The sequence below is a fragment of the Pantherophis guttatus genome, chromosome 6, assembly GCF_059756535.1.
Source record: "Pantherophis guttatus breed Tessera chromosome 6, ASM5975653v1, whole genome shotgun sequence".
NCBI lineage: Eukaryota > Metazoa > Chordata > Lepidosauria > Squamata > Colubridae > Pantherophis > Pantherophis guttatus.
Genome location: NC_142068.1, coordinates 12,894,202 through 13,105,282, shown reverse-complemented (window position 1 = coordinate 13,105,282; position 211,081 = coordinate 12,894,202). Strand labels below are relative to the sequence as shown.

General features: G+C 41.4%; 6 protein-coding genes across 13 annotated transcripts; 3 read left to right on the top strand and 3 right to left on the bottom strand.

The window, feature by feature from the left end:
* Positions 1 to 4,485: 4,485 nt before the first annotated feature.
* On the bottom strand, positions 4,486 to 43,011 carry ZMAT3 (zinc finger matrin-type 3). Of its 2 annotated transcripts, none has more exons than XM_087872496.1 (6): positions 37,770 to 43,011; positions 26,688 to 27,022; positions 22,554 to 22,673; positions 15,985 to 16,151; positions 15,513 to 15,616; positions 4,486 to 13,546 (listed from the first exon to the last, which is right to left on the bottom strand). In XM_087872496.1, exons 2-6 carry the CDS (start codon positions 26,961 to 26,963, stop codon positions 13,335 to 13,337), a joined length of 879 nt encoding a protein of 292 aa, XP_087728622.1. In that variant the 5' UTR covers positions 26,964 to 27,022; positions 37,770 to 43,011; the 3' UTR covers positions 4,486 to 13,334. The 2 variants fall into 2 exon arrangements, with proteins under 2 accessions (XP_087728622.1, XP_034294831.2); XM_034438940.3 differs by lacking the exon at positions 37,770 to 43,011 and adding an exon at positions 35,593 to 36,344.
* Positions 43,012 to 45,901: 2,890 nt separating this feature from the next.
* On the top strand, positions 45,902 to 85,862 carry PIK3CA (phosphatidylinositol-4,5-bisphosphate 3-kinase catalytic subunit alpha). Of its 2 annotated transcripts, XM_034438937.3 has the most exons (23): positions 45,982 to 46,457; positions 48,378 to 48,422; positions 58,769 to 59,021; positions 61,180 to 61,594; positions 65,147 to 65,353; positions 66,307 to 66,557; positions 67,328 to 67,573; positions 68,196 to 68,281; positions 69,275 to 69,380; positions 69,577 to 69,729; positions 70,431 to 70,565; positions 71,580 to 71,704; positions 72,747 to 72,828; positions 73,282 to 73,446; positions 74,055 to 74,158; positions 74,909 to 75,080; positions 75,513 to 75,619; positions 77,154 to 77,275; positions 79,160 to 79,238; positions 80,110 to 80,280; positions 81,858 to 81,975; positions 82,785 to 82,936; positions 84,430 to 85,862. In XM_034438937.3, exons 4-23 carry the CDS (start codon positions 61,243 to 61,245, stop codon positions 84,698 to 84,700), a joined length of 3,204 nt encoding a protein of 1,067 aa, XP_034294828.1. In that variant the 5' UTR covers positions 45,982 to 46,457; positions 48,378 to 48,422; positions 58,769 to 59,021; positions 61,180 to 61,242; the 3' UTR covers positions 84,701 to 85,862. The 2 variants fall into 2 exon arrangements, with proteins under 2 accessions (XP_034294827.1, XP_034294828.1); XM_034438936.3 differs by lacking the exon at positions 48,378 to 48,422 and having other exon boundaries at positions 45,902 to 46,457.
* Positions 85,863 to 94,614: 8,752 nt separating this feature from the next.
* Positions 94,615 to 99,188, bottom strand: LOC117678794 (uncharacterized). Its single transcript, XM_034440296.3, has 2 exons — positions 97,969 to 99,188; positions 94,615 to 94,683 (listed from the first exon to the last, which is right to left on the bottom strand). The coding sequence occupies exon 1, from the start codon at positions 99,135 to 99,137 to the stop codon at positions 98,004 to 98,006; it is 1,134 nt and encodes a 377-aa protein (XP_034296187.1). The 5' UTR covers positions 99,138 to 99,188; the 3' UTR covers positions 94,615 to 94,683; positions 97,969 to 98,003.
* Positions 99,189 to 105,049: 5,861 nt separating this feature from the next.
* On the top strand, positions 105,050 to 122,160 carry ZNF639 (zinc finger protein 639). Of its 2 annotated transcripts, XM_034438935.3 has the most exons (5): positions 105,050 to 105,364; positions 115,626 to 115,703; positions 117,257 to 117,364; positions 120,034 to 120,165; positions 120,813 to 122,160. In XM_034438935.3, the coding sequence occupies exons 2-5, from the start codon at positions 115,646 to 115,648 to the stop codon at positions 121,964 to 121,966; spliced, it is 1,452 nt and encodes a 483-aa protein (XP_034294826.2). In that variant the 5' UTR covers positions 105,050 to 105,364; positions 115,626 to 115,645; the 3' UTR covers positions 121,967 to 122,160. The 2 variants fall into 2 exon arrangements, with proteins under 2 accessions (XP_034294826.2, XP_087728621.1); XM_087872495.1 differs by lacking the exon at positions 105,050 to 105,364 and having other exon boundaries at positions 115,508 to 115,703.
* Positions 122,161 to 127,905: 5,745 nt separating this feature from the next.
* Positions 127,906 to 160,495, top strand: MFN1 (mitofusin 1). Its single transcript, XM_034438933.3, has 18 exons — positions 127,906 to 127,957; positions 131,268 to 131,389; positions 133,454 to 133,589; positions 135,687 to 135,849; positions 139,694 to 139,818; positions 141,626 to 141,734; positions 144,010 to 144,117; positions 144,798 to 144,951; positions 145,114 to 145,181; positions 150,118 to 150,239; positions 152,776 to 152,902; positions 153,266 to 153,370; positions 153,602 to 153,704; positions 154,665 to 154,894; positions 156,842 to 156,994; positions 158,564 to 158,760; positions 158,875 to 159,009; positions 160,158 to 160,495. The coding sequence occupies exons 2-18, from the start codon at positions 131,275 to 131,277 to the stop codon at positions 160,234 to 160,236; spliced, it is 2,229 nt and encodes a 742-aa protein (XP_034294824.1). The 5' UTR covers positions 127,906 to 127,957; positions 131,268 to 131,274; the 3' UTR covers positions 160,237 to 160,495.
* Positions 160,496 to 165,137: 4,642 nt separating this feature from the next.
* Positions 165,138 to 210,638, bottom strand: GNB4 (G protein subunit beta 4). 5 transcript variants are annotated; one of them, XM_087872491.1, is made up of 10 exons: positions 210,357 to 210,638; positions 179,429 to 179,535; positions 178,984 to 179,022; positions 178,289 to 178,395; positions 175,835 to 175,898; positions 172,708 to 172,870; positions 171,908 to 171,974; positions 171,608 to 171,809; positions 170,558 to 170,774; positions 165,138 to 169,659 (listed from the first exon to the last, which is right to left on the bottom strand). In XM_087872491.1, exons 2-10 carry the CDS (start codon positions 179,483 to 179,485, stop codon positions 169,553 to 169,555), a joined length of 1,023 nt encoding a protein of 340 aa, XP_087728617.1. In that variant the 5' UTR covers positions 179,486 to 179,535; positions 210,357 to 210,638; the 3' UTR covers positions 165,138 to 169,552. The 5 variants fall into 5 exon arrangements, with proteins under 5 accessions (XP_087728617.1, XP_087728618.1, XP_087728619.1 ...); XM_087872492.1 differs by having other exon boundaries at positions 210,361 to 210,620; XM_087872493.1 differs by having other exon boundaries at positions 210,364 to 210,609.
* Positions 210,639 to 211,081: the final 443 nt, after the last annotated feature.

Below are 211,081 nucleotides of genomic sequence, written 5' to 3'. Positions count from 1 at the left end.
ATTTCAGCAATAGCACTTCGGTTGTGGTGTAATTGCAGAAATTATGGGCCAGTTGTCCCGAATTATGGACAATTGGGGCCATTTCAGTTCCACGCCTTTTATGTGTCTAAGTCGGAGTGCCTTCAGTTTAACACTGCATTTTTAATTTATAAGGTTGGTGGGAAGGGAGACGAGAGCTGGCCAAAAGAAAAGGGGAAGCAACTAAAATAAAATTTACTAAACTGTGCCACATATAGTATAACAGAGTCATAATGTTCCAAAATTCAGTGCAATTTTTTAAAAGGAAAATAATAAAAGGATAAAGTAATCTAAGCAGCAATGCATTTCCTTAAACTAAAGAAATGATTTTCTCCTTCAACAAAACAAGTACAAACAATTTCAACAATTTATTGTTTAACATTTCAACCTAAAATCTCTTGATGCCATATCTCAAAGTTTATCTATAATAATGAAGTCTCAGCATTCAACCTTAATCGTCAAACGTCCATTAAGAACCACCAAACATAACTATATATAAATCAATCAGGTTCACATTTACTTTATTTACTATAGCCAGTAACTTATCATTATTCTGTAAAAATATAAGAAACTCTCTTCTCATATCTTATCTCATATCCATAAAAAAAAAACCTTTAAAGCCTCATCTTTCAGAGTTAATCAGGAAAAAAAAATCCATCAAGAGCTATCAGAAATATTAAAATTTAATCCCATCAAATAATGTTCCACAAATTAATTCCTTATCATTTTCTTCTCATCTCCTCTCAGAAACTCCTTCACAGATTTAACACTTCCTCTCAATTTTAATACCGTAGCTTATCAGTTTCTCAAAAAGTACAATAACAACAAAAATCTCTTTTTCCCTTATGTTATGTATAAACAAATCTTTAAATCTTCAACATTCAGTCCTGGTCAGGAAAGAGCCATTAAAAGCTGCGAGAAGAGGAAAAAAAAAAACCCACTTACATTTTAACCTTGGTCAAATAAGCCAACTTTATTTTTAAAATTTCATTTAAGATACACAATGCTTAGCCTTTTTAAGTGATGTCCCAGAAACTGTTCTGGCCCGCCAGCAGCCTGCGCAGATCGTGGCTGATCCTGACGACGAGGAGGCTGGTGTGGTGTTGCGCCAGCAGCCGGCGCAGCCGACACTCGTGTCAGACAGCGAGGAGGCTGAAGAGGATGTGATGCCAGAGGCAGAGACTCAGCCAGGGCCTTCAGAACCTCCAGAGGCTCCTTCCAGTGGAGAGAGCGAAGTGGAGGAGCCTCTCCTCAATGCTCGGGCACGCAGGGCTGCCAAAAGGCAGGAGTGGCTACTCAGGAGGAGGAGGAAGTCTACTCGAGAGTAGGGCTTGAGGATAATTGGCCACTCCCTTAGCCTATTTAAATTGCACGCAGCTAGTGCTTTCTTGCTAGAAACAAGTCTCATTACTACAGAGCATCTTGGGAGAGTGAGCGACTTCTCATATCTGGTTTTCTGGGCTGGTTGCCAACCTTTGTCAGACTTTGTTCTTAATAACTTTGATAAGGATCCTTTGCACGGGAAGCCTGCATTCTTGAAAGGGGTTTGTTTGGAATTAAACAGTGTTTGCGAAGCTTGGTGTGTGTCACATTCTCTGGGAATCCGAAGCTGGGGCAGAACAGAAACTCATTTCATTCTCTCTTTATCTTTTCTCAAAAACTCCTTAACTAACATATTTCTTTTGTAAGTTCAAAATAAGAAAGTTGTCCTAGTCACTCACCTGTGTTGAAAGCCTCACATTGCAAAGATCCTTGCTTCATTTCTCCAGCCTAGAACACAACTAGAAGGGAACTCTTTTAGATCCAGTCCTAAAATCCAAGCACAGATTTTGACTTGGAGCCTTTGCAGAATGGGGTGTTTGCCGCCAGCTTAGATTTTAGGATAGAATAGAATAGAACAGTGTTGGTGAACCTTTTCAGCACCGAGTGCCAAAATGGGAGCGCATGCGGGGGAACGCCAGAAACCGGAAGAACAGCTCCGCAGCGCACATGCACAGGAGCGCCAAAAACCAGAAGAGCATTTCCTTGGCTCTTTCGGTTTCCACTGTGCTCATGCACACCAGTCACCTGGTTTTCCTGTTTCCGGCTCATGCATGCCAGGGAGTTGCTCTTCCGATTTCCAATGCTCCTGTGCACACGAAAAACAGCACACCGGCACACCGGAACTCGGAAGAGCAACTTCCGATGGTGATGGCTGGCGTGTCTGGAGAGATGGCTCTGCGTGCCACTTCTGACACATGTGTCATACGTTTGCCATCACTGGAATAGAATAACAGAGTTGGAAGGGACCTTGGAGGTCTTCTAGTCCAAGCCCCCGCTTAGGCAGGAAACATTTCAGACAAATGGTTATTCAACCTCTTCTTAAAAACTTCCAGTGTTGGAGCATTCACAACTTTTGCAGGCAAGTTGTTCCACTGATTAATTGTTCTAACTGTCGGGAAATTTCTCCTTAGTTCTAAGTTGCTTCTTTCCTTGATTAATTTCCATCTATTGCTTCTTGTGAATGCTCCAACACTGCAAGTTTTTAAGAAGAGGTTGGATAACCATTTGTCTGAAGTGGTGTAGGGTTTCCTGCCTAAGCAGAGGGTTGTACTAGAAGACCTCCAAGGTCCCTTCCAACTCTGTTATTCTATTCTATTCTTGTCCTGCCTTCAGGTGCTTTGGAGAATAGCTTGACTCCCTCTTCTTTGTGACGGCCCCTAAGATATCGGAACACTGCTATCATGTCACCCCTAGTCCTTCTTTTCATCAGACAGGGTGGATCTTTTGTTATTGTTATTATTGCAAATAATTTTATTATATTTTGCAAAGCCTAAGTGCAAAAGGCAACATAAAATAACAATCAGGAGAAAAAGACGGACAGGTCTTTTTTAGACAGCCTCCAGAGATGGCTGCCTTTTTTTGAATTTCAGGAAGGAATTTTTTCAGCCATCCTCTCTTGAGAAAGCCCTGCCTGCCAGAGGGATTCATGCCTGCCCATGCAGGATGGAGTCCAGTGGTGGGTTTCAAATTTTTTTAATACCAGTTCTGTGGGTGTGGCTTATTGAGCATGGTATGGCTTGGTGGGCATGGCAGGTGAAGGATACTGTAAAATCTCCCCTCCCACCCAACTCCAGGGGAAGGATACTGCAAAATCCCCAGTTCCTCCTGATCAGCTGGGACTTGGGAGGCAGAGAATAGATGGGGGTGAGGCCAGTCAGAGGTGGTATTTACTGATTCTCCGAACTACTCAAAATTTCCGCTACCTGTTGTCTAGAACTAGTCAGAACCTGCTGAAACCCACATCTGATAGAGTTAGTCTTGTCTGGACTTTCTGTTGGTGAATGCAGTTCATTCCCAATGTGTAAATAGAGAGGGGATTTTCTTTGCAGGGAGTCTGTTTCTTGCTTCTGCGAAGGCCAGATCAGACCACAAGGTGGGAGGTAAACCTGGACTGGGATAGGGAATATAAAGAAAGTATACTGATGGCTTCAGGTATGTCCACTGTATCCAGGGGTGAGCTTCAAAAATTTCAGCAACAGTTTCTCTGCCCAGTTGCTGGGTGGGTGTGGGCGTGACCGTGGCCATGGTGGGTGTGACCCAGGGGTGAAATTCAAATTTTTTCCCTACTGGTTCTGTGGGCGTGGCTTGGTGGGTGTGGCAGGGGAAGAATATTGCAAAATCTCCATTTCCACCCCACCCTGGGGCCAGCCAGAGGTGGTATTTGTCGGTTCTCTGAACTACTCAAAATTTCTGCTACCGGTTCTCCAGAACCTGTTAGAACCTGCTGGATTTCACCTCTGGTGTGACCTAGTCAGCCTCCTGCACCATGGCAGGGTGGGCCGTTTTCACCTTCCCCAGGCTCGAGAGGCTTTCCTTAAGCCTCTGGGAGGGCAAAAACTGCCTCCCCCAGGCTCCGGAGGCCCTCTGGAGGTGAGAAACATGCCTGTTTTCAGCCTTCCAGAACTTCCAGTAGGCCTTTTTTTCTCCTTCCCCAAGCCTACACGTGGGCCCTGCACTTACCTTGCATCCAAAACAGGCCATGCGGAGACTCCTGGGAGGGGCGGGGTGGGAAAGGCCAGCCAGGGGTGGGATTGGGAGGTTCCCCGAACCAGCCATAACATTAGCTATGGGTTCTCCCGAACCTGGGCAAACCTGTAGCAGCCCACCCGACTGTACCTGCGAGTATGCAATACACGCTCTTTGCAAAGTAATAAGATAAAAATTGCCACTGTTTTCTTTTATAAGTTTTGGCTTGCAATCATTTCAAACTAGACAACGAATCCCACACCCTGTTCTATGTTATATTATCTGAATTAAAATGAATTCAAATAATGTATGTTTAGGCCCAGACCTGTCCACTTACTGAAGGATTTTACCAAATGGGACGTCCTGGTTCTCCACTCTTGCTTCAGATAATCTAAAGAAGTTGGTCTTCCGAGAAGGGAGGGCCTGCTGGTTGTCGAAATGTATGTAACCTGTGACACGTTTTAACACAACACAACCATTTAATATTCATCACAATCCAAACGGTACATTTTATTAGAAAGCTGTGCAAAGTCTGTAAATGCTGCATACTGTATTGATCTTGTCAGTGGCTTTGCGGGGCTGAAGTTTTACAGTGAGGCATCGCGAGACATAGACTGAAATTGCCGTGTTTAAGACTCCAAAAAGGAAATTTAAAAAATGAAAGGCCTAAAGCCATGTTTTTGGCATAGAAACCAAAAGACAGAGACAGTAGATCCTCAAGGCCATAAAAGATATAAATGGCAACCGCAAATGCTGTTATTTCCTAAAGCTCTCTTGCAATATGTCACAGTTTACAACCCACATAAAAGGATGTCTCTTAATACAAAAGTTCCAGCTGAACCCAGAAATAAATTTTACACCTTTAATCACCTGACGTGATTTACAACCAAACTCTTAAAACACGCAGATTTCTTCCCTCTTGTTTTGGTAACAAAGGGTGTATTTATGTGGGTACTCTTGCACTGCACAACTCAATAAGTACATCTCTGCGGAAATATGGTTCCAATGTTGACTCAGCCACAGCAGTTGAGTTTATCCCTGGTGCTAAGCCACAAATGGTTCACAAATCACAGTGCTTGGATTCACATATTACACTAAGCCAGCAGTCTTCAAAGTTTGCAGTACCATGACACTAAAAACAATTTGTGTGTTTTCCCCCCACTTCAAATACCCAACAAAAGTTTCTTTGCTGGTAGAGTTAGCTAAGAAATAAATCTGACAGTGATAATGTCAATATATCAATGCAGGTGACAAACATTGTCCACTAGGACTAAGTCCAAAACAAGCTTTTATAGCATGCTACTCTGCCTTTCCACGCTGATTAACTTTTGTTTAAGTTGTGACTCTCTTCTATGTGGTTTAAGGCCCTTTATCTCATCAGCTCTGAGTTTAAGAACTAAGCTAAAACCACCAAGGCTCTCCAACAGTGGTGAAATTCAAATTTTTTTACTACCGGTTCTGTGGGCGTGGCTTGGTGGGCTTGGTGTGGTGTGGCTTGGTGGGCATGGCAGCAGAAGGATACTGCAAAATCCCCATTCCCTCCCCATTCCTGGGGGAAGGATATTGCAAAATTTCCATTCCCACCCCACTCTGGGACCAGCCAGAGGTGGTATTTGCCGGTTCTCCGAACTATTCAAAATTTCCGCTACCAGTTCTCCAGAACCTGTCAGAACCTGCTGGATTACACCTCTGGTGCCATCCTTGAGAGAAAACTAAAATTCCACATTTCCTTCCCCCAAAAAAACATGTCCTAGTAAATTAATCTGGCAAGTTAATTAAAATCTTCTTACTGAAATGAATCGCTTTCAGAGTTAGCTTGCAATCTTCTTTAAGCCAGAATGTGAAACTGGAAACTGAACATTGCTGAACAGATTGGATAGTGACTTCTGTGAGAGATATGAGGTTCTGTCCTGGGTAGGGCATTGTAGAAGACCTCCAAGCTCTTCTGTATGGATCTATGAATTTGTAGCAAGAGCAGAGGGAAAGAAGGAAGGGTTCAACGTCCCTTCCAAGCTTTCAAAACAACCCCACATTTCTGCCTGCTTAGCATTCAAGAATGAGAATTTGTACATAAGAGGAGGGGTGGGATTCTATTGGTTCGGACCGGTTCGGGCAAACCGGTAGCTCCGACGATCAGCTAGGAGCGAACCGATTCGCTCCGACAATAAGCTGAATCCACCCACCTGCCCCTGCGCTTTACTTACCTATATCTTCGCAGCTGATTAGCGTGGCAGAGCAGATTGCCACACCTCAGCTGTTTTAACTCCCTAGCACTAATGCGGAAGGTGATTTTTCGTTCAATTGCGCACGAACGCATAGTACACATAGCACTTACACCTGAGTGAAGCGCACGATCACCGAACCGGTTGTTAAAACTGGTAGGATCTCACCACTGTGTAATAGTAATACAAGTCCTACAGTACTTGTATGTCAAATTGATACAATGCTTTAGAGTGGGACAATCTCGAGCAGAGATTGAGGAAAAAATAATTAAATCTCTTCCTCCTTTTGGAAAGAATCAGATAATCAGAAACATTGCACAAATGATCTCTTTACAACTGCTATCGGAGCGCACACAGCCACACACACACCCACGGCAATTTAACTTCTACAAGAGATTCCTGGTGACAATTTTACATGATGGAAATAAAAACTGCCTCAAATTTTATATCTAGGCAATGTCTATTAATGCCAGATAGTAATTTGTACTTTTTAATCTTTAACAACAATAAACAGCAGAAAGGGCTTCTTCTTTTTTCTTTTTCTTTTTTAACGAAAATTGTTAAAGGTTTTTATCCTAAATCATGTAGCTAAATTTAACAATTATTATGGAAGCACAAAACACTATATTAAGAGAGAGTTATCAGTGTTCGTTGTTGGGAGATAAATTTAAATTCCGATTTTCAACTCTTATCTCAACAAAAGAAAGAATATGTCACAGACAGAATCCTTTATTATTGTGCAATAAAAAAAGAAGAAGATAAGAACCAACGAACCTTTCAAATTGAACCAGGTTTTCCTGAAAGCCGTAATGGAACTGGCTATTTTTCTGGGCCCTGGATTAGAGTAGTTGGGGCCCCTGTCAGATTTATTTGGGGGTGGGGGTATGGTTAGACAGATTTGCCATCCAAGTTCCTGTTCTCTTTTACGGTTTTATTGAATTGTACTTTCTATTTTGGAGTCAGGAGGTGCTTAGATTCAATAATTTAAATTAATTTAACCCGGTCTCTCTACAGATGAGCATTAACAAAGTTAGTAAGGATTGATGGGGCACTCAAGTCTCTAAGACAGCTCCTATAAACATCAATGCCATCAGGTTGATCTAATAATAATGAAGAAGAACCAAATAACATCTAAGCGAGTTCGGACATTCAAACGTTCTATAATAGGGGTGTCAAACTCAATTTCATTGAGGGCCGCATCAGGGTTATGTTTGACCTCGGGGGGGCTGGGGTGGGGGGGCCCAGCTCGCCGTCACTCATGTCAGGGGTGCCTTTGGTGGCCTGAGCGCTCTGTCAGAGAAAATGGGCTCGCGAGCTCCATTTTCGGCTGCAATGGCCTCCTGCAAGACTCTGTCAGCAAAAATGGAGCTCGGGAGCACCCTCCTGAGCTCCGTTTTCACTGGCAGAGGCACCGCGGGCCAGTCCTTCACTGTTTACAGAGTGGCCCCATGGGCCAGATCTGGCCTGCAGACCTTAAGTTTGACACCCCTGTTCTATAACTTTGTGGCCAACTGCTCGGTATGAAAACATTAACGATGTGTGTTATTGCAATGACAAAATAGGCTTACCAACACAAGCTGAACCTACTGCTTAAGCAGCAGGAAGAAAATGCTGGTTGCAGGTAGCCTTGTGGATGCAGTATCAATCCTGCCCTTGACAAAGTGTAGTTCAATCATCAGCATCCTGACAAATTTTAATACTTAAGAAGATTCTCTCTTCTGAAGAATGGTTAACTGAATTGTAGGAGTAGGCCTCTCACGGTGTTTGGAGTAGCATTATACAGGTAGTCCTTGACTTACAACAGTTCATTTAGTGATCGTTCGAATTTACAACGGCATTGAAAAAACGACCTATGACCATTTTTCACACTTACGACCGTTTGTACGGTCCCCATGGTCGTGTGACCAAAATTCAGGCGCTTGGGCACTGACTCACATTTATGACCATTGTGATGGGGTCATGTGATCCCCTTTTGGGACCTTCTGACAAGAAAAGTCAATTGGAAAACCAGATTCACTTAACAACCGTGTGGCTAATTTAACGACTGCAGCAATTCACTCCAAACAACTGTGGCAAGAAAGCCACGTACAATGGAGCAAAAATTCACTTAACAAATGTCTCACTTAGCAACATAAATTTTGGGCTGAATTGCGGTCGTAACCTGAGGACTACCTGTATAGAAACTTAATTCTTATTGAAAACCATTTCAATTATTATGCACAGAAATAGATGTTCTGAGCTCCTCCTAAATTGTTACAAAGAAGGTCCCAGCCTCAGATCCTGCTGCAACAGTTTAGTGCTCATCCCTTCTGAAACTTACCAAGAAGTCCCTTAAAAAATTCTGGGTGACTTGTGAAAGCATCCTGCAAAAGATGCTACTTCTATTCTGGAAGTCAACCAAGGAGAAGACAAAGAAGACATAAAAAACCTTATAAGAATAAAGATTAGAAAGGATCCGTGTAATATTCATTCATTCATTCTACAGCAAAGTTTGATTTGATTTGATTTCACTGCAGGCAACATGCTTGAGATGGGTGCTAAAGGTGGGCAGATATCACACAATAACGTAGAAAACAAATTCTTCCCCATTTGGGTATATTAAAACCCAATGTGCATATTGAAAGTACATTAGATTAAACTTGACACATTTAAATTCTACTTAGGCTTAAGCACTTTGGTTGACATTATCTTGCTATAAAGAAACATGGCAAGATCTAGATCAGGGGTATCCAACTTTGGCAACTTTAATACTTGTGGACTTCAACTCCCAGAATTCCCCAGGCTGGAATTCTGGCTGGCTGGTGAATTCTAGAAGTTGAAGTTTACAAATCTTAAAGTTGGCAAGGTTGGACACCGATGATCTAGGTTATGTCTGAACTGGTAACAAGCTATACGGAAACATTGCTCATCTTGGGAGAAAATTTAAACTCAAGATCTTAATGATTTGACCCTTTGTTTAAAATACCGTAACTATCCTCCAGAAAAACCATCACTCACTGCCATCCTTAGACCAACTGCTTTGGTTAGTAAACCATAATTGTTTGGCTTAGCATGATACAAGAACTCAGTTGTGGGTTATTAACAAAACATGGCTTAGTGTGATATGTGAGCCAGGTCGGATAGACTCATAAGAAAATGGCAATGTTGCAATAAAAATAATGCTCCAATGTTCTACAGAGACAAAGCTACAGATCCTAAGTAGCATCATAGTCATAAAACAATCAAAGATTGATGTTACCGCACAGCATTTGCTTGGCCACTCAATTCCAATGATTGCATAATCATTTAAGAACAAAACAATACATAGAAAGGTCAAAAGAAAACACATTTCTAGAAACATAATAAATAACTTTTCAAAAGGTAATGATATGGGTGTTTTCAAAGTTAACAAAGCGAACCAAAAAAATAAAATAAAACCCATAAGATAACACCTTAAATATTTGTGAGCTTATTAATGGTCAGCATGATCAAAATAAATACAAAAATATACAGATTAGTAGCAGCACACGTACAAAAAAAAAATCAATCTACTGGCCAGTGAGACAACTTTGATAAATATTTCGTTTCCTTTGTTTCCCCTTTCCAATTGTCATCTCTTAGGGTTTATAATCATTCATTAAGTCTACAAACTTCCGAACAGGCTGAAGATTTACACCAAAAAGATACCAATCCTTTACCTTCAAGAGCTGATGTGGAGTCCTTGATGTTCTCTGAATGTGTTTTCTTGCATCATCAGTGCTAGAAGGGTTTGCTCTCAGTTGACGTTAGTACTGATGATGATATCTCGTTGGGTAATGAAAGGTCTGCAAGAAATCCTGCGAGCTCAGAGAGACCCAAGGATTCCACAGTTCACCCTGAGCTAAAGATATTCTCTTCTATGGTAAGAGCTAATATGTCCTTCATACTCCATTTGGATTTTTGATAGATCTGTACTGTCCTCAGTGAAATCATCAGCTGAGTTATAGGACAAACAATAATTAGGCACTCCTCCATCTCAACCTGTCTTAAGTATCTCAGGTTTTTTTTTATTTCTTTGCATGGATATGTCTTTTACCTTCAAATCTAGTCTTTTCTCCCACTTATAAATGAAACCTCTAATAGTAGGATTGAACCTAGCAAAGGATTAAATCCTTGTTAGTGCCTTCAGAAGTGCCGAGTTTACGACTCTCGTATGTGGTAGTGGCAGTGGTGGGATTCAAATAATTTAACAACTGGTTCTCTGCCCTAATGACCGGCTGGGTGGGTGTGGCCATGTTGGGTGCGGCCAAGGGGTGTGACAGGCAGCACTCGCCCTCCTGCAACCCCTGGGAGCAAAAATAGGCCGTGGGGGGCACACTGCCCCCCAGTGCCCCGTTTTGGGTCTAGTAGGCCTCCCTGCAGCCTCCTGGGAACAAAAACGGACCACAGGGGAACTTCTGGAATGGGAGGGGCGGGAAGGGGAGGGGCCAGTCAGCAATTAAACATCCGGTTCCGCCGAAGTGGTGCGAACCGGTTGAATCCCACCACTTGGTAGTGGAATTATAGGAACTGAAGTCCAACCCACTTGGATAGCATAGGGCTGGGGTGGAGAACCGTAGCATCCATCTCTAAAGACTAATTTTAGGAGAACTGGAAAGGCAACTTTCCCAAAGCTTAAAACTCAGAAGGTTACAAATGAAATGTTAAAAACAAAAAGGTACCCATTGCATCACGTTGGTCTTGTGGTGGAATGCTGCATTGTTGTCGCCCGAACACCACGCGAGCATATTAAAAAAGAGAGAGAGAACACCAATTCCTTTTAACAGTTAAGATTGCCAGGAAATATGATTCCTGCAAGCATGCCCAAGATAGGAGTTGGTGACCATCTCTACATGGTCAACCTCCAGAGAAAGACGGAGACTTCTAATGAGAGCAGCTTCACTTGATTTGGGTTAGAAGTTCACAAAGACAGCATACATATTCATGCATAGTACCTATGCATTTGTCTAGGTAGCAAACTATGGCGGCTTTATGACCTCTGGACTTCAACTCCCAGAATTCTTGAGCCAGGAATTCTGGGAGTTGAAGTCTGAAGGTGATATAAAGGAGCCATAGCTGCCCATTCCGGTCTAAGATGTGCTTTAAAGGAAGCACTTGCGTCAGAAAGCAGAATTCTAGAGATCACTAGATCTAACTGAAACAATACAGTACAGTACTGTAAGAAAGAAAAAGAATTCATTTTCAGATTTTTGTTCTCAAATCAAGAATGTCAGGACTGATTGTGACTGTTTTGCCCAAAAATGGGAAGCATTAAAAAAAAAAAAAACCAATTAATGGTAGAAAGTATGAGGATGGGAAAAGACACCAGCTATTTCAAAATAATTTGAGAACGGCTTTTCCTATTTCGTTCAAAGTACGCAAGTCAACATCACCTTGGAGGCAATTCCAACAGATAAAAAAAAAAGCCCCAATTTAGGGAAAGGAAATTCTCTCATTCATTCTAACGTACTGCACCCAAGCATACTTGAATTAGGTTTCGAACCCAGCACTGGATCTTCCCTCCCCAATAATAAAAAAGTATTATTATTTTGCAAGGAGTTACAGCAACTCGAGTATGTAGAGCAGGGGTGTCAAACTCAATTTCATTGAGGGCCGCATCAGGATTGTGTTTGACCTCGGGGTGGGTGGGTGTGGGTGTGGCCAGGGTGGGTGTGGCCACCTTTACATCACTAGGGTTGGGGGTGCCTGTGGTGGCCTTAGTGCTCTGCCAGAGAAAACGGGCTCCTGAGCTCCGTTTTTGGCTGCAACGGCCTCCTGCAACCCTCTGCCAGCAAAAACGGAGCTCAGGAGGGCCACGTGCGGCCCTTCCAAGCTCCGTTTTCGCTGGCTGAAACACCGCAGGCCGGTCCTTCACTGTTTCCAGGGCGGCCCCGTGGGCCAGATCTAAGCCCCCCCCCCTGTGGGCCAGATCTAACCCGCGGTCCTTGAGTTTGACACCCCGGATGCTACCGAGTTGAAGCCGGAAGCCTTTTCCAGTGCAGCGCCTGTCTTGAAAATGCTTCAGACCTCACCAGGGCATAGCATCCGTTTGCTATTTATTAAAACAACGCATCATTCACTTGGCTTCTGGATGGGCCTTTAAAAAAGAAAAAGACATTGATTTAAAAAGAATTTAAATCCCGAGACTCTCTCTCTCTTTCCAAGACTCACTCAAGGGGTCAGTCAGTGCACTACATTTTTCCTTCCCCTCCCCCCGCTTACTTTTTTAATAGCAGCTGAGTCCCTACTGGTTCAATTCGCCCAGTTCTTATCACTCTGCCTAGCCACAGAGGCCTCTCCTGTCTCTGCTCCCCTACCCCTACCAAACTGCTCTACAACTAGAGATTGTGGGATTTCACCAGGGAGGAGGCAGGGGTGGTATTCACTTACCTTCGCTACCGGTTTGCACATGAGAGCGTCTGCGCTCGCTTTGCTCGTGCGCGACACCTCTACGCATGCGCAGGACCTTCTGCGCATGTGTGTCAAAAACGGGATGTGATGATGTCTGGGGCGGGTGGGCGGAGCCTCCCGCAGCCTCCGCTACCGGTTTGCCCAAACCGGATAGAACCGGCTGAATACCACCACTGGGAGGAGGAATTGGAAGTGTTCCCCAGATAGGTGACACCTTAAGCTGACCCTTTGTCATTTGTTTCACCAAGTCACCATATGCAAAAGTGGTACGATGCACAGCAAAAAAAAAAAAGAGAGAGAGAGAGGGGATGAACCCTTCACGCTACCTTCTCAAGCAAAGCTCACTCATGCAAGGGGAAGGGCAGGGGACCAGTGAAAGGGGTAGGTTCTCCTTCGAAGGCAGCTAATGGACCGAACACATCAACATCCAATATCCTGTGGCACACATTCCTGCCAACTGGGAGCGTGACCCCGCTTTTCTTTGTCTTCTGACTGAAATTCATCGACTTCACGGATAGGTTTTGCGAGTTTTTGAGAAGCACGGAGAGAGCTGGGGAGCAGGCCTCCTAAGGCACAGAGCACAGATGCAGGGCAGTGGCAGGCAAGCAAGCAGAAGCTGCTCCCTACATAGGGAAAAGTCCAAAAAACAGAAGAAGAGCGGCTATCAGGGACCGAGTCTCATTGGACGTAGCCGAGATTCTCCATCTCATTCTTATACCGCTGTTCGGAGACTTTGCTCTTGTGTTGCTTGCTCTCCAAATGCTGCCGGAATTCCACTTCTTCGCTGGCCCCGGCGTTGCACATGGAGCAGTAGAACTGGCCGCTGGGGGTGACACACATGGCGAGGTCACGAGGTATCCGCTGACGGGAACGTGGGTTGAAATAAGGGCCTGGAGGAAAGCAAGCAAGCGAGACATTTTTGAGATACAGCCAACCAGGAAGAATTTCCCAAGAAAGTGACATCCATTAGATGTCAAGCCTGAATCTGACCGGGCTGTGGGGTTGTTTCTATCATGGGTTATTCTCACATGAATTCAGCTGGTTCCATCCTCAAAGCACATCAACAACTCACAAGAACCAGTACGTTGTCTTGAATACAGGCCAGAGGTGATGTTCAGCTGGTTCGGACCGGTTCAGGCGAACTGGTAGCTCTAACGATCAGTTGGCCCCGCCCACCTGCCCCCTCTCTATCCTGTCTTTATTTCCTGCTTTGTAGCTCATCTCAATCGTGCGATACAGCTGATTCCCCCCCCCCTCACTGTTCTACTTGCTGATTTGGAAGGTAAGCAGCTGAGTTTCTAAATGCTCCATTTTCAGCGCTGCGCACAAGCGCCTTAGGTGCACGCACACATGCAAAGCACACGCTCACCAAACCGGTTGTTAAACCAGCAGCATTCCACCACTGATACAGGCAGTCCGTTTGTTACTTACAATGGTTTGGTAACCTTTTAAACCCGTGATGGCAAACCTATGGCACACGTGCCACAGGTGGCACACATAGCCATATCAGTGGGCACGCGAGCTCAGCTCCGGCACGCATGCGCATGCTGGCCAGCTGATTTTCGGGCCTTCTGGGCCCACCGGAAGTTGGCAAATGGGCCGTTTCTGGCCTCCGGAGGGCCTCTGGGGGTGTGTGGAAGGCCGTTTTCACCCTCCCCAGACTCCTAGAAAGGCTCTGGAGCCAGGTGAGAGAGAAAAACGAGCCTACTGGGCCATCACATGCCAGGAGCGGGGGAGGGGGTGGGGTCACGTGCGCATGCACGGGGGCAGGATGCATAGAATTATGTGTAACCCTCCCACCCCCACTCCTGGCACGCGATGGCAAAAAGGTTAGCCATCACTGTTTTAAACTTACAATAGCACTGGGGGGAAAATAACTTACAACCATTGCCGCATTCCTGGACTCATATGATCATCATTCAGCCACTTGGCAAGCGGCATGTATTTACGACAGTAGCATTGGGATATTTAAATTGGGATATTTAAATTTATTGGGGTTTTAAATCTGAGCCACTTTATTTAATTATTTTAAATTTTATATTGTTGTTTTGTTTGTGTTTTTAAACAGGCTGTACACCGCCCTGAGTCCTTCGGGAGAAGGGCGGTATAGAAATAAAATTATTATTATTATTATTATTATTATTATTATTATTATTATTATTATTATTATTATTATTATTGTCCGGAGGTCATGTGATCACCTTTTGCAACCTTCCGACAAGCAAAGTCAATGGGGAAGCCAGATTCATTTAACAACCGTGTTGCTAACTTAACAACTGCAATGATACACTTAACAACTGTGTCAAGAAAGGTGGTTAAAATGGGGCAAAACTCACTTAACAGCTGTCTTGCTTAGCAACGGAAATTTTGCACTCGACTCTGCTCATAAATCAAAGACCAACCATATTAAGAAGACTTAAGCTACAGCACTAAGAGTGGGGAGAAAGTTGCGCAACATGAGAGCTTTGGGTGGAAGAGCTCATGAGTTCCAGAGGAGCTCCAGGGAGTAGGATAAATGGACTTTTTGATATTCAGTTCTGCAACCTGTTTAAAAAAGAAAGGAACTAGGGCTGAAACATGGGTGTTTCCTTGGCTTAGAACAGGACTCTCCAAACTTGGCAGCTTTAAGATTTGTGGACTGCAACTCCCAGAATTCCCCAGCCAGAATGGCTGGCTGAGGAATTCTGGAAGTTGAAATCCACAAGTCTTAAAGTTGCCAAGTTTGGAGACCTCTGTCTTAGAGTTCTGCTTTTTTAGTTTACTCTATTTAAGGAAGAAAAAAAAACCCAAATCCCACCAAATTATTGTGGTATGGCTTGGAGGGATACCAAGGGCTCTTGCCACTCTTGACCGTACCTGTGTTATTTTGCACCGCATAAACATTCCTTCTGTTCTGCATCATCTTGAATTCATTCCCTTCTTTTCGTGCTTTCCTCTTGCCGGCCACTTCGGGCGACTCTCTATTATTGACGATACGAAAAACACAAATTAATTGCAGGGAAGTGAGGAAGATTTTACAGGCATCAGCAGGAAAAGTTAGCAGAACTTTTGGCTGGAGTGGTAGAATTCATATTTTTTTACTACTTGTTCTGTGGGCGTGGCTTGGTGGGCGTGGCTTGGTGGGCGTGGCAGGGGAAGGATCCCCACTCCTGGGGGAAGGATATTGCAAAATCTCCACTCCCACCCCACTCTGGGGCCAGCCAGAAGTGGTATGTGCCGGTTCTCCAAAGTACTCAAAATTTCCGCTACTGGTTCTCCAGAACCTGTCAGAACCTGCTGAATTTCACCCCCTGCTGTTACCACTGGTGAGCGTTTTAATAATACCTACAAGAACGAGTTGTTCTGTGCCTCGGCCAGGCGCAGCCTCTTGGCGTGATTCTTGCCCTGGTAGTGAGCCTGAGCCACAGCTGGCGAAGAAAACGACGCATCACACAGTTTGCAATAATCGTTCTCCGTGGCCAAGATCACTCGCCCTCCAGGTTTTGGGGAGGACCCCTGGGCAAAACAGGAAAATAGATTCAGATATATCAAAGCAGTTATTTTTCCTTCCAAACAAAAGTTCTGAATGAGCCCTCTCCCAAAGCTGTCAATACAGTATCTTGGGACCTCGTGTTACAGGTTTGATTTTGGTCATATTTGCCTACATGATTACATGCTAAGCGTCCTTAGATGTCTCCACCTTAATGAAATGCAGTGAGTGACAGCTGAAAGATACTTTCTTTTGCCCTTGCTCCCCAATCCTCAATTTTCTACAGAGAAACTCATTTAGTCTTTAAAGACTATTTTCATGTGTGAATTGAAGGCAAGGTTATAGGTCCAGATTTCTAGAGTGCAGAAATCCACCAATTGGAAAACCATCAGAGCTCTAAGGAGACCATTCCATTGTTTAACACGGGGGGGGTCTCAAATTTTGGCAACTTTAAGAGCTGTGGACTTCAACTCCCAGAATTCCCCAGCCAGCTGGCTGGGGAATTCTGGGAGTTGAACTCCACAGCTCTTAAAGTTGCCAAGATTGGAGACCCCTGATTTAACAGCTCTTATCATCAGGAATCATCAGGAGCTCACCCTGCCAAGCTGTGCTTGGGCTCAAACCATCAGAACTAAGACCACTTCCAGAATTATTAAGCCACGGAGCCACTTTTTTCCCTTAAGTTCCTCTATAGCTTTTAGCATATTGATTTCCAAACAACAAGATCACGATATAACACAGGGGTGTCAAACTCACAGGGGCCAGATCTGGCCTGCGGGGTGCTTAGATCTGGCCCACGAGGCCGCCCTGGAAACAGCAAAGGACCAACCGGCAGAGCCTCTGCCAGTGAGAATGGAGCTAGGGAGGGCTGTGTGTGGCCCTCTTGAGCTCCGTTTTCGCTGGCAGTGGGTTACAGGAGGCTGTCGCAGCCGATAACGGAGCTCGGGAGCCCATTTTTGCTGGCAGAGCGCTTGGGCCACCACAGGCGCCCCCGACACAAGTGAAGTTGAGTTGGTCACACCTACCCCAGCCCCCCAAGGTCAAACACAACCCTGATGTGGCCCTCAATGAAATCGAGTTTGACACCCCTGATGTAACGCAATTCAGTGCATGATTGCATTGGCCTTTTTAAAGTCCCTGCAGCATTTTACACGTCGACGTTCAGATGATGGTCTCCTAGAACTCTCAGATCCTTTTTGAAAGCAATGCCCTCAAGCCAGGTCTTCTTATCCAGAAACAGGATCACATACTTGTGATAGATGAACATCATCTTGTTATATCTGACCCCACACGCAAGCCAGTCAAGGTCATTTTGAATTGTGATTTTATACTCTTCAATATTAGGCAATTCAACAAGCTTGGTGACATCTGCAAATGTGGCAAGCATCTGTTCCCCTCCATCTCAAGGTCATTTCTAACAAAGGATCTCCATTTGACATTTCCTTCCAGGATAATATAGAACTATTTACAAGTATCATCCAGATACAATTCTTCAACCGGCTGTAAATCCATCACAAGCCAGTACTTTCTACTCCATATTGATTCAAACTATCTTAGGCCTTTTATTATTTCCTATTGTTCATTACCTTTATTTTCATTCGATATTTTTAAAGTTGGTACCATCGCCACATAAAAACATGTTTTAAGTAGTTAATCTTCTTTCTGGCTTTAAAGGATTATAATTGCATGTTACTGTTTTTGTAAATTACTCCCAAAATTCTGCGCTTCAGCAGCCTATCAACTTTAAAGCTTATCCTTAGTATATTTATATTCTACTTTCTTAGCAAATTCAACATTTTTCAATTTTCATTTTCCTATTCATCTGTCCAGCAGTCTTTAGGCTGAGATATTGACTGGTTCACCATTACTAAGTACATTTTTGATGAGTCTCCTTTTTAAACTACTTTGTAAAATCATAGTATCATAGATGACTTTACTGGAAATTAATCCCAACACAGCACATTTGCTTTTATGAGAGTAAGTATTACGGAAAGACATTTTAGATTTTTAAAGCTGCTCCTTTTTTAATCTAAGAAGCTGCCTCCCCCCAGTGGCCAACCTTATGAATTTACGCTTGAATTGAGGGAATATAATTAATTCCCTTAATTAAGGGATCTGAACTACGCTGAAAGAGATATGAGAAAGGCAATTTTCTCTGTTTCTTCTAGAATACACAGGATCGTTTATTTTGTAGTTCCCAAATCCTTTCAGGCTTATGGATACGTCTGAATATGTTTTAGGGGTTATATTCTCCACCTGGCAGCTAGAGCTGGGGTGTCAAACTCAAGGCCTGTGGGCCGAATCCGGCCTGTGAGGTGCTTAGATCTGGCCCGCAGGGCTGCCCTGGAAACAGCAAAGAATCAGCCCACGGTGCCTTTTCCAGAGAAATTGGAGCTCGGGTGGGCTGGGCTCCATTTTGGGCCATGACGGACTCCTGCAGCCCTCTGTCAGCGAAAACGGAGCTCGGGGAGGTCGTGCGTGGCGCCGAGCTCCATTTTCGCTGACAGAGGGCTGCAGGAGGCCATTGCGGCTGAAAACAGAGCCTCAACATGTTGTCAAACTGGCCATGCCCCCCCCAGCCACGCATCCCCTGGCCACCCACCCCCGCCATGCTCCCTGAGCCTCCGGAGATCAAACACAACCCTGATGTGGCCCTCAATGAATTCGAGTTTGACGCCCCTGAGCTAGAGTGTCCTGCTTCTCAGAAAATAAATTGGTGAAGATGCCATTAAAGTAACTTGTACATGAATCCGAATATTAGATAGAGGCCAGGAACTAGTTATAAAATACATACCGTATTTTTCGGAGTATAAGACGCACCGGAGTATAAGATGCACCTACCTTTTTTGATAAGGAAAAGAAGAAAAAGAAATCTCCCTCTCCCTTAGCAATTTTGCCTTGTTGCAGCAAATAGCAAACAGACTGCTTTACTTTCATTTTCGTTTTCAGCATAGCTTGATTAACACAAGGAAAAAAAATCTACTTCAGCAAGCAGCAGAGGCCTGCGCAAAACAGCTGAGAGCAAATCAGCTGAGACTCGGGAGGCTGATCCAATCAACTTGTGCTAATTAGGCTGTGCTGAAGCTGAAAGGAGCTGTTTCTTCTTGCTGTTTGCTTGCAAGGAGGTAACTGCTGCGAGGCAGAGTCCAAAGGGTGGGCAGGGCTACATTTGGTATATAAGACGCACCTAAATTTTCACCCCCCCTTTTAGGGGGGGAAAAGGTGCGTCTTATACTCCGAAAAATACGGTAACAATATGTTGAAAGGCCAAATACATAGGCAACATGAAATCTGGTCATCAAATGCCCTAATATTTATTTATTCCCATGATCCACACCAAAATGTCAGTTTTATACAGGTCGTCCCTCGACTTACAACCATAACTGAGCCCAACATTTCCATTGCTAAGTGACATAGTTGTTAAATGAGTTCTGCCCCATTTTATGACCTTTCTTGCCACAGTTGTGAAGTGAAGAGCTGCAGCTGTTAAGTCAGTAAAATGGTTAAGTGAATTTGGCTTTCCACCTTGACTTAGCTTGTCAGGTCGCAAAACATGACCCTAGGACAATGCAACCGTCATAAATATGAGCCAGTTGCCATGCATCCAAATGTTGCTCATACGACCACGGGGATTGCTGCAACAGTCATAAGTGTGAAAAACCGGTCATAAGTCACTTTTTTCAGTGCTGTCGTGACTTTGAATGGTCACTAAACGAATGGTTATAAGTTGAGGACTATCTGTAACAGAGATAAATGGAGATTGCTTAGAGAAATATGCATGCTTATTTTTAAAGAACTCAAAGAAGTGGGGTGAGGAAAGAAACTTGATGGGAGACAAGGAATAGCTGCAGACACAGAGACTGATGATCTCTCACACTTGTTAGTCTTCTTCACATGACACATCTACTCGATCATGAGGAAGGAAGAAGCGCCTTGTTCAAATTCCAACCCTGAATTTATTCCACCCAGCCAATACATTTAAAGGAAGTCTCTGGATGACTGATAACTTGCGACAGCCAAGAAAACAAAGCGATGGATCATTGAACAAATCAACCCAGAGTTGTCACTCAAGGCACACATGCCCAGATTATTCTAGTTGTAAACATTATGCAAAGAGGAGAAGGCTGTATCGCTGGGAAAGGTGGAAGGCATGAGAAGAAGAGGACAGCCAGCAGCAAGGTGGATGGACTTAGCTACAGTCATGATAAGTACATCAGAGGTGGGTTTCATCAGGTTCTGACCAGTTCTGGAGAACCGGTAGCGGAAATTTTGAGTAGTTCGGAGAGCCGGTAGTAAAAATTCTGACTGGCCCCGCCCCCATCTATTCTCTGCCTCCCAAGTCCCAGCTGATCGGGAGGAAATGGGGATTTTGCAGTAACCTTCCCCTGGAGTGGGGTGGGAATGGAGATTTTACAGTATCCTTCCCCTGCCACTCCCACCAAGCCATGCCATGCCCACCAAGCCACGCCTACAGAACCGGTGGTAAAAAAATTTGAAACCGACTACAGAAGTACATCATTGGGAGAACTGAAAGAATAGGTTAGGGATAGATCGTCATGATGAAAAATCTATCTATGGGGTCCTAAGAGTTGAAAACAACTTGATGGCACCCAATCAATTAATCAATCAACTGACTGGAAAGGGGAACTGTTGGGTCATTCCTGTCATTGTTAACTCTGAAGTGAACCTGGCTGAAGCCATTTTGGAGGCTGTAGGATTGCCACAATGCGAAGATGAGATAGGGAGGGGGGAACATAGATGGGGGTTTTGTTGCCAAAACAAAATAGTTTCCTGTGGGAGCCAAGGACATTCCAACAGGTGGCTGGAGAGGAGGAGGAGTCCGGTTACCATGCAACCAGCTTGTCCACCTTGATTGGACAATGTGACTGATCGTTTGGGGAAAGGGGAACGTTCACTTTTTAATCAGGTGAAAACCGCAGGAACTGTCAGAGTCGGTTTTGTGCCAATATGATATCTCCATACAATTGTTCCTTGAGGAATATGCCTGCCTCCAGAGTTCTGCTTTCTATGGAATTATTACTTGGAACCATGACAGTCATACACACAGGGATCTTCTCAACTGTGGTCTCCACTTACGATCACAATTGAGCCCAAAATTTCTGCTGCTATACAAGGATGTTAAGAGAATTGTGTCTCATTTTATGACCAGAGTCATGGTCCATCAAATCAGTGTCAACTCTTTGCAAGCACAAAGAAAGAAACTGTGGTGGCACAGTGGTTTAGAAGGCAGTACTATACAGCTAACTCACAGCTCACTCCAGGAGTTCGATTCTGAATGGCTCAAGGTTGACTCAGGCTTCCATTCTTCCAAGGTCGGTAAAATGAGGACCCAGATTGTTGGGGGAAATAGGCTGACTCTGTAAACCGCTTAGAGAGGGCTGTGAAGCACTGTGAAGTGGTATGTAAGTCTAAATGCTATTGCTAGATATGGACCATAAGAAAGGCTGAGCGCCAAAGAATTGAAGCCTTTGAACTATGGTGCTGGAGAAGACTCCTGCAAGTGCCTTGGATTGCAAGGCGATCAAACCGGTCAGTCCAAGAGGAGATCAACCCTGACTGCTCTTTAGAAGGCCAGATCCTGAAGATGAAAGTCAAATAAGAGCCTTGGTAGTACAGGGGTTTAGTGCACCCTGTAATTAACACAGCTGCCTGCAATTTCTGCTGGTTTGAATCTCTCCAAGGCTCAAGGTTGACTCAGCCTTCCATCCTTTCTAAGGTAGGTGAAATGAGGACCCAGTTTGTGGGGGCAATAAGCTGACTTTGTATAAAACATACAAAAGAATGAAGGCTATTGCTTAACGCATTGTAAGCCGCCCTGAGTCTCCGGAGAAGGGCGGCATATAAATCAAATTAAAAAAAAAAAAAATACTTTGGCCACCTAATGAGAAAGAAGGACTCACTGGAAAAGAGCCTAATGCTGGGAAAGATTGAGGGAAAAAAAGAAGGGGATGACAGAGAACGAGGTGGCTGGATGGAGTCACTGAAGCAGTCGGCGTGACCTTAAATGGACTCCAGAGGATGGTAGAGGACAGGAAGGCCTGGAGGAACGTTGTCCATGGGATCACAATGGATCGGACACGACTTTGCAACTAACAACAACAACAAATTGCTAGAAAGACCAGGATTATCTATTCTCAACCTCATCCTTCAGGTCTTCCTCTGCAGGTCATCCTCTTTCCACCTTTCCCAGCATTATAGACTTCTCAAGAGAACTAAATCTTCACATTATGGGTCCAAAATATAAACTTTATTTTTCTTTTGTACCGCATTTGTACATATTTGATTAAGATGGGCGACCACTGAAATTTGCAAATGGGTAGGCAGATGAACCACAATATCTTTTCTCTTCTGGAAGAACACGCGCTTACTGGTTCATTAATATGACACTGCTATCTATATATCCTTACCTGGGGTGCAAGAGACACCATCGGATGAGTAGCTGGCTCAAGAGAGTTACTCACTCGGGCAGGAGCTGGACAGCTGTTGGCAGCATAGTAGTTCCGAAGTTTCTTACTGTGGTTTTTACCCTGGAAAATCAAATTTCTGTTATTAGCCTAGCATAAAGTTTAGTTTAGTTTAGTTTTATTTGATTTGTAAACCGCCCTACTCCCGAAGGACTCAGGGCGGTGAACAGCCACAGGATAAAAAACATAAATACAAAATTTAAAACTGAATAAAATCGAATTAAACAATTTGGCCGAAGACAGATTTAAAACACCCCAATAAATTAAAAACGAATTAAAATTTATGTTTTAAAAAGGGAAAAAAGGGAAACAGTTAGGCCAGGCCAGCCTGATGGAATAAAAAGGCCTTGAGAGCGCGGCGGAAGGTGCGTAGATCCGGGATCCTCGTATCCCCGGGGGGAGCTCATTCCAGATAGTAGGTGCCCCAGATAGAAGGCTCTCCCCCTGGGGGCCACCAGGCGACATAAAAGTGCACCAAAGCCATCAGTGACCTACCACCATTCCTTCTTTAAGCCTTCATCGATACTAAGGGGTGGAATTAAATCTTCAGGGCTTCCCTTTCTGTTTTTTTCCATGGGGGTTCCATGAGGGGTAGATTTGGTGTTAGATTAAAGGGGGAAATTAGTGCTTTAAGTCTTGCAGGGGTTGAAGCAGTGGTGGAATTCAAATTTTTTTACTACTGGTTCTGTGGGCGTGACTTGGTGGATGTGGTGTGGCTTGGTGGGCGTGGCTTGGTGGGTGTGGCAGGGGAAGGATACTGCAAAATCTGCATTCCTACCCCACTCCAGGGGAAGGGTATTGCAAAATCCCCATTCCCTCCCTACTCTGGGGCCAGCCAGAAGTGGTATTTGCCGGTTCTCCGAACTACTCAAAATTTCCGCTACCGGTTCTCCAGAACCTGTCAGAACCTGCTGAATAGCACCCCTGGGTTGAAGGACCCTTTCTACCCCCTAGAATGCCTGAAACAGCTCCCTACCAAAGAGTTTTGAACACATACACATAGGAGTAGAGTCCCAATGGGCCATTCAGTCTAAAATAGCTCTTGAACAGAGAGAGAAACTGGTTGCTCCTTCCTGTACTAGGAAGCAGGTCTTTGCAATCAGATTAGGAAGGCGAAAAAAAACCCCAGCATAATTTCAAAAGGCGATTTTTACCTCTATTTTAGAACAGGTATAAACTCCCTAATTTTGGGACAGATACAGGTAGTCCTTGACTTACAACCATTCGTTTAGTGACCATTTGAAGTTACAACAGCGCTGGAAAAAGCTACTTATGACTGGATTTTACACTTACAACCGTGGCAGCGTCCCCGTGGTCATCTGAACAAAATTTGGAGGCTTGGCAACTGCCATGTATTTATGACGGTTGCACTGTCCGGGGGGGGTCATGTGATTTACCATTTGTAACCTTCTCAGCTGGCGTCTGGCCAGCAAAATCAACGGAGGAAGCCAGATGCGCTTCAACGACCATGTGCTCCACTTAACAACTGCAGTGATTCATTTTAACAACTGTGACGAAAAGGTTGTAAAATAAAGCGTAACATGCTTAAAACTGCCTCGTTTAGCAGCAGAAATATGGAGCTCCACTGTGGTCATAAGTCGAGGACTAGCTGTACATAAAATGGGGCCCCGTTATGTTTCTAGGGAAGACAAGTTTATTTCACAATGTAAGACAAGCAAGGGTGGGATACTGATGAAGGCCTGCACGAGGGGAGAGCCTGTTTCAAATCTATCCCCACAACAGCCAGGGAAGCTCTCTGAATGACTTTACCACAGTCCCTCAGCCCATGAGGCAGTGTGGTATAGTGGTTAAAGTGTGGGCCTAAGACCTGCCCTCAGTCACACGTGAAAAATCATGAAATGAATAAATAATGAAAAAAACACATAATGAGAAAAGATTTAGGGCCAATTATATCGGGGTCTCCAACCTCTGGGCTGCGGCCTACTAATAGGCCATGAGGTGTTTGCAACTAGGCCGCAGAAACAACTTGCGAGAGCAGTGGGCGAGCATCTGCGTGCATGCTCCGTTTGCAGGAGGGGTGCACACGCATGCACACCGTTCACACAAATGGAGCTGTGCATGTGTGCTTCCCGGCTGCTCACACGGAACCATCCCCTCTCCCCACCCCGCCCCACTGGTCTGCAAAGTTGGAAAAGGTCGAGGAACTCTGAATTACATGGACAAAGTTGAATTAATTATAGAATGCATAGCCATTAAATGGGGGGGGGGGATGGGAAGTAGACAAATTCACCTGGGGGGAGGGGGGAGGAGGAATCCGACTGTTGGCCTTAATGGATACATACTAGGATTATAAATGGTATAGAACCGTGATGGCACAGGTGGCACGCAGAGTCCTCTCTGTGGGCACGCGAGCTGTTGCCCCAGCCCAGCTCCGCCATGCACCTCCTGCCAGCCAGCTGGTTTTTGGATCTCTGCTGCACATGCGTGGGGGGACGGGGTGCATACAGGAGTCTCACGTGCATGAATGGGGGGTGGGGCGCATGCAGGAGACTCATGTGCATGCGTCGGGGTGAGGCGCATGCAGGAGACTCACGTGCATGCGTGGGAGGGCGCACGTAGGAAGGTCATGCATGCATGTGTGGGGTTGCGCGTGCATGCGTGTGAGTCAGTGGTGGGTTCCTCCTGGTTTGGTCCGGTTCGGCCGAGCCAGTAGCGGTGACGATATGACGTCACCGAACCGGTTCTCCTCCCCCCGCCCTCCCACCCCCCCACCCCCCCACCCCCCACCCACGTTATTCTTACCTTTTATTTGGTCCCACCCCCAATCTATTGCTGCCTCCTGAGTCCCAGCTGATGACTAGAGGGAAAAAAACTGTTTAAATTCTTGCCGCGGGGCTTCAAAGGGCCATCCTACAGCTGATCAGTGTTAAAAGCAAACAAATGAGTCGGGTCGTAAGTGCGAGGACTGGTCGTAAGTGCGAGGACCTTCCAGAAATGACTCTGACCAGCTAGCCACGCCCACCTAGTCACATGACCTCCAAGCCACACCCACAAAATAAGCCACGCCCACAGAACCGGTAGTAAAAAAATTTAGAACCCACCCCTGGTGTGGGTATACAGGGGCATGCATACATGCACGGGGGTGTGGGCCGTACACAGAGGTCATGCATGCATGCATGGGGTGGGGCACATGGGAATTGCGCACGAATTGCATTATGGGTGCACACGCGCATGCACGCTTTCGGCACTCGGTGCCAAAAAGGTTAGCCATCACTGGTATAGAATATGGGCATTATAGTACATGAACGTGTTCTGTCTTACAATCAAAGTAAGCTTTTATCCTGAATATCATTTTGTGGGAATATCTGTCCTTTTTACAAGATTACTAGATTTCTATGCTGATCACTATATAATTTTAAAAATTAGGTAGAAATCAAGCCTCCAATTTTTATTTCATTCGGTCCATTATTATTCTTTCCCTATGTTGGTCATGATCCATTCCAATTAGTTATACCTTGTTATAAATCATAAGCCACAATCACAGGGAAAAAAAAGGTTTTTTTAAAAAAAAAAAGAAGATGCTTCATTTATAATCTCTATATTGCACACTTATGGCAAAGGTATCGTGTGAACCACGACTCCCGATTATAGGTAGTGCTCGACTTATGACCACAATCGAGCCCAGCGTTTCTGTTGCTAATTGAAACATTGGTTAAGTGAGTTTGCCCCCGTTTTATGACCTTTCATACCACCGCTGTTAAGTGAATCGCTGCAGTTGCTAAATTAGTCAAACTAAGTTTTGCTTGTCAAAAGGTCGCAAAAGGGGATCACATGACTCCGGGACTCTGCAACCGTCATAAATATGAGTCCATTGCCAAGCATCTGAATTTTAATCACGCGACCATGGGGATGCTACAGGGGCCGTAAGTAAGAAAACTGGGGTTTATTTTCAGTGCCGCTTTAACTTCGAACGGTCACTAAATGAACTGTTGTAAGTCGAGGACTACCTGTATATATCACCTTGGAAAACAAGGGGCAACTTTTTGGGCTGTGAAACTCAACTCAACACCGAAAGAGTCACACGGCGGTTTGGAGGTGCAGGCATGGTATCCTCACCTGGTAGTGGGCCTGGGCTTGTTGGGCAGAGTTCAGGGTGACGTTGCAAAGCCTACAGCACAATGGCTTGCAGAGTTCCTCCAGCAAGGGGTCTTGCTCCCCCCTCGTGGCGAGTTCCTCATCTTGTGCAAGTGGCAAGGATGGCCCCGGTCCCAGTGGTTTCGGTGGAGAAAGTCGCAAGGTGGCTGTAGGCCTGGTGGCCACTGACATAGGAAGAGATGGGGGCGTTTCAGGAAGAGGAAGAGGAGGGAACCCAGCGCGCTGCAAAAGAATCATTGGCTGACAGAGCTTCTAGCATTCTTTCTTCGGAACCCAAAGACGGCTTCAGATCGCGACTGAAAAGCAAGGAGAAAATTCAAGTCAAACAACGAACGTCAAAATTGGGTTGGGTTGGATTGACAGGGCAAGATTTGGTTCAACTCATTCAACAGTATTCCACCTGCTAAGGATTTTTTTTATAAAGTCTCTTAAGTCACAATTGGCTTGAAAAATTGAACAGCCCTCTCTCAATAGAGGGGGAGGGATACAACATCATCTATCGCCAGTCTACAACACAGTCCTTTCAACAGTTCCAAGAAGGCTCCACACACATTTGCACTACTCAGGTGACCCTGAAGACACAGACAAACCTCCAAGTGGCCTCAACGACTCTCTAAAACAGAGGTCGGCAACCAGCGGCTCTGGAGCCGCATGTGGCTCTTTCATCCCTCTGCTGCGGCTCTCTGTCGCCACAATTTTCAGAGGTGCCTCCGGTTTGGGGGGGGGGAAGCATGGTGCGCCAGGAGGAGACTCTATGGCAAGGGGCGGGTTTTGCAGTTGGCTCCACAATTGATAGGGCTTTCAGTTAGGACAAGTAGAAGAAAACGGATGCCGCGCTAGGAGGAGACTCTATGGTAGGGAAACCAGACTTCTAGTCGGCTCCGGAATTGAACGGGGGACTTCCGGTTAGGCCCTTTGTGGCTCTTTGAGTGTTTAAGGTTACCGACCCCTGTTCTAAAAGAATGCAAATGACTAGCTGTCTGCAAGGAGTGTAAATCCTTCCATTCCCCAACATCCAGTCAGAGCTGAAAAAGCTTCTTGGATGAGAAGCTAGATGACCTACAAGGTCCCTTCCAACTGTATTAATTCCCTCAACACTGTCAAACTATTCACTAAGTCTGCATTACTATTACTATTAATCTTCTCATCATTCCTATCACCCATCTCCTCCCACTTATGACTGTATGACTGCAACTTGTTGCTACATCCTTAGGATTTATATTGTTTCCTAGTATGATTTGATTGCTTATTTGTACCCTATGACTATCATTAAGTGTTGTACCTTATGATTCTTGACGAAAGTATCTTTTCTTTTTATGTACACTGAGAGCATATGCACCGGAGATAAATTCCTTGTGTGTCCAATTACACTTAGCCAATAAAGAATTCTATCCTTAATCTGATCTGATGAATAAGAAGCGAAACATCTTCAAAGAAAAATTAGAAAGTCCAGTTGCCTCTTGAAAAAAAGCACCTTTGGGTCACAATTGGCTTAATAATAAACTGGTTTGCAGTCCACACTACGTTCACATAACAGGCAATGCCAAAGGCCAGAAAATCAAATTTTAGCCTACTGAAGATGTGCAAAATGTGAGATTCTTTCCTCCAGCTGATGTCGGTTTGGAGCCAGGCTTGGTGAGGCAATCAACAGCTCCATGTCCCTCCTTCCCACATCTGAAGCAGGGGTGAAATGCTCCCGGTTCAGACCGGATCACCCGATCCGGTAGCGATGGCAGCAGGTGGTTCGGAGAACTGGTAGCAAAAATCCCACCCCCGCACCCATGCCCAGCTGAGCCGCGCAATCATCAGAGGCTTTTTTTTTATTTTTAAAAGCATTTTTTCTACAACCTCTTCAGCCGAAAAAATGCTTTTAAAAGTAAAAAAAAAAAAAGCCTCTGATGATTGCGCGGCTCAGCTGGGATCGTCAGAGACTTTTAAAAGCATTTTTTCTACAACCTCGGCCGAAGAGGTTGTAGAAAAAATGCTTTTAAAAGCCTCTGATGAACCCAGCTGAGTTGCCTGATCGGCAGAGTCTTTTAAAAGCATTTTTTTACAAATGGAAAAAATGGTTTTAAAAATTTAAAAAAAAAAAAGTTGGCCACATCCACCCAGTCACATTACACCCCCCCCCAACCAAGCTACACCCACAGAACCGGTAGTAACAAATTTTACATTTCACCACTGATCTGAAGCATGCCATGGACCTGGGTTTGGCTGCTGGCCCACCTTCGGTAGCTCTAGGGGCCTCTCTCAGGGTAGAAGGGGAAGACTTGTTCCAGGTGCGGCCCCCACAGTGCCACTCTCTGGCCAGGTCAATTTCCACCTCCGCTGCCAACACATACCAGCGCTGAAGGTCTCGGGGGAGGGAGGGGGGGCTTCGGAGCTATATGAGATGGACCAGCATTCCTTCCATAATTCTGCCCCCTACAGGGGAGAGAGTAGGACCCAAAATTTGGAGTATTAGGGTACTTTGTGGGATTTGGGGAGCTATAAAGGTCAAAATGATTGACCTGCTGAACAACTCCCCAAATCTGCTTCCAAAGTGGGGATATAACCTCAGAGGACTTTGGAGTGTAGCCCTTGACATGTTACCAGTAGCCTGGTGTGATCCTCAATGTCTCTGGTTTAGCATAGGATACGGGTAGCCCTCTGGTTTAGCATAGGATACGGGTAGCCCTCTGGTTTAGCATAGGATACGGGTAGCCCTTACAACCGCAATTGAGCTCAAAATTTATGTTGTTAAGTAAGGTGGTTGTTAAGTGACTTCTGTCCCATTTTACGACCTTTGTTGCCACAGTTCGGAACATGGTTGAATCTGATTTCCCCTTTGAAATCAAAGTGAATCTGATTTCCCCATTGACTTTGCTTGTCAGAAAGTCTCAGAAAGTGATCCGGGTTACTAACTTATCAACTGCAGTGATTCACTTAACAACTGAGACAAGAAAGGTCGTAAAACAGGGCAAAATTCACGAAACTGTCTCACTTAACAACAGAAATTTTGGGCTCAATTATGGTCGTAACTCGAGGACTAACTGTATCGTGGATTGCTATCACTACAGGAGGAAGATTCAGGTATCTTCTGGCATTCTATGCAAACCTCATAGTGTGTGCCAAGGAACACACTTGTAGCTTAGACAACACTATTTTCATTTGTCTACACTTATTTCCTATTATTATTATATTCTCCCTGTTCTCCCCAAAAATTGAAGTCAGCATGTTAGGCACTCTAAGTGATGTGTGCATATACAAGACGGGCAGGATATAATTTTTGCTAGATGCAATGCACACATACACCCAGAGACACACACAAAAACACAAAACTGAACTCAGAGAATCGCATTTCTGCTTTCTACTTTTAAGCGAAGGGAGGAAACAACTCTGCAAAATAAGTTGAGAAATGGACTTAATGAAGGTCAAATAGTGAAATTCATTGCTTAGGGGGGACCTGACTAAAATCCAATCTTTTAAACACTTCACTATTAAGGTGATTGATTTGACTGAACTGAAATTTGCTTTTGATCTGCAAATACATTTCCTAATTCTTCTTCTCCCAAAGAAAGGAAAGAAAGAAGTAAGCCCTGTTCAGCAATATTTCTTTCACGTAACCCCATCTGAAGGATCTTTCCCATTCAAATCCACCCCATCTGAACAGTAACAGTAGAGTTGGAAGGGACCTTGGAGGTCATTTAGTCCAACCCCCTGCCCACGAAGGAGACCTGTACTAGGGATTCGACAAGTTCAGACAGTTCAAAGAGAAAAATTCATAAAACAAAATAAACACGAGACCTTCCTAAAAATGCCTGCAGATGGACAATTGGTGTATGGGAAGTGGGAACTCATCCTTAAATTTAGACAAGGGTGCTCAGATGTTCCAGCAGTCCCAAAGGCGTTTTTTTTTTTTGGTTCCAAAAGGCAACTGGACTTTTCTTTGTGTTTTTTTTTTCTTTGAAAACGTCTCGCTTTTCATCTGCCTTTCATTTTCATTTTTTTTCATTTTATTTAATTTGTATACCGCCCTACTCCCGAAGGACTCAGGGCGGTGAACAGGCACAGAATAAAACACGTAAAATACAATAATTAAGAACAGAAGTAAAATCAAATTAAATCAATTTAGCCCAAGACAAATTTAAAACCCCAGGTTAAGAACAAATTAAAATTTACATTAAAAAAGAATGGGAAAGGTTAGGCCAGACCAGCCTGGTGAAATAAAAAGGTCTTGAAAGCGCGGCGGAAAGTGCGTAGATCCGGGATCCTCCGTATCTCCGGGGGGAGCTCGTTCCAGATAGTAGGTGCCTTGAACTGAAGAAGCAAAAACATTTTCAAAAAAATAAAAAATAAGAAAGTCCAGTTGCCTTTTGGAAAAAGCACCTTTGGGACAACCATGACCTGGATGATTGCGACTCCCTAGACATTCAGAGATTCAGAACAGGGCACCTGTTGTTCATGAGGCACCTTAACAAGAACACATGTGCGTTCTATACTATGTTGTTGTGACTTTTTTCCTGGAGAAGTATTACTGCCATTGCACTGGTCTCGGTGTCCAGGTTTTGCAATGCTTCATTACGGCAAATAAAAGTGAACCGTCAGGAGAGATCTTCCCACGGCGGCCTAAATAAAGACATACATAATTGAGAAACTGGACAGATTTTCCAGAAAGAACAAACAAGCTTCATTCAGCAGTTGAAAGATAGAGCAACTCATCTAGGGATGAAAGCCAATACAGTTCTAGGCTGCATAAACAGAGGGATAGAATCAAGATCACGTGAAGTCTTAATACCACTTTATAAGGCCTCGGTAAGGTCACACTTGGAATACTACATCCAGTTTTGGTCGCCACGATGTAAAAAAGATGTGGTGACTCTAGAAAGAGTGCAGAGAAGAGCAACTTCTTGCTCTTCTTCTTCAACCCCTCCAAGACCGAGTGGCTGTGGCTTCCAGCGTCCCGATATAGCCAGCTGACGCCATCGCTGGCTATTGGGGGCGAATCACTCGCCCCCACGGAGAGGGCTCGTAACTTGGGCGTCCTCCTGGATGCACGGCTGTCTTTAGAAGATCATTTGACGGCCGTGGCCAGGAGGGCTTTTTATCAGGTTCGCCTGATACGCCAGTTGCGCCCCTTTCTAGATCAGGACTCTCTACGCACAGTCACTCAGGCACTAGTCACTTCCTGCCTGGACTACTGCAATGCTCTCTACATGGGGCTCCCCGTGGGGTGCACCCGGAGGCTCCAACTGGTCCAGAACGCGGCCGCACGGGGGATTATGGGGGCGACGAGGCACTCCCATGTGACACCTCTCCTGCGCGAGCTGCACTGGCTCCCGGTGGTCTTCCAGGTGCGCTTCAAGGTGTTGGTGACCACCTTTAAAGCACTCCATGGCTTAGGGCCGGGGTACCTACGAGACCACCTTCTGCCACCAATAGCCTCCCACCGGCCAGTACGCTCACACAGAGTGGGCCTCCTCAGGGTGCCGTCCGCCAGACAATGTCGGCTGGCAACCCCCAGGGGGAGAGCCTTCTCTGTGACGGCGCCCACCCTCTGGAACAATCTTCCCCCAGAGTTACGTACAATAACAGACCTCCGGATTTTTCGTCGGGCCCTGAAAACCTATTTATTTCAACTAGCTGGGCTGGCTTGAGTTAAATTTTAAATTGATTTTAAATTGGGTTGTTTTAATTTACGGCCAAAATATTTAATTATTTTAATACTGTTTTTAAATTTTGTATGCTCTGTTTTTTACTTTGGCCGTTCACCGCCCTGAGTCCTATTTGGAGAAGGGCGGTATAGAAATGGAAACAAACAAATAAATAAATAAATAAATAAATAAACTGGAGGCTGAAACATATAAAGAACAGTTGTAGGAACTGGGTATGTCTAGTTTAATGAAAAGAAGGACCAGGTGTGACATGATAGCAGTGTTCCAATATCTCAGGGGCTGCCACAAAGAAGAGGGAGTCAAACTATTCTTCAAAGCACCTGAGGACAGGACAAGAAGCAACGTTGTGAATGCTCCAACACTGGAAGTTTTTAAGAAGAGATTAGCTAACCATTTGTCTGAAGTGGTGTAGGGTTTCCTGCCTAAGCAGGGGGTTGGACTAGAAGACCTCCAAGGTCCCTTCCAACTCTGTTATTCTATTCTCTCTCTGGTGCTGGATCCCAGGTTCATGAAATGGAAAGGAACACCCTGGGAGAGCCTCTTAAAATAGGAGGACTTGATTCCTCATGCAGAAAATTCACACCACCGAATGAGATTTTTGTAACTACGTATTTCCACAAAAGAGAACAGATTCAGCACAGCTGAGGACGAGGCTTATGAGAACCTCCTTGTATGGCTGAGGTTGCAGAGCAGGCTCTCCTCTGGTTAATTTAAGCATCAGAGGTAGTCCTCGACTTACAACTGTTCATTTAGCGACCCTTCCAAGTTACGACGGCACTGAAAAAAAATGACAGGACCGTTTTTCATACTTACGATCATTGTAGCATCCCCGTGGCCACTTGATCAAAATTCGGCCGCTTGGCAACTGACTCATAGTTATGAGAGTTGCACTGTCCCAGGGTCATGCGATCAGCCTTTTGGGACCTTCTGACAAGCAAAGTCAATGGGGAAAGCCAGATTCATTTTACAACTGTCACTCACGTAACAACGGAAGGGATTCGCTTCACAACGGTGGCAAGAAAGGTCATAAAATGGGGCAAAACTCACCTAACAAAATGTCTCACTTAGCAAGATAAATTTTGGGCTCCATCGGGATCGTAGGTTGAGGACTACCTGTTGTGGCCCGTCAGCGGCCTGTGCAGCTAGTAGCTGATTCTGACAGCGAGGAGGCTGGTGTGGTGCTGCGCCAGCAGCCTGTGCAGCTGGCACTAGAGTCAGATAATGAGGAGGCTGGAGAAGATGTGGTGCCAGAGGCGGGGATTCAGCCAGGGCCTTCAGAACCTCCAGAAGCTCCCTTAAGTGAAGAGGAAGAAGAGGAGGAGCCTCTTCTTGATGCACGGGCGCGCAGAGCTACCAAAAGGCAGGAATGGCTCCTCAGGAGGAGGTCTCCTCGAGAGTAAGGCTTGGGGCTAATTGGCCACTCCCTTAGCCTATTTAAAGAAGGACGCCAACTGAAGCAATTTGCAGGGAACAACTTTAGTTCACTCTCCTTCGTGTCTTGATCTTAGTGCTCTTATCAGTTTCCTGCAAATTGCTTCTGGGCTTTCTGCCAACCATAGTAAGATTACGATTATTTATTCTTTGGATTCTTGTAGGCTGTTAAGAAAGTTAATTAACAGCCTTTGTTTGAAAAAGACTGATTTAATTTAGTAAACTAAGGTATGTACAGACTTTGTACGTGCTGCGTTCTTTGGGGTCCGTAGCTGGGGCAGAACACTACCTGTATATATTTTTCTTTCTCGCTTGCCCCAATATTCTAGGGATCTCACCATACATTGATTGCTAAATTGTCCCAAAGGTGCTTTTTTTCAGGAGGCAACTGGACTTCCTTGTTTTTTCTTTTGAAGACGTTTCGCTTCTCTTGCAAGAGTCCAGTTGCCTCCTGAAATAAAGCACCTTTGGGACAACTGTGAGTTGGGTGACTGAGAATCTCTACAGACTTTTAACTATACAATTTGGGATGAACACCCTTTGAACGGTGTGGGAGTAGGGTTGGATTTCCAGAAAGGGGGGGGGGTGGAATTGCAGACTACAGGAACCAGGTGACCCCGAGGACACCGACAAACCTCCAATGAACTCTCTCAAAGGATGCAAATGACCAGCTGTCTTGCAAGGAACATCAATCCTTCCTATTCCCCATTATCCTTGTCAAAGCTGAAGAAGCTTCTTGGATGAGAAGCAAAAGGTCTTCAAAAGGGAAAAAAAAAAAAACCCAAGTGCCTGGATAGCTCTGCAGACTAAAGCACTGTAATTTAACACCAGCTGTCTGCAATTAAAGTAAGTTCGAATCTCGCCAGGCTCAAGGTTGACTCAGCCTTCCATCCTTTCTAAGGTAGGTAAATTGAGGACCCAGTTTGTGGGGGCAATAAGCTGACTTTGTATAAATATACAAAAGGATGAAGGCTATTGCTTAACACATTGTAAGACGCCCTGAGTCTCCGGAGAAGGGCGGCATATAAATCAAATTTTTAAAAAAAGAAAGAAAGAAAGTCCAGTTGCCCCCTGAAAAAAAAAAAATCACCTTTGGGACAATCTGGATGACTGAGAATCTCTACGGAAGGATCGCTAAATTGCAAGGAATTGATGCCACCATCGTCATCCTTGCAATCATCTTCACCATCATCATCCCCATCATCATGAGCTTCCTGCCTCTCTCGCTTCCTCGACCCGATCTAGTCCTGGCATCTCCACAGATGTGCATCGCCTTTTGCGGCCACTCCAAAGACTTCCCCCCCCTCCTCCAAATCAAGCGGAAGGAGCCTTGGTAGTACAGTGGTCTAAAGCACCCTGTTATTAAGACCAGCTGCCTGCAATTACTGCAGGTTCGAATCTCTCCAGGCTCAAGGTTGACTCAGCCTTCCATCCTTTCTAAGGTAGGTAAACTGAGGACCCAGTTGTGGGGGCAATAAGCTGACTTTGTATAAATATACAAAAGGATGAAGGCTATTGCTTAGCGCATTGTAAACCGCCCTGAGTCTCCGGAGAAAGGCGGCATATAAATCAAATTAAAAAAAAAAAACCAACAACACTCAGCTGCAACAACAGAGGTGCAAAAGGCAGAATCGGAGCCTCCGTTGCCTCGCCGGGGAGTCCACAGCGGGGCTTCCTCGCTCCGCATCCCCCCATCCCCCCACCCAAAATCCAGATGCCGGCTGGCGGCTCTCCCCACGCCTGATCTCCGGAAGGCAGGGAGGAAGACGGCGCGGACCTACCGGCTTTCTGCGAGCTGGAAGCGGAGAGGGAGATAGATGCGAGGGCGTCAGCCTCGCCTCCTGGACGCGGATCGCGCTCCGTTTGGCAAGGCTCAGCAGCACCTCCGGCTCTTTCTTCCCATCTCCCCAGCCCCGTTGCCCGTATAGCCGAGGAGAGAGGGAGAGAGAGGGAGGCTGAGACCGGGGAGGGCGTAGCATAACCGGACACAGATGCGAACAGCTGCAGGAAGTGACCGCAGAGCCAAGCTTGGAGGGGTGGAGACTCGGGGAAAGCTACCCTGCCACGTCTCTCCCCAGAGCGCATGAATCTAACCAGGCGCCCGCCGGGAATCGCGCTGGATTACAACTCCCAAGGTGCCGAGAGATTCCCAGGACCGAAGCCCAGTATTTTTTTTTATATGCAATGGAAGGGAAAGGGGGAAAGGGGAAAGGGAAAGGAGGGGAAGAAAGGGAAGGAAAGGGAAAGAGAAATGGGAAGGAAAGGGAAATGGGAAAGAGAAAGAGAAAGGAAAAGGAGAGGAAGAATGGGAAAGGGAAGGGAAAGAGAAATGGGAAGGGAAAGGAGGGGAAGGGAGGGAAAGGGAAAGGGAAAGGAGGGGAAGAATGGGAAAGGAAAAAGAAAGAAATGGGAAGGAAAAGGGAAAGGATGGGAAGGGAGGGAAAGAGAAATGGGAAGGAAAGGGAAATGGGAAAGGGAAAGGAGGGGAAGAAAGAGGAAGGGAAGAGAAGAGAAAGAGAAATGGGAAGGGAAAGGGAAAGGAAAAGGAAAAGGAGAAGGGAGGGAAAGAGAAATGGGAAGGAAAGGGAAATGGGAAAGAGAAAGAGAAAGGAAAAGGAGAGGAAGAATGGGAAAGGGAAGGGAAAGAGAATTGGGAAGGGGAAGGGAAAGGAGGGGAAGGGAGGGAAAGAGAAATGGGAAAGGGAAAGGAGGGGAAGAATGGGAAAGGAAAGGGAAAGAGAAATGGGAAGGGAAAGGGAAAGGAGGAGAAGGGATGGAAAGAGAAATGGGAAGGAAAGGGAAATGAGAAAGAGAAAGGAAAAGGAGAGGAAGAATGGGAAAGGGAAGGGAAAGAGAAATGGGAAGGGAGGAAAGGAGGGGAAGAATGGGAAAGGAAAAAGAAAGAGAAATGGGAAGGAAAAGGGAAAGGATGGGAAGGGAGGGAAAGAGAAATGGGAAGGAAAGGGAAATGGGAAAGGGAAAGGAGGGGAAGAAAGAGGAAGGGAAGAGAAGAGAAAGAGAAATGGGAAGGGAAAGGAAAAGGAGAAGGGAGGGAAAGAGAAATGGGAAGGAAAGGGAAATGGGAAAGAGAAAGAGAAAGGAAAAGGAGAGGAAGAATGGGAAAGGGAAGGGAAAGAGAAATGGGAAGGGAGGAAAGGAGGGGAAGAATGGGAAAGGAAAGGGAAAGAGAAATGGGAAGGGAAAGGGAAAGGAGGGGAAGGGAGGGGAAGAGAAATGGGAAGGAAAGGGAAATGGGAAAGAGAAAGAGAAAGGGAAAGGAGAGGAAGAATGGGAAAGGGAAGGGAAAGAGAAATGGGAAAGGGAAAGGAGAGGAAGAATGGGAAAGAGAAATGGGAAGGGAAAGGGAAAGGGGAATGGAATGGAATTCTTTATTGGCCAAGTGCCATCGGACACACAAGGAATTTGTCTCCGGTGCATAAGTTCTCAGTGTACATACAAGCAATAAGTGATATTTGGGGAAGTCCTAGTGGAGGTGGAGAAACCGCTGCAAGGATGCCTCGATTTGCAGACCCGGTTAGGAGTTACCCGTTTCTTCGCGTGCTGCGCGGTTCAGTTTTTAAACCACGGTTGCACTGAACAGCTGCTGGATTTGGCCGATGCTAAATCGTCAAGTCGTGACGGACAAAACAGAGCGAACGTGTTTTAACACGTATCGAAGTGATAGAGATATATAATTAATCACAGCGCGCGCCCCTAACTTCTTGTTAAAGAGTTTCCGGATGATTGCTTCCCCCCACTCCCACCCCCCCACCCACAGCAAAGTAACAGAGTATAGTCACGTAGCTACCGAAGGAATAAGACTTTTATGCTGGCACGTAATTCTATAAATGGAGTATTGCCTTAAAAAAAAATCGGAGTTGAGCAGGGCCATTTAGGGTTTTGAATTGCATCTCCCTTTTGTTGAATGGAGTGATGGAAAACAAAAACATCCACCTACCGAAAAGCCCTGGATTATCACATGTAGGCTGCAAAAATCTAGATGGTCACTAGATGGCACTGAAGTTTCAGACTCTCAGCTGTCATCCAAAGTTACTTGCCCCGAAGTTTACAGTCCAGACAAGGGATAAACACTGGAGATCCGGTGAGAAGCAGGGGTGAAATCTATCAGATTCTAGAGAACCGGTAGCAGAAATTATGAGCAGTTCGGAGAACCAGCAAATACCAGCTCTGGCTGGCCCCAGAGTGGGGTGAGAATGGAGATTTTGCAATATCCTTCCCCCAGGAGTGGGATGGGAATGGAGATTTTGCAATATCCTTCCCCCAGGAGTGGGGAGGGAATGGAGATTTTGCAGTGTCCTTCCCCTGCCATGCCCACCAAGTCACACCAGCCCACTAAGCCACGCCCACAAAACAGGTAGTAAAAAAAATAGGATTTCACCACTGGTGAGAAGTGCCCTGTCTTCCCATTAATACTAATAAAAAGTGGGTGCTTTTTCCGTGTTATATTGTAAGCTTTTATAGTCAACATAGTCTCTCTCTCTTTCTCTCTCTCTCTCTCTCTCTCCCTCCCTCTTTCTAAGTCTAAGCCATGATATATAGCTTAGTGGAATTACATACCTAGCAATCTGTGATTCACTAAATAAGGTTTAGCATGATGTTTAAACGGAAGCTACGTTATTTAGCAATAGTTTACTAATAACAGATTAATTGGTTTTATGAATCATTGCCTTCAAAACACAATTAGATTGCTCCTTTTCTATATACTTTCTACATACTATCAAAATGCTAAATTATTTTTTTAGCCATTAACCTTCCAGTTGCTTCGCATTAAGCATTCTGAAAGTCAAAATTACACTACACTTGTTGTTTTTAAATTTTAATTTGTTCTTAACCTGGAGTTTTAAATTTGTCTTGGGCTAAATTGATTTAATTTTATTTTACTTCTGCTCTTAAATTTTTGTATTCTATGTGTTTTATCCTGTGCCTGTTCACCGCCCTGAGTCCTTCGGGAGTAGGGCGGTATACGAATTAAATAAAATGAAAATGAAAATGAAATGAAATGAAATGAAGGCTATTGCTTAATGCATTGTAAGCCGCCCTGAGTCTCCGGAGAAGGGCGGCATATAAATTAAAGCAAAAAAAAAAAAAATGAATGGTTGTAAGTTGAGGACTACATGTATAACTAAGAAGAATATATGTATGTTCTATATGCAACAGGTCATATTAATTATCCTATTAATTAATTATTCAAATTCAGCCCAAAAGGTTGTACTGCTAGGATAAATGGAAACCACATGAATTAATATTTCATTTCCTTAATTGCATCTCCAACAGGAAAGCAAACGCAATCAACCCTTATTCAATATTCACCGAGACATGAAATACACAAAGCGCTGTTGTTCCTGCTGTCTGTTGGAGCCACTCTCCCAGCCCCAAGTGCTCCTCCTACCACTGGTATCATTTTCGCCTTTACTTTCCACATCCCTTCTAGTACCTCCTTCAGGCCACAATAGTTTTCCAGCATTTCATATTCCGTCGTCTTCAAGCTATTGCTGTCATTTGCTTCAAGCTATTGCTGTCACCTTTAAAGCGCTCCATGGCTGAGGACCTGGGTACTTGCGGGACCTGGGTACCACCAATAGCCTCCCTCCGGCCGGTACACTCCCATAGAGAGGGGCTCCTGCGGGTGCCGTTGGCCAAACAATGCCAACTGGCGGCCGCCAGGGGGAGAGCCTTCTCTGTGGGAGCACCTACTATCTGGAACGAGCTCCCCCCGGAGATACGGAGGATCCCGGATCTGCGCACCTTCCGCCGTGCTTTAAAGATCTTTTTATTTCACCAGGCGGGCCTGGCCTAATTTTCTCCCTCTTTTATAAAAGATTTTTAATTTTTAATATTTTTTAGTATTTTATATATTCAAATTTTAAAATTGGTTTTAAATTGATTGGGGTTTTAATTTGTCTGGGCCAAAACTATTTAATTTGATTTTAATTCCACTTTTAAATTTTGTATGTATGTATTTTATTGTTTGGCTGTGCACCGCCCTGAGTCCTTCGGGAGTAGGGCGGTATAGAAATAAAATAAAATAAAATAAAAAAATAAAATAAATTTGGTACCGCTCTATCTATCACCATCATATCTTCTGGTTCTTGACTTCTACCATAATGTCTTGTTGATTGAGCTTGACTCAGCCTTCCATCCTTCCAAGGTTGATAAAATGAGGACCCAGATTGTTGGGGGAAATATGCTGTCTCTGTAAACTGCTTAGAGATGGCTGTAAAGCACTATGAAGCGTTATATAAGTCTAAGTGCCATTGCTATACCTGCTTGTCCATCTGGATCCAGAAGTTCCACAGGATCTTAGCCCTCTTAATTCTCCATGACCTTCTGTGGAAATCTTCCTCTGGACCTGGGAGGATCTAGTCCGCACACACTGCAGATGTTCCCATACATAATACCAGCTAGTTGGTTCTTTTTGTGTAAGCTGTTCCTACTGTACTTGCCTCTCATATCCTGTTACTAAGCGTTGGACTGCCTCTCTGTAGTCTGCACCTTGGGTATATACACTGCTCAAAAAAATAAAGGGAACACAAGCAGAAGACATCCGAGATCTGAATGAATGAAATAGCCTTATTAAATACTTTGTTCGTTACATACAGTAGTTTTGTGTTCCCTTTAGTTGTTTGAGCAGTGTATAAACTACTGTATGTAAAGAACAAAGTATTTAATAAGGCTATTTCATTCACTCAGATCTCGGATGTCTTCTGCTTGTGTTCCCTTTATTTTTTTGAGCAGTATACATTGCCCAATTGCCAATAACTCTGGGTTATTTTTGCTTAATTAAGAACTATTTTAAAGAAAGCTTCACAGTCTGGATTTTAAGATGTACTGTTTTGATTACAACTAGTTGGTTGTAAAGGGACACGGTGGCTCAGTGGCTATGACGCTGAGCTTGTCGATCGAAAGGTCAGCAGTTCAGCGGTTCGAATCCCTAGTGTCGCGTAACGGTGAGCTCCCGTTACTTGTCCCAGCTTCTGCCAACCTAGCAGTTTGAAAGCATATAAAAAAGGCAAGTAGAAAAATAGGGACCACCTTTGGTGGGAAGGTAACAGTGTTCCGTGCGCCTTCGGCATTTAGTCATGCCGGCTACATGACCACGGAGACATCTTCAGACAGTGCTGGCTCTTTGGCTTAGAAACGGAGATGAGCACTGCCCCCTAGAGTCGGGAACGACTAGCACATATGTGTGAGGGGAACCTTTACCTTTACCTTTAGTTGGTTGTAATTACTCTATTCTTCTATTTGCTCCTGTGGAGGCTTTAAAATCTTATTGTCTTAAGGCAGGGGTGTGAAACTGGCAGCCTGCGGGCCGGATGGGTCACGCTCCGCAAAGGCAAAACACATCACGATACAGCATAATACGTCACATGACACAATTGAGTTTCACACCCGTGTCTTAATGTCTCTAAATGATTGGAAACACTGTTTGGTCCTTCCCTAATGGCGGAACCTAGAAAAGAATAATCTAGAGCAGGGGTGTCAAACTCCCATCATCACAGCAGCATCAGGTGACGTATCAAGACTTTTTCCCCCTTCACTAAACCGGGTGTGGGCATGGCCAGCTCATGACACATCTGGCCACACGGGCCACAAGTTTGACAGTCCTGTTTTAGAGCAAGGAGGTCATTTTTAAGCTCTTTTTAGCTTTTTAGCTTTTTAAGTGTAAACTGGGTTTTAGTTGGATTGTTTTAAATTGTGGGCCAAAGCTGTATAATTCTTTTAATTGATTTTAAATTTTGTATTGGTATGTTTTTTATCCTTGGCTGTGCACCACCCTGAGTCCAATAGGAGAAGGGCGGTATATAAATTGAATAAATAATAATTATTATTATTATGGAACTGTTGGCTTTAGATGCAAAATCACTGATTAGGGGTTAAATTAATTGTGTTAAATATAATTGTGGAGAATAACTTTGATACTGCTAGCTAGCGCATTAAATAATATTCACGTTATTATACAGAACAGCTGCAATTGAATTTCTTTAATTAAAATGGATCACTCTGAATGAGAACTGGTCTGGTTCTAGTGGTTAAGTGGCTGGATTAGCATTGGGGAATGTTTTAGACACAGGAGTCAGTTGGATGATTTCAGGCTGGTCTCCCTCAGCTCCAAGGAGGTAGTGACAAAATACTTCCGGCACTGCTGCTTGGATAACTGCATGGCTTTGCCCCTGTAGTCTCCAGGAATCAAGTATGACTCAAAGGCAAAACAGAAAAACAAATAAACCTCTCACTGGTAAGTGATGTAGACTAATTATAACTTTCACATGATGCCTTAGAAGCATTTGGCTGGCCAGTTCCCATCTTCCTTGTTTAATGATTCATGACAATGTAGTAACAGCCATATTAGTCCCAGTCTAGTCCAAATATCTCTAGACTTAATTGCAAATCTTGGTTCTAAGCCCTAAGCTAACTATTCCAAAAACTGCCTTTTTCAGAATGACCCTTGTAAAAGATTTCAGAGGATAATTAGAACTGCAGAAAAAACAATTACTACCAACCTGCCTTCCATTGAGGACCTGTATACTGCAGGAGTCAAAAAGAGGGCTGTGAAAATATTTACAGACCCCTCACATCCTGGACATAAACTGTTTCAACTCCTATCCTCAAAATGACACTATAGAGCACTGCACACCAGAATAACTAGACACAAGAACAGTTTTTCCCCGAACGCCATCACTCTGCTAAACAAATAATTCCCTCAACACTGTCAAACTATTCACTAAGTCTGCATCGCTATTAGTCTTCTCATCATTCCTATCACCCATCTCCTCCCACTTATGACTGTATGTAACCTTGTTGCTGGTATCCTTAATATTTATATTGACTGTTTCCTAATATGATTTGATTGCTTATTTGTTCCCTATGACTATCAGTAAATGTTGTACCTTATGATTCTTGATGAACTTATCTTTTCTTTTATGTACACTGAGAGCATATGCACCAAGACAAATTCCTTGTGTGTCCAATCACACTTGGCCAATAAAGAATTCTGTTCTGTTCTGTTCTGTTCTGTTCTGTTCTGTTCTGTTCTGTTCTATTCTATTCTATTCTATTCTATTCTATTCTATTCTATTCTATTCTATTCTATTCTATTCTATTCTGGCACTATAATTCCTGCTTAACTCCTTGCAAGGCATACATTAGAAAGGGCTTTCTATTCTATATTACTATTCTATATTATTAATATATATATATGATTAATTACTATAAATTATTAATATTCTATAGTGTCCCAATATCTAAGGGGCTGCCACAAAGGAGAGGGGGGTCAACTTATTCGCCAAAGGACCTGAGGGTAGGACAAGAAGCAATGGATGGAAACTAATCAAGAAGAGAAGCAACCTAGAACTAAGAAGAAATTTCCTGACAGAATAATTAATCAATGGAATGACTTGCCTCCAGAATTTGTGGGTACTCCAACAGGAGGCTTTTAAGAAGAGATTGGAAACATAGAACGTAGAATAATAAAGTTGGAAGGGACTATTTTGTTATTATTCTATAAGATGTTTCAAATGGAAACATGTATACATCTTTTAGTAAAGATAAAGTCGTCTTTCAAATTTAGCTTTGCCCTATTTTGTTTTTAAAGTCTTAAACTAATATTTTAATGTTACAATTCACCCAGATCGCATTTCAGTGGAAATGCAATGTAAAAACATTATCAAGCAAAGATTTTTAAAGATGATATCAAGATGCGTTCATAAATGGAAAAATGTCATTGGCTTCCAACATTTAATTAATACATCATACTGCTGTTTTTATAGCTTATATATTTCTTTCATCCTTTTGAATGCGCATATATAAATTACTATATTTAACCAGTTGATTACATTCATTCAATCCTCTTAGTAGCTGCATCCAGCATGATGCCAGGTTCATAATTTCTGACAAAAGGAATAGTCCAATTATTCCAAGTTCTATAATAAGTACCTGTTTTCTAACACTTGGGATTTTGGACTTTCCAGAATTAGATACCCATTTGTACACCAAAGAGTAACCATTTATACATTCTGCTAGCTGAATGATTGAATATCAATCATCAGCTCATGACTAATTGCAAATGACTGCATCCCTGCCCTTCCAAAACATGGCTCCACCAGGCACCCTTCGGAAATCCTTAAGGAATCCCAGGGAGTAACCCATGATTCAGTGCAGGATGACTAACGTTATCGTTTTTATATTTGTGTGCTACAAAAGCCGGCTGTGCGCATTTTTGCCACCTGTGATAAGAGGAAATGTGTTAAGAGCAATACTTAGGGACTCCTTCCTTTCAAGGGGGCGGGGGGGCAACTTTCATCCGGCAGAAAACTTCACCAACTGTAGCTTTCACCCAGCAGCTCTCACAAATATACATTTCCATACTAACCAGCTGCTCTGTTTTAGCAGCCCAGTCAAGGGATCTCTAAGATACCCACACTGACAGAGCAAACCATGAGAATATAAAATGAGAGCAAACTCCCGCTTCCTACTAGCACTGGTGTTACCTAGTTTGGGTAATGAAATGTCTGCAAGAAAACAACCAAGCTCAAAGTACCAAGGACTCCGCATTTCAACCCTTGAACTATACCTTTTGCTCCCTGTATTTGATTACACACTATGAAGTTAGCAGTGAGACACACAGTCACCGTACTGATATATAGCCAGTTTCCCGCGGTGGTGAAGTTGAGTTTTAGATCTATCTCCCTTATGTATGAAACTGGCTGGGTGACTTTGGGCCAGTCACTCTGTCTCCTAGCCAGACCCACCTCACAGGGTTGTTGTTGTTGTGGAGAAAAGGGGCAACAGTGTCAGATTTGCACATCAAGTTCAAAAAGCCACATTCTTAAATTGGTCTGTTCTGTAACTGTAGCTTTGGGGATCTGTTAATCCCTGGCATATGGCTTAGCGCTCCATGCAATTCCCTATATAGATTGTGTCCTATTGAATGCAGGTAGTCCTCGATTTCAACAGTTCATTTACTGACCGTTCAAAGTTACAACGGCACCGAAGAAAGTGAATCATGACCATTTTTAACAGCGACCACCTTTCTAGCATCCCCATGATCACGCAATCAAAATTCAGTTGCTTGGCAACGGGTTCATACCATGGGTGAAATGCTCCTGGTTCGGACCGGATCGCCCAATCCGGTAGCGATGGAAGTGGGTGGTTCAGAGAACCGGCAGCAAAAATCCCTGCCCCCCTCCCCCCACATGCCCAGCTGAGCTGCACAATCATCAGAGGCTTTTTTTTTACTTTTAAAAGCATTTTTTCTACAACCTCTTCGGCTGAAAAAATGTTTTTAAAAGTAAAAAAAAAGCCTCTGATGATCGCACGGCTCAGCTGGAATTGTCAAAGGCTTTTCAAAGCATTTTTTCTACAACCTCTTCAGAGGTTGTAGAAAAAAATGCTTTCGAAAGGCTCTGAAGATCCCAGCCGAGTTGCCTGATCTGCAGAGGGTTTTTTTCTTTTAAATGTCTCTGACGATCAGGCAACTCAGCTTGGATTGTCAGAGGCATTTAAAAGAAAAAAAGCCTCTGCCGATCAGGCAACTCGGCTGGGATCATCAGAGCCTTTTGAAAGCATTTTTTTACAACCTCTTCGCCTAAAAGGTTGTAGAAAATTTTTTTAAAAAACCCACCAAGCCACGCCTACAGAACCGGTAGTAACAAATTTTAGATTTCACCACTGGTTCATACTTACGACCCGTTGCTGTGTCCCAAGGTCACACAATCCCCCTTTTGCAACCTTTCGACAAGCAAAAGTCAACGGGGAAGGCCGATTCACTTAACAACCGGGTTTCTAATTTATCAATGGCAGTGATTCACTTAACAACTGGGGCAAAACTCACTTAACAAATGTCTCACTGAACAAGAAGAAATATTGGACTCAATTGTGGTCGTAAGTCGAGGACTACCAGCACACCTTAGTTAAGCAAACGAAGACTTATTACAATATGTGGCTCAGATTCCCTCCCCGTCCCCACTCTGTCCATCCCAACACCTCTCAAAACACCGCGCTTGCGTCACCGAGAGACGCATGCGCTTTAGAAACCGATCGGTGCCTGTGATCGGATTTCTCTCCTTTCCCCCCCCCCACCCACTTCCAAAACTCCCTGCGCGCGGCCTCTCTTCTTCCCAACGGCCGTTCCTGGGTCTGCATCCGGGGTCGCCTCCTTTCGCTTCCTGTTCGGAGTGGGGAGGGGGGAAGGAGGAGGGAGAGGGGAGGGGCGTTGGTGGGTGTTTTTGTTTGTTTGTAAGGGTGGAGCGAAGGCGGAAGGAAGAAAAGAAGGGAAAAGGGGAGGGGAGGCGGGAAAAAAAAAGAAAGGAAAGGAAAGGAAAAGCTCCAATGGAAAAGCGAGCCCCCGGCGCTGGTGCGCGTGCGCGGCCGCAGGGCCCCGTCCGCTGAAAAGGAGAGCGGGAGCGCGCGCGAGCGAGCGGCGCGCGGCTCTGTCAAACACCCAGGGCGACGTGTGCGAGCGAGGGAGCGCGCCCGCCGGCCCGCCCCCCACAGACCCGCTGGAACCTTCGGAGGAGCGGGAGACCACGGGCGTCGTCGTCGTCGTCTGAGGGAAGCGGGGGTGGTGGTGAGGGATTCGCCCCCGGACGCCTCGGCTCCGGTCCGGTCCACGCCAGGCCGGCCAAGGGTGAGTAAACCGGCGAAGTGACGATGGTCCCGCAAGCCAAGAACCGTAGACGGAGGGTGGGTTGGCGGGAGGAGACGTCCGCAGTGGCGGAAAGGGGGCTTCGTGGGCTGCCGGGTCTCCCTTCTTCGGCTCACTGGGCGAACCGGCGCTTCGGGCGAGGGGGAAGCCCAGGCAGGGAGCCTCCTCGCCCCGGCGGTCTCCAGCCTCCCTCGCTTAATTCACCATAAACAAGCTCGGGGTTTCGCCCACCTCTCCTCCCTTCAGCTTATTTATTGTCCTCCTTTTTCGCACCTGCTGAAATACGAAAGCTATTTTCAGCCTTTAAAACAAATCTGCATACGGGGCCCAAGGAGTTACAGGTAGTCCTCGATTTACAACACCGCCTTCAGTGACCGGGTCGAAGTTACGGCGGCACTGGGGGGGGGAGTGACTTATGAGCGCGTTTCACACTTAACGGCCGTTGCTGCATCCCCAGGGTCATGTGATTTATAGGGTCACATGATTTACGTTCGGATGCTTGACAGCAGGCTCACATTTACGACGGTTGATGGTGTCCTGGGGTCATGTTGCCCCCGGTTTGCACCTGTTCTATAGAACTGGTAGTAAAACCGGCGGGAGGCTCCACCCACCAACCCCGATGTTATCAAAATCCTTCTGCGCATGCGTGTGAGCAAGTGTGCGTGCGCGGCCCCATTGCGAACTGGTAGTAAAGGTAAGTAGAATCCACCCCTGGGTCATGTGATCCCCTTTGGCAACCTTCTGACGAGCAAAGTCAACGGCGGAAAGCCGGACTCACTTAACAGCCATGTTGCTGATTTAAGTACTGCAGTGATTCACTTAACAATGGCATGGTGAGAAAAGTTCGTAAAATGGGGAAGAACTCAACTTAACAAATTTCCCACTTAACCACATAAATCTGGGGCTCAGGTGTGGTCATAAATTGAGGACTACCTGTACATAGCTGTGGTTGGGAAATCTCATCCGCACCCCACATGTCTCCCCGGCTCATCCTTTGTATATTTTATTACGTTTTCATTCCATCCTGATTTCAAGATGCTCAGGGTGTTGAGCATCTTGAATATTTTTCTGCAGTAGAGCTTTCCCAAAGACTTGTTTGAAAAGGTCTGTAAAAAGGAGTTAGGCTGAGGCTTTCCACAAACTTTGTAATACACTACTGTGTCTCCCGACAGCAAACAAGTTTGTGTGACACTCCTCTGAATATTAATGATTTTATTGACTTGATTTTCAGCAAGAAGCAAACATGCCATTTACTTTTAGGAGTGGTTTTATTTATTGTATGTCAATCAATTTATATGGCTGTCCATCTCATGACAGCAACTCTGGTTGGCTAATCTAAAATTAAAATTCAATAGAAAAAGAACAATAACAATAAATATACAAAGAGTGGTAGCTGAAGGAAACAACAGTCACTATAATAGCATCCATCTCACAGATCTCTTGTACTTCAATAAAAGTAGATACAGCAGTGCAACTTTCTAAAATAAAAAGAATAAAAGTATTGAACTTCATTATCACCTTTCTACAGCTACTACAAAGACTATAGCAGTACATTGTGCTGAAACTGTGCCAATATTTGTTAGAATAGTTGCTTCCAATATTGCTGACTGATGATAGTATATCATCAAAACCTGAAAATGTGTAAACATATGCTGAAATTTTGGCCATTTCATTTACATTAATAATCCCTGTCTGTGAAATACTTTAAAACTGTCATAATCCTTAATTTGAGAACTCCTGAATTATCTATGTTTCTTGCAGCGATCTAGTGGTTGTCAGGTTTTTGAAACTCACCACCAATAATTCTGCATATCTATCTCTCATCAACAGAAATTAATGCTGTTTTGTTTTCTTCTTTTGCTTTCTTCCCATATCACTTTTTCCCTCCTTGAACAATATTAGAGACAACTTCTGTAGGAAAGCCAAAAGGGTGGTGGAAACTTTAAGGTAAATGTTTAAAATGCAGTAAGTGTTTTTCAGCCTTCCCTAAAATGATCCCTTCAAAATATGTTAACCTTTCAAGTCCCATAATACCTGGATAATATGGCTGCAGACTGAGAATTATGGGAGTTGATCCAGTCACATCCAGAGTGTCACATTAGAGAAGACTGTCCTATTTGGGATTACAAAATGTCAGTGGAAGATTATGATCCAGTAAACATGTAGTAGTCAAATTATAGACACATTAACTCAAGAGCACAGCTTAGTTTTCTACAGGGCTAATACATGCTGTGGACATGCCTTCCTTTTGTTTATTCCTCCATGCTCTTTCATACAAGATTTTTGATGTTTATTTGTATTCTGCCTTTATTATTTTTATAAATAACTCAAGGTATCCAACATTACCTCCTATTTTCCAACATAAATTGATTTCCTCCTCTCCCAAATGTGATTGGGGCGGCGAGACTGTCAGTCCCTACTTCTTTACCTACATTCTGCCATGTGATAGCCTCCTTGTTTTCCTGTTTCCTGGATCTTCTATTTCTATGGGCTGTTCCTCCCCAATCCTGTTTTTGTACCTTTTCCCCTTCTCTCGGGATTGTCATGTTTATATCCGTTACACATCTTTCCTTTTTACAAAAGCAGTTGTAGATGAATAGAATTCCCATACCCCCCTCCAATTTTTTTAACTATGTGGAATGTTTACCTGGCTACCTAGTTAATATAGTTGGGGAAAACAGTAAAAACTGGAACATTGCAAATATTGTTTATTTATAAGTACAATTTTCAATAACAACAATCTGTCCCTTGCCATTTAGAGTGTTTCCATTTGCGTAAACAAACCTGAGTAATCTCAGTCAGACTAGTAGGACAAAAATGTAGTTGATTACACCTTGCTCCATTTATTATTGCAGCAGTCTGGAATTCATTCTTGTGATTAACATAGGATGAGAGGAATATGGTTTCCATAAACACTGAGAGCTGCTTCTTATGTAAATATTGACTTGAAAAACACATTTAGAAAGACTTTAAAAAGAAGATATCATGGTAGCAAAGGCAAACCTTATCAATGAATGCATTTATAAATAGCTCAGAACCACATTCCTTCCCATTCTTAAATTATATCATTAAATATATCCATGCTACTTGAAAAAACAAATTGTACCTTTTTATTGTAAGAGCCATGGTGGTGTAGTGGTTAAAATGCAGTATTGCAGGCTAACTCTGCCCACCACCAGGAGTTTGATCCTGACCGGCTCAAAGTTGACCCAGTCTTCTATCCTTCTGAGGTCGGTAAAATAAGGAGCGAGATTATTGGGCGCAATATGCTGATTTTGTAAACTGCTTAGACTTGTTCTATAGATTTTGTGTTTTTTTAAAAAAAATAATGTTTTACCCATTTGCTTGGAATCAGTGTAGAATCACATCAATGGAATCACATTAATGTGACCAGATCATAATTTCTCAGATGTTCTCAGGTCCCTTTTTAAATGGGTGGAACACTGGTGACCCTCTGGTACTGAGCCCTGTTTGAGTACAAGTTGCACATGTTTTCTGTGATGCTAGTCAGTTCATCTTTGAATTCTTTTAAAAACTCTTAGGTGGTTCAGGACTCTATTATTGATTGTTAAGGTTGAGTGCCCCAAGTTCTAAAACCTAGATGGAATAATTTGGTACACTGAAAAGAAGAATTAATGCTGTAATGAAATATATCTGGTTATCAGTAAAGAAAGTCTGAGCAGTTATGATATTCTACAAAGATCTTTCTCTAGGAGTGTGAGTGAGAGAACTGCATGGTTTTCTTTATTATATATTTCTTGAAACAAGGAAAATTCCAGTATTAAACTCTCATACTTATGTTCACTCTGGTATGATAATACTCTGAAATGTTTAATACATACGCTCAAAGTTGCATTTCCATCTTAATAATATGTATATTCAATACACTTTTCTCATTGTGTTAAGGGATAATAAACCTACGTTTTATTGCATTGCCTTACTTGTACACAATATTTAGACTAATGCTGGATACCATATAGAAGTCTTTGAATTGTAACAGTAAACGTGGCCTTGACAATACAGACATTTGAGAAGGTTGGTGCAGAGACAAAAAACAATATTGCAATGATTTGGCAATTCTATAGACATTTGTGCACAGTTAGGTATCTGCCCTCCAGAATACCAAACCATCTAAGATTTGTTTGGTTGCAACTTCATCAGTACTTCAGAAAGTTCTTAAAAATCTGAATGTTTCCAGTGGTCTGAAGGTTCATATCCTAAAATCACCACCCAGAATCACAGTTACAAGATGCTGCTACATAAATTGGTATAATAAATAAACAAACCAAATAATTGTTCCTTATATTTTTGAAGTTGGAAAAATTGTGAACCTGGGGATTATCTTCGTTCCTTTTAGCAAATGTTAAATTTCTTATTTTAAGAACAGCTGTCCTTTCATAAGAGGAACTATAGTTCAGTAAGAGATTAAATACAGAGTAACGAAGTAACATCATTGTTTACAAGAGGATTCTACAGAGGGAAAATTATCTTCTGTTAACTTAGCCTGAAGTATAGAGTAATAGGCTACAATTGACAGAATTACTGAATAATAGAATTGGAAGGTACCTTTAAGGTACCTCTTAAGCAGGAGACACTATACCATTCTGGACAAATGGCTGTCCAATCTCTTCTTTAAAAACTCCAGTGAAGGAGCATCCACAACTTCTAGAGGCAAGTTGTTCAACTGATTGTTCTCACTGACAGGAAATGTCCCCTTAATTTTAGGTTGGATCTCTTTGATAAGTTTCCATCCATTGCTTCTTGTCTTGCCTTCAGATGCTATGGAGAATAGATTGAACCCCTTCTCTCTGTAACAGGCCCTCAAATATTGGAAGACTGTTATCATGTCACCCTTAGTTTTTCTCTTTGTTAAACTAAAGATATCCATCTCTCATAACTGTTCATACATTTTAACCTCCAGTCTCCTAATCATCTTTGTTGCTCTTCTCTGCACTCTTTCCAGAGACTCAACATATTTGTCTATCCTGGCAACCAAAACTGGATACAGTATTCCAAGTGTGGTCCTACTAGTGCAATATAAAGCAGTATGAACACTTTGTATGATCTTAATACTGTCCCTCTGTTGATACAGCCTAGGACTGCATTGGCTTTTTTGATAGCTGCAGTGCACTGTTGACTCATACTTAGGCGATTGTCCACTAGGATTCCTAGATCTCTCTCACAATTACCGCTGTGGAGCCAGGTACCACCTATTCTATACCTGTGCGTTTGTTTTTGTTTTTTGCCTAAAGTGTAAAATCTTATTTTTATCACCACTACATTGCATTTGGTTGGATAGAGCCCAGTGCTCAAATTTGTCAAGATCCTTCTGAATCTTGAGCCTAACTTTATATGTAGTATTTTAATTTTTTTTTAAAAAATAAATAAGCATTTTTGTGTATTTGAATTTTTTTTGTTTTGATGTGTAATTTATAAAAACTAAGTAATTTATAAAAACTAAACTGTGCATATTCTTTGAAAATGGGGAGACAATTAAGGCAATTATTGTCTTGATTTTCTGGTGGGTTTATCATAGACATCTAGTTGGCCATTATGAGGAACTTGATTGATGCTTGGTCTAATCCAGCAGGTTTATCCATCTATAGGCAGAATTGATTTTTGAGTTAGTTCTTGGAAGTAACAAATTTTTCTTACATGTTTGTTTCATCTAGGCGTACTAATAGAAACTTTTGTTTCAATGTTTAATATCGTTACCAACAATTAACTGGTTCCAAAGTAGAAATTAATCTTTTTAAAGCACTTTTCAGAGGTGTTCTACAAAGATAAAAGACAGACTACAAAACAGCTCTGTCCCTATCTGTAATCTGAATATTATAGGTCCAATTCAAAAAGGAAGTATAGGGAAAGAAGACAAACTCTTCTTAAAACTGAAGGGTCAGATAGAGGTTTTTATTCAACACAGGTATAAATGTAGAAGACATCCTGTCCAGAAACCTTTTTATTAAAAAAATATAGACAATATCCAGACTGAGGGGAATATATTATTCTAAATGAAATCAATAGCTCTTATTTTTAAAGTGATATAGCATTTGAAACTTAATAAAAATAGAGAAGAATTTGTTGCCAATATATTTTATTCTGAGCCATAATAGGAAAAGTATTTTTAGATCAAAAGATTCTGAAAGAAGTGTGACAGTTTAAATTTGTTGAAACCATCATCTAGTCCTAAATGTACACAGAGGTAATCCTCAATTTACAACCATAATTGAACCCAGAATTATAGTTTTAATCTGTGCCAGTCATTAAATAGATCACCACATGACTTTGACCGATTTTGTGACTTTTTTGTGGCAGTTGTTAAGTAATTCATCACAGTTGTTAAGTATGGCCATCAAGCAAATGAGGCAGGCAGTCGTTAAGCAAATCTGTTACCTGCAATGGGTAGTTCTTCCTGGATAATGAAAGTAAATGATGGTTTCCGGCAGAAAATATTGGACTGATCTATTCCATAGATGCGGGCCATTTGCCAATCGGCCAAAAGGCAATCACATGACCACGGGAACTTTGAATTCAGGTCATAAGTAACTGTGAGGAAGTCCATCATAACTTCAAATAGTTGCTAAGTGACTGATCATAAATTGGGGGTTATCTATAATGTAGTAATATTGATCATTGACAATTATCTTTCGGTATAATTACAAATTTACATCTGATCTAGGCATAAAGATCACCAAATGGGGGAAACAAACAGTTGTTTAACATTTGATGACTTAATTGATCATTATTCAGAGGTAATATCAAGTCACCTTCACAGAAATAAAAATGCTTGCCTATATGAAACAACTGGTTCATATGCCAAAGAAACCACACTAAGACAGTGTAGTCACAGGGAAAGCAAAGACCAGAAACCTCTAAAACGATGTCACCAATAGAGCCAGACCAGAAGCCTTTAGGAAAATAAGAAACTATACCCCCCCAAAAAAGAAAAACCTAAGCTTAAGAAACTGGAACTTAAACACATTAGAATAGGAAAACATTAAAACATCCTAAAGAAAAGAACCAAGCCAGAATAATTAAAGAAGCAAGGCACACTAGAAAAGAAAATGTTTAAAAGTAACAGAGTCATTACAAAATACAACAATATACAGGACATGCAGGAAGAAAATAATTAAATTCCAAAAGGGGAACAAACAAAGGATCTGGGACATGGCAAAAGACAAACACCAGGAAAAGATTGGCTCTAAAAGCAAAACTTGAAAAAAGATGACACGATTGGATTAATAAAAAATGATACTTAAGACCCATCCTCCCACTGATATCGCTCCCGGGATGGAAGAAAACAAACACAGATCAGGATTAGAACTATTAAATTAATCACGAACACAAAGAGAACTACATGAAGCCATAGAAACCAAACCCAAAGAAAAGAGTATAAAAACGTAAAACTTACAGTTCCTGAGAATAAACTAAATAAAGAGTTCCAGCTTTCACACAGCTGCTTCTGTTTGAATCCTTCCACCGCATCTCCCAGCCAGGAAATTCAAACCTCAGAAAGGGAAAGGTTTTACCTTTCAATAGATCCCAAAGCCTTTTTCTTGGGCATTGTAGTCCAAAACACAGTGCAAGAACTGGCAGGATTGCTACTCTGCTCACTTTGTGGCTTTGCTAATCTGTTGCATAGTAACAGTGGCATTATTAGAATCTGATTGTTCCAAACCATACAAAGAACTGCAAAATACCGATAATATCGATAATTTTACAGCTAAATCACAACATTATTTCTAAAAATGTTCTGTGCTCAAGAAATGCCTGTAAACATGTTTCAGTAAGTATGAGACAAGATACTATAATTTATTTCACATAGTAAAATGGAGCTGATGTTTATTCAGCATGTTTTCTGAGGTAGATTTACATTACATTACAAATACATTACATAATCAAATACAGATGTGTAGTCACCTGGAAGCCTAAAGGGCAGATAAGAGTGATGATAATACATCTGAGCAATGGCCAATTGAATTTTCTTTTAATTTTTGTATTGTTTTAATTGTTTACTTATTAAGGTTTTTTTCCAACAAACTACTGTAGGCTTTTCCAGAAGGAAAAATACATTAACAAAATCTGGATTTGAATAAGCTACATAGGCACTCTTAGAAATAAAAAAAAGTGATTGCAACTAGGGAAGATAAACCTAATTTAGGATTAATAATGATAGTGTACAAAATGGTTTATTTTCAAACTTCTCTAATCTGAAATTTTGTGAAATGTCCTGTGTAGAACTGCTGTTTCTACATTTTGGAAGTCTTTTGTACTTGCAAAGCAATCATAATGGGCTCTTAAATACCTTGAGAAGGCCCATTTTACACTCAAAATGGCAGCTCTGTACTGCTTGAAATTCCATGCTTAAACCATTTTGAAAAATTGATGTTGAAGGGGTTTTTTGGGGGGGGGAGGCAGAGACTAAAATTAGTGGCATTAGTGGCACAACTTTACCAGTTTTTGACAATATTGTTTGGTTCCTAATCATATCATCAAGGCTACCACTTTCTCAAAATATCAGACATGACCCTAGCTCAAAAAAGTTGGGGGCCACTACTTGAGACAAGTTCTTGCAGAGGCAGAGATGGCTCTAGATAGAAATATACTGTGGAAGCTTCCTTTTATGAATTTTTGTAAGGAATTATATTGCATTATAGCACCATAATATATCATTGTTTTTATCAAGGAAAAAGAGAGGTTGGGAATGTTGAGGTGGTATGAACAAGTTCTTGAGTAGCAGCAGTAGTGACAAAGAGGTAGCAGAATCTATCAAGTTGGAGCTGGACTGGCAGCCTGCTGCTGCTGTAGGAGCCAGGATTTGGGATGCTCATTGAGACTGAAGTGTCTGTAGTTCCTGCAGTAATGTTGGTAACAAACCTTTCTCCTTCAGAGGTGGAGAATATGGTGGGTAAAGCCAGTGAGGGTTTTGCAGATTTATTTACCAAGCATCTTGGCTGAGTTGGTGTATTGGGACTGCTAGCAATGAAAGTCGGTGGAGATGTGTTGGTTTGGAGCAGTTTGAACAATAAGAGCAGGTCTGGGGTAATATCAGCCCAAGACATGTAGCTGTCCTGATGATTGATGTCAGTTGATGTGGCCACCATAATTTCTCCCTTGCAGTCTGTTAGAGAAGAGGACAAAAGGGAATATTTTTTCTACTATTTTGGTTGTTAACATTTCTATTGTACACAATTTAATATTATCTTTCTTTGATTTACTTAGAATCTGTCCGTTAGCATCCATTAAGAGAGCCAGTTTGATGTAGTGGTTAAAGCATCAGGCTAGACACCAGGAAACTGAATTCTAGTCCTGCCTTTCACATAAAAAAATGCAGGGACTTGTCTAGGCAGTCATCAGGAGTCAACATTGACTTGAAAGTATGCACACGTATGCACACACACATACCACCATCCTTTAGCTTATTAATTCAAACCTCCTTCAGTGCTTGGGGATCTTTTGGATGATTCTCGTCTTTTTTCTGTCTGTTTCACTCTTCCATGTCTTTATAAATGTCATTGCAATGCTGCTTCTTGTCTCTTCTAATAGCTCTAAGAAATTTTTTTAAGTTCCTTTTAGAGGTCATCATATTTCTTGGTTTTTGCTTCTCTTCTTAACAATTTCTGCCATTTGATCTGAGATTTATTTTGAGTTCTTGTGTTTCTGTATCTTTTGTTTCATATTCATCCCTAACAACTTACTTCATTTCATTCCACAGTTCTCTGGTTGCCTGTCAATGGACTTTAAAACAATTCCTAATGTTCTCCTTGAACATGCTAGGTATGCAATGAAATTCATATCATGACAACTGGTTGGTTTTCTTCTTCCACTTTAGCTTGATTTAGAACTTGCACATGAACTGTTCCACTGCCAAATCCTGATAACCTCTTTGCTGTAAAAGCTCTGTTTTTCTATTCCATTGTATAGTATAATACAGCTGATTTGATTTCTTTATATTCTTCTGGTGATGGTACATGTGGAAGACTGTATTAGCAATGAAGAAATAACTGGATTGGCAGAAATTAAGTCATCCCCCTGTTTCATTTCCAATGCCACGCAATCCAACTATGTTTTTCTCTTAATATTTTCAGCTTAGGCATCCCGATCTTCAACCACAAGCAGCACAACCTGCTTGCAAGTTCTGTTGAACATGATTGAACTTGAAAATCATCAACCTGTTTTTTTCTTCTGCATCAGCGATTGGACCATAAACTTGGATAATCAACATATTAATGGGTTTTCCAAGAGGTCAACTGATGATATTCATTCATTGACTGCACTGTGTCCAAGTATTGTCTTGCTTTATCTTTCCTGATTATAAAAGCAGTCCTCTTCCTCCTCCTTTTGTGTATGTGTCTGTTCTAAGTAATAAATAGTTCTTTCAGTCACTTTCTTACCGAAAGTATACAATTCCAGTCCTTTTCAATTTACTGCTGCCTGTCAAAATGTGGCCGGTTCGTTTCATTATGTTAAGCTTTCCCACATTCATACTTGTTATTTTCCATGTTTCCGCTATAAATCTGTTTTTGTACCTTTGAAACTTTTTTTCCTGTATTGCAACAGTAGCAGCTAGAGGCCCTGAAGGCTTTAAACTAACAACTCTGAAAGATCCTCTGCTCTTCCTCAATAGTATGTTGAATGCTATCCAATCTGTGGAGTTCATTATCCACTATATCTTCAACCACTTTATATTGTTGATCCATTCAATTTTCTTGATAAAATCCCGGATTGGATTACAGATAATCCTGATTTAGCTATCACAATTAAGATCAGGAATTTGCTCACTGAGTGACATGGTTGCTGAGTGAAACTATGACTGTGTTTTATAATCTTACTCAGTTTTCCTTTGTTTTAAAGACCTGCGAAGATTGTAGATGTGATTGGTTATAAAGTTATTTTTTCATCACCATTGCAACTATGGACAGTCATTGAACAAGGCAATTACTAAACAAGGACTACCTGTATCATTACCTTTTCCCACACAGGATGAAACAATTCCTTTGCCATTCTCACTAAAATGATTTTACAATTCCAACTTTCTATATAACCCCCTGTTTGCTTTATCTGAACAGCTGGAGTGTCCTTAACATCTTGGGTGATCCTGTTGAGATTGTATAAACTTCCAGCATTTTCACTCATCCCTTTCAGGAATTTCTCCCCACCACCACAATAAGGCCAGACAGTGGAAGGGATATTCTTACATTAAAAAAAGATCTGGTATTTTCAGTACATCCTGGAACAGGCTAATTACAATCCCATCTATGATAGCTGTCCTGTATGTTGCATGTTCTGTGCTGCTGTCTCTACTGATGTGGGTTATTAATATATTTTTCATTATAGTCTAATTTCAGACTCCTTTTCTGAGCTTCACACAATGTTGCTTAATCAAAAAATAATACATTGTCTTACATGTGCATAGTTCGTATTTTGTAACCTGGTGATATTTCATTAAGTAATTTAACGTAAAAATATAAATTCTTACATATCAAATTAGTCTTATGTGTCATTACAGAAGAGGCAGTAAGGAAGGGATTACAAATTTTAGGAAGATGTGAAAGAAAGATGAAAGTCAGCTCTCTGAAGTTTGTTTTTTTAAGTAACTTCAGAAAACAGAAATGACAAGTTACTAAGTACCTTGTAAATGTATATAGACATGTATTGATTGATTGGATTCTTAAGGCTGGCCAACTCCAAGAAGACACTCTATATTTTATATCTTATGTACACTGAGAGCATATACACCAAAGACAAATTCCTTGTGTGTCCAATCACGCTTGGCCAGTAAAGAATTCTGTTCTGTTCTGTTCTGTTCTATTGTATTCTATTGTATTCTATTGTATTCTATTGTATTTAGGATATCAGCTTTAATCAATAACTAATAAATTAGAACAAATATTAATTGGTAGTGCTATGAGGCATAAAAAAGAATCTAAGGTTACAAAGAAAAAAAAACTATGATCTCTGCCCCTAAAATCCCTTTCCCATTCTATAGTATATAATATTTGAATGCAGTATCGCAGGCTAATTCAGCTCACTGCCAGGAGTTCGATCCTCACTGGCTCAAAGTTGATTCAGACTTCCATTCTTCCAAGGTCAGTAAAATGATCCAGATTGTTGGGGATAATATGCCAACTCTGTAAACGACGTAGAAAGGGCCGTAAAGCACTATGAAGCAGTTTGTAAGTCTCAGTGCTATTGCTATTACTATCTGAGTCCTTCTTTCTATGTAGCTTTCCATGATATAACTTGTTGAAATAATTCTTTTTTCTTGTCTGTCTCTCTCTTTTTTTTTCTAGGGTAGTCATATGACTTGGACATTTACCCTTTAATAGCTATGTTGAGTTTAGTGTTTTCAGTAAAAATTCAAACAGTATGATGTCTAAGAGTTGAGAAGAAGTTAATATAAAGATTGTAGAATGTTTCTGGATGATAGAAAAAATCCATTCCTATCTTGCAACAATTGGATAACAGAGAACTTCCCAATAATGTGACCATCATGTGAAGTAGGGAGCTGTGTGGGATCTCCCTGTTCCAAAATAATACTTACAGGTACGTTTTTATTTTATTTGCTTGTTTATTTTTCTTCCAAACCCAGTAGTCTGCAGGTATCGTGATTTTCTTTAGAGGCAATGAGAAAGTCACATCATCTACTCTTAACTTGCAGAAACAAATAAGATATGTGACAAACATTCAAATGCTGCTATACCTTAATTCCAAGCATAATAAAAGAAGCTTTAGGCTTTAAAAAAACTGTTTCTAGGGAATCCTTTGAAGAGTTGATACCCTGACTAACAAGAAGAGTATGGCTGAAGTTTGTATGTGACTTTATTCGAGTAAACACCATTCTTTTAACAGGGAGATATTAATTGGGCACAGTCCAAGAATAAATTAGACTTTGCCGTTGTTGAATTCAAAATATTTCAATCCTTTGCATTTTTAAAGAAGATCCACTTTCAGTTTACATTTCAGTTTTACATGTACTTTTATTGGTTAGTGCAGAAATTCTCAAACCTGAATTATCTTGAGACCTGCTTTGCAAAATGTGCTAGAGTGATCAAGCTCTAACTTGAGAGATTTAAATTTAAAAATTCCATGAATGGAGGTTTGTTAAAGTGGGTATGCATGTGCACTATATGTATGCGAACTATCCCATGTGTGTATAGCACAAACAAGGTTCTCTCACAGAGCAAAAAACTATGAGCTTAAGAACATATGTGTTTACCAAATGCAAATCTAGTAAAGTTTCCTTGTTACTTTATTAAAAATATAATTTACCCTTACATTTTGAATGTTTTTTAAGTAAAATAAGGGGTTTATTTTATTCAAATATGGATATTCTTATAATTATAGCAAAAGAATTAGAAACTGAAACATACTATATTTCTATCCAGTGACTCAGATTGCAGATTAAGCTATCATTGGAAGAGGTATTGGATAGGGAGGGGAGAATCTTATCCACTGCAACAAAATTAATGTATGTCATGGTAAACTGGCTGGACTCTTAATATTTGTTCCAAAATCTGTTTATGGCCAGAACTGTGACGCTTTTAACTTCTGACCGAATAGCTATATACCTCTTTCGGCCTTCAGGATAAGCCTTAAAACCTACCCATGCCAACTGGCATGGGGTCCCCCTCTCCCTTCCAAACCCTTGTTATTTAAGCTTGTTTCAATTTTTGTAACTTTAATCCATTTTTATATTTAGAATTGTTGGATTTTGCTTTATCTAGCTGTAAGCTGCAAAGTGTTGCCTGAACCGGGGGGGGGGGGGGTAAATTTAATAAATTGTATAATTTATTTATTTTATTTATTTATTTCCAATTTCTATACCGCCCTTCTCCCTGAGGACTCAGGGCGGTGTACAGCTAGAATTAAAAACATGCAGTACAAATATTAAAAACAATTAAAAGATATATAAATTTGGCCCAATTAAAAAAAACTACCCATTAAAACATTTAAAAAATTTCTTCTTAAGCCAGCCAGGCTTGCTGGAAAAAATGGGTTTTAAGGGCACGGCGGAAGGCACTGAGGTCTTGGATTCTCCTTATTTCTGGGGGCAACTGATTCCAGAGGGTAGGTGTCCCCACAGAGAAGGCCCTCCCCCTGGGGGTCACCAGCCTGCACTGTTTGGCTGATGGCACCCCGAGGAGGCCCTCTCTGTGGGAGCGCACGGGTCGATGGGAGGTTGTCGGTAGCAGCAGGCGGTCTCGAAGATAGCTAGGCCCTATGCCATGGAGCGCTTTAAAGGTGATGACCAACACCTTGAAGCGCACCCGGAAGACCACTGGGAGCCAGTGCAGCTCACGCAGGAGCGGTGTTACATGGGAGCGCCATGCTGCTCCCGTCACTACCCGCGCTGTTGCGTTAATTAATACCTGATCACTCTACCTTTCTGTTCTGTTAAACTGTAATTTGTCCATCTTTGCTGCCATTTCTGTTTCCTATTTTCTGTTGGGTGGGTTTTTAGGTCCCTGTTAGGCCTGGTGAAATACTTTGTCACTGCAAACATGCTCCTAGCCATACGTGGTTTGCAATATTATTAACTTTTCGATGAGCCGTAGATGGTACAATTAACCTAATTATGAAGACTGGAAGGAAAATTGTTGACGAATCTTGTATTTGTTGCTGCAGTGCATAGTTCTGAAGGTGTGATATGAGATAAATTGTGATTGTGAAAACACACATAAACCTATTTATCTTTACTTAGTCTTTCCTACAGGAATCTACAATCATAGTTTTTTGATATTATTCAAAGAAGAGGCCTAACAAAATGCCTCCACGACCATCATCCGGTGAATTATGGGGCATGCACTTAATGCCACCAAAAATCCTAGTAGAATGTCTTCTACCTAACGGTATGATAGTGACTTTAGAATGCCTCCGTGAGGCCACCTTGTTAAATATTAAACATGAACTCTTTAAAGAAGCTAGAAAATACCCTCTCTATCAGCTCCTTCAAGACGAGTCATCTTACATTTTTGTAAGTGTTACCCAAGAAGCAGAAAGAGAAGAATTCTTTGATGAAACCCGGCGATTGTGTGATCTGCGGCTCTTCCAGCCTTTTTTAAAAGTGATAGAACCAGTGGGCAACAGAGAAGAGAAAATTCTGAATCGAGAAATTGGTGAGGCTTGCTCTCTTAATTTATTGCAACTATACGTATGATTTCCTGTTTACTGCACCTATATATGATTTATTGCATGCAATTTAAAATACTTGTAAAGGAAGGTGTCTCGCTTCCCTCCAACCTCAAGGGGAGATGATTCATATGATAGGCACTGTTAGTTTTCGGGAAATGTGATTGAATGACCTTTCACCTGTTTTTAATTGGGTGAGGAGATATATTTTCTGCATTGTCATGTATACAAAATAATAATTTAGCACATGTTTGAATGCTTCCTCAACTGTGTTGACTGCCAGTCTTCTAGCACAATCTAAGGCGGGGGTGGTAATCTTTAAATGACTTGGGGCAAGAATATATCAAAGAAGATTTCCTTTCATATGGAGCTGTCTGTGCATTTACTCAAAGTATTTGCAGCCCTAAGTGAAATAAGCTCTTTTATTTATGTTTTTGCTGTTATATTTAGCATTTAAAAATTTTTGTAATATGCCCAGAAACTACAGTTTTTGGACTAGTATAAAAATATAATTAATAACCAGTGGTAAAATCCCAAAATTTTCCCTACCGGTTCTGTGGGCGTGGCTTGGTGGTTATGTGACCGGGTAGGTGTGGCCAACTTGTAAAATGTGAAACTCCCTTAACAATGCTCTTGCTTAACAATCAAAATTTTGCACACAATTGTGGTCTTAAGTTTTCTTTCTTTCTTTCTTTCTTTCTTTCTTTCTTTCTTTCTTTCTTTCTTTCTTTCTTTCTTTCTTTCTTGCCTCTCTCTCTCCCCCTTCCTCTTTCTTTATCTTTCTTTCTCTATTTCTTTTTCTTTCTTTCTTGTCTCTCTTTTCTCTCTCTCCCTCCCTTCCTTCCTCTTTCTTTCTCTCTCTCTCTCTCTCTCTCTCTCACACACACACACACACGCTCCTCTGGTCTGGGCAGATAGACAGAGCCCTTCCCGGGGAATTTTCCTGTGCGGATGCGCCCAGCAGCGGCGGTGTGGGCAGAGCTTGCCTGGGCTCTCCCGCCATCCCAGAACTGCGCCACTGGGGAGCTTTCCTGTGCGGCCGTGGTGCCGGTACCAGTGACAGCAGCAGCGGCAGAGCACACCCTGCCCTTTGGGGACCCAAAGACAGGTGGCCAGCCCAGAAGCAGCACATCCCCTGTCATGGGCTCGATGCGGGGGGGGGGGAGGCAAAGGCCAAAGGCTCTACGGAAGCCGAGCACGAAAGCCAAGCGCACCAGGCCCAACAGGTGAGTGAGCCTAGCCATGTCCCCTTGAGACCGAGTGCAGTGGGTCTCCCTCCCCCCCCCACCGCTGCCAGCGTCGGCTTACCTTCTAGATCCTCTGCCAGCGTATCCAGCATGCCCATCATCGCAACGGACCCAGCGCGTTGGAAAGGCTGACGGTGGCAGCCCCGGGACATCCGCCTGGCGCCTGCCCTGCCAAAACACCTCCACTGCCCCTCTCAGCCCCAGAGCAGCAGCTGTGTCTCCACCACGGGCCGCCTGCCCACCCACTGGCCGGAAGGCTAGTGGGCTTGGGGAACTGCTGGGAAGGCAGTGTGGAAGGCAGGCAAGCATGGCAGGCTGTGGAGAAGAGTAGGCTGCTAGCTCCCTTCCCTGCAGCCCTGCCATGCTTGCCTGCCTTCCCCATGGTCTTCTGCTTGCCTGCCTTTGCAAGCTGGCCACGGGGATGCCGGGAAGGCTATGTGGAAGGCAGGGAAGCATGGCAGGACTGTGGGCCAGGGGCTGGTTTGGGGGTGTGGCCAGATAGCGATTGCTACCGGTTCAGCAAACCAGCCCCAATCTCTGCTACCAGTTCACCCGAACAGGTAGCATTTCACCCCTGTTAATAACCTTATAAAAAAATTTAAAAGTTGAGTGATTTGAATCCAGTGTCTTGTGTAGACGTGTGCATACTGACCCGCAAAGTAGGAAAAAATATGTTTAAATATTAAAGAAATATTGTAGAGGTTGGGGAACAAATGGTTGTTTTGTGATCAGCCGGGCCTCGATAGTCATTTTGTGAATATGCAATCCCCTCACCTTAGTTGCTGTAATTATATGGCTGTATCCACACTTTCAAAATTGATGTGCTCAGTAGCTCAAAAAGTTTGTTTTGCTCTTCCAATAATGAAACAGTCTTTTAACATACAACCAAAACTGCATGCACCACTCCTTGCTTTTATCCTTCCTTTCATATGAGCCAACTTTTAGAACAACTCAATGAAATGGTAATTTCCTCCATTCTATTAAGATAAATAAAGGATTAACTGGAAAGGAAAAAGACAGGGGAAGGGAAGTTGGTGCCTCTTAGGACAAAGAAGACTACCACTAGTCCTCAATTTAGGACCATATTTGGGATTTGATTTTTGTTCATAAGTCATTGCAGTTATAAGTCGGGGTGCCCACTTGCCTAGACCCAATATTTTGACCATATTTGCAGTGGTGATTAAATGAATTGCATGGTCATAGGTCTGAATTACACATTCATTAAGTGAATCACATGGTCACTAAGGGAATCCATTCTCCCAAATGGGCATTTTGCTGCACACTGGAAAAAAGAGCACAAATTACAGTCATGTGATTTCTAGACATAGCAACCAGTCATAAAAGCAGGCTGCTTGTCAAGCATCCAAAATGTGATGCTTTATGAGCACATTTTTCATGACCAGTATAACTTTGAACGGTCATTAAATGACAGTTGTAAGTCGAGGACTACCTGCATAATTCTGTAAATAAGCACACTGTTCTGTATCTCCAAACAGAAACAATTCCCCCATGTTTTCTGTCCACATAATATCAGGGTCCATATACTATTAGAACCTCTAAGTAAATGGGAGGCAGGATGTCAGTTCCCCTCTCTGCCAGTTCTAAGTTCCTCTGTTAGGGAAAAATTGGCTGATAAGAGAAAAGATAATACCACTAGAAGCACAGAACTGAAGAAGCTTCCTGCATGAGAAGCAAAATGTTTTCAAAGAAAAAAACCAAGAAAGTCCAGTTGCCTTTTGAAAAAACACCTTTGGGACAACCATGACCCGAATGACTGAGAAATTACATATATACTGAAAGCACACCAAATGTATCATATTGGAGTGATGGCATCAAAACTTTATTTATCCCCAAAATAGAACAAATCATACCACTTTTGACTAAATGAACCTGCTGTCACCGCAGTCCTGGAGCCATCCCATATTGAAGAGAAATATGGTTTGCTTTTGGCTTTTAACAAGACGTGTGATTGCATCTCTTACTGTATTCTAAGCCATGTTTATGGTTTAACATTTTGTTTCAGCCAGACTTCTGTTGTTTGTTTTACACATCTTGCTTAAAACAACTGGGTTAGCATGACAAGGAGACACATTTCACATCTAGCTTGGACTGAAGAACCATTCTCCACCCCCACCCCCACCCCCATTCTTGGATTACAACCTGGAAATAGTTGCAGCATGCTTGATATTCAAGCCCAGAGCTGGGTTTTGTCAAATCTCCAGCAGGTTTTGAGATGTAATAGTGGAGCTTTGCACTCTGGCACAGTATCAAAGGAGGTGTTTTTCTTTTTAGGTTTTGCCATTGGCATGCCCGTTTGTGAATTTGACTTGGTGAAGGATCCAGAAGTTCAGGATTTCAGACGAAACATACTTAATGTTTGTAAAGAAGCAGTCGAACTACGAGATGCTAATGCCCCCCATAGCAGAGCCTTGTACGTCTGTCCCCCAAACATAGAATCATCTGATCTACCAAAGCATATATACAATAAACTTGATAAAGGTAAAGAAAATGCATCACTTAATTCTTTCAGCATTCAGAGAATTGGGATGATATTTTATATGAATTTGTACTGTAAATTGTAAAGCAAACTTTGAAGTGCACAGCATGCTGGTCTGTGTTCAGAGCAGATTTTATTTGATGTACACTGTTCTCACATCAGAGTAATCTATTCAGTACAAACAGTTTATTTTAAAGATATACCTTAAATTGTTTGGTGTAACCATTTCTTTTCAACATAAATAACAATCACAAAGTTTCCAGAAGTATTCGTTACTTATTGTATAGTAAACCACCAATGAATTCAGCTGTTGTTTCCTAAGTGGAATTTAAATGCTGTAGCAAGATTGTAGATATCCTTCCCCTTTGCCTTTCTCCCCTCCTCCCACCCACCATACCCCCTCCAGTTTTGCCTGTTAGATTTATTTGCATGTACAGTTTTAAACAAAAGGAGAAACTTGACGTTATACAATCAGTTCCCCTTTACCTTCCAAACTGACTCTTTCTGTTCTGCAACAACAATTTCTCTTTCTCTCCCCACTCCTTCCTGTGCTGCCTTCAGTTTGTTCCAGAACCAGAAAAGGTGCAGCACCTCTGGGTCCTAGGATCCTCCATCTCATCTGCCTCCTGCTATTATTGCTGATATAGCCTGAATCTATCCAAGCCCTGTTCACTGATTTCTGCCTCTCACCCTGCTACAGTATATCAGTGTGCCAATTTATAATCCTGTTGCTTTATAGCCTTTTTATTCATGTTTCTAAAACCTAATTGTTACTGTTATGGCAGAAAAAGATGGATAATATTTAGTCCTTCGGGTCTGTTCATTTTTTGTTTTGTTTTAATTTCAGGATATATATGAAGTAGAGTAACATAAAAGAGGCAGAGCTGTTCCTGTCTGTCTGCTGTTGCATGGTATGATGCCTAATGCAATCTGAACCAAATTTCTTCTTTTTCAGGTCAAATAATAGTAGTGATTTGGGTTATAGTCTCCCCCAACAATGACAAACAGAAGTACACCTTAAAAATCAATCACGATAATGTGCCAGAACAAGTAATTGCTGAAGCAATCAGGAAAAAAACACGTAGTATGTTGCTATCGCCAGAACAGCTGAAACTCTGTGTGTTGGAGTACCAGGGGAAGTATATTTTAAAAGTCTGTGGTTGTGATGAGTATTTGTTAGAAAAGCACCCACTGAGTCAGTATAAGGTAAGTGAATATCAAGTATATTTTCAGAATTAATGTCATTCATCCAAACTGGAGTCGGGGAATTATGGTTTTAGGTTTTAGGTTTTATTGAATTTGTATACCGCCCTACTCCCAAAGGACTCAGGGTGGTGAACAGGCACAGGATAAAATACAGAAATACAAAAGTTAAAAACAATTTAAAACCAAATTAAATAATTTGGCCCACGACAATTTAAAATCCCAATAAATTTAAAACAAATTAAAATTCCAATTTAAAATTTAAAAGAAAGGGGAGAAAAAATTAGGCCAGGCCGGCTTGCTGGAATAAGAGGGTCTTAAGAGCACAGCGGAAGGTGCGCAGATCCGGGATCCTCCGAATTATGGGAAAACAGACCTGTGTAAATAAGAAAAATGCAACTGATATAACAGGGTGCAAAATATGATGCTCTGAAACTATTTTTATATGTGTGTGTTATTTAGCAGGTTACTGGGAAATTTCAGTTTTGAATATTCCACTTACTTAATATAATGTATTGTTATATAGTGGAAATCATTGACTCCAGCACCTGACAGGTCAACTGTTTGAAATAAAATGGTAATACTTTATTTAACCTTAGCCTGAGTGTTGCATGTTAGCTTCATTAGATGCTGATGTTGTGTTGCCTTCTTGGCCCTAAATAGTAAAATCTTAATAGTGCTGACATTGTGAACTTCCTAACTAAGTAAAGATGATTCAGAAAAGGTATGTCCATGTCATTGTGCTTTTGTTTTGTTCTGCTTACCTATTTCAGTATATTCGGAGCTGTATCATGCTTGGCCGAATGCCCAATTTGATGCTGATGACTAAAGAGAGTCTCTATGCCCAGCTGCCATTGGATACGTTTGCAATGCCATCTTATTCTAGGCGTATTTCTACAGCTACTCCTTACATGAATGGGGAAGCTTCTGCCAAATCTCTCTGGGCTATTAACAGTCATCTGAGAATTAAGATTCTCTGTGCTACTTATGTAAATGTAAATATTCGGGACATTGACAAGGTAGGAGAGGAACTCTGGCTGTGCGGGTATGATAGTTCTGTTCTTGATTAGCAACATCAAAATATGTCTGATTCTGAACTCTCTGTGGACTATCTAACAAAAACAGTCCAAACAGAAATGGAAGTTGATTAGTGAATGTTCTGATGAGGGTGGCATGGATACCTCTTATTGAAATTTATGTGTTTTAGTTCACCACTTGGATCATCTTAAAATATGTTTTGTTACAAACTTGTTTTTCCTTTGGATACTCATCCAAGTTTGAACCATATCAGAAATTTGGTAAACTTTTACAGAGGGCTTGATTTTATTCTGCAGAGTTTTAATGCTTGCATTTATTCTTAAATGTGGTGGATTTCCAATATAAAATAAAAGTAATTTTGCTAAGTTCTTCTGTTAAAAAGAAAACTATTTTTATTGGCCTGTACTTGCTAATTCTATATAATTTGAAAATTGCCCTTAATTGCCTTGAGTTGTTTATAAAAATATTACAAGCAGGAAATAAAGAAATAAAATAAACATAAAAAATAATCAATCAATTGATTAATTTTCGGTGTACATTTTGCTTTTCTTGAATCAGTGTCAATTTTTAGTGCCTCTATGATTATGTTTATACTTTTTTCAGATTTATGTCAGAACTGGTATCTATCATGGAGGAGAGCCTTTATGTGATAATGTAAATACTCAAAGAGTACCTTGCTCCAATCCCAGGTAAATGATACAAATGAAATTTAAAAAAGGAAATTAACCCTTTGCATTAACAGAACACATCATCAAGATGAAATTGTAGGATGTGTTTACTTATATCCAAGTGTAGAAGGCTGGCATATTGTAGCATGCTACTTTTTCACTTAATGAAGAGTTGTGTCAACTAACGTTTGTGCTTAATTTGATATTTTTTATATGAGCAAATCCAGATGATTAGATTCAAATTTTCTTTGTCAAGAGCATAAAGAATGAATTTGTCTTATGACAATGCACTTTATGACCGCATCACTCAGCAATAGAAATTCCTGTCCCAACCATGACCATTATCTGGCTAGTTTCTTTTCGTGTAGTTAATTTCTTTGAACAAGTATCAGAATGCTTCTTCCTGGGATTATGCAATTTCTACTTTATGTTTTGTGCAAGTGCAGTATAGCCAACTGTTAACTGTAAAGCTGAAATCTGTCTCTTTTGCTCTATCTAATTGACATAAATAAGGGGAAAAGTATACCACGCTGAGTTTTGATAATGGCATAGGGCATTCAGGCTAGCACTGACAGCCATTTTGCATTCAAAATGGAATGTTTAGAATAGCCTTTCCTGCAAATTTGCAGGAATTAAAATTTGCCTAGGTTTTTAATAACAGGATTAGCTCTTGTTGAAGTCAGTCCCTAAGCCAGGGGTGTCAAATTTGTGGCCCATGGATCAGATGCATCATGCGCTGGCCACGCCCACACCCAGTTTAGCGAAGGGTGAAAAAAATCACGATACATCATACGATCATGTCGTGACGACGCGAGTTTGACGCCTCTGCTCTAAGCTCTTTAGGGCTTTCCAGATAACCACTGATTGTGCTGTACCTGCCCCATTAGAATAACTAAATAAGCTGCTTCAGTTCTACCCAGAAAGTAATCAGTAACGGCTAAAAATCTTTGTTATCAATTTTTGATTTACCATGTAATTGAAAAATATTTGGCAATAAACTTATATCTCTTTTAGATGGAATGAATGGCTGCAGTATGATATGCTTGTTCTTGATCTTCCACGTGCTGCTCGGCTTTGCCTTTCTATCTGCTCTGTTAAAGGCAGAAAGGGTGCAAAGGAGGTAAAATTCTCCTCATTGACTATTAGAAATGAAGTAGGGCGAACTGTTGTTTTACAAATATTCTCAACATTTATACTGTCTTGATTGATGAAAGTAGTACTGTAATTTATGTTTCCTCGTTTATTTCCTTTAAATCTGAGCTTGCAATATCTTACTAATAGAGGAGACTAAACACTGATTGTTTGCTCTTTTGAAGGAGCACTGCCCATTGGCGTGGGGAAATATTAATATGTTTGATTACACAGACACTCTTGTTTCTGGCAAAATGGCTCTGAATCTGTGGCCTGTCCCCCATGGGTTAGAAGACCTTCTTAATCCCATTGGAGTCACCGGATCCAACCCAAATAAGGTAAATAATAATAATAAGGACTCGATAGATAAGATAAAAATGCCAAACTCAGTCCAAGCGTCTGGTTGACTATGCGGCCAACCATAATAATAATACCAGGGGAGAGTAGAGTATAAGACAAAGAATTGGAGAAGATCAAAAAGTACCAAGATATGAAAATCCAAGCTGAAAAAACTGGAGAGAAGTTTGGTCTACTAGTGGTTAGGACAGCAAGCTAGAAAGTCGGAGATTGTGAGTTCAAGTCCCGCTTTAGGGATAAAAACCAGGTGGGTGACTTTGGGCCCGTTAGTCTCTCTCTCAGACCAACCTATCTTAAGAGGGTTGTTGTGGGGGAAATAGGAGGAGGAAGGAACATTATGTATGTTTACCACCTTGAGTTATTTATAAAAATAATAAAGGCAGGATACAAATAAACAGATGACCATGGTGATCCCAATACTAGATGTTATACCAAAACATCTTGGATGGCACTTAAAAAAATTGTGCATTGAAAAAATTTCCATCTGTCAATTACAAAAGGCTACACTGCTTGGATCCGCACTTAAACTATTCCGGTACATAATAGCATTCAAAATTCTTGGGCAGAATTCAATGCATCTGAAGTCTAATACCTGCTAATGAACTGGCAGCTGTGATTTCACATTATTGTGTTTATAATAAAATGTTTCAAGCCAATTTCTTAAATCATGTTTTCTCTTTAGGAAACTCCTTGTTTGGAACTGGAATTTGATTGGTTTAGCAGTCCTGTCAAGTTTCCTGACATGTCAGTAATAGAAGAACATGCCATCTGGATTATTTCTCGAGAACAGGGATTTAATTACAACCATGCAGGGCTGGTGAGTACTTTTTTTTTTCTTCTCTAATTTTCTTGGAGCTAAGAAGATGAACAACAAATTCTTAGGTCCTTTGTATATAGAAATATAGCTATCAACCTTCTCTCTAGGTACCAAAATAAAATAGCAATTGCTTTACATCTTCAAAATGTAAAATTCAAAATTATATAGTACCCTGTTTCCCCGAAAATAAGACATCCCCTGATAATAAGCCCAATCGGGCTTTTGAGCACATGTGCTAAAATAAGCGTCCCCCTGAAAATAAGCCCTCCTCAAAAATATTTAAATGCAGAGCTGGAAATCAGGTAAGACGGCAAGAGGAGCCCCGTCTTGCTCCATGCGCCCCAAAATAATAAGACCTCCCCAAAAATAAGGTCAAGTGCTTATTTTGGGGTTCAAAAAAATATAAAACGGGGTTTTATTTTCGGGGAAACATGGTACTAATTGTATGAGTTCAGTGTTGTGACTTGACCTAACAATAAAATTGTAACTCTCTGTATTCACCTGTTGGAGAAACCAAGTAAATTACTGTTTACCTGAGTCCTCATCTGACTGAAAACTCCAAACAGGCTCATTAATATTATTGCCTTCCTTTGGATATATTCCATATTAAGTTATTGAGTAGCTTTTATTTAAAATAAACATTTTTTTAAAAAAATTAATATGTTGAAAGATTATTGATTTATGGGGAAAAACACACAGATTTTAGTTCATCAAATTATATCATAGTGGGGAAAAAAATCATGTCTATGTCTATAATGCTGTATTTTTAAACCATTTAAGGAAGCATCAAAACCTGTTCGAAGATCTCTGGAGCTTCATGTACATTCTTTAGTGCTAAACAAAGAAACACTTTTTCCATTACAAACCTTTATATGTAACGGAAATATTCCCAAGCAGTTTTCCGTCAGCTGGTTCAGAAGATAAAATTAGTCTTTTTGAGCACTTTTGGCAATAACAGCATTTGAACAAGGTGCTCATTATATGAATGATGCTATGTATTCCTTTCTTCCACAGAGTAACAGAATAGCTAGAGATAATGAGTTAAGAGACAACGACAAAGAGCAGCTCCGGGCAATCTGTACTAGAGACCCCTTATCTGAAATAACTGAACAAGAAAAAGACTTCCTTTGGAGCCACAGGTATAACAACCAGCTTTTCAGTATGTAAATATTATTACAGAGCATAGCTGTGTCTATGGTCCTTAGATATGATCCAGCTGCCCCTAAACCTTAAGCAGAGGTTTATTGAGTTTTTTTATATGGAGTTATATTTCTGTAAGCTGCCCAGAGTCAATATGAATGAATTAGGCAGCCATAAAAAAAATCTTAATAAATAAAGAAATCTTAATAAATAAATCACTCCTAATCCTGTGATGGCGAACCTATGGCACGCGTGCCAGAGGTGGCACACAGAACCCTCTCTGCTGGCATGCGCACCATCGCCCCAGGTCAGATCTCCGTGGCATTTCTTTTGTGAGCTTCTGTTTCCCTGCAAACGACAAAACAGAAGCTCACGAAAGAAAAAGATCTTACCTCTTGTCGCATTGCCAGTGTTGGGATGCCCCGCATCCCGCCGGCCAGCTGGTCTTCGGGTCTCTGTTGAGCATGTACACGCATGTCCGCATTTGCACATGTCTGCGCATGCGCGCATTCAACACATGCATGCACCTTTCCATTTGGGCATGCGCGTGCGCACAGTTTGGGCACTCGGTATCTAAAAGGTTCACCATCACTGTCCTAGTCTGTGCTGAACGTAGAAATTAAAAAAATGTACCAGGGAGTAGCTTGTGCTATCTGTATTTGTTTAAGCAACATATTAGTTCTCTAAATATATAGGGTTCAGTTCCAGTTCAAGACAGGAGATTATTCCTAAAGTATTAAATGTGTTAGGTGATCTAAATCTGTTTTACTTAAAGCCAAGGTCTTTTGAGATTATATTGGTGACACTGATTTTATATATCTTTTCTGGAGTATGGGCCCATGTCCTGCCTTAAGACTCACAAAGAATTCTTTTCATAGGAATTCTGCTGACATTTAAGAATGTTCTTTTCAAACAAACTTATTTTTTTAAAAAAATACTATCCTTAGTTTAAAATATTATTTCTTGATTCATATAGATTTCATACAGAAGTAATACATAGAATTATTTGTGAAATATACTTCTCTCTGTCTCCTTTTTCAGGCACTATTGTGTATCTATGCCAGAAATCCTACCTAAGCTGCTTTTGTCTGTTAAATGGAATTCCAGGGATGAAGTAGTCCAGGTAACAACTCTATTGCTGAACAAATGCCTTTAAAAACTTATTTATTAAGCAGGACTTTTAATGTTTCATTATAGTTGTTGTTAGTTGTGAAGTCGTGTCCGACCCATCGCGACCCCATGGACAACTTTCCTCCAGGCCTTCCTCTCCTCTACCATTCCCCGGAGACCATTTAAGCTCATTCATTATAGTAGGATGCTATAATATTATATTTGATGCAATATGAGATAATATGATAAACTTCCCTGGGGCTACTGGGCCTAGTAGAACATCCATATTCAGAGATGAAGCACCATTAGCTACCAAGTGGTATGGACTAAAAGGCAGCCATTATCTTATATCCTCTTTCTGCCCTTCTCAAGATACCTGTTAGTCCACTGAGAAGAATTTGGTCTGACTCAGAAGGTTGTTTTCATGACTATAGTCAATTTTGCTCTCTTACTGTATCTCACACAGATGTACTGCTTGATAAAAGACTGGCCGCAAATCAGGCCAGAGCAAGCAATGGAGCTTTTGGACTGCAATTATCCAGATCCAATGGTGCGAGCCTTTGCAATTCGGTGTTTGGAAAAATACTTGACAGATGACAAACTCTCTCAGTATTTGATTCAGCTGGTTCAGGTACTGTGCTCTGTTTGAAATAACTGTGCTTCTATCATATGTACAGGAATTCAAAAGTTACATACTTAAATGGAATTTCCCAAGGACAGTATGACAGAATTTTTCTCATGAAATTTTAAAAGTGATTTGGAATTAGTCAGAGGAGAGCAAGAAAAGAATGTAATTGAAAAGAACTTTTTTATGGGCAGCTATATGAAAAGTTACCGCTGCACAAGCATCTACAGTTCACAAATAAGCATCATTTAAAAAATGAGATAAAATCCTAAATCATTAGCCTGCCCAATTACCAAACCCCAATACCTGCCTAAGAGCTATCAGTCAGAAACCATAGTACAGGATGTCTTTATTGAATTACCGCTTGTTCATGGTGCTAAATGAGGGGGACTTATGTCAGGTCTTCGTAGTTGCCATCGCAGTGTCCCCACTTCCATGTGTTCATCAGTCACTTTACAAGAGGCTTAGAGTTACATTGTAGCAGCTGTTCCCAATTACCATCATTAAGCAAAGACTACCTGTATACAAATAGCCATGCTGATGTCCTCAGGAGTGTTCCAGCCTTAGAAATACTGATAACGCCAATCACAATTTAATTTCATTGTTATCTCTAGGTTCTGAAGTATGAACAATACTTGGATAACCTCTTGGTAAGATTTTTACTCAAGAAGGCACTGACTAATCAGAGAATAGGGCACTTCTTCTTTTGGCATTTAAAGTAAGTTTAGATTATTATTATCTCTTTTATTCATTAAACATGAAACTCAAGTCAACTGAACATTTAAATATGTATCACACATATCATTAACTGGTGTTGATGGTTGCTACGGGTTGCTGCCAGCATCCTAGGTATCGACCAAGTATCTTTTAAAATGTACGATGTTCCGAGTAGCGCAATTTTTTTCCGTTCCGCTGATGTTATTGCAGGAAGCTGTAATTTCTTGATGTATTTTGTAAAATTGTTGGACATGGTGCCAAGTGCCCCGATAACAATGGGTATCACTGGGACATGTTTCATCCATAATCGCGTAGTTTCGATGGCCAGGTCGCAATATCTCATGATTTTTTTCCTAGTTCTTTTTCTTCTACTCTGGTGTCTCCTGGTACAGTGATATCAATAAATTGTATGCTTCGTTGTTGTTGTTGTTGTTATTTATTATTATTCAACTTTCTGAACCACCCATCTCCCTTAAAGAGTATTACATTATAATACCCTGTATTATAAAGACAAGGAATCTAAGCTTAACTATCTTGTGACTAAGAGACTAAAATAGTTTTTATTTTTATAGTGTTTTATATGGTTGAAAATATACTTGATAAACAAGATCTTTCAGTAACTCTTTTGGCTCTAAAATAAATGCCAAAAGTTGATGATATTAAACCATTATTATAACATAAAATTGAATGTGTTTATGAACATCTTTAGCAATCTGTATCATTACTTAATCTAATATATTCTTATATATAGGTCTGAAATGCACAATAAAAATGTGAGCCAGAGATTTGGTCTGCTTTTGGATTCCTACTGCCGAGCTTGTGGAATGTACCTAAAACATCTGAGTCGGCAAGTGGAAGCGATGGAAAAATTGATTAATCTCACAGATATCCTGAAGCAGGAGAAAAAGGATGAAACACAAAAGGTAAAATTATTATGCATGAGCAAAATAAGGTTTAAAATTATGGTATGTTTTATATTTTTATTTTATTATTAGATTTTCATATTGCCTTTATTACATTATAAGTACCTCAGGGTGTCAAATATACTCCTTCCTCCTCTTATTTTCCCCACCACCTGTAAGGTGACTAAAAGTGAATGACTGGGCCAAAGTCACTCAGTCAGCTTTCATGCCTAAGGTGGGACTAGAACTCATCTATGCCTGGTTTCTAGGTCAGCACCTTAGACATTACACCAAACTGGCTCTAACTCTATGTATTTAGAAAGCAGCATTTGTAGAATTTGCTCTATTTTTCTCCCGTTGAAATGTTTCAAATACCATGCTAGTATTCATGCTAAAAGCAACTTTTGAAATATATGGGTCTATCATTATGTACTCAGAGCTGTCATTAAACAGGTACAGATGAAATTCCTTGTGGAGCAAATGAGGCGGCCGGACTTCATGGATGCTCTTCAAGGCTTCATATCTCCTCTTAATCCTGCTCATCAGCTTGGAACCCTGAGGTATCGTTTCCTTTCCAGAAATTATTAGAGCCGGGAATATATATGGAATATGAACAATGGATCAGTAGGATGGTATCAAAATATGAGTTCTTAAAATATGAGTTCACTTTGTCTCCTTCATCCTGATTTGATCTTGTCACTTGTGGGACAAAGACTGTTGGACTAAGATGGCCCAGGAAAAAAATTAAATTTATTGGCATAAAGAAACCAATGATGATGCAAAGTAATTGTTACATTTTGTATAACCAGAGCATAATAAATGAATAAAATTGTGTGTTAAAATAAATAAAACAATTGAAATATCTTTATTATTTATTTCAAATAATGCAATGAAACCATGAAAGAGATGGTATAAATAAGACTTTCAGAGTTAGAAAAAAGTAATCAGTGTGCTCCTTAGCACCCAAGATGTAATTTCCCTCTTTTCAGTCAGCATAAGTGTTTTAGTGACCTAGAGAAGACATCTCATCATCTGTTGGCCACCATGTTTCTGCTCAGATTTCACTTTTCACTCCATGACTAGAGTTTGTTGGTTGTAGTTAAAACCTAGAGTCTACCAATTCAAACTGAAACTATACTGGTAGGTTATTAAACCAATCATTGCTGATTTCTTTGAACCTGTGATTCTTAATTAGCTTTCTTGCATCTTTCCTATTACTAACTTTTAAATTTGTCCAATGCAGTTGTTTGATTTTGATTAAAAGTAAAAGTATTTCAAATTTTGAATGTTTCAAACTTGGAAAAATAAAGTCAAAAGAATCTGTTGCAAGCTCAAAACATTTTGCACACATATATTGTACCTAAATAACATGCCTTATTTAGATTATCTACATTCAATTACAATTTTTTTTGCTTTGAGTGTCTATTTAAGAGTGAACATTCTAAAATTAATGCTGTATTTGCGCACCAATAGAACCAAATGGAAATCTAATTTCAGTTGATACATATTGTCATTGATAAATGCAAAATTGGTCAAACCTAAAACCAGGTCAAATTAAACTTGTGCCTTTATGTTCTGTATTCTGCAAAACTATTTCACTGTAGCAGAGTATAGCATTGTAATATTGCAATAAATAGAGTTATATAAAATTAAATTTATCAAAGCATTAGCAATGTATTATATTCCCTTTATAACTGTTTTATAAGTTCTGTTAAGTTCTAATAAATTCTAAATCACTCCAAAATCAGATAGGGTTAATCAGAAATCAATCTCATGGTTCTATTTGCTTATTTTAATTAAGGAGAACCTACTCCTTCAAAAAAAATAATGTAAATTATTGTCCAACAAATGTTTCCATAGACTTCAATTAAGAATTTTTTGGTTCATGACAAGAACAGTGACACTGTTGCTTTAGACTGGATATGTTTTGTGGTTAAAACTAATTCACAGTGATACCTTTTCATTAGAAATTATAATTAGAGAATGATCATTAGAAGTGAAAAGTTAATCTACTTCTAAGGGATCTACAAAAATCTAATAAATTTATGTATACTGGAACAAAACTTGCTTAAACAGTTATCAATTTCTTTGTAGGCTTGAGGAATGCAGGATTATGTCGTCTGCCAAAAGGCCGTTATGGCTTAATTGGGAAAACCCAGATATTATGTCTGAGCTGCTATTTCAGAACAATGAGATCATCTTTAAAAATGGAGATGGTAAAGAAAAATATTTTGTTGTAATTTCTGCATTGTTGTTTTCATTATCCTGCCTGAAACACTCCAATTCAGAGTTTATATCCTAGCTAGCATAAACATACATTTCACACGAATATCTGTCCTTTGGATGCTGACACAGTTGTATCCCTATGCATCCCATATCTCAGATTATTTTCTGAAGGTATTTCTTGCCCTTCTAAATCCAAATTTATTCATATTTGTTGAGCATAATCGTATCAGGTGAAGGTTTCACACAGAGCAGGGAAAGTATTCTTTTCTATGGAACAGTTTATATGTGTTTCATCCTATGTGAGAGACCTCTTTTCATTTTGAAAATAACATTGTAGCAATGCTCAACTGATTTTTTTCCTGGCAAATTTCTTTTCTTTTCTGTTTTTTTAAGGAAGAAATTTTATACTTCATATTTGTATGAAAACCTCTGGCAAAAACTCATATCATTTCCATTTAGATAGACAGTGCAATTGATTTACAGAGCATTGGAGACACAATGAGAAATAAGTGGAATGGGGAACTTACAGCCTAGGGAACAACGCTGATATCATAGTTGAACTTCCTCCTAAATATTTGGGGATCCTACAGTGTTCTTGATGAAGCACTGGGTGGAATAGATGCTTTGTTCAACAGAGAAGCCCTTGCAGGGACATTGCTGTTTGTTCCTGTTCTCTTTTACTCTGATCTAATAGGATCAGAAAAGAATTACCTTTGTCTGGCATGGAGTAAATACATGTATACAGAGTATACATGCAGTGACTGCTATAGGTATATTCTCTTTTGACCAAGAATTGAAGTTATTTTGTTGAAGTTGAGACCTGACCATAACATTTGGTCATCTCTGCCTCTGTCCTCCATAGTGTCTATCACAAAGTTTATAAATGTTATTCCTAACCTTGACATCTCTGGATTAAAACTGGATGATAACATCAGCTGGTTTAAAAGTCTTTAAAGTAATCTTAATTAAAAAAAAAAATTATTTATTTTATTTATTAAATTTATATCCCACCCTTCTCCCCGAAGGGACTCAGGGCGGTGAACAGCCGAGAATTAAAATAACATACAATATAAAAGTTAAGATAATTAAAAATAAATTAAATTAAAAGGCCTCCCCAATTTAAAACCTCTAGCTATACAATTAAAAAACTAACCCATAAAACCTATTCAGGCCAGGCCGGCTTGCTGAAATAAAAACGTCTTCAGGGCCTTACGGAATGTGCGGAGATCCGGAATCAGCCATATTCCGGGAGGTAGCTTGTTCCAGAGGGCAGGTGCTCCCACAGAGAAGGCTCTCCCCCTGTGGGCCGCCAGCCGACATTGCTTGACCGACGGCATCCTGAGGAGGCCCTCTCTGTGAGAGCGTATTGGCCGGTGGGAGGTTATCTGTAGCAGAAGGCGGTCTCGTAAATACCCTGGCCCTAAGCCATGGAGCGCTTTAAAGGTGAGAACCAACACCTTGAAGCACACCCGGAAGACCACCGGGAGCCAGTGCAGCTCGCGCAGGAGAGGTGTTACATGGGAGCGCCATGTCGCTCCCGTAATCACCTGCGCGGCCGCATTCTGGACCAGTTGGAGCCTCCGGGTGCTCCTCAAGGGGAGCCCCATGTAGACAGCGTTGGTGTAGTCCAGGCGAGAAGTGACGAGAGCATGAGTGACTGTGCATAAGGAATCCCGACTCAGAAAGGGGCGCAACTGGCGTATCAGGCGAATCTGATAAAAAGCCCCCCTGGCCACGGCCGTCATGTGCTCTTCTAAAGACAGCCGTGTGTCCAGGAGGACGCCCAATGTTTGATTATATAAAAAAAACAAAGTTTTTAAAACTATATTCAGTTTTCCAAACTTCATCCCTTACATAATGCATTTTTTATCCAGACCTACGCCAGGATATGCTCACGCTTCAAATAATTCGAATTATGGAGAACATCTGGCAAAATCAAGGCCTTGATCTTAGGCAAGTATTCCTAAATTCTGCCAATAGTTCTATTTGTGTTTTTCCTTTCTGCTTCAGTCTAATAAATAATATGATCTTGATCAAGAGTTCGCAACAAACTTTACGTCATCACTTATTATGGCTTTATCAGTTTTACAAATGTTTCAATTTGTTTGCAGCCTCTTTCTTTTTGCAGGGTAACACTGCATTTTATTTCATTCAAGCAGCTCAGGAAAGTACCACTGTGTTCTAATGTTTTGTGTATCTACATTGTACACATTTGCCAAGATTCAAAAAGCCCTGTCAGGCATTCACAGTGGAATAGAATAGAATAACAGAGTTGGAAGGGACCTTGGAGGTCTTCTAGTCCAATCCCCTGCTTAGCAAGAAACCCTACACCACTTCAGACAAATGGTTATCCAACCTCTTCTTAAAAATTTCCAGTGTTGAAGCATTCACAACTTCTGGAGGCAACTTGTTCCATAATTAATTGTTCTAACTGTCAGGAAATTTGTCCTTCATTCTAAGTTCCTTCTCTCCTTGATTAGTTTCCACCCATTGCTTCTTGTCCTACCCTCATTTGAAAGAACAGATCTAGCCCTATACCACAAAGTGTTTGAAACTTCTCTATTTCAGACATGAGTTGGGTGGCTCATGTTTGAAATATAGAAATATATATGCACTGGACTCTTGGAACTATTTGCACAATTGTTTAAAATTTCTTCTTAATGACAATATAGCTCAATGATGGATGTGAAGTTAATTAAATTCCATTAGAAAATCCAAACTTAGTTATTGCAGTCTAGGGTTGTATTTTGTTCGATGGACATATTCATATACTAATATTTTGACAACTGTATCGGAAAACAAAAGTATCATCTTCCTCTTTTAGGATGCTACCTTATGGATGCTTATCCATTGGTGACTGTGTGGGGCTTATTGAAGTTGTGAGAAATTCACATACAATCATGCAGATCCAGTGCAAGGGTGGCCTTAAAGGTGCGCTGCAATTCAACAGCCACACATTACACCAGTGGCTCAAAGACAAGAACAAAGGAGAAATGTGAGTTGAATAACTAACCTTTTTTATTTTCCATCTGTTCTTGATTAAGGCTAATCATCTTGACTTTTCCTCTGCTAAAGACTATTGTGCTCACAATCCAAGGACATTAAGCACACATACTCTATATTCTTCTACACATAAGAGTATAGAACCCGGTGGGTGATTGACTCTGGTCATCCAGCTTCCTTGATTGTGGCTGAGATGTGAAGTTAGGGTGATGTAACAGCATGCACAACCTTGTATCTTCTGAAAATTTCTTCCCCCCACCACCACATAGTTAAGGTTTTCCAAACAAACTTCTAATAAATGCCAGAAGCTGTAAATGTTACAGAAGCTTAGTTGCATTTATGTGATAGACAGTATATTAATGGTGGGTGTTGGCAGCTGGAAAATGCCAAAATACTGTAAAAGTTGTAGTCTTGGAGCTGGCACTGGAATCTGATGTAATGATCTACAGCATAGATATAATAAGGTTTATTATTTCATCACAAAATTATTGGACAGCAGGGGTTCCTCTGAAGTCTGTCAGTGTTGAGAGGTTGCTGGACAAGAGTAAGTGCAAAGGGATTATTTTCTGTCAGTCTGTAAGAGATTTGTGTGATATCTTCTTGGCTGTATTTTCATAACTAAAGCAAATTTTCTCTTTTTCCTTTCATAATGGACAAAGGTCAACATATGATTTTGCACTGTCAATAATAATAATAATAATAATGATAATGATAATAATTTTATTTCTATACCGCCCTTCTCCTGAAGGACTCAGGGCGGTGTACAGCCTATTAAAAGCACAAAGACAAACAACAATTAAAATTATTTAAAATTATTAAATAATTTCGACTCAATATTAAAACCCCCCAAAATTTAAAACATCCAATTTAAAATCATTACATTGATAGCCCGGCCTGGCGGAACAGCAGGGTCTTAAGGGCACAGCGAAATACCCTGAGGTCGGAGATCTTATGCGTTTCCGGGGGCAGTTCATTCCACAGGGCTGGGGCTCCCACAGAGAAGACCCTCCCCCTGGGTGTCGCCAGCCGACATAACTTGGCTGATGGCACCCGGAGGAGACCCTCTCTGTGGGAGCGGACTGGTCGGTGGGAGGCTATTGGTGGCAGAAGTCGGTCTCGAAGGTACCCAGGTCCTATGCCATGGAGCGCTTTAAAGGTGGTAACCAACACCTTGAATTGCACCCGGAAGACCACTAGGAGCCAGTGCAGCTCACGCAGGAAGGGTGTCACGTGGGCACAACGGGTTGCTCCCATAACCACCCGTGCGGCTGCATTCTGGACCAGTTGGAGCCTCCAAGTGCTCTTCAAGGGGAGCCCCATGTAGAGAGCATTACAATAGTCCAGCCGTCTATATTTTGTTAACTTAAAAATCATGCTATTAATACTTTAATTAAAATTGAATCTTTAAAATCTTTAAAAATTAAAAAAAACCTTTTTCTTCTGCCAAAATGTTTGTAAGATTATTACAAGATGGCTACAAGAATTAGTAATTGTTCTACGTTATTTGACATGTCCAAAATAATAAAGTAGTCTTTATCCAAACTAACATTTTTTTTTTATTTTTCCTAGGTATGATCCAGCTATCGATTTGTTTACTCGCTCATGTGCTGGCTATTGTGTAGCTACTTTTATATTGGGAATTGGTGATCGTCATAATAGCAACATTATGGTAAAAGATGATGGGCAGGTAAAAATATTTAAAATATATTCCCTTTCAGTATCTTTATTTAAGGGGTGCATTAATTGTCATATTTTCTATCTTGGAGATATATTTTGTGCCGCTATTGAGGATACTATAGACCTGTGTCTATATTCACCAATTGTTTTCCATTTCATTGGAAACTTCATTGTTTTGGGGAAACCTCTCCCCCCCCCCCCATGGCATAGTTAAGGTTTTCCAAACAAACTTCTAATAAATGCCAGAGTTCTTTACTATGTTTTGAAGAGTGCTAATGTTATAGAATTGTTTTGTACCCTGGCATATGGACTGAAACACCAGAGCAGGTATAACAGAACAACAGAGTAGGAAGGGACCTTGGTGGTTTTCTAGTCCAACCCCCTGCTAAGGCAGGAAGCCCTATACTATTTCAGACAAATGGTTGCCCAATCTCTTCTTAAAAACCTCCAGTGTTGGAGCATTCACTACTTCTGGAGGCAAGTTGTTCCACTGGTTAATTGTTCTAACTGTCAGGAAATTTCTCCTTAGTTCTAGGTTGCTTCTCTCCTTGATTAGTTTCCATTCATTGCTTCTTGTCCTACCTTCAGGTGCTTTGGAGAATAGTTTGACTCCCTCTTCTTTGTGGGAGCCCCTGAGATATTGGAACACTGCTATCCTGTCACCCCCTAGTCCTTCTTTTCATTAAAATAGACATACCCAATTCCAGAAACCATTGTTTATATGTTTTAGTCTCCAATCACATCTTTCTTGCTCTTCTCTGCAAATTAACATTTGCTCTTTCTTCATATTAACAACAGTCTAAAATATATTCTCCATAGCTGTTTCACATTGATTTTGGACACTTTTTGGATCACAAAAAGAAGAAGTTTGGTTACAAACGGGAGCGCGTGCCATTTGTCTTAACCCAAGATTTCTTGATAGTGATTAGTAAAGGAGCACAAGAATGTACCAAAACAAGAGAATTTGAAAGGTGAGTAAGCGGGAATAGAAATGCTATTTGGTCTGACCAAATTTCTGTTGCAGGGTGGTACAAAAATATGACATTATGTCTTATAGAGAAAATGGTATTTGGATTGCCTTGAGTTTTCCTGAATAAAACCTTGTGCATTAGGTAACAGCAAAAATTTGGGTCCAATTTTCAGTTACATTTTTTAGAAAACAATTACATATGCCCATGAGGCGCTGTTGTTACTGTAATAGAAAAAAATCTGGTTAGAAGCCAAAGGGCAACAGTCTGCCATATGATCACAGAGAGATTTCCACAAAAAAAATGTTGCCAAATATTGAAGGTGCTGACTCACATCCTTCTTACCTTTCAGTTAAACTATTGCACTTTGCCTTACATGTGGCTGTCCTTGAAGGGACTTCAAAAGTTTACCTATCACAAGAATATTTGGCATAATACAGTTGCAGTTACTTTGTGGGAGATGCACATAAGTGAAGCTGTTGGTGATTTATTGTTTAGGTTCTTCATATTTTTAGGATCATCTTCTCCAAGTAGAACCTGCTCATTCTAGATAGTCTAGCTAGGAGAGGAGTATTTATAGTGCAGGTACCCACTCAAGGGGATTGGGGCCCAGAAGGTTACTTCCTCTGAGCCCTTTCACTATAGAACAGCTTCCTTCCTGAAAACAGATTAGCTACTGTCTTCTTATCCTTTAGAAAATAGTAAAATTAGTTCTGTTGTACATTGTTTTTGAAAGCAACGATTTTTAATTTGGCACAGCAACTGAGATATTTTCATTTCGTATCTGTTACATGTCATTTTAATATTTTAAGCCACCTAGACAACATAGAAATTACCAAAATAATGACGGTGGTAATTATGATGGTGATGAACCAATCTAGCACCACCTTTATAAGCCTTTGTTCATGAACAATTTAGAACAATTTGCAAGTGGAAAACTTGCAAAGACATATTATCTCTATTATTATCTGTTATTATTATCTCTACACTGAAATTTGCAAATGAATTTGGCACCACCCGTAAGCCTCATATAAAAAAAGCTGTATTTTCTTTTGTCTTCCTGTGTGTATTTACATGATAATTATGCTTATTAATGCTGAGTGCAGAGGTTGTTGGTTGTGACTATTATCAAAAGTATACAGAGCTGAATAACGTAAAGCTCTTTCAAGAGTAATGTTTGTTACTCTTACATTTAAAGAAACTATTTCTCCAAAGATATTCCTTGGAAATTATATATCTTTTGGCAATCAATATGTCTCCAGATGTGTTGGATTACAGCTCCTGTAGCTTTAAGCTCACATGATCTGATTGCGTGATGGTTTAGAATTTGAGGAGTTGTAATCCAGAACATCTGAAGGGTCCTAGATTGCGTCTGTACTGTAGAATTGTTTTCCTTAACACTTAAACAAAAAAATTTTCAGGCAGATAATCTTTTGAAACAGAAGGATGCCTATGTATTTGTTGGCCTGATCTGGGGTGCATTTTCTCTTTTCAAGGTTCCAAGAAATGTGTTACAAGGCCTACCTAGCAATTCGACAACATGCCAACCTCTTCATAAACCTCTTTTCCATGATGCTTGGTTCAGGGATGCCAGAATTACAGTCTTTTGATGACATTGCATATATACGCAAGACTCTTGCCTTAGACAAAACTGAACAAGAAGCACTTGAGTATTTCATGAAACAGATGAATGATGCTCATCATGGTGGTTGGACAACAAAAATGGACTGGATCTTCCACACAATCAAGCAGCATGCCTTGAACTAAAGTAAAGATAACGAAAAACTGATAAGCCTAGTTTTTTGGCTGTTCCACTGCACTGTTGTCTCAACAGCTTAAAAAAAAAACCTTGTTGCATCACAGTTGCACAAACCAAGGCCAGCGTTTGAACTTCCAACAAGGTTAAAAATGCAAAGTTATTTAAATAAAACATTTGTAGTATTTTGAACACTATAAATCATGCATTTCAACATGTAACTTTCCTATATGTGTAGTTGTGTTAATGCCTTAAGTGTAAGAAGGTAACTTGGAGATTTGTTCATCTTGGTTTATTTAATTGGGAATTTATGCCAGCAAAACAGCCCAATCTTTCATATGTCCAGTCTTTCACGTAGTGAAAAAAGGGATTCAGATAAGTTACAGAATAATGAAAAGAAGGAAAGTTTAGCAATTTTGTTCATTGTTTCTAAAAGAGCTTTCTTCTCCCATGAACTGTACTGAGTAAAAAAAAAAAAAAAAAATAGAGGGGATGGTGCCTTTATAATGTCAGATAAATTTGTGGATTTAAGAGTAGTGGTTTTTCTTAGGTTTTGGAGTTTGGATTTTATTTTTTTTCTAACCTAAACCTCAGAACATTTTTCATGCATGCTTTCCAGAGCCTAAAAAAGGTGAGTTATTAGAATTAAAGATTATTTTTATAAACGTTATTTATATAACAGAAACTTATTAATATATATTTCTTTATGTTGATTTTCTGTCATTTTAATTTTACAGACCACTTCTTTGTCTAACAGATTTATATAAACCACTAGACTGATGCAGTGACTTGTAGGATCAGATTTAAAGAATCTTGTGCTGTTCCAGGCATGGCTTCTCTGTATGTACCAAGTCCTGACTTTAGAACCAGCTCAAATGCAGAAACATAGACAATGCAGGGCATACTTTTACTACATCCAGGGATTTATTCAGCACTTGCTGAGTAGATGTTGAGAACTCTCTGTGACAAATTGAATAGGATATGTATGCCTACAATTCATATGTTCAGAAGGCTACTTAAGTTCGGCAGCTGCACAGAGTTTGTACTTGCATTAGGACTCCAGGATGAGGTCAGGGCCTGCAAGTCCTTGTCTGTGCCGTCACAATGGGGAAGGGGAAAATCTTTTGAAACTGGTAACACTTGCTTCCAAATAAATATGACTTGTGATCAGAATGCTCAATTTCCATTGTCTACAACTGCCTTTTCTACCTTTCCATCTGCCAAATCTCTTGGGCTACAGCTGCTATCATCCCTACCCGGTAGAACTACCGGTAATCACTTTGTGATGGGAGTTATACCCAGACATATCTGGAGAGTGCCGAAATGGTCAGTAATAAACATGTTTAAATGCTGAAGTTGAATCAGAACTCGAGCATATTTGCTGAAGTTCAGATGGTAAAGTTAAGCTAAGTGTAATTTAGGAATCTAAAGAGTTTTGACTTATTTTAAGTTTATCCAAAAGGGAACATCATATATTTATAACACTCTTATTAAAGTTGAATAATTCTTAATACCTGTGGTTAACATAGTCAGAAAATAACCTTGAATAGACTGAGAAACAATTGGATGAAAAGGGGAGAATTTGTGTCTTCAGCTTCCTGACCAAAGTAGTACCACAAAGTTTGTTTCCATTGGTAACTATTTGAATGTTCTATAAGAAAATCTATTTATGGAAGTAGAAACTGATTCTTCTTTATGCTAGTTTTGGTGCATTAGAATCACATAACATCTTTCAGGTCTTCCTAAAAATCTCAGGCAATGCTCTTTAAAAAATATTTGGTGTATCTTGATTATTTTTAACTTGCCTTCCACCTCTCCCTTGGCTTTCCTTCCTAGACTGCTGGAAAGGAATTGCTTAATTAGAATAGCCAACAAACCAGAAATAATAATATAAATCTGATCACTAAACAGTCTTCAAAATACTACATAATTCGTAGCATGCAGAACTAACTAATCAATATTTTATAGATAGGTTTGTGCCTGTGTATACTGTATGTCTTTATTGCAATATAAAACTGACAAAAAATTGGCATCAACCAGCATAGTGGCTGGTACAAATTGTTCCATAAATATTTTTTTCTAATATTGTGTATCCTGAGCCCAAGAACCTAAGGTGCCATTTCTTTTATACTAATGTTGTCTCACCGAGTTCATAGGATTTGAAAATGTTCCTGAAATCTGGATATTTGATCGCATTTGCCTTCCCCTCCCCCCCAATAGGTATTCAGAGTGCAATATAATTTGAATATAGTGTGCTGACAGTAGCTAGTAGAATATAACAAATAAATTTGTATAGAACATAAACGGTTAAGAGGCTATATTTCTTGAACAATGTAAACATTTGTTATCTATTAGTAATTGCATCTTGAATTTATTTTTATAAATACAGATAATGAGTATGACAATTATGCACAGCTCTTTGCAAAAATCATAAATCCACGCATCTTGAAAGCTAATGTTGGTACAGATGATACCATAGGGCAGGACAGAGGAATCTGCAACCTTCCTAATGTTGATGAACATTTATTCATTTATTATTTATTTTACTCTATATATATTTCAACAATTTACATGTTTGCTTAAAATATCCCTAATCATTGATCATTTAAGGTAGAGTTGCTTAGGAACCATAATTTTACAATAAATATCTGCAGTGTCATTGGATCCCTTAACCTGCATATATGATTGTGGAAACCTGGAAGTGGAGTAAAAATATTTCTTGGGTTATCTGGACTACTTTTCACCATTCTAATATTTGTCTGAGGCATAATCTGTATGCAGTTAGGATTCACCCACCCCCTACAAAAAAGTACCTCTAATTCTATGCCTTTGATTTGTATTCCCCACTCCCCCCCCAAAAAATCCCTTCATCCTATGGTAAATTGAATGTGAATTTACACTGTGGGACACTGACCATCATAGACCAAGCCAAATCCAAAACCGCAAGAGAATTCTTGGAAGCCTGGCACTCTGACAAGCCTGGAAGCCTGGCACTCAGCCATCAATAGGCACATCTATATACCATTCAAAAGAGACAATCAACAAGCCAAAAAAGGAAACAAAAAGACCAGAACACCTCCCCACCAGCAATCATCACCCAGATGAAGAGAGATTAACCCCACAATTAATCTCTACTAGCACTGATGATGTTGCCTTGTTCTCGTTGTTAGTTGCCAAGTCGTGTCCAACCCATCGCGACCCCATGAACAACTTTCCTCCAGGTCTTCCTATCCTCTACATCCCCCGGAGACCATTTAAGCTCACGCCGACTGCTTCAGTGACCATCCAGCCACCTCATTCTCTGCCGTCCCATTCTTCTTTTGCCTATTTTTTTTACCTAGTTTGTTTTTTATTAGATGTTATCTAGTTTGGGCAATGAAACGTCTGCCAGAAACAACCAAGCTCTGAGAGGATCAAGAACCCCTCAAAACAAATTGTCTTTCAAAAGCAACATTTAATCTGATGTTTTAGAATAGGAAGGATTTTGATCAATATGTTTTTAGGTATCTAAAATTACAACTTTTGTTTCTTAGTCAATGTCTCCAATTGAAAAAAGATCCTCATTTTGCATTACTGTTCACTTGTGATTAAGTTTGTTTCTTTAATACTATAGACAAGGAACAGATACAAACTGTCTTTAGGAGTTATTTATTTAAATGCCATGATGTCCCTGTGTCTACAAAGACAAGAATCATGCTAATCATATTCCCTGTGATATTCTGTGGAAGCAAAAGTTGAAGAGGTTGGATAGGAAGATGAACATCCTTAAAAGTTGGTGTTGAAGACTGCTGGAAATAACCATGGACAGCCAAGAAAAGAAATAAATGGATCAACAAACCAACCAGAGAAACTCCCATGTAGTTGCTAAGACGTGACTATCCAGAAATCTAATGTGCCATGTATTTGTTTTATAGGAATAATGGAAATTACTTTATACCAAACTAGATATTTGATGTGCTTAATTCAGTATTTTTTGTATTAGTAAATAGATGTATCCAGGATTCTTTCCATCCTTTATCTGGAAACACCAGGAATTGAACCTATGAATTTTCTACAGGTCATTGCAGCTGTGCTCCTTCTGATCATAAATATATTTTTATCTAGCATAACAGTTGTGTTCTACTTTTCTATACTGATTGCCAGCACTTTTACTTAGGAAATAATACATACAGTAAGTACTTGAAAATATAGCTCTCCAATATTAAATGATCAGTTATAACCTATAATTTGCTTTCTGGTGAAGGATTATTTTGGATAAAATATATAATATCTACTGAAAATCATTATAAACTTGGTTTGACCTCCAATTTCCTATTTGTTGTTCCAGTGAACAGAAGTATTTTATGGGCACTCTATTTTAAAGTGCTATTTAAAATTTGACATATATTATTGTGATATAGTGTCATATTACAATTCTCAGGTATGGCAATTATAATGATCAAAAATTCAGGTTCAGATTTTAAGAAGCACCAAGTCAGGTTTTAGGTTTTAAATGACTTATCAGCAACTACTATTTCTACCTGGATACATGGAAAAGTAAGGAACTTTGCTCCTCTGTTTATGATCTTTGCTTTTCTGTTGCTCTCTCAAAGTTTTCTGGAATTGTTCTTGCTAGATCCTCGGCCTCCATCCTCTTAAGATGTTTAGAACCCAGTATTGTTGCTGTGAATATGAGTAGACAGATCACACACCTGCGCTGGCAACCAGATACACACGTAGCAAAACAAACTTTGCTTCTGATCTGGAATCCTTCACTACTTCACAGTTCTGTGTGATTTGTCTGTCTTTATTTATTTTATTTATTTATTAATTTAATTTGTATACCGCCCTTCTCCCAGAAGGGACTCAGGGCAGTGAACAGCCAAAATTAAAAAAAACATACAAATGCAAAAGTTAAGATAATTAAAAGAATTAAATCATTGGCTACCCAAATTTAAAACCCCAAATCCATAAAATTTAAAATCCCAATTAAAAAACCATTTAGGCTAGGCCGGCTTGATGAAATAAAAACGTCTTCAGGGCTTTACGGAAGGTCCGGAGGTCCGGGATCAATCGTATTCCAGGAGGCAGCTCATTCCACAGGGCGGGTGCCCCCACAGAGAAGTCTCGCCCCCTGGGGGCCGCCAGCCGACATTGCCTGACCGACGGCACCCCGAGGAGGCCCTCTCTGTGAGAGCGTATTGGCCGGTGGGAGGTTATCGGTAGCAGCAGGCGGTCTCGCAAATACCCTGGCCCTAAGCCATGGAGCGCTTTAAAGATGAGAACCAACACCTTAAAGCGCACCCGGAAGACCACCGGGAGCCAATGCAGCTCGCGCCACGTCGCTCCCATAATCACCCGCGCGGCCGCATTCTGCACCAGCTGGAGCCTCCGGGTGCTCCTCAGGGGGAGCCCCATGTAGAGAGTGTTACAGTAGTCCAGGCGTGACGTAACCAAGGCATGAGTGACTGTGCACAAGGAGTCCCGATCCAGAAAGGGGCGCAACTGGCGTATCAGGCGAACCTGATAAAAAGCCCCCCTGGCCACGGCCGTCATATGCTCTTCTAAAGACAGCCGTGTGTCCAGGAGGACGCCCAAGTTGCGAGCCCCCTCTGTGGGGGGGTCAGTGACTCGCCCCCCGCTCGTCTTTGATATAGTTGATATAGTTTGTTGCAGAAATGCTTATATTCACAGAAGAATTTGAAAAACATGTTAGCATCATTGAATTGTATTGATCTGAAATCACATGAGAAAATTAGAACTCAAGAACAAAGGAAATGAGATGGTTTGCTCATCTCTGGCCTTTTTTTGTTTGTTTGAAAAAAAATACTTTTATGAATGGTCATTGCAAGTTTTCTAACATTCAGTCTTTTTCACTTCATTTTATAAAATGTATATTAATTCTCCATTTTCTGTGTAAGCTTACCCATTTTTAACTGCCTGGCAATTTTCAGACTAGAACTGGATTCTTTTAGGGAAAAACAAAAATACCTGTGTGTGTGTTCACACCTGAAATAGTTTTGCGTTAAACAAAATAATCACTGGCTTTTAAAGTTTTTACAGATTTTAAGTTAACATTGAAAAGCTAAAGAATTGCACAAATTCTTAAGGCACTTATTTGTTGACTTTCTGCATCACAAGTTATGTGCTTTAGGTCTGTTTTATGTAAGACTAGCATTGACGGTTCACTTTTTTGTGTGTACAAGTCGGTGTATGTGGTTATTCTGGCTGCTTCTTCAGAGACCCTACTCTCAAGAGGTACAGAATGAAATGAAATTCAAATTTAGTTTGTAACAAACCTAGCACAAATCCTCCTTCACGTTGGTTGAAGTGAATGGAGTAAATACCAGGATATAGACTGTTTCAGACTAGTACGTTTAACTAACTAGAAGTCTGAACCTTCACACTGCTAAATCTTTAAGCAATTTTGAAAAAGGCCACAGCCTTGGGAATCTATGATGCCTATGAAGAATTTTGTCACACTAGATATTTCTTCACATACTGTGTATAAAAGTGATATTGATGAATTGCTACTTGCATCTTGGTCACATGTTTTGTTTGCAAATATATAATATCTCTCAACAAAAATGTGTAAATCAACATTGTACATGCAACATGCTTTTCAGTGGAATCTTATTTGAACTGGTTGTAGCTCGCTATTGCCTTTCCCTTCAGTGCATTCAGCATGCAACCTAAGGGTAAGATGCTAATGCTAATTGCAGGGGATGCAAGACAGCTTTTCGGTGGCCACATATGCTGAAGGTAGAATTCCTAGTCAACAAGCATTTAGTGCACAGTTTTTGTGTGTGCCTCTTCAAGTCACTCTTGATTCCTAGCAACTAACTAGACAAGTCCTCTGTAGTTTTCTTGGCAATATTTTTTTTATAAGTGGATTGTCATTGCCTCTTTCCTAGGGCTGAGCAAGTGACTGGCCCAAAATTTCCCAGATGGGTTTGTCCTTAAGGCAGGTTTCCAGTCTGATGCTTTAACCAGTATACAAACCTGGCTCTCATTGTGACCTAACTACGATTGATTTGGAATTTTATAGCCCTTCTTTGGTTTTTTTAATTGTATTTTTAATTCCTTAGTGCTATTATGGTAACCCTTTTAAGACCAAAAGGCAGTATTGAGATGTTTGGAGGCATAGTAAGCAATAGTATAAGATTCTCCTGGCTGCACTTTAGTTTTAAAAGAAAAATGAATGTTAGAGAGGTATTATGGTATAGAGAGGTGAATTGTTCATTTGATTTTTAACAATTTCCTAGAAAAATAATTCCAAAATGTGATTTATATTTTGTATCAGTTACAGCAATAGATATTACAGTAGTCCTCGACGTAGAACATTTAACACTTAATGACCCATACTCCCTGCTCTCCCTTATGCAACGCATGGAGCACAGGGTGCCTCAGGGGTGAGGAAGGTCTTCGGAGGCTTAGGCATCTCCCCAAGACACCCCATGCTCCGCTTGCACCCTTGGTCTCTACAAGCCTTTCCCTCCCAATGGTCCCCAGAGGCCTTTCCTTTCCTTGGGTCTTCCTCCTCACTTACCGTATTTTTCGGAGTGTAAGACACACTTTTTCCCCTCAAAAAGAGGGTGAAAATTGGTGCATCTTATACTCTGAATGTAGCCCTGCCCCGCCTCTCAAAGGGAGGTTTCAGAGGCTGAAAAAAGCCTCAGAAATGAAGCTTCAGAGAAAAAAGCCTCCAAACAGAGCTTCAGGAAAAAAAGTCTTTGAAAGGAAGCTTCAGAAAAAAGCCTCCGAAACAGAGGTTCAGAAAAGAAGCCCCCAGACAGAGCTTCCGAGGCTATTTTTCTGAAGCTCTGTTTCGGAGGCTTTCCGAGGCAGGAAATTTTTTTTTTTCTGAAACAGAGTTTCAGAAGTTTCAGAGGCTGAAAAAAAAAGCAAGGCATAGAGCTCACAACCAACGAACCTGTTGCTAAAATTCACCTCTGTGAACAGCTGATTGGGTGTATTCCAGGAGGCCGATCCACCCGCCAATCAGCTTTTTTCTTACTTTCCTCCCCAAAAACGAAGGTGCTTCTTATACTCCGAAAAATATGTTATCTTTTGAAGATCTCCAGACCTCATATTGGGGAAAGAGGACAGGCCATGTCGCTGCCTCCTGGAAATGGCTGTCATTTTCAGTGCACCCACAATTCCTTCTACAGGGCTGTGTAGGCCGCATTAAGGCAGCAAAATGTAACAGTCTGTCCCTGAGCCATGGGGCAGCCTCATGGAAGCGGGCATTTTGGCATGCCCATGTGGTTGGGCCGAAAGGGCCTCACTTCTGGGTTGCTGCTCTGTGGGCAAGGAATGAACTGCTCCGTTTTGCTGCCTTAACACAGTCTGCATAGCACTGCAGAAAGTTGCAGCACTGTATAGACAGTGTAAAGGCAAAAAAAAATAAAAAATGGAGCAGTTATGTCCCTGGGCTCTGTGTCAGTCCCACAAAAACAGCCACTATTTTAATGCACCCACAAAGAATTGCAGGCACGCTGAGGATGGCCGCTTCCAGGAAGCAGCCATGTGGCCCAGGGACTATATAGCCTGACCTCCTTTCCCAACATGAGATCCAGAAGTCTTCAAAAGCTAAGCGTGTGATGGGTGACAGGTATTAGTAGGCTCAAACCTTGCAGGGTCCCGGTGAGGTGGAATGAGGGGGGAGAGGTAGGGGTGCTGCAGCAGCTGTAACTTCAAAATAGACTCATAAGTAGCTTTGAGGAGAGGAATCTGTTATAACATTGAATGGCTGTTAAGTGACCAGTCGATCTTGAGAACTACCTGTACAGGTAGTCTTTGGCTTTCAACCACAATTGAGCCCAAGATTTCTGTTGTTGTTTGAGTTTTGCCCCGTGTTATGACCTTTCTTGCCACAGTTGTTAAGTGAATCGCTGCAGTTGGTAAATTAGTAACCCAGTTGTTAAGTGCATCTGATTCCCCATTGCCTTTGCAAAAGATGATCACATGACCTTGGGACACAGCAATGGTCATAAATATGAACCAGTTGCCAAGCATCTGAATTTTGATCGCATGAATCATGGGGATGCTGCAAACGTAACTGTGAAAACCGGTCATAAGTCACATTTTTCAGTGCTGCTGTAACTTTGAGTGGTCACTAAATAAACTGTTGTAAATCGAGGACTTCCTGTATTACTTCTTGTCTCAGTTTTTAATTATGTATATCTTAACTGACTTTATCAAAAAGACGACTGCTCTGACCTTAAATTTCTTCACCCCTTCTTCCTGGGGTATGAAGAGCTAGGTTTTTTCATACTAAAAGTAAAGGCTTTTTCAAGTCAAACTTAATGCCAAGTGAAGTTCCATGAAGTTTTCTTGGCAACAATACAAAAATTGTTTGCTACTGTTTTCTTCCTGGATGGATGGATGGACAGACACTTCCCAAACTGGTCTCCAATCTTTCAGTCCCTGAGTCTTTCCATTAGAATAGAGTAGAGTAGAGTAGAGTAGAGTAGAGTAGAGTAGAGTAGAGTAGAGTAGAGTAGAGTAGAATAGAATAGAATAGAATAGAATAGAATAGAATAGAATAGAATAGAATAGAATAGTTATTGGCCAAGTGTGATTGGACACACAAGGAATTTGTTTTGGTGCATATGCTCTCGGTGTATATAAAAGAAAAGATACATTTGTCAAGAATCATAAGGTACAACACTTAATGATAGTCATAGGGAACAAATAAGCAATCAAATCATATTAGGAAACAGTCAATATAAGTCTTAAGGATACCAGCAACAAGATTACAGTCATACAATCATAAGTGGGAGGAGATGGGTGGTAGGAACGATGAGAAGGTTAATAGTAACCTTTAAAGAGACCTGACCCTGCTTAGCAAACCCAGACAAAAGAACAGCTTGGTGCTGCCACCTGTTGAGACATTTTCATATTGGTGTAAACAATTCCAAAATTAAAGAACACACAGAGAAAATTTGGAGGGAATAATCTGAATTTTAAATGATGTTCCAGGGATGGTGAGATCTTGCACAGTACTGGAGATCTGTAAAGAAAAAATGACAGAAAAACATGAATCTTTAAGATAGTTGGATGCTGATAAAATTGAAAGTTTAGGGAACTTCCAGACATTTTCAGTATCTGGGATATCAAGTCTCCAAAGCTATAATGGCAATAATCAGCACTACAGTACTAAGGAAATCCGGCACTTTCTTCTCTGTGCTATAGGATGAGATGAATTATCCGACTTTCCCACTGAATACACAGGAAAAGTACACACAACATTTAGTCACATGATCAAAATTCACCCGCTTCACCACTATGACGGTTGCAATGTCCCGTGGTCATGTGATCCCCCTTTTTGTGACCTTCGGATAAGCAAAGTCAATGGGGAAGTCACTTAACAACTTACTAATTTAACAACTGTAGTGATTCACTTAACTCTGGCAAGAGAGGTCATAAAATGGGGCAAAGCTCACTTAACAAATGTCTCAATTAGCAACACAAATATTGGGCTCGATGGTGGTCATAAGTCAAAGACTCCCTGTAGTCCTCAACTTACAACTAGTCGCTTAGCAACCATTCAAAGTTATGACCGAGCCCAAAAAAGGGGCTTGCAACCCAGATTCAAAGTGCTAACAGCTGCCCCACTGTGGTCACATGACCTCATTTTTGGAAGCTCAGCAATTAGTCCATATTTGCAGCCAGATATCCGCAGGAATCCCATGGTCACCTCACTGATTTATAAGCTTTTTTTTCTTAGAAATCAGCATTTACTTTTGACTTCCGGCTCAGTATAAATAAAACATTGGGCAGGAATCTTACACTATCCCCAAATTTTTTTAAAAAATGCTACCGCCTGGTTACATGATTGAAATCCCAAACCCTTTACGAGCCTTGACTGCAGAAAAAGCTGGAGAATACTTGCTTTATATTTTTGTAATTTTTATTCTTTTTTATATTTATAATCACTGAATATTTGTTTTATTTTGATGTAAGCTGCTCAGAGTCCCCTGAACTATAAGATAGGCAGCAAATAAATTTGATAAATAAATACATAGAGGGAATGTACCCCCAGTTACCAAAAAAATAAAATAAATGACCATATCTAGAAGATCATTCTGACAGGCTAAACTACAATTAGGATTGATTTAGTTCTGGCTTAAATGTCCTGTAAAGTCATCCACTGGAGTATATAAATTACGATTGATAGCTTAGCATAATTTGTGAATTCTCTGAATTAGCAGTGCCCACAGCAAATGGCAATGGCCATATGCGCATTTTCATGCGGACATGAAAAATAGCCAGTTAGACCCAGATGCTGCATTTCATCTCACAAGATGGTGCTCGTTGATCGAAAAAGACCCTGCACCTGTGGGAAAAAATGCTAGAATGATGATAAAACATGCTCATTGTCATACAAGAACATAGAGCTGGTGTCAGGCCTGGAAGCCATCTTTTTTGTTGGATCTTCAGGCCTACCACATGTGGGAAACTAGGAGGGGGAAATTGTATGGAGCATAGGTGATATATAGTCATAATAACATTTCTTTCTCAGGGAGTCAAGGCCATCTTGCCCTGCACCTGGAAGGCTGGAACTGGGAGGCATCTCCAATTGGGACGGTGCTTGGATTGGTCATGTGATGTACATGTGGGTGTTGGCCAGGGACTTGGAAGGGTCCAACCTTCTGCTAAAGGCAGGGGACCTTATCCTCCCAATCAAACAGTTGTCTAGTATATTTTTGAAAACTTCCAGTGATGGAGCACTTGCAAATACTACAAGTACCCATAAATATCATTACTTCTGAACACAAGTGCCCAGGTCACAGCATTTGCATGCTACCATTCTCTCCCCCATCACACACACTATGATTTGCAAGGAAAGCTAAGTTAAGGACTTTAAAGATCCAGATTCTAATCCTCCTTCAGCCATGAACACTCATTGGATTTTAGGCTCTCTCTCTCTCAATTCAACTATCTCACGACACTGGTTTTTTTGGGAAGGAGGGAATAGAGAAACAAATCTTACATATATTATCTTGAACTTCTGGATATAAATCTCATGAATACTTTTTTAAACTGGCTCTGACAGACAATGATGTCTGAACCAGCCACCTTCGTCTACTGCCGTGAATCTTTCAAAATAGGCATGGACCAAGTGTGTGGATGGTTTATTTTATTTCTCCTACCGCACAAAATTATTTCAGCTTCTTTCTCATTCAGATACCTGTTTGCAGCGGTGGGTTTCACATTATGTAACCGTGTTTACCCGAAAATAAGACATCCCCCGAAAATAAGCCCTCCCCTGAAAATATTTAAACGCATGTGCAGCCGGTCCCCGCCATTTCCTCTGGTTAGGGTTAGGGAGACAGACCTGGAAATCAGGTAAGATGGCAAGAGGAGCCCCTTCTTGCTTCACACGCCCCAAAATAATAAGACCTCCCTGGAAATAAGGCCAAGTGCTTATTTCAGGGTTCAGAAAATATATATGACAGGGTCTTATTTTCAGGGAAACACGGTACTACCAATTCGCCCCACATGCACCCGATTCGTGTGTGCGCCTACCTTCCATACATGCGCCTGGCCTTCCGTGCATGTGCTTTGCTCACGTGCACGCCTTCCGTGCATGCGCCTGGGCTCAAAAACGTGCCTAAATAGGATGGCATAGGGGTGGGGTGGGGTGGGGTGGGGTGGGCAGGCCCACCCGCAATTTCTGCCTCCGGTGAAGGAGAACCAGTCTGAACCAGCTGAATACCACCTCTGCCTGTTTGGCTCTCATTAGAACTGAGCAGCTGCTCTCTACATGTTCTGTCTCCTTCACTGGTGTTAAGATTTTATTTATTTGTATCTTGCCTTTATTATTTCTACAAAGAACTCAAGGTGGCATAAATATCCACCACATTCCCCTCCTCCTATCTCCTTCAATACAACTCTAGGTTGGGTTGCGAGAGACTGTCTGGCCCAAGGTCACCCAACTGACATTCATGGCTAAGGCAAGACTAGAACTCACAGTTTCCTGCTTCCTAGCCTGATGCTTAAACCACTAGACCCAACTAGAATATTAATTCTTTCTTTTAATAAGTCCCAAATTTGCTTGATATTGTGGGGCCCTTGGTACTCTCTGAGCTTGGTTTTTTTTTGTACAGATGTTCCATTACCCAACAAGGTAACATCATCAGTTCTAGAAGCAAACGGCGGTTGCTTGACATTGCCTTGGCATGCTGTATATGTTGTGCTGAGGTTTACTCAACAAACCATTGTTAAAGCAAACTTTAGTTCAGCATAATGTGAGACCCAAAGGCACACTGTTATTCTAGGCCTTTGAGCTTACCTCATGTGATCAGAGTGGTCATCAGTAGTGCCCATTCAGAACTTCAGGGCTGCTCGGATTGCCTGACAAGCTGCTCTCTTGACTTCTAAAGCTCTTTCGGGTTGGCCTGACTGATAGACTGCTACCTGGACTTGAACTTCTGGTTCTGTCCCATCGTGGTCTAACAACAAATCACAGCAAAAGAACCCATCAAGCAAGCATCTCAGCCAGCGCCGTGCTCGGGCCTCCTGTTCTGCATCCAATCCTGGGTCTGGATCCACCTGCACAATGACTCCAACCAAGGCCACTGGATTGTAATAGATGCAGTTCTTCAGCTTGTGTAGCATTTCAGCCAGTCGATCCAGTTGGTCCCAAGACTTAAGGAAAGGAGCTCTGCACAGGAAGAAGATGAGCTGGGAGTAGATTCTTTCTTGTTGTCTGGAGCAGCCATTTTCATTCAGGAGCTGAGACCTTTCAGGCCACTGGCTGACAGCTTGATCGCAACAGATCACTGAGCTGGTCACATGGAAAGCTGGTATAGGGAATTTTGCAAACACTTCCTGTCGGAAGTTCTCCACCACCGCCTGGCTTTGCAATTCCCCAAGCAGATGCACGTTGCCTCCCATCATAAACTGAAGGGTCACAAATTCCAACTCCAACTTTTCCTCAAGTGGAAGGTCAGACCTGGTGACAACTGCCAACAGGTCTCTGACTAGCTTTAGGCCTGCCTCTTGGCCTTGGCGGTCTTCTTCTGCCGTCCGGCTCTGTCCTGTTCCCACTCGCTCTGTGACTTCTTCCCAGGATCTCCCAGCCTGCCTCAGGATTTTCTTGTGAGTTCCGATTGAAAACCCTCTGAACAAATTTTGGCCTGCCCCAACCGATTCTTCGTTCCTTGTTAGGATTTCATCAGATGGTTCTGTAAATTCTTCCGGTCCTCCTTGAACCTGCTCTTTGATCTTTGGGCGAGCACCAGCCACAAACTCACAGTCCCTTCCATTCTCTTCTGGGATATCTTCATTCAGCTCTGTGCTATCTTCTGGTATTCCTTCTTCTTGCTCTAGAATATTCTCCTGGTTGGTTATCTCCAGCTCTGTGATCTGCTCCTGAACTGTTTCATTCAGCTTCCTACTCTTCACTGCAGCGTTTGTGTTTTGGTCTAAAACCACTTGGATTCCTTCTTCCTGCTCCATAACCCTTAGCTTCCTTCCTCCCCCTGATCATTTCTCCAGGCCCTCCCAGGTCTGACTCCTTGTTGCCTAGACCCCACTGGCTGCCTTGTGTCACAATAAGCGCTGACCCACTCATTCATTGGATGCTGGCTTTGACCAGGTTCATCTTGTGAAACTTATATTTCCCTTTTCAAGCAGCAAAATAATTATTATTTTTTACATAATAAAGAGGGAATAAGTCCACCAGAGCTTTTCATGCTACATTTATTAGCATGTGTTATTCTAATCTAAAGCAAAGGCCAATTGGAACGAAGTACAAATATTGAGGCTAATAGAGTTGACTGTGGCTTGATATATCATAGGGATGCAGCTGTCAAATAATATGGATGTGGCCGTTTCCTGCAATTCCCAACATTATGAAAGATTCTGTCTTCTCCCATGAAGACTCTTGGCAAGTGTCAACATTTCCCCACCATCACCACACACAAAAATGGACTATAGCCAGGTGCCAAGTTTATTTTCAAATAATTTCTATCTATGCTGTGGGAGCTTCAGAAACATTCTTAGAAATAAGGAAGCCAAGTAAAGTAGAAATCCCAGCAAGTGCCTGATGATGACATGTCCATGGGCACGCTGATATTTCTTGGGAACACAGTGGGAGTGGTCATCATCCTCTGTGAGCTGCCATTCGCTTTTTTTAAAAAAATGGTTTTGGATATACAACGAAGGCTGAGTAAAAGCACAAGGAGAGCAACGGAGCTGATACCATCTTGAACTGGTAGGGCTGGGTTCCATTTCAGCCTATAGGTGAAATAGGATAAGGAAAAATATGCTAAATGCAAAAAAAGTGGGGGGGGGAGTTATGGGCCTGCAACCTCCCCCCACCTCTGAAATTTAAGTGACATGATGTATCTTTTTTGTAATGTAGGAAGTTAGCACCCACCCCTGTCCTAGAAAAATGAAATATTCTAGGAAATATTAAAAAGGCAGAATATTATACCTTCCTGGATGAGAAAAGGAGAAACATGCTCTCGGAAAGCGCCCCCCCCCCTTTGTTAATAGCCCCAGAAAGACAAGAGACATCTTATCTAAAACACAAAATACCTTCAGCTCCAGGGTGATGGGATTAAGACATGGCCCTCAGGACATGATAGGATTTGCCCTGCATGGTCTGACAACCAATCAGAATACAAGCTCAAATTCAAAAGCCCAGAGAGGATATAAAACTCAGGCACTCTCAGCATCTCTTCCCTTTTTTTTTTTTACTTCACCCAAGATCTTCAAGGCATGAGATCCTGTCCACCATTAAAACCATCTTTCCAAACAGCCACCATGTTTCCAGTGTCTTTCTCCCCACTTGGAACTGAACCCAGATGGACATTCCTTCCAACAGTAATTTTCAAAGACCTGTTTTTAATATAGAGTTTATGGGTAGGACAGAATACAAAGAATGTTCACTACTCAAATTAGGTTTCTACATGGTGCTACTGTCTTGGTCTGACTAACAATCTTCCTCGAACAATTTAACATATTGAATTAAAACTCCACTTTTCTACTGAACAAATACTCAAGGCCTCTAACAAAATGTTTAAAAGCATTCTATAAGCTGAAAGTGACACATAGGGTTGCCAGGTCTGCTTCCAAAAAATAGCGGACAAGCGGGCGGGGGTGGGGTTTAAGTAGTAAAAAAAAATTAAAAAATTTACAATTAAATTATATATTTTCTTACAAACATTTTAACACGTATTAAAATAATCACTTCAAAACTTTACTTAAAATTCAAAACATCAAATATATTATAATAATATGTAAAATATTAAATTACATTTTAATTTCATCATAAAGCTTTTGAATAAAAAAAATGTCCACTATTTTGTGAAAAAAAATAGTGAACATAATGTGAAAAAAGCAGACTGTCCGCTCAAATAGTGGACACCTGGCAACATTAGACACAGGAGGCGGCCTTGGCCCAGTTCCCAGATATGTAAGCTTCTTCTATTTAACAAGATAATTTGATAACGAGAGAGGCTTTTCCTCAGATAGTCACACTCTAAGCGTTTGGGGTTTTAAAGATTAATAATATTCACTTTGAAAACAACTGGCAATCAGTAGAAGTCTTTCAGTACAAGAATCTCGTGGTCCTTTCATTTTTCCTTCCCAGATGCAGATTCTATTGTATTCATTTCAGCACCCAAATGAAGCCTCTGTAGGTTTGTTGAAGTGTCTCCTCTAAAGTTATCCTTCCCAGCTTTGTGTCATCTGCAAACTTGATAATCAATCCACTCAACACTTCTCTCTAAGCAAAAGCTGAAGCATTAACCAGCACTATACAGTCATTCATCCAACTATGAATCCATCAAACACTAATATCAACTGTTGGAAGAAAATATCCATCTGGGTTCAGTTCCAAGTGGGGAAAAAGACACTGGAAACATGGAGACTGCTTGGAAAGATGGTTTAATGGTGGACAGGATCACATGGTTTGAGTTCCTGGGCAGAAAAGGGGCGAGATGCTGAGCGCGCCTTGGTTCTACTAAAGCAACTCAAGAAGAAGAAAAAAGTGAAAGAAAGTGAAAACAAAATGCAAACCAAGCCATTTAATAATTAGTTAAAACACCATTAAAATTCATCAGTGGTACAGACTCCTTCTAATGAAAACCCCATCTAGCCACTGTTTCCAGACTCTCCAAGGCTGGATGAGATCATCTTTACTTATTGATGGATATCAGCGGATATCACAGAGAAAAAATTCAGTTGATTTTTCTTGGTGAACATTTCCAAATTCTGATGGTGATAAGAACAGTCCATCTCAGGTACATATGCAGTCTGGATTGATTGATTGATTGATTGATTGATTGATTGATTGATTGATTCGATTTATATGCCGCCCTTCTCCGGAGACTCAGGGCGGCTTTCAATGCGTTAAGCAATAGCCTTCATACTTTTGTATATACCTGCTTAATAGGGCTTTCCCCCCCCCCCCAAGTGGTGTTCTTTTTTATACCAAGTCATCTTATTGCCCCCACAATCCGGGTCCTCATTTTACCTACCTTAGAAAGGATGGAAGGCTGAGTCAACCTTGAGCCTGGTGAGATTTGAACTTGCAGTAATTGCAGGCAGCTGGTGCTACTTAAAAGCACTTTAGTCTGTTGCCCCACCAAGGCTCTTTGCTAACTGGACTCATCACCAGCTTAATTTATAGGTCAAAAATGTTCAAAATATCAAGTTATACATCATCACCACCAATAATAACAAATATTAACATCTCCTCCACCTATGACCATGATGGCGAATCTATGGCATGCGTGCTTGAGTTGTCACGAAGAGCCATTTTTCCGGGCACGCGTGCTGTCGCCCAACTCAACTGCAGCTGTGCATGTGCACACACTCCAGCTGGTGTTTGGGCCTCCAGTGCGCATGTGTACAATTCAGGGGACCCAGCCGATTTTTGGAGCTCTCCTGTGCATGCACCCACATTTGCGCATACACCCACATTTGCGCATGTGCACGAGAATACTTGCAGATAGCGCATGAATGCATAGACGGTGTTTGCGTGTGTGCCTTGTGCATGTGAAAACCACATGCATGTGCAGTTGGTGTGATTGTGCATGCAGCGCACAGGGGAACCGCGCAAAAGCCACACGCATGCACAGATGGTGTGATTGTGCGCACAGTGCACGGGCAGGAGCATGTTAACACGGATAGCACACGCACAGTGCCTACCTGTTCAGCCCTCGGTGAGTAAAAGGTTCGCCATCACTTACCTATGAAGTGCACTGTTATGATTTCAAATTTATAAGAGCTACTTAAAGCAAATTGGTCCATTTCTCCCAAGCTACCGGTATTTAGTTCAATGGTTTCAATGGTTTTCTTCCAAGGTTCTGCAGATGACAAAGTCCATAACTGTTGCATCCACTATAGGGATGATGCAGACATGGCTAAGTTTTACTCCTCACTTTCTCGGCCACCTTATCGTGGGACTAATTCAATGGTGGGTTCCTCCCGGTTCCTCCCGGTTCCGCCAAGCCGGTAGCGGTGACGATATGATGTCACTGAACTGGTTCTGCCCCCCGACCCCTCTGACCCTCCACCCACCCTCCGTGTTATTCTTACCTTTTATTTGGCCCCACCCCCAATCTATTGCTGCCTCCTGAGTCCCAGATGATGGCTAGAGGGAAAAAAACTGTTTAAACTCTTGCCGCGGGGCTTCAAAGGGTCGCCCTACAGCTGATCAGTGTTAAAAGAAAACAAATGAGTAGACCGGTGCCTGCAAAAATACATGAGTAGATCAGTGCCTGCAAAAATACATGAGTAGATCGGTGCCTGCAAAAATACATGAGTAGACCGGTGCCTGCAAAAATACATGAGTAGATCAGTGCCTGCAAAAATAAATGGGTAGATCGGTACAGCCTGGTAGACCAGTACCACTGCTAAATCCTAAATAATTGTCACATGACCATCAAGCCACGCCCACAAAATAAGCCATGCTACAAAATAAGCCACGCCCACAGAACTGATAGTAAAAAATTTTGAACCCACCCCTGGACTAACTTCAGAACGATTGGTTTTTCCGGAACTAATGGTTGCTCATGACCAGAGGAATCTGCAGGAGAGAGAAAGAACAGAGAAAGAAATTAGCAAACTGGATAACCCAACTCAACTTCCAGGTTCATGAGGTTGAAGGACACCGCAAAAGGTCAACTAGAACCTTTCCAGGTCTAAACAGAACCATGGAACACAACCACAGTCCTGCTTGAGCAGGGGGTTGGACTAGAAGACCTCCACGGTCCCTTCCAACAACTTTTATTCTATAAGCCTTCTCTACACATACGGTAGGTTTTTACATAATGTGTCTGAAGAAGTATATAATTCGAGCCTAGGCATTTTGGTCTTGAATAAGGTCTCTGGATCGATTTGTTTGATAATCCATTGTTTGTCTTCTTGATTGTCCATGATGTCTTCAGAATTTTCTCCAACGCCAAAGTTCAAAAGCATCCATACTCCTTCTGTCCTGCTGGGTGAAATTGGTTAATGGAAACTGCCGTAGATCTGTATTCAGATCCCCTTAAGAGTTGCACGGCCACCCCTTGCTGTTTTTGATGCCCAAAGTCTCGGGTAACGCTCTACATCTCAGAAGACACGGGCTCCTTCCCCAGAGCCACGCTTAAGCCAACATCAAGGCAACCCCAAACAGAGGGATTCAATCAGGAGCATGTGAGATATTAATACCACTCTATAAAGCCTTAGTAAGACCACACCTAGAATACCACATCCAGTTTTGGTCACCACACTATAAAAAAAGATGTTGAGACTCTAGAAAAAGTGCAGAGAAGAGCAACAAAATCGATTAGGGGACTGGGGCAGTTCACTTTAAGTTTGTATCTATTATTTGCTCGTGTATTGTTGTGGCTGAAGCTGAAATAGTCATTGACAGGAAGGACATTGTGGCAGATAATTTTATGTATTATGCTTAGGTTGGACCGAAGTCGGCGTAGTTCTAAGTTGTCTAAGCCCAAAATTTGAAGCCTGGGGGCATAAGGCAGTGGTTCTCAACCTGTGGGTCGCGATCCCTTTGGGAGTCAAACGACCCTTTCACAGGGGTCGCCTAAGACCATCAGAAAACACATATTTTCAATGGTCTTAGGAATAATTTTATGGTTGAGGGTCACCACAACATGTATTAAAGGGTCACGGCATTAGGAAGGTTGAGAACCACTGGCATAAGGTATTCTAGAGGTAGAGGAATGGAGGACACTTCATCACTGGAGGCTTTCAAGAAGAGACTGGACTGCCATCTGTCAGAAATGGTGAAGGCAGGGTCTCCTGCTTGGGCGGGGAGGTGGACTAGAAATCAGGGGTGGGCAAATGCGGCTCTTTTACAACCTGTGGACTTCAACTCCCAGAATTCCTGAGACAGCTGTCTCAGGAATTCTGGGAGTTGAAGTCCACAGGTTGTAAAAGAGCCGCATTTGCCCACCCCTGGACTAGATGACCTACAAGGTCCCTTCTCAGGCCTTGTTTTATTCTGTTAACCTCACGCCCGAGGAGACCTGGCGAAAAGAGAGGGAAGGCAGCGCGCCTGCGTATTGGCGCGCGCCCTCCTTTCCCAGAGGAGGCGGGGAAGGGGCGGGCGGCAGGGGCGGGGTCAGCCGTCCCTCGCGCTCGCCAGGTTCCACGCGCGCTCCCCGCAGGGTCTCTCCCGCGTTCCGGCGGCGCGTGAGGGCGACGCTTGCGGCCTTCTCTTTGAGGTGAGTCTAGCCGCGCCTCTCTCTTTCTCTCTCTCTCTCTTTCTTCTCTCCTTTCCCGCTCGTGTGCGCTGAGGAGCAACCGCCTCAAGGCCGGGCCGGCGGATTTCCCGTTCCCAGGAGGCTCGGAACGCCGACTCATCTTGCGGAGAGCCCAACCGCTTTCCCGGGGGAGGGTCTTTGTGGGGAGTGGGAGGAGGGGGGGCGGGAAAGCCATGCCTCATCGGGCTCGGCAGAAAGAGGGCGGCGAACCCTGTGCGATCGGGATCGTGGCGATGGTGTCTCCCAAGGTTAAACGGCAACCCGTGCGAACCGTTGCGCCGCCGGGGGAGCAACCCCGCGTTGTTTAATGGGAAGCCTCTTCTTCTTCTTCCCGCCCGCTCGCCAGGCATTGGGTGGCCTCGGATTCCCATCGTCAGAATCCCGTTCCCATTCCCCATAAAGGGAATCTCGGGCCCGAAATAACTAACTATGCAATCCGAGCAGAAACCAGACCGGGTTTTTTTTTGGGGGGGGGGTGTTGATGGAGGGGGCTGGATTTGCAGGAGATTTTTTTTTTTTTTTTTAAAAAGTGGGGTTTAAATAATTCATCCTTCCTATAAGAATATGGGGTATGTCTGATCTTCTTTGCATCATCATCTCCCCTGCAAACGGTTGGGATATATCTCTTAATCGTTTCTCCCAATTGTTATTATTTTTTATGATAATTTACGCTTGCTTAAAAAAAGGGGGGGGCTTTTAAAAAAAAAATTAAAATGAGGGGTTTAACTGCGTTCCCTTCTTGCGCTTTTCTCAATACGACCCTCTGATCATAAATAATCCAACAATATAGAGACCCTAATTTGTGTGTAGATTATACAGGTAATCCTGGATTAACAATCACAAACGAAACCAAAATTTCTGTGGCTAAGCAAGACAGTTGTTAAATTTTTGCCCTGTTTTACGACCTTTCTTGCCACAGGTGTTAAGTGATTAAGTGCAGTTGTTAAGACATTAACACAGTTAAGGGAATCGTGTATGAATGGTGTATGATTTTCTTTTGCATCATCTCCTCTGCAAGGGTTGGGATATATCTCTTGTCGTTTCTGCCGATTATTATTATTTTTTATGATAACTTAATCTTGCTAATAAAAGGGTTTTTTAAAATAAATAAATAAATAAAATGCGAGGGGTTTAACTGCTTTCCCTTCTTGCGCTTCTCCCAATTCGAAAATGCTCCTGAATGGTGTATGATTTTCTTTGCATCATCTCCTCTGTAAGGGTTGGGACCTATATACTTTCCTCTACTTTTACTTAGCCCTTGGGCCATATCAAAGTGCAGAGTTCCAGACACAAGTTATTATGCTAAAATCTGATAAAAACAGTTTAAAATGGAAATGGATAAAACACAATTTAAAATGAAATTGGAATAAAACACGATTTAAAATGGAATTGGAATAAAATACAGATTAAAATGATAGCTTTGATTAGCCTATAGGCCGTATCACAGCACAAGGTGCAAACACATATCGCCAATAAAATCTTATACAAACAATTTAAAATAAGAGTAGGGTAAAATACAATAGTTAAAGGATAAGATACAATATAATTTAATACATATATACCATTTCAGCCAATTCTTTTTTTAATGATAACTTAAGCTTGCAAAAAAAGGGGACTTTTTTTTAAAAAAATAATAAATTAAAATAGGAGGGGTTTAATTGCGTTTCCCTTCTTGCACTTCTCCTAATTAGGAAAATTCCCCTGAAAGGAGATTTCTGCGGATTGTTAGTAGATCCCTCAGATTTCTCTTGTCTTTGAAATAAGTCTGCAAAAATGGGTGCCCCTTCCACTGCCTTTCCTCTCTGTCTTGGGTAAAGACAGAGGTATACCTCACCAGAGGAAGATGATGGTAACACCTTGGTGTTGTAAAAATGTGTGGTGCCAGTTCAAACTTTCCCCTTTCAAAGAAACCATCTTTGTAACACATCAAATCTTTTAAAATGGGAAACAAGTAAAGCATAGAATGGCAGACCAGGACATTTCATTCTTCCTTGTTCTAAAGGTTTTATTTGAAGAAATATTTGAAATCTGTTCTCCACTTAGAACACCACCTTCCTCCCCAGATTCTGCATGGCTATTTTTTTCTGCGGTCCATAAATTAGTTAAAGACAGTGATTATATGTGAATATCAGTGAAACTTAGTTTTATTGCAGGGTGGGAAGAGTATTGTTTTAATATGATGTATAAACCAAGGCCCCCTTTCATTACCTTACGATTCATTGTAATATGGGAATCCAGAAAAATGTAACCAGTTTAAGCACATTGTGTGAATCCAGTCAGCGTATATATCTGATATAAGTGTATTGATAGGGAAGATTGATTCCTTCCTCTGTTCTAAAATAACTCCATTCTTCTCTTCTACCTGAGAATTTTTGAAAGAAAAGGTTGGATTTTGGATCAAAGCACACAACCTTTATTTATAGCTATTCATTTAATTTAAAATATTTATATGACTGCCCATTTTGCAGTACAGTACCCACAACCTGGGGTAGCTAACTACAATGGATAAAATCAAAAACAATAAAATACCAAGAAATATATCATGAAAAACCAAGCACCCAATCCATCATGTACATCAGATTCATCTACGGTATGTCATGGGTGCTCAAACTTTCACCTTGCCTAGGCCACATTGAGTAAAGAGGAATTTTCTTGGGACACATATAAAATATATAATATAGTTAATGTATATAGCTATTATATAATATTCAAAGTTTACAAGATTGTGGGGCCACATTCCTAGCTGTCCAGGGCCACATGCAGCCCATGGGCCATGGATTGGAAATGTCTGAGCTATGGAATCCCAGAGGTATGTATGTATGTATGTAATGTATGTATTTGGGGATGAAAGCTTGCTAGTTCTCAAGGGGGAAGGGTGTTCCACAGCAGGTCTGCTATGGAAAAGGCATGCTTCCTGGGTCCCACTAGATCAGTAGTTCTGAACCTTCCTAATGCCACGACCCTTTAATACAGTTCCTCATGTTGTGGTGGCCCCCAACCATAAAATTATTCCTAAAACCATTGAAAATATGTGTTTTCCGATGGTCTTAGGCGACCCCTGTGAAAGGGTCGTTTGACCCCCAAAGGGGCCGCTACCCACAGGTTGAGAACCACTGCACTAGATGAAAACAAACCAAAATTCAATCCACCTCTTTGAAGAACATTTATTGTTATGTTTATTTCTTCATTGTTATGTTTTATGTAAGGGTCAGCTCATCTGCACCACTTTTATACAGTATTCCTGCATCATTTACAGATCAGATGGTACATACACACACACACTTCTGTTGGCATAAAAGGAAAAGAAATTGAAGTTTCACTCGATATGACTTGGGTATTTTTAAATGTAGGTTTCCTGTCTGACTTCCAGCTGATCCATATAGCCTGATATATAATCCAACCCACCACCCAAATTAGTGAAATTTGACAGACCAGGGTGATCCCTGAGATCTTGCTGTGAGGGGAATTGCCTTTGGCAAACACAGAAATTTTTGAACTCGGCCGAAGGTTATTCATTTGGAAGCAGAGATGCATACTTGAGTGTGGTATGTCTGTGCTCTCTTCCTGTGCAATAGTTCTCTCTGTTTTTGAGGAGATCAGCATCCAAGGTCTAAAAACTTGAGCAGTGCATTTAAGAAGATAAATTGGAAACTTTGCAGGCAATATCTGAAAGTGAGAAAAGCATGAGCAGCCATGCTTCTTCCCATTCCCAAGTGCTTTTTCTCATCCTAATATTTACCATTGATATAGTCAAGATAATCTCGACCCATTGGATCATTGTTTCAAAGACATTTCTTTGCCTAAACAGAGAAACAAAATACCCCCTGGGTGGGCAAAAATGCAGTGGTGGTGCAGGGAACTTCCTGCCAGGTTCCCAGTTGACTTACGTTAAGGAAAGCTGGCAGGGAGAATTGAAAATGCCAATCACATGACTGCAGATGGACTTGGCAGTCCTGGCTACCACCTTGCCAAATTTCAATTCCAGAGGAGTCCCGGGTCCTGGATTTTGGATGCATTCTTTAAAAGTTAGCCCATTTGAGGTTCGCAATTCAAAAACTGTTCCCCTATAGTGCATCTTTTGGCTCAATTGAAGGTTACAAATGACGAAACAGACATGAGAAATTTAGCAGTATATAGTTTTTAGAATGTCCAGGTTCCCCTCCTCCCCCATATCTTGAAAACACATGTCTAAATAGCTTGATGGCATTATGACTACAGCTTCTTTAAACCCCAGCTACATCATAGAATGTAGTTCAAAGATTCATGAGGGAGCCAATCCCTTCTTAGCCTATTTAACACCTCTGCTAGTTTCATTGTACACAGATCTCCATTACACCAATAAAAGGTTTGCCACCTAGTGACTTGGTGGCAGGCTTAGAAGATAGAAACCTCAAGGACTTTTGTCATTGACCGTTCTCATAGCTCTTATGGGGGGCTTAACGGGCTTAACTAAGCATAATTTTCCCTTTGAAAAACATCTGCCTGCACATAGATTACCCTTGATCTTTTTGAAGATTGCCTTGCATCCTGCACAGTTCAGGGTATTGTTTTTAGTGAATTTCTTTCAAGACATTTCAGTGCCTTGGGAACATTTCTATTTTGTGAACCAGGAATTAGAAACCCTTTAAGATTTCTTAAGATAAATTCAGCTTCTTAGGAAATACATTATAATGACACACATACATAGATACATTTGTAAATTTCAACCTTGAATTTAGTGATAGATAACTCTTTTACTTTATGTTTATGTTGGAGGGACGTGTTGTCCAATTACAAAATAACTGCCATAATAGCATGCCAATCACAAATCAAAAAGCCAAATTAGTTTGAATGCGCAGATCTGTGAACACCACGTTGAGTTTGGGAAAATTAGTTCTTAGATGAGAAGAACTGATTAAATGATATTGATATATAAGGCTATAGTTTGATAAATTTTTAGAATAATCCCTTAGATTTGCAATGGGAAATGTTTTTTTTTTTTTTTAATTTGATTTATATGCCGCCCTTCTCCGAAGACTCAGGGCGGCTTACAATGTGCTCAGCAATTTGTATCTGGCATTCCCAAATCACCTCTTTATTTATGGGAAATGTTTCCTGCCCTATTTTATTGCTTTATTGTCCCTCTTTTTAGTTTCTAAAGGAAAACAGGACAGAAAGTAGCCTGAGGTCCATTACTTGTAGTAACATAGATCCAATACCTATGAAAATGTACACTTACTGTACATAATGTGTTTTTATGCATTAGTCTCTACCATCTTTCTGAGATGTATAAATATGTGTGGATGGGATTTCTCTCAATATTCTTTGGAGGGAGTCCACTAGAACATATTGTTTAATAAGAGCGGCCCCCAACCTTTTGGGCACCAGAGACCAGTTCTGTGGAGAGAGGTTTTTCTGTGGACCAAAGGGGGCATGGTTTTGCATGGTGCCTGCGGATGGGGCTTCTCTTGTTTGCATGGCCCCATTTCTGGCATGCTGCAGACCAGTGTCAGTCCACCGACTGGGAGTTGGGGATCCTTGGCTTAATAAACACTACTGTAACCCTTTATTTATTTTGAGATTTGTGTTTGAGTCCACATGGGGGCTCTTTATGAAGTCTTTGTCCATATCTACAAATTATATACAATTTCCAGACTGAAAATTAAAATGGGATTGTTTGTCTGGTCAACATCAGACAATCAAGCAGAAAACAATACCCTAAATCAAGGAGCTACCAAGGAGAAAATCACACCCACCACCAAGACTGGCAAAGCAAGCTATTATAATACAAACAGGGAACAAATCCCACACTCACTAGCACTGATGATGATACCTAGTTGGTAATGAAATGTTTTCAAGCAAACAATCAAGCTTAGAGAGCATCAAGGACTCCACAGTTCAACCCTGAACTACAAATATTCTTTTCTATTAAAAGAATTATTTGTCCATGTTTATACAAATATTGGAGTTGCATAATATGCATAATAATGCATAATATGCATAATGAGTTGCATAATATGCATAATGGGAGTTAAATAACATCCCTATTTTTGACAGTTTGTAGTTCTCAATCCTTTTGATGTTATTTCTTTTTTTAATAATCAGAAATTCTATTTAGTGGACTTCTCCCAAGATGGCGGGAAGTGGGTGACTTTTTTCTCTCTCACTGATGAACAGCTGATTTTGCTGCCAAAGTTGGTTATTTGGTGGCTCGCCTCCCTGTTTTTTGGAAAGGGAGACTAAGAAAGACCCAACATGACCTTCACCATATATCTACAGAGAAGGGGGGATCTTGAAGACTGCAATTCTTGGTGAGGAGCAATCAGAAGATTGGGTCTCTTAGCATCTTTTCTCTTAGCTGTTCGTTTTGTTTAAGTATACCTGGGTTTTAATTGTACATTTTGAAGCTTTACTACCTTTTGATTTACAACTAGTTGACTGCTGACCTATTTTATAATCCGTTGCTGGATTTCTGCAACTTTTTTTTCCTGTTCTTTCACTGTTTATTATTATCCAAACCATTTTCATTTTAGCCATAAGGAGATCTGCCATGAAAGTATATTTTCTGGCAGTGAAAGTCATCCTATACATTTTACATTTATACAGGATTATATTACAAGTTTTGCTCTTTCTAGCTCTTTAATAAGGCATTGTTATTTGTTTTCCAACTTTTGATGGGAAAATTCCCCTTTAGTCATTTTTGATTCTGGGGAAAAAAACCTTATCAACTTTCATTTGTGGATGCTGGTTTACGACTTATCTGTTTCTCATGTCCTTGGAAAGAACAGTGTGTTACTCAAATGTCTCTAAAAGGCAAGATAATTTTATGGGAAGCATTTGAAAAAAGAATGCTCTCCAGCAGTTTTATTTGAAAATATAAGCAAAAAATTTGCTCGATCAACAATGGCTGTGAACCACAGTCAAAACCATATCCAAAAGCAGGAAATAACAATGGTATCATCTTTCAAAATGACTCTGGCTGAGGCATAGAGGATTTGATTTGCAACTTGATGAATTGGAATCTGATCTGTTGCTGTCAGATGTGAAGAAGAAAGCTCTTGGTTTGAAAAATATAGATATGCCAGAAGAGATTGGAAGGAATATGAATGCAAGAAATTCTGAGATAATGGAATTGATGAACAATGGACTGGACTTCCTTGGCGAGCAGAATGTGTTTTTAAGGAGAATTTTTCAAATATGGCTGTTGCAGAGATATTTATAACAGAGACTTAGGATCTATGGAAATGAGAAGTAGTTATTGGGAAAGTTCCCAATTGAAAACCTAAGGAAAGGTTTCATTATTAAGAGCCAGATGAGGGTACAGTATTTGATCCTGGACAGATTAGCAATAATGACTGGGGTGATTTGTGATAGAGATGTAGAGATTTATAAATTTTGGACCTGTTTTGCAAGGGGGGACCTATTGCAATAGATTTGTCAGTGCTCAAGTGCGTCTTTGTTTTTTTTGTCCTTTTCACTTCATTTTTTTAATGTTCTTGTCTAGTTTTGTTTTTTGTTTTTGTTGATTTTTTTCTTCCTCTTTTAGATTTTTTATTTTGAATTTTAATTTTTTGAATAAAAACATTTTTTTAAAAAAATTCTATTTAGCAACTTGAACGCTCTTTCATATTTTTATTTTGCAGATTTGGAGATGCAAATGGTTAATTTAAAATCTAACCTGAAAAAATTCATATTACAAAGGATTCATTATAGTTAGAGGGAAATGCTCGGACAGATTTTCTTTCTGATCATTTCATTCTGCCCACAATATTATTCTTGAACATCAAAGAGGAGGGGAAAAATGAGTTATTCAAAAACCAGTGAAAGCCAAAAGTTGTATAATTCTTAAGAGAAGATGCTTACATTTTGGTAAACCCACACAGAAGTTCACAAAAACTACAATGAATACACTCCTTCCAATTTCAAGAAAAGGCTGACCTTTTATTCCCATTGGCCCCTAAACTACAGAGCTTAACTTTACATCACAATGAAAGCTTTGTTGTTCCGTCCTCCGAACAGGGAGTTGCATTGGTGATAATGACAGATTTCAGCTAACTATCAAAAGCTTGTCAATAATCTAAAGCCTCTTGAAAAGGGAGTTTCTTCAACAATAGAGAACCAAGACAGAGATCTACTGTTTATTCCTGCTGGGTTTTAAATTCCACTTGTAGATAAAATACCATCACAAGTGTACTTCCATTCAGTTTGGGAAATTTTTAGCATAGTGTTCTCTTTCATTTAACATTTTGTAGTGTGGATAGAGGGGCATTACATGTTTTTTTTAAAAAAAAAATTACTGAGAAATAACTTCATAATCCTTTTTCACTCACATCTCTTAAATAGTGTCTCGCTAGTTTACCTGAAAAGAATGGATCCTTTTGTTTCTGATTATGCGTTTATTCCAGGTGCATGCTTTAGGCTGTAGTTTTCTAAGCCACATATGCAGCCTCAAGCCACATTTAAACAGGTTATCTGTCATTTTGTTTAGAGAGCTCCAGGAATCAGTGTCCTATATAAATGACTTCGAATGTCTGAACCTTCTCAGCAGGTTTACTGAATTTACCAGATTTGCACTGGAAGGGTCCAGCTTTTGTTTAAAAGTGATATCAAATCAAGAACAATTTATTTTATACACAACACTAAAATAAATTGCCTGGTGAGAATTGAAAACTGTCTAGCTGGGTTCTGCCTTATGAGGATCACACTCTCATGAATTATGCATTGAAACTGACAGAAAAGAATCACTCTGTCATATCTTTTTCATCATACTTTTGGACTTATCTATATAGAGAGAAAGGCTATTTTGTTATGCAATCTTTAACGGATATTTTAATTAGCAAGAACATTTCTGACCTGAGGCTCCTGTGGCTGTGTGGTAACATTAAATTGAAATGCATTTGTGAACTTCTTTTATTTGAGAAATTATTGAATGGCATTTCTAATGCCTCAGGCCTTTGGGTATCTACATTTAATAACACACAATTCCTATCCTTAAAAAAACCCTCTATAAATCATTTATTAAATAATACGGCCAATCTAAAGTGATACTACCTTCCATCAGTGAAATAATTATACAGTGGCTGCTCTGACAGACAAGAAAGCAAAGTACAGAGAACATTCTTGTATCTAAATTGGAATATTTTTTTTTAAATATTTGTATTATCTGTATTTTATCTTGGCTGTTCACCGCCCTGAGTCCTTCGGGAGTAGGGCGATATAGAAATTTGATTAATAATAATAATAATAATAATAATAATAATAATAATAATAATAATAATAATACTTAAAGATATGTTTGAGTATCTGTTTTGGCAACAAGGAGTTGCCAGGAAAAGTGTGATCAAAGCTCCATTTGCTCTTTAGTCCTCGAATTATGACTACAATGGAGCCTGCCCATCACTGTTGTAAAATGGGTCTGTCGCATGACCAACTTGATTTTTACTACCTTTTTTTGTGGCTGTTATTCAGTGAACAACCATTAAGCCACTGTCATTAAATGAACGCAGACTGGGAAGGGGAAGTGATTGTGGGGAGCACGGCGGGAGAAATAGGCAGGATGAACGTTGCAGTGCCTCTGCGGTCATACGTAAGGGTGAACGACTGCCGTGGTGCTGCAACATTTGTAATTTCAGGACTATGTCATAAATACTTGCGGGGTTAATGCATAACTTCGAATGGTCACTAAGTGAACTGTCATAGCTCAAGGATTACTTGTGTTTAAATACAAGACTTCCAGGGCATTCCAGAGCTAGATAGATTGGGAAACTTCTGAAATTCATCCAAAAGGAAGCAGTGGCAAGTTACTCCATATCATTGCCAAGAAAACTAGGAGTAAGCTCAATTCTAGGTAATTTGTGTTATTATTGTTGCTGCTGCTGTTAAATAATTGGTAGCATAGATTTATTAAGACATTCTCATAAAAAACATCCAGGGATCGGTTGGCACTGCCACCTCCAACCGGCTTCCCAGTCGGTTGAATTGCAGCTGCAAAATTCTCAGCAGAACTGTATTTTTGGTGCCCCAAATTAAGGACAATTGTACTTGGGAGATCTGGGCCTGTATTCTAACTGAACCTGCCTGAAGGTGCACTTTGTGAGTGTTTTAGCAGATAGACTGATTGTGTTGGTTAATGGAGTGGGTTTCTCATTTGAGGATTCCATCTATGCTTCTCTTTACTCTTTATAACTGTAAATTGACCAGTAGTGCATTAACTGAAATGTTTGACTTTGATTGCTGCCTGCAGTTATTTCAGACTAAAGCAAAATGAATGAGCATCCAAAGAAAAGGAAAAGGAAGACTCTGCATCCTTCACGCTACTCAGGTAAATCAAATGTAGCTATATTTACCCATTTCAGTTACCGTAAATTGCATGTCCTTCCAAATGTATCTAGTAAACTTTCCAAAAGCTAGATTTTTGAGATGAGATTGGTTAACTAAAAACCGAATTCTTAAAATTCTGTGTAGACTGTCTATAATTTATTGTTACGTTGTATAAGTACAGGACAGAGTAACTGGTTGCAGTAGAAATGTTGATGTCTGTATCCTAGAATGTAAAGGCTGAAGGTATCTTGGAGATCATCTAGCCCAATCTCTAAATTTAACCCAGTTCCTATACACTTTATTTGTAAGTTGCTATCCCTATGGTTTATGTTCTTTATTATACGCTGAGATTTGGAAAAAGGAAAAAAATAAAGTACACAACCACATATAGTCTAACATATTTCCACACAACACCAATTCTCCCATCATTTAAAAAAATTGTAAAACATACTTTGGCAAACAGAGCCTTTCAGTCCTGATATAATTCTTTATGGAGAGGATAGTGATGCCCCCTGGGTCCTGTCTTATTTTTTTAAAAAAGCAATTACCTGTGAGTACTTTGGAATGACCTCAGAGAACAGCTACCTTTCTTTGCTTAAATGAAGACGAGAGCAGCCATAGATTATTACCCCCCAAAAGAAAATGAATCAAAGGACAAGCCACTGTGTAATAAAGGGCCATCAGGTTTAGAGACTAGCAGAAGAATTGGTAAAGAAATAGTAGTGGTTTTCTGACCCAGGAGGAAACCAAGAGACTGAAGTTGGGATGAGAACCTGGCAAAGAAGAGGAAAATGCAAGGAATCTGAGACTTCTGGATAGGATTGATAGGTGCTAAGAGATTAGTTAAAGAGAGGCACGAAAGAGAAAACAGGAAAGTGTCTCTATATGCTCTGGGTAGAGACAGACAGATAGCACTGAATAATTTTTGCAATTAAGAAGGGCAGGAGAAGGTAAGAAAGAAAATCAAGATTGGCCCATCTTGATTACCTTGGGTATAAGGAGAGGAAACTTTCAGGCTTTCAAATTTTTGTTCTGATAGGCTATATCATCTACTATCAGAAAAATTGAATTTTAGATCTGGAGTTAGATCTGCATGAGAAATAGAACTGTGGATTCAAAAATACAATTTTGTCTACAGGAGTACAAATCCCATTTTTGTTTTGTATTTAGCTTCAATACTAAGTATTGTTATTACTTATCTGTTTCTTCCAGAAATATAATAATACCTGGTAGAGGGGATCAAGAGAAGAGAAAGAATTCTTCTTCTCTCACATCTGTAACCGGCCACTTACTGGTTTTATGTTAGTTGAAGTTTATTAGAATCATAGACCACTGTCCAATTTTTGTGCGTTTATATATTCCTTTCTTAGTCTACAGTTCTGTAACACTTAACTGGGAATAAATGCCACTTATTTTTAAAGAAACCTATTAAGAATTGCACTATATTCTCTATAACATCAAATAATTTAGCCACAAGAAAATTGATGCAGATGTCAAGAAATATATTCTATCAGATATTTTAAGCTCATGCTTTTGTCTTTTCTTCTGTCTTAGATTCTTCAGGAATTCCAAAATACATAGATAATAGTGGCATATTTTCTGACCATTGTTACAGTGTCTGTTCCATGAAACAGCTAGACACAAAAGTTCCTGATAACCGAGGTAAAGATTTGCATTTTGCAAATTCATTCGCAGGTATATTTTTGAGTAGGTTGCCTGTATCCTTGTACATATTCTGAAAGATTTTAATAGTATTCTACACAATATCCTATTTTATGGACTATGTTCAAGGAACCAACCAAAAATTTTATGAAAAGATAGTTATAAATGCTATCAGAATGTGTTAAAAATTGTAAGACTGCAGAAGTAGATGGTGTAACTGGATGAAAAAGAATGCTTTTGATATGTCTACTCTGTTTAATATTTGTGTGCATTTGTGCTTGACAATTATTTTGTACCAAGGAAAAGATAAAAAGGGAATGCAAAATCTACAAGGACATTAGTTTGTTATATGCTTAGGATTGTTCACCCAAATTTTTATCAAAAGGTTACAAGAGATGTTGATATGCAGAATTGTGGTTGGTGTACTGTGGCTTTATGTTGAATAGAATCTGCAGAAGAGATTTTTATATATGCAAGTGAAAAAGAAAAGTTTACTGCATGTTTGACGTTTAAAATTTATGATAAAATGAAAAGGCATGAAATGTAGAGTGATTATGAAAATATGTTTTTATTTTTATTTTATTTTATTTTATTTTGAATTTGTATACCGCCCTTCTCCCTGAGGACTCAGGGCGGTGAACAGCCAAGTAAAAACATCAAGTACAAATATTAAAATACAGTTAAAATATACATATATAAATTTGGCCCCATTAATTAAAAACAATAAACAAAACAGTTAAAAACACTTTAAAAAAAAATTAGGCCAGCCCGGCTTGCTGGAAAAGGAAGGTTTTAAGGGCACGGCGGAAGGCACCGAGGTCTTGGATTCTCCTTATCTCTGGAGGCAATTGATTCCAGAGGGTAGGTGCCCCCACAGAGAAGGCCCTCTCCCTGGGGGTCACCAGCCTGCACTGTTTGGCTGATGGCACCCCGAGGAGGCCCTCTCTGTGGGAGCGCACGGGTCGATGGGAGATCGTCGGTGGCAGCAAGCGGTCTCGAAGATAGCTAGGCCCTATGCCATGGAGCGCTTTAAAGGTGATAACCAACACCTTGAAGCGCACCTGGAAGACCACTGGGAGCCAGTGCAGCTCGCGCAGGAGCGGTGTTACATGGGAGCGCCAGGCTGCTCCCGTCACTACCCGCGCTGCTGCATTCTGGACCAGTTGGAGCCTCCGGGTGCTCCTCAAGGGGAGCCCCATGTAGAGAGCGTTGCAGTAGTCAAGGCGAGAGGTGACGAGGGCATGAGTGACTGTGCACAGGGAATCCCGATCAAGAAAGGGCTGCAACTGGCAGATCAGGCAAACCTGACAAAAGGTCCCCCTGGTTACAGCCGTCAGATGTTCCTCCAAGGACAGCTGCCTATCCAGGAGGACTCCCAGATTGCGAGCCCTCTCTGTGGGGGCCAACGACTCGCCCCCAATAGTCAGTGATGGAGTCAACTGACTATATCGGGATGCCGGGAGCCACAGCCACTCAGTCTTGGAAGGGTTGAGCCTGAGCCTGTTCCTCCCCATCCAGATCCGCACAGCCTCCAGGCACTGGACATCACTTTAAGGGCATCTTTGGGGTGGCCTGGGGTGGAGATGTACAGCTGGGTGTCATCAGCGTACTGGTGGTATCTCACCCCAAAGCCACGGATGATCTCGCCCAGCGGCTTCACATAAATGTTGAACAGGAGGGGCGAGAGGACCGACCCCTGAGGCACTCCACATATAAGAGGCCTTGAGGTCGACCTCTGCCCCCCTGCCAACACGAACTGCGACCGGTCGGAGAGAAAGGAGGAGAACCACCGTAATACGGTGCCCCCCATCCCCAACTCTTCCAACCGGTGCAGCATGATACCATGGTCGATGGTATCAAAAGCCGCTGAGAGGTCTAACAGGACCAGAACAGAGGAACAACCCCTGTCCCGAGCCCTCCAGAGATCATCAACCAACGCGACCAATGCCGTTTCCGTGCTGTGTCCAGGCCTGAAACCCGACTGGATCTAGATAGGTGTTAAATGACTTTTAAACATACACACATAAAAAATGGAATTAAAACTTGGAGTTAATTAAGGGTACCTGTGCCATCATGATGTGTCATGTTTGCACAAGGCAACAGCTGGCAAATCCATTTTTATAGACAACTACCTATTACTGATATAGGTGACTTCAGAAACATTTGGCAGGATTACTATTATTTTTGAAAGAACTTCTGCCTCCGAGTAGATACGATTTCAAATAATCAGTTCAGATTGGTATGTTAAAATATGCATTGGACATTTAAATATTTAAGGGAACAGTAATGTTTTAAAACATTTGGTCATGTTATATCATCACATACCACACGACATAATAAACATGGACAAGGACAACACATACAAGTTTATGAGAAGCAGGCATAATTTTGTAGACTTTCTCAATGTCTGTAGTTATTCTGTCCGTACAGAGAAATAATTTTACCTTTTTAAAATTTTTACTACAGTGTACTCAGGTAGGAGGAATCCAAATTATTTGTTAAGAGTCTTGTAACAAGGTATGAAACAAGCTCTGAATTGCATGTTGTAGAGCTACTGAAAAAGTATTAACTGAATTAGGAGGCTAACACTGGAATACCCTGAGTTGTGTGCTGAGTGGGTGCCTATATAAATTGATTAAATTAAATAGAATAATTTTTTTTCTCCACAGGTCGATTTCATAACACGACGCCTAGTATAGATACTGATGAGGATGGCAGCCAGGTGTATGCTGGGACATCTCAGTGGAGTGGGATCCAATCTAATGTTCCGGGGACACATTTGATGGACCCTAAGAAAAAAGGTAAGGGAAAGGCAATTGTGTCGGTTCCTATTTACTCTCCCTATTCTTAATAGTGCCAAAATGAGAAGGGGGGGGAGGAAATAGATGTCAAGTAATAAAGCCCCTTTCTGAATAGTAAACATTTTGGAGCCTAAGAGCCTATGCATTGTAGTCATTAGAACAAAGGTAGATCATCTCATACCCTCCAGATGTTTGGGAGTGTAAATCAGAATCCTTTGCTACTGGTCTTGTTCCCATAGCATGTGGGAGTTGTATACAAGAATGTATAGAATATAAGCAAGCAATCTTCAGCTTCTTAACGAAAGAGTGGAATAAGAATATACGCCTCTTTAAGATTTATCCAGCTGCAGTTCAGATGAGTTCAGCAGAACTGACAAAATAAATACGCAAAGAATTGCAGTGGTAGTGTTCCAACAAAAATAATGATATTGCAAGTTTGCTTTTATTTTCTATCATAGCATTCAGAATCCCTCACTATTTATTCTTAGGGAGATCGGGCAGTTTTTTCTTTTTCTCAGGAAAAGAATTAAAATCTGTTCCCTGGTGGTGGTGATTGTTTTGATGAAAAAAAAATTACTCAGTAAATTGAAATATAAAAATATAATAGAGTCCATTCTTTGTAAGTTTGGTCTTGACTCCTTTTGCAGATAAAAACAACAGTAACGGAGTTTTTAAAGATTCGTGCGAGTCCCCCGTCTTCAGTGACAGTTTAACAGAAGAGGAGAAACCTTTGGACATTCAAACTGTAGAGATCTCCACTACTGAAATCCAGGCTGTAGAGGTCCACGACATTGAAACTCAGACCGTTTCCCCCGAGAAGCTTGAAGCAGAAGAGGCAGAGGAAATCCCGGTTGGAAGTTGCAAGGGGCTTGACAAAAATCCTCCTCCTTCGAACGTCGCCATTCCCCCCAAATGGCCCCTGCTTCGGGCAAACAGCAGCGGTTTGTACAAGTGTGAACGGTGCACGTTTAACAGCAAATACTTCTCTGACCTGAAGCAGCACGTGGTTCTCAAGCATAAAACCTGCCCTGAGGGAAACATCTGTCGCGTGTGCAAGGAAACCTTCTCTTCCAAAAAGGTGCTCATTGAACACTTGAAACTCCATGAGGAGGACCCCTACGTTTGCAAATACTGCGACTACAAAACAGTGATGATTGAAAACCTGAGCCAGCATATAGCAGACACGCATTTCAGCGACCATCTTTACTGGTGTGAGCAGTGTGACGTTCAGTTCTCTTCCAGTAGCGAGTTATACCTCCATTTCCAGGAGCACAGCTGCGATGAGCTCTACCTGTGCCAGTTCTGCGAGCACGAGACAAGCGACCCCGAGGACTTGCACAGCCATGTGGTAAATGAGCACGCAGGCCGGCTGATAGAGCTGAGCGACAGCTATAACAGCAGGCTGCCCCAGGGCCATTACAGCCTGGTCAACAAAATCAGCTTTGACAAGTGCAAGAACTTCTTTGTGTGTCAAGTGTGCGGCTTCCGCAGCAGGCTTCACACCAATGTCAATCGCCACGTGGCGATAGAGCACACCAAAATATTCCCTCATGTTTGCGATGACTGTGGGAAAGGCTTCTCAGGCATGTTGGAATATTGCAAACACTTAAACAGTCACCTGATGGAAGGCATTTATTTGTGTCAATATTGCGAATATTCGACCGGACAGATTGGAGACCTCAGAAGTCACTTGGACTTCAGGCATTCGGCTGAACTGCCTCACAAGTGCACCGAGTGTTTGATGAGGTTTGGTAACGAAAGAGACCTTCTGTGTCATCTTCAGATACACGAAACTGCTTGATTGTGGTTGTGTGAATGTTCTCATCTGTCCCAGAATAATAAGCATTTCAGAGTTCCCATCAGCATAAAAAGCAACTGAGCCTCAGGATGGCGCAATTTCATCAAACTTTTAATGCATAATAGATAACATGTACAGTTGTCTGGAAGCATAGCATTAAATTCTATGACAGAAATAAACATAACCATCCAGCCAAATGTGTATTATTTGTGTTCATATTGGTACTTAAAAAGCAAAACAGAACTTATTTAGATAGTGCCCTCACCCTTGACATGAGTTTGTCATCTGAGCTTACTTCATGCGTATGATGAACTTTCTACCTCACAGATTTCCTAGTATTTGCTTTTATTTATAGAAGCAACGGACTTTGAATGTCATTCTCATACACAAAGCCGATTACATATATTCTCTTAAATCTGTCCATTAACAGGTGTTTTTTTTATTTACAAGTATTTCAGTATAATGTTAGTATTGGAAATCCCAATTTTGGCTAAAGAGCGAAATAAAAAGAGAATGAACAAATAAATAATATAGCTAATGAGTTTTCAATGCTCTTCCAAATATCTTTCATATTATTTTTACTTTTATGATTCATTACTCAGTTTCTGCAAGAATCCTCGATTTAAACACAAGTATATTTCTTTCATTATTGTTTTATATCTACAATATCATTTTTCCATTTATTTTATTAAAGATAAATATCCCATATTCCGTATGAATCAGCCCTGGGACAAAAGAACAAATTAGCCTAAAATATTATCAGCAGCATAATACCGTATTTTACAGTACTAGACATACCTGTTCAGAAGTAGGTTCTTTTGAGTTAAACGGGGCATATGCCCCAGAAAAGACATTGTACTCCTATCCAGTATTTTAATTTTCAAGCCTAATGTAAAGCAATTTTGTTTTAAGAATGAAACGTTGCTATGTTTCGTTGCAGGCCACTAACGCTAATTATGGAGTGAACCATTTCTAACAAGTTGTTCATGTTGAGCTATTTTAGCAGTTCTGTTAATAGAATACTGTGCCCCAAAAGTTACTTCATTTTAATGAAAGGAACATCTTACAACATCTAACAATTGCCATGAATGAATAAAACTTTATTACGGTCATCGACCAGCAATAGACATACAATAAATTAAAAACAATACTGACATTAATCATGAATAATAACATCCCTGTTATGAAAATACATAATCTCAAACCGTTAGGGTCACTCCCTAATTTACATGAGCGGAGAGCCGATATGTATGTGAGTAAATGTATTTTTCCAATAATTGTTATAGATATCTCCAAAAAATTGGCACCAGTTGACATCTATAATTCTGTAACCAGTTTTTTTCTTGTGGACATTGCAGCAACACAGAATTTTGCCACTGCCCGCGTAGTAGCCGAATTTGAGTCTTGGAGGAGAAAGCCTACATAAAAGTCATCTGTCCTCCCTGGCATTCTGTCCCTATTGTGGAGAGGCAATCTATTTAGTTCTTGGAACTCCATGTCCTTCATTCTATCAATTACCACTTGCTTTGCTTTGTCAAAGCGGAGGGACATTAAGAATACCGATGACAGCCCATAAGAGCTCAGCTTGTGATCTATCGCCTGTTTCCAGAGGGAGAACAATTGCCATGAGTACGTATTGTAACTCTGGAGAGTTAATTCTCTTGTTCTTCAATAATTAATGTGATTTTATTCAGTCAAAAGCCCCCTACCTGCCCAATTTCTATAATGTTCACTTAAACATTTTTAGGTTTCAACGTGTACATTTGGATTTGGATCAGTCACCATGGCTGAAATAAGGCTATACAGGTAGTCCTCGACAGTTACAACAGTTCATTTAGTAACCGTTCAAAGTTACAACTACTGAAAAAGGGGACTTCGAACGTTTTTCACAGTTACGACCCTTGAACTATCCCGTGATCAAAATTCAGAAGCTTGGTAACTGGTTCATACTTAGACCATTACTGTGTCCCACGGTCATGTAATCACTTTTTGCAACTCTTTGACAAGCAAAGTCAATGTGCAAGCCAGATTCACTTAACAACCAGGTTACTAACTTATCAACTGCAGTGATTCACTTAACAACGATGGCAAGGAAAGTCAAAGAATGGCAAAACTCACAACTTAACAAATGTTTCACTTAACAACATAATTTTTGGCCTCAATTGTCATAAGTTGATGATTTACCTGTACATTATGTAGCAGAGTTACTTGTCACAGACGCATAACAGAAGTCCGTCATCCCCCTTGCCTAAAGATAGCTGTTCCCCTATATCAGGGGTCAGCAACCCGTGGCTCTGGAGCCGCATGTGGCTCTTTCATCCCTCTGCTGCTGCTCCCTGTTGCTGGTTGGCTCCCCAATTGATAGGGCTTTCAGTTCAGGTAGAGGAAAAAGTATGCTGCACTAGGAGGAGGCTCTATGGTGGGGGAACCGGACTTCCGGTTGGCTCCACAATTGAATGGGGGGCTTCTGGTTAGGACCTTTGTGGCTCTTTGAGTGCTTAAGGTTGCCGATCCCTGCCCTATATGAAAATCCAACCAGAACTGAATGCTCTTGAATGAAGAGAGGTCCCACTTTTGGACAAAGCTAAGTCCAAAAATGCTAGAGAATTCTGAAAAGCCTAGCACTTGGACAAATTAGCCATCAACAGGCACGTAGAACTAAACAACATATACATATAAAATCAAACATACATACAAGTTCACAAGTGATAATACTGCTTTATACCGCACTTGTGAGGCCACAGATAGAATACTGGTCAAATCAAAAAAGATGCTGAAATTCCAGAAAGTATAGAAAAGAACAAAGATGTTAAAGGATCTGGAGGTTAAATCCTATGATGACTGGTTGAGAGAGCTAGATGTGTCTGTAGCTTATGGAAGAGAAGTATTGGGGAGGGACATGATACCGGTAGCTGTCTTCCAGTACTTAACGGGATGTCACGAAGAGGGGACTGACTTACTCTCCAAACAACCAGAGGGCAGGACAAGAAGTAATGGGTGGGTGCTTGTTAGAGATCTAACTTAGAAGGAGAAATTTTCTGACAGAACAATTAATGGAATAATGGAGTTTAAAAAAAAAAAAGACTGGACAACCATTTGACTAGGATAGCATGTCTCATGCCTTGAGCAGGGGGGTTGAACTAGAAGATTTTTGAGATCTCTTCCAGCCCTATTATTTTATGTTCTATACCATTCAAAAAAGAAACTTCTTCAAAGAAAAACCAGAAAGCCTCTTGAAAAAGCCTCTTTGGGACAACCATGACCTGGATGACATGGTTGAGAATCTCCATAGACATTCAAAAGAGACAATCCAAAAGCTAAAAGACCACAATACTTCCTAGCCAAGCAATTAAAACCCAGATAAGCAATGAGCAATATCCCAATCAAGGAATTACCAACTCGGTAAACAATGTAGCTTAATCTAGGAATTGAAGGTGACCACATATCATAGTTTAGAAGTGGTTGGTTTTATAGAGAAGTCTTCGTTATTCCTAGAAAACATGGAAAATTAGCCTCCCTAGAGATTACTAGAAAACATACCTGGTCTGGTAGGGAGGAAATGCAGCTTAGCTCCCTGGGGGATTTTGCAATCTTTATCTTTTGTGACCTCAGATAGAGGGGTGTGTGTGAAGAAATCTCTTAATGAAATTAAATAAAAGTTCCTCTCACATGCTAGTCATTCTTGACTCTAGGGGGCGGTGCTCATCTCCGTTTCAAAGCCGAAGAGCCAGCTCTGTCTAAAGATGTCTCCGTGGTCATGTGGCTGGCATGACTAAACGCCAAAGGTGCACGGAATGCTGTTACCTTCCCACCAAAGGTGGTCCCTATTTTTCTACTTGCATTTTTTACATGCTTTTGAACTGCTAGGTTGGCAGAAGCTGGGACAAGTAACGGGAGCTCACCCCATTACGCGGCACTAGGGATTCGAACCGCTGAGCTGCCTATCTTTCGATCGACAAGCTCAGCGTCTTAGCCACTGAGCCAGTGTGTCCCTAATGAAATTAGGAACTTCTAATATCTTGAGATTCCCTCGCTCAGTTTTATTTAGATTGTTGATATTTGCCAATTTCCCTATCTAAAGATAGGCTTTATCAGTTTCAGCCTTGGAGGCTTGGGAGCTCTTTTGCCCTATTCTGGAGTTCATTCAGGAGGTCAGGGTTACCTGTAGCCTCTAAACACCTCCAGACCCTGAGATCATTAGCAGATCCATGAGTCACTCTTCTAACCAACAAATAACATCTGCTATTTCTGAGCTTTCCCTACAGATTTTAAATATTGAGGAAGAGCTCTTGAAATCTCATTTAAGAAACGCACAAACTAAATATTAGAGGATCAAGGGTGTGCTAATTTATAGGAAGCCTAAAGCTACATATAAAAAGCCAGTAACATTAATACGTAGGCAGAAAACACCAAGAGAGAAAATGGCAGGAAAGATAAAACTGCACGAAGGAGCAAAGCAACACTAAAAAACAGCCCCAATATAACACTTTGGAGTCTTATTTTCTTTGTCCAAATTATCTTACTGATTCTATATTCCAAAGGATTTGGAATAAAAGTCTACTAGCTCAGACCCATTCAGGAAATAAGCTGTTTTGGTCTTTGATGCTGCTTTCAGTCGGAGGGAGGGAGGGAGAGGGAGAGGGAGAGGGAGAGAGAGAGAGAGAGAGAGAGAGATACGTTAGACTACTACACACTTTATAGCAGGGGTCTCCAATCTTGGCAACTTGAAGCCTGGTGGACTTCAACTCCCAGAACTCCCAGCTTTGCTGGCTGGGGAATTCTGGGAATTGAAGTCCGCCAGGCTTCAAGTTGCCATGTTTGGAGAGCCCTGCTTTATAGCTAATGTTTCTCAATCTCTGCACGTTGGGCTGGCTGAGGAATTCTGGGAGTTGAAGTCCATCCATCTTCTAGCTGCCCAAGTTGGAAACTTCGCCTTACAGATGCCAAGTTGCAGAAATGGCTAAATTGACTTGTTTGATTAAAGAAGTATAATTACTTGTTTAAAAAACTGAAAGCCCTTTAGGGACATTTTGCTGAAAATGGACAAAAAAATGAACTGGTGATTCCGGGATTTATTGATTAAAAGTTTGTCTATTGGGAAAAAGAAAATCGTGATTACAATAGTGGAAGACAGAGGTGGCAGTTGCTATGTTTGTAACTGCCAGAAAGATTGGAAATCACTTCTTTAGGTATCTTTTTTTTCTTTCCTTTTTCTTACCCTTCACTTTTTCTTTGATCTTTTCATATTTTCTTTCTTTTCCTGCTTTTTCTTTTACCGGTATGTTTCTATAGTTTTTAAAAAATCTGCGTAAAATCTTCTTTTGAATAAAAGTTTTCTTCAAAAGAGAAAGAAAGACAACACTGCCTTACACAAACCCTTAACTGCACTCAACTACCACTCCAATATCTATCTCCGTAGACAGACAGGTTGGAGAAAACTGTCCTTTGCCCCGCATAAATCAGCAGTCATACGGCAACCTGAAATACATGGCAGTTCTATTGACCCCGACCTCTTAAGATAAACCTATCCTATCTGGCTGCAAAAAATCCGGACGGCCACGAAACGGTACCCTAAAAGAAACCTTAAAAACTCTGTTTACTGCCACCTGGTAAAGAGTCCGGATTTTTACCTCCGGATTTTGAAGGAGCAGAGAAAAGGGGGAGGAATGAAGAGAGAGAGAGAGAGGTTGGATCCCTACTACACTTCAGGCTGTCGTACGAAGGAGCCGAAGGAGACCACGAGATAGAACACCGAAGCGTCCTGCGCATGCTCCGAAGGAAAAAAAAAAAAAAAAACCGAGGCCCGGCGCGTAAGAACCGGGAGTATAAAGATGAGGCAAAGCACAGCCGGCGTGGGAGAGGAGGCGGAAGTGGCCGCCGCTTCCTCGTGATTGGGCGAGAGCGGGAGGCGGAGCAAAGCCGCTGAGGTTCTGAGGCGGGGTGGGGGGGCGCGAGCCCCGCGGGTCTTGCCAAGATCCTCGCGCATCCTGCCAGGTAAGGTGGGGGGGGAAGCCTCTAGCCATTTAATTAGCCCTCTCTTAATTAGTGAGGCGGGGGGGGTAATTGGTGGACCCCAGCGTGCGGGGTGGGGGGCTTCGCGTCCATCCCAAGGGCGTTTTGGCAGCCTTCCTTCCTCCCCACCTCGTGCTTCTCCCCCCAAGATGCGTTGGACTACAGTGCCCAGCGGACTGGGCGTCCGGGACTTGTAGTCCCAAGTCCCTGGAGCGGGCTAGGTGGGTATCAGGCCGAACTTTTCCTCGGGGTGGGGTTGGGGTGGGGTCTTTCCTGGTTGCCCACGTTTCCTGGGCAGCCCCAACCCTGAAATTCTGGGGCATTTGCAGTCACTTACATATTTCTTTTTTTTAATCTGATCAGGTTGGGGGTGGGGAGAAACAGAGAGGGAGTTTAGGGGCAGCTGTTTATGGGGGGGGTCGTTTAGGAAAGAAAGGGGGCAACGGATTTTTTGGGGGGAGGGGTTCAGTCTGAAAAAGTTTCTGTCGGGTCCCTTGGTTTTTTTTTTTTTTTTTTTTTGCAGACCTTTCATTGCTGGATTTAGGGAGCATCTTCAATGCATTGAAAAGTTTTCTTTTCTGGTCATTCTGAAGTTTGCAACTCTTGAGAAAAGGGGTTTTTGGCCAAGGCTAATCCCCTTTAAAGCTTTTAACCAAAGGGTCTTTTTTGCAAAAAGCTGGCTCTGGACAAACCCCCCCCCACCCCCACCCTTGGCTTGAAACTTGGCTTTGGGACGATATTATTTATTTATTATATTTTATTATTCATATTTTTATGCCGTCCACTCTCCGAGGACTCTGGGCGGCTTACACCAAAGACAGTATACTAAATAGCATATTGCCCCCAACAATCTGGGTCCTCATTTTACCCACCTTGGAAGGATGGAAGGCTGAGTCAACCTTGAGCCGGTGAGATTTGATCCGCTGATCTGCTGAACTAGCAGTCAGATGAGTTGGAAGGGACCTTATAGATTATCTAGTCCAACCCCCTCCCCCGCCAGCTCAAGCAGGAGACCCTACACCATTTCTGACAAATGGCAGTCCAGTCTTGAAGGTCTCAATTGATGACGCTTCCACAACTTCCGAAGGCAACTTCTGTTCCATAGGTCTTGCCTTGGGGAGAGGAAGGAGCCTGGTGAGCTGATGGCCAGAAAAACCAGAAACCGTCTTGCTTTGAGGAGCAACAGATGGAAAATTCTGGGTGGGAGAGAAAGACCAGGCCAGATCAGTTTAAAAAATTGCAGACCAAAGATTGTGCTTTTACGTGTTTTGAACTTTCAGAGGGAGATTTCAAGACTTTGCTAGCTCCTCATCCTTATTTTCAGCTACTTGCTGCAATTGAAAGATTGGGTGGACCAAACTCTTCAGTTCATTGTCTCCTTAATGCTCATTGACCACCAAACATTTATTAAAAGACAATAATTTAATAAATATTACTTTCATGGTACTACTACTGCTACTAATAATAATAATAAATAGTCCCCTGAGGTCAATATTGGCCACTTTGGAGAACCCAGCATAGACATTAGATCTATACAAAAATATAGCTATAAGAGAAATAGATATGAGCTCCCTAGCAACCTTCTGTAAAGTAATATGCTCTGTATGTGTGCACAAGTTACCTTTTGTGGTCAAAGTCCAGCTGGGAGTAGTTTTCTTGATCATTTGACTGGATTCCATATGGATTTAATTTTGGTTTGTGCTTTGCACATAGCACACTAGTGTTAGGAATTAATGTATGAGACATGGCCTCTGCTGCCTAAACCCCCCTTGGCTCTGATAAATATTTTAAGCTGTTCACTGCTATTGCATGCTCCTTTGTTTCTGTTTAGGCTGTATGGAAATGAAAGTTTCGTTTCCTCAAATGAGACATCTTAATTTGGGCAGCATCAATAGCATTTGTGCAATATTTTGTTAATTTGATACTAATCTATTTGCAAATAACACGGGTTGGTTAGCCACCGTTGCAACACAATCCATTTCCGGGAAAAACAGATGCCATGCACAGCATTAAATTGGCGGTGCTAGTAGGCAGGGCGCATACACTCTTATTATCTAGGTCAGTGTGGCACTGGGAAAATAAGACTCTAAAGCTTTTTAGCCCTGCTGTATTTTCCTAGTTTCATCCTGGACTGAAAAAGCTAGTCAGTTTCAAACCTCCATTTGACAGTTTTCAGCAATAAGGTGTTTTTAAAAGAGGGTTCCAAACATCAGCTATTTTGCATTTCATCCACAAATATTGACAATATATGCAGAAGGAAAACTCCATTGCTAAGGTGAAAAAAATAGTTGTTGGGTTATGAAACAAAAAAGATAAACATGAGTAATAAGTGCTTTGTTTTCTAACCATATATCTGTTTTGAATTAAAAGATGAATCTAGGTTGGATGAAGTGAATGTGATTTTTATACTGACTTAATATATTTTACAGTTATGAATTAATTTATGCATTTCTTCCCCCCCCGCCCCATCTTCTCTCCGAGGTATGACAATTATCCAAAACAAAATTCATGCACAAAATGCCACAAAATAGATTTTTAGTCTGAGGGAATTTTATGAAGAGATTACATAGCAAAATAGATTAACATTGTGTGTATGTATAGATAGATAGATATGTGTATATGTATATTTGTGTGTATGTATGTGTATATGTGTGCGTGTGTGTACGTACACACACACACACACATATATATATATGTTGTTGTTTCCATTTACTCTTTATTACATGGAAAGCCACAACAAAAAGCATGGTTCTACTCTCTATGAGCAGATGTATTCCTGAATTTTGACATTTCGAAATTAGGGAGCAAACATTTCCCACAATTAAGGAAAACACATCAATAGAGTTTACCAATATGGTGGCAGTTTCAACTGTCCCCTGACTTGTCATATTTGCTGTGACTGTGGGCTGGAAGAAGCATATTGGATAATTCGTGGGTCTAAATAGAATTCTGTCTCCCTTTAGACAGGTAGTTAACCAGCCATGTTCTTTCCAGGTCATCATGGAGTTAAAACTCTGTTTATGACCATGGAAGACATTTTCTGGGTGGGATTTATTTATTTAATGTCTGGCCTTTATTATTTATATAAATAACTCCAGTTGGTGGATATACCTAATGTTCCTTCTTCCTCCTATTTTCCCAACAACAACAAACCTGTGAGGTCGGTTGGACTGAGGTGGAATGACTGACCCAAAGTCACCCAGCCGGTTTTTAATGCTGAAGGCAGAACTAGAACTCTCAGTCTCCTGGTTTCCAGCTGAATACCTGATTGTTAACTTCAATATCATTTCAGTTCCATCATGGCGGACCTTAATACCTCTCCACTCAAACACTTTGTGTTGGCCAAGAAGACAATTACTGCCATTTTTGAAGAACTACTGAATTTTGTTACCGAAGGAGCAAACTTTGTTGAAGGTTGGTTTTAAGCCAAATAGGGCAAGGAATGCATATTTTGGGGAGAGTAAGGGAGGCAGCTGCACTGGCCCATGTATGGGAAGATAGGAAGCAGCTGCATGAACCTCACAAAAGCTTTAATGATTCAAAGAGAAGTGTTTCACACTTGGGAATATTCATGAGTTGCCCCTTTGGAAGGCGTTTCTTTCATCGCTCTTTTAACGGTGGTTAAAATTCACAAATGTTTTATTGTACACAGTGCCACAAGGTGAATATCAGATTCCTTACATTTTGGTCAGCCAATAAATTGCTGGCAGGTTTTCTGTTTTTTGTAATAACTATAAAGAAAGAAACAGCCGAAAATTATATTGGTGCCTCATCACACTTTATAACACCAGAAAAAGGCCTCTAGATATGGTAAGCTAATTGTACCTTCCTAATGTTGGTGCTTTGATCTTTGTCCACCTATTATCTCCTGAATCATTGCTTGAGTTGTTCTAATTGGCCTGAGAATGACACATTATGTCAGCTTCATTTGATTGGTTAACTGCTCTAATGTCACAGAAGTATTAAAAAGGTTTAGGTTATGAAACTGAGTGGCAGTGATTGGCTTTGAGAATGGATTCATATTCTGTGGCTCCTAAACAGCATTTGATATCTATAGTGCTTCTCGGAGAACATTGATTTTAATGACACAAATCAAATTTTAGAAGCTTCTTAAAAGTTGACAGACAATATATGCTGCTTATCAAATATATCGAGAATAATTAGAGGTGCCCAAAATAATTCAGAACATCTGGCTAACTGTACGACAAAGCATAATATTTCATTGATTAACTGTTAGGCCATATCAGAATACCAAATATCAAATATAAAACAATAAGGGTATTTGTTAGAAAACGGCATAAGAGACATAAGTGAAGGAAAATGCAAATCATGTTTCTGTGTCATCTCTACATTTTACCTAAATTCACATATGCAGTTCTCAACTGAATTGTTTTGTTCCAATAAAAGGCCATACTACTGTGTTTCCCCGAAAATAAGACCCTGTCTTATATTTTTTTGAACCCCAAAATAAGCGGACTTATTTTCAGGGAGGTCTTATTATTTTGGGGTGCATGGAGCAAGATGGGGCTCCTCTTGCCGTCTTACTTGATTTCCAGCTCTGAGTTTAATTTTTTTCGGGGAGGGCTTATTTTCGGGGGGAGGCTTATTTTAGCGCATGCGCTCAAAAGCCCGATTGGGCTTATTATCAGGAGATGTCTTATTTTCGGGGAAACAGGGTATATGTAATTTTTGGATTCCGACCACAAATGAAATATGTGTTTTAATGTAAGGATCCTAATAGGCTGTTTGTCCAATGTGCACTTCAAGATATTGATCCCTCTCTGTCTTATACAGGTGACAGTCAAATAATATATATGCTGTGCCCACTACTTGGCTCAGGCAAAATGAGAATAAGAGCCAGAGCAAGTTCCCACTTTGCCTGTTCAAACCTTATTATGTTTACAGAAATTTTTGACATCCCATTCTCCTCAACCTGGCAGGTCCTGGCCCATAGTTATTTGAGAATTCATAGTGTTGGCACGGCAGCTCTTTGAGAAAAAGTTTTCCCTTAAATTTTCCCTTACAGTTTTTTTCTGAATGCCATCACTCTGCTAAACAACTAATTCCCACAACACTGTCAAATTAACTACTAAGACTGTATTACTATTCTTCTTCTCATCCTTATTAGTACCTACCTCTTCCCACTTATGGCTGTATCCATGTTGTTTGTATCTTTACAGCTTGTATTGTTTTTATTGTTTCCTAGTATGATTTGATTGCTTATTAGTATCCTATGGCTATCACTAAGTGTTGTATCTTATGATTCTTGATGAATGTATTTTTATGTACACTGAGATCTTATACACCAAAGACAAATTCCTTGTGTGTCCAATCACACTTGGCAAATAAAGAATTCTATTCTATTTCTATTCTATTTCTATTCTATTAGAATTGCATGGATTTAGTGAAATTGCATAGAAAAAGTATTGTAGTCCTGCGGCAGCCTTCTATAACTCTTGTTTTTCTCTCTGATGACAGAAACACACAGAAACCCACAGCTTGAATGCATAGCTACCATGGACGAGCTTAAAAAAATACAGGCCTATAAAAACAAGCTGGCCGTAATTGGTGAAGTATTAGCACGACGGCATATGAAAGTAGCTTTTTTTGGCAGGTAAGAGTTGCCATTTGTGGGAATAAATGGGTGAGGTTCTTCTCTTGGGAAATATAATACATTTCAAACTATTTCAAACACATTACCTGAGAAGCCATTAAAACCATACTTCACGAGGAAGTTAAGCTCAGAATTGAGTTACCCCAATGCTATTTCATAACCAATTTTCATTCACTGTTGATGCTTGTACAATATAATTTCTCAGTAGATTATATCAGTCTCAGTGTCAGGTTCTGGTAATTCACGGAAAAAAATACCAAAGAACACAGTTCTGGTTTACAATGGCTTTATCTTTGTCAGGAAAACGCCGGCACAAACTGACAATCACCAAGTGAAATAAAGTCAGGGTTAACCGCCCAGTGCTCACCTTCACCATTTAAGTGCTTCCCCAGCCCCACCCGGCTGCGCACCCCAACCCTCAGGTGGAAGTTATTAGGCTTGAAATGGGGAGGCACACCTGGTGTGCAGGCGCCCGCCCCATTTCTCAGCTGTTTTTGGCCACTTCACAGCTGCGTAGTCAGTTGCGGTAAATGGGGCTGGCCGGGGCTGATTTGATCTCGCCGATGGTGATGTGGGTCGGTTAATCCGGTAGGCGCAGAGTTTGGTGGGCATGGCACGGCTGTGTGGTTCTCCTTCCCCCATCAGAATGGCCGCCCTGGTCTCTCCTTCCCCCACCGGAATGGCAGCCCTGGGCCGCCAGGCGGACCAGGGCTGACACTCAGGATTTTTTCCTCCGAAAAAGGGCCGAGGCTTTAATTGCAGCTGCCATCTTGACTTTTCTGACTTGCCCACTCCTACAGATTTTGCCTTTGGCGCAATGTGTTTGCCATAAAAATAGAATATGTGCAATTTAGCTTTTACAGTGGCTTTGCTATCATTAGAAATGAAAGCAACTTTCTAGTTCTTACCTATAGGTAGTCCTCAACACCTACCTGGGGAATACTTACAATCTGGTTCGAAGTTCCAATGGTTGTGTACCCTCCCCCCCCACAGTCACACTTCAGGTGCCCAGCATCAAGCCACTTTTATGGCCATTTCCAGCACCCTGTAGGTCACATGACTATATTCTGCAACAATTTCACGAAAAATCTGCATTTACTTGTGGTCCATAATAAATCATTGATTTGCTTACTGACCACCCCAAAAAAGGTAATAAAATCTCCAATAACATTTACAGCCATCACAATTTATGACAGTGATGGGCAAGGTTCCATTTTGGTCATAACTCAAGGATTACCTGTATATTAAAATGAGGGGTCTGAGCAATGTCTGCTTTTACATTAGCAAAGTTGCAAAGATTTCATTGCCTTTCCTTGCTACTTTTCTCTCCCATCATCACCCAAACCAAAATAAATTAACAAAATAATAGAAATGGGTGGAGGTAGGTATAATGGGAAGAAAAAATAATCTCGAGGAACAGAAAGAAGAGCTGCAACCAAAACAACAGTCAGATAAATCTGAGTCAGGGGCAGAAATATAATTTGAGAAAGCGTTTTAGGCAAGACTATCCCTAATTCTTATGTAGATAAATAGAAGAGGAAAAAAGGCAATTCAGATTTGCAAGATTCTGTTACCATAACCTTATTATAAAATTAGTATTAGCATTGTAAATGTTGGTTTCCTAGTCTGGTCTACTTTGAAGGACTGAGCTGTCCTCTGGGTGTATAATTAATGATACTGATGTATAAGAAAGGTAGGAGTGGTGTGGTGTGGTGGCCTAGAGGTGGAGCTCTCGCCTCACAATCCGGAGGCTGTGAGTTCGATCCTAAGTAGAGGCAGATATTTCTCTCTCTGGGCACAATGAGAATGTATCTGATGAACAAAACTCCACATTGGTGACAGGAAGGGCATCCGGCCAGTAAACACTCTGCTAGCTCCATTCAGTTGCCCAAACTCCACCCCCCAAGGGATTATGGGGTTGTTAAAAGAAGATGATGAGGATATATAAGATAAAGGTAGCAAATGTACACAGTTTGCTTCAGGATTAAGACTTTCTAGACTGCAATCTGGAATTATTGCCCAGACAATTCATAATCTTGGCTACAGTATAAGATTTAAAAATTCACCTTTCCGTTCTCTTCCTGCCCTGTTGTATAGAACCAGCAGTGGGAAGAGTTCTGTGATCAACGCAATGCTGTGGGACAAAGTGTTGCCAAGTGGCATTGGGCACACCACTAACTGCTTTCTCAGCGTAGAAGGAACCGATGGCGATAAAGCTTACCTGATGACTGAAGGCTCAGACGAAAAGAAGAGCGTCAAGGTGAGTCTTCCTTACGGCTGTTTTGCTGGTAGCCCCTTGAAATAAGGCAGGTCAGGAAACAGGCACTTCAGGAGATAAAAGAAGAACTCTGCAGTATTTTATTAAAATACTAGTCCTTGACTTAGAGTGATGCGATGGCCTAGAGGTGGAGTTCTCGCATCACAATCTCGAGGCTGTGAGTTCAATTCTAGGTAGAGGCAGATATTTCTCTCTCTGAGCACAATGAAAATATATCCGCTGGGGAAAAAAACTCCACAGCGGTGACAGGAAAGGCATCCGGCCAATAAAAACTCAGCTCCATTCAGTTGCCCAGACTCCACCCCACAAGGGATTATGGGGTCATTATAAGAGGAAATAGTCCTTGACTTGCAACCATTTGTTTAGTGACTGTTCAAAGTTACAACAGCATTGAAAAAAAAGTGACTTGTGACCATTTTTCACACAACTTTTGGAGCCTCCCCATGGTCACCTGATCAAAATTTGGGCGCTTCTGTTTATGATGATTGCAGTGTCACCTTTTGCAACCTTCTGACAAGCAAAATCAATGGGGAAGCCAGATTCCCTTTAACAACCGTGTTACTAAGTTAGCCACAGAAATTTTTGGAAAAAACTCTGGATGTAAGTCGAGGACTATCCATATAGAGTCAAATAACAAAACATTGAAAACCTGACAGAGTTTTCTCTCCCATCCCCTTTATATCAAAAAGCATAGAGACAGGACAATTTTAGATTTCTTTTTCCTGGCTGAGCTCATATTTTCCTAACAGCTGTCTCATATCTGCTCCAAGGACATCTCTGTCCTCCTCTCCGTGTTTGATAGAAAAGTTATTAGTCGTAGCTACAAGCAGTTTGCTCCCTCTTTTTACAAGCAAGGATTGGTTTCTCACTATCACAGAAAGGCCCTCCAATTTTATTTTATTTTTTAAAAAAAGATCAGAGGCGGTTTGATGCAAAATGTGTAAAATTATATTTTCTGGGACACATACTGTATTTTTCGGACTATAAGACGCACCAAGATTTTGAAGAGGAAAACAAGAAAAAAATAGTTTTTGCCCTCTCTGGCCCCCAGGAGGACTCTGCAGGCCTCCCAAACCAGGGGTGAAATGCTCCCGGTTCGGACTGGATTGCCCAATCGGGTAGTGATGGAGGCAGGTGGTTCGGATAACCGGTAGCAAAAATCCCCCCCCCCCCCCGCAAGCCCAGCTGAGCCGCACAATCATCAGAGGCTTTTTTTTTTTACTTTTAAAAGCATTTTTTCTACAACCTCTTCAGCCGAAAAAATGCTTTTAAAAGTTAAAAAAAAGCGCCTCTGATGATTGCGCTGCTGAGCTGGGATCGTCAAAGGCTTTTAAAAGAAAAAAAACTCTTTTTTTTCTTTTAAATGCCTCTGGCGATCCAAGCTGAGTTGCCTGATCGGCAGAGACTTTTTTTCTTTTAAATGCCTCTAACGATCAGGCAACTCAGCTGGGATTGTCAGAGCCTTTTGAAAGCGTGGTTTTAAAAGTAAAAAAAAAAAATGGCCATGCCCACCCAGTCACATTACCCCCCCACCAAGCCACACCCACAGAACCGGTAGTAACAAATTTTAGATTTCACCACTGTCCCAAACCCTCTGCGTATTCTGTTTTCATGAAAAACGGGCCCGTTTTTGGCCTCCCAAACCGCCCATCCATTGCGTTTTTGCCCTCCCCAGCCCTCAGGAGCACTCTGCAGGCCTTGCAAACCCTCCACGCATCCTGTTTTTGTGAAAAATGGGCCTGTTTTTGACGAAAACGGGACACACGGGGCAGAGTTTTGGGAGGCCAAAAATGGCTGTATTTGGTGTATAAGACGCACCAACATTCCACCCTCTTGGGGGGGTGGGGGAAGTGCGTCTTATACTCTGAAAAGTACGGTAATAGTATAGAGCAACTCGGCAACATGTAGAGGTGTGGACTTCAACTCCTAGAATTCTCCAGCCAGTATACTGGTAGTCCTTAACTTACAACCATTTGTTTAGTTGCTGTCCGAAATTACAGAGGCATGGAACACCTCCAGTAGTCCTCACCCTTATGATCATTGAAGCCTTTCCACAGTCATATGATCCAAATTTGGGCGCTTGGCAACCAGCATGTATTTGCAATGGTTGCGGTATCCCAGGGTCGCCATTTGCAAACTTCCCAGGGGACTTCAAACAAGCAAAGTAAATGGGGGAAAACAGATTCACTTAACCACTGCAACCAAAAAGGTTGCAACATTGGGCATGACTCGTTTAACGACAGCACCACTTAGCAATGGAAGATCCAGCCCCAATTGTGGTGGTAAATCAAGGAGCAATAAGAACACTCGGGATCGACTGTTTTAGTGTCAGAATGTTTTGCTATGCAATGTTGGGCACGTATGTTTTAATGTGTTACATACACAGTGCTAAAATTAAGCCATTTGGGGAACAAGGCTTAATATGTGTTAGAAAACATGTATGCTGTTATTCAAGATCTAGGCAAGCAATAGTTAGTATGTTACTTATTTAGTATGGCTTAATTTTATTTTCCTTATGTGAATTTTTGGAATTGGAGAAGGTTCCGTGGACAAAAGATAAAAGAATTGATAAGACAATTTTGTTTTGCAAACTGTGGCCATGGTTCTTTTTGATGAGTAAGTCGCATCTAACTTAGATCAGACATTGCACTAAACCAAAACTAAACAAAACATACCAGGGATTAGTCTGTTGAATGAGTTTAATCAGTCTCTATTAGAGGTTAGAATTCCATATTGCACAGTATATGTTAAAATCATATTCTGCCTCTTTCTATCAGGCCAAGATAATTCCAGAGTTCCATATGAACAGTCCATGTAGCATATATTCTGTAGTGCTTCAGTTAATACACATGCTTCATTTTTCACCAACCCTTGTGCCATAAGCCATGTGAATTCAGAATCTATTTGCTCATCTTTGTATCCTCATTCCTAATTTGTCTTTCCCCAAATATTGGCTGATTTTCCATGAGCAAAGCAATATTTCTTCCCATGCCCTTCCTCCTATGCAATATTAAAGTTCAGGCCCCAGGCGTATTTTGAAGACCAGAAGGAAGGGGCTCCCTTCCTTTCCCTGCTCTTTTGAAAAAAGCAGAGGTATTAATGTAAAGATCCCATTGGTTTTTATTTTGTTTACTAGAATTCCCCATCCCCAACTGATGTAAACAAAAAAAAAATGTATCCTAGAAACTTACCGTATTTTTCCTACTCTAAGACGCACTTTTTACCCCCAAAAAAGTGGGTGGAAATGTCTGTGCAACTCATAGAGTGAATATTGTGGTGGGGGAGAAGGGTTGGTGTGGCAGCGCCATTTGCCGCCGCCGGAGAATGCTGGAGCCTTCGCTGCCAAGCAGCTGATCAGCGGTTGGATCGACCTCCCGGAATACCGCCAATCAGCTGTTCTAAGCGGCAGGGATTGCCGCCATTGTTCGCTGCAACCAAATGACGGTGTTGGCAATAGGCTGCAATGGTGAACGGTGTTCTCCGGCGGCGGCAATGGCTCAGCTCAGTTGACCGATAGTGGGCGCAACTGAGTGGAGCCCTGATGAGCCACGTGCTGGGGCTGCAATAATGTGCTGAAGCTGACCAGGCTGTTTGCTGTTTGCTGCAAGGACACTAGCCAGATGAATACCAGATGGATGCTGGGAGGCAGAGGCAGAGGCAGATTTTTTTCCCCTTGTTTTCCTCCTGTAAAGCTAATGTGCGTCTTATGGTCCGGTGCGTCTTATAGTGAGAAAAATACGGTAGTTTGTTGCTGCTTCAGATAATATTCAAGTGTCTTCAAGTTGTCATGCCACTGACCTTATCTTAACTTGTTCTTCCTTTGCAGACAGTCAATCAGCTGGCTCACGCACTCCATATGGATAAAGACTTAGAAGCTGGTTGCTTAGTTCATGTCTTTTGGCCTAAAACCAAATGTGCTCTCTTGAGAGACGACTTGGTCTTAGTAGACAGGTATTACAACTCTTTTGGATTCATTCTCAAGGTGTCTTCCTTTTAAACACACACTCCGTCTTGGCTATAGCTTCCCATTATTGTTTCATCGTTCAAACCAGTCTCTGAAAAGACTAAGCGATTAAGCCAACCCTCGACTGCAGCTTAATATCCTGGCTTGTTCAGAAACTTTTAATCATAGGGTCCAAAAAGAAGGGAAATTGTAATGAATGGAAGTCGTCTTGATTTGTTTATTGAGACTCTGGAAAGAGTGCAGAGAAGGGCAACAAAGATGTTTAGGGCGGTTGGAGGCTACAGAAGGAATAGATCAGACATCCAGCCCTTGTTTATCAATGGAGACTGAGTGGAGCAAGTGGCCAGTTTTAAGTTTCTGGGTGTTATCATAAAAGAGGACCTGATCTGGGGCACTCACATTGCATCACTGGTCAAAAGGGCCCAGTAGAGATTATACTACCTGAGACTTCTCAGGAAACAACAACTGGATGAAAAACTGCTGGTGACTTTCTACCGCTGCACCATAGAGAGTATTTTAACTTACTGCACCTGTGTATGGTTTGCCAATTGCACAGTGCACAGCCAATAGGACAGCACTCCAGAGGGTCAATGTCATTGCCCAGAGGATCATTGGTTGCCCTCTCCCCTCTTTAGAAGGGCTTTATAGCTCCCGCTGCCTTCAGAAAGTTCAAACATTCTTAAAGATCCATCTCATCCTGGGCACCTTCTTTTTGAACTATTACCATCTGGCAGATGGTACAGGATAATAAAAACAAGGACAAATAGGCAGAAAAACAGCTTATATCCCAGGGCAATAACCATGTTGAATTCTATGGTATAGTGTAATATCGGGTTTTCAATTTCAATTATATAGAATGTAAAGGATGTATGTGTTTTTATTTTTATAGTTATAATGTACACTGAAGACGGCATTTAATTTCGTACCATGTGTAATGACAATAAAGTAAACTAAACTAAACTAAGACATATGAAGAGCGGTTGCAGGAATTGGGTATGTCTAGTAAAAAAAAGGACTAGGGTTGACATGATAGCAGTATTCTAGAGAGGGTCATCTTATTTTCTAAAGCACTTGAAGGCCAGACAAGAAATAAAGGTGTCAAGTTTCGAGGTCATCTCAAATAAATTTCAAACAAAGTCTTTGAAGGAAAACTATTAAGCACAGCATTCTAAACCCAACTCCATCGAAGCCAACACTGACTTCCAGACCCAAAACCCTCCCTTTCCGTTCCCCATTCCCCTGCACTCATTGGCCATCTTCCAAGTCATTCTACCCCTAATCTACTGCTCCAGCTCAAAGGAATTTCCTCCTTCCCATCCCATCTCCTAGGGGATATTATCTCCAGGGAAAATAAGTAGGTGAAAAGTCAAACGTCCCTTTCCAGACGCCTCTGCTTCTCCTCCTTATGTCAGCACTAGAGTAAATGCAGCTTGAAGTGCTGACAAATGGATGAAAACTAACCAAGGAGTGAAGCAATCTAGAATTAAGGAGAAATTTCCTGACAATGAGAACAATTCATGGAATGGCTTGCCTTCAGAAGTTGTGGATGCCCCATCACTGGAGGCTTTTAAGAAGAGACTGGGCAGCCATTTGTCTGGAATGCTATATGGTCGTCTGCTTGAGCAGGGGGTTGGATTAGAAGATCTTCAAAGTCCCTTCCAACTCTGATGATGTTCTATGTACAGCCAAAAACACATTCAGAATGTATTTTACTAAGCTATGATTGTGTGATGTGTTTTTATATTTTTCTACATTTTCAAATTCCATCTCTAACACTCTCCCCTCATTTTGTAGTCCAGGTACTGATGTCACCACGGAGCTGGACACCTGGATTGACAAATTCTGTCTGGATGCCGATGTTTTTGTTCTAGTTGCTAATTCAGAGTCAACCCTCATGAATACAGTAAGTCTTCATCTTTTTTTAAGTGAGCCCTTCATTTGTTTTATTCCTATTTCTTCTTCTCAAAGTAAAAAGTATATCTTGTTTTAATAGTCTTAAGAACCCTCTGAGGCAATTGATCCAACAGTTCATCGTAGGTATAAAATATCCCTGTCACAGGTCTTTATCTGCGTTTAAATGCGTTATTCTACTACACCGGTCACCCTTCTAAGCTAGCATAGTGAATATTCCTGTTAGCTGATATTGTATGATCCATACTAGGCAGTGGTGGGATTGAGATAATTTAACAACGGTTCTCTGCCCTAATGATCAGCTGGGTGGGCGTGGCCAGGGGGTGTGGCAGGCAGCACTCGGCCTGCACCCCTTCTGGGAGCAAAAATGCCCCCCTGCGCCCTATTTTGGGCTTAGTAGGCCTCCCTGTGCTTACCTGGGAGCCAAAATGGGGCGTGTGGGGACTCCTGGAAGGGGTGGAGCGGAGAGGGGTGGGGCCAGCCAGCAATTTAGCAACCGGTTTGCCTGAACCGGCTGAATCCCACCACTGATATTAGGGAAATCTTGAATTAAAACCTTTCATTTTCTCACAATATTTTCCACTAATTTTTTTGATGGCACAGGTAGCCCTTGAGTTTTTGATGACAATTGGGGCCAGAATTTTTACCGTAAGCTATCGTCATTGTAAGCAAGTCGAACCCAACTGTATGACAGTTTTTACAATGGTCATTAAGAGAGTCGCCATGGTCATTAAGTGAATTGCATGGTCTTTAAGCAAACCCAACTTGCCCAACTGGACTTTTTTTTTTTTTTTTTTTTGCCAGAAATCACAAATCATGATTGTGTGACCGCAGAATGCTGCAACCAATTGTAAATGCAAGCTAGTTGCTATGCCTGAATTGCACTCATGTAACCGTGGGCGTGGTGTGACAGTCATAATTGCAAGTAGTAGTCATAAGTCCTTTTTCCCAAGGTCGTTGTAATATTGAATTTTCATTAAACAAACGGTCATTAATCAAGGATTACCCTGTTTGTGGATTGCTACCGTTTCCCCCAAAATAAGACATCCCCTGATAATAAGCCCAATCGGGCTTTTGAGCACATGGCAATAAGGCCAAGCGCTTATTTCAGGGTTCAAAAAAATATAAGACAGGATCTTATTTTCGGGGAAACACAGTATTTTGGGTGGGAGACTGCTCTGACTTCTTTAGTTTTTTAATGCTGTTGCTCCTCGTTACATTTTTTTCTGTCTTTATCACATTGATGACTAAATAATTCTTCTTTTGAATTGTATGGGATCATCTCAACGTTAGCACAAAACAGGTTTTTTGATTTTGCTGATCAATAAATGTTCACTTGGGAATTAATTCCACTGTATTCATTGAAGCTTCAGTCTTAAGGAGGTGTGCACTGGACTGCCAATTCTTTGGGTAAAAACATTTCTTCCCTTCTGAAAGAAAAGGAAAAAACCTAAGAGTGTGAAATGTGAAGAGAAAAATTATAGATAGGGTATAAATTATAGGATGTAATTATAGGGTATAACTATAAATTACAAGGCAAATAGGAGCTTTTCAGGGACTCCTGTTTTTGCTCTCTGTTTTATCTTTTATAATTGTTTCTTTTCGTTTCTGATTATTTCCAATTTTAAGCTTCTTTGGAAGATTTTACACAGTGGAAAAGTAGCAAAGGAATTCTTTAATCCTTAGCTGGAAAGTATCATCTTTACAAAGTAAAACGTCAGATGTTTTGGAAATGTATTGGGACAAAATTTAAATCGAAGGTCAGCACGACTATAACCTCGATTAGCTGTCTGCTGCTGAATGATCAATTTGAGTGAAGTTAGGAGATTGTGCTCGTATCTTCTTTGCACTTGTATCCCAGACAGAATTATGACTCTTTGGATCTGCGAGTCAATTACAAACTCAGAAATCTTTATTTCTGAAATGAAGTTCAGAAACTCCCCCCTGGCTTGTCTAGGGCTTGTCTAATCTGAAAGACGGGAAGTAAAATAAAATAAAAAGGGGCAATAAAATACTATTTCAGTCATCATCAGTTCTTAAAAATGATTGTAAACAGTTCTTCTGTGGGCCTCTTAGAAGCAGCTCTGCAGAAGAAGGAAAGTAATGAAGCTGTATTCTTCGCCAGGTTGATGAACAACTAGCTGTTCCCCAAAGCTCTTTCAATAGATCTGTGTCTGTCTATATCAACTCTACCCCGAATTAAGGGATTACAGGGTCGTAAAAAGAGAGTTTATATCTAGATCCATATTTGTATCTCTCTATTTTAGGAAAAACAGTTTTTCCACAAAGTGAACGAAAAACTTTCTAAACCAAACATTTTCATCCTGAACAATCGCTGGGATGCTTCTGCTTCAGAACCTGAATACATGGAGGATGTGAGTTACAGATTTATAATTTTCTTGGAAAAAGGAGTTGATGGGTGCTTAGAGTAGTACTTAAGACATTACATTCATTTAAGGCAGGGGTGTCAAACTCAATTTCATTGAGGGCCGCATCAGGGTTGTGTTTGACCTCCGGGGTGGGATGGGGTGGAGGGGCGTGGCCAGTTCAATGTCACTCGTGTTGGGGGTGCCAATAGTGGCCCAAGTACTCTGCCAGCGAAAACAGGCTCCTGAGCTCATTTCAGCTGCGACGGCCTCCTGCAAGTGAAAACAGAGTTCAGGAGGGTCGTACACAGCCCTCGCAAACTCCGTTTTCAGCTGTGACGGCCTCCTGCAACCCTCTGCCAGCGAAAACAGAGCTTGGGAAGGCTGCACGTGGCCTCCCTGAGCTCCATTTTTGCTGGCAGAGCCATGCGGGCCAGTCCTTTGCTGTTTCCACAGCGGCCCCACGGTCCAGATCTAAGCACCCCACAGGCCGGATCTGGCCCGTGGGCCTCGAGTTTGACACCCCTGATTTAAGGTGACACTCAAGGAAATCTCATAAATTCAGAGATTTTCTTCTGAAAGTAAGCCCCTCAAGAGGCGGCACGGAGAAATGAGAAGTTGCTTTTTGTGTTTTGTAAATGGATGGAGACTGACTGATGATCCCGTTCACTGTGATTGTCATTCTGCAGGTACGCAAACAGCACATGGAGCGTTGCCTGACTTTCTTGGTGGATGAGCTCAGGGTTGTGGACCGTTCTGAAGCCCAAAACCGAATTTTCTTTGTTTCAGCCAAAGAAGTTCTCAGTGCAAGGAAGCACAAAGCTCAGGGCATGCCTGAAGGAGGTGTGTATTGTATGTTAGGTCCACTTTCTAGCGGTGATGGAACATCTTAACGTCTTTTGAAGGCTGGCTATTTTGTCCCACCCCAGAAGCACCCAACTTTCAAAAGACTCCTTCAGGTTCGAGAAATGTCTTGTTCATCCACTCTGTTTTGTGCTCTTGTAGGTGGCGCAATCGCCGAGGGATTTCAGACGCGGTTCCAGGAATTCCAGCATTTTGAAAAAATATTTGAGGTAAACTTACAGAGTATCTAAATCAGATTGAGTGGACCTATGTATATATGACCTATGACGTCCATAGATCTGTTCATTCCAGGATTATCTGCAGAAAGAAATTTGTCTTGAGCTTGGTGGGTTTTCTTAGAGAGTCAGAAGAGGGCTGCATTCAAATAATTATGAATCACTCTTACATTCAGCTAACTTTGCACATTAGTGCAAAGTGTAGTTCTCTTTTCTTCCAGGGACTATCTTATATATCAGAAAGTCAAGAGAACCCAACTGTTTTTCTATCATAGATGAAGATGCTTCTAGGTTAGGCCTATTATATTTCTGCATTGTCCAGGGCTGAAGTTTTATTCCTGGGGAAACACAATTGCTTTTATTTCAGATTCAGTCATAAAAAAACATGACGTTAACTGACCTCTTTCTCTCTGCCTAAATGTTTTACTCTGAATATGACAACAACGGAGGTACTTCCTGTATCCGATACTTAGCAGCCAAGAGTGAATTTATATTGAATAATCATTCTTAAAATGCTTCTGGGGTCTGCGGGACTAACAGCCAATGGTAAAGGATGGTCTTCATTGTAGTGTGGGGAAAATTGGAGGGCTGCCCTTTCCTTCCCTGTTCTAGAAGGCAGCAAAGGTTGATATGAGACATCCCAGAAGAAGCCTTGCAGTTCTCACAAAATAGGAACTAGCCTGATCCTTGTTAGTTTCCATGAGACCCTTAATGCCATTTTATTTCAGTGAGGCTGGCTTAAAAAAAAGGAGAAGCTGGATGACCATGTGACTATATCAGGGGTGGGCTTCAAAAATTTTAGCAAGGGGTTCTCTGCCCGGTTGCTGGGTGGGCGTGGCTGTGGTGAGCGTGGCCTAGTCGGCCTCCTGCACCACAGTGGGAAGGCATTTTTGCCCTCCCTGGGCTCCGGAGGCTTTTCTTGAGCCTCCAGTAGGGCAAAAATGGCTTCCCCAGGCTCCGGAAGCCCTCTGGAGGCCGGAAACGGGCCTGTTTCTGCCCTTCTCGAACTTCCAATAGGCCCATTTTTCACCCTCCGCATGCACCCTGCACTTTCCTGCATCCAAAACAGGCCACGTGGGGACTCTGAGGGGTGGGGTTGAGTGGGCGGGGCCAGCCAGGAGTGGGATTTGGGGGTTTTCCAAACTGCACAGAATCTTAGCTAGATGTTCTCCTGAACCCCTACGAACCCCCAGCAACCCACCCCTGGACTTATATGTATTGTTGACTATCATTGGTCTTGTTGCTTATGCCACCATGTCATATTATGGCCTGTCTTCTTTGTAGCATCACCATTGACTGAGGTAATTTTTGCAAATACTGTTTAAGAAATAAAAGAGAAGGAGGAAGAGATGCACCACAATCAGTGGTGGGATTCAAATTTTTTTACTACCGGTTCTGTGGGCGTGGCTTGGTGGGCATGATTTGGTGGGCATGGCAGGGGAAGGATACTGTAAAATCCCCATTCCCTCCCCATTCCAGAGGAAGGTTATTGCAAAATCCCCATTTCCTCCTGATCAGCTGGGACTCGGGAGGCAGAGAATAGATGGGGGCGGGGCCAGTCAGAGATGGTATATACCGGTTCTCCGAACTACTCAAATTTTCCGCTACCGGTTCTCCAGAACTGGTCAGAACCTGCTGAATACCACTTCTGACCACAATCATGTTTCCCTGATTCAGTTCCTGTCAAGCTTCAGAGATTAAAATTCTTGACTAAGAAGGAACTTGAGTGTCCTCTCAAAAGAACTGTAGTGTTATGTATGCTTTGCTAACGCCTTTTCTAGGAACACAACCCAGAATCTTCTCTTTGCATGAAAATCAATTCTCAGCATCTTTTAAGAAGAGTGGAAAAATACGGAATGGGTGGAGTGGAGGCAAATTTGAAAAGGGGATGAAGGGCTGTAGAAGGCTTCAGGAGAAAAACTAACCAACTGAATAACCAGGCAGCCTGCAGAGCACTGGTGGCGCAGTGGTTAGAATGCGGTATTGCAGGCTAACACTGCATTCGCCAGGCGTTTGATTTTGACTGGCTCAAGATTGACTCAGCTTTCCACCCTTCCAAAGTTGGTAAAATGAGGACCCAGATTGTTGGGGGGCAATATGCTGACTCTGTAAACCGCTTAGGGAGGACTGTAAAGCACTGTGAAGCGGTATATAAATCTAAGTGCTATTGCTATAAACGTGTCAGACTTTGATGCTATCTCAAAATAAATGAATTTCCAAACTGCCAATCTTTAAGGAAATCTTTTCTTTATTCGAGCACAGCAACCGGATCATGACTCGATGCGGACAAGACTGACCTTTTGCCCCCCAATCCCTCCCTTTCCGATCCCCAATTATCTGCTTCTCATTGGCTATCTTCCAAGTCACTCTCCTGACTTCTTGTCTCGTCATTTCACAGGAATGTCCCCCCCCCCTTCATTTCCACGGAGACCGAGCTTCAAAGGGATTTAGCAGGCAAAAGTCCAGGGCTTATCTTCCTTTCTATGTCAGCGGTGAGACGCTGACAAAACGATTATATCTGCTGTATAACAATAGCACTTAGACTTACATATCGCTTCACAGTGCTTTACAGCCCTCTCTTAAGCGGTTTACAGAGTCAGCACATTTGCCCCCCAACAATCTGGGTCCTCATTTTACCGACTTCGGAAGGATGGAAGGCTGAGTCAACCTGGAGCCAGTGAGAATCGAACTCCTGGAGTGAGCAGTGAATTAGCCCTGCAGTACTGCATTCTAACCACTGTGCCACCACGGCTCTTATTTATCATCTCTTGAGACCTGAAGGACCCATGATTGACATCATTGAAGGAAATAATTAGAAATGTTTCGTCCTTCTTTTTTTGTTTTGCTTTAGGATTGATGGTCAGCTTAGAAAGCCAAACAACTGTATTAAGCCAGGCCGCCCAAAGTCCAGGGAATGGGGCCTGCTAGCCAAGCCATTCAACTGCCCTCTTGTAGCTGGGCCTGGCTAGAGATGAATTCTTGAACTGTTGGCTGAAAGGTTTTCCTGCTCCAATACAGACCCCTCTCTGTCCTGACCTTGTCAATGAGGGGAATTGTTTGAACTGATTGTCTGCTTTTATTATTTTCTCTCTTTTTTCCCATCCCTGAGGTACGGCTAATGTTTCTTATAGCTTCCTACTCTGGACTTGCTTGTTGTATTTGTCTGCCTTCTTCTACCTGTTTGCTGACCTGGAATTGGACTTTCCCTGCGAATCTCGTCTAGCTCTAACAATGTGCTCTTGTTCCTGTGAATCACTTGCTTTTTCATTGCTGATTTCTAGATCTACTTCGTCGAGTGTAATGGCTCTTGTCTATTATTTCTATTTTATATCTCCTTTGTTTCTTACTCTATTTTTTTTGCTAATAACCCTTATTTAAGGCTGAGAGTGAGCTGCAATTTTAAGTTCTGTTAGGATACATTCAAGAGTCTAGGAGTGAAGAAGAAAATAAACTTTCTCTTGGTAAACAGGTGAATAAAATGTTTAAGGTTTTACTGAACCGCCAGTAACTGTTCAGATGTAACCCTGTACCTTCTTAATCGAATAGGCCCTATTCCTTCAACAAAGGATTTTCAAGTATTTAAGAGTCATTATATTCCTCATGTTGCCATAAGAACTTGAAGGTGACATTTAATCTAAGCTAACCAGAGAATAAACTATAACAGTGTTTCTCAACCTTGGCCACTTAATGAAGGGTGGACTTCAACTCCCAGAATTCCTCAGCCAGCATGGCTGACAGGAATTCTGGGAGTTGAAGTCCACCCATCTTCAAATAGCCATGGTTGAGAAACTAGAAGACCTCATTCCCGGTGATGACCCAGTAGTGGCTACACAGACTTTTTGGCTACCTTGTCTTCATATGAATAACATAAACATCTTCTTGCAAGACAGGTTTATTTGTTACACTTACATGGAGGTGAAAACTTCACATGTAGGAATTTCTAGATGGCTTTCTTCCATGAACAGAATCCGATTATTATAGCACCAGCATGGCTGCTAGATCAATGTGTCTTCAGCCTGTGGCATGTGGGAGATACTCCAGCCACTATGTATGGATGCAGGAAGCATTAATCCATTTATCCTTCCCCTTTCTGTGGTATGTGGGCAAGGACCATCATGCAGTCCTTGAAGCTGGTCCTCAGGATTTCTCCATCCTGAAGGACCACAGATAGCTCCCAGGAGGAGTGATGGAGACTTTCGAGAGCCAATCCTAAGGTAGATGGTTCTGCATTAGACTAATAGTCAAACCAGCTGTTTCCTACAATCCATATCATTCAAAAACCAAAGCTGGCAAGTACTTATAGCTGCAGACTAGAAGTTCTAACTAGTTCAAGAACGCATTCACAAGGAAATCCAGATGCATTTATCCAGCCACAGTCTTAATAATTGCAGAACATATGCCAAAAGTATCCATAGTATATGTAAAAAAAAAAAAAAGTCAAAATGGCAGCCACTGTGGCACAATTGAAGCCCCTCCCACTTATGTGCGTTATATATCCCGTGGACACCTCCAATATATGCATTCTCATTTTCCCACTTAGCTTCTCAGCAGTTCATCTAAACCCTAATATAAATCACCCATAGCTCAACAATTCTGTTGAGATTCCCAAATGCTTGCGTTAAGTGGAATTTTTTTTGTTAATTGTTGCCTTTATCGTTCTTTTTTACTTTCTACACATTACTGTTAGCTGAACTGTAAAAGAGAGCAGGATTTCACTACTCTATAGTTGGGGTTTTGGTTACTGCTTGTCTTTTGTTGTTGTTGTTGTTGTTGTTCTATGTGTTTTATTTTTCTCCCTCACCCCCTTTGCTTTATTTTATACATATGTATACCTATAATCTCATCAGAGCGTTCTCTGAAAGCTCGAAATTCCCAAATGTTTTGGTGACGGAATTGCAGTAATGTGTGTTGTGGCTTGGGCCCCTCGCAGGAGTGTATCTCGCAGTCAGCTGTGAAAACCAAGTTTGAGCAGCACACTATCAGAGCTAAACAGATCCTTGAGACTGTGAAAAACATTATGGACAACGTAAATGTGGCGGCAGCCCATCAAAGGTAGGCCTCTCCTGTTGCGTTTGCCTTGTTGCCCAAAACTGGACAAAGCCACCAGGTTGCACTGACCTTTTCTCCCCCGTTAGTAAGAGGTGAGTAGAGCAGATGAGGAAAGCCGGATTTGAGACTTTGCCGGTGACACCGGATTGGCCCGCTGCTGAGTTCCTATAGTCCCATGGAAAAACGAAACGGTCTCCAAGTCATGTTTATTGTTGTTAATATTATTTCTGTACCACCCTTTCTTCATTCAAGAGCCATGGTGGCACAGTGGTCAGAGTGCAGTACTGCAGGCTACTTCTGCAGACTGCCGGCTGCCTGCAATTTGGCAGTTCGAATCTCACCAGGCTGAAGGTTGACTCAGCCTTCCATCCTTCCGAGGTCGGTAAAATAAGGACCCAGATTCTTGGGGGACAATATGCTGAACCTGTAAACCAGGGGGTGAAATCTACTTACCTTCCTTACCAGTTCGGAAGTGCGCGCACATATCACATCCACGCGCAGACCTTCTGCACATGCGCAAAACCTGCACATGCGCAGAAGGTAAAGAACATATTATTCCTGGTTAAAACCAGGAAGTAACGACACCCAGGCGGTTGGGCGGAGCTTTGCTCTGCCATCGCTACCGGATCGCCGAACCACCTACCACAATCGCTACCGGATCACCCGATCCGGTCCGAACCGGGAGCATTTCACCCCTGCTGTAAACCGCTTAGAGAGGGCTGTAAAGCACTGGGAAGTGGTGTATAAGTCTTAAATGCTATTGCTATTGAGGAGCTCAAGTTGTTTGCAGGTATGATAATTTAAAAATCCTTAAAATGGGTTACCAGTTAGGCATAGTGATTAAGATACCAGGTTGAAAACTGGAAGACTGTGACTTGTAGTCCTGCCTTGGGCAGCTGGGTGACCTTGGGCCAGTCACTGAGAGAACTCAATCCTAGGAAATAGGCAATGGCAAACCCTTTCTGAAAAACATTGCTAAGAAAGCTGCAGGGAATAGTCCAGACAGTTGCCAGGAGTCAAAGCTGATATAGGCACTAAATATATACAGTAAATATTATATAGGGTAGAATCATTGAGTTGGAAGCTAAGCCTGTATGTCAACTAGTCCAACCCTCAATCTTCAACAATAAACACATTTTAAAGGGGGGAAAAGTATTTTTCCCCTTTTTACGACCCTGCACTGTAATCCCTTAATTTGTGGTAGATTTGGGGCGACTCAGTGGAGCTGAGCATTTATTGGCCAGCTGCCCTTCCTGGCGCCTACGTGGAGTTCATAGCAGATATTTTTTCTTTGTGCCCTGAGAGAGAGAGACACCTGCCAGGTATCTAGGATTGAACTCTCAACCTTCTGAGTGGGAAGCGAGTGTCTTCACCACTAGGCCAACCATGCCACTTACAGTCCTAGTAAGCAGTAAAAAGTGCAAATAATTAAAGCGAGGTTCCTTTTAGAAAAAGGCAGGCTAGCTCTAGAAACAGATGAGTGCAGAGTCATGGCTGGAGAATCCAGACACATATGCCTTGCAAAAGAATTCTGTGCTTGCTTTGTCTCTTCCCATGGCTCTCCTTTCCATACTCCACCTCCAGGTTCTGTCTTCCAAATTAATTAATAGCTGGCTTCTTTTCCCTCCCAGACAGGGAGTGATCTACTGCAGGGGCGTCAAACTCAAGGCCCGTGGGGCTGGATTCAGCCCGGGGGGTGCTTAGATCTGGCCCATGGGGCCGCCCTGGAAACAGCAAAGGACCAGCCCATGGTGCCTCTGCCAGCAAAACCAGAACTCGGGCAGGCTGCGTGCAGCTCTCCCAGTCTCCATTTTTAGTCACGACGGCCTCCTGTAGCCCTCTGCCAGCAAAAACGGGTGGGGGGGCGTGGCCCTCTGTTTTTGCTAGCAGACGGCAGCAGGAGGCTGTCGCAGCCGAAAACAGCACGGGAGCCTGTTTTCGCTGGCAGAGCGCTCGGGCCGCCACAGGCGCCCCCACACGAGTGATGTCAAGCTGGCCACACCCACCCTGGCCATGCCCACACAACCCTGATGTGGCCCTCAATGAAATTGAGTTTGACACCCCTGATCTACAGTATTATCTGGGTCACATGATAATCAAAAGGTATATGTGACCCAGTGGTGAAATCCAATTTTTTTTTACTACCAGTTCTGTGGGTGTGGCTTGGTGGGTGTGGCTTGGTGGGCGTGGCTGGGGAAGGATACTGCAAAATCCCCATTCCCTCCCCACTCTGGGGCCAGCCAGAGGTGGTATTTGCCAGTTCTCTGAACTGCTCAGAATTTCCGCTACCGGTTCTCCAGAACCTGCTGGATTTCACCTCTGATGTGACCCTTTAATATCAGCGTTAAGCACATTGCTCAAAGGACCAGGATTAAAACCAGAGGAGAAAAACAGTCTTAAAAGTGGTTTGAGCTGCAAATTGAATTGGTCTCCTTGCTCTTCATTTTGCCTGGAATCTACCTAGTAGGGTTAGTAGCCCCACTGTTAGTCTGAGTTTATGTCCACCAGAGGCTGATGGCTGCTTTTCCCCTGCCTTAAGAGTGCATTCGATAGAAGACGAAGAAGACCAGAAGGACAGGTTGGAATTTGTACGAAACCAGCTCAACCTTTTAACAGGCGAGGTTAAGAAGAAAATTAAAGATGTTACAGAAGAAGTTGCCAACAAGGTAAATAGCCACATCCTGGATCCCTACCTTCATCCACAGCACTCGGTTTTCCACACATCCTCCCACAGTAGTAACCATGGTTATTGCCATAACTAGTTCATTTGTCAGGTCCTTACTGAGCTTTTAGCAATGTCGGTACTTGCTTCACCACTACAAAATTGTTATAGGCTTAAGTAGTGGAAAACTCTTGAGTAATTAGAGGTAGGCTGCTATCTTACATATCAAATCTTTCCTCCCTCCCTTTTATTTTGGAAGTGATTCTTGGCCTACCCTGCAGGGCTCTAAAGAGGATGTCAGGTCGTATTGGAAAGATGTCACTCGTTTCTCCTGACCTTACTCAGGCACACATGTCATGTTTTCTAGGTGTCTTCTGCCATGACTGATGAAATCTGTCGGCTTTCCGTTTTGGTAGATCAGTTTAACTCTGATTTCCATCCATCTCCACAAGTTTTGAAACTTTATAAAAATGTAAGTTCTCTCCGTTGACTTTCCATTCCTTGGCTAGGATTGATTTCTATGGATTTGTTTTGGGGGGGGGTTGTATGTTACTGGCATATCAACCATATGTACCAATTCCTGTGATGTTAATACGTAGTGTCCAGAACTGGTCAAAGTTACATAAACTTGCCTTGTGATGTTTTAGACAAAGGAGGAATACATTTGGGTTCATGGTAAAGCTCCTGATTTTCCTTTCGCCAGGAACTCAGCAAACACCTAGAGGAAGGATTGGGAAGGAATCTGGCAGACAGGTGCTCCAGCGAAGTCAACAGCTCTATGCATCAATCCCAGCAAGAAATTATTGGTAAAGAAGAATGAATAAATACACCTTTGACATCCCCTCACGCTGCAAATTTGGGTGGCTGTATAAGGAATTCATTTCAAGAGCCAACTCTTGCCTTCCGTTTTTGCATTTGGTGATTCTTAAGTAGGTCTTAAGAAAACACACGAAGAACAGTTACAGGAATTGGGTATGTCTAGTCTAATGAAAAGAAGGACCAAAGGTGACATGATAGCAGTGTTCCAATATCCCACAAAGACAAAGGGGTCAAGTTATTTTCCAAAGCATCAAAAAGCAGGACAAGAAACAATGGATGGAAACTAACCAAAGGAGAGAAGCAAGCTAGAACTAAGGAGAAATTTCCTAACGGATGAGAGCAATCAACCAATGGAGCAGCTTGCCTTCAGAGGTTGTGGGTGGTCCATCAAAAAGAGACTGGATAACCATTTATCTGAAATAGTATAGGGCTAGGTTCTCCTGTTTGAGGAGGGGGTTGGATTAGAACAGGGGTCGGCAACCTTAAACATTCAAAGAGCCACAAAGGTCCTAACCAGAAGCCCCCCATTCAATTCTGGAGCCAACCGGAAGTCCAGTTCCCCCACCATAGTGCAGTGTCCTTTTTCCTCTGCTGACTGGAAGTCCTGTTCCTCCACCATAGAGTTTCCTCCTAGCACGGTGTCCTTTTTCCTCTACTTGTCCTAACCGAAAGGCCTATCAATTGTGGAGCCGACCAGCGACAGGGAGCCACAGCAGAGGGATGAAAGAGCCACATGCGGCTCCAGAGCCACAGGTTGCTGACCCCTGGATTAGAAGATTTACAAGGTCCCTTCCAACTCTATTATTCTATATTCTAAATAATCCCATCCTTATAGTTCATGTCTTTGGTTCTGGGTTCTGGGGAGGCAAGCATGCCTGTCTCCCTATTTCTAGAAATTAGTTCAATGTGGTTTTTTTCATTCAATGCTTTTTATTTTTTTCCTCTAGAAAATCTGCAGTCCCTCTTGCCTTCAGAGGTCCAGGACAAGCTCCATTTGCTGATTCCGTGCCGGCAATTTGACCTGAGCTACGATTTGAACTGCCACACCCTTTGCTCAGATTTTCAAGAAGATATCACGTTTCGCTTCTCCCTGGGCTGGACGGCTCTTGTTAGTCGCTTCCTAGGATCTCAACACGCCCATCGGGTCCTGCTCACCATGGCCGAACCGGCTCTTGCAGTGAGTGTTTCAGATGGTTTCGTTCTAGCACTCGTATGTCCAGATGGTCTTCCTGTATGCAAATGGCAGAGTAGATTTGAATATTGGAGATCGTTCAGACCAGTCACGGCTCATGATTGTGAACAGCTCCCAGAAACAGTGATGGGGAACCTTCTTGTTCCTAAGTGCCACTGGTTGTGCTTGTGTTCTGACCTAGGCTGCCTTAAAAAGCAGGAAGCAGAGTCTTGGTCTCCGCAAAACCTCTTTTATTTACACGACTGTGAATTCCTTTCATTCACAGTCAGCAAGGCCTGTCCAAACAGTTTCTCAAAGGAATATTTATCAACACAGACCTTATCTCGCTTGGAAGGCTGCCAGGTAACTAATTTCCAAACGCAGTACAAGGCAAAACTTGGCACAGAGTCTCTCAGAGTCACGGAAGGAACAAATTGTTTCCTGCAAAAGCCCACTCCCCGTTCACTCCTCTTTTGTTTCCTATGGGAGGGGCCAATCACCTCCGAGGTGTGGCTTTATTCCCAAGTCAACCCCTGCTTTCTGAGTTGTTCTTGTCGTCTGGCAGCTCTGCACATGCGCACACTGGGAACAGGCTCCAGCTGTTCCTCTGCCTCACTGTTGTCTAGCTTCCTCTCTGCCTCCGACGCAGAGCCCTCATCCGAGCTTTCCTCAGGCCACAGGACTGGCCCATGTTCCTCCCCCACCTCCTCACTGTCCGACTCTACTGCCAGCTCTGCTGGCTGCCGGCGGGCCACAACAGCTTGCCTGTTCAGATGGATGCCTCTGATGAAATAGCAGGATATCATTTTGCATAGAGAGCGAGACTCTTCCCCAAAGTTGTTGTTGCGCTGTGTGTCTTCAGACGTACCCTTGGTAGCATTTGGTTGGCTCATGAATGCATGAATGGAGAGCTCTTATGAATAACCCAGCTGTCTCCAATTTCCCTCCCCTGAGCAGACTTACTGCAAATCTTATTATTATTTAAAACATTCATATAGCTACCCATCTTTCAATCAACTCTGGGCAACTCTCAGTCAAAAATTAGAAAAGATATAAAATCAAATTGCTGGCCGCCTGCAATTTGGCAGTTCGAATCTCAGCTTTCCATCCTTCCGAGATGGGTTAAATAAGGATCCCAGATCGTTGGGGGAGATATGCTGACTCTGTAAACCACTTAGAGAGGGCTTTAAAGCACTGTGAAGCGGTATATAAGTCTTAAGTGCTATTGCTATTTTAAAGCGAATTCAATTTATTAAAACATTGAAAGCAGCAAAACTGGGCGCCAATCTCTTCTAATGTGTAGTTATTCTCCCAAAGCTTGGGGAAAACGTTGGGTCTTTAAAGCAGGGATCTCCAATCTTGGCAACTTTAAGACTTGCGGACTTCAACTCCCGCAAAGCTGACTGAGGAATTGTGGGAGTTGAAGTCCACAAGTCTTAAAGTTGCGAGGATTGGAGACCCCTGCTTTAAAGCCTTGTGGAAGGCTAAAAGGTTCAAGGCCTGCTGAACATCAAGGGGTAGAGAAGGTTCCATGGGGCAGGGGCTGCCACAGAAAGGGCACCCCTCCCAGCTCCCATCGGATGATAATATTTAGGGGAAGGAGCATAGAAACGTGCCCACCATATCTGACTTGGTAATAAGGTGGGTAGATGTCCTTAGGGAAAGACAGTCCTGCAGGTAGCCACTTAGGTCTTTAAAGATCATGACCTACCCCTTGAATTGCACCCGCCAAGAAACTGGAAACCAGTGCCACTCATGCAACAGAGGTGTTACACGGGCAAACCTAGAGGGCCCCTTTACTGTGCGCACTGCTACATTCTGGACCGGGTAAAGTTTCTGGGTGGCTTTCCAAGGATAGTCCCATTATGTAGAGAGCAATGCAGTAATCCAGAGAGGAGGTGATCCAGGCATGAGTGACCACAAGCAACAGGAGTTTGCATTCTTCTTCCCTAGATCCCTAGATCTCTTGCCTCCACTCCTTGCACTAGTGTTCCCAGTCTAACCCCGGAGAGTGCCTCGCAGGAGGAGCTCATGATTTCCTTGGTCACCGGTCTGGCATCATTGACATCTCGGACTTCCATGACAGTTATCATCCTTGGAGGTCTGGTGAGTACCATGACCATCTCTGCTTTAGTGGGCGGGGAAAAAAACATGTTGTGTCTTATACCAGCCCCTTCCGCTCAAACAGCTTCTCTTAACCCAGCTCTACTGACCTTGGTTAAGATCTACTGATCTTTCCAGGTCTGAGCCCGTCCCATCTTCTCCAAAAACATATTTCATGTAGCTTTTATTAGATGAATAGCAAGGTGAACTCTTAAACTGTAGTGGCACAAACTGTTTTGCTATATGCAAAATCACATTATATGGATACTATCTGTTTCATGTAGTTTGATTAAAAATGTGGTTAAAAATGCTATACAAGCCATTTGTGTGTGTGTGTGTGTGTGTGTGTGTGTGTACACACACACACACACACACACACATATATATATATATATGGTTTGTCGAGAATGCGACTGCTTGAGGGCTCCTGGATTGGAACTGAAAGGCAAAAGGGAGCAGTATGCTCCCTCCCACATGTTCGGATAGACCAGGTGCCTCGCTAGAAAAACACTTAATTTCTCCCCTGATGAAGATGATGAAGGGAGGAGAACTTGTGGCTCAGAGGTTAATACACTGCCTAACATGCATATACATATATACAATATATTGTATATATCTGTATATGTATGTGTGTATGTGTGTGTATGTATACATACATACACACACACATACATATACACATGCACACACAGATATAACAGGAACAGGAAGTGCCTCACAGGAACAGATAGAGGTAAGTCCTAGAGTGGCAGGAAGTGCATCACAGAACAGTGGAGATGAATGCTAGAGAGGAATAAAACTGCATATAAGGCAGACATAACACCTGTATCTCACCAAAAGCTTCTTTTCTCCAGCCATGCTGTTGAGAGCAGACCCACCGCTCTCAATAGTTGAGACTTGGGTTTGCAAATTCCCCGTCCTTAATATTGGTAGATCTTTTTTTAACCAAAGGCAGGAAGCTCCCAAGTTAAGTATAGGCAGGCTACATGAAGCGAGCAGACTTCCCCCGTACCTAAAGAAAACTTCCCTGCTTAAAAGATGCCCATAAAAAAGTGGAAAGTTTCTCTTGCAGTTACAAAAATTAAAATAACGGGCCATTCACAACCTCTGTCTTCTTGCTGTGAGGTGCAGTTCCTCTTCCTCCAAACTGCCACTCACTCACTGCCTAACACTTTTTTTTAAATATAGAAGTATCATAGCGAATGGTTTCTTCTTCCATTTGTGGCTCCTCTATAAAACACTGAAGTTATTTTGGTCTCAAAATTGTTCACAACACAAGATTGTGTGCAGAATTCAAAATTTCACAACAGGTAAATAACCTTAAAAGTAGCCGTTCTTTTTTTTTTTTTTAAGAAAAGAAAATAGCAAACCTTCAAATTAAAAACAGGGAAAAAAAACTACCTTAACAAGCCAACATCTATCAAACTTGTGAAACATAACTTTGCATTTTTTTTAAAAAAAAAAACAGAAACTGAAATATTAGTTTCTCCTTTCCCACCCAAGTCATGTTTTTCTAACCAAGGTTCACATTTTCAGATTGGAACGGTTTTTGATCAAGTGGTTCTCTTCCAGGTTTGGAGAACTGTGGGCTGGAAGGTCATCTCTCTTTCGCTGAGTATGTACGGGGTGCTGTACCTCTACGAGAGGCTTACGTGGACAGCCAAAGCCAAAGAACGGGCTTTCAAGCAACAGTTTGTCAACTATGCTACAGAAAAACTTCAACAGATCATCAATCTCACCAGCGCCAACTGTAGCCATCAGGTGCAACAGTATGTCTGACCTGTTTTATAATTGGATAACCCCCCCTCCCTCCCTCTGGTGGCCCTGCGGTATTATTATCCCTGGGCTGCTGATAGATTGGGCGTTGCCGTTTTCTCTCCTAGGGAGATGGCCACCACGTTTGCTCGCCTCTGCCAGCAGGTTGATATCACAGAAACCAAACTGGAGAAGGAGATTGAACGATTGTCTCAAAAAATTGCTCAGCTAGAAAAAATCCAGAACACCTCAAAGCATCTACGGTGAGTGAGCCCAGGAGTCTCAGTGCCTTGGATGAAAGATCAGGAATATTTGAATAGCAGACAAAAAGCATATTCACTTACAGTTTCCAGGCTATCATCTATCTATCTATCTATCTATCTATCTATCTATCTATCTATCTATCCATCTATCATCTATCATCCATCTATATCTATCATTATCATCTATCATCCATCCACCTATCATCTATCTATCATCAAACCTATCGTCTATCATCCATCTATATCTACCATCCATCCATCCATCCATTTCTATCATCTATCTATCATCTAATCTATCCTCTATCATCTATCCATCCATCTAATCTATCACCTGGAAACTGTAAGTTAATGTGCTGTTTGTCTACTGTAACAATGCCATCTATCTATCATCCATCTATCTATCATCTAATCTATCACCTGGAAACTGTAAGTTAATGTGCTTTGTCTACTGTAACAATGCCATCTGTCTATCTACCTACCTACCTATCTATCTATCAACTATATCTATCTATCGAGGGAGAGGGAGAGGGGGGGATTTTTTTTATTGTTTTATCATTATTAGCAATATGGCATTGTTACAGTAACTAGGAGACCAGTGATATTGCAGAATAGTAATTTGGCTTGCCAAGGTACCAGCCCTGTTATAGGACACACTTGCGTGCTTCCCATGGTACACCACAGGAGGGCGAGCTGGCTTTGCTCCAGAGAGAAAGACGAATGGCTCTACCTGCAGCATCACCCAAGGCCCCCTCCCTTCCTGGAGGTGCTTCACAAGCGGGCACTGCAACTGGGAAGGTTCAGAGCCCTTGACTGCCTGCACAGAGCACCAACTTATCTCCCTGCTGAAGTGGTACCTATCTATCTACTCGCACAGAACATGGTTTCGAACTACAAGTGGGCAGAAGCTGAGGCGAGTGACAAGAGTTCACCCTGCCATCTCCAGCATCATTAAGCCATTGAGCCACTGCACCTCTTACTTATGCAAATGAATGGGTATCTCTCTAATTTAGATTCATTTAGAGAGGTACTTTTAATTTTAATTTTTTTATTTCGAACACTAATTTACCAGTTTTCCTCAAACTGACTTGGGTATTGTTAATGTTTGAGGTCCCTGGAGGACTAATTATTTTCCTCCTTTTGTTTTGTAGGAAGAAAGCTGTTTGTCTTGAAGATGAATTTGACTGTTTTTCAAAGGATTTTCTCCAGAAAAAGAAGAGTGGAATTTAAAAGATTAGCACCGTTTCCCTCACAGGGATTTAGTCACATGAATTTTTCCTGCTGCTTTGACTCCTCGGTTCCTCCGTTGCCATCCGGCCGTTCTGATACTTAGGCTATGAATTGTGCCCAAGAACTCAGGAAGGAAGCAGTATTTACTATTGATTGAATCATTTTGCAACTTTTCATAAGATGAACTAATTTGTATCTACTGTAGTATATAAAAATTTATTTGGAAATGTAAAAAGTAAAGTATATAAAATAAAACAAAGAGACCGGTAGTATTTTGTATAAGTGTTCACACCAAGAGTCAGCTCCTCTTTCTGGCATCCAAGACAATTCTTTGTTCACCCCAGTCCTATTATCATATTGTTAATTGCAATTCTCTCTGGGAGTGAGCAGTGATGATTTTCTTCCCAAAGACTCTTGTACAAACCAATACAGTATTACAGAATGCTGCCAATTTTTGTAGCAGATTTGTAGTGTTTGGACGCAGAGACAATCGGTTATCCTGATGCCATTCTAGGGTTTTCATTTGGCCGAAAGATGAATATAATCTTCAAAGTGGCATATTTAAAGCTGTATATTTTTACTGAGGGAATTCCTGGTTCAGATCAGATTGATTTAGCAGAAAAAGTCTGGATGTATTTTCGCTACTTCTCAGAATAAGCTTTGTTAGGCAGGCAAACTTTTCTCAAAAAAAGATCTAGGAAACCAGAGTATTGTCGCAATTGGTAGCGGTGAACAGGATAGTATCTAACCTTACAAAATTTAACATGCCACTCTGCCACATGTCTTACCAGCAGCATTTTAATTCAGGACTGGTATGCCTGGATAGCTAAAATTCAGGTGCAAGTAGAGTGCAAACCACTAGTGTAGGGGTGTTGAACTCAAGGCTGTGGGCCAGGTCCAGCCCATGGGGTGCTTAGATCTGGCCTGCAGGGCACCCTGGAAACAGTGAAGGACTGGTCCACTGTGCTTCTACCAGCGAAAATGGGGCCCTCCCGAGCTCCGTTTTCACTGGCAGAGCTCTGCAGGAGGCCGTCGCAGCCAAAAATGGAGCCTGGGAGGGGTGCCCCCGACACAAGTGATGTCGAGCTGGCTACACCCATCCCAGCCACACTCACCCGCCCCCGAGGTCAAACGCAACCCTGATGTGGCCCTCAATGAAATCGAGTTTGACACCCCTGCACTAATGTGAAGTTAAATTTTTTGCAGTTTCTAAATTATGTATTTTTAAAAAAGATTCCCAGGATTATAGCTGCTTCACATGGGACCAGAGAAAAGGAAATAATGTCCAAGTACTATTTACATCCTCCCTTTACTTTCACAGCTGAAATGTCTAAGATTAACGTCGGGAGTTAATGTCTCAAATCAATTTTGGAAGCCCACACATAGTGTTACTGGTTGATTTCTTCCTTCCATGCTGGTGGGATATCATAACAGTTGACATAACAGAAGGCTTTTCGCTGCTTTTCTAGCTTCTCATGACAGTTTTGGATCGGTACCTTCTACTGCTTTGGAATTATATCATGTACAGTCGTGGCCAGAATTGTGGAAACTTTTTGGGAAAAGTGTGTTTTTGAGGTTTGATGGCTAATAACATTTTTTTTTTTTTTGAGTTTCAAGATAATCCTATTCCACTACTGGAATGGCTTGGGAATAGCCCAGACCTTCTTAAACCAATTGAAAATCTATGGAGCCAATTAAAGAAACTTGTTAGTCAGAAGCGACCCAGCAATAAATCCCAGTTAATAGAAGCAATCATTCAATCTTGGTTTCACATTGTAACAACTGCAGAACTAAAGATTTTGGTTCACTCCATGGGAAGACGTAATAATTTTTGTATATCTCATTTTTTCTATGGTGATAATTTTTGTATATCTCATTTTTTCTACGTGTTCCACTTTTCTTCTTTATACTGTAACTGCTATTCTAATAGCAAATCCTTCATAAAGGTTATTGCATTACATTCTTGATTAAAGTGAAGAATTAACTTTAGTTCTTAAAAAAATATCGTGTGTTATGGTGAGGCTTGGTAAGAGTTCCTAAGAGACAAAGAGCTAGTAACACCATTGGCAGTTTTCTCAAATTTCTGCCTTGTTCAGCAACAAGAGGCAACTCTGGTATTATTCTTTGAATGTTTAATGTGGAATGCTTGTGTTCTTTATGTCAGATCAATACAGTAATCGTAGATGGAACCAGGGACATTTGCTGAGATGTTAAAGCAAAATGACAACTTAAACCATACGCAACTATACTGGTTAAAAGAATGTGACTGTGCAGATAGCAAACAATAGCAAATGTAACATTACTACTTGAGCTGCTTTGGTTACCGGTGCGCTTCCAGGTGCAATTTATTGTGTTTAGTCACCTTTAAAACTGACTTGGGACCGGTTAACTGATTGACAATCTTTTTCCCATTTGTCCAATTCAATCCAGCAAATTGGTCATTCCGCAGATCCCTTCAGCCAGAATGTCAACTGGCAGGAACTGGGTCTTGTTTGCTGTAACAGCCTCTGCTTTATGGAATATTCTCCCTTCTCAGATTAGAATGGCTGCAGCCCTGTTGGTGTTTCATTAGACTTTAAAAACTTGGCTATATTTCTGGGCCCGAGCTCAGAATGCGTTAAGGACTCAATTTCTTGGCATTATTGTTAGTTGGTTAACTATTTCAGCCGCTGTTATTTATTCTTTGGATGCTTTTAATTGTTTTATAGTTTTAGAATGGTAAACTGCCGAAGTCACTTGGCTGAAATGGACGGCTATAAAATCTGAATAAATGAGTAAATCTTGAGCCCCAAATGCTTGCATGAAATGGCTTATTTACAGAATACAGCCAGTAGTGGGATTCAAATAATTTAACAACCGGTTCTCTGCCCTAATGACCGGCTGGGTGGGCATGGCCAAGGGGTGTGACAGGCAGAACTCTGCCTCCTGCAGCCTCCTGGGAGCAAAAACGGGTCGTGGGGGGGGGCATGCCGCACCCCGTGCCCCGTTTTGGGACTAATAGGCCTCCCTGCAGCTTCCTGGAAGCCAAAACGGGGCGCGTGGGGACTTCTGGAAGGGGCGGGGCGGGACGAGCCACCAATTTAACAACCGGTTCGGCCAAAGTGGTGCAAACCGGTTGAATCCCACCACTGACTACAGCCTGAGGCATACTGCATTGAAGTTCTTTTTGTTATACTCAAACTTCTTCGCTTCCTTCTGTTGCCAGGAATAAGATGACAACTGGTTAGATTTAGAAGAGGGAAGAATGAATCATAAAATCATTTAAAGATAAAAAGTGAACTACACCCAAATCCAGTGAGAACATCTCGGTTCTTTCATAAGGCAGAAGGAAACAAGGAGGAAGATAAGGATTCGTGAAGAATATTTGTAGCTCAGGGTTGAAATGTGGGGTCCTTGGTGCTCTCTGAGCTTGCTTGTTTTCTTGCAGACGTTTCATTGGCATAACTAGGTAACATCATCAGTGCTAGTAAGGAGTGCTGTTTGCTTCAGTTTATATTCTGGTGTCTTGCCTGTCTCTGTGGGTGGAGATAAGGATTGCCTCTAAACACTCTATCAATCATCTCCTGAATTTCTATTTAAAAAAATAAATAGAAATTCCAGCAGTGCAAAATTAGTGGATATACCTGATTGGCAGAGCATGCATAGTTAATTCTTTCTTCTATTTTGGGGAAAAAAATTAATTACTTTTTGTTCTGTCAAAATGCAATGATGTGGGTTTTTTTTAATTTTTTAATTTGATTTATATGCCGCCCTTCTCCGAAGACTCAGGACGGCTTACAATGTGCTCAGCAATAGCCGTCATCCTTTTGTATATTTATACAAAGTCAGCTTATTGCCCCCACAACTGGGTCCTCATTTCACCTATCTTAGAAAGGATGGAAGGCTGAGTCAACCTTGAGCCTTGGCGAGATTCGAACCCTGCAGTAATTGCAGGCAGCTGGTCTTAATAACCAGCTTAATAACATGGTTGCTTAAACCCCTGTACTACCAAGGCTCTTAATATACATATCCATTTTTTTAAAAAAAAAAGGTGACCTAAATAATTCAAAAGGAATGGTTGTTGAACAGCAATGCCCCATATTTTGTCCGTTTTCAACAAATAGGATCCATAAAGGAGAATTACAGCGTAATCCTTTAAAACCGTAATATCCTTGAAAAGAATTTTTTTTTTTTGTTCTTGTTTTCTAGCATGGAGTAATTAATATCCAGGTTGAGAGAGTAAAACTGGTGGGACTTTAGATGCCATACGCTGAAGAACAGGCAAACATGAAATCAACTGAACAGGAGAAAAAGAGAAATCCTAATTAAAAGCACTTGTTTATTGGTTACAATGTTAAAGTCAGGCAACATTTTTCCACCGAGACACTGTACAATTACAAAGGAAAGATTCATTAGGGGAAGAACTATAAACAATTCATAGCAAGTGTCCATCCCTCCCCTCCCCATTAGCACTAAGAAAAAAAAATGGCACAAATCTCTGGTTTTTGTTTGTTTGTTTGTTTAATCAATTAGGCTGAATAAAAGGATTTTAAGATGTTCTCAACATACAATCCAAGAGAGGCAGTGCAGAATTCACTTGGTACCTGGAAATATTTTGGAAGTTTTTTTTTTTCTTCTTCAAGAGAAGACGGTAACAAGTGAAGGTTTAAAAATAACCCTACTGCACACTTCCTGGAATAAACTGTTAACAGCAAAAGCACAAAGACTGTTCATTTATGAAAACAAGTCAGACACAACTCCTCCTCTGGAGGAAGGAGGAAGAGGAGGCTGGGATCGACACAGAGATGTGCTGCAGCAAGAAGGAAACAAAGAGAGCACCATTGTGTTGTAAAAATAAAGGCCTGAAATATCTTTTTTAAGAAATCCCCATATTATTTAAAATCAAAAGAAAGTCAGGCACATTTTTTTTTCCAAAAAAAAAATCTTATTTATTAATCATTTAGTTAACACTGTGAACAGACTCACCAGAACACCACTAAGCATTTAACAGTCTTGCATGTATTTTACACAATCTTTTATTTCAACAAAAAAAAAAAAAAGAAAGAAAGAAAAGAAAAATAAGACTTGCAATGCCTCGAATATGGAAGTAGTCTGAGTAGCACGAGGGCCTAATTTTTTTAAAAAAAGGGAAGGGAGGGTATAAGGATGCATGGGGTTTTTTTTCCCCCAACAAATCCTGTGTGTCTGTATGAGATGGTCTCATCCACAGCTGGAGGGGCAGGTATTTTCCCTTCCAGCTGTAGCAGATGCTACTCAGGAGTCTCACCTCATTCGCCCCTCAAAAAAGAATAATGTTCAAGGGAGGAACTGCCGTTAAGAAGGGGGCAAGGAGGAAGTCAGAAAAGTTACGAGAATATCCAACAGCTCAGTTATTCATGCAGGACGTAAGAATTCTAGCTACGAGGGGAAGATTGGTTATATACAGATTGGTCAGCTAAGGAGCCCTATTGCAGAGTGAGGCACTGTATGACCTGGCTTGGCTCACTCTCGGATAAAGCCTACAGCGTGAATGTCCAACCATGGCAAATTTTAAGACCCGTGGACTTGAACTCCCAGAATTCCCCAGCCAGCATGGCTGGCTGGGGAATTCTGGGAGTTCAAGTCCACGGGTCTTAAAATTTGCCATAGTTGGGACATCTCTGGCCTACAGTGCTTTCTGAATCACCAATGGGACGCTGGAGACACCACTTCTTAAGTTAAACTGTACAATTCGTCTTTTGAGGGCATTATCCGTCCTAGGTGGTGCTACTTGAACCGGCAATTCTACAGCCGTTCAGCCTGACGGGGAAACGAACGGCAAGCTCCTTAATCCTAAAGCGCAGTCAGCACCGGAGACAAAACTTCTGCAGGAGGCAGGAAAATAAGAGCAGGAAAAAAAACAGCAGAAATCAAAACCCTCAAGGGGTTTTTTGGCAAATTTGAAGCTCAGTGGATTTCAAAGTCCCAGAATTCTCCGCCATGGCAATGCCGGCGGAACTCCGTATGCCTGGAAATTCGCCAAGGTTGGGGAAACCCTGCGTTGTAGGACAGGAATGGGTAGCCTAGAGAGAGCAGAAGAGGCAGGAGCGAAGATTTCAGAACAGGGCCTTCACTTTGCAGAGGCTTCAAGAACCCACAGCAGCAAAGCAAACCTGATCAGGTTGAGAGTGAAGGAGAGTGAAGGAGGAAACTTAAGTACTTTAAGGCTTTGTACTTTTGTTCCTTAACCACTTCTGGCAAAAAAAAAAAGTCTGAAATTTGACACCTGCTTCCTCTACAGATGTAACAGCAGCTGTTAATCCTCCAACTCCATGATGGGAGGGCAGGAAAGCATCTCCAGACCCCACAAGGTGGCCCAATCCCATTGCAGGACATCCATGCAAACTCCTGTTTCATTTTATGCATTCCAGGCAAATGTACTTTGGCAAATCGTATTGGGAAATCTGTTAGTTCCCACAATTAACGCTAAGGACTCTTATTTATGCAAGCTGTTCTGCTTTCTAGGGGAATTATTCCCAAAATCCAATATATGGTTACAAACTATTCCTGATGAAGTAGGATAACCAAAACTCTAAAGCAGGGATGGTCAAACTTGGCAGCTGGGGGACCTGTAGACTTCAACTCCCAGAATTCCCCAGCCAGCATGGCTGGCTGGGGAATTCTGGGAGTTGAAGTCCACAGGTCTTAAAAGTTACCAAGTTGGAGACCCCTGCACTAAAGTAATAAAACTGAGACTGTGTGATGGCTCCCAGCTTCTTTGGCAAACCGAACAATTAACTGCTGTGAATATTTTTGGGCTGGGCATTTTTCCCCTAAAAGGGCAAATTTTTTCTTACTCATGCAAGGCAATCTTAAGGCCCTTACAAAATATATCTTGAACACCAAGGAGACAAGTAGTGGACTAAGGGTGAGGTGATGGTAGAATGAAGAGCTGTATTACAATAGTAGAAATTTTTTTTAATAAATCCCTTGGGGTGAAATCACATCGGTATCAGATGTGAAAAGAATGGACCATATCAAAGATAATAAAAAGCTGCATGTATGTATCTTAACACGTATAATATTTGTTTTGAAAGAACACCTCTCTCTCTGGATGTTAACAGAGGATTCATGGACTGTTAAGAGCTCCTACATCCAAAGCGTTTGGCACATGCTTTGGCACTTTTGCCACCAGTAAAAAAAAAAAAAAAAAAGCTGGAATATAGGATAAAAAAATTGGTCAAAGTTGAGAAAACAAATGGCACTGCAGCAAAATATGTTTGAAAATATCAAACAAGAACTACCAACCTATGTTCAGACAGAGGAGATTTTAGGGGACATATAACATTGGGTCTTTCCTCTACCATCAAATCAGACTATTAATATAGAACTGAAACTACATTTTAGGCCAATCCATGAATACTTCTGAAGAATCAGATCCACTTCATACCTGCTACAAGTACAGACAGCAAGAAAACTAATTCTGAGGATTTTTCTAAAGCACGTTTTCAGCTACCCATTTGTATATTTATGAGAACAGGACAATTCTGATGGCTGATTATTAGATGACCTCCGCTCAAAAAATTTAAAAAGCCAAAAGCAGGATCCTACAATACTTGTTGCTCCAGAGAAGACTCAAGCTATGGCGAGAAGTCTTTCCAAATGAGATCTGTTTTAAGGAAAGAGGAAGACTGGGGAAGGCAAGTTCATTTGTTAATGTTTCCCCGAGACTTAACGAACACAAAAACTTAAAAAGGCAGCTCAGTTTTTCTGGAATGTCTAGGTGAATGTGCCCCATCGGTTGGCACAGCAGCTACTAAAATGATCATTCTGCACTTCTTGTAGTGGGTGATGGGCTTAACTGAAGTTTCAAATAGCTCATTAAAAAATTGATGTGACGTATACCAGAGTAGTCTTTCTCAACTTTGGCAATTTTAAAATGTGTGGACTTCAACTCTCAGAATCCCCCAGCCAGCAAGCTGGCTGGGGGTTTCTAGGAACTGAAGTCCACACATCTTAAAGTTGCCACGGTTGAGAAACACCGGGCTAAGAGTTTTAAAGAGGTAATACTAATGCAGTATTAAAGAGTCTTCATGCAGTGAGTGCAGATTTCAAGAGAAACACTGTGCTGGCGGTCTTAAAGAGACAATAGTAACAACTTCCCCCACATATGCAAGATTCATACGAGAGAAAACTTTTCTACCTGGAATATATAAAGTAGAATTATAATGTGTGGATGCACTCAGAATATGCCCCACATACATTTGGAGTGATGCAGTTCAAAGAGGATTCAGGTTCCTTTGCTAGAAATTGGAAGCGGCCCCACATTCAGTCTTAAGCTAGACAATAAGTTTACAGAAGATGAGAAATGTCTCAATTACAATTATTCAGGTCCCCACAAAAATACACCCGTCAAACACCGTCTCAAGGAAATACGTATCCTTCAATTTCCTGACCCTAATCTCATTAGAGGCTGTTAGAAGGAAGCTCAAAATCTAAATCCTTAAAAACATTTCAGTTCTCACATTATGCATCTGATCATCTGTTTAACTCTGTGGTGATCAGAGCCCCTTAGCTTCTAATGGATTATCTGGGATCTGCTGCCACTATAAGGGGAAGAAATAGTCATCGAGCAAGAAAGGGGCAAAAGTGTCACAAGAGTCATCGAGGGATTTCCTTTTTTTGTTTGTTTGTTTTGTTTTATACAGACACTCTGTTATAAAATTTCACAAACAGCTCATTAACTTCACACTTTTATCTACAGTAAATTCACGAAGAGGGGGGAAAATTATAACAGCAGACCAGCCGATCCACTGCAGAACTCAGAAGCTACATCTTAGGTTAAACGTAGAGCTATATAAATGCAGTTTCTTTTTTTAAAAAAAAAAACGCAAACATTGTTCCTTTACTTACAGACAAAATGTTACATGATTGGCTGCTATGTGTATATTCAATTATGTACAAAAAGGTACAGAATTAGCAGGACTGGGGCACAAGCAGAAATCCCTTCAGGGCAAATGTAGCCAAACGAAATGCTAACTGACTGGCTTATTTTTATTTTTATTTTTATCTTTGCTCACCACAAACAGGTGTGCCGCCCTCTCTCTCTCTCTTTTTCCTTGAAAGAAAAGTCACTGATTTCTCCCATCTACCACTTCTTCGTTCTTTCTGTGTGTTTGTTTTAATTTCATTTACAGAAAGCCTACTTATGCAATAATCAGCAAGTAGAAAAACTTCACCTGTAAATACAAAGTAGAAATGTTATTTCACAGCAAGAGGCTGCAGCATTGCTCTCTCCAGATCTCAGTGGAGAAGGTGTGCGTGTCTATTGGTGGAGGGGAGGGGTTCAAACGCCACGTTAATTCCAGATTCTGAGAAAACTGTCCCAAGATCCTGTAGCTACAGCCATGCCGTCGTCAGTCACTCCTAAGCAGCTGACTCGGTTGTCGTGACCAGCGAGAACACCTGAAAGGGTCGAAGAGCACAGTAATTAAACCAACGGCCCTCAAATGTCCCATTCACAATTCTCATGTTCTTCAATATGTGTGTATCTGTTTTCAGAAATAGGTTCTCACACAAAATGCCTTAGCCACATTACAGGGAATGGATTGAAGTACAAAAAACAACCCTACATGAGAACAGCCGATTTCAGTTGTGAAAATCGAGGCAATAGTGAAACGCTTGTGCAAATGCGTAACTTTTTTCTTTAAAAAAAATGAAGGTTTCCCCCATCTAGTCAGGTCTGACTCTAGGGAGCGGTGCTCGTATGCCATAGTCTATATGCCGAGGTGCAGGGAATGCTGTTATCTTCCCACCGAAGTGGTACCTATTTATCTACTTGATTTTGCATGCTTTCAAACTGCTAGGTAGCCCCGAGCTGGGGCAAGTAACAGGAGCTCACCCCGCCGCATTGAGCTCGGGTAGAGCTCAGCTCAGCTATACTTAAAAGATAACTCTTCAGGAAAACGGTTAAGAGTTAAGGCTTTGAGGTTAAAAACCAGGACTCATTCGCTTAACAATGAATTTGTATGCCACATACTGTAACTGACATCCCAGAGCCATGGTGGCGCAGTAGTTAGAATGCAGTACTGCAGGCTACTTCTGCTGACTGCCAGGTGGCTGCCAGCAGTTCGATTCTCACCGACTCAAGGTTGATTCAGTCTTCCATCTTTTTCCAAGGTCGGTAAAAATGAGGACCCAGATTGTTGGGGTCAATATGCTGACTTTGTAAACCGAGGACTATAAAGCACTATGAAGTGGTATAGAAGTGCTACTGCTATTGCTATCCCATGGAACAGTAACAATAGAAAAGTTAACACACTTAAATCTTCCGGCTCCTATTAACCTTATAGCTTTAACTCACCTGCACGTTCACCCTTCAGGGTATCCCAAACATTGCAGTTGAAATCGTCGTAGCCCGCCAAAAAGAGACGTCCGCTCTTTGAGAAAGCTACAGAAGTAATCCCGCAGATGATGTTGTCATGAGAATACAACATGAGCTCCTGGTCTGCACGAAGATCAAAGAGTCGACAGGTGGCATCATCTGAACCAGTGGCAAAGGCATGGCCGCTTGGGAAGAACTGTGAAATGCAACAAGAATATGAAAAATGCAGACGGGGGGCGGGGGAAGAGGAAGATAGCAGGGAGAGGGAAAGAGGTTGGCTCTGGAATGCTAACGTTCGAAATTCACTATTAAATTCTCTGCACTCAAAATAATACCGTTTGCCCCAAAATATGACATCCCCTGATAATAAGCCCAATCGGGCTTTTGAGCACATGGCAATAAGGCCAAGAGCTGATTTCAAGGTTCAAAAAAAAAAAAAAAAAGACAGGGTCTTATTTTCGGGGAAACACAATATTAGAACAGCATCTTGTGTGATACTTGAAGCTTTACATTTGCCTGAATTCTTAATATACTTAAAACATTTGCCAAGTTCTTTATTCTTCATCCACAAAGCAAGAGAGTTCTCAGAACAATTATCCATCTAAAACAGTGTTTCCCAATCTTGGGCACTTGAAGCTGTGTGGACTTCAACTCCCAGAATTCCCCAGCCAGAAAGGAATTCTGGGTGTTGAAGTCCACACAGCTTCAAGTGGCCAAAGGTGAAAATCACTGCTCTAAAATTGTAAACAGTGGATGACACACGTTTGAGTTCTGCATCCAAAGACTGCACCCCCAGAAATTCCACACACTTGTAGCTCCACTAACCCTTCTGCCCAACTAACCATCCCTGAGAAATCCTTGGCCTATGAAAAGTTGGCTTCCACAGATGAAAGAGATGAAAAGAATTTGCACACGTCTGATACACCGATGGAAAATCCAAAACCATCTAGCAGATGCTGAAGACAACTAGCTAGAACTACGAAGAAGCATTCATATTCTCATATATTCACGAGCACAACAGTCACTTACACAAACTGCATTAATGTCAGACACGTGTCCCATGAACGACTGCCTGCACATCCCATCTCGGATGTCCCAGAGCTTGGAGGAGGCATCGCAGGCACCCGAAACAAAAGTGCTCATGTCTGGGCTTAGAGACAGACTCATGACATCACCGGTATGCCCAGTAAAGGCAGTCATCTGTTGGCCCGTCTCGATATCCCACAGAGCACTGCAAAGTGAAGTAAAAGCATTTGAATTCAGAAGCTCAAATAATTAGCTTGGGGAGCTCATTAAAAAAAAAAAAGAAGAAGATCCCAGGATACTCACCAGGTAGTGTCTCCAGAACTCGTAATAATTTGGTTATCGTCTAGAAAGCGACAGCAGGACAAGTACCCTGAAAAGAGAACAGTAGCAAAATGGCTGTTTCAAAATTGTAACTCAGATTAGGCCCAGAATTCTGCTTCCTTCCAGTCTTTATTAAAAACATTTTTAATACAGTACTGAACACTACAAATGTCTAAAGTCAGAGGAACGATTTCAAGATCTGGGGAAAGCTGAGTCACTGAACAGATTGGAAATGGGATGGCCCAGTGGCAGCTAACTCGAACGAACAAAAATAAAAATATTAAATTAAATTAAAATAAAATAAAATAATAAATTTAATTTAATTAAGTAATAAAATAAAAATAAAATAAAATAAAACAAAAAATTATATCTAGCTAGCTGCCTGCCATAAATGTCTATAACATTTACTATAAAGTTAATTTGCTGAATGCTTAATAATAGACATTTTTAAATTGTTTGGACAGGACGTAAAAAGCAGCAAATGCCATATGTGCAAATATTGCAAAAAGAAAAAAAAAAAAAACCCAAACCCAATATTCACAATAGTTATTTAACATAGAACCAAGGGACCAAATTCTATGTTAGAAAATTTATTCCTTATTCTATTTGGGGAAAAAAAAATATATTCCTTTTAAAAGCAATCCCAGAGAGGTAAAATATGCAATTATTTTTTCCCAACTTGACTCCCTTGGTTTTAGAGGATAAGAAGAGAAAGTTTAAGGGTAATTCTAGTTTCATTACAAATGGTCAAAGAAACAAAAAGGAAAAGAAGGACAGCTGACCAGTATGGCCGGGGAGTTCTCTGCTCACTCGTACGTTGCCCTCCCGGGTCTTCAGATTGTAGATAGAACAGATGTTGTCTAATCCACCGCAAGCGACATAATTGCCAGATGGTGCATACGCACAGGTCATTACCCAGGAAGACCGCAAAGGAATAGCATGCATCTTTAAAAATAAAAGGGGGGGAGGGGGAGGAGAAGCATTTATGAGGAATTGTCCTATTTGAAAATCAGATGCAAAAAACACTGGTGCAGATGATTAACTGATACTATGGGAACAACTCCCATCGCACAGGGAGCAGCAGATACATGTAATTCTCAAGTTACAACCATTCCATTACAGTCATAAATCGGGTCACTCACTTTTTTTTGCAGCGGTCGTTAAGTAAACACTGCAGTTGTAAAGGAAACCAATGGCTTGCTATAGGTCGGGTGCCAAGGTTCCAACTGATGAAACCAAACCAATGAAGCACCCTTGAGACTTTCAACTTTCTCACAGAACTGTTTTATCGAATACATCCTTTCGGCACGGATGAAAACAAAACCAGCTCTAAATATTTCCCGCGGTTTCAGTATCATTAAAGAGATAATTCCCTCCCTTCAAGGTCACAGGTCACATTGTCCAATTAGGTGTTCTGGCATCTCCTTGGCAACTCCCCTCAGTCTCTGGCCAGCACCTGTTGAGATGACCTTGGTTCCCACGAGAATGTCTCTTGTTGTCGTCCGGTCTGACATTCCCACCACCACCACCACCACCACACACACACTGTGTGGCAATCTGAGAAACGGAAAGATGGCTGAGGCAGGCCTGAACCGTTTCAGGCCTGCTACCACCAATAACCTCCCACCGGCCAGTACGCTCCCATAGAGAGGGGCTCCTCCGGGTGCCATCGCCCAACCAATGTCGACTGGCGGCCCCTAGGGGGAGAGCCTTCTCTGTGGGGGGCACCTACGATCTGGAACGAGCTCCCCCCAGAGATACGGAGGATCCCGGATCTGCGCACCTTCCGTCGCGCGCTTAAGACTTTTTTATTTCATCAAGCTGGCCTGGCCTAAATCTTCTCCCCTTTTTAAATGTAAATTTTAATTTGTTTTTAAATTATGGGGTATTTTAAATTTGTTCAGCCAAATTATTGAATTCGTTTTTATTCTATTTTAAATTTTTGTATTTATGTGTTTTATCTTGTGGCTGTTCACCACCCTGAGTCCTTCAGGAGTAGGGCGGTATTGAAATTTAATAAAATAAATAAATAAATAAATAAAGTTGACACCGGGTTTGCCAAAAACGAAGTAAATGCTTGTTTTCTGCAAAGCCAAAGCAAAAAGGCAGTCCCATGGTTGTAGGACACTGCAATCAGCTACAAATGTGGGCTGGTTGCCAAGTGCCAGACCCTCAGAATGTTGAATTCAGGTCGTAAGTACCCTTCAAAGGGAGGTCCAGCCTAACTCTGAATGTTGCCCAAGGAGGACTGATTTTTTTTAAGTTGAGGACTAGCTGTAATGAACTGAACCTTTGCTCTCAATAATATGTGGGCAGCGGCATTACAAAATCAACGCAGAACTTTCCTTCAAAATGTTAATATTCCAGCCCAGTTTTCAAAAGGAGCTTTGATCCGCTCCGAGCTAAGCAAGTTTATCCAGTGGTGAAATTCAAATTTTTTACTACCGGTTCTGTGGGTGTGGTGTGGCTTGGTGGGCGTGGCAGGGGAAGGATACTGCAAAATCTCCATTCCCACCTCACTCCTGGGGGAAAGATATTGCAAAATTTCCATTCCCACCCCATTCCAGGGAAAGGATACTGCAAAATCCTCATTCCCGCCCTACTCTTGGGGGAAGGATATTGCAATATTCCCATTCCTTCCCCATTCTGGGGCCAGCCATTTGCCGGTTCTCCGAACTACTCAAAATTTCCACTACCAGTTCTCCAGAACCTGTCAGAACCTGCTGGATTTCACCCCTGAGTTTATCCTTTTTGTAGCAGGTTGTCACAATGGCATTGAACAAATAGTACAACAGTTTAATGGGTTAAAAATACTACCTGACATTGCAACCAGTTTTAAAGAGGACAAACCATACGTTTTGCAAATAGCGAACTCTCCAATGGCAAAATTACCTATCTTTTTGAAAATAACGTCCAGTGCTTTCTGATATAAGAATAGTGAATTAATCTCATACTATCCCAGACTCTTCAAATGAGTATACGAAAGAAGAAAAAAAAACTGGAATTACTGGCTAATTGTGCCATGAAAATGACCTCCCTCCCCAGGACTTGTCTCAATCCCACTTAACTTGCAACATCCCAGGTCTCCTTTTACTAGCTCCGGAGAGGATAAAAAAAGGTGCATATTTGCATTTGAAGTGACACTGAATGGTTCAGTTGAAAATATTTTAAGAGATTATAGGGCACAACTATTATTGCCCGCTATCAAATGAATACCAAGGTAGCTGTTTAGAACAGTAGTTCTTTTGCTTTCCAACGTGAACAACTTAACACCTCAAAGCACTTCGATATACATTTCAACAAACATCAAGCAGTTTGTACAGTAAAACCTCTGGTCACAAATGCTTCTGACCATGACCAAATTGGGTTCCGACCAAAAAATTCACAAAATTTTTGAATCTGGTCATGAACACATACTCGGGTGGCAATCAAACATGGCCGCAGCCAATTTCCCCTTCCACACCATTGGCTGAACGAGACTTTCGTTCCCATTGCTAGGAAATATCTTTCCGACAATCCTCGGAAATTAGGTTCAGGTCACAACCAAATCAGGTTGCGACCAAAGTTATGGAACAAATTATGGTCGTGACCAGAGGTTCTACCAAACACCAAAGTGTTTGAGCCAGAATTTTTAAGATTAATGAAACAGAATATTCTATGACATGCTTGAGAAAACAACAGACTTATACTTCCAAACACAGAAAAAAATAAGAAGACGACAAATCGTATTGAAACCTGAAAACCATCAAGAAATAACAGAGCCAATAAAGAGGTTTGGATGGGGGACAGAAAAAAAAAATTAAAAATTTAAAAAAATTAGCAGTGGAATCTAAAAATAAAGCCCATCAGCAAGCCCATCAGCATAAAATGTTCAAACTGAGTATATTAAAAAAATAATAATAACTGTACCTTGTTTGTTGTATAACTATCCCAAATAATTAATTTTCCATCTTGGGAAGCACTCACTAGTAACCTAAAGATAACAATAAAATAAAATGAAGAAAAACACAAACAAAATATGTATTAATATGTTAACCTTGTATCTTCCTCTTCGTGGTTTCAGAATTGAAAGTTCAAAGGCAAATTCCTGTGCATTCACTAAGACCCCAATTTCCCTTTCTTCAACTTGTGAACCACACAGCTTAGGGCACAAGAAAAGATATTAGGGCCACATGTTGAAAAGCTTAGTTCTATGAAATCCTAGCCAATTCTTCCCCAACCCGATGCTAAACATCACGGCATGGGTCCAGGTTAGCTGAAGAACTGTCTCATCTCAATAGAGTTGGCCTGTCCCACCCAAGTTGGCATAAGGGGCTTGCTGCGGAATTCAGCTGACGGAGTCAAGGAGAAGAGCCTCTTCCGCCGTGGCTCCTGGCTTCTGGAACATCGTGACATCTCAGGTGAAATCCGTACCTACCCTTTTGGCCTTCTGAAAAGGGCTGAAGATTTGACTCTGCCAACTGGCCTGAGGCTCCAATGGGGCCGTGTCAGAGATAAAACCCCACCTCCTCCTTATATGCACCTTCCCACCTTTATCAATTTTAAAGCACTTTTAGTATTCCTCTCTATTGCTTTAATGTTTCATATTGCTGTTTTTGTTGATTGTAAGACACCTAGAATCGCCTCTAGGTGAGACGGGCAGCACATAAGTTCAATAAAACAAATAAATGACATATTGGCTTCAAGTCGTAATCCAACCAAACTGAAGGACACCATGTTGAAGCTGCTGGTGTACAAGATTAAAACCCAGATAAACTGACAATTAAGATGAGGAATCAGGTAGACCAGGGGTGGGCTGCTGGGGGTTCGCAGGGATTCGGGAGAACCTCTAGCTAAGATTCTGGGCAGTTCGGAGAACCCCCAAATCCCACTCCTGGCTGGCCCCGCCCATCCCTCCCCTCTCCTGAATCCCCATGCAGCCCATTTTGGATGTAGGTAAATGCAGGATGCGCACAGAGGCTCAGGTAGGGCGAAAAATGGGCCTACCGGAAGTTCGGAAAAGCTGGAAACGAGGCCTCCAGAGCCTGGGGAGGCTGTTTTTGCCCGCCTGGAGGCTCGAGGAAAGACTTCTGAGCCCAAGAAGGGCATAAATGCCCCCCCACAACCCATGGTGCAGGAGGCACACTAGGCCACACCCACCATGGCCACGCCCACCGAGCAACGGGCAGAGAACCCTTTGCTAAAATTTTTGAAGCCCATCCCTGACTGGTAGACCCTCTAATATTGTACACTGTTGGTGAAGAATGGACAGCCCAAAATAAGATAAATAGGTATATCCTATTCACTGCAACAGTATAATGTGTGTGCTTCCTCCTTTTATTTTATTCAGTTACCTGGAAAAAGGGAAGCAAGTTCAACCTGCATAAGCTTAGTTTCCTTTATCACTATTACAGTTTTGAGGAAAGGAATTTTATTTATTTATATTAAATTTAAATGAGTAGTTTCCCAGGAAATGACTGAGGCTGTTCCAGCTACATAAAATTTCCTATCTATTTCGTTATGGGATTCTAAAATATGCAGGAAAACCCAGAACAATAAAACTTTTCAATATATACAGCTTAATTCTTAAAAATAAAGAACAAATTGTTTCCTATCTGCTTAAAATAAGGAATTATTGCTATAAATTTCTAATGTTCCATTTTAAATGCTAATCTTCTAAATACTGCTTCAGTTCACAAAATAAGTTACTGTAAATACATATGCATGTTCTTTTTTTTTTTTTAAATAAAAAGCTATTTGGGGAACAGAAATATAATATTTATTTTTAAACACTGAAATCTAACATCTCGGAGTCAAATCTGAAATACAGCAAATCTGTCTTCAAATTACTGGGTTTAAGAGGGTTCTTTACAGCTTTGAATATGTTCCCAAGAATCTAAATTTATTTTTGCTTAGAGAATTTTGTTTCCATATTAACAGACTGCTTTTTTTCCAATGTTACTGTTCATATGGCCAAGAAACAAGTAAAGAATTGAGGCCTTTGAACTCTGGTGCTGGAGAAGACTCCTGTGAGTCCCTTGGACTGCAAGGCGATCAAACCAGTCAGTCCTAGAGGAGAACAATCCTGACTGCTCTTTAGAAGGCCAGATCCTGAAGATGAAACTCAAATACTTTGGCCGCCTAATGAGAAGGAAGGACACTGGAGAAGAGTTTAATGCTAGGAACGATTGAGGGCAAAAGAAAAAGGGGACAACAGAGAATGAGGTGGCTGGATGGAGTCACTGAAGCAGAAGGTGTGAGCTTAAATGGACTCCAGAGGATGGTAGAGGACAGGAAGGCCTGGAGGAATGTTGTCCATGGGGTCGCGATGGGTCGGACACGATTTCGCAACTAACAACAACAACAAAAAGGATTTGTACAAACCTTGAATCAGATCCCCAATGCATAGCATAAATTTTGGCTAAATGACCTCTCAAGGTACGCCTTGTACGCATCTGGATTCGACCCACGGAGTCAAGACTTGTGGTGATCTGAGAAAAGAGAAAGGACACTTTTCAAAACCTTCTCCTGGACTGCATAAGAATAAATGACAACCGAGTATAAGAAACAACTTAATAGTATACAATGCTAAGTCGTTTCTTATATTTGTCATGTACCATTTCTTTATTTGAAAAGTCTGCTGATGCTAAGCTATGGTATAAGCTTGGGATTTTGCATAACATACAAACCCATTCTTTGTGACTTGGTATAATATCCAAATCTGGCCAATTACAGATGGCTCCACAAACCATGATTTTAAAAATAGAGCTTGATGTACTCGAATGGAACTAAGCTTGAGCAAATGGTTACAGTCCAAGAAGCCATGACTGCTATTTTGATTTACTGATTCCTTTTCTCAAGCCCCTTTAAACTATTGTGGAAACGTACTAGCAGGTCTTTAGACTAGAGTCAATGCCGAAGAGCGATCAAAACCATTGTCTTTTTCCTGGCCAAGGAAAAGGGGCATAAGACAAGGAACTTCTGCTAAACTGCAGACTCTGCGCATCCATTTTAGACGCTGTAAGTGTCTTAGCTCCTTAGGAAAACAGAGCAGGAAGGAAAATTAAATGGCAACCCACCTGAGCAAGAGTTGTGTCGCTACATGCTTTTCTTGCATCCTTTAAAAGAAAATTTAAAGGATTACTTTACATAACAATGGCTGGAACGGGTTTTGCATCCTTACCAAATTAGTGCATTTATTAAGGGAGACAGAGAGAGATTCATTCTGCCAGGCTAGATCTGGCAAGGAGCAAGGCATTAGGCAAAAGGTTCATATACAGTACACTCCCTGGCTGGAAATACCACAAAAAGGATGCATTAAGATTTCAGATCCATCCCATTGGGCTCTCTGAAAGAGGGCCAGCACTGTGCCCTGAAGTCTTTCAAGACTCCTTCATCCATCCGGTGACAATGTCGGTAAAGGAAAGGTGGTATATGGAGAAAACTGCACAGGGGCAGATAAAAATCTCTTCACAAAAAAGATCTTCCTGGGTTACCATGAAGTATGTTAGAAAGACATCTTACTCTGATTTGATTCCGGAGCTGTTCTGCCTCCTGCCGTAATTGTTCCAGTTCACTCATTCTCTTGAATGGGTCTCTTCTCGCCTCTTAGAGTACAAGTGATGAGAAATCTGTTAAAAACAATTTACAAGAAACCACTTGAATCATGTGGCTGTAATTAACAACAACAACATTTAGACATTTAGTGTCATCCCATTATTATTGCATTCTCCTCGGCCTACATGTAAGCCCCCAAGTGTCTGGAGTGGAGACTCGGGGGTTTTCCAAAAGGTGCAGCATAACTAGGGGTTAACGATAGGCAATGGCAACATTATAAAACATATGGGATTAAATCATATTAATTGCATTTAATTCATTTAAACGTATTTTAATTTAAAATCTAATTTAAGATTTTTTCTGGGCCCCATCAATTTGTCTTTCCCTCCCCTAGTTTTGTAGTGTGAACCCAGCACATTAACAGCTTGAAAAAAAACATGCACTCTGATAATCTTACCAAAATACTACACTATGGAACACATTTAAATGGCTTAAACTCTCTCTCTGTCTCTCTCTCTCTCGGCGTGTGTGTGTGTGTGTGTGTGTGTGTGTGTGTGTGTGTGTAATCTCAGCATCATCCCTATAAAAGAAATATAGGCCCTCAGTTACAACTGGGGGGGGGGCGCCGCAGGGGTAGAAACTTAGATGAACAGAAAATCTTGACTACCTCCATGTTACCTCAGTGTGCTAATTTTAATGCAGGGCAACATTTCAGAAAGGATGAGAATAAAGGGTAATACAAGAAAACAATTTCCTCCTTACTTTTAAAGAAAGTATTTGAAATATTTTCAGATTAAAATAATAATAATAATAATAATAATAATATGGGAGAGATGCCCACTGTGGGGGATTTGACTGATACTTAAAAGATTACCTGAGACTACCTGAGATTACTCTGAGACTACCTAAAGGCATGTCTCAGAGCACAGGTGTCAAACTTGTGGCATCACATTACCGTCATGTGACGGTTCGTGACGTTTTTTCCCCTTCGCGGAGCTGGGGTGGTCATAGCCTGTGCGTGATGCATCCGGCCTTCAAGCCATCAGTTTGATACCCCTGTCTTAGAGTAAGTGAATGAGGAATATTCATACGGTGATCAATGCAGATAAATTTTGCTTATTGACTGCTTGAGTAACAATCATTCAAAGTTATGACGGTATTGGAAAAGTAACATTGCGAGCAAGGGCCACATTTACAACTTTCACAGCATTTCTCACAGTCACATGATCACTATTAGTTAGTGTCAGGGTAGATTTGATTTAAATCGAGTTGATTTAAATCACAATTTAAATCGTGACTTAAATCACTAGTAAAAAGGCTTGATTTAAATCAACTCGATTTAAATCATAATTTTTAAAGAGCAACTGTCATCTCTGCTACTCCTTTGACCCACTGTTGACTCACCGATAGTCCCAGTGTTGCAGAATATACAGCCTTGTGCTATATAACTAAGCTCCATTTCATGCTGAATAAACTAAATTATTTATGTATCTTAAATAGAAAACTATCTTACGATAGATTTTTACCCCAAAACTTTTTTATTAAAATAAATTCGATAAAAATAAAAAAAATCCGATTTAAATCAAAAAAATCTGACTTTTTTTGATTTTTTTTAAAAAAATCATTGATTTTTCTCCATCCTGGTTAGTGTGCACGTTGTCCTGTGCCTGACCCATTTTTCCCCCCTACCTATCGACCCACAGAGTGGAGAGATTGACTACACAAGCGATCTCTTCCTGAATTGTTTTTATACCCAGTGCAGCACTTCCCCAAAACCTCCAGCTCAGGAACCGACAAGACAGGCATTGGGAATGATCTAGGATAGAGTGTATGTACACACACACATTCTATTTGTGTTGGGTGTGAGAAGCTGGTGTCGTGGAGGTTGGTAGTTTGGAAGTTCAGAGCAGGGCAGCCTCTTTGAGATGATCTCCAGGAAAATCAAAGCAGAGTTGTCTGACCACTTGGTGGAGATGGAAATGTGGCTGGATTTGTGGGCTTGAACATGCTACTTTTGACTGGAATTGCAGTAGAGCAGGGGTGTCAAACTCAAGGCCCGAGGGCCAGATCCGGCCACCCTGGAAACAGCGAAGGACTGGCCTGCGGTGCCTCTACCAGCGAAAACTCTCCCGAGCTCTGTTTTTGCTGGCAGAGGGGTGCAGGAGGCCATCGGAGCCGAAAACAGAACTCAGGAGCCTGTTTTCTCTGGCACTACAGGCGCCCGACATGAGTAACGTTGAGCTGGCCACGCCCACTCTGGCCACGCCCACTCTGCCTCCCCAAGGTCAAACACAACCCTGATGCGGCCCTCAATGAAATTAAGTTTGACACCCGTGCAGTAGAGGCTTCAAGCAAACTGCAGGCACATCACTAACCAGCTGTTTAGCGGTGGCTAAGGGCTTTTTATCATGCATTGTGGACTTATAAAAAAAAGAAAAGAAAATACTGAATGCAAAGTCATGCAATAACGCAAAAGATACTGCAAACTACCATGATGAAATCAAAATGGTTTTGTGAATGTTGAGCCAGAAAAGAAATATGGAAAATTAATATTGTATAAGTAATTGTAACAAGATTATTATATGCACAAAGAGGGGACAGCAATTCAATCACCACAGTGGAAGACTGAGTTATAAAATTGACTGAACTTGTAGAAATGGGGAAGTTGACCAGTTTGGTCAGAGGAAAAAAGTGACTTATGGGCTTCTATGGACTTTTTCTTGAAAGACTGAATTGACAATTTCTGGATTTGGGGATTAAAAAGGATCAAAAAAGAAAGTGAACACATGAAGTGTTAATACCACTCTATAATGCCTTGGTACGGCCACACTTGGAATACTGCATCCAGTTTTGGTGCCACGCTGTAAAAGAATGTTGAGACTCTAGAAAGAGTGCAGAGAGAGATGATTAGGGGACTGGAGGCTAAAACATATAAAGAATAGTCGTTGGAATTGGGTATTTCTAGTTTAATGAAAAGAAGGACCAGGGGTGACATGATAGCAGTGTTCCGATATCTCAGGGGCTGCCACAAAGAAGAGGGAGTCAAGCTATTCTCCAAAGCACCTGAAGGCAGGACAAGAAGCAATAGATGGAAACCAATCAAGGAGAGAAGCCACCTAGAACTAAGGAGAAATTTCCTGACAGTTAGAACAATTAATCAGTGGAACAGCCTGGTGAAACCTACAAAACACTGGAAGTTTTAATTTAAAATACTAGAAGGCCGGGAAATATTAATAGGACTAGCCCTTTATTGCAAGGAACTTTTCACCAATATGTCCCACTTTTGTTATGAAAGCCAGACTTTGGGCCAGTCGCTCTCCCCCACCCCAATCCACCTCATAAGGCTGTTGTTGTGGGGGAAAATGGAAGAGGAAGGTGTGATGGATAGGTTTGCCACCTTGAGCGATTTGTAAAAACAATAACATAAATTGCAGCATGGTCGTATAGTTCACAAGATCAAGCTTTTATCCAAAACTCCTATGCAATTGGCAGCATCATACAAACTCAATTCCCTGCTTTTGATCCTGCAGCTGCCTTTCCAGCCTCTGTGCCATACCAATAAACCCTACATAGTTCGGCATCTTTGACCAAATACCATATTATCCACCCAGAGTCAGTAGATACAAGATGGATGGGAAATAAATTTTATAAATAAAATTTTTAAAAAATACTATGCCCACCATTTTGGGCATATTCTCTGAGCTCCACTCCAAATGTTTCCCACCTCCAACCCTAATCTTTAAGAAATCCATAGCAATGTTGAAAGAAAAAAAAGATAAGGTTGCCCCTTGGTCAAACTTCAAACCTGATGATTGCATCTGGTTATTATGGAGATGAGGGTGCCAGTACTTTCTTCTGAAATATTTTATGACTGGAATTGGCCTGGAAACTACTGCAGTATTCTCAGATGATCCTCCATATATGTATTAAGCCTGGTTCTCCTTAAACGATTGTTAATTTTAATTAGTAATTAGAGAAATGTTAAATGCTCACTAAGCAACTTTGGGCCAGTTGCTTTCTCTGTTCCTCAGTTCCTTCACAAAAAAGACCACAGAAAAACCACGGATTAAAATTATCCACATTAAGACGACACGTTGCTATGATCTGGTACTTGCAATGAAGTTTAAACCAACTTTTGCTTCTGCATAAAGAGATCTATATTATTCCCCCCCCCCCAAAAAAACATTCAGAGACACAGCAAGTTATTTCAACATTAGTCACGGCAAATACGAATATATACGTTTATAAAATGCTTTTTGAAGTTAAAGTATCTAGCTACGTGCATAGTTTTACTATCCAGCAATATGTTTTTAAAGACATTCTTTGCTGATCTGCAGAGACCGAGTCTCTTCTTCCCATCTTGGACTTCTGAAACAATGAAAGTCCCTGGATAGCCTTTAGAAACTGAAATATTTCTCCCCATGCTATAGAACAAAGCAGGGGTCTCCAACATTGGCAACTTTAAGACTTACGCACTTCAACTCCCAGAATTCCTCAACCAGCAAAGCAAAGCTGGCTGAGGGATTCTGGGAGTTGAAGTCCACAAGTCTTAAAAGTTGCCAAGGTTGGAGACCCCTGGAACAAAGGATTCTACCACCTTCCAGCTGTTATCCAGACCAAGGGCAATTCTAACATTCATCCATTCTTGAGGTATAATTTAAATTTGTAGAAGGATTAGGTTCTCAAGACTCACTCAGTCTTCTTGATGTCTTACAATTAGACATCTATTTAAAAAAAGAGAGTCTTATTTACAGGTCGCTTGAAGTTGCAACACTTACCATTAACCACAGCTAGCTGTTTTGTTTTAATTCAAAGGATCAGGCTGAAAACACCTAACCAAAAGCTACATACCCACTTTGCTATGAATGTTTACCCTTGGCAAGGATGGCTGCCTAGATTACAAGTGCCTGAAGCTTCACGTCACTATTGCTTCTCATTTGGAAAATGTCAAGAGAAATCTTCTACTGTTTGGCAAAGCCTTTGTTTCTCCAAAAATAAATACAGGAAACAGGCCTAGGTGTGTCCTTGATCTTTAAGGTTGAAGATATTGTGCACATTTTCAAAAGGGCTGTGCAGCACTGTGCCTCCACTGCAGCTAGACAACAAAACACAGGAAGCTCCGGCCCAGAAGGCGAGGTTCAACCTAGAGCCTGAGTCCCAATTCAGCTCCAGCAACTTCAGTGGCTCCCAATGTTTGAGTGCAAAACCAAACCACCCTTAAAAAAAAAAATCTTACATTTTACATCCTTTCATCTACAGTGGGAGAAGTTACTAGCAACTATAACCATATGGTAACAGGTTTCGGGCTATGTGGTACCTCGGTACTCATCCTTAATTGGTTCCGGGAGGCGCAAGGAGTACCAAAAATGATGAGTGCCAAGCAAATTTGTCCCATAAGGAATAATGTAGTGAGTCACAAAGCAGCCGACATTGACAACTTCTACCGTGTTTCGCTAAAAATAAGACCCTGTCTTATATTTTTTTGAACCCTGAAATAAGCACTTGGCCTTATTTTCGGGGAGGTCTTATTGTTTTGGGGTGAGTGCAGCAAGATGGGGCTCCTCTTGCCGTCTTACCTGATTTCCAGCTCTGTCTCCCTAACCCTATCCAGAGGAAACGGTGGGGACCGGCTGCACATGTGTTTAAATATTTTCGGGGCGGTCTTATTTGGGGGGGGGAGGTCTTATTTTCAGAGGAGGGTTTATTTTGGGGGGAGGGCTTATTTTGGGGGGAGGTCTTATTTTCGGAAAAACGTGGTAACTTATGCATTGAGTACCAAACAAACGATGAGAACCGGGACAAATTTTTCTCGTCAAGATGCGCTGAGTACCAAATTCGATGAGTTTCAAAACAGTTGAGTACCAAGGCACCACTATACAAGTGAATACTCTTTTTTTCAAGTAGCCTTTAAATTGCGGATCTAGTCATACTAAAGATCGTGAGAATTCAGCGGAACTCCATATCTTGGCTCAGAAATAGAGGACAATGGCATCTACTCGTAGGGTAGCAATCCGTTAGATATTTTCCAGCCAATTTTGTCTCTCTTGGAAGCCCCCAAGCATTGCTGTCACAGATACAATGCCAAAAACCACAGCTTTTGGCAAGTTCTTTTCATATCCTATCCCAAGACATTGTGATAAAGCAAAGTTATTCCTTGGCTCAAAATAATGACATTCCTCCTGCTGCAACCATTTGTCATACATGGATTATTCAGGAAAGGACGTATTCATTTCTTCCGTATTCAAAGCCCCCAAATTCCTGGCCCTTCAAACCTCTTTGGAAAGAGACACATTTGGAGGACTCTTAGTTTGGATAAATACTGAACTTACAATAAGTAGCCTATTTCAAGAAACAGTAGATTATTATTATTATTATTTATTATATTTCTATACCGCCTTTCTCCTGTAGGACTCAAGGTGGTGTACAGTCAAGAAAAATATAGACACACAAACATCATAAAATTGCTAATTAAAATTATTACTTAGTTTGGTCAATTAAATAAAACCCAGAATTAGATAACATTTAAAAAATCATTCACATGTTCATATGTTTAGCCCCGCCTGTTGGAACATCAGGGTCTTGAGGGCACGGCGGAAAGCACGGAGATCAGGGATATTCTGTATCTCCGGGGACAGTTCATTCCAAAGGGTTGGAGCCCTCACAGAGAAGACCCTCCCCCTGGGAGTCACCAGTCGGCATAATTTGACTGACGGTACCCTGAGTAGTCCCTCCCTGTGAGAACGAACTGGTCGGTGGGAGGCTATTGGTGGCAAAAGACGGTCTCGTAGGTACCCAGGTCCTAAGCCATGGAGCGCTTTAAAGGTGATAACTAACACCTTGAATCGCACTCGGAAGACCACCGGGAGCCAGTGCAGCTCGCGTAGGAGAGGTGTTACATGGGCATAATGAGCTGCGCCCATAATCACCCGCGCAGCTACGTTCTGGACCAGTTGGAGCCTCCGGGTGCTTTTCAAGGGGAGCCCCATGTAGAGAGCATTACAGTAGTCCGTACGGGAGGTAACTAGGGCATGAGTGACCGTGCGCAAGGCGTCCCGATCCAAAAAGGGACGCAACTGGCGGATAAGGCGAACCTGATAAAAGGCACCCCTGGCCACGGCCGTCAAATGATCTTCTAAAGATAGCCGTGAATCCAGGAGGACACCCAAGTTGCGGGCCCTCTCTGTGGGGAGCAAGATCTCATCCCCTATTGTCAGTGATGGTACCAGCTGACTATACCAGGACGCCGGAAGCCACAGCCACTCGGTCTTGGAGGGGTTGAGTCTGAGCTTGTTTCTCCCCATCCAGATCCGCACGGCCTCCAGGCAACGGGAGATAAAATATATGGTTTAAATATTCAGATTTAAAATTTAAAAATTAGTGGATTTCCCTATCTGAAACAGAGAACGTAGTGTAAAAGCGTAAATAATAATTTTCTGGTACTGTATATCCATATATTGGGCCATGAGAATCTAAATATGTTTGTTTTAAATTACTGTATAATGGCACTTTTAAAATATTTTAAAACGTCATGCAAAGTTCTGCTAAAGTGCTTCAGATAAATATTTCATAATTTGGTAGCATGTCTTATGAGAGCTGCCCTTTGTGGCTGATTACAGCGACAACTCAAAAATTCAAGTTGAAGTCTATCATCTTTACAAAGGGTCAGAGGAAGAAAAAAATTGCAATCATTCTAACAACTAAAACAAGACTGTAAAATACTTCTTAGGCAAGTTATCACGTGCACTAAAGCTGAAAAGGCGCAATCAGTAGGTTCTGGGAAAAATACTGACTTTATATTAAAAAGACTGCCTTTTTTAAAGCAAATAACTGTCACTTATCAGTTTGAAGATTGCATTTTCTAATTGGGGAGGAAGGGAAGATTTTGCAACAGACACTATTTGGATTAAGCATTAAACTGGTGCATATGCAATAAATCGCATGGCTTTTAAAGATTAAATGTTTATTAGGCACATGTACCAGTTTTAGAGATTAACACTTAAGACTTTTAATGCTAAAAAACATATTTAGGGGACAACTTTATATCTTGGCAACAACTCCTAAAAGAGACACAGCTGTCTCTTGGCCTAGAAACTAAGAGATTCTGAGTTTTTTAGACCTCTTTTAGACATAAAAATCACTCTCTTTCATGCCAACTCACCTCACAGGGTTGTTGGGAGAAAAATAAGAGGCAGGAGTATTATGCATGTTTATATATGAAAATGGGAGATAAAATAACAATAATTATATTGCTGCTGTAATATTTAGGCCCCAACAGGCTTTGAAGCTCCTTAAAAGTGAATCTAAAGGACTACATGGATCTTTCAAATCTCTTTGAACTAAGCTACTTTTAAACCTTTTTATAAAGCCTGATCTGGTCATTAGAAATGAAATCACAGGATATTGTGAAGGGCAAAAACTTCCCTTGTGGCCTGGCCTTGAATGAGCTGCCTGCTGATCAGGCAGATATTGAGCCATTCCGTCAAGCTGAAATGGAAGACAAAGAGGAAAAGGAGTATTGTATTATAAAGGGAAGGGGGGTTGGCTAAGCAACAGAATGTGAAACGGGCAAACCTAATGTGTGTGTTAGAGAAAGAGCAAGAACATAGATGATAGCATCAAAGGGCTGGAAGGGACCTCAAAGGTCTTCTAGTCCAACCCCCAACCCCCCCCCCAAGGCAGGAGACCTTGTACCATCCTGGTCAAATGCTTGACCAGTCTATTTCTGAAAATCTCTCCAACTCTGGTAGGCAAGCTATTCCACTGATTAATTGTTCTTACTGTCACAAAATTTCTCCATACTTTTAGGTTGGAACTGGAGATAATATTTTAAACATCTGAAGCTTCCAAAGTCTGGTTTTGTTTTGAAGCTGTGTTGCTGAAGCTTAGGAGCCTACAATGAAAATATTAAATCAAGCTGACTAAATCTTGAGTGTCTCCAGTGCTTGCTTTCTAGCCCCTGCAAATGTTCGTTAGGTCCCCATCTCCAAGAATACCTTGAACAAATCCATCTGATCCAGTGGTGAAATGTAAAATTTGTTACCACCGGTTCTGTGGGCGTGGCTTGGTGGGGGGTGGGGTAATGTGACTGGGTGGGTGTGGCCAACTTTTTTTTTTTTTTTTTTTTTTTTACTTTTATAAGCATTTTTTCTACAAGCTCTTCGGCCAAAGAGGTTGCAGAAAAAAATGCTTTTAAAAGCCTCTGACGATCCCAGTTGAGCCGCACGATCATCAGAGGCTTTTTGTTTTGTTTTTTTTACTTTTAAAAGCATTTTTTCGGCCAAAGAGGTTGTAGAAAAAATGCTTTTAAAAGTAAAAAAAAACAGCGTCTGATGATTGCGCGGCTCAGCTGGGCATGGGGGGAGGGCGCAGGGATTTTTGCTACCTGTTCTCCGAACCACCCGCCGCCATCGCTACCGGATCGGGCAATCCGGTCTGAACTGGGAGCATTTAACCCCCGATCTGATCCAACACGTATTTCCTCATGAAAAGTTCCTTAAGTGGCTGTTTTATGAAGTATGACCCAGGCAGAAAAAGTAATTGAGGTAGTCCTTAAATTATGACTGAATTATTGCCATAAGTCGTTAGGGTTTTAACTCAAGGCACCCACATGACCAGAAGTAAATGTCTCCCCTTTTTCATGGTGGTTATTAAAGGAGTACTGTGGTCATTAAGTGAATGCTGCAGTTATTGAGTGAAGACTGGGATTGTTAAGGGAACCCATTCATCTGAAGGAGTGCTATTTGCCATAAACTGCAAATCATGGTCACATTATCACGGAATACTGTGCTGGTCCGTAAAGCTGATCTACCCAGCAAGTGTTCATGTGATCCGTGCAACCATTTGCAACAGTGAGGGGGGATTTACAGGCCATAAACCACCTGTTTTGTGATTGTCATAACTTCGAACAGTTGAAAAGCAATTGGTCGATCAGCAAGGGCTCCCTATATGAAGTCCTTGATTTATGACTGCATTTGAAAACGGCATTGTAAGTTAAGGCACTCACATGACCAGACCTGATTTTATAATAGTTTTTACACCCGTTAAACCAGGGTGGATTTGATTTAAATCATGTCTTAAATCACTAGTAAAAAGGCTTGATTTAAATCAACTCGATTTAAATCATAATTTTTAAACAGCAACTGTCATTTCTGTCCCGCAACAGCTCCTCCTCTGACCCGCTGTTGACTCATTGACAATCCCATTCACTTTAATGGAATGACTGGTGATGTGGCAGTGACACAAAGTGAGGGATGTGACGGGCAGCAGGTGAGTGATGCCCACTAACAGGCACTGCCATGATGGATCTGAAATGACAGGAGCTCTTTAATATTATATTTATAAGCTGCTTAGAAGGTTTCACTTTCATTTTTACTGCTTGCCCTTCCTCCTCACACTTAGAGCCTGGTGGTGCAGATGCATTTCTTTTCAAACCATCATACAGTTTGTAGTGTACATAGATTTGCAAAACAATGGGATAAAGGAATATTCCTGAACTCTGTTTTATGATTTATCTCATGGTTACTGTGAAACTGTGTGAATGCATCAATGCGGTGCATGTTATCTCAGCTTGCAGAGCTTGGATTCATTGAATGAGTTTACCAAAAATGTAAATATTGCAGAATATACAGCCTCATGCTACATAACTAAGCTCCAGTTCACGCTGAATAAACTAAATTATTAATGTATCTTAAATACAAAACTATCTTTAGATAGATTTTTACTCCAAAAGCATTTATTAATTTTTTATCCACCCTGTGTTAAACACAGCACAGAGGCTCTAAGTCCAAGTCAAACCAGCAAAATAAAGAAAAGAAAAAAACCAGCAAAAAACAATTGCAGTCAGATGACTGTGGGATGCTGCAAACAGTCATAAATGTTAAGCTGACTGCCAAGTGCCCAAAGTGCAGTCATGTGACCTCAGGGGACGGAGGCATGGCATTTTGTGATGGTCAGGCGTGCCCATAAGGGCTGTAAAGCACCCTTTCCAAGGCCGCCCTAACTCCAAATTGAATTCAGACTCCTGTACTACCATGAATGGAGCACCTTGACTGGGGGATGCACCCTAGCTTGCCTGTTCCCGTGACTCCTCCCCTCGCAACCGTCTCAAAACTCTCCCCCTCCAATGACACTTATGTATTACTTTGGAACTTCGTATTTGAAAGCCTCTCAGTGGTTAACAGCATGCTATAAAATAATCAACAATACAATCAAATATCCATGGTACAAAGTTAAGATTAAACTAAATGGTAACAGGAAATGGCTGCCCCAAGCAAACAACAGCTCTCTTCTTCCTTGGCTTGAAATTCACTACTGTTGCATTAAACTCAGCCATTTTCCCAAACAATGGAGACACCATCAATACTTCTCTCTCCAGGTAACTAAAGTTCAATGAAAAGACACCTTTAATTTAAAATTTAGGAGGGATTGTAAAGGTAGCATGGGTTTAGAGAGAAATCAGATTTAAATTTAATTTTAAAGATGAATAGCTACAGACTTTTTATGCCTCCTTGCCATTTTGGGGTGGGGGAGGATACTTCCACATATAACTTCTTCAGAATTCTAAATGTGCCTATGATGCTAAAATAGTTGCCTTTAATCTAAAAACAGAAAAAAAAAAACAAATTGAAAAGTTAAAAGCAAATCTAAAAACAAAAACCTTATATATATGAAAAGCAATAAATAACATAAAATTAAAATAGTTGCCAACCCCTTGGTCAATATTAACCATAGTCCTCTACTCAATATTACATTCATTGTTAAAATAGATGGAATGAATTTGCTGCAACAGTTTTACTACTAAATGAAGGAAATAAGAAATTATGCAGAAATTGGAAAGTGTTTAATGCACTTCCTTTCTTCTTTAAGAGTCTAATCAACTCTTTTTAGCTAAAGACTGACACTGAAACAATTATTTTTATCTGATTAAAAACAAATTATGATTTATTTTGCCAAAGCCTTTCAGATTAAGTTTTAGCAAGCAAAAACAAGATACAACATTTAAACGTGCAATGCCCACATTTTCTTTCCTTTGGTTCAAACATGCCTGATTCTCAGAAACCGACTGGATAAACCTCTGTAGTTTTCTTGACAAGATTTTTCAAAAGGGGCAATTTTGAAATTGCCTCTTTCCTAGGGCTGAGAGAAAGTGACTGACCAAAGATCACCTAGCTAGTTTTGTGCCTAAGGTGCAACTAGAACTCACAGTCTCCTGGCTTCTAGCCTGATGTCTTAACCACTACACCAAACTTATCTCTTGCCCACAATTTACTCGGTTAGGAATTCAAAGGACAAGAGAATGCTTGTTTATATTTCAAACTCAGCCATCACTGAAGATGAATCATGGTTAAAACATGACAAGGAGAAATTTTATTGATATAAACAGCAACATGACTCAGGAATTCTCCCAAACTAGCTGAAGATAATAAGGAATCTCGCCACGAGTCTGAACTCAACTGATTTTGCCATAGTTAGATATTTTATCTACGGCTGGAGGACAAATATCTACCCTTGTATTCTTCATATTGTTGACTCATTGCCACATTATTGGATGAGGAAATTAGATTGAACGGAAACATATCAGGGTTCTTTCTCTTTAAATAAGTAACTTCGTCAATATAGCAAAGTAAATTACTTTGTACTGGCCTATGAATCAAAAAAGAAGTTACTGCAGGTGAAACAGAAAATTGTGGGCACTGTTTAACTATTTGGAAAAATTTTACAACTACTTTTTAAATGCTTGTTCTATGGATCCCTTTTTAAATTTAATGCAAACTAAAGGTCGTCCACAAGAGACTGTAGTGGGAATATAAAATACATGCAAAATATTTGACATGTTTCTTTAACACAGGGAGCTGAAGCAGTTTAATAGCATTTATTGCTAAAAGATTTTAGTACCCTATGAATTCCAGCATTATCTCAGCAATTCCTAAAGCAGCCTGTATTATCCATGCATTGTAGTTAGAGGCTAACATGAGTGTGCAGCTTGTCTAAGACTATTTACTGATTTCATAGCTAAAGTGACATTTGAATCAGGTATTTCCTGATTCACAACTTAATCTTTTGGTCACCAGAGTGCTCCTGTTCTCTGAACTCTGGGGTGCATATCGGGAACATTACCCATAATTTAAAATTCATATTGGTACAATAATAACTTTATTAAGTTAAAGTTTTCAAACCACTTGTCACTTTTCAGCTTAAATATCTCTTCATCAGCCAAAATTATTTTAAAATTCCTCCAAAGAAGGGAAGAAGCCCTGCTAATTTTGAGGCATTGTGTACCATCTTACTGTCTATATACCCTACAAACCAAGTCCTGTTGAAGTACAGAAATGGTGTTAAGTTGCATCAAAATTCCTTCAAAGGTTTCCTAGGAATAAGAAACAAGTACAGTACATCACTGTTAGCCCCAATATCAAAAATACGAAGTTCAGCTGCTAAAACTGTTTTAATCCTATGTGAGATACAACTATTTCTTGAAAAAGGAAAGGAAAGGCTAAAAAGGAAAGATTGATTAGATAGCCTTTTAACAAAACTGAGGTATTTCCTGCTGGAATTGATCTGCAATCTATTTTACATAATTTTAGAATAAAGCTGTATCAAAATTTAGCTACTCATTCAAACCACCTTTCTTTGTATTAAAAAAAAGCAATGTTTCCTACAAATTTTAGCAAGTCCTTTGAGTGGTTTTCTTCAAATTCTGCATCTATCTTCAGTAGACATTGTAGGAATGGTATAAGAGTAATACACAGATGTAAGAATTTTGGAATGATGTTTTTTGTGGAATGGGTAAAAAAGAAGTTAACTCTCCCCACCAAAATTAATGGGGCATAATTGCTTCACTTTGAACCCACGGCTACTGCAGGCTGTTCAAAACCATTCACATGCAACACTACACTAAAATTTAGTATCAATGCTGGTACATAGCAATTAAAAAGTTCAGGATAAAAAAAAAACCTGACATCACGTCCAAAATGAAGTTCATGGCAAGAATAAATTGTGAAACTTGCGTCTACTATTTCAGTCTCTTCCCCCACAACCTTAAACTGAAAATCATAATCATATTACAATAAATTGGGTATTTTGATAATCTTATCTAATTTTTAAAGAATATCTTGGCATCGCTATTAAAATGATCTATAATGATGGATTTAAGCTGTTCAGCTGTTTTTTCAGCTGCTTTAAAATAAATCAGCATCACCTAATCCTTTTCCAGTTTTCTTATTATGCTGTATCAATTTGAGAAAACAGTATTCTGTTTCCTAGTGTCTTATTGGAAACCAATTCCAAAATTTGAGTCTTAATTTCTCTTTTTCTTCAAATCATTTCGACTCCATATTCACTGATAAATAAAACCCTACCATATCGTAACAAGATTGGCAGGTAGTCAAAGCAGAGCAGCTGTACATAAATCTTTCAGATGAACTATGATTGCAACAGACATTAAAGAATTTTCATGCATAATATCTAATAGAGACTCTTATGAGCAGATAATTTGTTTTGTAATATCCTGTCTGAAACTAAAGGGCACGATGGGTGTTCGTCTGGACACAGCAGGGCCGGCAAGATGCTTTGTATAGTAACACCAGGAAGCTAAGAAGTCAATTGAGCGAGACTGACCCTCCATGTAACGCAAACTATTTCCCCAAATCAAACAAATCTGAACATGTTTTCAAACAGTGTTTCTATGAATTTCCAACATTTATTCTATTAACTTTCATTCATTCCCCTACAAGTGCCTGAAAAAAGTAGTTTTAAATGGGAAACTCTTCCACATACAGTTATGTGGAAAAGCAAATAATGCTTTTTCATGTAAATTTTTTCCAACATATGTGGGCCTATCAATATTTTATCTTCCTTCAAATAGTATATAAAGGTGAAACAATTGAACAAAAAAACCCTGTATGAAAATTTAATTGTGCAATCATTTATTCAACAAAAAAATTAACAGATATGTCATTTCCTTCTGTGGTAAAAGTAAGTATACCCTCAAATCTAATAGCTGGTATTGTCTACATCGGAAGAAAGAACCTGAAGTAGAAACTCTCTACCAGTCTCTGTCATGGACTGGGAAGAATTCTTTCATACTTCTCCAAGCAGATTTTTTGCGATGTGATATTTAAAGGCTTTCTTGCAGGCACAGCCCATTCCAAATTTCCTCACAGCATCCGAATGGGAATTAGATCCAGACTTTGATATGGCCACTCTACCAATTAAAATAATAAATTTTTCTCCCTCCCCTGCTGGACTTTAGATGGGAGGGCTCAATATTCCAATCCAGGACACATATATCAGATGGATCAGTTTTACTTGAAGCAGGAACTTCTGCAGGTACCCAGGTCCCAAGCTATTAAGGGCTGTGCCAATAGCAGCCAGCATTTTCAATTGTAATTACAAGTCTACTACAACCAATTGTACAAAGCCTACAAGACCAGGATTATAAAATCATGGCAGGTTTCATTCTCAATAAATGAATTGCTGTATTTTGTACTAATGAAGATGGAGCCAATCAAGTGACTGATTTGTGTTGTTGCTGATTGGGGGGGAGGCGGGGGTGGTGGTGAGGAATGGAGTTTTTATTTTAATGGGTTTTATTACACTGTGGATTTTTTTTAATGATGTTAGACTAACACAGAGTCACCAATGTGTTAGTTAGAATGCCATATAAATTTGTTTAATAAATAAAATGGTAGCTTCTGAGTATTCTTCAAAAGCAACCCCATGTAAAGGGTATATCAACAATAACAGAGTTGGAAGGGACCTTGGAGGTCAACTAGTCCAACCCCCTGCTCACGCAGGAGACCTATATTAGGGATTCGAATCGCCAAACTTTCTGATCAACAAGCTCAGTGTCTTATCCACTGAGCCATCTAGCCAGGCTTAAGGATATGAGTAACTGTTGTCATTGGTACACCAGCACCTGGACAACCCCTGGACCAGCCCAGTGTCTACCTACCTACCCAACAATAATTGCAACACTAGGAAAACCTGTTCCTCCAAGCGGGAATCTACCTTGTCTGAAGCCCACAAAGCCAAAAAGGAGCCAAATGAGTTTCACCACAAAGAGCACCTTCACATCTTGTGAAGGTTTCTACTTTGACTACTTTCTTCCCATCCAATCCCCCAAGGCTCCAGATGCTGAGACAAGACCACCACAAGATCTCCAGCAAAGACCAGATAGAGATGAGCACACTGCTGACACCACATCCCAAATTGAATGACTTCTCCTTCGCTTAATATAAATGTTAAACTTCAGGAGTGACAGAGACTAAAACCTGCGGTACTCAATACACAGCAATCGCTAGGTTGACCTGTCTGCCTTCCACGGCCTGGGACTGCCCACTTAGGAAGGAGGGGAAGTACTATACAATTATGCCAGTCTACTCCTACCTGCAGCCAATTCAGTAGGATACTATGGTTGATGACTGAAAGTTACCAAGAGATCTAAACAGGGGCACAATCAGTGGTGGGATTCAGCCAGTTCGCATCACTTTGGGAGAACCGGTTGTTAACTTTCTGAGCAGTTTGGTGAACTGGTTGTTGGAAGAAATCATTAGGGCGGTTGTTAAATTATTTGAATCCCACCACTGGGCACAATGCCCCCATCCAGATCTCAACAAAGACCATCAACCAGAATGACCAATGCTGTTTTGGTCCCATATCAGGTCTGAATTCATACTATCAAGGATCCAGACAAACTATTTTATAAGGGTGCCCTACATTTACTACTCCCATCACTTTCTCAACAATCTTCCCTTGAAATTTAAAGGTTAGAGACTGGGTTAAAGTTGCCTATAATTACTGGACCCAGGGAAAGGCCTCTTCAAAAAAAAAAAGGGGGGGGGGGTTGTATATTTTGGCAATTTCAATACATAGATTTTTTTTTTAAAAAAAGCTATGATTTTTTGGCTACATCTATGAAAATTCTACGCTGTATTTTAATTGCCAGAATTATCTATTCAAGAGTGACTGTGACAATTACATAGCCTTGTTCTAACCCTCAAACTGTATTAAATATTATTGGGAAAGCGGGCAAAAGTGAGAAGAGGAACAACAACAACAAATCTCCCGAAACTGAAGGGCTTCTCTGAATGAAAATGTCTGGACTTTGTGCAACCTTCCCCCCACAAACAAATCATGAATTGTACAGTGGTAGTGCAATTAACTGTCTAAAAAAGCCCATTAAATAAGGCTACTGTCCAAAACTGAAATCAAATATTAGGTCAACCAATACCTTTTAGAAAAGCTTAACAGCACACCATTTCTAAAGGGGGAGGAGGCTGTTGTTCTAGCCTCATAAACTATAGGACCCTCCATCCCCCAATATTTGTAAGCATTACTAGCTTCCACGTTGTCAGGGGCAATAAAACAGAAATAATAATAATCTGCACACAGCATCCCTTCCCACAACCCTAAATAGGGCATCATGCACCATGTATTCCAAACTCCTGAATGTAAAATTAAATCTTGACCCAATGTAATATCGTCATCCTATCATTTATGTATGCAAGTATTAGCTTGAAGTCCTATTGTGGATGGAGATTCTCAGTCATCCAGCTCACGGTTGTCCTAAAGGTTGCTTTTCAAAAGGCAACTGGACTTCCTTGGTTTTCCTTCCTTGAAAACGTTTCGCTTCTAAATCCAAGCAGCTTCTTGGGAACTACAAGTTGCCTTTTGAAAAACATCTTTGGGACTTGAAGTCATATTATTTACTTTCACCCTTTACCAAAAATACCCCCCATTTTAATCTGGTTCTTTTCCCTGTTTTAATTTCAAACTGTTTCTCATTCCCAGTTTCTGCATTCTTTGAATTGATGATAGTTCTCTTCTTACACTTATTCATTTAGTGACTATTCAAAGTTACAATGGCATTGAAAAAAGTGACTTATGACTGTTTCTCCCACTTATACCACTGCAAGCATCCCCAAACTCATGTGATCAAAATTCGGCTAATTGGTAATTGGCAGGTATTTATGATGGTTCAAGTGTGCCAGGATTTATGTGATCACTTTTTGTGACCTTTTGACAAACAAAGTCAACGGGGAAGCCAGATTCATTTAACAAGCATATAACTAACTTAACTGCAGTGATGCAAGAAAGGTAATAAAATAAGGCAAAACTCGAACAACTGCCTCGCTTAGCAACAGAAATTTTAGGCTTAACTGTAGTTTAAATCGAGGGCTACCTATATAAGTATAACTCCGTCCAATCCTACATTTGGAGCTACCATGAATATTGCAATCAGAGTGACAGGATTTGCTGTGTTTTATGCTCCCAATGCCATTCTCTACTTCTAATATAGTATCTTCCCAAAATTCATCAAAACATCTTTGATTGCAAAGTATTCTTTTCTCTGGTCTTTCAAAGGAGGCAATTCCTAAACATTAGCTGAAAAAAATTAATTAGATGCTTCTAAAAGTTCTCTGACATAGTCAAGTATGCTATCTTTCTAGAATCTAGGGGAAGAATATGGCATAATGAAGATGCTTATTCTGTTCGGCTGGATTTTAGGTATTAGGGGATTTTTTTTTTAAAAAAAAGGCCACTGTGACCACCTAACTATCTATGACATACCAATGTCTTATTTACTATAGTGCTATTTCTGTTACTTGGTTGCTATCCCCTTTCTTTTGGATCAAAGTACTGGTTTAATTTGTATCACTACCAATTCTGTTAGATACCAAAGCATTTACTCGTTAGACATGTAAGTGGAGTATAAAGTTTTTAATAAATGAAATACTGAGCTATCTCTAGGTGGGAAGCCCTTGGGAGCAAGGGAGCCAATCTGAATAGCGTTAATATTTATACCAATTTAGCAGGATAAATATTCTAACTTCAGAAAACCCTTATGCGCAGAATGGCCTGCTGTGACTCAGCATGGATGCAACACACATAACAGACAAGAATGTCATTCTCCACATGAATGATGAGTGCAATATTTTAAGCATTAATTTGACCCAAAATTTCATAGTGCAAATACATGTTTCCACATTTAACCAGACTTTCCCCATTCTTAAAAGCAAACATCTTGCAACAAGCCATTATAACACTATTTTTAAAATTAAAACATGTTGAAACTATAAAAAAAACTGTCAAATTACTAGTGTTATGAGATAGTTCATGTTTTTTCATGTATTTTTATTGGAAAACAGTAGTTCCAGTATAGCTTTAAATCCTGCAAAGCAAAACACAAACCAAAACTTTAAAACAGGAAAAGGGCTGTGTAATCTTATTAAGCATTTCTATCATATACAACACAGAGATATATTCTCATTTTTATTTTGATTCTATCTCTGTTGTTTGACATATTGTTTTCAAAAATATAAAAAATAGAAAGGTTAAGCATCCCAAAAATATTATCCGTAACTCGATGGTTCAGATGTAACTCAGATATGAATTTTTTTTTTAATATGACAGATTTCCACGATTTAAAAAAAAATAACATTCCAAATATTTTCCATCTAAGAGGATGAGAAATCTGTGTTACATAATTCAACGGGTTATCTATTGGTACTTGTAATGAAATACATCATCTTGGTTAAGCTCCGCAGATGCAAGCCAGCCCACACCTCAAGGTTGGCCACAAGCCTCAAAGAAACGCTTTGATTTTTCAGAACAGTAAAGACAATTTCACACATAGCACCACCCTTGTTGTATTGCAGTCATGTTTACAAATGGAGTAAAGTCAGCAAACATACACTGCACATATAGTTGTTGATTTTATATGTATGGCAACCATCTAGCATTTCGGAGACAGTCTTTCTGTAGACAGGTGTCTTACTCTGCCTAGTCAACCTCGACTCTAACACAAACCATTCTCTTACACACCTTGCTGTGCTCAAGCATTCACCTACTAAAAAAGTCTGAAGATGGCACAGCAAGCTGGATTGTTCCCACCCAGCCATGTCAAGCTGATTCAGTAGGTTTCAATGCTCCTGCAGCCACACTTCAATTACAGCAATCACACATTTTACAATTCTCCCTATTTTAACTGTTTACAGGTAGTCCTCAACCTACGACCATAACTGAGCCCCAAATTTATCTTGCTAAGCGAGAAATTTGTTAATAAGTGAGTTTTGCCCTATTTCACGACTTTTCTTGCTACGGTTGCGGTTAAGTGAATCATTGCAGTTGTTTGGCTTCCCCACCGACTTTGCTTGTCAGACGGTCACAAAAGGGGATCTCGCACACGATCCCGGATTCCCGTAACTGTCATAAACATGAAGCAGGGACCGAGCGTCGGAATTTGGATCATGTGACCACGGAGATGCCGCGATAGTTGTTAAGCGTGAAAAACGGTCATTAAATCTCCCTTTTTCAGTGCCGCTGCAACTTCGAACGGTCGCGTAAACGAACCGTTGTAAGTCGAGGACTACCTGTACTTGATGAGAGAGATGAGCTGGGTAAAATGAGCAACGCCTTTAACGCCACGGGAAAAAGATGACAACACAAAAGGAACAAACCAGTGGAAACGTGGATGGTAGTTTAATTCCCAATTCCCCCCACCCCCCTTCCTCTCTACTCCCAAGGACACACAGCTCACACTGTCTCGCACCAAGGCTCTTCACAAAACCCGCACACCACAACCCCGCACCAGCCTCTTCTTGGGACCGACAGTCGACTACTGTTGTGCGCTCGGCAAAGGCCGGGCAGCCGTTTATTTCTATGACCCCCCCATTCCCCCCCCACTTCCCACAACAACAGGTCTTGGGCTTGTTCATGTCCCTCTCTCACAGTGTTTCTCAACCTTGGTAGCTTGAAGATGGGTGGACTTCAACTCCCAGAATCCCCCAGCCAGTGTTGCTGGCTGGGGGATTCTGGGAGTTGAAGTCCACCCATCTTCAAGCTACCAAGGTTGAGAAACACTGCTCTATCACTTCCCAGACACACAACAACCCCGAGAGGTAGGCCCTGAGCGGTGAATGGCTTGAATTTTCTTTCTCCATCCTTGGCTTATAGGACTCAATGTCGGTCTTGAGTTGACCTGTGTGTGGGAGGGAGGGGGGGGCTGTCGGTTCTCATTCTCACGTGCACTCCTCTCCTAAACGCGGGTTTCGTCCCCTTATAATTCCCCCTTCCCCTCCCCCCCCCACACACAAACCCAGCCCATTATCCCCACCCAACGTTAAGGAGGGGTTGGCCGGGAAGGATAGGAGTTGTAGTCCAAACCCAACAGCCACGGGAGCTGCCGAGAGGCTTCGTGGGCGCCCCCTTCCCTTCCCCACGACCCACCTCTTCGCCCCCCACACCCTCAGTGCCCCCCCCACACACACACACATACGGGGGGGGGCGCCGCCGGTTAGCTTTTCCCAAGCCCCCCCCAATACACGGCTGAAAAAGGGCGGGAAGGGCCCCCCTTTTGCCTTCAAGTGAACCCTACTAACGACTCCCAGGGCCGAACACGGCCGCAGCGGCTCTCCTACGTACCTCAAACCACCTGGGCGAAAAGAAGACGGGAGGGCGCAGAAAACCGAGCAGGCCAGTCCGGGGCCTCCTCCGAAGCTAAAGGAGGAAGGAGGGGGGGGGAGAAAAAAAAAGGAGGCGCGGCCGGGAAACCTGCCTGTCAAACACTCCGTCCCCGCCTCTCCGCCGTCGAAAGAGCCAATCGAAACACCGCCCGCGGCTACAACTTTTAAGGCGCCGGGACCGCCCTCTTTTTTTTTTTTTTCCGCTCCCTCCCTCCCCTCCTTTCCGTCGTCACTTACTACGCGGGGTGGTACCGCCCCAGCCTCGCTGTTTTGTGATCTTTAGGCGCGCCTTTCTCTCCTCCCCCCCCCGGGCGGCTCCTAATGGAACGCGCCACCAGAAGGGCTTGAGCGGGACAAAAGAGGCGAAAAGGGACGCCCGGCTCTTCTAAGCAAACCCCGCCCGGCTCCGCCAAAGCGTGTGGGGGGGGGGGGGGAGGAGCGGCTGGGTTAGTTAGATCCACTGCCCTGGTGGATCTAATTAAGCAGTAGCCGGTCTTCCTTTCCTTGCCATCCGAAAGGTTTCAGACTCAAAATAAATCAATCTTAACCGGGGTCAGGGTACTAATGCGGATGGCGTCCTTTATTAGTAATGCCAATCGTAGGCATTTATTTGATTTATTTTATTATGCAATAACAATGCAATAAATCCGTGCATGCCACTTTCCTCCCCGTCTCGGAGACCGATGCAATGGGTCGCAAAATAAAAAAAAAAGATTTAAGCACAAACCAGAGATAACATGGCAAGGAACGCAATAAGAACAATTTCATCTCACGCCAATGGCACTGACTAAGCAAGCCGTGATTGTGGTTTTGGGGTTTTCAGCCCTTCCTTGATGCAAACCCGGCCAACTGTCATTTATTCCATAAACCATGGATAAACAAGCCATGGTTGTAACGTGGATTAACCGAGCTAACGAAACTTGAGGGTTTTTTTCCTCAGCTCAACTGCCACACTTTTTTCCCCCCTGTAGATGCTGTAGACACTGCAGCGTTAAATGGTTAAGATTAGTCCGAACATGTACTTCAGTATTAAAAAATCTTGCCCCGATTAATGAAACAGGTTTATACATTTCATTGTAAGTACCTAAACTTTGCTGTTTTCTGTAAGGAGAAAAAGAAATGCTCTTTTACTGATTTGCTAGAATAATCTTAGCGAAGTAGACTTATCTTTTAAAATAATTCAATTTCTCCTATGCAAAATATAGTGGCAATTAAGTGTGTGTGATAAAAAGAAGAAGAGATGGGATCACAGATGAATGGAGGCTGATTTAATATACAAAGTATATTGAAGTGGTTTGGGGAGGATTGCATTGCAAAGCAATTGTATAAAGGAAGAGGGGCTAGAAGGGAAAAAAGAAGGGAAAAAAAGGATGGAACCGATAAGGTCTTCAAAAAGAAAATGGTGAGAAACTTTGAACAAAATGAAATTGTTTATAGACATATTGCAAAGATAGAAAGATATGAAAATGTCCCTTTATAAAAGCGAAGGAGGAAAAAGGAAATACATTTATTTTGGTATTGGATCAGATTATTACACATCATGTTAGTAACCACTTACTTAGGCTTCCAACAATTAACAAGAACTAATACGGGCTTATAGCTAAAAATCATTTACTATTGACAATTAATACAGGTAGTCCTCGACTTATGACCCCAATGCTAAGCAAGTGAATTTTGCCCCATTTTACAACTTTTCTTGCCATCGTTCGTTAAACAAATCCCTGCAGTTGTTAAATTAGTAACAAGGTTGTTAAGTGAATCTGGCTCCCCCATTGACTTTGCTTGTCAGAAGGTCGCATAGGGGGATCACATGACCCCGGGACACTGCAACCGTCATAAATATGAGCCAGTTCCCAAGCATCTGAATTTTCATCATGTGACCATGGAGAGGCTGCAACTGTCCTACGTGTGAAAAAGGCTATCAGACACTTTTTTCAGAGCCATTGTAACTTCGATCAGTCACTAAGTAAATTCTTTTAAGTCGAGAACTACCCGTAGCTTAATAGATTTGTGGAATGCTGTAGATGCAGTATATCTCGACCTCAGCAAAGCATCTGCCAAAGCCTCTCCTAAGGACACCCTCATTAATAAAATGGTAGATTATTAGCTAGATAACACAGCTGTTAAATAGATTCATTGCTGGATGAATGAGAATGCTATTATATGTTCCTGGCTGGTGCAGTTTTATTACTGAGCTGGATAAAGGGGGATCAGGGAATCATTACAAAACTGGCAGAGAGGACATACTTGGGAGTAGTGGCTAACACCATGATGGCAAACCTATGGCACGCATGTCCAAAGTGACACGCGGAGCCATGTCGCCTGGCACGCGCGGTGTCACCCATTCCTCTTCCGGGTATCTGGCGAGTATGCGGTGCTCAGCATGTGGCAGTGCCAGAAACTAGAAAAGCTGGTCTTCCTGCATGAGCATGTACACCGGCCAGCTGATCTTCGCGTGTGCATGCGCGCCAGAAACCCGGAAGAGTAGCTAGCTGAAACCGGATGTTCAGTAGCTAAAACCAGAAGTTCATTTTCGGGTGTGCGCATGCGCCCTGGGCAGCTCCTCTTCCGGGTTGCAGCCCAGACGCGCACATGCGCACTACCTTTTCAGCACTCAGTGCCAAAAAGGTTAGCCATCACTGGGCTAACACATGGGAAGGCAGAAGGTTCAAAGTCCCGCAACTGAGGAAGAAAACAAGACAACGAAAGGCACAAATACAGACTGGGAGAGATTTGGCTTGGCCCTAGTACCTGTGAAAAGGAGCCTGAAGTGTGATGCAATTGCTAAAAAGGCAAATGCGATTTTGAGATGCATTCATAAAAGCACTGAATCCAGATGATGGGAAATAAACATTCTCATTCTAATCTGCTTTGGGCACGACCGACCCAAATTCTGGGCACTGCAGTCCAAAACATTGGAAAAAGTTCAGAGGAGGCTATCTAGGAAAGTCCAATGAAAAATAGCTTTAAAAAATTTGCAGAAGACAACTGAAGATAGAGATGTCGTGGTCTTATTAGACATCTAAAAGGCTTTTGTTAAGGAAGATCTGGACTTGTTGTGTTCATTTTGGCAAAATTAATAGAACGGAACTATAGAGAAGCAGGTTCAAACCGAGATGAAAATTAATAAAATTGTGTATTTTTAGATGCATATAGCTTGTTTGCCAGGGACACGGTGGCTGAGTGGCTAAGATGCTGAGCTTGTTGATCGAAAGGTCGGCAGTTCAGCGGTTCGAATCCCTAGTGCCGCGTAATGGGGTGAGTTCTCATTACTTGTCCCAGCTTCTGCCAACCTAGCAGTTCGAAAGCATGTAAAAAATGCAAGTAGAAAAATAGGGACCACCTTTCATGGGAAGGTAACAGCGCTCCATGCGCCTTTGACGTTTAGTCATGCCGGCCACATGACCACAGAGACGTCTTCGGACAGTGCTGGCTCTTCGGCTTTGAAATGGAGATGAGCACTGTCCCCTAGAGTTGGGAACGACTAGCACATATGTGCGGGGGGAACTTTTACCTTTACCTTATAGCTTGTTTCCTATCCCTATCTCTTTCTACTGAAAGAGTGTAAAAGCATGATATCCTTCTTGGAAATCTAACCAAGGCATCTCCAAACTTGGCGTCTTTTAAGACTTTAGACTTCAATTCCCAGAATTCCCTAGCCGAATTCTGGGAGCTGAAGTCCATTAAGTCTTAAAGTTGCCAAGTTTATAGATCCCTGATCTAACCCATTGAAAATAGGAACTTGTGAGTAGTCATCCACAGGGTAAGTTACATGGTTACATTATCTGGGAGCCTTACTGAATTAAAAGTTAGACTTCTGGGAAAGTTCATAGTGTCAAATTAGATTGCGTATGTTTTTACTGCAGAACACACCATCAAATCACATTTAACGAAATCATGACAAATGGGCATCTCCAAAGGATAATGCTACACCTGTACTGCACAGCATTATGCATGTACTTTGGGGCAGCTGGTAACCTGATCAAATCCAGCTTCATCATGTGGAATGGAATTAATCAAGCCTAGAGTTGTGCATACGAAGCCTCTCTCCCCTGGAGACCTGTATTTAATGTGTTAGCATAGAGTGTGGCACCGTGCCCAATGTCAAGAACAGAACTGAGAGAACCAGCCAAACTTCGTCTGCCACTCGTTGCCCTATGCATGGTGGAACGTGTTAATAGAGATTAAGAGTGTGCAAATGTTTGATTTAGGCAGAGCGCTCATTGATCCATCAGAAGGCAGGCATAATCAACTAGGAAGGGAATAAGTATTTTTAATCAGCTGCTATACAGTTTTGCACGTTTACTTGGATGCAAGGCCCGTTTATTGCTATGGGCTAAAATTGAAGTCTTAGGGAAGCATTTATGTGGGTACAAACCTCCGCCAAACTCATAATATAACTTATGTGCATCAGGCACATAAACTTAGCCCTACCCATCTCAGAAAAACCGTTTTCATGATTTAAAAAAAAGGAGGTAGGTACCGTACCATAGCTTCTTCTAAACAATCATTTCTATCATTCTCATGGCAATTACTCATGAGAGGTAAATTAAATCCCAAGTGTACAAAACAATAGCAAAAAAAATATACAATGGATATGAGAAATCCACGTGCCCCCGTTAAAAGGCCAGCTTTTTTGAGATGCAAAAAAGTCAGACCAAGATAAATCACTTCAGAATTTTTTTCCCACCTTTTAATATAAAATACATATTGTACAATTCAATTATAAATAAACTGAAACCTTTTAGGGGGAAAATAATAAAAACCATGAAGTAAGGTAGTTGTACGGGTACACACCCTTAAACGTATACTTTGTTGAATCATCTTTTGATTTTATGACATCATCCAGTCTTTTGGGGTAGCCTGTTAGGATGGACATCTTGGCTTGGGAATTTATGCTCAACTCTTCCTTGCAAAAGTGCTCTAAATCTGTCAAGATTATGGGGGCATTTCCTGTACATAGCCCTCTCTTTAGGTTTTCAATTGGATTCAGGTCCAGGCTCTGGCTGGGCCTTTCCATAACTTTTGATCTTCTGATGAAGCCATTTTTCTTGTTGTTGTTGTTGATTTGGAGGTATGCCTTGGTTCATTGTCATGTTGACAGGTGAAATTCTTCTTCAACTTCAGCATTTTAGCCGAGGCCTGAAGGTTTTGTGCCAAAATTGACTGATACTCTGCAATTACTGTAAGTTTGAATCCCACTGGGCTCAAGGTTGACTCAGCCTTCCATCCTTTCTAAGGTAGGTTAAATGAGGACCCAGTTTGTGGGGGCAATAAGCTGACTTTGTATAAATATTAAAAAGTATGAAGGCTATTGCTTAACGCATTGTAAGCCGCCCTGAGTCTCCGGAGAAGAGTGGCATATAAATCAAATTAAGAAATTTTAAAAAAATTGTTCATAATTCTCTCCACCTTGACTTAGCACCAGTTCCACCTAGAAGGAAAGCAGCTCAAAGCATAATGTTGCCACTATCATGCTTCACTGTGGGTATGGTGTACTTTTAGTGATGCGCAGTGTTGTTTTCTTGCCAAATATACTTTTTGGGAATTATGGCCAAAAAGTTCAATTGTGGTCTCATCAGAACCTAGCACATTTTGCCACATGCTTTTGTCAGACCTGATGTAGGTTTTTGCAAAACGTAGCTGGGCTTGGAATGTTTTTCTTTATAAGAAGAGGCTTCTGTCTTGTCACCCTACCTCACAGCCTAGACATACGAAGAATACGGGAGATTGTTGTCATATGTAGTAGACAACCAGTACTTCCCAGAACTTCCTGCAGCTCCTTTAATGTTGTTCTAGGCCTCTTGGCAGTTTCTTGGACCAGTTCTCTTGTTTCTTCATCAAGTTTGGGGGGATATTCAGTTCCAAGAACTGTTGTGCCATATGTTCTCCATTTGTTGATGACTGCCTTCAACGTATACTATGGTATGTTCAATACCTTGGAAATTTTTAGTATCCTTCTTCTGATACCTTCCAATAAATGAGATCCCTTTGTAAACTCTTTGCAGATTATGGCTTCTGAGGCAACTGAGTAAATATCAGAAAACTCCTACGAACTTTGTATGGGCATGATCAGACACTTTAATTGATGGCAGGCTATTTAACATCAATTTGAATGTGATTGGTTAATTCTGAACCCAGCCACAGCCCTACTAAGAGGGTTTGCACATTTACGCAACTACATTATTGTACATTTTACTGTTATTTCCCCCCCCCACATAAAATATTTCAGTTTCTTTTTCCATTAAATTGTGGAAAACCTTATAAGGAACACCTTATACTAAAGGTGGAAAAAAAAATCCTGAAGTGATTTATCTTGGTCTGGTTTTTTTTTTTTTTTTCATATCTCAAAAACGTGGCATTTTAATGGGCGTGTAGTCATTTTATATCCAATGTATTGCTCCACGAAATATGGGAGAAAATGTTTTAAAATTGTCTACGTGCAACTGTCCAATGCTTCAGAAACCCACCAATGGAGCTAAATGTATTCCGTTCAATCTCCTAAGAGGTTTGGTCTTGATGCATCAAAAATCAGTTGCAACATCCAAAATGCATCATATATCTTTTATACGACAAGTTTTCTAAGAAGAAAAAAAATGGGAAAACTGGTAAACAATTGGGATCCATATTTAACAAAGAAGGACTGACAACTTTATGTATATATACCGGTAGAGAACGTAAATTGGCTCACATAAGAGTTGACTCAGGTACTACAGGAATCTATTTTGAAATAAATTAAGGTAAATAAATGCTATTTCCTGAAACACCCTAAAATGTTTTGATGAGGGTCCACAACCATTACGTGCTTCTTGCTCAAAACAAGAATTACCTGGGAAGGCCTTGTTCCGTTAACATTTGTGATACATAATAGTAAGAGTTTTCCCCTTTGCTTTTCTCCCATCATTGCACTATATGTGCCGAAGAAGACTAATCTGTTTTACCGGCAAAGCTTCGATTAAGACTTAATAACTCCATCTAGTTTGCATTCCATATTCTCTGGAACCAAAATGGTAGAAACACGGCTGCTCTCACGCCTAGCAGTAACTTGATAAACTACACTGCAGAGCACCTTTTGCTGCATCACTTCTGCCAGAAGTGGTGAGAATGGCTCCATATTGTCTGCAAAACCTCTCTGCATTTTGGAAAAAACAGGTTTTGTTGTGTTTGGGACTATTTGCTTATTCATCTGTGGGCAACAAACCCATCCATTCAGTAGAATCCATATGCAAAATGCATTGCCTTCCTTCCCAATACCACACAGTTGATGTAAATTGTATTTGTAAAAAAAAAAAAATTCCACACCTGAGCTAGGTTCTAATAACCGGGATAAGTGAAGAAGAAGGGAAAAAAAAAACACATTACAGTACAAGAGTTGCGGGTCTAAATGTTCATAATTACCAACAGGATTCTCCTCCTAAGTAGCGAACATCTTTTAAAAGATGCCAGAGTACCGAAAATGACAGAATGCAAGGCAACCTATTGGGAGAACTTAAGTGTCAAAAGTGCCAAAATCAGGGCTTGCAAATTACTGTAATGTCATTTACAGAGCCTTGGTAGTACAGTGGTCTAAGGCACCCTGTTGGTTATTAAGCTGGTTATTAAGACCAGCTGCCTGCAATTACTGCAGGTTCGAATCTCTCCAAGGCTCAAGGTTGACTCAGCCTTCCACCCTTTCTAAGGCAGGTAAATTGAGGACCCAGTTGTGGGGGCAATAAGCTGACTTTGTATAAATATACAAAAGGATGAAGGCTATTGCTTAACGCATTGTAAGCCACCCTGAGTCTCCGGAGAAGGGCGGTATATAAATCAAAATTTTAAAAAAAAATCATTTTAAACAGGTCCGGTTGTGCCCACCCACCTACCCACCCCAAAAAATGTTCCCAGTCCACAGATCAATTCTACAGATAACCCTAAGAGCCACCTGCCATATACAACCAAGAGATGGCCAAAACCATGAGTTTTAATTCACTGGTTTTGAGAACTGAGATTCTACATTTGGGAAAGGGGGGGGGGCAGGAATTCCTGAACAGGGTGAATTGCGGAACCAACCGTCCCACCCTGATTTTTGTGTGCCCCCCCTCCCAACTTGCAAACAAGGCAAGGAGCACCTGTTTGCTGGATTCTCTCCTCTTTCTCCGATCCCAGAACCAACGAGCTCCCCCCACCCACAACCTCTCTCCAGATTTACCAACCAACCAACCAACCATCTCGTTCCCGGAATGCCCCCCCCCTCCCCAAACGGACGAAAAGTGATGCTTGTGCATTGAACAAACCATGTTTGTTCAAACAAACCACGGACAAGTTGCAGAGCAGAGGAAACGAGACGCGCATCGAATCATTAATTATTTTTTAAAAAAAGAAAGAGGTGGGAAAGGCAGGATCCCTTTTTTAAAAAAAAACAACGTCTGAACCTGGATGATTTCTGACCCGGGAGATTCTTAAAAACCACTTGTAGCAACTTCTCTGAAGCGAGAGCGATCCCTCCTCCTCCACCTCCTCCTGGTCTAATTCAAACCCTGGGGACCCCGCAAATAGGTTTGTCCCGGGACACCCCCCCCCACCCACCCAACCCCACCATTTGAAACAGGTGGCCCCGCTGGAAGGAAGACTTTAAGGGGGGGGGTCGGGGGTCCACCCTCCCTTGCGGCAGAGAGCCGTCGCCACGCCCACCCCCCACCCCACCCCCTCCTCTCCGATCCGCCCCTGGGATTTCCGCGAAACGCCGCCGGCTGCGGAGAAAGTCCGGGGCGAGGCGAGAAAGACGCGGCGATCGGCGATCGGGAGGTGGGGGTGGTGGGGAGGGTATCTATACCCCCCCACCCACCCATCCATCCCAATAAGCGCCCCCGCGACCCGCTTGGCTGGCTGGTTGCACGCCTCCGCCCAGCCTCGCGCAAAGGCAGCCCGAAACAACCGCGCGAAGAGATCCAGGATCTGGGGAGGGGCTGATGGTGATGGTGATGATGATGATGGTGATGGAAGGGGGGGTGGGGTGGAGGAGAGTTTCCCACCAGGAAAAGGATCCTAAGATTTATTTATTTTTTTAATAAATAAATAAATAAAATAAAAAATAAAAATATGGCCGTAGGCAGACTTTGGGGCTTGCGTGCTGCCTGCGCCCTTCTCTTTTGTTCCTAAAGGAGCCCATCGGCCCTGGAGAATTCCCCCACCTTGCTTTCCTCCCGCTGCAAACGTGGGTGGATTTTTTCTTTCTTTCTTTTTTTCTTTTTTTCTTTCTTTCTCCCCGGGGCGACCCTGACTTGCCACTGGAGCGACGCCGACCCCGCTATCGGCAAAGCGGCTCCGTGGGGTAGCTGGGTTTGCCTTTATAAAAGAAGTGGCCGTGCGCCTCTTTTTTTCTCACGACCGGCAGCTCCGCCGCGCACACACGCAATATATAACGGTATATATATATATCTATATACACACACACACTACTTGCGATTTCTTTCCTCCGGCGCCGTCCGTGCCTTCTTCCCGCCGCGCGTTTTTCGGGTTTATTTTTTATTTTATTTTATTTTTTTAAATTTTTGCAAGGCTCCGCTCGGAATGTCACAACACAAATGCGTCCATTGTGCCTTTTTTTTTTTTTTTTTCCCTTCTTCCCCTTTTCCCCCCCCCTCGAGCGCTCCCGGAGCCTCGCTTGAACTAGATCCCTTCTTTCGCTTCCCACTTCCCTCGTGTGCTCATCCAACGTGATGGACAGTTGCTATGGTTTCGCGGCTCTGACGTCAACGACATTAAAGAGAGGAGGGGGGAGAGAGAGAGAGAGAGAGAGAGAGAGAAGGACGCGCGTTTCTCACTGCTGGGATAACTTGAGCTCGTAAAAAAAAAAAAAAAAAAAAAAGAGCGAGAGCGAGGATTTCTTTCTCCAGCTGAGTCTGGCAGGGCGTAGTCCAAAGTCTCCCAAGCTTTGTTGTAAAATGAGGGTGGGTGAATTGGTCCAGAAATCTGAAAAAGCTCTTCCCTTGGTTGGGGGGGGGGGGTCACGCACTAAAAGAAAGGAGAAGTGGGGGAGAAGAAGAAGAAGAAGAAGAAAATCCTTTTTTGCAAAGGTGTAATAAAGGCATCTGGGAGATGCGTGCAGAATAATACTGCAAAGATTTTATGAATTGCTCTGGGAGGATCCTGCAGATAAGGCGACTATTAGGCACAA

Bases quoted from the DNA above. Each gene is read 5' to 3' on its own strand.
- ZMAT3 (XM_087872496.1), bottom strand. From the start codon at position 26,963: ATGATTCTTTTGCAGCGCGCTGGGTTCCCTCCTCTTCCTCTTCCTGAA. The intron at 16,152-22,553 runs GTAAGGATATAT...TGTTTTGCCCAG, and splicing joins TGGTGTCTCTTGCACCCCAG to GGGTCCTCCCCAAAACCTGG. The intron at 13,547-15,512 runs GTACGGTCAAGA...GCTTTCCTCCAG, and splicing joins TGCGGTGCAAAATAACACAG to GCCCTTATTTCAACCCACGT.
- LOC117678794 (XM_034440296.3), bottom strand. From the start codon at position 99,137: ATGGAGCAGGAAGAAGGAATCCAAGTGGTTTTAGACCAAAACACAAAC.
- ZNF639 (XM_034438935.3), top strand. From the start codon at position 115,646: ATGAATGAGCATCCAAAGAAAAGGAAAAGGAAGACTCTGCATCCTTCA. The intron at 115,704-117,256 runs GTAAATCAAATG...CTTCTGTCTTAG, and splicing joins GCATCCTTCACGCTACTCAG to ATTCTTCAGGAATTCCAAAA. The intron at 120,166-120,812 runs GTAAGGGAAAGG...CTCCTTTTGCAG, and splicing joins GATGGACCCTAAGAAAAAAG to ATAAAAACAACAGTAACGGA.
- PIK3CA (XM_034438936.3), top strand. From the start codon at position 61,243: ATGCCTCCACGACCATCATCCGGTGAATTATGGGGCATGCACTTAATG. The intron at 61,595-65,146 runs GTGAGGCTTGCT...TTTTCTTTTTAG, and splicing joins AATTCTGAATCGAGAAATTG to GTTTTGCCATTGGCATGCCC. The intron at 69,381-69,576 runs GTAAAATTCTCC...GCTCTTTTGAAG, and splicing joins GCAGAAAGGGTGCAAAGGAG to GAGCACTGCCCATTGGCGTG.
- MFN1 (XM_034438933.3), top strand. From the start codon at position 131,275: ATGGCGGACCTTAATACCTCTCCACTCAAACACTTTGTGTTGGCCAAG. The intron at 150,240-152,775 runs GTAGGCCTCTCC...CCCTGCCTTAAG, and splicing joins GTGGCGGCAGCCCATCAAAG to AGTGCATTCGATAGAAGACG. The intron at 154,895-156,841 runs GTGAGTGTTTCA...CTTCTTCCCTAG, and splicing joins TGGCCGAACCGGCTCTTGCA to ATCCCTAGATCTCTTGCCTC.
- GNB4 (XM_087872491.1), bottom strand. From the start codon at position 179,485: ATGAGTGAACTGGAACAATTACGGCAGGAGGCAGAACAGCTCCGGAAT. The intron at 179,023-179,428 runs GTAAGATGTCTT...TTTCTTTTAAAG, and splicing joins AGCTCCGGAATCAAATCAGA to GATGCAAGAAAAGCATGTAG. The intron at 171,975-172,707 runs GTCAGCTGTCCT...TTCTCTTTTCAG, and splicing joins AGAACTCCCCGGCCATACTG to GGTACTTGTCCTGCTGTCGC.